Raw genomic sequence first — 213,239 nt, forward strand, 5'->3', positions numbered from 1 at the left:
TCGAAAAATCCCGCCTCGTTGGTAGTCTGCGCTGGCCCTGCTGGGCTGTGAGCGGGGCCGGGCGGCGAGCGGGGCGAGCGCGAGCTGCCGGTGCCCAGGTGTGGCTTTTCCGTGCCCAGAAACGGCCCCCGGGCGCCGCCGAGGGGCCCCGCGGCACCGACGTCCCGCCGTCGGGCTTCCTCGGCCGCCCCGGCTCTCTCCTTTTGTCGCTCGGCGCGAAAAAGGGGTGCCATTTCGCATCATTCCGCGCAAATTGTTGGAATTAATGCAAGTGTGAATTCTTACCGTTTGAAGGAGGGTATTAGCATATCAAAGGTTCTCTTAGCTCCGGCTCAATTGAGAAAACTTCAGCTTGTCTGCCATTTGCTTCCAAGCAGAGGCCCAAAGGGCAGCGGGGAATTGTAAAGGGGCAAAATGGGGAGGTGGATTTGGGTTATGTTTCTGAACTTTTGCTGTTTTGCAATTAGGCGAGTGAAAAACAAGGTCCCTTCGCCGCAGAGCCCTTGCGAGCGCTCGGACAATTACGCTCCATTGATTAATGGCTTGTTCCGAGGGGAGAAAAAGTGACCTTTTATGACAGGCACTGTTGCGTGGTTTGTGATGTCTCCTCTCCGCTAAGGGGATTTAGAAAGAAAGCCCTTTCTGCCGCACTCATGCTCTGGGTATGGCCTACACGTTACTGCGTGCCGGGACTGAATGGGGAAGACCTTCTAATTACTTCAGAAAACAAATGCAATCTTGTGATAAAAGACCTCTCGGTGCCAGACCTTTGAAACAAATACGCTTCCCTCCTTAACGGGTGGGTAGGCTGGAATAATAGATATTTTTATGGGGAGTTTTAAAAGAAGTTTTTGATCACCACCGGCCATATGCTTCCATTTCCTTTTTATTCTCGAAAAAGTGAAAATGAGTAATTCTTGTAATCTCGTTTCATCAGTGATACCGTGTTTACTAAGATAACTTAATTTGTGGTTAGTGTTACCCTATAATACCTAATTTGAAGCCAAGTATGGCAGGAGTGCTGTTTTGGTGGCAGTGTAGAACATTTATCGCACTGTAAGTTGTTTTACATGACTACATGTTTGCAGTTTTTTATTCTTTTGTTACTATTTCCTTGAGTCTGAAAGGGGATGTGTCCCGGCCTACCCTATTATTGTCTTTGCAAATCAATAATCATAATCCAGCAACCCCAAAAGCCAGTTTTCTGTCAATAAGTTGGGACCTTTTCCAGGGACCAGATGTTTCTTGGGGACTGTATTCTGGTTTATATCTCTGGCAAAAAAAAGAACTTCCTTTGCCTTCCTTGCCTATTCCTTCCATCCAAACCCTTGCCTTGGAGGATACTGATATTAAAACATACATTTTGTGTTTTTAAAAAGTTGGTTTAAGTGCTTGATATGTAGCACTTGGTCTGTTTGTTGGTTTGGTTTGGTTTTTTTTCCCTTCTGGTTCTTCATTTGAGGGTTTGGCGGGGGTGGGTGGGGGTGTGTGTGTGTCTGTCTTAAGCCATGAAAGTGATGTGCTTTTGGAGTAGGATGTCTTCACTCATCCTTCAATTTCCTTTCATTTAGTGAAGAAACTGAGCATATATGGTATGTCTTGGCAAAACCCCCTGCAGTTAATTAAATAATTTTATATAGATTTCTGTTATTCTTAAATGGACACGACCATTTGGGCATTTTGTAAATAGATGTGTTTAGTGGTCCTAAAATTGCATGCCATTACTTTCAGGTAATTTTCAGCAGTTTATTTACCTAATGTCTTCAGCTGTCTGGAGTAGTACCTTTTGGTGGTATAAAAGGAACATATTGATGTAATTGCCATTATCACACTTAAGTTGCTGTTAACTAGTCAGCTTTGAATGCAGAGAGCTGTAAAGAAAGCGCATTATCCTTTCAGCTATTAGGGATAATCTAAAAATTGTCTTGAAAATGTTGCACTTCGGTTTATATGATGGCAACCCCAAATTTGACGAATCTCTGAAGGTAAAAAAAAAAATGTAGTGGAAAGATTTTCAACATTCAGATGACAAAATTGGACCACTTAGAGAAAAATTAATGTGCTGCAGCAGCACTTCAGCTGCCATTTTCAATCACCGTGGGTTACTATGTGTTGGCAACAGCAAAAAAGCGTAGACGTTCAGATAGCTGAGGGAGCTGGTAGTTGGGGGAATCAGGATATTGAATCATGTGGGGTAGAACAAACCAATTACTTCAGGTTTTGACTTGAGAATTTCCAGCAAACATTTTTTTTTTTTTTTTTTGGCTTTTGGCACCCTTGCTCATTAATAGACCAACATCAAAGCAGGCAACCAAACTTCCAAATGTTATAAAAACTAATGTAAAGATACAGATCTCACATGTAGTCTTGCAAGTCTTAATTTAAGACAAGCAGTTGGAGTTTTTATTGCTGCAATTTTCACAATCAGCAGAGACATTAACACCAGGCTTCTGGGTGTTTCCCTTCTTAAAATGAGCAAGAGGAGAGCTTTTAAAAAAAACAAAGTTTGCTTAGTTAGTTCTTATTTGAGCACTTCAGAACCTTTCTCAGTGTTTTATTTATCTCTTACTGCTTTTAATGCGTAAAGTCAGGAAAGGGGGTTACTCAGGAATTCTAGTCTCTAGTAAGGAAGCACCTTACTAAAATTTAAGTAAGCAAGGTAGTATAGTCCTAGGAGTTTGTAGTCTTTATGGTTGGTAATACGTAATAATATGATTATTTTTATTTCTGGAAATTGAATATGTAGACGTGACATTTTGATTAATATACGTATATTTAAAATTGAAATAGTTATGATGAAGAAAAAATGCTGCAGTCTTGACTGACAGCTTGTTAGAAACATCCATAATTCTCAATTAAAGCTGTTGGAGAGGGAAGTCTCTAGTTAGGCAAAATAATCAAGGTTATATTTACAATACATTTCTATATCGTGTGTCATAAATTCATGCAAATACTAATATCCATCCAATATAAATAGTTGTTTAATGCTTAGAGAGGGCAGAAACATAATCGTAAGTTTTTACCGAAATTTGGTCTAAAAAGTTTACGTATTTCCAAACCCTTGCTCATCCTGCATCCACCTAAGATGTTGACATACACATAAGAAAATACTGTTAACTTCTGCTACGGCTCTTGCTGAGGGTGGCACCATGCTTAATGATAATAATGAAGAAAAAACTACCAATAACCACTTGGAGATATTTTATATCAAAAAGTGCTCTATGTCTCCTCTGCATTTCCACAGAGGAATATCTGTGGATGACTGATAATACAAGAACTGGAAGTAACAGTTAATGATTTTACGTGGTGAAGTGCAAGAGAAGTTAAACTACGTCTGGTGTATAATTGAAATCGTATTCCTGCATAGGTAGACAAGCAGTCAGTTATAAAGCAATATACACAGACTAGTGAAATTTATAGTCAGACGTTGTTACTTGGAGATGTCATGTTACACAGACTCTTTCGAAGCATTTTTAGGATTGATGTTTGCGATGTACAAAAGCGATTTGAAATTGCAAGAAATTGACCTTTTTAAGTATTTATGTGCAGCTTTTAAACTTAAAAGCTGTCTGTTATTTTTTTAAAACCCTCAGTTTGAAACAAGTAAAAGATTTAAACCATCACGGTTGTAATTGGATGTCAGGAAAACTGGAAAAACAAAAAGCTATTTTAAGGCCATTCTCAATACTCTTAACAATCGTGTTTAATATTTAAATAGTTTTCAAAGATAGCTGCATTTTGTTTCCAACAGTTCTTAAAATAAAAATAGTAGGTGGCTCTGTTGGAATATTGGTAACTTGCGATGTAACATGAATATGTACCTGGTTTAGAAAATACTTCTGGTCTTTATTTAACAAATACAATTCTTTCTAACATTCTTCATTTAAAAGGTGAAAGATGAGAGGCTTAAAGCCCTTTTCAATAGCGAATTTTCTTGGAGTTCATGATTTTTTTGACCTGTAATGTACGAGATGTGTTTCTGCAGTATAGGCTGTGAAGATTTTGTTGCTTACTATAAGTGATTTAGTTACAGAAATATACTCGCTTAATGACTGGTAAGGTCTTACAGCATTCTCTAGATACAAACTGATTGTTAACCAGAAATTGGTTCCTAAGGAAAAAAAAAATAACCAACTTCAAATTCGGAATGGTAGCATTGCCAGGTTATGGGTCTTTACATTAAATGGAGTATTTTATGGGGTTTAGAAGAATGTATAATCTGCATATGTCATGATTTCTTTCTTTTTGATTTTCATTAGGTACCATAATGATTCAACTTACTCTAGCGTGCTGTTTGCCCAAATTCTTTAGAAATAATCAAAAACGTTGCAGCCTGACTGAAGTAAGCACGGTGCTTAACACCTGCAGGTAGAGTGCAGTCTCCAACAAAATGTTATTGATTGTTATCCTGGCACAAAGCAAGCTTAAATACAGTTTGCTTAATTAGAACAAAAATTCGTTTTTATGAGTAAGGTACTTCATGTTGGGGGAATGTTTTGTGTGTTGTCTGCGAAGTAAAATCCCATCACACTTGTATAAATTTGTTCAATTATCAGAGCAGCTAAGATGAGGAAAAAAAAAAATCAATTTGCCCTGAAAAGCACCAGAAATAAGATTACCTTGGCTAGTAGGAACTTGCGAGCACTGTCTAAATTGCTTAATATTGTCAAACGTTGCCATTTTTCATGTTCAGTAAGAAGGATATTGACTATTCTACATGTCCAGGTCTGCTATTTGGCGATTTCTTTATAAGGTATAAGCATGTCATATTTTTGTTCCTACAATAGCAGTTACAGATAAATCGGAGGATCTAACAATAACTTTATAAAATAGATGGAATAATACCATTCACTGGAGAAATAGTATTTACTTGAGATAAGTGATCACAACTAGTTTTTTCTCCTGTCTAGCTTGTTGTTCTCGTAACAGACAAATGTAAATACCTTAGCAGACATTTCAGAGTGAAAGGCAAGAGATAAAATGTAATTACTTTTCAGGGTGGCCCTGACGATGCCCGGGTTCTTGTCTGTAATACAAAAAAAAATATCTTTGCTCATCACCTCAGAATATGAAGGCCATTGTTACTTCTGAATATAAAAATATTTTCTGATTTTTATTGTTGACCTCAGTATTTATCTTTAGCTCTTCTGTGTAAGCTGGAGTCCTTACAGCCATAAATTCTAGTCGCTGTTATCCAACGGAGCATTTAATAGAGCACCTAATGGACTCTGCTCCTGTATTTTTCTTGAATGCATAACATCTTGCTTCATTCAGTCACCAAAACTAACTTTGCTACAAGGACAGGCAACGCGACAAGTTAGAATCAATGGACCATTTGTAGGTCACAAAGTCAGTTTACTGGAATTTCAGAGGAAACTGGTTGAAAAGAGAGGACAAATGTCACTTTGAATAGAGATGTTTAAATCAGACTTCTGCCTTAGGGTAAAATTTAGGTCTGTTGTAGCCTAGATGTAATGTCTCCCTCTACAGAGCACAGCATTAATCATGGCTTGACAAGTGATCATGGGCTGAGAAAAATAGGGCCTGTCTTGGTTGTGTGGTTATTTTTTTTTCTAATCTTAATCTCTTAGGAGTACATTATAAACACTAACATTTAGACAGAAAGATTTAAGTATCAATGTCTGTATTTTGGGTAGTGAAAGTAGCTTGCTTCTGAGAAAACCTGGTTACGGCTAATAAGAAGCTACTTAGGCTTCTTACGTAGATGCAATATTAAGCATATTTTCCTTTTAACGTGATGCAGTTTTTTGTCATAGGAGATTTGTCTTGTGCCATTTCCTCATACAAATATGGTAGAGTCGAGGTCTGCCTGTTCCGTCCCTTGGTGTACTAAATACCTCTGAAATGGCTGTCTTTTTGCTTTAGCAGTGTTTCACAATGTGTTTACCACCCAAGAAAGATACTTCCTTTTGCCCAAGCGGCAATATAGGGAAAAAGTGGAACAGTTTTTAAAATGTAGTGCGGATTGACTTGACACTGATCAATGAATATGAGGGGTTTTTATAGTATGTTTATATTTTAATGATGTGTTACTTGGCCACAATGAGCTACGTAAGCTGGAATGTAATAACAGGAATGAAGAGTGCTATTTAAGATCCTGAATTCTGATACCGTACAAATAAAAGTATGTTTAATATGTTAATTCTTAAATTAGGGGTGTCTTGATGCATAGATTAGGTGTTGGGAGTGTTCATACCTTTTACGGTGAAGACGATTGGTAAAGAAGGGAATTTTCGTATTTCTTGGGCTGCTTTGCTGCTGTCTGTGGTGGGGACAGGGCAGGGAGCAGCTGAGCGCTCAGCCTGCACCGCTGCGAGAGGGCCGGATCTGCTTCCTGTGCTATTAGATTTGTATCTGCAACTGTTGAAAAAATACGTAGTATCAGTAAAGTAGCAGCAAAACAATCTACCCCTGGAGAAATGCGCTTTGAAAATTAGGCTACTTCTGTTTATTTAGTTGCCTCTGGACGTGGTAGAATCCCCGATCTCTCATTTAGGGTAGGCTGCTGCTTTCCTTTGTGCCCTCTGTTGGTATTTTCCTATCAGTCGACACCTCAAACCGATTATTGCTCTGAATATGGATGACAGAATAATCTAACGCCGATTACTGTTAAAAATTGTTTCTGGCAGCCGGGGAGGGGATGACCGACCTTGTTTCTGACTATCATACTTGCTTTGCTGTTGATGGGGTCTGGTGTAAATAGAGAGCCTTACTCTGAAATTAGTGCCGCAGCGATGGAGAGAGATCACATGCCAGAAGGAAACTTCAGATCACCTTTCTATACATTCTCTTAAAGTATCATATTTGTCATTTTTTACGGCATAGCAGTCTACACCAGTGTGAACAGTGTTCAGAAACAATTCCCTCGCAATAGGCAGTGTCACTTCTAAATAAAGTGACATTTTAAGAAAAGATTCCCGAGAACGAGTTCTGCTGTTGACTCTGCATTTCTCTGGCAAATTCCTGATGCCGATGTTGATGGTAGGCAGAATTCTTTTAATCTGATCCAGGCATCATTTTATTCATTCTTCTAAGCTTAATTTAGACTTTTTCTAATCAAAGTGACCGATTCAGGAATCTTTGCTTTCCCAGAATGAATAAGGATTGCATCTTTGGTTTGAATAGAGGGAATGTTCTTCAGAAGACAAATTCATAATTATTTTGTTGGTAAATTTGTCATTTAAATATTGAAGGGCAGCATCTCCTGCAGCTTTGATTTACTTCAGTCTAATAGGTATTTCTTAAATGCAGGCTGTCAATCGGTGAGGCTGATTTCTTGTGTAAATCAGTGCAGAGTGCTTAAAGGAGAGAAGGTGCCTTCCCAGTTGAGGTGTATTCCCAGCTGAGCTGCTGTGCCAGAAAATGGGCTGAGGCTGGGAGTTGCATTAGGAGAGGGAGGGGAGTTGCAGGCTGACATAATTTGAAAGTGAGAAGAAATCCTTTTGCCCTTCAGGCAATAATCCTACCCGGTGCTTGAATAGAGCATCATCTCTCCAAAATGTTAATTTTTTTTTTCCTTTCTTTACTTCCTCATTCTTTCCTTCATTTGAGGAGGTGTATAATAGTATCTGATAATAACTGGTTGTGGATCCAACTGTTAAAGGTATTCCAGCAGCAGAGAGGAGTTCTGTATGCAGCAGTCTCATCATCCTGAAGTGAACACCCCAAATTTGTCCTACATTTGTCCCACGTAATGGCTCTAGCCATACTATAGTATCATGAGTCTATTTCCAGTATTTATTTTTTTAAAGCTGATGTTGAAACTTTGAAAGGTTATATTTTGGAGCTTATTTTTCCAGTGAAAATTAAAGTCACACAGGGCATATGCGACTTTATGCCCTATGCATATGCATTTATTTTATGAGTGTTCTTCGTGAACCTAATGGCACCACTTGCAGAAGTAAAGAAAGTGGGATTTGGCTCTATAAGAGAAACAAAACCACAGGCGTACTTTCATTCTTTCCATGTTAGAAGAGAAATTAATGTTGCATGATGGCTTCCCAGTTTTTTGAGTGTGTGCTAAAGGTTAGATAGGACGAAGGTTTAATTTTGATCTGCTTAATATTTATAGCTTCATTCATTGAAGCTTTTTCCCATTTGCGTTGAAGGGATTTTATCTAGAAAGCCCATGCTATTATGGTGAACAAACTCAAGACACTTTAAGGTAAGGGTAATGTCTTTTGGAAGAAAAGCAGTTTACCTCCAATTGGATGAAAACTACATTGTTACTTCATAATTTGATATAAATTGATAGAGACTTTTTTAATTTTCAAGATAGCTCACCATTCAGTTAATTGCTTTTTAAACTTTGGTGGTGCGCATGTGTAATTGTGTCCAAAAGTGGCATTGGGTTTTATCTCCCAGCAGTAAATAGAATGAGGGATGCTGCTGTTTGTTTGGTTTTAGCTTAGGGAGATGCATCAGATAGGATGAATTTGTTTTCTTCTTTGGGGTGGTCTTTTGTTTCTGTTTGGTTCTGGGGAAGCAGAGCAATTTTCATTTTCTTTTTCTTTTCTTTTCTTTTCTTTTCTTTTCTTTTCTTTTCTTTTCTTTTCTTTTCTTTTCTTTTCTTTTCTTTTCTTTTCTTTTCTTTTCTTTTCTTCTTTTCTTTTCCCTTTTTTCTTTCACTGAAAGCATTTAGGTGACATTGAAAAAGAAATCTGTGTGTTTTGATATAGGAAAGGCTAAAGCTGAACACTTAACTTTACTGAGGGGACGAGAAGAGCCACAGAACTTGGGGAAAAAAAGAATGTTTTCTGTGTCAGGTAACATTGGAGAAGGATTTCTGGGGGAGTTTCTTTAAAACGATGACTGATTATTTGGGTTCCTATGCTGACTGTTACCCACATTTTTCACATACTTTTGCTCATTCTTCTTATTACCTGCAGAGGGAGCTTGTATATGAGATAATCAGAGTAATCAAGGCATTCAGGGCTGAATTGTTTCCAGTAAGTACAATTTCATTTCACAGTGCCTTCTCTGTTATGCAGAGCAGAAAGGCTCGCAAGATAGCTTTTAAAAGGCTGTCTAACAGTAACAGTAGATAACAATGGGCAAAAGTTTTAAAACGTCAGTAAGCAAAACCTGACTTTAGAAATACTTCATATTTCAAAGGAGTGCCTTTTTATTGAAAGTTTAAAAAAGAACGGGGAAAATAATTCTTGAATGTCGAGGTGCAGGAGGACAGTTTTGGTACTCTGTATGACGGGAAGCAGATTTTTGTTGCATAAACTGTCTTCTCCGATTCTAAAAATGTCATGTCAGCATGAGAGAGGCAGCACAGTACTTTCAGGTCTTCGGTGCATCTCGTGCAGTGTAGTGTGCTAGCCAAAAAGCAATGGGTAAGTCTTTTCTATTTACGCAAGCAGTGTTATGAATCATAATCAAGGTGATTGCAGATGCAAGGTTAACTTTTAATTTTGCTTTTTCTCTATTATAAAATATAAAAATGTGAATGAGTTTCATCCAGATATAATTGATGAAGTCATATGGTCGGACTAAAGTAGGCAAACGATGGTAAGGATTGTTGTCTTAAGCTTTAGAAAATATTGACAGTAAAGAGCAAGGAATATCATAACCGAAGTTTATTTGTAAATTGTAATTTAAAAACTAGCTTGAAGAATCAGAAATACTTATTTTAAATAGTGATTTTCCTTTATCTAGCACAATAAAAGAAATGATCTGGTGTAATGCAGGTTTTATAGTTTGTATTATAGTTATCTGGATGGTGAAAGTGTATGACCCTTCAAAAAGTTAAGACTTCAGAGAAGAAAATAATTCATTTATAGTACAGTTTTGCTTGTTGAGCAAGAAGCGTAATAGGTGGTACTTAGATGAATTCTGCACTATTTATCTCTGGAAAAATGGTGGCAATCATTTTACTTGAAAATATTTCAGTAAATTTAAAGATGATTTGCTATGATGCTGTTAGGAAATAAAGCAGTATGCATGCACATTCCATAAAACAGAAACAGCTTTCCATAACATGCTCTCCTGTAATAAATCTGCCACATAAATTGGTTTGAAAGTTGGAGGGTTTTTTTGTTAGTTTAAACTAACGGAACTTTAATCTTAACATATGTTCAGCCTAATGTGGTCTTAGGATTTTAGTTTGGATTCTTTTTTTAAACACCAGGAAAGATTTACCATATCTAAAAGAGCAGCAACTCGGTGTCGATTTATTATTTATACTGGCTAATCCTTGCTAATGTGAAAAGTCAGCTTGTTATTGTAACACCAAATGGCCCTCTAAGTAGGGAAACAGTTAAGTAGATCTCCTGTAATAGGTTGTTGTCTAATAAAGAGATTTATGGTATTGGCAAGGGCTATTGTATAGGTATTACCCTCTCACAGCATGATCATGTATTATCTTAACAACTCAGTGCCACATTTATGTTGAGCATTTTCATAACAGGGTAAGAATATTAGCCACAGCAATTACACTCCAATAGGATTATAATGGTAAGATTTACAGAAAATATATAAATGATGTCTTTCTAGAGATTTTGATAGGTGCTAGGAGTTGAAAAGTTGCATCATCCTTTTTTCATGGGAAAATACTGATGTATTAGTCATGATGAAGAAAGAGATGTTTCTTAATTTAATCTTATTGAGGAATTACGGGCAGGCAATGGACGTAATCTTTCTTTACACAGTGTGTCTTTCTCTCTCCCGGTGAGGTAAGGATGTTTCAGAAATTCCATTCAGTGGAGACTGCCGTACAATGTGAAAATCAAGACGTGCATGTAACTTTAATTCTGTTGTGAGGATAATGCAGCTAGGATTAAGATATATTTTTTTAACACCCTTGTATTTTGAAGGTAGAACAATGGTAATTTACTTGCTACGTTGGAAGAGCCTGCTGGTATAAAATCATGTTACTTTGTTTTAGCCGTAGCGCAACACACGTTTTCTGTTTCATTAGCACCAGGTTTTTATGGTGATAAGTAACTTAGATACTTTTTAAAATCGCTACAAACAACAAAAGTGACAATAATGTCATACTTATACAGTTTTCATGTAAGTGACATTCAAGCTGTTCCTTAATTCTTAAAATTTTCCATCTGTTTTTTAAAAAAACCCAAAAAAGTGAGACATTAATACTCACTTACTTGGCAGAAGCAACGTACCAGTCACATTTAATAAAACTAATTATGTTTTATCAATAAAACAACACTTATGGTGACCGATTGAACAAAATACATTAGGTTATATAGTCATTTATGAATAACTGCATTGAGTAGAACAACAGTCTGAATGGTAAAGTGTGACAAAATAGCCACACGTTTTAAGATGTGACCTTGAGGTATAATTCAATAAATACTGGAATAATGAGCGTTTAAACAAACCAAATACCTTTCTTTCCCCGATTTACTGCAACAAAATGATAATTAGGTCATTCAAAATTAAGAAATTGTATAGAGAGCAGTTCTTACTGTAGAACTTGTTCCATGTTCCATGTATTGTACACGTGCATGGATAGTATTAGTTAAAGTTGTAAGACATGACATTTCCTGGATGTTTTGGATTAATTCTATGTATAAGACTTTATGTAGAAAGATCCTGTACCCATCTGTTTTAAATTGTTATTGATTACCAGAAGCCAGAGGAAAGATGCACCAGTTTCTTCTGACATGAAATATTCCACTTCTGAAAATGTGCTGATAGAAAGGAACGTTGCACACAGGTTTAAATGTTTTGTGGTGCATTACTGGAAAATAACTGGGGCCTCAAAACTGCATTAAACAATGAATATTCAAAACGTCATGATTTTTGTAATCACGATAGCAATGTATGACCTCATCTGCCATCAGTAACTCATACATTTTGTATTTACACAACTAAAGCAAAATTCTGGAGCTTAGTCTTGGGTTCAGAACAAGAATTATGACCCGAAGAATAACACTTTCTATTTTAGAAAAACTCCTGTAGGTTCCTAGACTGGCTTCACATTTCATTCATTTTGAACTGTGGAAAACGATTGTATCTTTTGTCTGTAAGTAAAAAGAAAACACAAAAGGACGAATGTTACCCCCTGATGAATGTGGCACTCCAACCGATTTAAGAGCGTGAACTGTGACTGAATTGTTGAGGGCAGTGCTTGGCTTGTATACCCTAACTAAGAAGGAGCCAGTACTTAGAATAAAAGGGCGAATAAGACACAAAAAATCAGCAAGAGGTAAAGCTTTTTGACCATGCTTTAAATATTATAATTATTCATAATTTATTTTAAAAGTATTACAAATGGGTTATGGTGGATTTGTTTCACACATATTTATCATTAAAAAAGTTTTCTAATATTTTAGAAGACAATTTCTGTGTTTGAATGAGGGAAATACATACAGAAATACTCTCATCAAATTGTTAGCCTTATGTGCTCTCCTGAAACATTTTTGGAATATGTATCTATAACTATGAGATAAAGATTAACCATTTTTCTTTTTGTATAAATCCCGTAATAAATGGCTTCTTAAAATTAGTATTCTTCTCCTTGCAAGACAGTAAATCAAAGCACAAATCCACACTGTAGTCATTTTACTTGTAGCGTGCATTAAAAATGAAGCCACACTGTCATACTTAACTGCCCACAGACAACGAACCCTGAAGAAGGGATAAGTCTGTCTTTTTTCTTCTCTTCTGTCTTTATTATTATTTATATCTCTTTGTTTGAAACAGCAGTGTTGTTATGACTAATAAAGCTTTTGTATTTGGCAAATGGGACGCAAGTAATCAGCAGTTCTTGGCTCATGACTGAAAAATCTGCCGAACAGAGCACGTAAAACCAGTATAATGTTTGAAATATACCTGTGAATGAAATTCTTATACTTCTGTCACCTGTGCAGAATTCATGTATCTTTACTACATCTTCACTTCTAATTGTATTACTTCTGATTATAGTGATATTTACAGCAGTGTGTGGACAGTGGCATGATCAGAAAATAGTGTTTTCAGCCTGCTTCTGAACATACTGTCCCTTAGATTTTTTTTTTTTTTTTAAGATAATAATATAGTGACTTATAGTGAAATCAGCATCTTTCTATTACCTATGTAATTAATGGTCAGTTTAAAAGTTTGGTTTATTTTACTTATATTTAGCTTAATTTTTTGTTCGACTTTGATCTTTGCATGTGATAGATTGCTAAGATTCTGTAAATTTCTTAGTTCTTGTGTGTTTTTCACAGAAGATCACTCAATACATGAAACAATTATTTAAAGCAATCCTTTTTGTTCAATATAGTTTTTTGTATTTTAAAAACAAAGTTACCAAAGTCCTATATGTTAAGTGAAGGAAAGTCAAATAAATGGGAATTTTGTAATAGGTCTGCTGGAAGATAGCCAGCAAATTATTTCTGTTTATATTTTAAATAGATACATAATAACCAATACACCAAATAAAGCTGCAGCGTTATCCGATTATTAAAACTAATCGGTAAGAATTTATGAAAGATACATGGGGCAGTGGGAAAATGTGTTGCTGTTTCAGTGCTGTGTGCACAACTGTGTTCACGACTTCTGCACAGTGGAGGGATACGATTAGTATCTCCTCAATCACTTAATTACAGCCATTATTTAAGTTGCCGAAAAGAACAACTGTTCAGGTCTTTCACATATAGGAAATATTAGCTGCTGCTAAACCAACTGAGCAAATACGCTCAGTGGAATTTTATTATGTCGCACAAATGGTACAAAGACGTAGCTCCCAGTATTGTGCTCTTAAAATTCACTCAAGTCCATCTGACCATTGAACAAGTTGTGTTTTTACTGCATTGTTAGTGAAAAACTGCGAATGCCAATGTGTACAAGATGTTTCCATGCAAAAAAAAAAAAAAATTAAAATTTAAAAAAATAGGGAGCACCTTTTTTGCTGTAGGCTTGTGATTTGGAGGTCCCTGGTGACAGGGTCCGATACGTAACTGTCGTCTTCCTGCAGGCATTGGTGGTCTCCGTCATGGCTGCCACGCAGGTCTGGGAAAGTAGGAGTCCTCCTGTGCTGTTCATCCAAATTCCTGGGTAGATTCTTTTCAGTTGCTTCATAATAAAACAAAGGTGTAATTAGGACTAATTTAGCTAATCATCATGAACTGGAGGTAGTCCCATCCGCCCTTCCTCCTCAAAAATTCCCTGTGATATAAAAGTGCGATCAGTGTGAGATGAGAGAGGGGAGCGTTGTGTGCGCTGTGTGCTGATGAAGATCCGCGGAAACCAGGTTTGTCCTTTTGCTGTTATTCACAGTCAAAAAGTCAAAATCTCCATTTTAATGAAGACATTTCAAAGAACAGGCGGGTTGAGAAAGATACTGTATTTCCTTACCTGCTCCTTCCTTTTAAACATGGAAGAACCCTTAGGCTATAAATTAAAGAGTATTTTACCCTGTGTAGTTGATCTTGGGCTACCCGGTAGCAATGAAGAGTTAAAGTTTTTTAAAAAAGAGTTGTAAATGGCGTGGTGGTTTCATGTTTTTCAGTCTGTGGTCGTATTATGTCCCCCTCATGTCCTGCTTTTGTCAATATTTTCCTTTCACCTAAGAACTATAGAAAGTGGGAAGAAAAGTAACTTGAAAGAATGTAATTATGCCAGAGATGCATTTTCATGTGGGAACCTTTATAATGCCTTCATGTAAATGACATTCGCTATGGAAACCGTAAGAGCACTTATGAGCAGCAAGGTTCATCCTGTGCTCTATGGGAAACACGGCTTTGCGTATCATTCTTCCCGGAAAGGGCACTGGCGTGGGCTGGGGCCGGCCAGGCGGGAGGCTCCCACCGCCCTCCCCAGCCAGGGACCCTGGGCACCTCACGGGAGCGTCACGGCTGATGGCGTGGCTGGAGTCCATGCAGTTTTATGAATGTGTAGGAAATGGAGCCATCTTAGAGGATAATTGTATTTTGCATTTTTAATTTTTGCTTGGTCAGTTGGTTTTTTTTTTGTTTTTTTTTTTTTTAAATAAATCTGTGTGTTCTCAGGTGCGCACACTGACATCCATTTCACTGAATGCTTACTTCTGGAGGGGGAACCTGCAGCAGATTACCTTTAAGATCACAAAACCCTCAGAACTGTGTTGACAAACCTATTAAGCGGCATAGCACAGTATATGGCACAAAGTACTTTAGTGCATACTTGGCACCTGAAGGGCGCCATAGCCTGGGTCACTGGCGATGCTTCTGGCTTTGCTGGCTGTATTCCGGAGTTGTGGTTCCTAGAGCCCAGGTTTTTTAACCTGGAACAAGAAGAGATGTAGCTTTATTTATTTCAAAGGCTTCGTATTTGTTAGCTTTGTTGATGATTCTTGTAGAATTTAAAATTGTTCTGTGATGTTTGTTACTATCACCACCACATTCTTAAAAATTAATCGTCTTGTTGAATAGTGTTTCCCAATCAGCATGAATTATTGATGTTTTGGTCCTTAGTATAAGGGCAGAGGTACTTTTCCTCACATACCACAGCCTGTTCAACCCCAATTTAATGAGTTATATCCCAGTACCTGTAAGAGAATAACAACATGAAAATATTTCGTAGTTATGGTTTATTGAATGGGACTCAAAATGAAAAGTGGGAAATGGACTTTTATGTAAGTCCAGGCTTTAAGAAATTGGTGCTATTTGAATATTGAAGCAATCGGTATCTGCTGCTTGGAAGTTAGAGCTGTTAGTGGTCATTGCAAGATAAATAACTTCCTAGAGAGGAATGCAACATTTGGTAGTATTTTTAAATAGTTGAAAGTATTTAGCTGAATATATTTTTGTTCCACCTGTCTTAGGCTATTCTTAGAGACTGTGTTTTTTATAAATATTTTTGAAAGTGAATGAAATAATGAAAATGTTGAACAATAGTAAATTAATGTCTGCTGATGAATGTGTGCATGCTTGAGTACATGTATATCTGGGTGTTTATTAATATAGTACTTTTTCAGTCAAAAATACAAAGTGTCCAGTTTATCATGTGATAAAACTGAGGCAGATCAGGAGAAGAGATGCTTGTCCAGAGTCACAGATGAAGGTCGCTGCTGGCCAGGAAGAGCCTGGTTTCCTTCACTCTGCTCTCAGCCAGCTGGACTGTACGTGTACATGTTGTAGTTAGTGAATAACAACACTGTGGAGAAGCTAAAAAGTGATATTTGCTTAACTGTCCTAAAATAATACCGTAACAGTGAATTTGGTTTTTATTTTGGTGACCAGAAATCACTGGGGTGAAATGTCTGGCTGTTGAAATCTTATGCTGTGCGTACTGCAAGCTCCTCTTGTAGCGTACACCATATTAATCTTGGGTTAGATATTTTTATTTTTAGAAGATCTATAAAGCTGCTATTTTTAGGTCAAAAACGTCAAATCGCCTTTTGACTGAAGAGATATTAAAATAAATCTGAGTGACTTCCAGAGAGTGTGTTGATAACCAGGCAGTGTCAGGTGAAGTGTTCTGTCATGCCTCCGTCTGTCGCTTCTTAAGTATCTGAGAAGATGGGCCTTCAGGTTGGGTTTGGTTTTTTTTCCTTTCCATTTTTGTCTGTGTTACTCATTCTCCCGTCTTTCTTTTTTCTCTTCTTCCCGAAATAAAATCTTAGTTCAGCCCAATAGTGACCCATAAATAAACTCTGCATTTATTACTGTCACAACCTCTTCTGGACATGATTTTTAAACAAAAAAAATTGCCCAGAATGTGCAATAGATGTGTTGAAATGTGGTCGGCTTTTTTAAATTATTGCTATTATTATTCTGGCACTGTGAAATCATCAGTCATTTATAGAATATGATTACTTGCAGACGGGCAAATGTTTCTAAATAATTGTATGCAGGTACACATGCAGAAGTGCATTTCATTGCACGTGTGTGCTGGCCCCTCTTGTAACATCTAGTGCCAACGTTCTCTTTCTCAGTCTCCACGTTTATTACCGCTTTGACTCATTCTTCAAACAGATTTGTGGCTTCTGCTGTGGATCGATGGGCTTTTCACATGGATTAAAAAGCGAATAGTTGCAGTTGGTGTCACTCATGTTTGTGTCCCGGTAGAAGTCAGTGGTGTACCTTGGGTTACGAGAGTGTGGGAACTGGTCCGAAATACTGGCATCCCGCTTGATGGAAATCAAATTACACTCAGATATTTCATACCGGCAAGTCCTTCTCTTTTTTTGTACCGTTCTGTATGTTTTCTGTTCCCTGTTGCCCTGCATTCCTTCCTTGTCCGTCTTTCTCCGCGCCTTCAAATTCCTCTTTATTTTGCAGTGGCTCCTGCGCACATCCAGCCGTGGTGGGGCAGGGCGAGCCTGCCTGCCCTGCTGCGGCTTTCCTTAGGCCTCCCCTCTTCCATCCGCCTGCTTTCCTTCTGCGCCCTACCCAAGGGCTTTCCCACTTCCACTGCGCTTGGAACTAGCTGGGGGGATGCCATCTTACAGCTCTGCTCGCTCCCTTTGCCTCCCCCCTTCACCCCCTATTTTTTGCCTTTTTTTAATTTTTTTTTTTTCTCTTTTTTTTTTTTCTGGCCCCACGGTGTGACTCTCACTGATTTCTGGTGAGTAACTGTCAGTACGGGGGAGTCTACCTGATGATGATGATTTCATTGTGCATCTGATTTGTAATCTATTGCAGAAGTGCCTGCAATGCAGAGGGCTTGATAGTGTTACTTAGTGTTAGAAATGTAAAATATTAAAGTACGTAGAGCATCAGTTAAATCAAGGTGGCTTATTAAGCATGTGTATCACTTGCATGGTTTTGTGAGTGTGAAGGTTATGCACGATAAGACATCTTTGGGCAAGCTGTGAAATGCGGTGTTCCTAGATTAAATGTGGAGTTTTTCAGATTGCTGAATCAGAAGCTGGTAAAAAGGCAGGCATTTTCTGAACAGGGACAACTTCTCTTAAATTTACCTTCTGTCTATTGAGCTGTCAGGCACTCTGTCACCAAAGGCTTAAAACTATATTCATGAAAACAAAAGTTTGCTGGATTTCAAAGAAAATGGTATTTTTGTTAAAAATAGCAATCAGACCAAAAGGTTAGACTGTCATCAAAGTGTCTGGAAAAATATGCTCAAGACCCTGTTCTGTTCTTCGCTATCAGAAGAGAACATGACTTGTAAATTGCCTTTCATAAAAGTGAGTTTGATTTAAGGTATTAATAAAATCTAAATTTGTGCATTCTTGCTGTGGGGACTGAAGATTTTAATTTAGTGAAATGCCAGAACAATTTTTTTGTGCTCAGTTTGATGAGTGTTATGTGAGAATTCCATCTTACTAAATTAGGGCAGACATATATATTACACTGTTTACAAACTGTTATGATTAAAACCTGTTAAATTTCATATTTAATATTCAGTCATCTTTGAGCAAAAAAGTCACCTCGTTTTCGTCTCAGCGCCGTTGGATTCTTGTGTTAAAATAGATTAAATTGCAAATGTTAATCTGAGTAACTGTGGAAAGTTGTGACCTGGATTTGAAATAGCCATGAGACTACTACAGCAGCAGTAAATCTTCAAGAACATGTAAGGCTGGCACATGGCAGGGGATATGTCTGATGTGAGAATTAGAGTGCGGGTGGAGGAATAGCCTGAAAACAAAGTCGAGTGCCAATATCATGTTTTTCTATTCTAAAAGAAAAGAAGTAAGAATTTGTCACTTCAATGCGAAGCTGTGTTTTTACAGGCAGCGCACAGTAACTTCAAAAAATTTTATTTTAAAATGGTAATCTAAAATTGAAGCTGTATTTAAGAAAGACAGTTTGTGGCACTGAGGCATCTGGGTTCTTAATCCCCATGTGCTTCCTCCGGCGACAGTGATTCCGATCTTTGAAATATGTATGGGAATTGCAGGTGCAGACTTCAGCCTGAAGAAACCATCAGTCTGAGGAAAAAGTAGATACTAAAAGTACTTACCTTTTGTTTTAAGCTTTTTCCTTTCGTCCTTAAATGACTGTTTTCTCTCGGCTAAGCCTGGCTTCAGCCCTGGTTCCGGGTACTTTAAAGCCTGATAGCATCAAAAGGTCCTGAGTGTTAGTTGTCAAGCACTGGCATTGCTGGAATCTTTTATTATCTTATTGCTTTGATTTTCTTCATCTCTCTTATAACATGTCAAATGAGAATGTCGGCGATGTCAGGAGAATATGATAATAGTGATTTTTAAAGCAATGTTTTGACTTTAAAAATAATGTTAAAACAATCATGGTTAAGCAATTCATAATAGAAAATTAATTGCTAATTAAAAAAAAAAAAGTAGATTAAACATCTTCTGCATAGTTATTTGATCCAGTTGGCTGTTCTGCCATCTCTCAGGATATTTTTGATACAAATTTCTTTTTGCATAAAAGAAAGAAATGAGCTTGCAGATACTGGCCCACATAACAGAATTATCTCGGAGTGCTATACAAAGGTATCATAACTGTTATAATATCTGTTATTGCAAAGTTGACTGTTGATTCTTTTCCGTTTTTAAAAGAAATACTAAGATTGGAGGGTTTATGAAGTAAGAACCTGAAATACTTTACCTCTCCATGTTTTTCAAAAATATATTGAAAGCTGCTTTATAATAAAATGGTAACACCGGCTAGAATACGACTTTGTTCATTTTATTCACTGCAGAGGAGGGGTGATTGGCAGGCCCTGGCGTTCGGCTGTCCACGACTGAACTGCAGGGCTTGAGCTGCCTTGGCAGGGCTGCGCGTAGAAGTTTGTGCCGTGTTTGCCAACTGTGTTCTTGGCTCCAGCTGATGGTACACGTCTCTCGACTCCAAAGCACGCGCGTTTGCCAGATTCTACCTAAAAATGTATGCTGGAATTCCTAATTAAATAAAAGCCTTGATATTTATTTTATGCCTTGGAAAGGCACGCATTCTTTCACAGCACATTCTGCTTTGGTAGAAATACAAATAAAAAATAAAAAAGCCCAAGATGGATTAAAAAGCTGTAACTGGTATTAGGAGAGAAATTGTCTCTTGCAAACAGATTGGTGGCTTTGGTTTCTTGTAAGTACTGAAATTGTGGGACTTTACTAGGTTCTTACCTGAAATTCTTTGCGTGCATACTTTTTTTTTGTTTATTTTTCAAGTATTTTGAAAATTGTTCCACTACAAATGATAATTGCAGTCAGTATATAATTTTGTTGCTTTTTGCCGCTATATAGCAATGTAGCTACCTTATTGTTGCCGTAAGCTAAAGTTACCAGTTGAACGATAAAGGTATAATTTATGCCAAACCAGTCTAGAAGCTTTTTCAGAAGACTGATAGCAACTGCTTTTATACATATTGCTATGTAAAATGCTTATTAATGTTAGCAGATGTTGCACTTTAATCCCCCAGAATGATTGTTTGGTAGCAGCAGGAGATTTATTAAGCTTGAGTTGTGTGAAATTGTGTGTGCATAAGCTGCTATTTAGATTGTAAAAATGCCATTGAAAACTGTTAAAAAGTTCTAACTGTAATTGGCAGAGAGGTATTAGCTGTTCTAAAAGAAGTATATGTGTACCGTTGGCCCTTGTGCTGTAACCTCTTTATCATTTATCTTCTTGTATTAATGTCACTGAATTATTAATTCATGAGCAGGGTTGGATAGGGTGAAGGCACTATTTAAATGTGTGGCACATGTATCCTTATCGCTGGAGACATGAAAAGAGTCATTTTGTGTTATCTATAAAATGGAAAGGACATTTAAAATTTCATTTACAGTAATCCACTTCACTTCCCAGTAAAACACCTAGATTATTGCTGCTATAATATAATGTTCTTATTAAAATTTTGTAATCTTTCCACTCTATTCACTTATAAATATTGTTGATGGACAAATGTAGACTTATTTTTTTCTTTTTAGTTGCACATACAGTTCACGAACTGCAGCAGAACATACGAAGAGCAGGTTTTTTATTTAAAAAAAATTCTCTTTAATTTCTAGTAAAAGAATACAAAAAAGGTCATTAAGTACTTGTAATTTGAAAGGATAAATAAATTATCATTTAAAATCATAACATCACCTAGTTAAAGAAAAATACGATATTTTCCAAAGTAGCAGTGTCATTGTCACATTGAGCTACCAAGACCTGTATTATTTAAAAGAAATTGTGAATGCGTGACACAGTTCTTGGTCTGCTTGATGAAACTGCAGAACATTGGAGGTCATGTTCCTGCTAAAAAACGTGTTAAAAATGTATCTTATATTTCATCTGGGCTGTATGGATGGTTTTTAAAAAATGTAAATGTATGGGAAATAGAATGTTTTCAGTCACTTCAGTGAAAAGAGTTCATTCTTTTGAATACTTTAAAAATTATTAATTCTTTTTTAAAATTCTCTGAAAGCGATTTCGGGATACTTTGTCCTCAGGTGCCCGCTGTGGCTGGCGTGACAATGCCAGAGACAACCTGTATTCCATTTTGTTTAATAGAAGGCATCACCTCACACTTCCTTTCTCACAGTGCATTGGGAAGGGGCTTCACTGTTCCCAGAATACATGGGGTTTTTTTGTTTTGTTTTTTTTTTTCCCTCTCTCTTCTCCCCCTGAAGGAAGAGAAAATACTATGTGAGATGCTATGGAGAAGAGTTTTAAACAGTGATACATGCAAGTGGAAGGAGCCTTTCTGTTGAATTATGATTTAGAGCTCTTTCTGCTCATAACTTCTCCAAATGTAATCATTATAGTTTCCCAACTTAGCCTTTTTTACACGAGGAATTAAAAAATGAACTGAAATAGTTTTCTATCTTTCTATTATAGCTTGAGTAAGTAAGAAAGCCCACAGTTCACCCAGAAAGGAGTGGTACAGCTCCAGTGAATGGCTGGTAGTCAGTGTCAACTGCCTGGCAGTTAAGAATACTCACCTGAATTGCTTATTAAATTTTACAATTAACTGTAGTTGCATCATTAGATGCCTAGGCAACTTGAACATCTTTACAGAGCCTATCATCCAGTAGCAGAAGTGAATTCTTTCTTTCGTTGCAGAATCAGGCCCTTTCTGAATAGATACTGAAGATTTATTTGCCATATTTATTGCATATGTTTTGTACATTCTTGACGATGTGTGAGCAATGGTTGCGTAATTTGGTCATTTGGTGTGTAGGTGCAAGGGAGAGTTTGTACTGTCTGTGCAGTACTGTCATACATGGCTTCTCACCCTTGAGTTCTTGTTTTCATCATGAATGTGTGTATGAGAAAAGCCAGTTACGAGGAAGGAAAAACAGAGCTTCTTGACTTTTATTTCATGGTTTTTGAGTTTCCAGCCTTCTACTCCTAAGTGCTACTGGTATGTAAAATTGGTGAACCTGAAAGATGTGTCTTCTGTCAATGTGTGCTGCTTTTTTTTGGTACTTAATATACACGCCAAGGTCCTCCAGAGGATTATGTAAATTCACTAAAGTTTCCACCTGTAAGTCATGCTTGCCTGGAGAATCTCTTGTGTGTTTAGAAAGAAGCTAAAGACCATTCTTAGTTGACGATTCTTTCGAAAGTGACGTATTTGAGGTCTCCATCATTTCTTCCCTTCTTTTGTTGTCAAAATGACAAATGATGTGGCTCATGGCCGAGTATGGGATGGCAGCACACAGCACTTCTCAGGTTTTTCTGCAAGAGATGATCCACCACCTTCTAATAACTACATGGTTTGTGAATGGTTTGGAAAATACAGCTTTATGGAATTACTCTTAGACGTTCGCTCGTTGGTGGTGGTTTTTAGTGGAACTAAAATGTGGTCTTCTGAAGCTCCTGAGTATCAGGCTGCTGGTAAGAAAACACTGCTCTGATCACTGTAATATTAATTGTGCTTCAGAGGAACGAAACAGAACTAGTAATAACTTGAGAAGGGGTCATTTGAAACAAGAAGAAAAATGCTCAAGTACAGCATGTTTTAAAACGTGATTAAAAGCAGGTATTATTGTGATGCTATGGTAAATTTTGATAATGGGGGATATGATGGAAGACGAGGTATTTAAAAATACCTTTCTCTTGCTGTCTCTATATTTAGTCACAGGCTTTTCACATTTCTTTGCACGCTCATCTGATATATTTTATCCTAGATTACCTCATTGCTCCCAAGAAATCCCTTTTGGTAATATTGATAACCTAATATATGACAGATTTTGGTCATTATTATTTCATTTAGTGGTCATATGTATAGACCAAGAGGGAATCTGAATATTGATTCACTGAATGGCTAGTAACAATGATTTATGAGTCAAGGATTCAGTGCAGTGAGCCAAACACAGCAGAGATTACATCTTATGTGCCACCATTGATTTTGTTTCATATTTCATTGCACAGTGATTAGGCCATGGACTCACAGATGTTAACATTAGAACCATATTCCTCTCCTAGCAAATGATATGCCACAAACTACACCCAGTGCATTGTGTGTGCATCTATGTACCTCCTGCTTCTGATTTTTTAAAAATGATAAAAACTTTTCAGTTACTTTTTAAAAAGTTTGTATTTCTCTGGTAACAACAAAGGGTTTTGATAGAATTTTTAAAAATAAGCAAAAGTGACTTTGCTGCCCACACAAGTGTGTTCTCGAAACTTGAATGGTATCGTTTAAATTGAATACAGACCGCATACGCTGATCTTAAATACAACTGATAGAAAACAGGATGCTTTAAAATTGATGCTATCACAGTACCTTCATGAATCTGTTTGCTAAGATTCTTTGGTGCGTACCTAGAAAAGAAGTCTTCAGTCCAGCAGTTTCGGGGGGGATTGGTACTACCAAACTGAGGTTTGTGTGGGAATACCAGATGCCGAGGCTGCATCCCAGCCATCCCCAGCCATGGTTCGGTTGCCGTTCCAGTGTATTGGGGCACTACAGCCCCAATTAACCCAGTTACAGCATGGGTAAAAACGAGATATTGTCTGTAATTTGATTTTTATTTTGGAAGTTAGTAGCTCACGGGTGTTTTGCTGGTGGGTGGCTCTATGCTGGTCTAATGAGGTTGTCTTTCTTCAGCGTGTCAGCTGCGAAGGGCATATCTGAGCTCATTTCCCTGCCGAAGCCGGTGCTGGGCGGTGGTAGAGCAGCTGGGCTCTGGTGAAATCCTTACAGTCAGCTAGAGAAACACCGCGTTGTTGCGCAGGTACGGGCACGTCTGACCGCAGTCCCAGGACTTAGCTCTGTTTGTTTTGTTTTTTTCAGTCTACTTCCACTTCAAACAAGTTCTCGGCTGTGAAAAACACTGGATGGCAGGGAAAAAAAAGAGATCAGCTAAGTGGCGTAACAGCTTTGAGAAATATGGGCCTTTGCAAAGCCTTGTCAAGGCTGTCAACAAACAGTTTACTGTCTTACAAGACTGCAGTGTCTTTGGTTGATGTTAGTCTAGTGATTTTTTTTTTCCATTTGAGGGAAAGGAATATCTTCTAATATAAATAGATTATTTTGAGGATTTCTTTCCTGTGAGAAGTTTGAAAAGCCTTTGAATTTTCTTCAGCTGTTACGATGGCTTCTTTTGGTTTGTCATATGGTTCTTGGTGTTTTTTACCGCTATTCATAATTTTCTTGTTTATTTTTGATGGTCGTAAAATCTGTCCTACGTAGGTTTGAAAATGAGAGCTATTTGTTTTGCAGTTTAATGAAGAGAATGGCAAACAGCCTCAGACTGTGCCTCTGGTGTCCAAAGCGATCAGCATATTTAGCATGCTCAGCATGACACTAAGATATTACAGCTGATAACGGTTGTAATTGACTTCCACCATCCCTTTCCCTCCCCCCTTCTTTGGATGCTGGGGATTTCTCTTTGAGACTCCGGGAAGATGTAGTGTCGCAGAGGGCAGAAGCATGAAGAAGGTTTTACCTGGGCTGGTTGAGTGGAGGTGGTCTGGTGTAGCGGCACGATGTCGATTCAGGTGAAATACATGGAATTTGCAATGAGGATTGAGTGACAGCCCCCCAACCCCCCCTTGATTCTGAGCATTTAGCAAAGGCAAAAAGAGAAATTCAGACTTGGCAAAAGGAGAGTGCCTGGAGCCAAAAAAAGCCATTCTTATTAGCACTAGCAAAGGTTTACTTTGCTGGCTTATTGAATGAAAACTCCCTAGAGTGTCCAGGCTTTATCCTGTGTTAACAAGAAGGGGCAAAGCTGGCTTGTCGGGAATGGAGCGCCGTGTAACGTGTCTGTAAAACACAAGAGTGAGGCCAAGCCGAATTGGAGTGCTGATGAGAAAGGAAAATCTTCGTCTTTTCCTCTCAAATCCTATTTATTTTCTCTGTGAATGATTGCGGTAGACCACTGAGCTGCTGTCGGCTGATGGACTGAATTGTGATGTTGCACTGTTACAATAGTGTCAGTGCACTGTGCAGTGTCATGTCTTGCATAGGTAGATCTAGTATTTTGAATTATCTGCTGCGCTGATGAGCTGGGAACCCAGGTTCCGGGGGGGGGGGGGCGCATTTCTGTGGTCATTCTAGATTTAGGGTGCGCGTTCATGGCACACTATTTCAGGCACTTCTCAGGCATGGCTATGTCACTTCAGAGCACAACGCAGCTGAATGCATTGAAGTAATTTTTTTTTTTTTGTTGCAAGATTGGATGACCTTGGTCAAGTCTTGTTCTTACTGTATTATTCCCTTCCCTGATACTGTATTCCTTCCATGCAACGTGGAAAGAGATGTGTTGGGTTAGAAGTCCAGTGTTCAAGGTGACAATTAATAGGGACTGTTGAATACAGAATTGAAGATAAGACACTGGTACATTTTAAGCATTGAATTGCTTTTATTGGAAAAGAAGTCTTTGTTAACCAATTTTAGAGAGAGCAGAGTTAGCCTTTCCTTTCTTCTTGCAATGTGCAATTAGTTTAATTGGAAAAGATCAGCCATTGATTGTTTACCATAGGTAGTAGAAGGACGCTAACTGAACCAGCACAGGGTCTTGCTTTAGGATCTTTTGTAAGATCTTGTAACTTTGCAGGTTTTCTACGATCTGGTACTGTAGGACTAGTGCGAAGTTATTAATGTAAGTCAATTTTTGAATAACCATATTAAAAACTTAGGAATAACTCATATTGAATGCACCTGAAGATATGTTCAACATTGAAAACTAGAGCTGGGTCCCTGCAGATACATATAAAACTGTAGTTCTTGGATCACAAGCAGTATTAGTCTCATTCTAGTATTTTACTAATGTGGCTTAGACAGTTTTACTAATCACACCGCACTAATTAAATTCTTATGTTAGAGATTATAGGAAGTTTAACTTTTTTTTTTTTTTAAATTGGGAAAGCTTCATGATGGGAAGGCACGTGGACACGTGATTTCTCAGGAGACTAAGTAGTCTATTATATTGTATGAATATATATATATCTACTCACCCTTCCCTCCTCTTCCCCCTCCTTTCCTCTGCAGAGTGTCTCAGATATATTACAGTATTACTTACTTTCATAAACTGGGTTATGAAAGGCGGTGAGGGTGCTGAATGTGTGGCAAGGTAGGTCATACAGGTTTTATAAGAAGGCTTGCCTGGGTTCTGATATAGTTCCTCGGCGTATACAAGTGGTGCAGCTGTGGCTGATGTTCCTTACCTCTCTGTGCCTCATCTCCTGTAAAGCTAGTGTAATGTTTATTTCTGTAATAGAGACATTAAAGCTTGACTGAGGTTGCCAGTGCTTTGTGGTGTGTCTAAGATGATTTGGAAAATTAAGCGCTATATTGTAAAATACGTCAGCGTTAGTCGGAAAGACTTTTAGCTAAAGAAAAACGTCCTTGCTTAGCTGGAAAGATCTCTGCATTCCCCTCTGTCTTAATTGCCTGAAAAGCTGGACGGAACAGGAGGGAGAAAGCAGCTCTTAAGCATGCTGTGTCAGTGGTCTGGAAGCTCTTAAAAGACCCTTTTTTGGCTTTTGAAAATAAAACCTTGGGAAGGTTAAACAGAGTCGAGTCGGGACGCAGCAGTCCTTTAGAGGTCTTTCTCTTCAAAGATGAAAGTATTTCAAGGAGCATGCTTGGAGCAGCTTTCTCTTATCTCTGGGGTGCTCTTGAGCAATGTTGCGGGGAGAGGGACGGCCAACAGTCGCACGTGTTCTGCAGCCGTCGTGTTCCGTCTGTAAGAAGTTTCAGAAGTACAGAAGAACAAGGAAGCAAGGCAGGGGCACTGAGATATTTGGGACTTGGAGCACAGCTCATGAATACGGTATTAAGAGATGGCCAATACCTTTGCAATGTACAGGTTTGAACATTAACATTTCCGTTGCTGATCTAGTCGTCTTTAACAGCACATATGCGAAGAAACTTAACTAGGTGAACCGCTTTGTTTCCCGTGGAGGTTTGGTGGTTTTTTCCTATGAGAGACTGCAGTATGGCCCAGAGGTAGGGGTTTAAGTTACAGCTGAAATTTTCTGGGCGGCTTTTATTGCGCTCTGAAATTCAAGCAACCTTTTGCTCTAGGGAGTTTCCCTTTGCCCCACCCACAAGCCCAAGCAGTCAGTGATCCGGAGAAGAGGTTTATTAACGTCTGAGGGGAAATAAGTTATTTGCACAGGACAGCCGCTTGCCATGGTCTCCTTTTTCGGTTTACAAAGAAGTAACTTAATATGTCTTTTCCCAGTCCTACTTGTTTGGTTTGGGATTTGTTGTTGTTGTTGTGAGATGCCACTGACAGTCACCGTATCGCTGATAGATGGATGGTCAGGAAGACGTGGCTGAGGGCAGTGTCTATAGCCGGAGTGCTCTCTGGCTCCAGCTCATGTCTGGGTACCTTTTTGCAGGATTAGCTTTTGTTATGCTGATGAATAGTTTGTTCAGAATGGCACCATTCTTTTACTTGGGGCCACATAGAGTTTCTTAAATATATAGGTTGCATTAAAAATGGTTCGCTGTGAAGCTGTTAATTTTTATTCGAAAGAAAAGAAAGAAGCAAAACCAAACCCTATTGCATCAGTTTTCAAACACCGCTTAATTTTTTTCTTGCTTTTTTAGAAAAACATGTGTTACTGATAATCTAGTAGGGGCTGGTTAGTTTATTTTGAATTCCTTTTGCAGCAGCACACTGAGTTAAATTCTATGTCTGTAGGCTACAGCAATCCAGAGAGAACAATATATTGCACAAAGCACTTGAATTTGTCCTAAACATATTTTGCATTTATTCTTAGTTGAATAGTTTCTGCTGGCTTTGGTATCACAAAAACATCATTATCCTTTCAGAAAGTGTGGTTTCTTATTAAAATAGTTAAAATAAGTCAGTTTACAAGGTCAGGAACTCTTACTGTATTTAAAAAGAAAAAGTCTCCACCATAAATTTTGTAGCTATTTCTTAGAGAGGCATTGGGTACCACAAGTAGTGCTCTCCTTGGTTTTGTTTTTAACACAACCCTCCTCCCAATTAAACAAAAGCCCACAAGGAACCCATGAGTTTAGGGATGATAAAGTGTAGGTATGTCACTATCCACTTGAAGGTGAAGGAAGATGTCTCAAAATTTGGGTATGCAGTGATATGTTACACAAATAATGATAAAACTTGCATCTCAGGAAGTCAAAATCTTCTGGACAGACTGGGAGCAATCAGAAGGCTGACTTAATTTCACTTTTAGCCATTATTGTTCCTCATCTATTCTCTTGGATTATTCTGATTGCTTACTGAAATTACGCTGATTAGTCTGTAGTGTCTGTGAAATAGTTTTATGATTTTTCCTTTGGGTGCTACAGGTAAAAAATTAATCCAAGCTCTTCCCAAGCTTTTAGCTGAACTATCTCCAGGGGTTTTTTTGGATATATCATGGTGGCAATTTTTTCTTCTTTACTCAGCAGGAGCTCCTTTGCAATTGTAATTTCTGCTGAATGCAGTGCATCCTTTGTGGATTTTTAGATTATTTTTTTTTTTTGTAGTTGCAAAGCCCTCGCAGTCCAGTGTGAAAGATCTAGAGATACAATATGACTGTCTCTTTGTAACTGCTTCTGGGTTGTCCTGTAGCAGCTGGTGTATCACCATCTAAATTGAGGGCACATCTCTTACCTCTAGGCACTGGGGTGTGTGCCAGGGAGAGCCACGCTCTGGCTCTTCTGCGCTGAAGTGCTCCGGTTGCTATTGCATGCTCTTTGTTGAAATATGTGCGGTTAAAAGCGCCTGTGATTGAAGAGCACCTGTCTGTAGTTGGAAATTGGAAAAAGGGTTTGTTTTTATGTATAAATAAACATAAAATCAGTCGGCCTCAGATGTCAGTTCTCTTTCATTTCCCTGTGTGAGAATCACAAGCACGCTGGTGTTGTGTGAGAGGGAAGTCTAAACTGAAGTGGCATCACTCCTCTTAAAGAGGAGCCAAGTAAAGAAGCCTACTTGGCTATTTAATAATCTCCTATTCTGCCACAGCCACGTTGCCTTCACTGCGAGCCAGAGAAATTGTTCCATGTTTTCTGTTAATTCCTGTCTTTCTCTCCTTGGGGAAAAAAGTGAGTGTCAGTCTTGTTGCTGTCTGTGCCCAGGGAACAAACTGATCATTGATTAATATTAACATTGACTAATATAAAAAGAGTTAACACTTTCTACTTCTGAAAATGATGTGCAGTTTATAGAATTTCTTTGTCTGGCATTGAGTGCTCTTCATCCTTTCCAGTTCTCCTTGCCAAAAGGATAAATGTATTTTTAAAGCCTTCAACACGCTCCGGTACTCGTAAGGCTTATAAGTGGCTCTTGGATCCTGCCACTTAAATTTTTACATAGTCATTGTTGTATGTTTGTAAAGTAACGTTAATTTCAGATATCTCAGGAATACATCCATGCAGCCCTGTCCATTGGTCTTGGAGAAACCAAGCCAGTGTGGCACCAGACTCTGCTCTTTGGATCTATAATTGCCAAAATGTTCAGACAGTCATTCTTCTAGAGTTCTTTCACATATCTGTAACATATAGAGCCAGCTTTCTAGTTAAAAATCATTTGGTTTTATATGGATTTTAATTTTTATCTGGCTTCCCAAACTGTAATAGTCGGGGCTGAAGCATGATCTCTCTTTGTACAGTGAGATATGGAAGAGGATGTACGTAGTTACTCAGTTGGCTGGTGAGAGAATGAAGTCATTAGCAAAAGGGAGCACTCTGCTGTCAAATCTTCTATCACAGCAACTGCACTCTATCACCATAATTATATTTTTCAAATGCAAATGATAGCTTTAAGAATTCTTCCTTTGGTACATCGTTTACAGGAGCAGTTCGGTTCATATTTCTCAGTTGGAGACAAATCTCGTCAGAGGCTAAGGACAGGGGAGTCTCATCCATTATGTTTATTCCGTTTTTTCTGAAGGTGTTTATTGGGTAGAAATATGGCAAACTGCAGAGTCATATGAAGCAGCTTCCTCACCAAACAGATTATTTTGTCAGCAAAGTTGCTGTTAGGGCTTCTCATTTGAGGAGAACGACCTATGTGTAGCACGAAGGGAACGCTGGAGCCACGGCAGGGAGGGGACCGGCAGAGCCTTGCTGTCGAGTGGTGTTGCTCCACTGTTCTCAGCCACTCTGTGTTTTGAATCACTAAGAAATATGGCAGTATGCTAGATTTAGTTTTATTGTTGTTCTTTGAGGTAGAGAATTGCAGGTTGTATCAGATTTGGGGAGTGGGAAAAGCTCAGCCTAGTCATCTGCAAATCCAATTTCTTATATTCAGAGAAAACGTTCTCTTTTTTTTTTTTTCCTTGTGTCTTAGTGCAAGTACATCAATAACATTCGTACTTTCAACTTTAACATGTATCATTATTTGGCATTCTGTTTAATGATCACTGACCTTGAGAGATTACATCCCACAAACCTGCCAAATTCCCAGCTACAGTACAGGTGTACTGTCAGGTTTTATTAAAAATTTCTGTCTTCATGTCAAGTAAAATTTGGTATTCCAAATTATTGGTGTTCAGCTATTGATGGGGATTTTTTTTTTCTCCTTTTCTTCCAAATCCTCTGCTTCTCCAGGTATGAAGATGAATAATGCAGACCACTGGTTTCGATGATGCTGGGCTTTTATAACTGGATTCATTAAGGAATACAAAGAAAATTCTTACAGGGATCAATAATGGTGTCTTCTGGCTGCAGAATGCAAAGTTTTTGGTTTCTGCTCATTATCAGCTTCCTGCAGTGTACTGAAGGTAAGCTTTAGTTTATTTTTTACTTGAGTTTGCGGATGAGATGAATGGTCTGTACAATTAATTTCTGTTAGATGACTTGAAGTTTTAGGATGTCAAACTAAAAGTATCTATAGCATGTTTTAGGTTTAATTTATAAGATTCAAATTATTCTCTTTTTTAATGAAAAAAAGAAAAAATATTACTTGGTTTTGATACAGTGTGGTATGTTGAAACTGAAATGCAGTGTTCAGGCAACTGAAGTGACAGTATTAATATCCTTGATTGGTAGATGTCTTATTTTTGGGCTCTTCCTGTTTATTCTACTTTTTTCTGTTCTCATTGCACAGCCATTTAGAAGCAAAGTATAGATGTGTTAAATGTGATATATAATAACTAAAGAGTGCAAATGAAATGTCTGTTTTACTTTTCTAATTTGGCTGGCTGAAAATAAAATGCCAAACACTTCATTAAGATGAGAACTATGCAAGTTAAATTTCAGGAAATAAACCTCAAAGTGCATGCAGGAATAGCATCTACTTAAAAATATTTTTGCTTTTTTAAAAAAAGAGGGAAAAATACTTGACTGCTATCAAATTTGGTGTTTAAAATAGCTCTTAAACTAAAGATATGAGGAAGGAAAAACCCTTTTAAAAAAAGTTGTATCATCTATTCTTTATGTTTTTCTTCATAAATTCTATTTTACCCAGTTAGTCTGTCTCCCCAGCTGTTCTCTTGGCCCTTTTAATTAGAAATAGCGAAACACAAATGAATAATCAGGAAAACATGGTTTATGAGTTTTCTGGGTGTAAGAATTTTGATTGACTAGATTGCTGGTGAAAATACTGGTTTTGTAATAAAGTAGCACCTCCACGGCTTCTTACATTATTCAGCAATGAGTATATAATACGTAAGGTGTCTTTGGTACATCTGTGGCGTGATCTCACCATCTTTTCAAGCAGATACATACCTTACTCTGTCGAAATTCTTTGAATTTTAAGGTTGAATTTTCAGAGATACTTCAGCAAAGCTGCTCTGCTTCCCCCTCTCTTTTTTCCTAAATCTCTACAAACAAAAAGAATTTAATCCCGCAAAATGACAAAACCCAAGATTAAACATTTAAATATTGTATGCAGTCTTCCGCGTTCACTGTGTAATTTCCTCAGCATTTATTCTAGACCAAGAGTCGGATCTTGTGTTGTACTGACAGACAAGCTTTGCTAAAATAGGTTGTTCATATGTATGTGTGAACATACACATATATCAGGGGAGTACGCAGTAGGAGTCTTCATGAAGGTTTCTGAACATGGGGAAGTCTCATTTCACTTAAATAGCTTTCGCAGTCAGTTTCCCCCTCACTCCCCTCTTTCTTAAATATTGCCAGGCTATATTGGAAAACTGGCATTTCCCACGGCACACTGCAGATCTTGGATGGTTTCATCATTGATGGGATTTCTGATTTGGTAGCTGCTGTACTGACTGCTCTCTCGGTGTCTGTTGAGTCTGGACTTGGGTAGAATCTCACTTTATAGGAAGCTAAGTGCCAACAGCTGGAAGGTAAACTACTTTTCAGCCTCTTTCACGGGTAAGGAAGGTAAATGCGTATTAGGAGAATGGAATTATAACTCTTACGACTGGCTGGTTAGGTAATAACTTGTGTTAATTATAAATGCACTTACATTGCAAAAGCGGTTGCACTGCTTGAAATCAAGGGCTTAGGAAGCAGAGGCATCCATTTATGTTTTTTCTGAAGTTTTTAAATACTAAGGATTTTACTTATTGTAATTGTTTTGAATACCTGTATCTAGTACATTTTACAAAGATTCACATACTTGCAGTTTCATGCTGTGCGGTGCTCGAAAACATTTGAAAACAGAAAGGAAAAGCAGACAAACAACTTTCTCTGGTTTGGTTACAGTACTAAACAGCATTCTGCAAAGGGTGTTTTATCTGCTGAGTTTGGAAAGGAAAAAGTCAACAGAGAACTTCTGCAGATTGAATTTTTGCAATTTGCAGAAAGCTAATTTTCATTGTCATCTGTAATATTTCTAAGTTCATTTGGTACTGTCCCTGTTTTTCTTGCTTTTAGTAGCCAGTAGCAATCTTTTGATGCTTCAGTTGTGAATTTACTTTTTTAAAGTCTATACAAGAGCTGCTTTTTCAGCTAAAAGAAACAGGGAAGGAAATTGGGAGCAGATAACAGAATCATACCAAATTAATTGTAAATTCTTAAAATAAATGAAATATTGTGGCTCTGTATACTGGAAATGAATATTAATATAGAGTTGGCTTCCAGCCACAGAAGCAAAATGAATACTGCATTATTACACTTTCTCACAAGATTACATTGCCTTCTGCTTCAGTAATAAGAGATGCCAAGTGTAACGTGCTTTAGTAGCACTTCATGCCTGGAAGTATGAACATGAACAAAGGTTAAAATAAGAGCATCTAACTTTTGCTAGAAATAAGAAAATCTTTAATTCTCTTGCTTGGAACTTAGGGTTTTTTATAGAAATCTTGTGTGTATATGCAGGTTGTTGCGGTTGGTGGGGAGATGAAACCTGGCTGAGTTCCCTGCTGTTATATTTTAATGTTTCTGTACAGTTAAACAGAGAGAGAGAGGAAAAAAAACGATCCTGGGTGTGGACAAGTGACTCATTTGTTCATATAATGAAACATTTTCCAATCAAGATGAAGACTTCATTACTCTCACAGTGCCTTAACTGTAACTCACCAGGGAATTAGCAAGTAGGCACAGTTATACGAAGGCTGCAATTTTATTTTAGTGTCGCCTATCCAAATAGGAATTGCATCTCCAGTTAAGAAGGTCTTGGTTTTGCTTTGTTTTTCCTGCCTAGCGCAGTCCAGGTGCGGGTGCTTTTGAAGCAGCCTCTTCCTTCAGGTGAAATGAACCTGGAACGGAGGAGTGCTGGCAGCTGGAGGGAAAACCGCAGCGAGTTATTATACACTGCTGGTACATTGATCAACAGCAGGTCAATATTGTTGTGTAGAGGCTTGAAAAACATTGTTATTACCATCAACAGCAAGCATTGCTGCCCTAAGTAAGGAAATGATGAGAGGCGGGAGAAGCTGAAGTCATGAGCTTGAATATTAAGGTCATTTCGGAAGGTATTTTTCTGTCCCTTTTTCTAGCATATTCTACTGTAGGTATGTCTTTAAAACTACAATTTTATTACAAAAGGTGGACTGAAAGAGCTACCTGGGAAAGTGGTTTGAATCGAAGTTACGCAGGTAGCTGTGTGAAGCCTGGCCTCTACCGTGGCTGATTGCCTGGGGGAGACGGGAGCTTCCACCGTGGCTGCACCTCGTGGGGTCCGACCCCGTCCCACGCCATCCCACGCCGTCCCACGTCGTCCCACGTCATCCCCGCTCTCTGCTCTCGCAGAAGCTGTGGATTCATGCTCATGTTGGGCCCATGCAGTTGAGTCCCTCTTTTTTACTTACCTGTTTCCTACAAACTGTAAGAAAGGGATTACTTTTGACACCACCTCTATCTTTTTTTCTTTTTTTTCCCCCTTCCTAATTAGGTGAAATCATCCAACAAGTTAAAAATTATCTGAGAAAATACAGAAAGTCAGAGTGAGATCACACATGCCTTGTTTCCATAGCAAAGCAGAGTAAAAAGCTTATTATACATATTATTGGTTTCTCTTCAAGCAAGTTAAGGCAGATACACTAATATGCATATGAAAAAAAGATGTCAGAGCTAAACATTCTGATTAAGATTTTTTTTGGACTGTACAAGGTTTGATATTTTAAGCTTTATCTTGCTTCTGAAGTCCACCTTTCCAACTAGATTTAGATGCCTTTTGTTTTTATTCTCTTCTGCTGCTTGAGAAGCACAAGTGTTTGGGAAGCACTGAAGTAATTTTCTTTGCTTACATTTTATTTTAATCAAGGTTTAATATAATTTTGATTCATTTTATTATGAATTATTATCTATGCTTTGTCCAAAGGAAGAAGCATCATGCTTTCATTATCTATTTAATTCTATTTTCCTAAACGGCATTAATGTTGTTAAAAAAAAGCCAGCCTGTCTTTGCCTCTGAACGTACATTTTAATTAACATTACGCTGAGAAATATAAATTCCTGTGAATTCCTCTTCTGCCAGCCAAGGAGCTGAGTGTTAAATTGGAAGCAGTTTTAAGTCTATATCCAACGTTAGCTCATTTACTAAGGAAAGACATATTAAATACAGATAATGTGCATTGGGCCGCTACAAAGGTATTTGCTATTTTGGTCTATTGCTTCAGATCTTCCGCCGCCTGTGAAGGCACTCAGGGTGCCCGGGGCATATGGCACAGGTACTCAACAAACTGTACAAGCACATTGGTTTTCCTACACATTTGCTAGGAAGTATTAGTAGGATTTTGCCCAGGATATAAATTTAATAAATCTTGTACGCTGGACTTGAGAAGAAATCAACTTCTGTTAATTAGCGGATATAAGTTCTACAAGGGATGAAACCCATTACAGAGTCACGCAAGAGCAAATAGGAGCACTAATTTAATTTCTAGCTGGGGAATTTATCACAGTGAGAGCTCTGTGAGCACACAGTTAGTAGGCAACTACTTGGTTTAACAGAGGTGCCAAAGCATCCATAAGGGCACGGAGCATACTAAGGCCAGCCAGTTATTGCCCGCCCTTTGGATGGTCTCTCAAATAAGCCTTCCAATCTTCATTTTTATCATGTATACCTAATGCGTTTTATGATTCTTTAGCAAATGTTTTTTTCTTAATTGGTTAATGCAGATTGTGCAGAAGAAACTGTCTGAAGGGAGCAGTTGGGTTCCTGCAGAAAGCAACTGCTGCACTGAGTCCTGTTTTCTTTCCTGGAAGAGCACGCCAGTTTTCACTGGGATATTGTGCTGCATTCTCACCCGAGACATCTCTTTTTCCTTTTCTGAGGGAGGTGTAGGCCTAACATATCTTCTAAAAAGGAAATTGATCTAAACAGTGAGACCAAACTTCTTCTTTAAGAAGAATGTCTGGTAAACTTTTCAAGTGCGTTTCCAGATAACAGAGACTGACAGACTGTCTGGAAAAGCCAGCGATTCTTTAACGTGCTGGCAGTGAATATCCTTTCATATATTCCCTGAGCAGTGAGGTCTGCAGGATCCTGTGCTATAACATTACATTTTTGAAACCAAAACAAAACCACCACTATTTTAAAATGTAGAAGAACCATGTAGAAGAATGCATGAAGAACCATTTTAAGTACTGTACTAACAGTATATGAGAATTTGCTAGGAAATGTGAATGTAAGGGTCTTACAATTTAAGCAAAGAAAAAAGTATAAATGCGTAATTAGTATGAGATGAAGAATAGCATTACTATTTTGATATTTTGTCTTCTTCCTCAGTCACTTAAAAACGTTCTCCTTTATGAATTTTGTATGAATGACTGATTTTGCATTTCTTGAGCTCTGTATTCAGAAGAAGAAAAGAACCCCGTAACGTGTAAAACTGTTGAAGTGCAGTGTGTTGTGCTAAGGGCAGATGTTGTATTTTCAGAGCCCTCCAAGCTGTTCCTTCAGTTTGCCATCTTTCCTTGCCATGCCCTCGGTGGGTGAGGCGAGCCGTGCAGCTGGCCACTGCAACGAGAGGGGATTGACTTAACCTTCAGCTAACCTCCACTGACACCATAGCCTAAAGGGCTTTTCTTTTATTAAATATAAATCTGGGTGTATTTCAGATCAGTTTATTATGGTAAGGTACCCTTCCAAGAACACAGTAGCAGAATTTGGATATACGTGTCTATTAAAAAATGAATAGGCTTCATTAGTACTCTCTTACTAAATATGAAAATATATGTAATTTATTTTTATTAACAGTTGCATTTTTTGAAGTATTTAACGATTTTCATTTCTGTTTTATGTCAAATGGTAGAATACCATTTGCCTTAATAAGAAGGTGTTTTATATAGCTTTAACAACATTGTCTTTCTTTATATTGTACTTTTAGGTCATAGTGTAAAACAGAGGTATAAGTGCCTGAAGCATCTGATATCAGTGAATGCCTCAGCACTGGCTTTCTTATTACGTTTAGTGTCCTTATGATCGGATTATAAAAATTATCATAAAGTATAATGATTTTAGATTTAAGATTCTTTGCCAAGTACTACAAACACATAATGGGTTTTATAGTTGCAAGTACATCCATTGATGCTCATGGTCTACTTCCGTGAATAAATATTACAGGAAAGTTATACATATTATGCTCATTGCGTGTTGTATGGATGTCTTAATAGCAGCAAGTGTATGTGGCATGAAAGCACTACAGAAAAAGGAATGAACGCAAAAGCTCTAATATGTGTTTTACGTATGTATCTGCTTCCATGTTTGTGATCGTGTGCCGGGTTGTGTTATGTGAGGAAGAGGAGAGAAAACCATTCACAGGGAGGAGTTCTTGGCTTGTCTGTTCGTATTCTCGTCATAAATACACCTAATAGTATAGGAGCTCCCAACATGTTGTTTTGCAGTTGTATATGTATATCCAGTAACCTTCCTGGAAGAGACAATTAAAAATTGACTGTCCTTTTACAGTGGTTAATTAGTATCATATTTACTCATCAACATTGGTTGGTTAGAAGAACATTTCTAGTTGTTCCCTCTGATTTTTTATTTTTTTTTATTTATTATGTGACTTTGTACTTGGATAATACGGCTCTAAAGCAGCATTTCATTGTATTATCTACTGTCCAAGTATAAAATTAGGAGAAAAAAAGATAAGGAAGTAAAACACACATATATAGTAAAGCTTCATGAATAATTTTGTTGTACTTCCAGTTTTACATGGTACTTATTATGTGCCTGTGCTGGTAGAATCTCTGGGCAGATTTTTTATTTCCAGTCACTTCAAATTTGATAAAATTTCATTCTGTCAAAGCTGGATCGGCTCCAGTTTTACATTTCTATACATAGTACTAGTATATCCATTGATGGTTTGTTTGGATTGACATTTAGAATGAGACGCGTGAATGCTGAATATTTTGCCAATCATCGTTCATTTTTTGCAGGAATACTGATATTTTTACATTTTTAACACAGGATATATTTTGTGTGGGTGATTCTGTAAATAAGCCACACCTCAAATCTGAAGACATCGTGTGATAAATTGAATACACAGTTCTTCCTGATAGACAGGAGCTGAAAAAAATCCTTTTGCTTGAAGGTGTCCCAAATTCCTGCCCTTCCAGAAAGGGTCTTGAACTACTCCACTGGCTTTCAAAACCCAATTGTGCTAAAGCTCTTTGTGTTTCTGTAATCTCTATCTCCTGGCTTTCTTTTGAAGTGTAAAGAAATAGAGTTGTATGAATGTTAGCTCGGTTTGTGGGTCCTTCTTTTGATTAGGGAGATGATTCATCCATGTCCCGGTGACATTAAGACAACTCATGTAAATGTACACGAGCGTGTTGGCGGTGGTAGGGGAGATTCCCTGGTTGTTCCTCCTGAGCTTGGACCAGTCCAGGTGGTTTGGAATATTTCATTCTTTTTGTTTTTGCAATTTGTACTAGTATAATGATCACTGATGTTTTCTCGGTGTATAAAATGTGTGTAGGGGAGACTAGTTGGGAAGCAAAATGAATTTTTTTTCATCCGTTGCCTGAGCAACACATACATGTGAGAAACCCAAGGGGACCACATAACTTTCAGTCGTTGGATACGGCACTCGGCTAGTTTTATGGGGGATCTTGACGATGGAAGGAGAGCTGGCTTTTGTGTTCTCTCCTGTCGGGGATTTTGATGTCTCTCTCAGGAGTTAGGTAGTTTTGTTCTGTTCCAGCAGAAAGTACAATTAATGCAAGGTGCTGTTTGAGCGATTTTCCTGTTAAACTTCAGTTCAGTAATTCATTTAGGAAATCTAAGGAAGTTGATGCTGAAACCAAATTCTCCTATCTGCTGCATTTTTAGTTGGAAAAGCAATGAGAAATGTTTGCTTTTTAAAGACTCCAGCACTATTTTGTGTCATTTCTGTTTTAACCGTCTTCCTAGCGAGCTTCAGTCGGATTTGCCTGTTCACTACTGATCCTGTTTGACTATGCATGGGACTTGATCTGCCTTCCACAGTCTTTCACTTTAATTTCTCCTATTTGTCCCCACTGAGCTGCCCCAGTTCTTGTCTCTAACATAGGCTTGCGGATTGCCTTTAATGCTATGTCATCTTTTTTTTTTTTTTAATTATAGAATGTTACTTTAAGAATAAAGTTCCGATTTATTCTGCACCTCAGTTAACATTTACCATTCAAAGTCTGTTGGAAAAATGTGGGTTTCTGGCATAGAACTGATCGTGCTTTTTCGTGGCTTAAGATAAATATGCCTTTAGTAAACAAAACCGAACAGTTTGCTGCTTACGCTTTTGCATCATTTAATTTGAAACAGATGAAGCTGGCATGCGTGAAGAGTGAAGCATGGAAAGTACTAGAGGGCAAACGGGTGGTTTGTGATGTGGATTATTACCCATAAAGATGGATAGAGTCCACAAAACATCACTTCATGTATTAATGTACCAGCTGGAAAAAAATTAAATATATCAGCATATCATGCATAAACTGTTTGGTTTAGGCCTTCAATTCAAATCCTCCTCAGTACTAAAAAAACCCTAAATTTTCTATATCTTTATACTAGTGTAGATACAGATATATCTATCTCTTCATATATATATATATATATAAAAGTCTGGAAGCCATCCATATGTAAAATATCTTGAAGGATCTTTAATATATAGTTTTTTGTTCTGCATTGAAACTAAGTGCCGACAGAAAAAGTTGAGAAATGAATCTAACCACCAGTGTTTTTCTTTACCAGTTACACTGTAATCTTGTAATACAACAATTATTTTGTTATCTATAATAGCTGTAACAGTATAACAAGTAATTTGCTGCATAAATTATTTTGTATTTCACTCTGTTAAATCAGCAGAGTCCTAACTCAGTCCTTGCAACAATTCCAGTTATAATATGTAACCTCACCTCTTTGATGCATTATTTTCTAGCTCTTGGATTAGTTAGGGATCCATTTGGTTGCCTTCTTTTTACAGAAGGTTTTTTGCAGAATGAAGAAACACTTTCTGAATATTTGCTATTAATAGTTTCTTATGGTAAGAGCAGACTCAATGATTCTTACTTTATTTACCTCAAAGCCTCATCTGTATCCATTCTTTTTAATTCCTTTTTTTTTTTGTTTAGTTGATTTAAGAAAAATACATTAAAAAATCTAGTGACAATAACAGGGAAAAACTTTACTGAAGACAGTCTTTGGTCAAGGTGTGAATGATTGTGACCTGACCAAAATTTATTCTCTTGATCCTATTTCCATTTGGGGTAAGGGATCAGATCGTAACGGTGGGTGGGGCGGGGGAAAAAAAAAAAAAAAGGTGCATTTAAAAGCATTCAAAGATGTTAAGCAACAATAAAACTCTGTAACCATTTAAATGACAGCAGCTGACTGTTTGAATTAACTTTGTGTTTGGCTTAATTTGGGGTCCTAATTATTCCTAACTTACGTGAGTAGATTTCAATTATACAATACTGCAGGGATTTGTAGCTAAGGCAACTAAAGGAATCATTTTACATAAAGTACTTTTGTTCAACTGATTAGGCAGGTTAAAATGGAATGATAGAAAATGGGTACTCTTGTCTGATAAGGCCCAATGAATTGTTTCCAATGACACTATGAAGAAATAACACAGGGAAAGCTCATTGTTGAAGATTTTGAGAATTTTTATGCAACATGTTATATCTTGATAATGTAGTGCTAGTTGACTGCTCACAAGCGAGTGATTCTTGTGAGTTTTAACAATAGATCTATCGATAAAAAGACAGTTCACATTTTTGTGGTACCTTAGTTTGGTCTTCATGAGGTAACTTTTCCTAGAAGCTGTAGTCTAAAAGATTAATTCTTAAAAAAATTGGGTTTTTACATATTTATTTACTAATGCCAGTTAACCATTTAAATAGTCAAAACACATCATGTTTACTGCATTCTGTTTAATGTTGTAGACATGAAAACATTTTTAGACCCACAACTCTCATCTCTCATATCCCATTTATTTAAAATTGCTGTTCCATGAAAACAGTTCTCACAGTTCTCACTTATGCTACACCCTTAGATAACCTGGGGGTATTGGAGGTGAAGGAGGCATTGAAATAAAAGACCCTGGAGTCAATTTCCGTTTGTATTACCCACACAAATGTATACCCTTCATTGGGACTTAATTTTTGCACAAATTACCTGCGTAGTTTGAGCTTTAAACCAGGTATTTAAATACATATAGATATATACATTTAACAGTGTGTGCACATATGCTCAGCTGAAAATTCATTCTTAGTCTTTGAGCGTTTATGAAGACGTGACTCCTAAATTACATCTGCAGCATAGGTAGGTGTCTCCTTTTGATGATGGCAGACTAACATCCCTGGACTTAGAATGCTTATTTTTGTTTTTTCTCTGGGTTTTTCCACACTCACCTTTTTTTGGTTTCCTCAACCAGAGTACTGAAGGTTACAAGAATGCTTATTCTGCTGACTCAGGAGAACAGGCAACACAATAGCATGTCTGCAATTTAAACTGCTAAGTCTGTTTTTAGAGCTGTCAGATTTGCCCGTGTTATTTGAATATACACCTAGACCTTATAGTCAGAGACTTTAAGAGAAGCACTGTAGTTGTTTTCTGTGTATGTTGTGTTTAGGAGATCAGAACTTGAAGTAGCTCTAATGAGGTCAATGTAAGGCTTTGATGCTGTTTAAAGGGGGGAAAAAAACACCTACAAAGCATATGGTTAGGAAGTGTAACAGTAATTTCTAAATTATATCCCAAATAAATACTTTAAACATAATAATAAATTTACACAATAATAGGTCCACATGCTTCTCTTCCCTTCTCCCTGACAAATTCCAGTTTTCTGTGGAAAAGACATTTTTTGATCATATGTCTGCTGTTAACATATTAACACTACACACTTTCAATTAGTACTGCTGACAAGTTATTTAGGAAAGTCTCTGGAGCATGTGGAGATGTGTACAGCTTCTCTGTGTCAGGTGTTTGCTTTCCGAAGTGAAAGTATTAAGATTTAATTATCAGAAGATGTTTGCAGTAGGCAGTGTGCCTTTGGAAGATGGTCAAGGGCAAGGCTGCGGGTGCCCTCCTCGCAGCTGGGCAGGAGAACATCTGCGCCGGCCGCGGGAGCCGACATCACGGAGGTTGGGCACGGCTGCGCTTCTGGGTACCTGCACATCAGCGGGGGGAGCCAGATAACATTGAGCTACGATATTTTCATCTGGTGGTGATGGGGAGTGTTGAGTCCTGCTCTGTCATCCTGTCAGCTCCCTTGTGCTGGCTCTGGCACCCGTGTGGTGGCCCTGTGGTGGACTGATACGGGGAGCAGGACTGGCAGGAGACAGTCGGTCTTTTGGGAAGAAGTTTTCCCCCAGTCACCTCCCTGAACCATGTCACCCGGGCATTGGACAAGTGGGAGAGGTGTAGGTCACGGTAGAGCTGTGTGGGTAGAGGGTAAGGGTAGAGTGCTCCACCCTTAAGTAGATGAAGAAAAAAATAAAAATAGAGTGATCTGTGTGTCCTTTGGGGCTTGAGAAACCACTGTGCCAGATGAATGGGCATTTTATTGTCAGGAGAGAAAACAGGTCTAAAATGTGTCATTCTTTGTTATACTCTAGTACCAGTTTGACTCTTAACACAATTAATGCTACTCTGTGGGACTCTGTCATTTGAAGTCAGAGCATCTAGAGCCAGAACCTCCTTTATTTAGTTATGAAGATGGTGGAGGATATCCCAAATTGTCTGCGAGTGTTTCGAAGTGCAAATGTGAACACGATCTTTGTGGCTTTATAAGGGTGTGGTTAGGTAGTTGTCAGAGTTGCATCTCAGTTTTGCCCTGAAGAGGCAAACAAGATTTTTCCAAAGGACTCATTTCCCAGACGAGCTAGTCCTTTCAAAGGTGCTTTAGGGATTTTAAGATTGCGTACACTTTTACAGGAAATGTAGATTGCCTCATTGTGTCTTGGTCCTCCTAGTTGAGATTTTTTTCTTACTGCTACTCAGTATTTGAAGCTTCAGAGTGCCAAAATGCTAAAATGCACAAAGTAGCCTGCTTACAGTGGACATTCCTTAATTATCCATTGTCATTGAGTCCCTGTAGATTTATCCCAACTCATTCCTTAATTAAATACTTTTTTTTAATATCCTAAGTTATATCTTTACATTTTGGAGTGCATTACTGTGGTCATGAATCTCCTTGTCTTTTGTAGATTTTACTGTTTAAAGACATTATCATGGAGCAGATTTCTTCATCTCTCTCTTCTCGCCCCGTTTCCAGACCATTTAAGGAGTATGCTGAGTAACACCGTGTCCTTGTAAACTTTGTCATCCTGTTTCTCTCCCTCCGTCCTCTCCATCATCCTTTTCTGATAATCTACGCCACCTCGCAAACCTCAGCTGTGCAGAGGAAATCATTCAGCTTCTCTGCATTGTCTTCATTAGCCTTGGTCACCTAATTCAGCAAACTCGTCACTTCTCACACAAAAGTAGGCTTCCTACTTTTGTTGTACTTAAGGAATTTCTGGTTATGAAATCATTGGAAAAACACCTGTGAGTTTAAGATGTGCACAGAATATAGGCCTGGAAAAATATCCCAGAGTCAGGAGACAAAATCAGTCATATTTTGCCGGTTTCATTAAATGAATACAGTGATACAAGTCATAGTGCCAGATACTTTTCTTTAATTTTGCAGGAGTTATAAATTTTGCTATATCTAATTGCAGCAAACTTTTCCTGCTCAGCAGATTTTTCTTCTTGCTGAGCAAGTAGTGTGTTTATATGAATGATACTTGGGTATGTGAACTTGGTTTATGGATGTTTAAGGGCTTCTAATTTTCTCTTTAAAGTCAAACTTAATTTTCTTTCTTTTTTCTTTTTTTTTTTTAATGAAAAGATTTTATGGCCAACACATGCCCCATGAGAAAAGGAAGAAGTTACAGATGGTCCAGAGGAGAGGGTCTGCTTCATACATAAAAACTTCATGTCAGCATTTCAACAGAGCATTTTCTTAGGGTATCTCTGTTATCACTGAGACTTTCACATTGACAAGCATATGGGATGTAGTGCTGAATGTGTAAATTGAAATGATCGCATCTAGCATTTCCCTCTACCAGGTGCCAGCTTGCTGCTGCAGCTCTGCTCTTAATGTTGAAGGAGGAGTGCTAGGAATAGTTCCATTTGCTAATTACCTCTTATCTGCAGTACATAGTCCTTGGGCAAACAGCTTACCCAGGTGTTTTTGAGAACACCTATCTGGACAGCGCAGGATTGCAGGTGGTCCGTGGTGACAGTACAGCGTGCACAACGTGTAAGACATCTCCATCCATCTGTGTATGTGGGTTTTTTTTTTTTTTAAGTCTTCAGTGAAGAACAGAAGACAAATTTGAGAGAATTTTTCTGCCTTTATAAAATTTGTCAGTGTGAAAAGCAGAAGACTGCTGTTTCTCAGCCCAAGAAAAATGTGTGCATGTGTTTGTTATGTTGGAGTTTTTTTGATAACAAACCTGATTGTCCTGTCCTGTGATTTCAGCAGAAAGTATGCACATACCAGTAAGAGTTTTGCAGGGACCTGCAAGTTAAAATAAATAGAATGTGGTGGTTTAAGGAAGTGGTAGAGTCTAAATTGCCTTTCAGTACTCCTTTTCCAGGATCCGGTTTAACAGGATTATATAATTTTACTAATACCGCTTTGATCTGTCATTTATACAAAAAAGGCAGGCTTTCCAAAGCATTTGCCTTACATGTTCTTTTTGGGCTAGACTTAATCACTTGCAGAACTGATAATATTTTCTCATTCTTTAAGAATTCATATTACAGTCTTACGCTTAATATGACTGTGGTTTGAGTACGGAATGGTAAAAGGAGCCTTTTAATTCATAATCCAGTAATTCAGACAGTTAAATTATGCCTTCCTTTACCTGATATTTATTAAAATGAATCCAAAGAAACTTCAGAAGTGTTGATGTCATCCAGTTGCCCTTCTAGGTTTCTTTAATGCTGTTTATAGAATAGATACAGTCCTTACTATGAGTAAGTGCAACATCTGTCTCTTTACGATTTCTCCTTGCATTTTTCCACACTTCTCATAAGACTTACAATTTTCATTCTCAGGCATTCTATACAGTCCAAAATTCATGATGTTCACTTGAGCATCTCAGTTATATATGTATGCCCCAGACAATTTTATTAGTAGTTGCACCTTCACGCTGGTTTTATTTCTTGCCTTTATTCTGCAAGTTAATATTTACTAGCACTCAGGAGTCGTTATATAGTAACTTGTTAATTAAAAAAAAAACAAACAAAGCTAAGAAAAAAAAACCCAAACAAAAAACAACCTAAAGCAAAAAAAAAAAAAACAACCTAAAGCAAAAAAAAAAAAAAAAAAAAAGCAAGCCTGATGGATGACAATACCGTTCTTTAGAATTGTAAAACTCAGACCAGAGTTTGGAATCCCGATGAAGAAAACTTAGTTACTAATGATGCACTCTTTAAAACCAGTTATGAAGAGTTAATAAATATTTTAATACATTGTGATTGATAATTACAGAATCTAACAAATCAACAGGATTTTTTTAACTAGCTTGAAAATGACTCCTACCATCTCTTGATGCTCTCATGTTGAGCTCATGCTGCTGTATGATAATTTGTGTTTAAAAATAATGGGTTTAAGTGTATTCAGAAAACATTAGCATCGACCCCAAAGCCTATTTTAAAGGATCTCAGGTTGTTTCCAAGGTTAATTCTCATACAGTTCTGTGAAAAGAAATCCATGCATATCTCTGTCTTCCTTTCTTTCATTTCCTCTGTAACCTATTTGGTTTGCAATGTTACTGCAAGAAAACAAGGAGGTTGTGTTTCAACAGCTGTGAAAAATTGCCATTTCATTATCACTTTGAGTAGGAGTAAAACTGATCAAGGTAATAACTCTAGTTAATACATGAGGCAAGGCTGACAATTATGGGTGTATGGCTGAATGTGTTAGGTGACTAACTTCTGTTTCACTCAGGGAGATTTAGGTGCCTTAAAAACCTTAAAAAATATAGCGCTTGATAAGAATTCTCACTTAACCAAGAAATGCTTCCTCATAAATGGATGATTTTCTCTCTGCCTTTGTTTAGATTAGGAAGACTAATCAAATTTAGGTCACATTTATGTCATGCACAGATTACGCTGAATTAATCAGTTTCCTTTCACTCTTGCCTTGCCTGTTTTCACCCCCTGCTATACTTGTGCTGGTCCCGGTGCTAACCTTGGAGGGGCGCTGGGGGGCTCAGCAGAGGCAGCTTGCTGCAGGATGGGGTTGGCTGGTACATTCCTCTTCCCTGCTTCTCCATCTTCTGCATAAGTTTCTGGGGAAGAAAACATAATTTTGATAGTAGAAAAGAACAGCTACATGCATCCATTGAGTTTTATGTCCCCCCTGCTAAATCCTGGTCTTGCATTAGCAAACTGGTTCTAAGTAAGTTTCCTAATTAGAAGAAAAAAAAAACCAACCAAACTGAAAATGACAGAAAATTTTAAAAAGACAAAAAAAGTAGCTTGCAAGCTTGGGAAGGTGTGCAGTAGAGAGTGTAGCCCAGCTCTCCACTGCACAGTGTCCTCGGAACATTTTGTGAATAGTTAACTTTAAGTGCTGTTGTGTTAACATTTCTTCATTTTATAAATTAGTAAGTCACGGAACGAAAGGTCAAGTTACTTGCCCTAAAATACGGAGGGAGTAAACACTGGAACCCTGATGAGCATTCAGAGGTCCTTTCCCCTCAAACTAAGCATGCTAAAGGAAACATTATTTTAAAAATAAATTAATTTGCTTACAGTCAAGTCATTTCCTCTGGCATCTGTTGCATAAAATATACATTCATAGATGAACAGTTTTGACTAAAAACTCAGCAGGTACCAAAAGGATATTTATAAATAGACAAATATATCTCTTTTTGCATCTTATGGGTGGGAAATTATTCTGAATCTGTAGTCCTAAAAGGAATGAGCCTGGAATAATACCTAAACGTGCAGTTACTCTATGCAAATCAGACTGCCTTAAAAATCAGTGTGTGGGTTTTGATGTAATGGATTAGATCTTTGTCTTCTCTTTGCATATCTAAACTATTGGCAATGCATGTTTCTGTTAGTGCCAATCTAAAGTAAAATAAATATTCATGATAATTGGATCCAGCTCCCTAAAATTAATTTAAACTTTCTCCATGTGCTTAATCTGTATTGTTTTCTGTCTCTGAGTTTGTAGGCAGCAATTCAGCGAACTCAGAGAACAATTAACTTCTCAAAGAATTTTTTCAATCAATTAACTCTAATTTAAATCTTAATCTGATTCTGGAGGTAGAATTGTCTGGCTAATTTGTTAAGACTGGGGTTTACTTGAAATGCAACAGCAGCACTGGTCAGTTTGCTCCATGGACTTCGGGAGCTTAAAATGGGTGTCCCCGTTTCTATATGAATTCAGTCCCGGCAGTGGTCTGAATGGGGGGTGCTCCTCCTCCGCCCCAGCCCCGACTGCGGGTTCCCCCTCCCCTGGTGGCCCTGTGCTGCCAGGAGCCGGGGCTCGGCCCCATCACGGCGCTGGCCCCCATTGTGTCCCAGCCCTGGGGGTGGCGCGAGGGGCTGGGTGTTGATGGGGACATGGCGGAGAAGACAGGACTACCTCTTTCTGTGGTGGTGCAGGTTTATGATGGATCAAATTAGCTCTGAAACTATTTCCTCAATCTTCTGTTGATGTCCTATTTTCTACAAAACTTCAGTTTTCTGTTCCAAGAGCCTGGTATTTTTAAAAGTGCTGATGTGCTTAGAGATGGAGGCAATGGCTTCATTGTTGGTGCACGCTGTAGGTTCTTAGGTGTTCTGAAAAGTATGTTTATGGATGCTATTAGGCATTGTGTCTGCATTTTAGGTGCCTAAAATCTAGTCATGGGATACTGTGACAGTGGCACTTTCCAGCCCTTGTTTCTGCTGAAGTGCATTAACCAGAGGGAAATAAGTAAATAGCAAAGACCAAATAGCATCTCCCACCTAGGAATTTATTTCAGGCCTCTGAATAACTCACCTTGTTCAAGGGGTCACTTCTTTAGGTGACTCCTAGACCAGGAAAAACAGGATTTTTCAGAGGATACCTCCAGGCCAGGTAAGGCCCCAGACCTTTCAACTCTGATTTTCATTACAATGGCTTCCCCAGCCCAGGCATGAATAGACATCTGGGAAACCGATCTGTTCGCCCTGCGATAGCCTGGGCAGAAAGTCAGATCAGCCGTTTCTTGTCTTCTGATATTTGTTGTAGCTGATTCATAAGTTTTACCGTGAGATTTATGAGCTCAACTGGGATTGATCATGTAGAAACAAACTGGATTCAGGGAAAACTGGACACTAAAACGTGATTTTTTTCTCATTTCCAAAGCTTGTAATGGAAAAACGTGCCTCTCAATGAACCAAATTGGAAATATTCGTAGTGAAATATTTTCTCCTGGAAAAAGTTTGAGTGATTTTAAGAATAACATTTATGACATCATATGTTAAACACTAATTCTTAAACAGATGAAACAGTTGTTCAAATACAACTTCAATGTATCATGTTAAGCAAGCTAAATTTCTATATCCTGTAATTCAGATTTAGTATTGGTCTTTAGTGCTATACTGTGTTACATTGTGTAACTGCAGTATAATGATTATTTGAAGGATAGGTTTTTTTATTTACCAGCTTTTTTGCTAGAATGCTTGTTTTTTTTGGATCAGCTTTAGAACATTAAGATTACATTCACACTCTGTTTTTGTAGAAAATATATATATATATAGGGAGATAGAGGTTGAGCTATAGAAACAAACTCTTCCATTGTTTTCATCATCAACTTATAATCTCCTTTGTTATGTCAATAACCAAAAAGCATTGAAACACATTATTGAGCAGTTCAGTGTCGCTGTTCTCAAGTATCTTCTCATGATTTGATTATTCATATGGCAAGCTCTTGGTGCCAAGGCATGGCGTTTTTTAGATACAGGTTGCCCTGTACCATGCAGAAGAGGCTAGATTCACGCGGAAGGAAATAGATTCCTTTAGGACATGTAGGAAATACTTAACAGCAAGATTTTCTTTTTGAATTGTTTTATTTTAAGACACATGAACTGTATTCTTTCACCTCTTAACACAGCATATTTTCTGTTATCAGAGCTTAATGGATACAGATCCCAACAAAGAAACTGGATGTTACAACAGTACTGGAGTTGTATGCTATAGTAAATTTTGAATCTCATTTGAATGAAACCCGATTCCTTGAGGCAAGGAGAGTGGTGTCCTACTTAATTGCATTTTTTAAAAATAAATTTTTACTCCAGAAAGCAGGAGGGAAAAAATACAAATTTCTACAGCCATATTCGATATGACTGATGCTGGAAATTGTGGAAGGCACTGATGCCTGATAGGAGACTAAGATATTCCACTTTGATCGAAGGGAGAGGAAGGTAGCCCTGAGCAAGTGCTGTGAGCAGCCCTGGGGGGACTCCATCTTTAACAAAGGAACAGAGGAAATGTAGCTTCGAGTAACTCTCTGAAGCAAGTTAGCTATGGGTAGAGGAGGAGCTCGAAAACCTGCCAAGTGAACCAAGACAGTGCAAGAGCTAGGAAGGGTTTCCTTAGGAAGCCAGCTCTAAAATTTTGCTTTTATATTTTACATTTCTTGCTTAACTCCTCCCAATTTTGTAGTCAAGAATGTGGCCCTTTTGCACTTTTCAATGTTTAAAAATGTTTATCTCCCCAACATGTACAGGGAGAGTCCGGGGCATGGGACTGGCAGCGGTGGGATGCATTTCCTGCTAAGCTGCTAGCGTCAGCCTGGTGAGTGGTGGTGTGAGCGGTGGGCAGCAGGATGATGCTCCCCTGGCTGATGCCGTGCAGGCAGCAAGGTGTCCCATTTGGTGAGAGGCAAGGCAAGATGATGCTGCAGGGTGGGAGGAAGAAAATACTTCTGATGCAGGAAAACCTGCAGCCACGCAGTCCAAATAATTGTGCCCCAGAGACATTTGTAACGAGTAATACACAGTTTCTCACATGGAACACTAAAATAATAAAAACCAAATATTGTACAGATTTTCTAGTTAATTTTTGTGAGGTTGAAAATATTTTTAAGGTGTCTGAGAGACTAAAGCCGGTAGCCACCCACTCCAGGTTTCTCCACAGTGATATGCTTGAGAGAGGGATCAATCCAAAAAAACTCCAAAGAAAAACATTTAGCCATGTGAACACAGTGTACTTTTAAAGAAAGAGTAAAAACAACAGAATTAGCACTACAAGTAAAATATTTGCCTGTAATGTTTTTTTTTTTTTTTTATGATGTCAAGACTTGTTGATGCTTTAAGGGGTTAGAAATGTTAACGTGTATCTTGCATCTCTCTGAATTGGGTTGTTAGTGGTAATAATCTCACGAGAGATCTGAACCCTCTCAATTCCTTATCGTCTTCAGGAGTTTCATTTTCTTTCTAATTTCCCCTTCAGCTGTTGTTCTCTATTTCTGGCTTGTCTACAATTAAAAAAAAAAAAAATGTTTTTAGAACTCGCTTCTTGTTAATCCCTTTCTTTTGCAGTGTTTCCCTTTGGGGCAATTCTTAATCTCCCAGAAGCATCAAGGCATTCAAGTTACTGTTGGTTTAGTGGCCAGTCCAGATAAGAGAGCATTCTTTAGCGCATGTTCTTGTGTCTTTTCTCCCCCTTCATCCAGTGGGATTGTGGATTTCTAGAAAGCTTTGGAGTTGAGGCTGCAGATGTGTTCAGCTGGTAGTCTCTGCCACCCACCACCCTTCCTTATTTCCTTGCCAATTCAAACAGTACTTCCCAGATTTTCTTAATGAAATTCATTTCACCTTACTCAGCCTAACATAGTAGAGGGATGTATTAATTTAACCTAGAAACTCGATCTGTGAGTTATCTCAGATCTATCAGCTTAGGTGCTTGTTGGGACTTGGATCTGAGTTGCAGGAATGAAAATTTCTTGCCAGAAATTTTAACTGCAGTCTCTAGGCATAGCTAGCATTGTCGAAATATGAAAGAATTAAGTTGTCTCATTACTCTTCACTTTGCAGGGGTGAGAAGTGTGTCAGCACCTTCCTATAATGAGTAGAAGCATTTAAGATTAGGTATATTTTTTTCTTATTACTTAAACTTAATCTCTTCCCCAGGTGCTTATTATTTTTTGTCGTCTTTGCCTGTTTAAGACTCCCACTGAAATAAATAAGCTGTGCTCTGCATCTGGGGACAGTGCTTGGCCCTTTGGAAGTATTTTGCTGTAGGCTCTCTGCTGCTGTGGTACTAGTCTCATAATTCGAAATTCTGCATTTTAAACCATAAGAAAACTGAAAAAGGAAAAAAAAATAAGACATGACTATGAAGTTTTTTTGTCAGTATGGAAAGTGTGGTTCTCTCGTTAACGTTGTTAATGCAGTTAGTGAGGAAAGAACACGGCTGAAACAAAGATATGTATCAGTAAAATGCAAAATAATGGCATCAAGGTAGTAAAAGAAAATAGTTACTGAGGTATAGTTTATTTTTAAAATTAAGGCATCAAAGTTTTTTAAAAATTGTGATTTTTTACATAATTACATACACGTTGCCAGCATTTCAGTGAAGACAACGTTTCCTGAAACAAAACACACCATTTATACAGGCTGTTGAAAACTCAGCTCTCAAATTATTCTGACTTCAGCGGTATGAATTACGCATATAAGCAGAGCCTTTAACATAAAATGACTGGAGCACCGGCATCATCTTTCATCTCCTTTCCCTTCCCTGTCTCACACTTACTCCTTTGTTTTAAAAAGGTCGTATCTGTTAGTGTAAATGGTCTTGTACACCGGTATGAATAATACTGGAAGGGAAAGGCAAAGGAATTTCTATTATGGAGAATTATCAATACTTGTTGGCTTGTCTGTATTTCAATTATTATTAATTAAATTAAATCCTTCAACTGCTGAGAGTAATAGAAAACTGAGATTATACTCATCTGCGATTAAAATAAGCCATCGTGACCACTTAAAAAAGCATCCTACCCTTCTCCCCCACCCCTGGGACCTGTTTCCAACTTTAGTTTGCCCCTCCCTACAGAAATGTGGTCTGAACCCTGATCAGTTATGCAGCATGGGTGATCCACTCACACTGTAAAAAAAAACACAACCAAAACCCACACCACAAAAAAACAAAATAAGGGAGGAGCAAAGATGAAAGCCAAACTATTTTTCCCCCTGTTTCGTTTGGGTTTTTTTTTGGGGGTGGTTTTTTTTGTTGTTGTTTTGTTGGGGTTTTTTTTGTGTGGTGATGCTCATTTATGCCATTTGAAAAGACCTCCTCGGTCTTTTTAAACTCAGTTTCTAGGAGGACAATCAGATTTTGCCAATGCAATGCGATATGAGAAGACAAATTGAAGGATAGACCCCATGATATTTTTTACTTCCACTTTTGGGAGGAAATGAGAGATTTTTATGGCCCTTTTTATTTAAGGAGAAAAATAGAACCCAGGTTGGATTTGATGTTGTAAGTATTCCCTTGCTTATAGTTTTGAGGTATTATCAGTTTTTATCGGTGGATTTAATTTCCATGGAGTAAAATCGGTGCTAATTTCAACATGTGGCAGGCTACTGTAATGTTATTTCTTTTGCTGTTTTACAGTTTCTTTTTCTGTTCTACTGCTTGATTACTTCTATTGTAAACCCACAAAACAGCTGGCATAATGTGCAGATTAAAATTACACTTTTACAAGAATGACGAAGTGTTAAACTACTTTTACTCTGACATTTTGGGCAGCTAGATTTTAATTATTTGACTAAAGTTGTTAATTCAGCTCAATAAAAGCTATATCCACATGATAGATGTAGATGTCAAAATGCCACAAAGGGTTCCCCGTCTTTGATTAGAGGTGTTACTATGATGTTAAACCCAGATTACAAGAGCATCTTAAATTCTATTGATTCTGTCATCCTTCTTTCTAATGTGCTGTTCAAAATCAATGTTTAAAAAAAAAAAAGAAAAAGGCGAAGAATGACACTATATTCCCCCCCTAGACCTGGTGGTTTCTCTTTAAGTTACCAAGAGACAGTCCCCACGTCTTTCAGTCAAGAAAAGACTCGATGAAACAGGGATTTAGTCTGACTTGGCTGTCTTGCTTTAAGTTTCATTTTGTTATACATGCTTCACCCATCTTGGGACGTTGTATCAGAGCATGTGCTTGGGGGATGCAGCTGTCAAGCATTATTCCAGATAAACAGAGCCCAAGCTACATCCTATCAGAGAAACTGTCCAGAAAATCAGATACTGCTTCTTTCGGGGTTAGCTTGACTTTTGCTTACATGCGGCACAAAAGAGCTTACAGAGAGGAAACACAGTCCTTGGCACGTTTTGACTAGTTGCAAATTCATGAATACTCTGTATTCTGCCTTTGTTTAAGGCTTAGTCCTTATGACCCCAAGCGTTCAGTTATTCCCTTCCCTTTCCATTACCTTGCTCTTCTTTTCTCAGGGAGATAACAATGGTAATTTTCCTATGCAAATGATACAATTCTTAATGGCAATGTTCTTTAAAAAAGAATCGGTAGTATTTTAGGAATAAGAAAAGAGTAAAGAAAGAGGAAAGCTATCAGTGTCTATGGGAGTAATCCTGCAGAGGACAGGTCATACAAAGTGGTCCAATCTTTTCCTTTAAGTGAGTCTTCCAGTGTGTTTTTTTTGAACCTTAAGGGCATAACCTTCTTAGAAGGAATAGTTTAAGTCACAGCTTACAGGATAAATATACGTATCAATTTTTAGCATTTGAAGGTAGAAGTGCAGTTAGGGAATGAGATGTCTACTGTATCAAGCAGAACATTTTGCTTTTAACGTATGGGGTTGTAATCTTAAAATTCTGTCTCCTGTACAGAAGAATAAAAACCAAATCTTATTCAGTTCACACTATCCTGCTTAAAAGTAAAACTTTTGCAATCCAATTTTCTTCCTAACAAACAAATATTAAAATCAGCATCTTTTACTTTTTAAAATTTCTATTACATAGGAATTCTGCAGAAACATAATGTAAATGTTATGTACTGTGACTTGGCATTTATTGCATTTCAAATTTTATGCCTCAGATGGAAGGCTTAAATAGGAATTAAGACAAAATGATTTTTTGTTTTCCATTTAAGTAGTTGCTGGGAAAGAGGGAATAGTCTGAAAAAACCGTCTTGTAATCATGAATTAGAATGAGTTATGCCAAGTAGCTGTGGAGGCCATTTAGTATTTCAGAAACACAGCAGGGGAGCTTTTTTAAACGACATAATTAAAAACAACGGATGATATAGGCTGTTATGGATCTTAGGTCCCAGGCTTCCAGAATAATTTAAGTTCCTCTAAAATACCTCTTGCTGTTGTTGCCTATTAGCATTTGTGCGGTATTTCCCTTTAGTCAATATATTCGAACGCAGAGATTTCTGTGGGTCACTACTGTGTTGGTTGCTTCCATAATATTGTGGTCAAATATTGTTTGTTTGGTTTTAGATAACAGACCTTTTGAGAGAACATTTGAATAATATTAATGAGTTTTGCTGTTTTGAAAGCATTACCTTAACTAGGAGAACAACCACACCGTGTCAGTGTAGGTGAAGTTAATTCTATTGTTATAAATGACAAAGTTGTTCAACTGACTAAAGGTCACTATTTTTCTTCACTGGTTACTAAATTGTATGGGAATTGTTTACAATCAGCTCTCTACTGCTTTAGGCACAGAGCACCATGCTTTAGAACAATTCTGCGTAGCTACACAGGGATGTATCTTAAATTTTGTTTAGTATCAGCAGTTGTTACCAGGCACTGCAGTATTTGGAGGAAAATTTCTTTGCTGCTAACAGTGAAGATTAATGTGCATCTTTGAAAAACAGAGAACATAAAAACATGCATAACATTTTCAATACTACAATGATATTCTTGAAAAAATGTTAAATGGGATTCTGAATTGAAACCTTATTCTTTCCTTATTGCAGTGTTGATCTGTAATCATTATATACTGTCCTCTAAATTCCAATGACATATTCACCGTTGTGGACGTGGGTCAGTAATGCTGTGACACCGACCATTGGCATCTTTAAACAGGATATTGTCTAATACAGTTTATAGCTTCATTCCCTGTACCATTAAATAAATAAAGCATTCAGTGTGTGCATCAGTGCCATCAAGCATGAATACCCTGGTGGACTGGGAATTAAATGCCAAGTGAGGGTCAGAAGCAACAAAGACTGAATAACACTCAGCAAATGTATACATATTAGGTAAGGAACAGTGCCCCTGATGCAGAAGAAATTGAATAAGCACCTTGCAACGTCTAGATGGAGCATAAAGGCTTCTTTTGTTTGCCTGAGCTGCCATCATTGACCCAAGTAGAATATTCCATTATTGAATGAACTGAACAATGGTTTATTACAGGTAAAAGGAAATCTTGGGATCCCAAATTCTTCTGTGCTATTATACAATTAGGCCTGACCATTGTAGAGTCGGTAGCCCCTCAGGCCACATGGACTCGTAAAATACGTTTTGCAATACGTTCTCTTAGCAGGCAAAACATATTATCACAATTTTGCCAGATTTTCCATCTGTCTTAACATACACTTACAACTTTATATTCTTGCAAGTAAGGAGTAACTTTGACTGTGCTACTTGTGCTAGTTTCCCTGTTTCTAGTAGTTCAGTTTTGGTTCTATGAAATACTTTGGTTTTTTCCAAATACGAACTGTATATGTAGGTGACAGTATTGCATTCTGGTTGACCAGCATGAAGTTACTGCTGAAGCAGCTTTTCCTCATCTCATTTAAACAGTTTTTCTGAAAATATCAATTATGTTTTATGATCTAATATAAATGTAAAACAATGCGTCTAGCAAAAGTTCCCAGAGGCTGAATATAGTTGTTTCTTTCTTGGGTTATATTTGAACAGTTCCCATAAAGAGACATATTTTTGTAAATACTTAAATTGGTTATTCTTCATGATTATAGTTTGGCTTCCTTCATATTACCCTGTAGTGTACAAATGTCCTAGAAATATTATTTTTGTTATTAAGATTTAACAGGACCAAATGCTTAAAAGAGTTACCTTCTTTGCTTTGCTTGCCTAAAGTATGAATAATGAGTTTTTTGCCTGATCTAATATAGGTCATTTTATTACAGCATTAAAGTATCCTGTGTAAGCAACTGAAATGAAAAGGCAAAAATTGTATTATGAAACCTTTGCTAAAACAGAAGGGCAAAAATTAAATAGGTGACTTCCTGGTAAGTTGAATCAAGGGATAATTATTGCTCTGGATGAGTAGTAACCCAGAATGCTGGACTACTGATAAGTGTCTGTGTTCCTGTAAAAAATTTTCTTCAGTCTTCGTATGTAAAAATTAAGTTGGTTGTAACCCTGTCAGTGAGTTGGAAGAATAATTGCCAATAGTTAGAAGGAAAAAGTGTGGTTATGACAGAATTTTCCACTCAGTTACTTAAATGTGTTCTGAACAAAGACATTGAACAGCCAGAAAAGTCTGTGAATTGCCTGAAATGATGGGAATTAAGTAATGAAAATGAAATGAAATTTGTTTTGGAAATAAAAATGGGAAAAAAAATCAATAATGCATCAAACTGTCATAAGAGGCTATTCAGTTTCTTGCATAGTTTTAGTAATTTATCTCCTGAACTAAACTGGTGGATGTGCTGATATATGATACTACGCACTTAACCAAATTCTGTAATTTAATCCATACTGTAACTCAAGAGCCCGTTGCCTAAGATGTTGTAATCTCTTTAGGATGTGCTTATCCATGAAAGTAGAGCCTACCAGCCTCGGTGAGACTATATGTGAGTGCAGAATTTATTGCCCATTTAAGTAGTGCAATGCCCTTTTTGTTAGGTAGTTTAACAGATCTGAGTTTGTAAGGTTTTCTTTCCTCAAAAAAACAAAACAAAACAAAACAAACATGAAATGAAATTAAGGTAAAATAATAAAATTAAAACATTGTGGTAGTGTTTTATTCCTGCAGGTGAGAGATTTCTGACCAGATCGTCATGAAATGAGAACACATTCAATTGCAATGATTTCACTAGCCCTGAATTCAGTGCTAGCTTTCTCTTACTAAGATTTGTTTTTATGACTTTGCGCAAATAACTCTTGTTTTTCTGAGAGTCTGAAAATATACATACAAACCCTAGAACTGACAAGCATTTAGTGCCTCCACTAATTCCTACCTCTGTTTATGCGTTCAGAGCGATCAGAAACATAAACAGGTATAATGCTGGGTACTTTAAGGCTTTCCTGTAATCTGTTTTAATGCTCTTTATTTGTGAAGGGGATAACAGCATGGAAAAGGTCAAGCTATTGTCTTTTGATTACTCAGTGGCACAGTGTCTTCGGCCAGAGTTACAGTAGGTTTGCATCCGGTCATACGGAAAAGGTATTTCATGTTCATCAGTCCCATGGCAGTTTTGAGTGTTTGATTCCGGTGTGTAAACCCAGTTATTTGTGTGATAGTAATGAGGGGTGGGTGTTGTTTAAAATTACAATAAAACAAAACTTCTATGTGATTCTTAGGACTGCTCACTGCCTAACAAGTGTTGCAAAGTGAACAGCTGCAGAGCAGGAAAAAAATTCACGTCCTCCATATTCTCCCATTTTAATGATTATATTACCAGTTTCATGGAATAACTGGAATACAGACAATTATAACTACAATAACTGAAGTAAGTGGAATACAGATGCTTTCGTTTTTGAAAGTAAGTTCAGAGAAACTAGATAATGAGGTTTGACTATTTTGAATCCAATGAATAGTTTTAAAAAATAGCTTTTAAAAGCTAACAGTAAGAATAAGCAACAAATTATCACTTGGCTGGATGTAAATGCAGATTGCAAAATCATGTAAGATTATTTTTTAGTCTGTATTTGTGAAGTCCTTCTCTTTATGGGAGAAGTTATGCAGATGTAACATCTTTTGTGGGAGAACAACATCAGGGTGAGCTCGTGGACATGGCCCCTCTCCAACATCACCAGAGTGCAGCGCCTCACATGGCTGGACTCAAATATTCTTTAATGTATAATGAAACTCTGAAGAGAGACTATAGAATGGATTTTTAGGCTCAACAGTTGTAGGTCAATAATATTAAAATGTGTTCTATCTTAAGATAGAAAGATGTTGTCCTCTTCATTTTCAACTTCTTCAGTCCAATCTATGTGTAAAAGAATATGCCACTTTTGGGCATTTTTGTGGAGCTAATAACTATAAATAAAAACCTAATTTGTGTGGATTCTCAACAGCATACAATTTGACCCTATTAGATTCCTCAGACCCCTTCATCTATCCACATCCATTTTTACCTGAACTTATTAATTTGTAAAGTGATAATTAAGATTTTGTCAATTAATTTTTTTTTAAGTTTTAATAAGTGTATTGTACCACTGTAATGAACGTGTTCAATTTGTGCCTGTATGGCACAATTTCTTCTTAGGCATCCTATAATCTCTGCTTCATTATCCAAACAAGATTTCAACATCCTTTTCAAGTACATCCTCATGATTAATTGGGCTCTTAGCTAGAAGGTACCTCATGCAACTGAAAGGGTAATGTAGCACTGATGTTTTGGGATGTGTGTGGTGTCGTCCAGAGACCACAAGAGGCACCCCCAGGATTATGTCTATGACAGACTTGAGATACCCTGTTCGTGCTTTAATAAGCAGTTGGAATGGGTAATCTGGTAACGCGTCATTGTTCGTAGTGAGTAGTAATTGCTAGAAAATAAACTGAGATCTTACAAAACAACTGCATGCACACACTTGTGGATTTTCACTGTAAGTCTGGAGCTAGGAGTTGAGGCAATCCTTTCTAAAAGTAGTGTTCTCTCTTAAGATTGATAACCTTTGTCTAAATTCATGTTTCTTGTGAAAAATAATGTAGAATAACAGTATTTTTCTCATTAATATTTTTCCCTATTTTAGGAATAATTAGAATGCCCATGCATGCAGTTTTTGAAACAAATAACGCTGGAGTGTATGAAAAAGTATTTATGAATGACTGATTGGTACCTCTTAAAATACTATTTGAATTACTTAGCTGTAGCTACAGATTATACCAAAATATTTCTTATGTTGAGTAACTAAGGAGGGATAATTCTGATGCTCTTTGTTATTTTCTTTTGTGTTTTTTTTTTATTTTTTAAACTTTATGACTAGGAATAGTGGGCTCTGCCATTACACTGAAAGATCCTTAATCTGATAATTTAGCAAAAAAGCTCTGAGACTATTTAAAGCTCGCTCCCCAAGAAGTAACCTTCTCAAATCCTGGATAAAGCTGGCTATTTGGATTGTTCGTCCTGTGCAGAAGTTCCGGGATACATGTTACTCGTGCACATGTCACGGCATGTGTCCTGGGTAGACTTGGAGTTTCAGAAGTGGTCAGAAGGAGCTGCTTTTTTGTGTTCAAAGGACAGTGAGTGTTCCTCACTGCTTTAAAGCGTGCCGCTTAAATGTGCACAGCTCTTTGTGGCTTTGTCTTGTGTTCTGCTTGCCTCTGCCTTCCCTTGCTGCATTTGTGAGGGCAGTTACCAGTGAGCTTCTCCCTCCTGTAGGTACTTACACATAAATCACCTCTTCACCCTCTGCTGGATTGAGTTGGTTCCCCATGTAATGGATATTCATAGATTCTGAGCCATTTCTGTGATGTTGTAATAGACATTTTTTCCTCAGAGGAGCTGCAGGCTTCGCGTGCTGAGCCCCTCCGCCTCCAGCCCCTGCGCGGCGACCCGCAGCATCCCGCCAGCTCGCCTGCAAGCCAGGGGGGCCTGGGCACCCCCCCGGTGGCCTGGGCACCCCCCGGCTTTCCAGCAGAGGACAGTTCTGAAACTCTGTTCTTTCTCTTTCAAAGTCCCAACTCCTGGCTTGGTATGTTCAGCCTCCTCTGATCAGAAACTTGCGTGTGGATCCAAAAAACCTTACTGCAAAAAATAATGTAAAAAAAAAAAAAATCAGTAAAATTTACAATAAGTAAATCACCCCAGCACTTGCTGCAGCAGTAATGTGGCATTTCAGCAGGCCTTGCCTGCTTTTGCAAATGCAGAAAAGGTTTACTTTGATGTTGACTGCACAGTTTTATGTGTCTTGGTTTACATAGTAACTTCACAACTGCCGTAGTATCCCACGGCATAAAACTTGAGTGTGCTCAGAGCTGCCCAAGTGTGCAACTACTCAATGTTAACGTTGTGCTTCCTCACCCTCCCTCAACCTTGAAGAAAGGCAGTTTAGTATTTTATAAGCCAACTGTGCTTGATCTTGCCGAACTGTAAAACAATAAAACATAAACACCGATTTTGAAATCTGAGCTGAAGAACAAGCGGTTTAAATACTGACTGATTTTGAAACCGGAGCCGAAGAACAAACAGTTTTGCCCAGGCACGCAACCTGGAGTGCCGCATTAATTCACCCGATCTGTTCCCGACTGTTCCCTCCTGAGGTGTTGGGGGCTCTTGTCTGTGTCATGCCAGCTGGTGAGGTACACTTGTTGGGTTGAAGATGGCTCTCGGCCAACCTGCATCGCTTCCAAACATGTTGAAGTGACTAAAATTTAGATTTGAAGTATTTAGTTACTCCAAGCCAGCTCTTCAAGATTTTCTTTTTCCCATCCCCAGTGACACCCTCTTTGTTTTTTTGCGCTAGAAGATGCAAAAGTTGTGGGCTGCTGCTTTGGGACTTGAGCAGAAGTTTCTGATGAACACCAGATGAAGAAAAAGTCCTCTTTTGTAAATGTTTATGTTACAGTTAAGAAATAATTTCTTCCTAAGCACCTACAGTTTTAGACAGTAGAGTCTACTTACAGTTTGGGGATTTTCGATTTTTTAGTACTTGTGCTTTTGTTTTGACTCTTGGGCTCTCATTAGTTTGGCAGATGCCTTGCTCTGAAAGCATGTGGTGCCTTCCTGGAAGTATAATCGAGTCATATAAATATGACTGTACAGATCATTTGAGGTACTGTATTCAGTGTATTTTTAGTTTTGGCCTCTTTTCTTTGGCATATATATGTATATAGCTGATCTTGCATTTTTTCTTTTCAGTATCATTTTTTATCAGTAAGTAATTGCTAATTCTGGAAGCAGTAGTCTTTGGACATTTGCAATATTGGCATGGGAGCTCTGGAGATGAGACATTCAGTCTTGGCCTTGCTTGATGTTAGGTATGTGCTTGCATACTCTTAAGGTCGCTGTGCTCCTTGTACATTTGGTTGTACCCCCAAGTGGGATCAGAAGTCGCTGGTGGTCTGACCTGGACTTGCTCACTGCTAGCCAGTAGGAAATGTGTTTTCCTGGAACTTTTCTGAGTTAGCACTCAGGACTACTTGCAGACATCTCCTTCCACCTGAGATCTGTAAGTCAACACTTGTTCCTGCATTTAGCATCTTTCAAAGGTGAACCGGCCAGGAGCAGTTCTGTTCTTGCTGCTGGTATGTCTCCTTTTATGTAAAAATAGTCCTGTGCAGGCGCACTTGCACAAGGACCTGGTAACAAGTGTCTTCTGTGCTTGACAGGGGTTGAATGTTTAACTCCTGTGAGGCCACACTGAGCTCCAGGCTGAAGGGGTGTGTTCTGCCCCTCCTGTCAATAATTTGCTTGGGGAAAGTACAAGAAACCCTGCAAGATGCTGTTCTAGAATAGCTTGATGCTGATGTTAGGTATGTGTCCTCCAACCTTGATCGAGTACAAATTGTCTTAAAGCATGACGGCCTGCTGCCAGTGATCTCAAAGGAGAGTAAAAGCTTCTAACTAGGTCACTCTGCTCCTGGTCATGCTCCTGATCCGATGCAGCAGTCTGTCTGTGCTCAGTTCTAGGCCAAGTTGCAGCTGTAGTCATAGCCAGAATTATTTGTTCGGTCCTAAAATGAATGAATCCTCAACTGCCTTTGGGTTACAATTTTATAATAGGTCTCTGGAACAACCTGGTATTGAGAACTCACAATGGTATTAATGTGTTACCTAGGAAATGCTAATTAATCCACACATATCATTTCCACAAAAAGCAAATGCTGAGTGGTTTATTAACCTTTTGTCTGAGGGAGGTGGAGAGAAAATGTAGGCCTCACCATTAATCTACCCTCCCAGAGAGATGGGCAGAGAAGAGGTGGAATTGCAGAGTTTATTATTTCTCCCCAGTCAGAGTGCCAGTGCCATACACAGAGTTTATTATCAACTTCTGCCCACAGGGAAGTAGGAGAAAGGGGGGAAAAAAAAAAGTCATTAGTGTCTGCTTAGCAGTAGTGATGTCAGGAGTCAGAGCTGGGTTTATTAATTCCCCGGTGCCTGGGAAGGGAGGAAAGCAGGCGAAGGGCAGGGGGAGGCCGGGGAGGGGTGGGCAGGCACACCGCTGTGCCGCTTGCAGGTACTGTGGTTCCCTTGAAGGCACTTCTCGGTTTATGTTTAATAAGCCGTATTCAGGCACTACCGGTTTGTTTCTTCCCTCTCTAAGAAAAAGGAATGGTGAAATCATCGATTTGATCTGGAACAAATGCCTGTGAGGTGCTAAACTAGCTTTAGGTATGAATGCTGTCCTCTGCAGGCGTAGAAATATGTGGGGATTTATTTTTAATTTCCATTCATTTTGTTTATTCCACTTCTGTGACAAATTTGTTAAAAGTTAAATAGGAACAGTGAAAGTGGAAGAATATTTCTTTTTCTTTCCCTCTTTTTTCTCCCTTTTTCCCCCCCTTTCCCCTTTTTTCCCCCTTTTCCCCCTTTTTCCCCCCTTTTCCCTCTTTTTTCCGCCTTTTCCCCCCTTTTCCCCCTTTTTTTCCCTTTTCCCTTTCTCCTCTCCTCTCCTCTCCCCATCTCTAATTAAATTTTTCGATGTAAGAGGATGAGATTCAACTGGTTTTAAAATTTTGCATGACCTGGTCACCAAACCCTAACAGTTCAGTTTTTCATTCCAGAAAATGCTGTGCTTTTTTAATATGTCCATTTGTAATGTAGACAAGTTGGATAACTTAATTTAAATGTCAGTAATCCACAAGATTCGAAGAGGTGCATGTTTAGTTAAATTCCAGTCTGTTTTTTTCCCCACAAAAAGGTCCAACATAAGTAAGACTAAGATTTGATACTCATTTAATTAAAAAAAAAAAAGAGACTTATTTACCCTTTCTAATATAACAAAAGAGGAAGAATGTAAAAATCTCAAGTGAAATATCATTGAGGCAGTTATATCTACAAATTGGCAAAGGGAAGTACAAATTCAGTTTAAAATCTATGTTTATCAGTATGTTTGATTATCAATCACTGAGTTACCCTTTCTTTAATAAAAAAAATACACATCTAAGTGAGGATAAATTGATCCTCTAAATATAAGGTTTTTCCGACAATTAAAATCATTGAACTCTGATTTAAAGAGCAATTTAAGTGATTCTAAATAGTTCGATTTACATTCATCCATTCTGTTTCCAGAGGTGTGGGTGGCAGTGGCTCTGCATGCCAGCCATTCTTTGCTCGTGTAGTGATTCCTTGGCTTAGCGTTTAATTGTTATTGCATCAACAGAGTCTTCTCATCTCCTGTATGTAAACAAGCACAAATGATACCGCGTATCTTACGTAGGAGCACTGTGTGGCAATGGAAACCAAAGACCTCTCTGAGCGTTACTCCAGATTTCCACCAACGTGAACCTGTAGAGCAGAAGCGCTTCTGTCCATTCTGGGACTCTGAGGGATCTTTCCGACAATCCTGTCTCACCACTTGCTAAGGAATTTCTGAGTAATGCTTGGCACCAGAAGGGATCTCTTTTATCTCGGTTGCTGCCGGTGGAGCTCGGTGGAGGAGTTCTGTTTTCCTGTCAAGTGCCCTTGGGAATTCGCTAAGCACCGTGGAAGTGACCTAAATCTCTGCTTTTATCGTGCAATTAACATCCCAATTTAGGCGTGGAACATGCTTCATTGTTTGGCAGTTATCTTGAATTCACCTTTTAACACTGAAAGCTAAAAAAGGCCAGAGAATGTATTTACCATCAGACCACAGATTTACAGTATGGAAATAAAATGAAAACACTGCTTGTGTCTATCAGTGATTCAGATGAACTCCAAGGGGTTTCTTCTCTCTGTCTCAAGCTGATACTTTTTTTGTGCAGCCCTGTGACTGGGCATCAACCTTGCACACAGGCGCTCAGTCCTAAGGTTTCCCTTCATGAAGGAAAGACCTGTATTTGAGGACTGGTACTCAGGCTGGAGGGATGCCATTCAAATTTACATTCCCTTCCCCTCTCCAGATTTCTGTGAGTGTAACTTAATTAGTAAGTTGATCTTAACCTTTTCCTGCTGCTGCTTAATTTTTAGAAATGCTAACAACCTTTGGGAATGGTTAGGTGGAGCTATTCCTGTCTAGACAGTAAATACAGCTTAATGACTGTCCTGGTCTTTAAACAATCTTTAACTCGTTGTGAAGTACCTGCTCCCTTCTGCTTAGTAGCACAGGGGGCACCTTCAGCATCCTGACCTCTTTTCACATAGAAAAATCCCATTCGTCTAAACAAATATGTGTATTTATTGGCAACCAGACCTTACTCAAATCTTTAAATGCGAATCATGCATGTCAGTTTTTACTAATGCACAACTTAGGCCAGACTGGGTAGCAAACAAACCCTCTCAGGTTGTAATGGCTTTGCGGGGACTGACCCCAGCTTCATCTTTCAAGGATGCTGGGGTGGTGTAACACACCTTCTGTACCCGGCCTCCAAAATGTGGGAGCTAATTTAGCGTAATCTGCAGAGTCTGGAGAGTTATTACTGACCTCTGTTTGCTTTCAGAAGGCACCGTTCTTTATAGAAGTTTGAAGCCAGACATCAAAGTATTAATTTTGACGGACACTGAATTTCACGGAAATTCTGAGGGAGTTGTCAAAATGTGAAAGCAAACATCACAGAGGAAAAGCAACCAAATGCTGGTTTTAGTTACTTTAATCTATTCTGGTTTTGTATAAACACATTTGTGATGTTGCTTACTGCTGGCTGTGTACTCTTTTGGGCATGAAGATGTCCTTGATTCCTGTCTCAGGCAGTGTTTCTTCTCACTTCGTCAGGAATTGGTCCTGATTGACAACAGAGATGTGTGTTTTTAAACTGGCTGTTAGGAATAGTCACAGTGCCACAAAGAAAAATAGGAGACATATGTCCCTAGAAGTGTGTAGTGAACGTAATCTATTCAGAGTAGTAGCTTCCAGTGGGCTACCAGCAGGGAAACTTAAACACATGCATTGAAGGATTCAAGAGTCAGTCTTCATCTGCTTATTCTAAAAATGTGTGCTTTTAAAAAAAGTCATGTAGAGAAGTCTTTCATAATGTACTGTGGATTTTACTCAAACCTTTGCAAATGAACTTCTGTAACTTGCTTTGCTGAGATGGTTGTGTCTGCGACTGTCTTTGCTAACATTCAAGATTAAGGTGCCTAGGTTTATGTGTAAAACTTACTTTGTTCGTATTTTAATCTACATTAAAAAATAAGTGCCATACTGATTCATGTCCTATTACAGCCCACACAAAGAAAACAAGAAAGTTAAGACTCGAGGTCTATTCTATAATTCAGGGTTTTTACTGAAATTTGAAGGCAATTTAAACCACCTACTTATTTCAAAGGTAGTATCGATAGACCACCTGCTGCTGACATGCACTAAGAAAGATGGAAGGATGTAAATGAGTTTTAGTGATTTGCCTGCCTTTGAATACAAATGAGGCTAACAACCTCTCGTCCTGCAGTCTGGCAGTCAACTACCAGAATGTTTTCAGTGTGCTTTATTGGAAAGTGAGTGTTGTCATAATGAATTATCATTAGACTTTGTTGTTGATGATGACTACTTGTTAGCAGTGGATAATTCAAGTGTAATTCAGTTCGAATATTTCAGGTATGTCACTAACTATGTATTTTGTAATCATCATTTGACAAGGAAGACTACTTCCAGCTGAAACTTGGGAAGGCTTCTCTTACCTGCTCATAGGTGGCTGTTGAAGGATTTGTGGTGGAGAGTGAGATTTAAGCTGAATTAGCTGAAAGAGGGAAGAGCATAGAAGGCTGCCTATCCTGCAGTCGTAAATGTAATCTTCCAAGATCAGTCAGCGTTTTCTCAACCTGTCCAGAGAAGATGAGTAAACTTCTCTCATGGTTGTCTGTGCTTTTCTGTTGAGAACACCAGGAGACTCGGAAATTGAATCAAAGATTACAGAAATGTCTGTAAGTTTTTCTTTTAGTGCAGATGCAGAGGCCTCTGTGATGAAGACATTATTTCTTCCACCGGCGTAACAAAAAACTAGGAAGCAAACGATTAAGAGCAGGAAGAGCTCAGTCACTTTTTGGGCCGAACAGATAAAAATCTGAACAATCAGGACTGCCCCTTAGGAATAGTGCAGTTGGCTGCTGGGGGAGGTTTTTGGACTGATTTCCATTCATTGTTTTCAGGGACCCTCCTTGAAGAGCCTGAAAGACATTTTTAAAGTTAGCACCTCTTCTTTCTTCACTTGTAAATTTTGAAAGCACTCCTCTGTGATTCATCTGTGGTTGCAGACTGCCACTGGCTGTCTCCTCCCATGGTATCAGCCATCCCTTTGAATATTTGCCTATTCCTTGTTTATGTGTGGCTTCAAAAGCAACAGTTGTCATAAAGAAACAGGCTATCCTAAATGACAGCTTTAGCTGTCTGTAAGATCATAGGTCAAAATGGAAAATGAAGGTTCGGGGATGATTTGATAGCACCAGATACTAGCCTAATGTCTTCGTCTACCGATTTTACAGTTTTAATTCAATGGTATAAAACTTCCAAGTCAAAGAACTGTCTGCTTATCCTTAAATGGGCAGCTATCATTGCAGTAATTTGCTTATGAGACGCTTTCTTTCTGGAAGACTAGTCTGTCTCGGTTCCTATCAAAAATAAATCAATTTCCTGTGGAAACTGGCATAAATCTTTCAGATTGTTTCTTTGTGTTTTTGCAGCGTTTGTCAGAGTTGCTGTTAGCTATAGCTGGGTATTGTCTCCTGATGAATTGTAGCAGCGGATGAACAAAACAATATTAATCTGTTTTTGTTAATCCTGTTTTGTAATTAAATACATCTTTCATATAAATTCTGTTAAGATTTGAATGAAAGGGGATTTATAGAAACATGACTTGCTTTTTATAAGATAGTTTTAGGATTATGAAATCAACACTGGGAAAAAGAAAAGTTTGACTTGCTCACAGAGCAAAAGATTTTCTCTTTGTTATTCTTGCTTTGCTGGTGCTATGAAAAAAAAATATAATAAGAGCATTCAAGCTGGGTTGCCTGTGGTTTAACTCTAATTCTATAGACTGCACACTCTTAAAAAAAAACACTCTTTCTCCCCAAAATCCCCACAGCAAGTGACCTTGTCAAACAAAAGTGTGGAATAATGGGAGGCAGCCCAGGGACTGTGGCTCATTTACAAGCAGCTGTTTGCTACTGTCAGAACAAAGGCAAATCAAAGTTGCATTAACGGGGTATGACAGGCACAGTGAGCAACTCCCCAACAATGTTCATCCTCTTGTGTTGTTCTGGTTATAATATTGGTTTGCCTGAAGGAGAAAGTGGTCATAAGGTCAAGTCAGACATGTATGTTTTCAAAAGCCTTTCAAAATTGCACACATTTTTCAGCTGATCAGCTATTGATGTTTTTTAACAAAATTAACATAACGGCAAATAAATACATATTTATGTGCGTGCCTGGCTTTTTGTATGAGAATTAGAGCCTCAGAGAGAATTAACAATTATGTCTTCACAGCAAGAGAAGTTTGTAGTGTCATCTGGCCTTCCCCTCTTGTCTGATTCAGCCAGTCCAAGAACCAAAGCAATTGTAGGTAATGCCGCTTTTGAATTCCTACATGGCACCCAAGCACGTCTGGAGGATCGCTTTGTCTTCTGCATAGCTTTTGTAGTTTACTGCTTGACTAGAACTTTTCTTTACGCCTTGCAAAATAGCACCGAGTTATCTGACACTTTGGTAAAGAAGGTACATAAATGGCATTCAACCTTCCTTGAATTCCTATTAAAAGCGTACTCTGAATGCTGAGTAAAATGGTGAGCGAGGTCTACTCGGCTTAGTTGAAGCCTGGTAATGTGCAGTCATTGGGAAAACTCAACACCAATAAAGAGCACAGGAAATTCCTAGGGAATAGTGGAAGTTTTTAGGCAAAAAGGGCCAGAATTCAGCATACGGGTGAGCAGTACTCCCTGATCGTGACGTAATGGAGTACGCAGTAGGTGAGTTTTGAGCCATGTGAATGAGGCTGTTGCATAACTTGAGCCTGTACTGCTCAACACCAGTCTGTCGTCCAAAATCATCATGAATCAGACTTGCTGAGAACACGTCTGAGAAAGGCTTGGGAGGAAAGGCAATTCAAACAGAAAGGGCAGGAGAATTGCTGGACATGAACTTTATAACAAGACACACCATAGGCAGCACATTTCTCAGTGTTTATTGTACCTCACGTAGGGTGATAAAGGCTGAAGGCAGAGTGACTTTAACAGTCCCTGAAGTGCAGTATTCCCCGAGAAATACACAGTTTAAAGGGCCTTACTGCCATTATGAAATTTATAAATAAAAATAAGGAAAGCGGTAAGACGTACACATTTATTGGGCAAATGGATATGACTAATACATCATTAATAACTGGTCAAAAAGATATATGTATTCCAAAAACCAGCTGAGAAACAGTCTTTTATGTTTAGCAAGTATTTTACTACTGATGTAGATTCCTGAATTGCTTGATTATTTTTTGATAGGGAGAGGGAGACTAGGAAGAGACCGAAGAGAAAAATGCTTTTAAAGTAAAATATACTGCATATTTAAGGCAACCGTGGAATAAATTTTGGTAATGGCATTTGACATCTGCTATATTTCACAATTCAAGATACGATAAACTCCTTTAGAATTTAACAATTTGAATTGCAGTTACTTCATTTTCAGCCTAATTTGCAGTTTAGCTAGGTATGTGGAGAAGGTATAGTTATGAATAATGTGAATAAAGACCAATTTGGTACGGTCAGTGTATCTCCTAACCTTTAGAGACGGCATGCTCGAATTCTAAACCTTTTAGGGTAAAACTTTCAAAAGTGCAGTAGCTTGCATGCATACAAAGTTGTACTGACAACATCTTTTAAAGTGCTAACATGAATGTGAATTTAATTTAATTTATTCTCACAAACTTGCAGTTCTAGCTGTATGTGTTATAGTATCATGTACAGGTGCCAGCCAAGATTACGGCTCCATTGAACTCTACTCATCCAGAAAGTTCTATATTTATCAGCCTGGAGAGCTTGTCGAGTTTCCTCTTTCACTGCCGTTATCAACTGTTTTGAAATATTCAAAACCTTAAGTGATATTGAAAACTTACCCAGTGTCCAAAGCACATTGTGTATTTTGAAGTGAGAAATAGAACTGTACTTGTAAAAGTGTGCTTGCATTTAACTTAACACTCAAAATAGAAGAACACAATTTGCATAGGAGATTTGATAATACTGATTTCTTTCGTTGAAAGGTTCAGATTTCTTGTACTGCTGTAGATGTCACACAATGTGCAGCAGTTCTGTATCATCACCTTATAGTCAGTATATATAACAGTAATTAAAGAAATGGAAATTTTATGTTGTTGTGAATCAATCTATTAAACTCACATGACAATATCCTAAATTCCTGTCAGTTAATGGTCCTACTCTTGCTGGGAAAGGAGGACATTTTGTGCATTACTTTGCTTGAATAGTACTAACAGACTAGCAGATGGTCACTTTCCAACTGGTTTGCCTTGAAAAAAGAAATTAAAATATTATAGTGCCGGGGAGAGATGTTGTAATGTGTCCCTTTCAAATTAACAGGTCGTTTTTTCTACTATTTTATGATTGTAAAATAGCTCAATGTCACATAAAAGGTTAAAAGCTGGAGTAAATGGCATCATGGGAAATTTGAAATAAATAGGGTCTCATATGGTTTATGGCTCTATACTTGAACACACAAGGAATATATTTCTTTCCTTGAAAAGGCGTTCTGTAAGAGCTTGCCATGTTAATATGAATTGTGGTCACAATAGATTCTATTTAAAGTAGTTTTAATTCACAAGGTAACATTTTTTTTTTGTTTACTAAATTACTCCTTGTAAAGGCCACTTGTTCAAACTGCTTGTAGGCCTAAGAGAAAATGTGGTATTTTCAGAAAAAAAGCTGAAGCCAAAGATTCCAGTTCATTGAATTATTCTGCTGGTGTCTTAGTGGTTGCTTTTCATGAGGCACAGACCTTCAGAACTGATTTAAGTTTTAGACTCCAAACTGTCAGGTATTTCATATTAGTGCCAAATTTGTTTTTCTTGGTAAAACTGCCTCCACTATGATGTTCTGCGATGTCCTAGTTCCAGCAACTGTCTACTGAGCAAGACTTGAACAAATTTAGCTCCTGTGTCTGTCCCACTGGCTGCTTTATTGCTATGCAGGTGAAGAAAGGTGATGGGAAAGCCCTCGTAAAGCTTCTCACTAGCTACCTGGGTGAGATAACCCTCATTTCTTCTTCTGATACACCGTCACCTGTGGCTGTTACAGGGTTAGTGTCAAAAGACTAAGAGGAGGTGTTTAAAATTGAACTGTAACAATCGAAGGGTTTCTGATTTATAAGTGTAAAATTGTTATGACAATGGGAAATGTTTTGTCTTTCAAAATCATTAGCAGTGATTAGCAGTGGTAGCCTTATAAAGTTATCAGTCCCAAGGAGCTAGGTTGTTTTTACGTTGAATCTGATACCAAGACAATTTTCATTTTTGTTTTGAATGGGGGATTGTGAACTACGTCTAATTCCATCAGGCACCTGCAGGAGAGCTGGGAAAGAAAAGAGCCATTGGAACATTGTCCTGCACTCAGAGATTGTTCCTCAACATAAAGTTGGTGTAATTTTCACAAAGGGGAATGCTGTGTTTTGCTGTTTTGGAGTTTGTTTTCAGTCTCATCCTACTCTCCCAGAAAGAGCCCTGTTGGATAAATTGCCTATAAATGAGCATCACAGCCAGTTTGTTTCAAATTGCCTTTAATTTTTTTATTTCTGTTTTGCTTCCAGTCATCTTTGCTTAATATAGTTGGTAATCTGTGAGGAAATACAGTACACATTGCCTGTATTTCTTAGTAGATGAATAGCAATGGTAACTGCAAAAAGAGGCTATTCAGATAGGTGATGAAGCCTGAAGATGTAATTTCCCTAAAAGCTGGCTTAGGCCAATTAAAATTAATAACCATTTCTCATAACTACTGCAGGAGAGAGCTGTGGATATTCCTGCATGCTACTGTACAGAGACATATTAAAATTGCGTTTGAGCTCAGAACTGTTCGGAAACTGCTTATCTGCAGTTCAGTGCTACCACGCCCAACCTAATAAACCAAGATCTGGCAAGAGTCGATGTTCAGCTCGGCGCTACCCTGCAGCACAGCTTTTGGCCAGTTTGAAGGACAGACAGTGAGTTGAAGCGTGCAGCAGCAAGGGGGGCAGCATGCCCACTGCTGGGCCATGTGGGCCAGCACAGACAAAAAGAGATGGGATGCCCTTGGCTTCCACCGCTACGGGACAAACTGGCACCGTTTCCATTCATACCATATGAGTAACAAGTTGGTTTCAGATGAAGAACCAGTAATGCCTTGCAAACACCCCCCTCCCCAGTAGCAAAGTTTTTTGAAGTCCGGGGATTAGTGTTGCGGAGAATAAGAAGTTTGAAGGCTTTTGTTCAAAATTGCAGGTGTCTAAGCAAAAAGGTGAAGACAAAAGATGATAGATAGAGAATGCTCAAACAGGGGACATGAAAATTCTAAAGAATTGACAAATCAAATTGACCACCTGGAAAATTGTTCAGAGGAGAAATATCAGGTTGTTATGGCTTCCTACCAACAGAAGAGATGGAGGTATTTTTTTTCACAGTGGATTATGACGGAGCAGGGTCTGGGTAATATTGAAATCCTCCAGCATGTTGTGTCACTGGGAAAGCCAGTGACACCGTTCTTTGAATCTCAAAGAATGGGAAACTTGGATGACAGAAATATATTGTTACAGAGATGTTTAGCCCTAAAGGTTCGAGATCACTGGAATTTAGCAAAAGACATAAAAATAAACTGGTTGCTGTCACTGTGCTCAGGAATCCAGACTAATTTTTCAAATGGGAATAAAATAGTGGTAAGAGTGTGCCATAGTAAATTAGCTGTAAATCAGCTAAAGGCCTTTTTTCTTCTGATGGATGCTACATGTGTATTTTGCAAATGAACATGTTTGTACGCAAATGGCACGTTCATTTGGTTTTGCGTTATCTTTTCTAAAGGAAACCTTTATTTGTCTTTTTCATTTTTTTTCTTAAGGTGATTGAGTTTTAGAGGCATATACAGTGATACAGATATTAATATGCATTATTGTAATTGGCTGTAATTAATCCATAATTGTACCTTTTTAACTGGGATGACAACTACAGGGGCTTCAATTTTTAAATTATGTAGGAGTAATTCTTCCTATATGTGATTTAGGTTTTATATTTGGAAGAGGTATTTGGATTAAAAAATATTTTGAGCAAATAGGAAGAGGCAGGAGTCCATTTCAGCCTGAAGTATCTCAGGATGCTCTGATCCTATAACTGTTTTGGAACAAAGGTTGAAGATGAATTTGCCTGAGCTGTCTTAGCTACCAAACACCTGCATTGTGCTTCCTGGGAAGAGGAATATGGATGGGATTTGGATTGGGTTTGGAGTAGGGTTTATTTTGTTTTGATTGAACCTGCTCTGGAACAAGCATTTATTACTTTTTATGCATTGTGTGTCTACAGATCTGTTGAACAAAGGTTTCTACCAACGTCCTTAGTTTATGTTGGAATAGTTGAATATTACAGCAGAAAAACTGTGTTGCACCATATGTTTTCTTGAGATGCTTGGTTTATCTATCAACCCAAAAAAAAAAAGGCAGTCGTCATAGTCAATAAAACTAAATAAATAGCTTTCTTGAGCAGTAGGTGAACAGACAGAAGAAAGTGCTGTTAACATGTTATACCCCTTTGAGTAATGGATAAAAATAAATTTCTAAATGACATTTGCCCAAATGTGATGTCATGATAAAGTGAGTATGCAGAGTGTCCCATTGAAACTTGGATCCTGAACGGAATCCTTTGTATTCTTGAGGTACTGAAAGAAACAAAGATCATTGGAATGGCATACAGCAAAGGATTAAAATCACTAGGGTTTATCAGTCTTGATAAAAGTATATTAAAGAAATTGGTTTTGGTGGCTGTTGCTTGGAATAGGATTAGGAATTAAAAGAGAATTTATCCATTGGTAAAATAACAAGAAGACAACCAACTAGTTGCAGCATTTCAAACAGAGAACCTGTTACAATTCTTCCTTTGGAAACCTTTCTGGTAGTCTTTCTCTCTATATAGTTCCTAAAGGGAGATTTTAGTTTTTTTTCCTTCCCACAATCGTTCCCTGTCTCTCTGGATTTTCTTTTGCTTAAAGTCAGCTGGGAACATAATGTACTTGCCCGTTGTTCCTCCTATTTCCTTACTTTGAAGATACTTCCGCTAAGGCCTGCTTCAGGATTTCTTGAAGGATGAGATAGAGACACTAATATAGCTTTTTCCCCTTTTTGGCCTTCCTGGTGTTGAAGTACTGGGAGTTGCTTATGCTCAAAGTTTGTTGTGTGTCCAGTGGTGATGTGCGATTACTCCAAAAACAGAAGGAAAAAACAAGTTTGGGTATGTTTATAAAAAGTAATTATCATCGCAGAGGAAAAAGACAATGATGCAGTAAGCTATCTGAATGACTTGGCGCAGAGTCAGTTTTTAATCTACTTTTAATCTGTGCTTTTGAAAGCATTTATTTTGCCTGGTACTTACTTCCTTTTCTCTGTTCACCTCTTTCATAAGTATCTTCCATGTTCCTGCTTCTAGGAGGACATGCTCTGGGGAGCAGGAGCACAGGGTAACCAGGAATTCCTGGGACTTGTGACAGGCCAAGCTAACCAAGCTCAAGATGTTAGCAACGGTAAATGAGGAATGCCTTTCTAGTAAACACAGCTGCTGAGACCTTCCAATGCCACGATCAAGCCGGTCGGTCCCATTTCTAATCTAGGAGTTGATGGCAGCCTACTGGAGCTCAGGAGTTAATTACTGTCTGCAGGGAGGAGGCGGATGGCGCTGAAGGCGGCAGCGGTGCGGCCTGCTCCGGCGAGCGCGCCGCCAGTCGCCCGGCTGCCTGAGAGGAATAGAAAAGCTACTTTCTCAGTCTCTGACCAGAATGCATGATAAGGCTTGATGTCAAAAAGGGCAAGGTTGGGCTCACAGCAATTATGGCAGAGGCATACTGGTTTCCTTGACAACCAGATTGAGGATTCTTTGTGATTTATTATTTACCACTTCAAACTCTCATTCTCTGATTTAATTAGGGAGAGGGATTTCCATAAGTCCGCTCCTTTCCAAATTTGAATACCCCCGCACTATTGTTGTGACCAGCTACACCTTTCCAAAATTGATGTTGCTCTAAACCAGCTACAAATTAGGCTCAGCAATCAGCATTTGGAATTTTAGGCAGGTCTCTCAGGCAGCAGTTAAGTGAAATTTGGTGGATATTATGTTGGGCGATGACTTGTTAATCTGGGTTTATTGCAGGTATAATAGACATCTGCACTCACCACCTCCCCTTCCACCCTCCCCAATCACCCCCGAAGTTTTTCCAAGGGCAAGGGACTGCAACAAGTGATACTTTGCAATTGTCCTTAGAGCTATGGGCATGATAAAGTAGTGTCTGCAAGTGCCAGTTTCCCTTGTTTGGGCAATTCACATTATTTTCTCCTTGAAGGCTTTATTAGCAATACATCAGCCACTGTTGTGTAAACGAAGAGTGTATTTTGGTACTTGAAAGGTTTTTTTACTACTACCAGTTGGATAGCTATTTGAAACAGAAATCCTTCCTAAAATGTGGCTAAAGATGGGAAGTACAGTTAGTCTGCTCTAACTTCACATGTATTTCAAGTATGTACTTCCCACATTTATTGAATCATGATCTACAGGGCCTGTTCTAAATTTAGTAATTCAGAATAGAATTTTGAACACAATAATGTATATAATAGAGATTTTTATTCAAATGTCATTGGCAAATCTGTGTCATTATATATCAAGACTGAAATTGGGTCCTCCAAAGGGCATTTTTTCTTAAAGTACTTTCCTGGGTTGCATATTTTTTATTTCGTATTCAGCATGAGATGTCTGCTGCATTTAATAAAATAAAATGAAGGTCACAGAAGATCACTAGTTTTCCCATAATATGTCCCAGTAGATGACTGGAAAAAAGGTAGTGATTGAAATGGGTTGAGCATCCTCCATGCAGGCTATATCGAAAACTTGTGTCATTTTTTAATTATAGGGAGGAATTTTAGTTTTAATTGTGTTTGTTTTGCTATGTATAGCCTTTCAGCTGTACCACCCCAGTTTTAATTTCAAAAGTTTATACACGTTTTGTCATCTTTACCACAGGGAGTTCCTGAAGTGAGTCAATAGGTGTTGCTCTTCCCTTGGTGGGCTGAACGTGAAGCTCATTGAGGCAATAAAAAGACTTACAGTGACCTAAACACTCTTTTGTCAAGTCCTAGCTCACTAATGTACCAGTGCCCCATTAGGCGGTTGAGGGAAACTGACTGCTGAAGATGCTTCTTTAAAATGGGGTAGAATAATGAAGCTCATTAATGCATTTTTCATTAGAACAAGAATATTGAGTGTCCAGGTTAAATTCTAAGGAATCTATCCGGGACTCATTGAGGTTAATGACAAAGCTCCCAACGACATTAGTGATGCAGGATGAGAACTTAATTGGGGTAATTAAGATTCTGCTTACCTAAAATTCCCTGTTATTTTCAAGTAGATAAAATATTACAAAATTACTACTATGAAGAGTTGTATAATGTTGGTTCTCAACACATCGTTCAGAGATGACAGCATTTCAGTGGGAGATAATACTATTTCTGTATTTTGCATTTGATTTGTAAAGTACCATTGTAATTTTCTAGAGGCTTGTGTGTGTGAAAACTGTCGTGAAAAATAGGGTTCTTTTTTGGTTTTGGAGTTCAAACATTGTCTTTATTGTGTATTTAAAGATAACATGGGCCATACATTGCTGAAACCAGTTAAGGATCTGGACTTCAAATTCATCAGTGGCAGAGATGCAAAAGGCATTGCAGTACCACCGTGGGATTGAATAAATCGCAGAGAACAGTTTCATTAAATACAGCTTGTTTTGTGGTAGCGCAGGCTTAGTAAAATTGTTATTTGTACCAAAAGAAATGCAGCTTCCTTATGAAGCAGAATAGATAGGATACCCAGCTTTAGTGCCTTCCAGGGAGTTTAAAGCCTCTGTTATAAATGATTATGTCAGGATGCCTAATTTAAATAGTTACCCTAACACCTGCTCATTCCTGCCTCCTTTGGACACCCCTAACCTTCTCCTTCCCTCCTTGGCATCCCCGGAAGATTAACAACTCCCTCCTCAATTACGCTGCCATAACGGCTGCTTTGATCATGCCCTGAGCTCGCTCTGGAAATTATCTTGATTAATAAAACTCGCCTCTGTAGAAGGAACAACAATGTAAATGGATTGACGAGCGGAGGGACTTGGTGGGTGTCAGCGGAGGCTGGCAGTCGGCCGGGCAAGGCTGTCAGCAAATGCTCCAGGACAGCAAGGAGGTGGCAGCCCTGCGGGACCCGCAGCTCCTGGGCAGCCCTGGTGCTCCCTCCTGACCCGGCCGTCAGATCAGGAGCCGTCCCCTCTGACTTGCAGAAGCTGTCCGCCTGTTTGTACACCTAAATAATGTATCAGGAGAACACGGCGCTTCGGTAGGAAAGTGTCATTTTAGGTGGTGTGGAAAAAAGTGGAGCAATCAGATCTTTTATACTTCACAGCTGCCTCCTCCTGAAATACTTGCTTTAGGTATAAAACTGTGACCTGGTACGGTGAAGCACTATGTAAAATGCATGAATTAGTGAGGAAATTACCTTCCACATGTGTAGTACCAGTGCAGTACTTCTGCCTTGCTGGATATTGAGCTTATACTTGAGCACTTAATGATGATTTTTTCCCCTGGTCTGGTGCGGAGCTTTCCTAGTCCTTTCCTTTATTGTTGGTTATATTAAGATCAATGAATAACTTTGGAAGCACAACACAGAAAGGAAAACTTTGCATTTGATAATTACTTCTATTTAGAAGCACACATCTAATAGCTGAAATGCGAAGTTTTCCTTTCTGTGTTGTCTTACAGTGTGTATTCATCCCTTTTGTTACTTTCTAATGTAAATAGCATTAATTATGGAACTCTTATCACGTAATTATGGAAAATTGTTTACTTTCTGTTTTCGTACTCAGAGAGATATTTCAGGGATCCCGAGTTTTCATTTATTTCATTTGAGCACTCATTAGCTGGTTCTCTAAAAGCTGAGAGCATTCTTGCATCCACATTGTGACAGTTGGGGGGGCTGAGAGGCACAAATTCCAGGATTAAAAACCAGAATCCAAATTCAGAAGCCCTGAATTTGAGTGTGGGTGGAATTTGGCTATCCTGTCACTTTATCTCCCTTGTCTTTTGTGTTTGCAATAAGGCATATGGTTATGCAGTTCCTTCGTAAGTGATTAACAGCAGTTTGAGAGAGTTGTGTATTTCCTTTACTCACTCTGGAAGTGGTACCTATGTTGCCATTCTTACTCCTTGATGCTCAGGGAACATGGTCGAGCAGCATATATTCCTTAGGACTTTTAAAATTACCTATTTATTTATAAACAATTAAATAGTTTTCCTTTCTTCATGCAATTTATTATCAGAGGATGCTTTCAATTATCAATGTAGGATTATTCCATGATTCCTGGAGTGTCCCAGAACCTTAGGTTTGTCGTAAAAACTATGTGTGGTATATCCCTCTCCTCTCTGTAATAGTCTTTTAGAAATCCACAAATATTTCATAGAAGGTAAGGTCAGAAAGAAAGCCTTTCACTCTGACAGGCATTTTCCAAGATTGCTTGCTACTCTTGTCTGATATCTATTTGTGGGAATATTTGAAGTGACGGCACATTTACCTTAAAGTACATTCATCACATTGCTCTTCTCCTCGTTTTCAAAAGTTATGACTGTGTATTTTGTTTTAGCAGTTTCATCTGTGGGATCTTGAGCCTTTATGTTTCTTCTTTCTACTCTTGAGTCCTCAGAAGTGTTTCGGGAGCTATATTGAACGAGAAGGGGGATTGCTGTGCTATTTGCATACTTATAAGCACTCTTTAAGTGGCTTGCCATCATTAAAATTAACCACATAACTTTTCCACTGTAAATTATACTGTGACAATTGACTCCACCCCATCATTTTATTGGAACAAGTATATGAACTCTTACATTGTTGCTTGATTCCATTTCTACTGTGTATATTTTTCTGTTTGTAAACAAAAAAATGCCCCCTTTGTAATTTTACAACTGTGATCTCAAATATTCCCATGTGGTAGCAATTGTACAATATTTTTAATTAAATCTGTGATAATTTTTTAGCACTAGGCCCATATTTGATATTTTAAACTCTGGCACTTGTAGAATAACATTTTCTTTAAAATGAGCCAGAATTATCAGGCTCCAATTTCTACATTTTCGTGAGATTAAATGTTTTGCTTTCTTAAACAGGTTAGAGTATAAGCCGTTTAAGAAGGCGATGTACACAGCACACCAAGGGTTATTATTGGCAACCAACATTGTCATCTGCTGGAGTGATTTAGCTTTCACCAATGCACATATTCCCAAGGAAATGGTGCATCTCTGCCTGGTTTCTATCAGCCTCTGAGGTGACAAGGCTTTGGGTTTCTTAAAGATGAGAACAAAAGCATATTTCTTTCATCGGCTGTTCACTCTGAATACTGCTGATGGAAATCATACTTCTTTCCTCTTCCCCCTCCCCTCCTCAATGCATGGTTTCCAGTCAAAAATGATTGAGAGAACTGGAAATATGAATTGTTGTCAAAATACATTTTTATAGAAAATAAAAGAATATTTATTTTTAATCTGCTACCAGCATCCTGTGCAGAGGAAATAATTCAACGGGAAATCCTGTTGAAACAACATTTCTGACACATCAGCCTTTGTGCGTCTTACCTCCTTGTTTCGGAGGTTGTTTCTGATTCAGAAGCTTCTCCTTCCTGACAGGTGGCACGCTCAGAGAGTTCACAGTTGGTAAACTGGAGATAACCTCCAGGAGGGGAATTTACAGAGACCATGGGACTTATTTGCCTTGAGAAATTTTGAAGATGCAATGTATTTAACGGCAAGAAAGAAAAGGGTAGAGTGCTTTTCGCAAGCTGGCAGAGGATCAAGTGTGTATGATGTGAAGGAAAAAAGGAAGGAGATTCTTGCAGCCTGAGAACAGACATCTGGCTGGCAAAAGAAAAGAAATATCATCGACAGATGAATACTGTTTCAAACTGGGATAATTTTAGATCAAGAGGGCAAAGTTTTGCTCTCATGCATACAGCTCCCACTGAAAGGGATGGGAAAGGTGCATGCATATGAGAATAAAATTTGGTTCTAAGTGAGAACTGAACAACACGCATATTTTTACACTAGATATTTAGACTTTCATGTTTAGATCACATGGTTTCCATCTGCCATATGTAGACATTGCTAAAACGCTGCCAGGAACCAGGCTCTGGTTTGGTGACTTTCATTAAAGGAATTAGTGGTTTCTATCCAGTTTCAGTGTGGCTGGATTCAAAGTGCAGAAGCCCATTTTCACAGTTTAGCATTAATTAGCACTCTTGTGGCAGCCTCAGCAAGGAGGTGAAGGATTAAATGGGCATGAAGACCAAACTATCTCTTTTCCCATAGTGGTGATTCCTTCAAAATAGGGTTGCGACATGATGGACTAATGTGGGGATGCATGCACGGCTGCTGTCTGGGCTGCTCTTGTTCTGGATGAGTGAAGGACTTTGGTCTGCAGGTCCGTCAATATAGCACTCTCTTCTCTCCTGCTATTTTTTAAAAAAACCAACAAAACACAAATTCCAACAATCAAAAAAAACCCTTAGTTCTGCTACCTTGGAGAGACATATTCTCGCCCTTCTCAATGAGAGGTGAGAGCTGTTTAGGAGAATTTAAATGAGATCCTTGCCAGCCGTACACAGGAAGGATCGACGCTGTTACTTAAAAAGGCTGATATGCTGCTGCTCACTTTAGGTTTTGCTGAATCATTCAACAAGGTGCAGAAAGCAGGTAAGCCCTGACTCTTTTTTTGCTGAAGAGAGCCTCTCAGGGATGTTTTTGAGAATTGCATGGAGACTGGAAAACATAAAAGGAAAATTGTACTAAGTTTCAGTAAACCTGGAAGGCAGGACCCGTCCTGGTGTGAGTCAGAGGGCGTAACTCAGGCTTCTGTCCTGAATTTCATTAATCAGACATACCGTGCTTTATGTTTATGTACACTGAATATTAAGTATATAATTACAAAAAGTTACGTACTGTTGTGATTCTGCTGCTCACACTGAATCTTGAAAAACACTACAATTTGACAGAGTTTTGAAATTCTAAAATTTTTTAAGACTAAATAACGATCTAATAAAATGTAAAAGATAAAACCCCATCATTAGTTAATATTTCTAAAAGCTGCCTTTTTTTTTTTTAAATAGAAATTCATATTTCTATTTCGTAAGAGACAGGCTTCCAGATTTTAGTCTAAGAACCCGAAGTCTAGAAACCAGTGTTAAAAAACACCCCTCACAGCTAATTTATTTAATGAAATATTTGCATTGCCTCAGTGTAATTTACATGCACGTTTAAACGGTAAAGTCTGTTCTTAAGGACTTCGGGCCTCTTTGTTAAAATTCAAATAATGAACATATTTTCACGTACCTTGTTTTGAGTTAATCCCATTGTGTGAATGAGTTAAAAAAAGAGACAGAGATGTCTCTTATTAGAAAGCAGATTTCCTCCACTAAATAATCCTTTTTCTCTGGATGTCTCCTCCTTCCAGCATCTTAAAATGAAAATAATGAGTATATACTTAAAATGGCAGATAATACAGCTGTAGGAGAATATTTTTGAAATGATCACTTCCTGCCTAATTTTACCCCGACTGAACAGTGGGGTTTTGTCTGCCGGGCTGCAGGGCGGGCTGGCTGTGTGCTGGCTGCTGGGTTTCCCTGAAAGAAGAGCTGAGTGCTGTGAACTCCAGACCTCTGCGCAGTATCAGAAGCTCTTACTGTGCCAATGTAATCTTTTAATAGACATGCTTGCCAGAATGACTTTTTTCCTTCAAAGATAGAATTAGAAAGTACAGTTGTCATTTAAATTGCCTCTATCTTCATAGTAGTTGGTAGTGATCTGTTGACCAGGATTGGATAATTTAAAATCTGTTTAACAAAATAACATGCTTGTCTGTGTGAAATATATACGGTTCTGAGAGACGGGGAGAAAAGTCTGCCTTGCAGAGTTTGTGGAATTCTTTAGAAACTGTAGGATGCTGAGGCTTTTATGTGGAATTATAAAAGCTTTGCGGAGCCCATGTTGAGCATTTGCATGATTTTCAGATGGCGAAATATGTTCAGCTGTCTCTGTGCTCCCTCCGTGCGCGCACGTACACACTTCACTGGGAGAGGGAGAGGATTCTCAGCAGTTTTCGTCGGGCTTTGCATTTGTTGAACATATATTATTGAAATGCTGCCCAAGATGCATCACTTCATCTCGTGTAGAATTTGAATCATCATGTTGCATGATTTGGTAAAATAAAAGAGATTGTGAAAGAGACAACTGTAAACATTCTGTTTGAAAAGATGTGCTCTTTTCAAAAGACCTTTCTGTTAGAGCCAAATAACACAAGAAGCAATATTTCCTTGCTCGAAGAGACATATACATTTATTTCTGCAAAGATTTGTTTTGGATTCTTAGTTCTTCCAGTATCTGCATTCTTTGAAATAATTTTATATTTCCATGTTGACTTTCTCTGTGCTTTAAGTTTTAATCAAAGGTTCCTTGCTTCTGATGTCGAGGAGTACTGATGTTAGCCTGTTTACATTCCACTATTTTTCCTCTGTATGGGGTGAACATTCAAATGTGGTGGTGCCTTTTTGCTTTTATCTACCAAACTTAGCACACTCTCTTATTATTGACAGCTCAGAAAGACGGTAAGCTAGTGGGCAGGATGCTGTGAATTATTAACTTTTCTTTGCACTTTGACAAATTTAGGTTATCTTTCTAAAGACAAATAATTTCTTATGAAGGAACCAAGACCGTAAATAAGGCATTGCAAACTTACATAAAACAATTTTTCACTAAATGTGGATTTAACGTATTTCTGACACACGATTTCTTTCATAGGCCTTGTATTTTTTAATTTCACAGACTAAAGTATAAGAGGAAAGATTTTTTGTTCGTGATGTTTTATTTAGATTTTTTTCTCAGTGTGTTTTTCTGTGTGGACTGATCAACAAAGCATTAAAGAATGTATATTACCACTGAAAATCCCCTCCGCCTTTTTTTCTTAGAAATGCGATTTCACAAAAGCAGTTTATTTTGTTCTTTCAGTGAAGAGCCTGCACTCAGTTAATTTGTGAGCAGATAAAACGTGCAGGAAACATATGTTTGCCAGGAAGCTTTTCTGTAATCAAAATGGTCAGCAGGACAGAAACCACGCTCTTTTCCTCATTAGGTATTAATCTTCTTCCATTAAAAAAAAAAAACAACCACACAACAAAAAACACAACACTGATTAATATATACAAACGCGAATGAATCAGAGACAGCATATGCTGCATTTGGTAATAGACGCTTACTTGAATTAATGTTTAGGTTGTGCTGGAAGTCCCAGCCCTGGCACCACCAAGGTCTTAGCAGTCGGGAAGCACTTTGCGTTCTTGGGCGGCAGACAGCAGGAACGGTGTCATCCGTAGCACAGTTTGCCTTGAAGCAATTAGCAGGAAGGCTGAGGCACGTTGATTTCAACTGCAGGAGGACAGCCAAATAAAATAGGTTTATGCAAGGTACAGTAAGGCAAGCAGCAGGTTGAACACAGGTTGGTTAGAAACTACAGCATTGAAAATATTCATGAGGAACTGCACTGGAGATACAAAGTTGCCAGTGACAACAGTAATTATTGACAGGGCCACATACTTACATGTTAAAAGCTCTGGAATGGTGCAGAACCAGGCAGTAGCATTCAGATGCCGGTTGCTCAGACTTCCATCCTGTGGCAGTGCATCTGTTTATCAGGAATTATCTCCTGGATGTAAATGAATTTCAGTCCTAAGTCATCACACCTGTTGCCAAGAGGTATTTATTCCAATCACTTGCCTAAAGCGCAGGGAGTTATTGCTTGACATTTTATAGCTCCAAAAAAAGCTGTCGTTTCAAAATCATTTGTTCAGAGAGGAGAAAATGGAGCAAAACAGTTCATTTTACCCTAAGCACTGCTATTTGGCAGTATTCACATTTGCACGGCACAAAGCTGCAATATTGATTTTTCGCTCACAGGGCCTCCCACTAGTTCTTTCTTCGATTGTCAGGGTTGCAAGATGGATTGAATTACACTTTGCTTGTTGATATGCTTATTTTTTCTTTGTTGATTGGAAAAGATTACAAATAAAGCTTCGGAATAAAGATCACAGCAGCTTTGTTAGTGGACTTTAAATTTATTTATTTTATTTGGTTAAAATTCTTTCTGCGCCATGGAGATTCCTTAGAGCAGCCTCCCCATCTAACGCACGCTGCATTGTTTTGCTTTATTGCTTGCTGCTTTTGCAATGTAACACCTACATTGCAGTCTCAGGTGTGTCCTCTGTTGCCTGTGAAGTGATCTAACGTTGCTCTAGTACTTTTAATGTTTGTCCTAATACAGAACTTCTCACAGATGCCTGCAGGGGGAAAAATTGCAGGATAAAACGCATTCGTAGTACTTATAGCAGTTGCCGTAGATGATGAAATAAGACTTGAAGGCAGCTGATCTCTGTAACAAACTGTGGAGGTCTTGTATTTGGATTCAAGGTATTTCCTAGCAGAAGCGGACGCTGTGCTGCTGGATCTGCAGGAAGGGTTCAGTGCTCGTCACAGGTAGCTCGGTGTGGGTTTCTCAGCCCTGGCCCCATAACGGTCCATACGTCTGACCTGCTGCTGCATGCGTAGCCCCGACACCTCCACGGCTGTACCTGATGCATCCCCAGCCCTCCCCGCTCTGCCCTTTGCACAGCTGGAGCCAATGTTCCCCTCCTTGCTGATCGAAACCTAAAAGTGTGGCTGTGCATCCACATGACAGCATATGTGGGGCTCCTGTGGGAGGCAGGGAAGGAGGAAGGGAGGGGGCAGCCGGACTCCCCCGGCCGGGCCCTGGTGGTGCTGCCTGCCGGGGGAAGCCCGTCCGAGTGCGGGAGATACAGGCACCATTGCCACCAGTCAGAGGGATGAGCTTTATGTGGACGGCATTAAATTTGACAGGAGCGGTAGGATGTAGTCACTAGCAGCATTATATTTGGTCCCACCGCGGCTGTCGTGATGGTAATTAATCAAAGGAGCTGCTGTATGCATGTGTGGCGGGGGCTTTGTGCGTACCCCTCTCTGTGCCCATTTCACGCCCTCACTGAGCCGTGAGCAGCTTCTGTCTTCGTTGTATTAATTTGCTGCATGGGAGGAACATGTAGGGCGTTAATGTGATGGATTCGTGTTTTAGCTCTTTCCAGCTTTCAGCTCACGATACTTCAGCAAGCCGCTAATAATAGTGTTTGCTATTGCGCATGGGGTGTGCAGCCAAACCAACGGCCAGGAGTGCATTTGAGATGGAACTGTGGTGCTTTCCACAGCAATATGGCTTCTTCCCGTATTAACCAATACTGAAACGTATTGGCAGAGTAACGGTGCTGGCCTCATGTAGGATATGGTTCCACAAAATGTAAAGAGTAAAAGCAGAGCCGGTTGCTGCACTCTGGCCTTCCCCTCCCGCTGGGGTGAACTCCCACTCAGCCAAAGAGCTGGTCCTCTGGGACCTCATCGGTTCTTCTGCAGTTGGGGGAGGTTAGAGTCGCACCGGCCCCTTGCATTAGTTTTCTGCAGAGGTTGGACAAAAGCTGGTGCTGGTGCAAAGGGGAAGGCAGGGCCTGCAGGTGGAGCTGGGGCGGCTGGGAAGATGGGCTCCGGCTGCCAGGGACCCACATCCTGATGCTGGCATCATCATTATCAACAGCTCTCTTTTGCAGTCCTAACAGATAATCGTCTTCATACAGTAGGAGTTTTAATCCATGGATCATTAATTCTGTAGAAAAAGTGACAGCCTCTGGTTCGTGTGAAAATTTACTATCAAGGGGTTATCTCAAGTTGTCTTGATCTTTTTAGATCCTTGCTTCCTTGCCTCTTCTAAAGCATCTTCTTTTTCAAGAAAAGTTTATTTTCTTTGCCTTCAAAACACCGTAGAGCTCCAACTTTCCATACTTACTAGCTGTTTCTCTTTGCTGTCACAACTTGTCTCCAGCAGCCTGCACTGAAATATTAATGGCCTTGTGCTACTGTATTAGGATGACTTTTTTTAAAAATAGGAAATATCTGTGATTCTGCTGAAAATTTAGAAAGGATTTACTATTTTAAAGAAATAGGTATTTAACACTGTGATATTACCCAACTTGTCTTCCAAAAGACAGTAATGCACACACTTTGTAAGAAACAGAAATATTCTGTTTAATAATAATACACCAGCAGCTGTGTACAAGAAAGTGTAGTATAAAGCTATAGTTGTTTTTTGATGCAATATGGTTTTTGCATAAAGAAATATCTGTAGAAGACAAAACATCTGGATGAATATCTGGAACATTTTTTTGTTTCTAAAGCATCTGATACTGCTTCCTTACTCTTAGAGAAGTTACCTATTTTTAGGAATTCTCTCAAGCAGAAAAAAATGTTAAAAATTAGAATTGTCTGAAATACATAGATAATTTTTGGAAAGGATGGGGAGATTTTATACAGTACACATCTGCAGTTTTCTGTATTGATCATTTATATATTTGTTCAAAATCTTATCTGTCTGTGGTTTAATTTATGTAAAAGATGTGGTAAGGAGCACTGAAGTTCAACTAGGTAAAGTGTTGGCGTGTATGTTAGATCTGGTGCCACAGACATGTCCATGCTGGGGACATAAAATATCTAAGCAAAAGAAACCAACTCTTCCTGAAGAAAGGAAGATACAAATTAAGAAAGACGAATGAAGTTGGAACTGTGGCTTTGGGGTTTGGGGTTTTTTTGTTTGTTTCTGTTTGTTTGTTTGTTTGGGGTTTTTTTTGTTTTGTTTTTAAATCACTTCTGCATTTGCAAATCCTGCCTGTGCTGCTGGTTACTACTTTCAGACGTGGCCTGTCTGACTGTGCCCAAACAGGGGAGGAAGAAGCAGAGGTGGAAACAGGAACGTGTATTGCTGCCATGTAGACAGGTGTCACTGTTTGCCCTGGCAAGGGGTAGAAGTGAAAAGGAATTTCCTTCTCTCCTGGTTTAAGGGCACAGCAGCAGTGGTGTAGTGATGTGACAGTTTCATGAAAGATGCTTTACTTAACACTGTACCAGGTCAAACTGTTTAAAAGTGCACTTCCTTTAGCGCACTGATGAGAGTTAGTGCCTATGTGACAGAAAAATAATAGTCCAATGCAATATATCCTTTAGGCTCAATCCCTTTTTTTGTCTTCTTTTTAGGTTTCAGCCGAGCAGCATTACCATTTGGTTTGGTTAGGAGGGAGCTCTCCTGCGAAGGCTACTCCATTGACCTCCGGTGTCCAGGAAGCGATGTAATTATGATAGAAAGTGCTAACTATGGACGGACAGATGACAAGATTTGTGATGCTGACCCTTTCCAGATGGAGAACACAGAATGCTTTCTTCCAGACGCCTACAAAATTATGACACAGAGGTAAAAATATGTATATATAATTTTGAGGACTAAGAGGAAAAATGCCTGAATTAATACAATGAGAGATATATACTGTAGGAAGTGCTGAGTTGTAGTTGCCAGTTTGCTATTCAGTTAGTACTATTTCTATCTAGTAATATTGGAAGGAAAAAACCCTACCAGCTGCAACAGAGAGGTTTGTTTTTTATTTTTAAATTCCATGAGCAAGAGTTAAAAAGCAGGAAGATAACTGCAAGGAGAATGGAAAAATTCACTTACTTGGAGATTCCCTGTATCCTTGTCTTTTAGGTGGTCAAACAGCACTCAAAATGTGTCCAAATGGCTGCTGCATTTTTTAGTAACTTCTACGTTCCCTGGCAAAGTTACACATTTCCTGTGAATGCAGTAAATCATTGCTGTAGTTCCCACATGTAAAATGCATCCAATGGAAATGCCATAATGATTAAATGCCAGGATGATTATATTTCATTATACATGTGTGTACAGAAGCATATAGGCATATAAACACCAGCTACATTATGTCTTAGTGACAGTGATTGTCAGAGAAGACAATCAGAAGAGCCAATAAAAGTGTTTTTAGTACAAAAGGTGCATCAGAACTAAAATTCACAGAAATCCCTGTAGTACACGCCACATACGGGCAGCAGGCACCTAGTACTGACAATTGTGGAAATGTCAGCACGAATCAGTCCCTGGCATTGTTACTGCCTTAAACTACAGGCCTGAATAAGTTCAGGATCAGTGAGAAGTTTTCCTGCCAGTGCATTTTTCCTAGGGTGAAAAATCTGAACAAAAAGGGGATGGGAATAACCTGGGAGATTTCTGATGCATGTACACAGATACGTCAAATGAAACATGCGAGTTGTCCTGCACGCTGTGCTCCATTTACTGTGTCCTGTTTGATCATCGTAGCACTCAGTAACATATAGTCATGCCTTAAAAATAATCTTTAATTTTGATTTCCCAATTCCCTCAAGTTTTCATGAGTGTGAGTCTTACAATTTTTTATCATTTCCATGTGAATACATGGATGTTCCCTACTTCCGCAGTGAAATATGCGGGCTACATCTCAGGCTTCAATTTCGAATGCTGGAGGTAAATTAAGGGTATCAGGCCTTTTATTCTTGTTCTGTGTTCAACCTGTGACTTGTTCTATAATCAGTAAGGGAAAGGCTCCATTGCTACGCTAGTAAAAAGATAATATAACTTCTTTAAATCATGTTTGAATTATCTTTTTGTGGTTCTAGTTCGTTGTTGTTAATTAGATCAAGCCAGATTTCCATTGAGACTGCAGCAGCAGTGTCATCATCCTCTAATCTGTCAACTCCCTTTGAAACCACCTTCAATTGCTTTTGTAAATGTAGTGCCTCTCTGTAGACCTCCTTGTTGTGTAAAATGCATGTTGTGTTTTGATCAAAGTCCTCCTTATGTTCACTGCAAATATACAGATTAAGGTAGTCAGAGACAAATATAGAGGCACAATCTTGCTTAAAGTGACATCAAACTATTACTGGAAAGCTGAAATTTCAGTGCTCCCCTTTCAATTAATCAACTGTAAGTTTATGATAGCAGAGACTATTTTTGAACTTCCCCAATCTTCCACTCTCACTCTTTTTTTCAGCAGATTAAAATGAAGTTGTGATCACATGCATGACATTGGTTCAGAATATCTATGCTCAGAGAGAGTTTTCATTTTTGTTCTTTTCTTTTTGTCTGAACAAATGGCAAAGATCATTTGACAATTTGCTTTCTATTTTTGTCTGGCATTTATAGTAATTTGGAAGTTTGCTTTCGTAGTTTTCTTTCTCAGATCCTGTCATGAAGTAGAAAAGCTGTCTCTTTTGCCTTGTTTAATCTTTTCTCAAAATTGCTCAATTTGTGCTATATTGCAAGCATAGAAGAACGTTGCAACTTTCTTACCAAATATTAGCAGTTCTTTTATTTATAATTGCATGGGTGATCATAATTTTTTGTTGTTGTAAGGCAAACTGTTGTTTGGTACTCAGCGCATGTCCTTGATCCGAAATCTCAAAGTATCACATCAGCTGTATTTTGATGCTAGCGATTGCATAGAAAAAATCTCACCTGAAGGACGATCGGCTTCATTGGTTTCATTTTTTTTACAAACTGACTAGAAAAAAACAATCTGTTAGAACATTTGACCACAGGGAAAACTTTTCTTCAATACCTATAGAAATAAGCAGCAATAGTTTCTAGATTGCTACTTAAAATCTTGCAGTGTTTACTTGTAAGGACTAATGACATGTTTTTATCACTTCAGCCAGCAGTGTTTTTACCACTGCGTTTGACCACTCAATTCAGTTTAGACCTGCAGTTAAATGTAGCTCCACGGCAATTATTAAATACTCGTCATTTAGTTGCAACATTACTCCACAGCTTTTGCACAGCAACTACATTTACTGCAGTGACAACATGAAAACACTGGCTTAATGAGATCAGTACTGTGAAATCTGAAGATTGAAAAATAAGATGAGGTTTCCAGTTTAACACAAAGCCGTGTAATCACATGCCCTGCTCCCCTTCCAGATAATTTGAGATACTAGCACACAAACTTTGCCAGTATCCACTGATGCATCAGCTCCTCTTTCTCAGAATAAGCTGCTAGTTAATCTTTTCTCCCTCCCTGTTCTTCCTTTTCTGCAGTTCTCAAAAGATTTTTAACTTAATGCTTTCCTAGGAAGCCTGACTAGAACACTAATGACTTCATTGCTTTGCTTTTACCTTTGTAAAGTAGTTATTAAATTTTTAGTCCCTGATTGAAATTACGTCCCAATTATTCTAGAATAAAGTCTTTCAGATGTATTTAGATTCCATGTAAACTTCAGACTGGCACGATTAAAATTAAAGCTTTGAAGAAAGAGACTAGACCTTTAGAAAATCCCTCTCCCCTTTCGCACTTCTCTGATAATTAACCCCGCCATTTGCATACAGTCAAGTTTGAGAGATCCTACCACGTGCTAAAGTTGAGTATAGAAATAAACTTATTTCTAGAATATCTGGTGAGGGAGTAGTGTGAGTGAGTGGCAGAGGACCCACATTTCAGGCAGCTAGATCTTAAAGTAGTCAAACTCCTTGGTGCTCCGCTGTCCTTTACCAGGCACAAATCTCCTCTGTTTCCTCTTCGTTTAAAAAGAAATTAAATGAACAAGGAAGCCGAAGATGCAAAGCAGCCTGAGGAAATTGCTCTAGTTGCTCGCTCATAAAGCGTGTTTGTGTGGCCGTAGCCAGAAACTGTGACGAGACTTTGAAGTTGATAAGGCTAACTAGTGCTGCTCTTTATAGGCACAGCAGAGACTGGAAAATTAACATGATAAAATTTACTTATGACTTAGTCTTAAGTCCACTTCCATTGTAAGTGGATTGCAGGTGGATTGTGAGTTACATTCAAACCGCCTGTGCATTTATGGGGACTTTGTGCCTCCAGTGTCAACTTCAAAGCCCCGCTCTGCAGGCTGCAACTGCAGGTGGGTGGACCATAGGTTTTTCTTAGGGCAGGCACTAAGGGTTACATAGATACCACATAGTGTTTGGATTTCTGTTGTATTAGCTTAAAATAATAACAGATATTTAAAAGTACTTGTAAGTACATACTTGAAATACATTTCAAAGGCAAAGGCATATTGTGTATGTAATTTTATAGTGGAACAATAAGCTGCTAAGATGCTTTTTTGCCTGCTGGGACCTTTCTCTTCTGAATTAGAAATATGTTTTTTTTTTTTTAGCAGGAATAATTTTTCCTAGTCCTAAACTTTTTCTTAAGGAAAAGTTCCCTATTATTTTAAAGATTAGATACCATAACTATCTTTGTGATTCCAGTACGGTGCAATTAGATGATTTTTTTTGCCTGTGTATTTAAATAACCACTTGGGTAGTGTGGCAGATAACAATTTTGAATAATACAATTTTAAATCTCAAGAAATCCAGTATTTAAAAAATGTCAGGTCCATTCCAATTTGTACACCTTATGTTTTGAGTGATTTATAGTTATATGTCTTGGTGGGGCTTGTAGAAAATTAACATTTTGTATTTAAAGAAAATACAGCCTATTAACTCTGAATCTATGAAATTGTTTATTTAGATGCAAAATTCAAGCATTTAATGTTGACAGACAAATTAATATTAGCTTTAGAAAGAAAATATTGTTTCCCTCTTAAAAAAGGCTAAAACACCTTGAATTTTTAAATAGGCATTTCTAATCTGTGTTCTGATACTGCCAAATTAATATTAGCTTCAGAAAGAAAACATTGTTTCCCTTCTTAAAAAAGGCTAAAACACCTTAAATTTTTAAATGGGCATTTCTAATCTGTGTTCTGATACTGAGAGCATAGTTGCGATCATTAAAAAGAGGAACAATTCAAAACGTTTAGAACTTCAGACTTTACAGACCATGCAAACATCCACATTAAAAACTATAATCTCACAGTTGGTGTATTCAGTTTGGTTTTGATCTGCAACAGAAAGGCGGTTACATCAATCCCACACTGAAATGGCCTTGAAATTCTATTTTCATCTACAATTGATACTATAATTGTAGATTTATGTGATCTTTACGTCTTTACTAAACATATTTAATCGGTATAATTCTGCTTTTTAAATGTGCACAAACAAAGCAAACCTCATTATAATGTGCAAGCATAAATATAAAAATATGTTAGATATAATACATGAACTTAGGGAACTGCAATTTTTTTAAAAACCCTTCCCTTTTAAAACATTGCTGCAGAAAAGTAAAAGGATTAAAAGAGGAATAAATCCTCTACAGCAGCGAGTGGTTTTTCTGTTGCACGTATCCTGTTCTATCTATAGCACATGCAGCACATGTACCTTCAATTACCACGTCCATCATGACACCAGTGAAGAGTTCATGCTTGGGTTTTTGTTACCATGAACTTTTCTCACGTGGTAATACTCTTAACCTGTTACGTCCATCATCTCTCCGCAAGACAGCTGCGCTTAAACGGAGGGTCTTCAAAATGTAAGCAAAGTGCCTCCTGCCCCACAGAGCGATCAAAGGAAAGCTGAAGGAAGCAGCCTTTCCATTTCTTCTCCTGAGACTTTATTTTTTTTTTCCTTAATCCTTCCCAACGGGAGAGTGGGAGAATGGAGATACTCATTCTTTTCCACCTATTCACATGTCCAACAAATATGTCATTTTGAAAAATCCTGTATTTAGATGAGAGTGAGACATTTTTGAAAGAAACAAAATGAGTTCTTCTCTGAAGACGATGCGTCTCTGAAGTCCTCCGTCTTGTTCCTGCTTGTCAGGTCTGTAGAGGAAACTTTGTCACACCATATTAGTGTCCTTCCAAATGAACAGAAATTTGGTCTGATCCATAATGTGAGGCAATAAAGAAAATCTTCCTCTGGACGCCAGGCTTGGATGGATAGTGGGTAAATCTCCTATAACTGATGAATCTCACTCATCAGAGTGAAAAGGTCTAGCCAGAAGCAAACCTCGGACAGGGTGTCTTTGCTGGTAGAGGGCAAAACCTGCTGTGGGGTCACCGCAGAGCTGAATCGCAGCCTTTGCAAGACTTCCGCAAAGAAGCATTTCAGTGCCTCAAAAATAGCTTCCGCAGACAGGGCCCGTGGTTGATTCAGTGTTTAAACTGTAGCACGCTTTAGATTTGCATTTCTTAATGTGACTTAAAACAGTTTCCACGGACAGGATTTTATCCTCTGCCATTCACAAATGACCGTGATTGTGGTAATGGCGCACTTTACTTCGGGGGGTCTGCCAGGCTCAGACAAGGGCTCTGCTGACCCCTGCTGCTATCCTTGCTTTTTCCCTTGCTTTTCCTTCTGCAGCCGAAGATTGCCTCCCTTTGCTAAAGACATTATGGAACGGAAAGTGTCTCAGAATAAGAGATACACCTTACCTTTTTCTATTTTCTGGTCACTAAGAGCTTGCGTATCTGTCCTTTTTGTGTCAGGGAAATACCGGTGTTGATGCTAGGATAGCACAGGCTGATGTGATGTGGATAAGGTACGTCCTCAGAATTTATGCACGCCAGAGTTTCTGTGGTACTGATGCTGATCTCATGTACAGGGTCCTTCTTTTGCTTTAGCTTGCCAGCTGTTTCTGTTTCAGCTTGCTGACAACTGCTTCGCAAAATATTTACCATACAAGATTATCAACATTCGATGTCTTTTTTAAGCATCGTTTAAAAATGAAGGCTTGTACTCATCTGAAACAGACGTAGGTCTTAGTATGGCAGTCACCCCCGTGAGTATTTTGATGTAGCAGAAGCTTAAAATGCTCTTAATTTTTAAACTAAGCTTTTTGCAATACTGGGCCATGGCTGGACTGATTTTTGTTTTGGTTTGGTTTATTTTGTTTTCTGTGTGTTAGTCACAAGACTTAGTTATGACTCAAATGTAAAGAAAAAAGCAGAAATACATGAAGCCTATTTTCGTGAACCAGGCATAATCACATAGCCTAGAATATTCAAGAAGCATGCCGTATTCCTTGGTTTTATTACAGAAAAAAACAGTAATGCCTGTGACTGAGAAGAACCTTATCTGGCATTGTGAATTTTCACTATCATTAATTCTTAATATGAAAAGAGTAGGTCTAGTTTACTCATTAAAAGTAGGAGGTTTTATTAATGGGGTTGTTCCATCATGGCATTACTTAATAAATTAAATACAAATCCTCATATTATGAGGTTCTGAGCAGTCAGGTAAGGTGAAATAGCAGTCAGTGGTACTTGATCATCTTTTTGCAGCGTGTTCTGTTATTATTTCCTGCAGAAGAGATTATATTACACATGTGCAAACACATAACACACACGTGGTGTTGTAGTAACGGAATTGGACAAGCTACAAAGGAAACAACAAAAGGATCCTTGATACCAACCAATGACATGTAAAATTTAGACTCGGTTTACTTCAAAAAAGATTGGATTCATTCTTTTACCAGGGTGTAGGTTGATGTTTTACTTAGTGATTTCATATCTTACATTTAAGTTGTTTTATTTCCTTTATTATTGGCAAAAAACACCATCAAATTCTTGTTGAGCCAGTGTATTTCTTATCTGGCAGGATAGTATATACATATTTACCAGTGTTTCCTTGCTGTTCATAGGTGAAAATAAATATAAATAACTATACATATGTATGCATAATTTTTTAAGTATTATACTCTGTTTCTTGTCTGTTTGAGCATAATATAAAGTACATGCTTCAGCCTGTGGTTTTCTTGGGCTTTTTTTCCTGATTTCTGAAATGGGCTCTACTAGGTGCTCATACTGTTTAGTCTACAGTTAATCATGTAATACATGTTTTGAGTATGTAGTTACCTCTCTTGGTAATTTACTAACATTTTTGACAGCTTGACTGAGACAACATTGCTTAACCTTCAGTTGAATTTTGTGTTCTCTTGGATGAATTTGTATGAATTTTATATAGTTTTTTAATTTCTTGTCTAGCCAAGATAAGTTCCTGGTTCAGTTGCACTCAGAACTTTATTATTAAAAAAATTCTGATTTACTTATATATTACTGTGCCAAATTTAGTTCATATAGAATAATACTGTAATAATTGAAGCCTATTAATTCCTCCCACCCCAATATATCCTCTATAATACTTAGCCAAAACATCTACATTATCTGATAAGTTGATTTAGGACTTTATACATGTGTTCATATAGCCATTTATCTCAACCCTTGCTGAGGAGACCTTTATTAAGCTGTGATGACTGCTGAATATGAAATGTAACCAAGATTATTTTTTTATTCAAATATAATTTAAATATTCATCAAAGAGGAGTTATGCTTGAAACTGACAGAGACTATTAACATCAAAAAATATAATTAACTGCACTGGGTATCATGAAGCAGAGTTAGCCAAATAGCCGAGAGGTCTAATTGCTCTAGAGTCTGAGAAGCAATAGTTTTATTTTATACTGTTGCTGTGGAATTAATAGTGATGTGGTTTCCTATGTGAGGCAATTAAAAGCTGCCTGTTAAGGTTCATTGCACTATAGGAAATCCGTTGAATATCACTTAGTAAACAGAACTGACATGGAAAAGGTACATGAAGATGGGCAGAGCAGGGGTATAGATCGTAAATTAGGACAGATTAATATGAATTAAATATATGTAAGTAAATTATGAGTACTTTTTAGTGTTATAAAATCAGCAGTAGCAATGAAAGTGAAAGGTTTTCATTAGTAACACAAAGGAAATAGAATTTAAAGTTTATTAAGGTGAAGCTGTTTAATTCAGAGGAGAGGAATAGAAGAGTAACATGGGTTTAAAAATTAAGAAGTAGCTACAGAGTAGTATAGAAATGAGCAGATCTCATTCTGGAAATTTCTTTCTGCCACAGAATAATCTCCTACTTATAATAAAATGAACCTTTTGACCTTTGTGGCTCAATTAAGCTTTTTAGTTGAATTCAAGAAGAAAAAACTTCTTATTGAATCCCATAGATTCTGCCTGTGCCCAGGCTATACAGTCTAAAAAGGGGTGGCCATATTCATGGCATTTTGACATTAATGAGGTTGCTGAAATGGAAAAGTTTAAGGATCAAAGATACAAGCAATAACAGTATTTTACAGCATTTCTTTTTTTTCCTCTCTAATAATAAAATTGCAATCTAATTGCTTAATAAATGGGCCATGATTACTGAAAGACATAGATAATTCCCCTCTTTGCATTTTATTTTCTACATATTGCCGAACAATAATTAGCAAAAATGCTGTGGCCCCAAATGAAAGAGGTCTTTGGTTTTTTTCTTTCGTATAATAGCTGTGAATGAAAGGAGTTTGCATGTGGGTACTTTAATTTAGTATGATAGTCAACTTCTATGTTTTTAAGAAGCAATCTCAAAAACTAGTGTTGTACTGGTAAAAGAAAACCAAACAAAGAATTCAACTAGAATTCCTGTTTTATATAAAGATTGTCTGGCTGTTTCATACATTATTTAGCACGCTTACCCTGTTTATATCAGTGACATAAGAGTGCGTGCTACTTTCTCAGAAGAGTACTGTTTTTGCCGCTTCACAGCACAGTGCCTTGTACTCCCAGGCTTGCACATGGTGTTAGCAGATATTTAAAGCACTTCAGCCTAACATTTTATAGGTCATGATGAACTGAGCCTATAAAACAAGCTACTGCAATGAAGTTAATGCAGTCTTAAGAGTGTTACATAGACTGAATACTCAGTATTCAGTATATTTTTAGCCTGCTGGAGACACATCAATGGGGAGGAAAGGTTCTCACCACGTAGAATTTTTCCATGTCAAACCTGCTTTATAACACACTTGCAATGCAGAATCTTTACTATAAATTTACTATTGAAAGCCATTCTTTTTTCAGGTTTTCACTACAATAACGGAGCTGTCGGAACCTTTGAATTGCGATTTCTTCTAACACACACACACACACACACACACGCGCACACACATGCACATGCAAAACAGGTCCTGTAACATTTCGAAAAGAAATTAGGTAGCAGAATCATTTCATTGAGCAAGCTGCCCTGGCCAAAGTCATACAGTTCAGACACCTTAGAGGAAGAAGTCTTACTACTTCTTAATGACACCGAGCTGTATAACGTTTCATCTGGCCAGATATATATTTTGCTGTTGTATGTGCAAAGACATCTATATTCCTTTCCTAGTAGTAATCTGTGATCTTTAACCTTACTGTTCATTGCTTCTCAGATATGTTGCTTCTTGTGATATATGTCTATATGATGAAGAAGCAATTTTGAAATGTATTTAATTTTTCTCCATATTTCTCCAGCACTGTAAAATTTTTGTTTCACCATAACTCAGAATTTGTGCTCCTTTTCCACTATTTAGTACATTAATTTAGGCTGAGTTGTAAGTGTAACAATAACGTGACAGTTCTGAACCCAGAACCTTTCCCTGTTTACTGATTTTCTTAACAGCATTGAACTCAACTGTACTACGACACTCGTGAAGCTGTAGGTGTTTTCTCATCTAGAATGTAGTAGCACTGATACTGCTTTCAGTATATTATTCTAGTGCCAGCATCACTGGTGGGTATGAAAAACACCATTTACTTTGTATATTTAGCTTTCTTAGATAATTTTTCTGCCTTTGTGACAGAGATACAGCAAAAGAACACCTCCTGGAGTCACATTTAAAACAGGAGCACTTTGAGTAATGTGCTGTAGACAGAACACATATGAGTTAGTGCTCAGTTATCATGAATGCCATCAGCAATGCCTTGTTGCTTTCTTATCAGCCACTTCCTGCTGTCAGCCCAGTGCTTATTTCAATAGAAAAGGATTTGCATCAAATGTAATACAGTATTATGTATGGCTAACATGGGGGTTTTAATTGTGCAGGCACATGAGACTCCTTCAGTGGTAGACAGTTTGATAAAAGGATTAGATCATGAATATTTTTGACACAATTAAAGATTATCTGCGCACTGACAGAGTCAAGCCTGTGAGTTTTCTGATGTGTTTTTTACAGAGGTGAATCTGCTTGACTTGTGTAAAAACCAACTGCAGAATATGCAGGAGTTTTGCAGATGTAAAAAGAAGCAAACGAAAGCAGCCCCCTAAACTTTGTTGGGCTTTAAACGGGAAGTTCCAGGAAGCAGAGAGTGCATGGCTCAAATGAGTAACTTAATCCCTTAACTTCAAATCACAACGAAGAAAGTGGGATTGTGCTTTCCAAGTTAGAGCGGAAGGATACTTCTGCAGGAGAAGTCCTATACCTGGAAGCCCTGCAAGCTTTCCAGATGATAATTAAATCCAGACATCACTGTAGGTAATGAATAACGGTTCTTTTGTGGCAGGCAGTCGTCTCAGAAGAAAAGAAAGTACTTGTAGTGAGGACTCTCAGACACGTTTTAATAGGAAATGACACCACTGTTACAGAGTTGATTAAAGACCTACCAAGGGACAGCACTTCTGGAAAAAATCAGCAGATGAAATAAGAAAAGTTGTAATTTTATTATGAGTTGTCGGTTAAATATATATAACTTTAAAGCCATGAAATCCGCATTAAAAATTATGAGAAAAAGGACCGTACCATCTTGCTAGCAGATTGCACTTTTATAAATCTCGTAAAATAACCAAGTTGTCTCTTGGCCTCTTGCTCAGCATTTTGCTTTGAGTTCTGTTGAGCCATAGAAATGAGTCACTCCGTAGCCCCGTGGAATTGGTAGATATGCAGCGGTGGGCTCATGGCCTCTGTTGATGAAAATTATAACCCAAAAAGGGGATATTCCCCAAGGCAAGTTTACAAAAAACAATTTATTCCTTTTCACCCTGTAAAACTCATCTTACATGCAGGATCTCTTGCATTATTACAAACTCTAATCCTCTGAGTGGGTAATTAACGGACCAGAAAAGCCATTTGTGGAAAGAAAGAGCCATAAGGGTGAAAAATATTTCTCTGCTGAATGATCTTTAAGGAGTAAATAATTACAAGAGTGAGAGGTTTGGGATGACCAATCTAAATCTGAACATAATTAGGATGAACACAGTTTGAAAATCGAAGCAGTTGGCATGTGCAACAATTCTCATATCAGAAGACTAATTAAATATTTAAAAGCCCAAAACCCCTCACTATTCACAGAAAAATAACCTGCCACAAAAGGGTCTGTAACTTTGCAGATAATTAGGAAGGGTTACAAGGGGAAAAAATCACAGATTGGCTCCAAGGTTCTGCAAGGTCACGTCTTATTATGGTGTATCTTTTATATGGTCTGATAACAAGTTTCTTGCTAATTTAATCTAAGTAGGGCATCCCATAGTGATTTCCCATTTCCCTTGTTAAAAATCTGATCATTTTTCTATATGCAAACTGCAATAGGTGAACATTTTTATAAATAATTGCTCCTAATTGTTACAGGCTATAATATTTTTTAATTATTCAAGGAGAATGCATGTGTTAAAGTTCAGTTAGGGTTGCCCCCACCATACCCCCCATTTGAAATTGTCCTTGTCCTGTCCATTGTAGAGGGAAACCAAAGGACCCCATGAAATCACGTTGCCTCAGCCGCCAATTCTGTAAATTAGTAAGTCTTACTTTCCTGTTAGAGCTAAGGTGCATTTATGTAGAATATGCATTTCTGCAGACAGAAGAGCTGTGTTAAACTCAGGAGACCCGTAGTGAGTCAAGCTGAATTTGCATTGACCTGGAGGTCCAGTTGAAGCATGGACAGTGGAAGTGTACAAAGGCTTCTGTGTTTCAGAAGCTGCAGTAACAAATCACACCTGTCATTTGAAATACCTTCTTTTAGTAATTAAAGTGGGTAATTTTTAAAATTTGTGCAAATTAATTTCAAGGATAAAGCTACACGGTTTCAATATTGTAATTCTTCGAGTTACTCATTTGATAATGACTCAGAAGCTGTCTTAAGTGACATAACTTTTAACTACATCGTGAATATGCTGAATGCCAAGCCATGGATAAAAAAGATCGACAGTGCTGCAAAAAAAAGAGTTTTAAAGGCTTTTTACTCTTAGCCTGTGCTCTCTACCTGGGAGTCGTCTTCTGCAAGTCTATTGCAGTGTTATGCCTTAGGATCAGGCACTGTGCTTCAGGATTTTCGGCTGGATTTTCTATATGCTCTGCTCTAGCACTGTACTTCAGAAATAAACTCCCTTTCATAAAGCCCTGATATTATTACCCAACCCCGTGTTTCTCCCCTGAAACCTGCTCAACCCACAAGGCATGATGCTGCACTCAAGCTCACTCAGTGTGAATAATCTGTGTAAATTGCTCAGATATTACGATGCTGCACTACTGAAGTTTTCATTAGTAAATAAGCATAGCTGCAGGCTATTTATTTTGTCTAAATGGTGAAACATTTAATTGGATCTTTTGAACTGATTACTTTTCAGCAGTGCAGATCTGCTTGGCTTAGTTGGTGTACTAAGACATACACAGCCTGTAATCCCATGCTGCATTTAGCTTGCAAATATGCATGCACATAAGTGATATGACAAGTTTGTGAGTATGACTTTGTGTCCATTTCTTCTTCCTCAGGTGGGGTTGCATTGGAAACGTTTTCTCTGAAAAGCAGGTCTCTTCTGCTTGATGCTGTTAGGAGGTTTGGGTTTGGTTTTCACCTACGCAAACCTCACTGGGAGATTGTTCCGTTTACTTTGCACGTCTCAGTGCATCTTTTGATGTCTAGTTTTCCTGCTGGTTTCCTGTCGGAGCTTTACAGTCGGTTCCTCACAAGCTCTGGTAGTTCTAGTAGGCCTTTCACATACAAGGTAGAAAGTAGTGGCAATAGAAAGATGGGATTCTAAAAGCACCTAGAATTACCGAGAGGAGGCAGGAGGTATGTATTCCACTGGGATCTACATTTCCTTTTTTTTTTCTTTTCTCTTTACCTCTTCCTGTTTTATCTGATGCTTCAGTTTCAGGTTAATAATAGCCCCATAACAATAGAGTTTACACCAATAAACAAAGGACTGGAACAAGAGTGAATTGTAACAAGAAAAAAACATCTCTGATAGCTTAGATGTGAGTAAGTGAGAAGATCTGTCTTTTTAATAGTGACTGCTTTGAACTTAGAGAACATGAATACTAAAAGGCAAATGGGTCATAACTAAATGTATTAAAATTGTAAGAAGAGCTTGAAAGCGAGAAATACTCTGTTAAATTACTTTGCCATACAAGTCTGATACACATTCATTGATAGTGAATCAAACTTGGTAATCCTAAGAAAGGGCCCGTGGGGGTTGCATATTTTCTGTTGTGTTTTACTCTCTATTTGTAGTTTTCATCCTTAATGCATACCCTTAGACTCCCACAAGATTACACGGCATAAAGAAAACACAGTTAAATATTATTGCGTATTTATTGGGCAAAAGGAAACAATGCTATGGTGCACCTTCTTCTACAATATGAATTATACACTATTTAGCTTCCTTATGTCATGTTTACTCAGTAATTGGGAAGATTCAACAGATCATCAATGTTATATTTAAAAAGAAAGTAGAAACAATTTTCCCAAGTTTTTTCCCCAAAAATATTTTTCATCCAAAGCCACCAGGTTTATTGCCGTAGTGTTCACGGTGCCAAGCGCATAGAAAATCCAAGGCTGGGTTGTGAACATTCAAACCGATTTCTAGCATGCCTTGCTGCTTTAGTGGTCACAGGAAGATCTTCAATATTTAGAGACAATTTTTACGGCCAAATTCTGCTTTCATACGTGCTCATGTATCTCCCATTTTTTTTTCTTAAATTATGAAAACTACTACCACAGCACACTAAATCTGGTTTCCCTTTGAGCTAGGTGAACTTAGTAAAATTAGCAGTGCTTTTGTGTTCCCTCCCCCCCACCGCCTGCTCATTCCCCTATAATAGTTTTAGGGATTCTAACTTGAAAATAATTTTTAGAAAATTTTACACATGAGCAAGCAAAATTGCCAGTGTGGCGTCCTGGTTTTTTTAAAAGCCAGGATTACATGTCTGTCTTCAAGGCAGCGTGGCTCGGTAGGGATGCATGCTGTCACTCTCCCTGCGTGGGTAGGGTTGGGCTACTGCTACTGCGGCTCCTGGAGCGCAGCGGTGGCCAGCCAGTGCTGCTTCAAATCGGGGGTTTATAGCAAGGCTGGGTTTTTTAGCAGTTTTTTTTTTCAGGCTTTGGTTAGGCCCGATTTGCTAACTCATTAGGTTTCGGTATGTAATAATTTATTTCTTGTGAGGTGAATTTGAAACTCAGAATTTAAATACATTCCTTTAAATAATTTTATCTACTGTGATATGTGTGTGTGCATACATATGTGTCTATACACCCCTAAAATAAAGTCTCTGTTCTCTGGCTATTTTATATGTAAGTTTTGTACATACTTTCTAAAACCAAATTAATAAAACATAGCATTTAAGTAATATCTGACATCTTCATACATATGTAACTTTGAGTTTAATAACAGGAGTGGAGGTCTAGTGAATATGCATACAAAAGCAGAAACACATCTCACATGGCAGTTGTAGACCATTAGGAATACATATGTAAAGACAGCCATTTACTCTGGGTAAAGAGGTTCAGGATTTTTTCAATTTAAAATATGCTGTTGTTAAAAGTCAATACATGAAGTGTAGTCATCCCACATTCCCATCTCTTTTTATTCACACTGCAGCTCACCCAGGGTGAATAAGGAACAAGAAGACCATATGGAGTATGTGGTGCTACAACTCCGAGTTTACGTGCTTCAAGTGGTGTTTAAGCAGGTTGCTGCAGGCGATATGTAGGAACATGTCATCATGCTAGCTTTTAAGTATTTAATCAATATGCTGAAAGAGAAATATTGTCAGATCTGACTTAAAAGTTTCAAACATACCAAGACAGTGGTTTTTTAATGTATTGACAATTTTATTAGAATGAATTTTGTTTATTTGACATGGCTTTATACTGTATCTTTTTTTTTCCTTTTAAAGCGAAGTACACTTGACTATTTTCTTTGTTTGCCAGTTTTACCTTACATAATGAAACAATGCATTCACAGTAATGCAGCATTGGGTATACCCAAAATTATTTTGATAGCTCATTGCTGGCTAGACATTAACTCATATCCTTTTCGAAATAACATTGATGTTTCTTTTATGTGACTATCTTTGTCAAAGTTATTTATGCAGAACAAAAGCATTTGAAGGATAAATTGTAACGTGGACATTATTTCCTACATACCTGAACTTTGCAAACCAGTTCAAAAGGAACTGTGTATATCTTTATGTGACTGATGTTACTTACTCATAAAGATGACCTCTTCCCTCAGTCAATCTGTTTGATCCCTATGATGCTAACATATTTCCAGAATCAGTTTCCAGTACTTCACTTTCTGGTCCAGTCACGATACACTGTGTTTTTAATTTTAATGCTGGAGTATTTGTTCAAGTCCATAGATTTTGCATTTTTAATCTTCCTTAGAACAGTGGTGAATAATGGCCCTTGGCAGGAGATAATGAAATTTTCTTAATTTATATTTTCAAGCAGAAGCTTCAATTGAAAATGGCATCCTGTGGCCTGGAGACATAGCTCTAGTGCAAGTTTCAGGGGAGCTGTAATAATAATGCAGTGCCAGCGGTGACGGGGAATGATAGGACAGTGAAGAAGTAATTTAAGAAAGAAAAGAGAATGTACCAAAGCTTTATTGTAGCATATCTAATGATCTGCTGAAGATTCCCAATAGCTTTTGGAGCATGACAGGAGAAACTAATGTTATCTTGCCAAAACAGAAGCCTCTGCTTAATCAGCAGAACAAGATTATTGATTAAAACACCTCACACAATAGATTGCACATGGAATCTCATCTCCATACATTGCATGTGGAAAAGTGCAATAATGAGCATAAGATAATAAAAAAAGAGCAAAAGCAATTTGTAGGGAATTGTACAAGTCAAGATTAGAGTTGAAATGCAAACAAATTATCATGGAAAGTACAGCTGTCCTTAAAGCTGAGCACAGAAGGGATGGATGCAGCAGGGACGTGGCTACATCGTGAGCAGAAGATACTTGCTCACAGCCCTGCTGGAGCTGCTTTACTTTCCTTTTTTTCTATATTCATCTGAAATGTGAAAGGGCCATTCCTCATTTGCACAGTCTTCTTCCTGAGGTGAAAGGAGTTCAGACATTGTACTGTAACTGTTAATTAAACACTCCATTTGATTTTTAGATTACTCTAAGTGATGCATCTGCATTATGAAATGTAACCTTTCTTCATTCATACTAAAATACTGAAGAAATGAGTGTTAGAGTACACAATTGCTCCTTGCATTCATGAGAACAGGGATACTTCCTGCAGTTCCCCTTGCAAAACTCTTGCTGCTGCTAGCAGAGGAACCTTGACTTTTCATTCCTTCAGTGCTACAGTTAGTCTTTTCCTAACTAGGGTTTCAAATTTAATTCCTATATTACCTTTCCTAAATCAACTGTTACTGAGTTTATATAGAGTTTGTTGCAGATCTGCTTTATTTCCTTGTAAATGACAAAGTCATTGTATCATAAATCTTTGTGAATATTGTGAATGTCTTAAGCGTGAAGACATTTCTCGGCGTGAGATCATATGAATTTTAAGATTGTACATAAAAAACTGAGAATTTGCGTATTTTAACATACGCTAGGGAAGTATGCAGTTAACTAGATTACAGAACACTTACACGGTACTTAAAATCTACAGAAAACTTAAACGCTAGATTACAGACACTGAAACACTAAAGTATTTGTGATTTGACTTCTTAAATTTGCAGAAATTACAGCTGGTTTATAACATGCCTTCAGTTGGAACTATTCTAAAGGAGTTTGAATAGATGGACCAATCTAACAGTACATTGTGTAGAAAAAATATCGTTGGTTAAAATGAATGAGGGACTTCAAGTTATTTGCCAGTTAAGGTTTTTGGCATTTTGGATTATTTTTTTTTTCTTGATAGTGTCTAGGCCAATTTTACAAATCACCAGGAACTTTATTTCCACTATAGTCTTGTTCTGGAGAGACCCATGAAGCAGGCTCACTCAGAAGGGGCTTGCCCATTACAAAAAGGAATGAAAATGGGTCACAGGATTGAGTTGAAGGCTGTAACAGTGTAATATCCTCTTCATTGGGCGTAGTGTTTCTAAGTGTAAAGGTTTCTCAAAATGATGAAGCTCTGCTGTGGCAGTGATGCAGTAGCTTTGACAATCTGTAGCCGTGTAGGATAATCTGCTGCTTTTATGGAGAGTGGAGTATCTTTTGTCCAAAATACCAGACAGAATTCAGTGTTTCTTGTCTTAAAGAAGCTCAGCTGAAACCTTTATCAGTTTGTAAAATGGTCGTTGCAGGCAGCAGCAGATCTGTAGGCCAGTAACTAACAGAGAAGTTACTATCCCTGGTTTTACGGGGGAAAAGAACAATGCAGCAGACAGAAGACTTTCATTTATCCAGAGAACAAATCGCAGTAGTGTAAATTCGCTGAATTGCTTGTCTCAGAACTACCTCTACAAAGTCCACTTACTCTTCATCTCTTCTCTGTAACCCATGAATTGGGGTTGACAGCTGCTGTAGTTGGTGTCGGGTTTTTGTGAAGGTTTCACTGGAATTGAAATTTGACCACCAACTATGGAACAAATAGTTACCTGAGATTTCCATTATTTGCATGTGAATATCTTAATCAATGGTCCTTAATTTGAAATCATAGAAGTGCATGAAAATCAGAACCTTATATGAAAATTGCTCATGTTTTATTAAACACAACCAGCAATGCAGCAGAATCAGTGATGTGAATGTAAAAAGCTATGACTTCAAGCACAAATACTTGTATTCATTCAGTTATCCAAGTAATTGTGCTTCTTGGGGAGGTGGTGGTGGTGTGCTTTGTGGCACTGCTGTGTACTGCAGCAGTCGGCATAGCTCATTGGTTTGGAATTGGAGTCTCCTTCGTTTTGGCCAAAGGGGAGCAAAAGGTGACCATGTGCACAGCAGGTGAACCCTTGCATGAAGAAATATCAAAAGTTTTTAGAAGGTCAACAGCTTCCTGTAAATGCCACTCAGAGCCTGAAGTTTGACACTGGCACTTAATGTACAAAGAAAACAATACTGCATTTTCTTCTGAATTATTGTTATACATCTTTTCGATACAAGCTAGCATGAAGTTCTTCTCAGTTTCCTGACTGACGGCAACATTATGAGTCTTTCACTGGGGGAAAATGAAAGGAGAAAACAACTTTTCATGGGGAGACAAGAGTCCATCTTTTTAATAAGATTTACAAATACTGCTAGTAAACATTTTTTTTCCACAGCTAAATATGACCTTCATCAGTTTCATTCTCAAGCAATTTCTCCCAATATGTATCCGTTTTATTTTGTAACAAATCAATATTTCTCTCTTAATTGCTGCTCATTCAAGTGTAAAATGAAATTTTCATACAGCTCAAAGCTGTGGAAGCCATTATACTGAATGATGCATTACGCAAAGTCTTTTTGTAGGAATTATTTTGGCTTCAGCATAAGGTTTTCACTAAAGAAACAGGAAGACATTTGAGGAAATTAATTACAAAATCTTACATCCGAGGTTTTCTCATGCTGGTTAGCCTGACCTGAGGTGTGGGGCATAAAAAAACCCATAAGGGGCTTAGAACAGAGATGCCTTTGATGTTTTGGGCCACATTACCTTCTCCTGCTTCTACAGCCTCCTCCTACACAACACACACGAGAGCAGCACTTTGACCTTCTTGTGAGTACCAAAAAGTGGCTGTATTGTACATTTTCAGTATTATAGCTTCAGTAGAGTGATTTTCTCTGCAAGTTGGGTGCATGTTTCATCGCTGCAGTGTGGGTCTGAAAGCCATTGGATGCGTCGTACTCGTTCCAGACTCCCTAGTATACTGCATGAGCTGTTGGACTGAGTAAGAGTGCTCTTGGGAGTGGTGCGGTGTCACCTGTGTGATAGCTGTACAGGGGACCTGCCTGTGCTCTCTGGAAAGTCACTGCCACAAGCAGCACAGTGGTGACAGGTGAATTCCTCACCATCTGTATCCATGGTTATGCATATATACAGAAATCCCTGGCTATTTCCAATTAGTTCTGCAATTATGAGCCAATTATGAGCTAGAAACAGACTTAAAAAAAAAGAGAAAAAGGAAAAAGAAAAGAAGAATTAACTGATAAAGTCAGAAGAGTTGTTGTTTCTGAGTTTGCTCAGCAAGAAGCAGAGCATGTCCCAACGAGCGCTGTGATAGTTTGATTAGTATATAAAAAGGAAAGTGATGTATATCAGAGTTTTTCAAGTGTGTTTGTTCTACTTTTTATGAGGCAGCGTGAATTATTCTTATACCTGTTGGCAATGTACAGCTGTGGAAAGCCATTGATAGAAAGAAGATAGATTATTTTAGCTTGGGATGTGGTATTCAGGGAGTGTGGGAAGTAGTAGGGCAATAGAGAAGTTGATGTACAGCTGGAGTCAAAGGCTAGACTATTACTTAAGTTCAGACTTCTGTTATTCAGTTTGCTGACAAACAAAACTAACCCCTGAGAAGATCAGCCAAGCTCTTTTTCTTTTAGTCACCAAACTCCCTGACCTTCTCTTTTTTTTCTTCCACTTCCTTCTGACTATTTTTTTTTTTTGTATTACATTTTGACCATCTCTTCAGGGTTAGGTGATTGATTTTTTTATTTTTAACTTCCAGGCTAGCTAGTAATTTTTTTTTCCCTGGAAAAACCAATAGAAAAAAAAATAGTATTTTCTGGAAAAATAGTCTACAATATCTCATAATTATGATTCTTCTTAAATGTCAAAAACTATTACATTCAGTAGACCCTCACGGTTAGAGGCATTGTAATAAAGTTCTTCTTTGTATCAAAATGCATTGGCTTCCATTGTTAAACAAGTCATATATATGTTTCAGTATTTAGTATCCTCTAAAATATATTTTAATTAATTTTCTTGCAGTTCTTATTTTTAACTGTTTTTCTTATTTCCTCAGATAGTCATTCTTTACCTCTTCTGTAACCTAACAGGGGAAGCTTAGAGTCCACCAATTGCTCCTAAAATAATTAAAATCGAAGTGCGAATACTTCTTGTCTGCAATAACTCTTCCAACCAAAATCATAACTTCCTTGAATAACAACAAAAACGTAAAACCATTCAGCAGTATGTATAGCTCTAAAGATGGAAGGAATTTCTCATTTGTATCATTGTACATCATTCAAAATTACACATTTTTTTCATTTTGTATCATCTTTGCACTTTGCTTTGATTTTATTGAACAGTAGTATCAAATCAGTATATATTTGCAACAGCTATATCTACCAGTGGGATCGAATGACATTTAAGATAACATCGATCTCCAAATTTAAAAGTATAAAGCCTGAACTAAAGTACTGTCTTGAAGCCTTATTCATGGACTTTGACTGATCTAGTATTAATTAACTTTGTTGTCTTATGGATCGGACTGCCCAAGTGTGAAGCGAGTTAGCACTGCATATAGTACTTTAGTATGAACTTGCAAATTAAATGTAATTTTAAATTAATTAGCTTGCTTTCTTTTCCCATTACAGGTGTAACAACAGAACACAGTGTATAGTAGTTACTGGGTCAGATGTGTTTCCTGATCCTTGTCCTGGAACATACAAATATCTAGAAGTTCAGTATGAATGTGTTCCTTACAGTAAGTATAATCTTTTTATTCTTGCTCACTTCCTCTGGCCCTCACAATTAAAGCTGGAGTGCTGTCACATGGAAAAGAAGCATATGTTTATGGCCCACAGACCCATTATGCATGCAGAGCACTTGCAGACTAGGGCCTCCAATTAGCTTCACGAAGTGTGGAAGGAAGCCATGGTGTGATGCTGGCCAAGTGTCTGTCTGTGTTCTTAAGTGTTTGGCTTTTAAGGCTACTGTTTTTCCAGAAAACAAACTCAAATTAGCTATTCAATAGGCCAGATAGAAATTTGTACTTTTGCCCGCTACCAGTTGCTGACAAATTGGCTTGGCTCACAGACTTCTAAAGCAGGAATTGACTTCAATTTTGATCATGATCTATTTGAAAAGCTACCTGCTGTTGTGGTGACTTTGGGTGCACAGCGAAACCCAACACTGACACTCAGAGGCAAATGCCCCAGTTGGGGGACATTGTAAGAGGACTTTGTGCTTCAGGGGCACGTTATAAATGAATGCAGATTCAGAGTGAGTAATTCATCAATAAGTTACTCAAACTTGGTTCTTAAAAGTGATGGGGAAAAGAGTGAGAAAAAAAAAGTTCACTTTTAATGTAAAGAGAAAATATGAATTGTGCCTTGAATCGGCTGCCAAAACAGAATTTTTCACTGAAAACAAAGTAAACACTGAAATCATATTGAGACAGAAAAATTTGAGGTTACGGCTACTTCAGCAGTTTTGGACAATATTCTTTCTAATGCCAGAATTCAGTAGCTTTAGACACACTTCTTATTTCCTTGCATTAATTAATGCTTTTTTTCATTGACATGTATGCGTGTTTATAAAAGTTCTGCAGATTCGACACTTTTAACTGGTTTTGCTTTCTTGTAAGGTCGTTCTTTGCAGTGGCTTCTCCCTCGTCCCGTAACTCAACAGAGAAATAGCTGTGTTTGCAATGGAATATGAGCAGTTCGCTGATCATTCCCTTAAGTTACTATTAAGCATGAATTTCTTGATCTGCAGTAATCCTTAACCAAAGTCACATTTTCTGTTGGTACAGGAAACAGGCCAAGTCTGAGATGCAAAAATCACTGTGGTGACAGCATATATCCAAAAAGGAAGGAAATGAGTTCTGGCATAAGCAAAGCTATGTCAAAACTGTCCGTACTATTTCCTGCACAATTTTAAAATTTAGACTTCTTAAACCAAGTACTGCTTCACCACATTGAACCTTCGCTGTTGTTAAAGGCCAAACACAGATCATCTGTTTTTTCTTCATTTCTGCTGTGTCATTGTGAAATGGTTGCTTGCTGATTTTTTTTCTGTACCATTTGTAGGATTGGAAGCCTACTGCATACACTGATCCCTAGTACCATTCCTCCTGTGTGTAGTATCGGTGGCTTGTTGTAACCGTTCTTCTTGTGCCACTTTTGAGGAGTGATGTCTTACCCCAATCTAACCAAAGTTTTGTTCCACAAAGATCACTTTTACTTTAGCACTATTTTCATTCCCAAATTCTCAGAAAGAGGGCAGTGCATCTGATTCCAAACCATGAGGTCAGTCAAATGACAAGAGGTTACGGTTCCAGTTCCAGTAGGCTAGCTCATAGAGAAAAAGTGTAATGCAAATAATGTTCAAACATAATTTTTTATGCTGTTTTAGGAAGAGAAGTGTGGATATGTTCTACCGATTGGGTATTGCTATCTACAGGAATCTTTTCTTTTCCAGTTTTCAGAAGTATAGTGCCACCGCGCGGCCTTCCCTGTACTCTAACGTGTAGTTATTCTATTTCTAAAATGTTTATTTTTGTTTACTGTTAATTGCATTGGCCTACCCTTTGAATTATGTTATTCTGTGTCTATCATAACTCAGGATTCTGGATACTTCTTGTCTTTCAAAGTGCGTAAGTTTTGGAGTTTGTCAACTGCAGCATGTACAGCGATGACACTATGCCCAATTCCAGAACTGTAAGAGGTATCTCCTGTCATTACCAGCAGTCGTCAAAAAGGTTGCCAGCTACTAAAATCAGTTTAGAACCTTGATTTCAAACCACATTGTGCTTCAGTAGCCATTTTGATTGTTGAGCATCTTTCTTCCATGTCCCACAAAGCCTATCCAGCAGCTTTGCCAAGTCTCTTTTTTTTGATGCCTGATAATCTCCAGTTATCAAGTCTAATTTTTTTTCTCCCCTACTTGTTCCAGTGCTCCATATCTAAACGTACAGAATGACTGAAATCATTAGTTTTGCAAATAACGACTGTCCCAGCATAAGAGAGTTGTTAGGAAGGTGGGATAGGCTTCTGTGGGTCTAGGAAGGGAGATTTTTAGTGATCCCAACACTTCTAACCAAAGTTCAGTTATGGCTCTTTTTCTGAACTTCAGTTACTGCAAAACTGCAAAATTTACTATGTTTCACTGTGGCACCTTTCAGTCCAGGTTTTGTGGTAAAAGATGGGAGTTCTTACACACTGGAGTTGGCGTCACCCTTGTACGAAATGCAGTTTATGAGCTCTGTGTCTTGCTGGCCTCCAGAAATACATAGCTGCTTTGCTGATCATACATATTGATTGAGCTATCTCTGGGTTCTGTGTTCATCTCCCTCATAAGAAAGTACTTAATGAAAAGCTTCCTTTTTTGCATCTCAAAGTGTAGACCTGTTGCTGATGTTTTTCTAATCCTCTTTACTAAAAAAGAAAAAAAAATCTATTGAGATACTCAGTTGGATCGCCAACAAACCTAAAATTCTAGACAAATTTGATAGGCATTGCTTTGTCCTAAAATAAAAGTGTTATCGATTAAATTACAAAGAAATTGAGAGTACCATACTTGACATTTCTCTCAATTATGCTGCACAATGTATGTTGACACTTTGACGGAATAACAGAAGTCAGCCCTTTTATAAAGAAGAACATCAAAAGTACCATTTTGTACATCTGTGCATTTTTATTTTAAGCCTTTTTTGGACTCAGGAATTCAATAGAAAACGTTTTAAAGTGTTTTATTCTCTCTCTGTCTGTATTGATTGGACTTTGCAGCATTTGTTTATTTCAATAAGCCCATCTGTCCCTGAAAAATGTACAGCTGTACACCAATGCACGCAGAGCAGACATGCCAGTAATGATTTTAGTTATCCCTATCTTTTCCCCCCTCTCCTATTACTAATTCTAAGCAGGTACAATATCAATATTGCTCTTTGGCGAGGAATAATCTCATGCATAAAAGTTCAGAAACAGAATCATCTGAAAGTCATTAACACTGATGGTGAAACACAGGAATTCACCTCAGAATACATCTTCTGTTTACTCAGATAACTCAAGAATTACAAATTGCAGAAAAACAAGTATTTTACCTAAAGATGTATAAATGCACAAAGGCTAGGAAAACTACTGCTCATTTTGAGAATACTAACCCCCTCCCACTCCCCCATAAAGTTTTGCAATTGTTCCCTGAAGAAACACTAGATCAGCTCAGCCAATACCATTCTCTCAAAATAATCATGTGTAATTTTGTTAAATGAAACTGAAAATCCAAAACTTTATATGAAACATACAAATACATTCTTCAGGATAATACCGTAATACTGAAAATGTAATAGCTGTGCAAATAGTTTTGATACACTTCCTTGGTATCAGCAGCTACTGTTACACAGATTGTTACATCTGTCATTTTCCAGGTCATTTTATGAAACTAAGGGAGCATACTTCAAAGGCTACTGAGTATATGAAATAGATTTTATTGCAAATAATTATCGGAAAGCTATTTACTAGCTGGACTTCAGCTATATGTCTTCCTGTAATATGTTCCTTAAAACTTCCTTGGGGAAAAATTGCTGTAGTAATATAACTTTGTTAATCGGGTTCAGTTTATATTTTCCATGTACGGTGGCGGGATGGATATTTGTTTCAAACGCTTAGTATGACTGTCCTTGCATACTAGCTTGCTGTTTCGGGCTTAATCGATGATGCTGGAGAATATCTGAGTGAGCTAAATGTTAATTTTTTCTTCTCTTTTCCTCTTGCTTACTGTGCTTTTGCTTCTTTTTTCTAGATGTTTTTGCTTACTCCTCGTAGTCTGATTTTGCAGTTATAGACTAAGAAGTGGCAAAAGTTCTCAAGATTAACATTCAGGAAAAGAAATAAAATAAAGCCTAAGGAGAGCTAAAGGATGCAAGCTGCTTTCTTTACAAGAAAAGCAGAGGGATGTCTGGGGCAAAGAGGGGGGAAGGTTTAATAAGCACACATACAAACCTATATAGTTAATATACTGCATTTTGGATTTATAATTATCTAATTAATATAATATGTATATGTGCACTCGCACATATATGATAAATTAATGTGTCACTTAAAATCCAACTTGACAGCATTATACTTTGCGAAGAAGAAGAGTATGTATAGCATGCATTAGCAAAGTCATTCATTATTTACTCAGGTTCACTAAGTGAAACTACATGCCAACATATCTGTATTGCCTCCTTAATCTACTAAAATGATTGATCCATGTTCACTTGTGTAACCGTAGAATCTCTCTCCTGCTAGGTTTTCCTGTTGTCTGTTTCTCTTTATCCAATATAGTGCAGTTCTTATTCTCCCTATATTTAGCGTCTGTTACTAATTTAATCTTTAGATTAATAGTCAATTTATGTTAATCTTCTTTCTTTTTTCCTTGCACTTTTTTATTTTTCTTCCGATGCTTAAAATAGAAGTGGAGCAAAAAGGTAAATAACGTATACAGTCCAAACCCCAGCTCCTTGTTATGTGCCTTATGGATGTTAACCTCTTCCCTTCCCCTCCCCACAACACTCTTATATTATGATAATCAGCAGGATCTCATAAGTACACCTCATAAAGAAGTCGACTGTTTGCAATAAAGTGACTTGGCTGCTTAAAGTAGGTGGCGGGGTATAGTGTCTGAAATACTTGGGCTGGAGGGAAGACTCCCTTGCTTTTTTCTCTCCCTTTCTCTTTGTCTTTCTCTCCCTCTCTTTCTCTCACCCTTGGGTAAATTCTTGTTAATCAAGTGTCATCTTGCCTGGCTTCCAGAACCCTCTCCATAGCATGCCATGGTTACAGGGTTTCCTGGTCTGTTTCATTCATTGCTTTGGTTGTGTTTTGTTTTCTCTGCTCCTAATTGCTTTCTCTATATACCTGATGATTTGTTTTGTTCCTTTATTTTTAATCGAGGCACCTCCTTTTTCAGCCTCACCACTTCTTAAAGTTCTAAACAAGTCGATGTGATTTTTTTTGGACTGAAATGACCTAGCGCACTGCTGCACACCAGTTAAAAGCTCTGGAGCGTTAATGCGTACTCACTAAAGTCTAAGACGAAAATGCAAGAGTAGCTCTACATTTTCAGCTGTCTGTGTATGCCATTGAGCCTTGGTCTGTACTAGTGAAAGCAGTTCCCATCCACTTTCCATACTGGTACAGCAAGAACATGGTAACTTTAAGAAAAGTGGATGATAAAGGGTGATAATTGCATTAATTATAACATAAGGTATAATCTAGTGCCAATTAAATCGATTTTTTTTCTTCCTGACACAGTCATTATGATTTACCTACCTTTTTTTTTACTTTTTTTGTTTCTTTTTATTATGAGACAGTCTTAAGTTGACGTAATTCTTGTCTTACTTCTCTCTGTGACTGTTAGTTTTTGTTTGCCCGGGGACGTTGAAAGCAATTGTGGACTCACCGTATTTATATGAAGCTGAACAAAAAGCAGGTGCTTGGTGCAAAGATCCTCTCCAGGCTGCAGATAAAATATACTTCATGCCATGGACTCCATATCGCACCGATACTTTGATAGAATATGCTTCTTTAGAGGACTTCCAAAACGGACGCCAGCAGACGACATATAAACTCCCAAACCGAGTGGATGGTACTGGATTTGTCGTGTATGATGGCGCTGTCTTTTTTAACAAGGAAAGAACTAGGAACATAGTAAAATTCGACTTGAGGACTAGAATTAAGAGTGGAGAGGCCATAATCAATTATGCTAATTACCATGACACCTCTCCATACCGATGGGGAGGAAAGACTGATATTGACTTGGCAGTTGATGAAAATGGCTTGTGGGTAATTTATGCTACAGAGCAAAACAACGGGATGATAGTAATTAGCCAGCTGAACCCCTACACCCTGCGTTTTGAAGCCACATGGGAAACGACGTACGACAAACGAGCAGCATCCAATGCTTTCATGATATGTGGTGTCCTGTATGTAGTGCGGTCGGTCTATCAGGACAATGAGAGCGAGACCGGCAGGAACGCCATCGATTACATCTACAACACCAGGTTAAGCAGAGGCGAGCATGTGGACGTTCCTTTCCCCAACCAGTACCAGTACATCGCCGCGGTGGATTACAACCCCAGAGACAACCAGCTGTATGTATGGAATAACAACTTCATTCTGCGATACTCTTTGGAGTTTGGCCCACCTGATCCTGCCCAAGGTAAGAATTTGTTTTTTCTCATTTTTAATCTCTTTGTACTTCCATTCAGACACCTATGTTACGTTGTCTTTGCTCTCAGACTTAGCTCTTGGCAGAAAGGCAAGGAGAGGTTGTTTGTCTGCGCTGTGCTGAGCAGTACAGCGTTACACTGGTGCAAGGCAAATTTGCAGCACTGGTGAGGAGAGAGAGAATTACTTTATTTGGTTTACAGGCTTGTACTTTTCTTCTTGTTCTTTTTTTTTTATACAAGTGGTTAGCTTTTCTGTGTTTGAGAACAAGTTGGGGGATTGTTTATTTACTTCATACCATCAGTCAGTTTGACTTTTATAGCGAAAGTAAGTTTGAGTTCATTCATGCTGAGCCAGAACCCGGTTCCCGTCTGTTCGGTGGTACCTGACTTCTGAATTGATTACGACATACGTGCAGACCTTTTAGCTTCTTGGCGCCAGCAGTGGAGAGTGATGTGTGCTGGGGGGTCCCAGAGGAGATGTATGGGGTTAATGTGCAGTACCAAGCATAAATATTTTTTTTCCGCAGCCCTATTTTCACAGTTTCTAATGCCGGGTTAGACAAGATTACCCGACCTCTTTTTAGCAGGTTTCTCGGTAAGTCCATTACAATTGCAGTTCAGCTCACTTGAAGTTAGAACAACTACCTAAAAGGAAAGACACTAACTGCCAAAAGAGGAAAGAAAAATGGAGGTCTTTAGGTCTTAGTAATCCCTAAAAATGACATGAACAGGCACAGCCACATATTAACATCTGCAGGGGAGAGTAAATACCAAGAGAAATGCTCCGTGGTAGAAGATGCATGCTGCAAGGAACAGAATGTTGATAAGCTGCTTTAGCAAAGAAGGTAATACTTCACTTCTCTCATCTAACTGGTACGCATGTTTAGCAGCTGCTTTTTCTACTTCCAAAAAGTAGTAATAATGGCTTCTCCACGTGAAGAGTAGTTACCCTGCTTCAGCGAAGCTGATTCATGCACAGCAGTGCAAACAATGTAGTGTGCACACGATATCAACATACTTAGAGTTTTTCCTAGGTGCGAAAGTACGTAAGATGCAGTAGAATAAAGCAGTTCAGAACCAATACGTTAGTGATCTCCAGATGCAAGGGAAGATCTGTCCAATCTGTCTCCTGCAGACCTCCCTGGCAACACATAGCCAGGCTCAGGCAGGTTCCAGGTGTCTGGGGACTGAGCTCTGGCTGCGACAGCAGTTGTCCTGGGAAGCTTTGCTCTCTGTACGTCAAGCTAGTCTGTTCCTCAGGGGGGCTTTGGGGCTGCTCTTAGCAGAGATATACCCACCTATGTAATTAGAAAAAATTTATAGCTTTCAATTTCGTATATTCTCATGCATGTCACTTTTCATTCGGTTTAACTGAGATGAAGATGCATTTTAAATTCTCCGAAGCTTTAATAGTGAGAGGAGAAAATGGAGGTGCGGGCTCTAAGTGGCTTTTGCAGTTCAGGCAGCTGTCGTGAATGTGGCAAAAGCTAATCTTTAAATCATTGCATTGAGGGAAAAGTGTTAAGGAAGAGCAGCAAGAGAAGAAAGACCTTTGTAGAATCTGTCCTTTGCTTTAGTGAACCACCAAACGTCTCCAGTAAGACATTTCATAATGTTTTTATTAAGAGAGGGATTCCAAGATCCTAAGTTACAGTACATGTACTGGACACATCCCATCCTAATATCAGAAAGACATTTGGGCACCCACCAGCACCCCTTTGTGTTCCCAAGTTCCTTGCTGGCATGCAAGGCATGGGGAGAAACAGTTTATTCCAAACAGACCTAGACAAGAAGGGGTCCAGGGTGCTTGCCTCTCATCTGAGCTCTTTGCACATTGTGAAGACAGAGAAGGAATAATTTTTGAGTGATTTATGAGTTTGGGTTTTAAATGCATTATGACATCAGTAAATATATTTGATTATGTCCTTTTTTGAATATAGAAACCATATAAAGACACCAGATTTATTTGAATTTGTGATGCATATGTTCACAAATGGTATTTTTCCTTATACAAAGCCAGTACCCAATATTTTAGTTTTGTGTGGATCTGTACATCGCATATCTAAGAGTCTGTTTCAGTTCATTTCCTCTTTTGCCTAAGCCAATTGCCTGTAGTTAAAGACTACTAAATTAAAGAAAAAAACATCTAATATGATTGTCCTTGAGATGTACTGCTATAAAACCAAGAAGAGATTCTGTACAGTTTCTAGCTCTATAATTTATTTGTATTATATTCTCAGTTCCTCTTTGTTTCAGCATAAAGTTTGTATAAATTGAAGATCAATCCTTCTATTGTTACACAGTTAAAGGATCTATATGTGTAATACACATTTGAATTTTTTTATTTCATATGAAATTAGACCAGATTTTCAGCGTATTTGATGAAGGGCATCTTTGTGCTTCTTTTTTATTTTGGTTTTTTTTTTTGTGGTTGACTCGTATTTCTTAATCATCTACTCGAAGACATCGGTGTTAAGATAACATTCTTTAAGTCACCTAACACAAGAAACTTCTTTTACTGTCTTTTTTGCAATGGTACTTTAATATCAAGTATTTAATGGTGTCACAAGGTCAGTGCCTCAAAATTGGAAGTCATGGCCTTTTCTGTTCCAACAGTTAACTTGGGGCCATTGTGGGAAACTCAGCAATCTGTGTTCCTTCTGTTGCTGTGGGAGCAGTAATGATATATAGACACACGCTGATTCTTTTTTTTTCCCCCTCATCTATTTGTCTTGGCTATCAGTTCTTGTCTACACCATAACTTCCAACTACCGAGTGCTTCAAAAACAACAGTCTTTCTTCCTACATGAAAGATGAGTTTGTCACATTTGAGTCACGCTTTTGAGGTCGAGAGTTTACATTTGCTCCCAGGGCCAAAATCTTGGACTCATCCATGACCCCAAAGCTGCATTTTTTTTCTCTCAGTTGTTTCATTTTTAAATCTGCCTATTCAAACCTCTGAAATACCGCTATAATTAAACTAGTGTTGACCTTGCCCTTGCTGCAAACCTACGGCAAGTTCTGCTTTTGCAACTGTGTTGTGTGTTGCCTATATCCTTATTTTCTCAATCTTCAGGAGAACACTTCGGGTTTCTAAAATTGCAGATGCTGCAGGCAGGCTACCATTTTACCCTGGCAATTGGGTCTGCTGCCCTTAGAACTCCCCCCTTAACCTCATTCTTCATGTGTTGTTTTTTCTTCTCTCTTCTCGTGGGAATTGTAGTACATAGATGCAGAAATGGCTTTCAGAGCCACAGCTGACAAGTAGTATTCAGATACTGCAGAGTAGCACATTTCCTAAGGATAAATGTAAAAATTACATCTAAAAACCAAAACCTTAATTTAGAAATAAAATAAAATACATCAGGCCCTGCAAAAAGCAGGTACGAAAAATTCGAAACAAACCAGAGTTCTTGTATCCTTGGTAAATTTAGTGGGTATGTCCTGTTACATTCTCTCTGAAGGAGGTATCCAAGGGACCAAACGAATCCTGGCTGAAATAGGAATTTTAAAAGGAATTTTAAGTTAAAAGATCAGGAAGAATGAAGGGAGTATTCCCCCTAAAAAGTGAGTATGAGCATTACATTGTAAGGTTTCCTTGGTAACAAAAAGAAGATAAATCCTTTTGTTCTGTGTTAGTGCGTTAGGGAGAGATTTCATGTACACTCATCCCAATTTGTGCTAACTGCGAACTGTTCAAACTGAAGTTGTCTCCCCTTTTGTACCATGATACCCATCATTAAGTTTTATTGGATCACTGCAGGAAAATATGGATGTTGTGAGTGCGGACAGAACAGAAATTTGGAGAGTACTATCACCAAGGGCTTGAAATAATACGAAACTAGTGCAACTAAATCTTTATAACACCAAGAATCTACAACGAAGTCATGCAGCAAATTGTTAAGTAAATTAGATCTTTACTATAATATTGAATCAGATACACTACAGGTTGATGAAAGAGTGGTTGTACAAGTAAAGACAACATAATGGGGACCAGATAGCATGTTTCTTGATCATAGGTATTTTGCTAATTTTGTGGCGTATTTATTACCATTTTCAGGGTATAAATTTATAAATGGCTGTGTAAACATTTCGCTTTCAACTAAACGTGATTTGGCAGGGTCAATAGAGTACTGGCCAGCGTAATAGCTGGAACCTATAGGTAATTAGGTAAGTCTTAGTGCCTTCCCTGCTATTCACTGAAGCATGAAAACAGACACATAGCGGTAATAAGCAGAAGGCACGGAAATCTGGATTTGCACAGGTTTCTGATCTCTGTTGCTTTACACGGCAGCTCAGTGTATGACACCTTTTGAAAATGAAGGCAGGTACGTAGATTTTCACGTGTCCGAATGCATTGAAATATCTGACCTATAAAAACACATGTTTAACTGAAAAACCCATGCAGCTGATTTGTAAAATTGCCTGGGTGCAGAGATGAAAATAGAACCATTAATATTTTCATCTGGGCATTCCAGCACAATTTTAAATCTAAGGTCGGAGTTGTATTTTGGGTAGGGATTTTTTTGGTTTGGCTTGGTTTTTTTTTATTTTAAAATGTATTTTATGCCTGCTTAGAATAGAAACCTGTTGGCAAAGAATACTAGATAGCTTGTGTGCCTTCTCTAAATCTACTCTTCACTGTCAGTTGCGGAAACAAAGTTACTATTCCCCTGCTGTCCTAGGCAATTGTGTTATGTGTTTTATAGACATCACACTGTTAAACAGGTGTTAAGTTTTACTCCAGTGGTGACTTCATTTTTAGAAACAGATAGTATGCATAACTGTTTAAATCAGCTGTTAGGAACTGCATGAAACAAATGTAAATTAATTGCCCTCAACTAGCGTCTTTGGCTTGATTTCCTATTGCTCTGTTCTTATTTTTTGTTTTAATTTCACAAAGACTGGCTTCAGCTGATAACGAGACACACGTATTCATACAAAAAGGAAGAAGACAGGAGAGGTTTTGGTTTTCTCTTCGGCATGTCAAGCCTAGTCAAAAAGTCCAAAATAGGAATCTCGCACTGTAAAAGCGGCTTTTTTGGCGTTGGACAAAAATTACGTATCTTCAGCCTTGTACAGGCTCACCCCTGCTGCTTGGAACAATAGGTTAATAACCTCGACTTGGAGTTTGTTCTTCTTCTTAGTTGCAGCTTATTAATCATCACTGCCGTTATCTTATATTGGTAAAGCACTCTGCGAGGCAGTGCCTGGCAGCCGGCAGATGCCATCACCCTCAGCTTTCAGAACGAGACACATCAGGTGGTGGCAGCTATCGTGTGTCTTCTTGCAGCTGAGGAGAATGGCCTTGCAGATTAAGTTCCCCAACAGGTCATTAAAAACAAAATGATCTGCCTTCTAAAAGCTAGATGTGTTCTGTAAAGTGATTTGTTCGGTCGTTTCTTATTTTTTCAGCCGCCTTCTCGCCCAGGCTTCCAGCACTGTCTGAAGTTTCCTGGTACCTTTTTAAATATACCAACTTCTCCTTTTTTGAAATTTAATTCAAGAGAAAATCTCTTAGAAATGGTCTGTAATTTTTTTCAGTTTTGTGAGAGAGGTGGTTTGAATTCTTTCTCCTAAAATGTGAGATTATAAATATATTTCTAAAGTATGTGCTACTGGTAAGCTATGCAGGTCATTTTTGAATCATAGGTGATATGCTTTGAAATTGATTTTAATGGCTAACAGGAAAATTGTTCTACCTAAAGTTGCATAACGACAGCAGGATATTTTAGCTCAGGGTGCAGCACAAAATATGTTCTGAAAATTGTTACCTCACTGCTGAACTTCAGAGAGTTGTTATGAATTCTTAGAGTGATATTTTGCTCCCGAGACAAAGCTATCCTAAACATTATAGGTTTGGAGTAGTAATTGCAATAATGCTAATACCCATTTCAGTGATTAAATATGTACTAATTAGCACAACGTGTTAGGGGATGGATAGCAATAATTGGTTGTCCCCCGCATCATTCTCCATCCCCCCCGGTTCCCCGTTCCCCAGGACCTGATTCAGCAGGCGCTGCCTGACACTTCTGTGTGTGATTGCAAATGCTTTTGACAAATGTTAATTGGGAAAGCACTAGAAGGCTGGATGCATTGTAATCAAAAGAAAATTACAGCAGTTTCGCAAGATGTCAGGCAAGCACTTGCAGAACAGATCCGGGGATTTCAATAGGTTTCATAGTAGCTGGCTGCGCCACGAGTTCAGCACAATTACACAGACTGCATTCAAGCAGCCAAGAATGAGACTGAAGAGAAGACAGCCTCTGAAGAAGTTTCTCATTTGTGAGCAAGAGAGGGCTGAAAAGCGCATCTTTGCATTTAGTCTTTAAAAACAGATAGTGATGTTCAAAAACTCCACTCTGAATTCACATGAAAATCAAAAGATAAATTCATATTTGTGACTCCTAATAGATTATGACTGAAATATAATTGAAAAAGGATTTTGAAATAATTGTTATCTGCCAAACTACTGAAAGTTAATCTTACTCAAAACACTGACTTAAAAAACTTCTGCTGAAAGTGAAGCAGCTCTTCTTTTGTTTTTTGCTTATGATTTAATTTAGAGAAGATACATTGTCCAGAAAGTCAGAGTTCAAGGGCCTGGCAGAAGAAAAAAAAGAAAGAAAAAAGCCAAAGTTAATCCTAAAATTAGTTTCATTTATTTCTGTATCAGTTAAGATTTAAAAAATGCTTGCCTATGAACTTACTTTTCTCAGCACAAGGATCTGTGCTTTTCTGTGCCTATAAAGCACTGTGAACGCTAATGAAGATTTGGAAATAATTAATGATAAGTGTTGCAGTTACATTGCTCACGTGCATTGTTTTCAGCCGTTGCTCAGTATACATTTGAAGGCGATGAACAGTTATTCCGGACTGTTCTCTCCGCTAGCGTTACCTGGTGTGATCCCTCCAAAGCCTCCCGGCGCGGCGTGGCTCGGGCCGTACCGCGGCGGCTCCAGCAGTGCCGTCCCGACACGGGTCAGCGGAGTGAGCGGCTGCCACTCCCCGGCAGAAGTGATTTGGCGCCTAACCCCATCCTAGTGTTTCATAAAAGATTACCCTAGGTTCCTGCCACTGGCTTGCACGACTTGGGTCTTCATACCTGCTTCATCAAAAAAGGATGTGAAGGCCCGAAATGTTCAAACATGGGAACACCACGTACAGGCTAGGCGCTGCTTCTGTTTGGAGCTAATCGGGCGTGCGGCAGCGCTCTCAAGCAGAATGACTGCCGGGTAGGAAGATGTTATAGTAATTATTTTCCTGGAAGGTGTGTAGTGGGTGACTTGAAGTTTTGGGGTCTGTTTTTTTTTTAAAATGGTCTCGTTAGTTACGGTCCACTGCCTTTGCTGTTAAAGCTGGACTGCATTGTTTACGGCATGCTAATTCAAATGATTCTGCCTATTGAGTTATTCCTTCTGCAGAAGTCATTAAGTAATCTTTAATTGCTTTGAGCGTGTTTGTTATGTACTGATAACTCACTAGTACTGCCTTTCAGCCTTTAGAAATGTAACTATCAATTTTTATTACGGAAGAGATTATTTGGAGAATGTGCTGAAACATCATGCTTGTATGAACTGGGAGTAAAAAAAGTCAGTCCCAGTTATATCTTAGAGACCCAGAATAGCTATAAGAAAAGACTAATATTAAGATAAAGGAAAGGAGACACCAGAGAAAAACTACATAAATAACATTTAAAGAATTTTTCCTTTTTATAATTCTGAATTCATTTACTTTATTATTACTCTAATTTTCTCTGTGCAGTGCCTACCACAGCAGTGACAATAACTTCTTCAGCAGAGCTGTACAAAACCACAGTGTCAACCACTAGCACTACATCACAGAAAGGTCCCATAAGCACAACATTAGCTGGAGGAACAAAGGAAGGAAGCAGAGGACCCAAGCCGCCGCCACCCGTTTCCACAACCAAAATTCCTCCTGTGACAAGTTTTTTCCCTTTGCCAGAGAGATTCTGTGAACCGACTGAGGCCAGGGGGATTAGCTGGCCTCAGACACAAAGAGGAATGATGGTTGAACGCCCTTGTCCCAAAGGAACACGAGGTATTGCCTTTAAAAATATAACTTGATTTCAAGCAGACATTTCAAAAGCGGTGTGCTGCTCTCTCATGGTGAATTTTTTTTTTAATCTCAAGCTGTCTGTTACACGATTTTTTGTTACTTGGAGAATGCAGTATCTACAGGCAATGGTCAAGTTTTAATCTACAAACGGCATTCGAGCATAGCTGCAGAATTACCTTGTGCATGCGCTTTTGAGAGGTCAAATTTTAGGGCTTTGCTTGAGGACTGTTGTGAAATATGCTTACAGCTGCCTTTCTCATTATGAGGTCCCCTCTGGATGAGCTCCAGGAAAAATCAAGGGCTTTTTGTTTGTTTGCAGAAAGCGTCTGGTACTTTTCACTGACTTTTTTTATTGCTGTTTGTAATCTACATTATTTCCTTAGGTTTTTGTCAATTATTGTCAACTGCTGCCATTAGCAGCATTCAGAATTTAGCATTGCTTAGGAGCACAGTGTAGCCGATTTCCTGAATGCATGCAGAAAAATGGTTTCCATTTCACTGTAGTTTTCTACATCTGTTGTAGGAACTGCCTCATATCTCTGCGTGGTCTTAACGGGAACGTGGAACCCCAGAGGCCCTGATCTTAGCAACTGCACCTCACACTGGGTAAATCAGCTGGCTCAGAAGGTTGGTTGAAACCTTTTAATCTGCTGTACACTAGTGATTAAGGATTTTAACTCTGAGCATTAATAATTCAGTTTATTGAAGCCGTCTTTATTACTCTATGTTCATTTAAAGTAGAAGGAGTTATGTGTACTTTGTGTGCAAAGCATTGGCCAACAGTTAGGTTCATAAGTGTGTTTTGGTACGCTCTCCCTCTAAGTTCTTGTATTGAATCTATGATTATGTGTTTTCATCGCTATTTAAAGCAAAGTAGTTTTGCTGGTGTTCAAAAAACAAAAGCTGTATTTGCTTAATAAATCAAATATTATAAATCACACAGCAAAACCAGTGGTATACAGCAAGGTTTTTTGGTTCAGGAAAAATTATACTGTAATAAATAGATTTTTGTCTGAGTGCATTAGTAACAGTATGATTAGAGCGCAGAGCCACTTTCTGTGTTTTCCCTCCCTACTGAGATTTACTAAGTTTATGAAAACTGGATAATTTGTTGTCAGTACCAGGCTACTTGACTTTCAAATGCCTCAAGCACTAGTATGAACAAATAGATTTCTTACTGTCTGATAATGGCAGTAAAATAAAAGTAAGGATGAATAGAATATCTAGCCCAGAAGTCCCAGTCTGATTTCTGGTTTTGATGGCTGTTAAGAACTGCTTTTGTGTGTCACGGATCTAAGAACCTTTAATCTTCTGAGATAAAGAGAACGTTATTGGTCTCAATTAGTTGCAGATTTCAATGTATGTGCAAATGGTTATTTCACCACAACAAAGGTACACAGGGAATTGGAATTAGGAGCCGCAAGCAGAACAAGGGACCCTGCTGAGATAATATAAATTGTCATTTCAGATCAGAAGTGGAGAAAATGCTGCTAGTCTGGCCAATGAACTGGCTAAACACACCAAAGGACCCGTCTTCGCTGGCGATGTTAGTTCATCAGTGAGGCTGATGGAGCAGCTCGTGGACATTCTGGATGCTCAGCTGCAGGAACTGCGGCCCAGTGAAAAAGACTCTGCTGGAAGGAGTTATAACAAGGTACGCACCTCCTGTCACCTTCTCCTGCTGGGATAACCATTGCCCTTGTGTTGGTTTTTTGTTTTTTTTTTTTTCCTTTCAGAAATATTAATCTATACTTTGTTCCTGCGTGCTTATAGTTCTGGAATAAACATGTAAGAGAAAACAGCAGTAAATACACAGCGGAAAGTTGCAATTACCTTCTTTAGGGAATACGATGTAATTCACAATAGTTGGCTGGTCCTGAAATACATAACTGTGTCCCTTATTAAAATCTGGAATGCTTTGTAGCTAGTGTGAGAGAAATGGGCATTAGCTCTCAGAAATTCTGTAACAAATCAGCATGTTTACCCAGTGATCCTTTTAACCCTGAACATGTAATAAAATCAGTGGGATTCTGCATAGGTGCCGGGTTTTATTTTAATCTGACTTCCTGCAGAATAATAGCACTTTCTTAGCATTTTAAAGCCGCCAACATCACTTATAATTGGTCTTTATGAAAATGCCTTAAAACACATATCTAAAACACGTATAAATGTGTTCTCCGGAATGATGTTCAGAGAAACATTTCAGTGAAAATGTATGTCCTTCTGGTTAAAATACAAATCACAAGCATTATTACCATTCCTCTTTTTCTCAGAGGCAATGCTGTATTTCTCGGCCTCTTCCTTGTGTCAGCTTAGTCAACAAGCTACAAACAAAACAGTTTTTCAGCCTCCTTTAGAGAAAGAGCTCCATGCACTCCTGGTATTTTGGCAATAGTTTTATTTACAATCCCTAGAGCCCTTAAGAGAGTTTTCCCAGAGGCAGATCAAATGCCCACAAAGGGATTTTCTCCTTTAACCTTTTCACACAAATCCCATCGTTTGGGCAAAGATATCTGGGCACCTGTATAAAGGTTGGGGAAAAACATTTCCTGTGTGATTTTTTTTATAGTCATTGCTGGACAGACATTAGATTAACGTCCAGGCTATAGTTCAAATTCGGGATTTGAAACACCAGACTAATTTTTTTGATATTTCTAAAGCTTTCCAGAATGTGTCTAACTTCTGATTTTCTTTTTTCTTACTAAAAAGCTCCAAAAACGAGAGAAGACATGCAGGGCTTACCTTAAGGTATCTCTCCTGTGCTGTCACCCTGCTTTCTCCCTGCTTCAGCAACCTGCCACGCTTTATCATCTTGCTGCATGATCCTATGTATTTCAGTCTTTGATAAATGTGTATTGTGCCCCATATCAACTGTACAAATGTTGGCTTTGCACAGGTATAACACTCAGAAAAAAAAAATTAAAGATCAAAGTTTATACCTCTTTTACCTCAACTTGTTCAAAACTAAAAGAGCAGAAATGGTTCTTACCTGAATTGGAAGTAACATGTCTCTCATAATGCAACTTTGGGTATAGGAAAAAGCTGGCAACTTACAAGAAATTACTTCAGCTTGGTAGTATTTTATATCAAAGACTGCTTGGAGTTAATTTGCTTGCATGAAAAATGTACATTATATAGCCTGCTTTGTTCTTTGTGTATTGTTATACCTAGTAAAATCACTCTTTCTTACAGTTATAAGAGTTGTTACAAAGGCCAGATTCAGTGACTTCAGGATAAAATGTAAAGACAAACATTTCTTGAACTTTACTAGTAAAATGTGTGCCACGTGTCCCATTAACCAGGCTATATGGAAGGCATGTAAGACATTGTTACCCAATTTTCAGTTTCTTTCATCTGCTGTAGAATGGTTGTCCGTAGTGGCCAGCTCCTGCTCTGCAATACAATGCCACTAATGCCACCTCGCGCCTGTGAAGAAGAGAAAAAAGTCCTAGAGCAGATCATGTCTGGCTCTGAAAAATTTTATTGCACACTTTTTCAAAGTTTCTTTTGAAATAGTGATTTTTACTTGTACCCTCTGAGATAAAATGTAAGAATGATTTTTGAAAAGAACTTTGAAATACTTTGCAACATAATAAAGCAATTCAGACTCTTACCGAAGAGACATTTCTCTGTCCAGGGCGCTCCTGTCTTTTATCCTTCAGCCCAGGAAGGGGATGGGAGTTGTCCAGTTATGCAAAAATTCGACAAAAAGAGACAAAGATCTGGAAAGTAATTCACTTCTCAAATAATAGTAATTGTAATAGTTTTTTATTGGAAAATATTTTTTAATAGTAAAGGGAAATCCAGCAGATATGGTTTGAGTAGACTGAGTTTTCATACCTCATTTTCAATAGTAAACATGAACATGACAAGAGCAGTAATGGAGTTGCTCCGACAGCTGCATCATAGGGGCCGCGTGGTCTTCCACTGCCCACTCGCCTCTCTCCGAGAGGAGAGAACGCCTCAGAATTATTACTGGGCAGGTGATAATTTTCCACAGGAAAATGCAGAGTTAGATTATCCCATAATAAATAAAAAGCGTTTTGTATTAACGAAGGCATACTGCCAGCACTATATGGACATACACAAGAAACCGCAGCACAACCTTAATTTCCGACTGGTGTCATTTTCCATAGGTCTCAAATGGGCTTCTCTGCTTAGATAAGACTAATAAACCTCTTGAAATTACAAATCAAAAGCTGACTTACACTATGCAAATGAAGCAAGTTCCCACTTTGTGACAGAGGATTCATTTGTACCTCAGATTAGAGGCTCCGATCTGTATTTCTTGGTGACTAATGAATCTGGCCTCTGCAGACCAATTTCTGTTCCACTCTAGTTAATGGCTGCAGCAATATCAGTGCAAGCATTTTGACTATTCTGTCTCCCATTAGAGAAAGAAAAAAGGCTTTAATACCACTTCGAAGTATCTTCCACCTGCCAGGAAGGTCGTGGTGGCTCACAATGCAGACAGAAAGAGGATATTAAAATGGATTAGGCTAATTAATCTTGCTTTGACAATAGCCTTGACCAACTTTTCGTGTTCGTTTATTTGCACAATATAGTATTCCAGACCGACATCTTTCTGTTTGTACAATACGTTCTGTTTCCATTCCCAGTGCTTTTAAATTGATCAAACAAATTATATATATCCTTAATGACACATTATGACTAGGTAAATGGGACAGAGTAAACAGGGTGTTTCAGCAATGCATGGCGTACTCAATGCACAGCATACTCAATGCACAGCTACATTATGCATTAATGTAAGAGCCTGCCTTCAATTGATTAACTGATTACTGTGATTGATTGGATTATTTTGTAAAAATAATGTAATCATGCCACTGAATTCTTTTTCTTCCTTATTTACTGTTACTTTATATGCAGCTTAATGAACCTTAAAACATGATGATAGAGTTGTTACAAGAAAGACTTTTTAAAATGGCAGCTTTATTCAGTTTTACAGTTTTGCCTTCACTGATAAGAGGGACAGTCAGTGGACATCTTGTTTGTTCTATTGATTTCCTTTTTTAACTGACCTTTGTGCAGGAATGGGAGTTAGTAATCTTTTTAAGTATCTATGAACAGGTACAGGAACAGGAGGGGGAGTGAGAGTGGCTCGGGCTAATTTATATCCACTGAGTCAGCTTCATTTCATGCCTCCTGTAATAAAGAAGGCAGTTTGTCATAGACAAGTAGTTTATAGTGCTATGGCTGTGTGAGTTGGGCTAAGTTTCCAGAAAGGTAGTATTGTCATTTTAGCCTAAACTGCAGAATGCCAGTTTTGGCGTTAGAATTTTTAAATAGAAGTTATACGTTTTGACATTAACTTTAAGACAAAAGCTTCAGGGAAAACTTATGGCATTTATTTTTACATTTTTCAGCACATTAATAAGACTGTCTTTATACGTGACACAAGACGAGTCAAATCTGCATGTTTACCACTTAGAGACCACACAATGCTAGTGGCTAACTGCACTTCTATTAATGCTAATCCAGGGAGAGGATGGAAAATATTTTTATGTTGAAAATAGTTTTCTAGTGCCATTAAATCACAGTAAATCATTCTGACAGTTAAGTATTATAATTGTCACCAGATAACGTTGGAAATTTTCCCCAGCTGCCTAGGGCAATCAGACCTAATGATAGTGTTCTAATGAATGCAGGCAATTGTGGATACAGTGGACAACCTGCTCAGGCCTGAAGCTTTGGAGTCCTGGAAGGACATGAATTCTTCAGAACAAGCCCATGCGGCCACGATGCTACTTGATACGTTAGAAGAAGGGGCTTTTGTATTGGCTGATAATCTCTTAGAACCAACTAGAGTCTCAATGCCCACAGAAAATATTGGTAAGTGAATTTGTTTTCAAGCATAATTTAGTGCTGTGCGTTGCTTTACACAAAATCAGGAAAAAATATTCTATATAACCACAAACTCTTTGAAAGCTGAGCTGCTTAACATTTGGTGGAAAGGTAAATGGTCCTAAGTGGGGGAGACACGCTTTTCTTGTTTAGTTCTTCAAAATTAGCATTCTTCTTTAGTGTCATTAATACAATGTAAAATGGAAGGTAGTTGATGTTGCAAAGTTGATTTACTGCTGAAAAATCATTAGCAGAAAGTATGGGTATGAGGAGTGCTTAAATGGCAGACTATGGATTTTTTGAGGTAACTGCTTTCTGTAGAGCTGCAGAAGTGCTTTCCTGTTATATATAATCTGTTCCTAATGAATGTAGATTACTTTTTTGCAACGTACTCTGCCAGTTAAATATTTTAGGTACTCAGAACGTAGGCCAAATGTTTATATTAAACATGACTGCCTTCAGGTAAAAGTGTGTTTAGTGAACTACATCTCCCATAATGCAGAATAGCTATGCTCCAGAGACTGCAAAATAGCTGAAGATAGTTGGAGCATAATTTGGAATTTAAGCGTTGACAGAGAAGTGAAGGGGTTTGGTATTAGAGATGTGCCAATATTGGTACATGGGATGCGTTAACGCAAAAATCACTGGTATGCATAAAATAATTCCTTCATCTTATTACAGAGATGAATCTAGTCTCAGTAAGGTACAAGGAAGCTGAAAGTCTGCTAATTTGAGGGGTACTGAGATGGAGACTTGGACTAGACTGCAGAAATGAGACTTTTCATCTTTCAGTGTCTGCATGTTTGTAACTGTAGAAGATGGTTCCTTCTAGTTTTTAATTTGAGTAGGAAGATACTGAGAAAGGATGGGGAAAGGTGTTACAGTCCATTATCAACGTAACTGCACCAGTTGTTTCTGAAGGAATGTGGGTAGAATCACAGAAAATCTCTTTTAGGATGTACACGAGCAGTTCCGTGGAGCTCAGTAGACTGTCTGAATATCACTTCTTGTGATAAGCTGTCTTCAAGTCATAGTTAGTAACACATTACTGATGCTATCCTAGCCTGAAGTCCTAGCGCACCTACGTATGTGTGGCTTAGAGAAAGAGAAATCATTGCCTAATTTCGCACCTTTTGTCCATCTGTAGTTTAGATCTATAGTTAAACCAGTTTAATATAATGCAGATATTTGTCAACAAATTGACCGGTCTGACCGGTCTGATTTTACATAACGAAGGGGATCCAGCCTTCGATGGTAGTCCGATGGAGGCTTCCCAATATACAGTGTGTTATAAATTAAAACTTACGTAAGGCTGAGTGGCATCTCAGTTTTCAATGTAAATATTTTTTTAGCAGAACAAATAAAATGGTTTCCTATAAACCTTTATGCAGAATTATATTTAGGAAAATCAGACATTTTCAGACATAGTTATGAATACTAAATTACTAATTAGCTAAATACACGGCATAAGTGTACTTAGGTGTTCATTTGCTGACTGTTTTAAAAACTCTTTCTATCTAAATCAATACTTAAAGTTCTAAATTTGTTAGCAGAGGATACTGCGTAGACATTAGGAGGTCCAAAATTAACATTTCTCTGCAATTTGTGTGGGCTATATTTAAGTGGATGTTTTGGGGGCACAAACTAAAGCAAAGTTTGATGTCGTGTTATCACTATTAAAGTGCTGTCATTTTAGTAGTGTGCACTAGGTTTAGTTAAAGAAACTAACTGTGTGCTTGAAAGGTGCAGTACAGATCTGTCTCACAGTGGCAAATGAGGACAGCAGTGTGAGAAAACTAAATAGAGTGGGGGGAAATAATGTCATCTGGCATATTGCAATCTGACAAAGAGACTTTCTGCATTCTCCTTTCTTACCACTTTTTTTTTTTAAATCTCTGGTCTGCTTAGTTTTGGATGTTGCGGTGCTCATTACTGAGGGCCAGGTGCAGGACTTGAAATTTCCTCAGGGCAGTAAAGGAGGCAACTCGATTCAGCTCTCTGCAAGCACCGTGAAACAGAACAGCAGGAACGGTGAGTCTTGGGCACGGAGCACTGAAACTCCATTAACTTTTATAAAACCTACATTACCTCCCCTAGTTAAAATATCAAAACAAAACACAACAAAACTGCTCTGTGGCTTTTTCTGAAAGACAGTGGGTACCAGGGCATTTTTCTTCAAATCCATCGCCTGAAAATGCCTCTCTGATTACTGATGCTTTATTGTCGGTTCATTAGAGTACAGGTTGCTCTGTCTTTCTGTAGACCTCTATGGCATGATGATGTGGGGTTTTTGTTTTGTTTTTTTTTTTTTTTTTGTAGGATTAGCAAAACTGGTTTTCATAATTTACAAAAGTTTAGGGCGTTTTCTCAGTACTGAAAATGCAACCATAAAGCTGGGCAGCGACTTTGCTGGGCGGAATAGCACGATCGCAGTCAACTCCCACGTCATTGCAGCCTCTATCAACAAGGAGTCTAGCCGGGTGTACCTGACTGATCCTGTGCATTTTACGCTGGAACACATTGATGTGAGTTATGCTAATGAATTAATGGGAAGGTCATAAAATCAGCAAGAGAGAAAAGCAATGCAGAAAAATAACCTTTTTTCCATTTGAATTTTAAATGTTGGACTAGGTCAGAGACACAAGCTTAGTTAAGTCTATGAACATAAAATTAAATGAGCCTGGTTCAGTGATTATTAGAACTTAAGTGTATTCTTAATGAAAGCTAATTCAGTAATCAACATGAAAATGTAAATGACTAATTTGTTTCTAACTGAAAATTAACTCTTACCTTAGTAGCAGAGTAGAAAATAACACTTAAGATTCTTGATGATCGGATGTAGCAAGTTGAAACGACACTAACTTTTTACATTAATTTTGGACCAAGTTCTGGAAGCTTAAATGCATTTATTTAGTTGTTTACATGCATTTATTCAGTGAAGAATAAAGTATTTTATTTTGGCTTGTTATCCTTTAAATTTGTGTATATTTTCTCATGGCAATTTGTTTGATGTGTTTCTTTGTTGGTTAGTTTGGTCCTTTCTGTTTTCATGTCTCATGTGGGGAAAGTAAATAATCACAGCCATGATAGAAAAAATATGGATGTATTTTCCTGTCATTTTGCCTCGTGTTACAAACCTATTTTGATTGTTTTTCATCAAAATAGATAGGAATGAACTTTTTCCTGATGTCTGCTCACGTGACTTTGGTCTGACCAAAGGTGAGAATCAAAGGAAAAAGATCATATTTTCAAATTCTCAATTACAGGAAAAATATCTTCAGAATAAATTTACAGTCCTAATTTTGCAGAAAGCAAAAATGGCTATAATGTACCATCAGTGCATAAAATTGTAAGATGGAAATTGTAATTGTTTAAAATTGGGTCTACAGTAATTGAGACTACACTTTAGAGTGTTTCGGACTATAAAGTCCCTTTTAAACTAGGTGTCTTCCTTGTATTACATAGTCCACAATTTTGCTGATGAAAAACTTTATTGTCCGAAACATGCAAAGTTTAATCTAAATTACCCTTTACACATATTAAACAATTGTTATTGCCATCTTAGTGTGTAAAATCCTCATTTTATGTTATCCTTTTATCTGCCAGCCTGACAATTATTTCAATGCAAATTGTTCCTTCTGGAACTACTCAGAGAGGACTATGATGGGATACTGGTCAACTCAAGGCTGCAAACTGGTTGACACAAATAAAACTCATACAACGTGTGCTTGCAGTCACCTAACCAACTTTGCAATTCTTATGGCTCATCGGGAAATTGTGGTAGGTAATGATGTTTCTAGCCATCGGCAGGGAACAAACTTTTAAAGATTGAGCTTTAAATTTTTAGCAACATCCAAAATTGCTGAAGGTTTGGAGTATTTATAGCTTCTACCCACTCTTTCTAAAGCAATTTGCTTCTGTAGCACTTTTCTTCCTCGCCCATAAAGTTACAAGGAAAGTAACAGGAAAGAAAAACAAGGAAGGACAAGAGGTTTTTTTCAAGTCATATTTTAAAGTTACTGTCCAACCTTAGAACCATTTTGCAGACTTCCCCTGAGTACAGCTGGAGAGTTTTCTGTAGGGGCAGCCGTGCAGACTGTTCCCTGGAAGCACAAGTGCCAGCTCTCCTTAGAGCAGGAAGGTCAAGGAGCTTCAGTACTGGTTGTTTAAATGCCTCTTCATACTTTGAAATTTTGTTGTCTAATTAAAGCACTTACTGGATGTCAGGGGGCCGGGAGCATGCAATATTTGCAAGGATGTGTCACTTTTCATAAACCCATTATATTTGGAAAGGTCGCTGAAAAGATAACCAAGATGACAAAAGTGATTCTGTCGCAAGTGAAGCAAGGAACCTTCTTTAGCTAAACAGGAGCCTTCTTTAGCTAAACATGAGATTAGAGATGGAATTACACACATAATATACTCTGCATTTTGTCCTAATTGGTGTGTAAATTGTTGCTTTCTTCTCCGCTGTGGAGTTGCAGGTCTGTAGGAAGGAACATACAGTCTTATAGGAGGACCCAGAGAAAGCTCCCCTTTTTGTTTGCATCAGAGCCTAGTGGCACTTCCTGAATATTACATTTCTCTACTTCTTGTCTGACAAGTTTACAGCGAGTCATCAGAAAAGTAAAAATGCTACCTGATCTGGCTAAAATAGTCACATTTTTCTCTCAGACCTGTTCATCTTGTCATCTTGTACTTACCCTAATCTTGCTCTTCTTGGAAGCTGACCTGAGACTGAGAAACTACTGAGTACATTTTGCCCATCTCATGTAATGAACAAGTAACTTTTCCGGATGCTAGCTGTGAAAATAGGTTTTTGTTTATACTCATAAAGAGTCATATTAATTTTCTCCATTCTTGGTTATTTCCAGTACAAAGATGGAGTGCACGAATTGCTCCTCACTGTCATCACCTGGGTGGGAATTGTCATCTCTCTTGTTTGCCTGGCCATCTGCATCTTCACATTCTGTTTTTTCCGTGGCCTGCAAAGTGATCGTAACACTATTCACAAGAACCTTTGTATCAACCTATTCATTGCTGAGTTCATTTTCCTAATAGGCATCGATAAGACAGAGTACAAGGTAAGTCTTCTCTGTGTGTACTGAACTTGTTCTCTGAAATGACTGTTTGAAATGGATTTGAATTAAAACATGACAACACTGCCAAGCTTTCAGCATTATGACACAGAAAGGCTGAAATAAAAGCTCAATGTGAAAACAAAATAGACATGTTCATAAATAGTATTTACATCCATCAAAAATATCACTGTGGCCTTAATTTCCCACTTACGGTAATGTTTTTCATTTTCAGTTGAGAAACATCAGCTATTAACGAGGCAGGTGGCTTAAACTTTTGAAAGAGGAGATGAAATTAAATGTTGACATACTAGGAGCATATATGTGTTCTCTCCATATATTCGTATGTCTCAACAGCTATTGATTACTTTTTCGTATATATATATTAGTAGAGAGTCTTATTTATGTATTTACTCATTTTTTACACTGCACATCATGCAAGTTTTTTGACAGTATTTGTGAAATTAATTCTGTCATTCAGATGCGATTCATTGGGTTGAAATCTAATAATTCTGTAGAGTTTCATCCAGAATTCAGCCAAAGGGGAGAGAATTCAGGTTGATTTCTATTACAACAGTGGAAACTTCCAAATTACAGCAGATAAAAATGGCATGATGGCTGCTTCATGATTTTAAATAAGCAATATTACATTATGCATCTAGAACCAACAGTTCATGTCTCAGATTATCTAAACTATAAGCACTAAAACTATATCAGTTTCAAAGTTAAAGAGTTGCTTATAAAATTGAAAAGTCCACTCTATAATTGAAGACTGGGGGTGAGGGCACGATTTCCTTCATTCATACTGCTTAGCTGAATTTACTTTCTTCAGCTACTGACAACACGTTAGTATTTGAAAATGTTCGGTGTATGTTTTCAGGTAGGGAAAATGCTCTTGTATTTGTGAAAGATATCTGATAGTAGTATATGCTGTTCTATTTCACACTATTTAATTAGAGGTGCAATGGTGTGAAGAATTTGTGGTTTATATTTTTCACCTTTCTTTTTCTTTGCAGATTGCATGTCCAATATTTGCAGGTCTCTTACACTTTTTCTTCCTGGCAGCCTTTGCCTGGATGTGTCTAGAAGGAGTGCAGCTTTATCTAATGTTAGTAGAAGTATTTGAAAGTGAATATTCTAGGAAGAAGTACTATTATGTTGCTGGCTACCTCTTCCCTGCTACAGTAGTTGGTGTCTCAGCAGCTATTGACTATAAGAGCTACGGAACAGAGAAAGCGTAAGTAATTGCAAGTGACCCGAGTGTTTTTCAAGTGAATAATTTTTTAAAGCCTATTAGCTGTCAGAGGGTCCCTGACAGACTAAAATACCATCTGAAAGCTTTATTGGTAAGAGAATGGCAATGCTGTGCACAAATTACAATCAAGTCTTTTGTAATTCTCTAGGTTCAGAGGATTTGTACTCTAGAGAGACCGATTCTAAATTACGGTCTTTCTTTTAACACAAAAGATTGACCTGAAACAAATTGAAAAAGTAAATAACTTTTTGGCCTCAAATGTATATTAAGTAAAAATTCTCAACTTAAAGTATGTGACAGGCCTAACCGCCCAGTTTTAAGCTAATGCTTCATTAGATCTCTTTGTTCCAACTGCCCCTCTAGCTAACTCTCGTCCTGAATTATGGCAGTACAATATTCCAACCCATATGTTTCACTTTGATAATATTTTATCAGGCGGGTAGAGCAGGATTAAAATTAGCCACCGCCTTTTATTTACAAAAATACAGATACATATAGAACATGACAGAAGGTAGACAGAAAGCATTTCTGAGGGTTTGAGTTGCCAGAGGCATGAATTTGCCTTCCAATAGTGTTTACTTTGTCCTTTGATGAAATTAGTTACAGAATGGGAAGATACTGTTGACTACAAGGAAGCTGCTTGATTTTGCTACTGATGAAAGACAAATAAGAGCAATTCAGCAGGGAACTGGGCTGTATGAAAAACGAATCACTAAGTGAAGTCGGCCCTAATAGGTTTACACGTCATTTAGTCTGGTATCATATGTATTCTTTCTCTACTGTTCAACTCCCAGTTGGGGCATTTTATTTACACCATGTTGCTTTTCAGCAAAACATGTCATCTGAACATTTTCTGTCTCGTATTCCTCAGGAGTAAGCACTTTGCGTATGATAGAAAGTTAAAAGCAGATTTTGAAGATTACTTGGAAAACCTGTGAAAAATATTTACTGATGGTAGATTCATTAGTCTGTGGTAGCACCTGTGACCAAACCTTTCGACTGGTTTTGTTTCGTCTTATATGTTAGCTATTCCCGATGATGTGTTTTCAAGTTCAATAGAGTTATTAAACAGGACTCATCCGAAGAGTTTCAGGTTAGGAAAAATTGTGCATGGACTAAGTGGTACTGTGCAACGTTTACAATTGTTTACTGACAAAAGTGTTAGCTTAAGAAGTTTTTTTGCACTTTCCATTTATTGGACTTAGGTGCTAATGCAGTTGTTCACTTTTCATTCTCTTTTTCCATGATAGTTGCTGGCTCCATGTAGATAACTATTTTATCTGGAGTTTCATTGGACCTGTTACCTTTATTATTCTGGTAAGAACTTTGTTTTTTCTTTTCCTTTTAGGTTGCCTCGCAGCAAGGTTAGAAAGATTGAATAACATCAGTCAATACCATCCTTATTCACAAGACATTTCATGAAAATGCTTATAAACAATCTGTAATGTGACCAATGGTTATATAAATGTTTAGAAATCTTTAAAGAGTGCTGACCAAATGATTAATTGTCAAAGCTGTGGTGGCATAGCCATTTTTTCCTAATGGCTTGAACTCTGAAGGTCGTATTGACATGTGTAGTCATACGAAAAATCAATGAGGTACTAAACACAGGGTTTTTTTAAAGGAACCAGTATTATTGCTTTCAATTGAGTCACTATTGTACACGTTCCAGAATTTAACTGCTAATTATCCAACATGATTATCTCAAAAGAGTGTTCTAACGCATTGGATAATTAAGTAAATCTTATATTTCATTACACTTACACAGTATTTGTATGTGTATTTGCATATGCATATGCATATTTTTCCATGACTACTTCTGTGTGTATTTATGCTACATGTAATGTATGTCAGACATACAAGTTCATCTGTTTTAGTATAAATAATAGAGTATTATGTAACCAGTAGAAAGCGTTGACACATTTTTGCAGTCCGTTGAGTAAAGTCATTGTGTGCATGCACACCCATCCCTACACCCACAGCTGCGTGCCCCGTTGTCCGTTTCAGATTGAATGTTGTGTTCATACATCAATTATCCATTCTCTGAGCACTTTCAGGTAAAAAGCGCATAGTCATGTCAACCCAGGGCAAAACCATCTCCCTGTTATTTCAGGCCAATAATGCCAACATTGCACAGCATAGGAATTTGGAAGGAAAGTAGATGCAAGATGTGCATTTTGGCTCGCCTTGTTTTTCTCTGCTAGTTCAGTACCTTTAAAGCCCGGCTGTGCTGGGGAAGTATTCTAGAAGGCTGGTGCTGGGGACATAGCCTATGTACATAGACAGCTTTCCTCGTAACTGCTGATAGTTGGGAAAAATGAATTAATTTGTTTTCACGCTTTTGACAGTCTAAATAGTTATCTGTTCTCTATCTGTTCTCCTGCCTTTATACAGTAGTAGAGTAGTGAAATGTTAACAGGATTTCGGTTCCCTTGACTTTCCAAATTCAGGAATTGTATTTTGTCATTATTATTTTTTCAGCCTGCAAATGCTGAAAGTGCATCAGGCATAATTTTGAAATTTCTGACTTTTATAGATCTATATGCTGGATGTACTCTATCAACAATTTTTGTAGCTTATAGTTTACATTAATTCTCCCTGTAAAAATAAACTGATACTTTGATTATGGAACTTTCTATAAAAAATGTACCTGGCCAGTTTTTTGTAGGCACTTTATTCCTTCCTGGATCTTCAATACTGAAATAAGCTTATGTATATTTAGGTTGGGTTTACCCTCTGTTTATATCAAAAACTATTTAAGTCGTTGAGCAGTCACTTAAAAGAAGATAGTTGTGTGGTGTAGAAATTGTTTGAGTTCATTGGCATATTTTCAAAGAAATAGACATAGATGCCAAAACTCATGTGTGTATAGGTTGAATTAGCAAAATTGTAGTGTTTATAAGATTTAAGTATAAACCATAATACTTGTACAGAGCTTATTCTAAATACATTTAAATTAAATCAAGTCTCAGGATGATAGGGATTCTTTTTCAATTAATCCTAAAATTATAGTTGAAAGATATATTTAGTATTTTCAATACGGTAGACAGTATTTTTCAACACAAAGTTGTTTCTTGCAGTTGCTGTAATCATTACTAGAAGATTGTTCTAAGTTCCACACCACAATAGTTCAGTTACCTCAAGTCTGATTGTGTGGTGATAATTTTGCTTTTTGTGTCTAGCTTTTTATCTTATTGTTACTGGGAGTATTTTGCTAAGTCACCTCCATTTCTCTCCCTTGCTTTAAAATAACATTTCACATGGGAAGCTTTGGGCATTGCTGACGGCTTTTTCACTTCCTCATAACCAGGTCAGAGTGAGAATAGAGGTGAAGGACATTTAATCATATTGACCATGTACAGACATAGTTCACTATTATTTACTGGCCATGACATTATTATCCTCCAGCAAATCATTTAGGCTGAGACGCAAAAGGCCTTTGGGAGTAGTACTCCCAACTTCAAAAATATAAAACAGCAGGTAGCAATCACAGCACAGTTCCTGGGAGTAATTCTTCTCTAGCAATTGCTTTGCCCTCTAATCGTCCCAACTGAGAAAGCAAGAGAGACCGGAGGAAGAAGTGTGAGAAGTGTAATGGCTGAAAAATAATATGTCACGTGCAGGGTAACCGAAGAAGAGCCGTATTTGTAGTGTAGCTTACTTAGTATCAGTAGCATGTGAGAATTTCACCTTGGTAGGCTTTTTCACATGTTAATCAAATCACTTGTATGATTCTCAGTTTAATAGTACTGTCAATGCACATAAACTTTTTTGACAATATTGCTTGCTACTTTAATTTACAATTTTTTCTCCACATTTATAAGCATTTGCACTTGCGTCTCCATACAGGTTTGCACAAAATGAGGATAGGAAGTATAGGGGGGGAAGTGTGAACTTCCTCAGTACGTCTTCTGAGGAACTTTCAACTTCACTGTTTCCATAGCCTGTCATGCCTTTGGGCACCAGGGTTATTATATCTATGAGAAAAGAGCATGTAAGTAATGAGCGGTGGGAAACCATTAGTATGCCTGAAATGGTTTAATGAAAGCTTGGATCATGATACGTCAGGAGCTGTTCTTATCATTTGGACAGCTCCATCTGCATCTTTAATAATTAATTCAGTTCAGTAAGAGTTCAGCGTGCACACTCATTTAGAAGCCTTCTTCAGAGAGCACCTCTCTCGCTGCCAGTCCCAGAGAGAAATAGGCTTCTGCATGGCTAAGAGCAAAGATCTGGAGATACAAGAGCAGTTTTAGAGCTGCATTTGCCAGGTAACAAAAGCTCCGGGGAGTTCAAAAAGGGTCAGAACATGTGCAGTTCAGCTAGGTTACTTCAGAGTGGTGTTTCTGTTCTTCTGTCTTATCATATCCATGTCAGCACTGCAGGCTGTGTGGAATGAATTTTAAGCTGCTAAGCTCAGGCAGACGTGATTCAATTGAGCAGGTTGATGGCTATAAAACAAACAGTGCACTCCTGTAATCTGTGGTTAGAAAAGCCTGAGTAGTTTGACTTCTATGTAGATCCATATTCATTCATATCCAAGGAATGGGTGATGTTGGTTTGACTTTAATTCAGCCAAAATCACTGGAGTTTGCTTCTCACAGATGGAGCCAATATGTTAGGCTACCGAGGGTTGCTTAAGCAAAAATTCCTAGGATGTCCTGTTTTGTTAGCACAAGAAAGATAGTTTCTTTTTTCGCTCAGGTAGAGGCATTATTTCACCAAAGTCAGTGGATGTATACATACAGATGCACACATAATCTAGCTCCACATATGAAAATGAACTGTATTTGTAAGCTTATGTATATAAATAATACACATATATCTTTATGTAGTAGACACTTGATAAATGGTATTTATCTATTGCTCACAAGGGAAAATTTATCATAATTATTGCAAAATCTAGCTTTATTTGGCTACTAATTCATTGTACCTGCAACTAATTCCAATCCATTAGTCTTCTGTGAAGGTTATTAAATCCACTTTTTAAAAAAGTTAATTTGACATGAAGACAGTCTGTCTCTCAAAATTACATAGGTTTCAGGTGCCAGAAAGACAAAATTCCTACTTAGACCATTTTTCATGTCCAGTACTTTCTGATTTCCAAACCAGAAATGGCCCTCTGTGTGTTGCCTCTGAAAGAAGCATTATCATCCAGGGTGCTGCACTTATTACCATAAAAATGCTATATTGTCAAGTAGTTAGTTTTTATTTTTAATATATATCTAATTGTTTATCTCCGTTCTATCCAATGACACTTGTCATATTAAGAGAAAAGTAAGAACTGGTATTTTAAAAGTGCTCTAATTTTTTTTTTTCATTTTTACATACATTTCTAAAACCAGAGTATAGATTAATCTAGTTCTTTATGTAATCCAGTATCCTGTCTCTTATAGTGGATAGTATATTTTAGAAATTACAGCAAAACCCTAGTATAAACATTACAGAAATACTATCAATCCATTTTTTTGCTATTCTTATTAGCTAATGTTTTAAGAGATCTCACATTATAGCTCCACCTACTGTAACTGTGTGTTTTGTCACTCTCGGTCTCACAGCAGAAGCTTCAAATCTGCACTTGATGCCTGACCAGACTTTCAAATTCTTATTTTTAGCCTTCGAAAGGGTGTCGGTCTGATTTTCAGAAGTGCAGCATGAAAGAGATTTTACTGACTTTATCAAGGGTGTAATTTCACAACTGAACTGTATACACCGTGGCTGTGTGTGTGTGTTTACGCAATGTATTTATATTTGTTATTATCATTGAAGGAGAGCAGTACTGCACAGGTGCAGGTTTTGGTTCATCTGGGGTGGATGCAGCCCAGTTGTCAGGACGAGGCCCAGCCAGTCACTAGCCCTGTATGTTATATGAAGCGATGAGAAAGTCATCATTGTCAGAGGCCCATTTTTCCCCTTGCAAATTTGCTTTCAGAAGCCCATCTTGCCATTCATGTGGGCCTTCAGGTGTCCCCAGAGTACCGTGTGTTTGTGGTGAACATTCTTCTTAAAGAAAGGTGTCCTGCTCAGGCCATCTGTCAAGTTTGGAAAACACGTACGGATTCATTTGCTTAGATCAGTAACAGTTCAGTCCTCACACAGTCATAAAACAGTTGAGGTTGGAAGGGACTTCAGGAGATCTGTGGTCCAACCTCCTGCTCACAACACGCTCAGCTCTGAGCTCAGACCAGGTTGCTCAGGGCTGAAAAAGCATTTCTTACACAAAGTTGGTACAAATGAATGCAAAAGCGCTAAGTGTGTTTTCTTCTCCCCCCACGTATTTCTCATCAAGAAAAGTAATTCAGACATTCCTTCTAAAAGCAATTATTCTCCAACAAGTTCCCTTCCCTCACTGCTTAGTGTCTTCTGTAATAAAATGGCAGAATGCCCAAAAGTCTTTAACTCATGAGTTCCTCCAAAACAATCCATTTCTAGATGAAGAGCAGTAAGGGAGCCAAAAGCAAATCTATAGAAAGGTTTGGTTACAGTATTTGTAAGCGGGCAAAATAGGCGTTTGATAACGATACAATGTGTAACAGAAATGCCAGCATGTTTGAAGAAGTGGGAAACCATGGTCTTTTGACTGCTGAAACCAAAAACTATGTAATATTTCACAATGATGGAGAAACAAGTATTGTATGCTCCGTTGTCATAGTTACTTTGTCTTCAAAGTACAATATTTTGCTTTTTTTGCCTTTTTTCTTGGAAGGACTTTTCCAGCCACTGTGATACAGTATTATTATTTCTGTGGGCTGCTTTTGGGGTTCTGTACCTAAATTAGAATTAAAGTGTCTATTAAGAAACTGCTATGTGCAGTTATTCCCTAGTCCAGCAAGGACGTATATACAGACAGAGCTGAGTACCTCCATAAAACCTGCTTAATACGCTGGAGCTTGGCTCAGGCTCTGGGGTAGGGCCATGTCTGCTTGCATGTCACCAGAAGAACCTCTGTATGTAAATACAGGCTTTTGTTTTTCATATGTCAAACCAACACTTCAGTCATACAAAGAATCAGAGGATAAACACCTCTCGTTTCATAAGGCAGTCATTTACGGGCTAAAGCATGTCTATGAGTTTTTGATCCAAGAATGATGTTGCTATTACAATACAGGATGCTCCAGGGTAGCTACTTAGGCAAGGATTAGCTTCCAGCTGTGCTGTAAATACTATTCTGAACTGGATTGTGCACTCCCGGTTGCATAGGTTGCAGCCAGAGTTGATTTACATGTTAGGATTGGCATGAGGCATGTCTCTTAGCTCTTAATCTGTTTGTTTTCACAAAAAGTAAATTGAGGTTACATTTTTTTAAGCAGGCTGGAGAAGTTCATGTTATGTCAGCTACCAAAATGTGCAAGAAGCTTTTCCAAGTACAGAAGAAGACAGTCAGCCTGCAAAGGCATGGAACTGAGGGTCAGGTCACACGCAGAGTCCCTGTCTGCTGCAAAGGCCAGGGAGAGAAGCAACTTGTTTTCTCACCCAGGGAACTTACGCAGTACAGTGGAAACCTAGATAAGAGGAACAAAGTGATCACAATGATCTAATGAAGTGTTTCTCAGCTGGTTAGTTATTACCTGTAACAATCATAAAAGGTAATCAGAAGGGTCATGAGATATTGACACTTTTATTACATTTTTCAGCAATGGAAATCATGCTTAACCTACACCATGTACATACCTTCACTTAAAGGTCAAGTATTTTCTGTCAGTTCTTGAAACACAGAAATAAATTATAAAAGCTTATTTTTGTTATTTGTATCATATACACTTTTTGTATTAGTCTCAATATACAACTGTAAAAATGTTTTACTTTGAATCAGGACTGATGAGGTCAAAAGCTGCCAAACAGTTTTAGTGTTGAGAACTGCATTATAGTTCATACTGTCCATCCTGATTTTGAGACAGCAACAGCAGTGATAACTTGATTGCCCTTAGCAGTAGGAATTATAATACATGTCTTTATTAACAGACTCTGATCAGAGCCTTCAAAATACTCCTCTTTTCTAGATTGCTAAGAGCTGGTATGAACTGGTATCCTCAATGTTACAAAAATTGTGAGGATTTTGATGGTGTCTCAAACCAAAGGCTACCTAAAATGAGAGGCTGGGCTTGATTATTCTCCATCAGTAACCATTTGCAGATATATACACAAGATTGTAAGAATGGGGTTATAATCTATCTAATATGTGTGTTACGAGGATGTCCAAGCATATTCTCCCGTCTTCTCTTAGCTATCAGTTCAGCCATTTCTTGTGGACCATTGCACTACTAGATAAGGGTGTATGTCTTCTCCCTGGAAGAACATGTCTTTTACTGTTTTCAAACATACGATTTTATTTGAATTGTCTGCATGATGTAGGACAGCACATAGTAATTACTCAACTTAACTCTATACCACTTTTCAACCCATATTCTAGAGGCATCCTTGTATTTGGCTTACTGATGCTCTTCACATGCTTTGAAATTGATAGGAGACAGGCACCTAGTGTCTTTGATTTCTGTGGTTCTGTTTCACAATAGGAAAACTATAAAAAATTACCTTCAGTATCTTCCTCGGTGTTATCTGTATGAATGACACAACAAGAATGAGACAGAATAGTCCTTTCCTTCAAGGGGCATGCAGTCTCGCTTCAGCAGAATCCAGACTACAAAGGGAGGAGGGCAGTAGGAGGGTGGACCACCAGCACATGTCTATGGCACTGTTAAGTTTGATGAATTTGCTACATCTTTGTGTTTCTTTCTCTTTTTCTCTTCCTTTTTCTTCAGTTACATTTAAGCTGTTTTCAAGACCCCAATGGGATTTGTGAGAACAAAAGGGAATTAAAAAAAAAAAAACAAAACAAAGAAAGGGAGAAACCAGCAAAGGTGAAAAACATTCCAGAAGCAGGACGGGGTGATAAAAGACAGCTAGCGTAGTACAGTGAAGGGGTAACCATAGTCCTCGGAAGAAGTCAGTAAGATGGGGAACGGGGCCAGAGGTGACAGGCAAAGGTGAACAGAGGCTGAGCACAACATGCTGGAAGACAGAGCTAGATTGAACACGAGAGGTGATGGACATGAGCTAAGTATGGTTGTTCACGATGATGAGGTAAATTTGGAAAATTAAGTGAAAGAAGGACTTCCAACATTTTTTTCCCCTTATCCATATTTGCAATCACCTTTTACAGACTGTCTGCTACAGTTACCCAGTTTCACTATATATTTGAAAGTAAACTACGGGGTTTTTGTTTAGTCTCTAACATCATCATTATTCATCCTATTACTTGAAGTAGTTTAATTTCATTCTTATCTGTTTTGACAGCTGAATCTTATCTTCCTGGTGATCACATTGTGCAAAATGGTGAAGCACTCAAACACTTTGAAACCAGACTCTAGCAGGTTGGAAAACATTAAGTAAGTGCTTTGTGTTCAAGTATGAGAACTATGATTATTTTCTGATTGCTGAACTGATTGAAAGCTACTCTCCATTAGGAGCACATGCCATTGTCTCCCAGCAACTGCAGATGTCAATTAGAAGCAAACAGAGCCAATCCTGCTTTCGTCACATTGTTGCTGTAATGTCACAAACGCCGGTCAAAATTAGATAATTTCAGCCTGGAACTAGTGCCAAGAAACTGTTTCACGGAAATGCCACAGCACTGTAGTAATTTCATTTGCATTTAAAATGGAGTTCAAAAATGATGTTCCTGTTTGCATGGCTGATATGATTATATTAAGTTTGTTTTGTTAAATGACTTTTTGATTTAGGGATTCTGAGCAGTTTCTACTCGTAATCCTGTTCTCTCAAGAGAATTCACTCTATTATTATTGTTAACTTGAAGATTATCTGCTGTTTTCATGCTAATTTAACAAATGTTTACTTTATCATGGTGCTGTACCGCAGTATCCCTTTTGCAGAGTAATACAAGTGTTACATAATTGACAAGGCTTTGGCAGCTCTTGATTCTTTAGATAGTCTTTTACTGTATTCTGTATAGCTTTACGTTGTACTGAAGGTTTTTGTTATCAACACTGAAGGGATGGTGCAACTTTCTAACACTGAGGGTTGGATGTGAAAGAGTCTTACAGATTTGCTTTTTGAATGTTGAAAATGGCAAAGGGAGATTTTCAGTAAGGCTAACATTGTGAACTAGATGTTCTAGATAGGTCAGTATCAGCTTCATTGCATGTTGCATGATGAGAGAGAGAGCTAATCTTTAGCATCTCTCTCTTTTCTTCCTTTTCCTCTTTCTGTCTTCTCATCCACACCAGTAATTACCGTGTTTGTGATGGCTACTATAATACGGACTTACCTGGGTAAGATAGAACCCTACATTAACAAATTTCTAGCATGATTTTTAACTTTACAAACTCGGTCAATATTGTGGATTTCCCTTAATTTTAATTAACTAGTTTCGAGATACCTGATTTGCTAAAGAATTTTTAACTATTATATGCCTTTATAATTTTAAATTGCTTGCCTCTGCATTTTGAATTTCCTAATTTTGACTAATTTTTATAGACAATTAAAAATGCTCTTATTAATTTCTGTTTCAATTCTGTCTAATAATTTTGTTTCTCTTTTCTGCTTATAATGCTTTCTAGCTATGAAGATAATAAGCCATTTATCAAGTAAGATCATTAGTTAGATGTGGAATTCACTGACTAAATTCCCTTTCCCTTTCATTCTGTGCCGTTCTCTACAATTCCTTTTCCTTAACCTATTCATGATGGAATTTTTTTTAGACTATTCTGTAGAGCAATATCCATATTTTTGTCACATTTCAGCAGGGTCTCTTCATGCGGAAGTTAGATCATCTAGCTTCAGTTTAGCTGAGTTTATCGGAGCATTAAAGATTTGGGCTCTAGGCTTTTAATCTGCTGTTTAACCTTTGTGCATTTGTGTTACATTATTTGGTGTCATATGGCAGCACCACTGTTTAAAATCTATGGTGTGATTAGTGGCTAAGCCAGATTTATCAATCTCTTTTGTAAAAGCAGATAAAGCAATGGAGTAGCTGGGGCTCGTGCTATACTTCTGTATTTCAAAATAGTTTTGACATCCTATGCAGTTCTTGAGAAAGAAAAAGGTCATATCTACTCTTGCTGTTTTCACTGGAGACTAAGAGTACCAAATGGAATTGTTCTTTCTTTAAGAGATAAAAGGTTAAACCCAAGGAATTTTTACATTTGAATATGAACCTAGTAAAAGTCAACTGCGGGAACTGAAATGTTAATATTGGATTTGGCAACATGCATTCTCGTAAGTGATGTTACTGAAATTAATTTTCTTTTGCAGATCCTGGGTCCTGGGTGCATTTGCTCTCCTGTGTCTCCTTGGCCTAACATGGTCATTTGGCCTGCTGTTTATCAATGAGGGGACTGTTGTGATGACCTATCTCTTCACAGTATTTAATGCTTTCCAAGGAATGTTTATTTTCATCTTTCATTGTGCCCTTCAAAAGAAAGTAAGTTACTGAACACACAGACGCGTGTTCCCTAGCTCCTTAAAAATACCACATATATTTCTTAAAAAGTAGAGAAAAAAATAGCAATGTCAAGAACTGGAGTGTTTTGAAGTGGTTTGAGGAGAGGACTAAGATTCAAAAGCAATTCTTGCTGTGTGTACCTGTGGGAGTCAGGTAACTGCTCTGTGGCCTGGGCAGGTTTAAAATAGATGCAGCATTTCAAACCTGGGCTTGAAAAGTTTTGAGGCCTTGGGAGGAAAATTATGATAGAAAATGTACTGTTTAACATTGGTAATGTGGTACATATTAGTCTGGACTTACCGCCAAAAGTCCTTTATGTGCACATGAAACACATCGTGCCTCCACTGCAGCACTGCAAAGAAAGGATCATTTACAATATCAGCCCAACTCAGCCTGGAAACTCTTTCTGAGATCAAGGCAGAGGACCTCTCCTGAGATCCCATTAAGCTGCCGCATAAAGCTACAGGTGATAGGCAGGGATTGTACTATGAGTGCTCATTCATTACAAAATTAAGCGAGATCTAAAAATTAATTTTGTTATGAACTTCAACACACCTTAGAAAAAAGCAGTCATTAATGCTAGACAACTGCTAATGGGGAGAGGTTTCCAAAGATGCCAGCATGACTAGTTTTTTCAAGTGTTTGGCTCCCTCAGCAATCTGACAGCTTCATACTCTTAACTGGAAAAAGTGGAATTCCCTGGCAAGAGTGGGATGTGCTAAATTAGTTTTGCTCCCCTTCGCCTGATGGGAGCAGAGGGGTCCAGAAGGAGCCGATCTGCTGGGGAGAGGGAAGGCTTGCATGGGGGACAGGAGCGAAGAGGAGAGAAGGAAGTGAAGGGTGCAGCCAGGTGGGATTCTCTTTGGGTTCCCTGTACCTCTTCTCTTCCCCAGACTACGGGTGCACACTGCTTCCAAGGATGCCTTAGAGGTGCTTTAGTGAAGGACAAAAGAAAAAAGCTCATAGCCTGTGTTAGAAGACGTAGCAAATGAAAGTAAACAAGAGTTCAGAAGAAGGGTAAATGTCACAAAATCCCACCCAAAAAAATTTAAAATAAAATGCAGTACATCCTGCATTTGCATATACTCAATTTGCAATATTTAGATTCTAAATATTTTTACCAGTTTTAGGCTTGAGACCTAGCAATTATTAACTCCCCTTATAATTAGCTCACCAGAGACATAATTAACTGATATTTATAAAATGGTTTGAGACCATTGGATAAAGCGTTGCTGTGTAAATACAAAAATCACATTCTTGTGTGTTCTCAACTGTACCAGCACTAACAGTATTAGCGTCTCTAAATTTGGTGTAGACAATGGCACTCAGCCATGTTTTAGAAAAAGATCTGTTAGACAGGAAGAATTTTATCCAGATGAACACGGCACTCCTCTCATTTTCAGAGAACAAAAGCACACTTAGGGAGGAGATTGAGCCTAAGAAGAGAGGGAAGGAAATGCAAACAGTCTCAAAATGCAAATAATTTCTAGATTAGGGTTTCATATAATGTTGCCCTTTCTGCCACTTGTATTGGACTTGAAAATCAAAAACAGATTCCTCTTTTCTTTCTTTTTACAGCTGTGCATTGTTTTTATATTAAGTGGAGTCAGCAAAAAGCAGTATTAAAATACCAGTCAAGTGTGAAGAAGCATAACCTAGAGCAATAAGATTTATACCTGAAAGAATGTTAAAGCTGCCATTTAAGATTTTTAAGTTTTGCTGCCTTTGACTGGATATCATCCTCTGTCTGCATAGCTAATGTAGTCTTTTTATTCTGTTATTACTAGTTGGTCACTAAATTGACCAGAGAAATAGAATTGTGAAAGTGAAAACTATTATGTTTCCAGTTCTGACAGGATGATAGTGCTGTTGCTTCCATCAGTTTCCAACAAGCTATAATTTAGAAATAATGACAGTGGAATGCGCAGTACTGACAGATAATGTACATTCACTGCAATATAGGCATTAGGCAAAACCAGCCCTGGAGGGTGGTATTTGGGTAAAAATACAGTTTTGATTGCTATTGTCTCTACTATGTAGTGGTTTGGAGCATTTAATATCCATTAGTGTTCAGGAATGTATTTTCTTAGGTGTTATACCATCTAGTGATAATGTATATTGACTTATGTTTTTCAGACTACAGAGTTAAAAATTATAATTCTATGTCTGTGCATTTCTGTTTCTGTTTTTTATGTGTCTTTTGTGCTGATATAGATAGGGATTCACTTAAAATACGTACCATATACTTTTATAAAAAGATGAGTTATTGTCCCTAGCTTGAAGTTAAGGCACCAGCTATTCGAATTTTCTTCAACCTTGTGGTTTATGGAAACATCACAGTATGTATTCCATGAGTAAAATCTTTTTAATATTGAAAACAGCACATGGTATATGTAAGTCCACATTATTAACTTTTTGCATTTCCCTCTCCCCCCTTTTTACGTACATAACTTTCTTTCTGTCCTGTATGTTCATAGGTCAAGCAGAATGCCCAGATTAGCTGAAATACCAATTTTCCCAGAAATTTAGGAGCCTCATTGATGTAGAAGTGACACTTAGATTTCCAAATATCTGGTGGAAGAATTACAAATTTAGACTTACGCATCTTTCAAGATTTTATCCACTGTGTCCTTTCACTGACGCTGCCATGGTGCCGAGATGTGTATGCACTCTTCCGTCATCTGAAAGTAGTAGTCAGTGTAGCAGTCACCGAATATGAGAGAATTAACTGCTCTGCACATTCCTGATTAGCTTTATGGCAAACGTTAATACACATAAATTACAAAACTAAAGTTTCCAGTAGGTCACTGGAAAAAGAAGGTGAGCAAATGCAGGCCAGATACTGGAATCATTAATTAGTTTTGTTGCTCTGTCAGACAAAAATCTCATGTTCATAGGCCTATTCAGATGTTTAGGTTCAGCGAAGGCAGTAATGAGGATTTTATTTTTTGGTCCTAGAAGTGAAAAGTGCTTCATTTCCCAGCCTTTATGGTTCAAAATTTAACTCTGAAACACTGACGGTGCCTCCACCAGCATAGCTGGCGCTCTGCTTGGACCGGGGCAGGGGCGTTTGTGAGCTTTGTACGATCCCAAAGCAGGTGTGACTTTATATGAGAATGCCTTTAGAGTCATTGCAGGTTTTGCACACTTTCTCGGAAGGGATAGCTTAGTGGGCGGTACCCAGCCGTGCAAAGGCTAGTTACCTCAGCCCTTCGTGTCTGCTAAGATGGGAGGATAGGCTTTCTGTGGTTTCTGCACCAAAAACTCATATAAAAAGGACTGTTTTCAACCAGCGTTCAATTCAGGTAAACTTAACTATATTAATCTACAATATGAAGATGAAATAAAAATAATCCCATAAATAACTCAGTAATGATTATTCAGTCCCATCTAAATGAAATCATTTCCAAAGTGTATACTTTGGAAATAATTTGTTCAAAAATCCTGGATAGCTGATAATGCTGCCACTAAGTAGGGAAAAATACCTGATATTGCTAATGGCCAGCAATTCAACAGACAAGAATTACCTATTTGCTTGAAAAGTGCGTGAGTAGTTTCAATGCAAAGTTCGTGTCTTTTTGCCAGCAGAGATATTTGACACTATTTTTTGTGCTAAGTAATTTCCCCCCCGCCCCATAGGTACGTAAGGAATATGGCAAATGCTTCCGACATTCCTACTGCTGTGGTGGACTACCAACTGAGAGTCCCCACAGTTCAGTGAAGGCATCGACAACGAGAACTAGTGCTCGCTATTCCTCTGGCACTCAGGTAACAAAGATTTTGACAGCATCTTTTAATTAACCTTATTTATAAAAAGCCTACTGAGATGTGTGACAATCAGAAGGACTAATTGTCTTCTTAGTATTATCATTTAGATGGCAAATACGTACTTCTGCATAGTAGAGTTGATTCTTTTCAAACATTTCTGTTTACTTTGGTCTAATGCAAACACCTTATTTTTCTCGTAATTAGGGGCTGGTTTATAGGAAGGTTTATACCACCATGTTTCATCTAAATGAAATTTAATAAATTAGAGTTTTAATAACAAAAGAAGGAGTTTCACTCCGTAGTAGAAGAATGGCTTACTTTAGGCCAAAATAAACACAAATATTCTACATAATAGCACATAAGTAGGAAAAAATCTTTTTGTAACTTACTTCTGTCTCACTGCTTTATGTTAACAGAGTCGTATAAGGAGGATGTGGAATGACACTGTGAGAAAACAATCTGAATCATCTTTTATCTCAGGTGACATCAACAGCACTTCAACACTTAATCAAGGTCAGTCACTGGGAACATTTCCGTTTTAGAAGCCTTAAATTTTATAGAGATTTTATATCATTTAACACTGAAGAATTGAAAAGAATGTTTTGAAAAAAAATTCTGGAACAAATATTCTCTAAAAGCAGAGTTTTAAAGTCATCCACCAGCACATTTTAAAACCATGTTCCCTCAGCTGGCCCCCCGCTATAGAAGTTGAATTCCTCCATTTGTGGGAATGTATTTAAATAAGTTTCATCAATAATTTAACTTAAAAGCAAGATCATAATTTTAAATCTTTCCTAACCTTTATAGGTTAAATCTGAAACAGAAATATGAGTGCAGTAACATTTTAATGCATATTTGACTATGATTTTTAGGTGCAGAAATTTTCCCAGTGAAATCTAATTGATATCATTTCTATGCAAAAGATGTCTGTAAAGCATTTATCTTTTCTATTTCAAAGAGCATCGTATCTGTCACATGGGATAGAATCCAGATTTTCAGGCACAGAGAAGCCAAAACTCCAGATTTCTCAGTTCAAATAGACTTTGAAATCTGTAACCTCATTCTCATGTCCAGTTAGAAGGCAAGGGTATGAACCAAGACAGAATGTCCCTTCCTTTCTCCTCTTCCCCCTGCGTTTTTTTTAAGGCAGTTTGAGCTAGCAATGGAGGGAAGACTGCTCTGTGCAAGCCAAGTTCAAAGCCTGTTCTTCCACCCGCGTCCCTAGGAGAAGAACACGTAGCCCTGATCTCATTGTGACCAGTTCCTGCTCAACTCCGAAAGTTTCAAACAGAAAATTCACCACTGTCAGGGCTGCTGTAAAGCCCTCATCGACACAACTACCAAATTTTCCTCCCTTGGTTTTTTTTCAAGGTTTGGTGGGCGCATGTACTTCACTCACATTTATTTTGGAAGTGAAAGTATGGTGTTTGGCAAAAGAAAAGATTTCAGAAAGCATGATTCTAGATAAGACCTGTGCATCTCACTGCTCCCACCATCTAAGTCTTGTATGTTCCTATGGCAAAATCAAAATCAAGTAACTTCTCCTAAGTAGAAAATGTATATTTTTCACGCCCGAGAAAGAAGTATATTGCATTCCAGTGTCTTCTTAAAATCCTGTAAATACACTATAGATAAAAGTCTGGGATTTTACCTTAATTTGATGTCTCTGACTCCTGAGGTTTGCTCCAACCATGCTGCAACCCTCAGTTAATTCAGAGTTGAACAGAGGTCTTGGAAGCTTCTCCCTGAGCTCTGGTCTCAAGTCACTGGAGATGTTCTGCCATGATTAGAAAAACTGGTATAATCTTTAGTCTGGTATAATATTGTCACTATCTCAGTGATTCATACATATAGGGATAATTTAATAATTAATGGCAAGTGTCATCTTTCCTTTAAAATAAAAATCAAGCTTTTAAAGGTGGCAAAAATTTTAGATTGAGAAAAAAAAATCTCTTAACTATAGATTACAGGTAATAATTCTAACAAAGATTAAACATAGTACACAAAAAAATACCCAAACAAACCCAAGCAAAATGTATTTCAGTTAGTAATTCTCGTAATAAGTACATTACAACTGAAAAAAGTATGATAAAATCTTTTTAATTGTTAACTGATACAAACTTTGAAATAAGATTAGAATAATCAGGCAATAATTCTCTTAATCTTGGAATTTTCCTCTCATTTCTTCTACCAAGCATCTATTGTAGTACAAAAGCATTAGTATTTGGAATATATACTATCTTTTCCTTACCAAATAAAAATATCTATACTATAAAAATATAGCTGGCACTTTAGTTGTCCTGGGCTCTGTAATACACTGATCCTGATATACTGCTGTGCAATGCAATAGAAAAGAAAGTGGAATTTTACCTTAATGAAATGTTTAAAGTTAGTTTTAAATCACAGCATTTCGTGCGTGGATTTTTTGTCATTATTCCAACCCATTTTTCTTCTAGTAGCTGGAAATCAGAGATTAATTGACTTTTTAACAATATCTCAAGATATGCTGATTTTTTTTCTAATTATTCCGAGAGTTGTTTAAATGGTGTTGCATTAACATGTAAAATGGGTTTTAAAAAAAAAATCTATTCATGTAGTATTTTGCTTCATCGTACATTGTTTGTAAACTGATCATTTAAAGAAAATTTGTCATTCGAGGAATTCTTTTCTAAAACCTGGCAGATAAATTTGCAGCATGAATGTCCCGGGAGAAAATGTGAATGCTCTGATTTCTTAGAGCAAATATTTTGCTTTCCCCTCAGCATGCATACTTTTGCATATACTAAGATATGCTTCTTCCCGTTTGTCACCCACTGTCTGTTTGAAAACAGCAATTCCCTTCCATTATCCATGTGTTTTTAATAAAGTGAATAACAGCTCTGATCCTGTCATAAGAGATTTTTCAATACCTTTCACTTTGAGAAATTCAGTTCTCTCGATTCTGGACAGAAGTGTTCCATACAATCATTTTTAAAGTTATAATCGCTTTATGTAGTACCTTGATCTCTACACATTTAATTGCTATTCTTGTGTAACAGTGATTTTGTATACATTAGTAAATGTCACTCGCACCAGATGTTTACTTTGGGGATTTGGATAGCACCTGTGAATTACTGGAATCTAACTGTATTTTCCTACTCCCATTTCAAATACGTAGCTCAAATACATTCAGAAATTTTCAGCTGAATTACATTTGACAAGTCCTACATGATTCATGATGAATAAAAAATATTCTTTATTGAAACTGTCAGCCTAAAATTAAAGAACTGACATTTTTTTCTGTTTCTTTTGCTTTAGGAATGACTGGCAATTACCTACTAACAAACCCTCTTCTTCGACCACACGGCACTAACAACCCCTATAACACATTGCTCGCTGAAACAGTTGTATGTAATGCCCCTTCAGCTCCTGTGTTTAACTCACCAGGTGTGCTTATACTTCCTGAATAAAACCGCTTTTCTTGGCTCGCTCCAAATGCCTTCTTTCCCCTAGATAGAAACTCAAGTTGCAATACCCTAGCCGTACATTCTGAATTTCTGTCAGTTCGAGAAATACAGTATTGCCGATGTCAGCTTGTAAAACTGCACTATATTATAGTAATGCCTTTGCCATAACAGTATTTACCAATAATTATCCATGTTTTTAACACAGGTGGCATAAATCTTAATATACTATTACAGGACTGACACCACATGGTCCGAGAGCCCATCTTCAAGATATATATCACTTAGAGGTATCATGTCTATGCAATATAAGGTTGACTCTAAAGCTTGCTGAGAAAAACCTGCTGATGGAACGGATTAGATACTAAAGCAGCGCAAGGCATCTTGACACCTTTGGATACCCCAGTGTAGAAAATTGTATCCAGCGTCAAATAGATCTAAACTATAGTATAGTGCAGCTTTATGGTAGATCATTTTCCTGTAGGAAGATCTTGAGATTAACAGTTAGAACAGTTTAGTTCTGCAGGAATAAAGGGTGTCATCACCTACCTAACATTTTGTTGTTACGTTATCTAGTTGCATTTTTTAACTGCAGTGCAATTCATCAGTAAATATCTAGCAGTTACTGTTTGATGGGTCATAGGATCACTGTAGTATAACTGCAATGATAAATCTTTGATAAGGAGCTCATAAAACCTTGTTTCCAGTGTTTATTTCAAGTTTCCTTTTTAACTGAACTGTAGTTTCTATTTTCATTCTCTTGTTTTCTTACTTTCCTTATGCTTTCCTCTAGCAACCTACAGAGAGACAAGTATGGGAGTAAAACTTAACTTTGCCTATCAAATGTAAATTTTTTCAGCATGATTTTTAATGGGCACAATTAAAACATAACTAGCGGTCATGAAGTAGACTCAGCGGGCAAGTGGTTCACAATTTACAAATGAAACGTTTCCACATTCAAAAAGTACTTGCATACTGCTTTTTTGGGAAACGACGTGAGGTCTGTAGCAAACCCTATTGGTAACAGAAGTTATGCAATGCTGAAACAATTTGCTGTTTAAAACCAAAGTAGTGTCAAGCAGAAATGCTCAACAATTTACTTATATTTTTACATTCCCACAGTAATCTTGCTACAGGCTATGGAAAGATTTCAAATGAATTACCTGATCGTGGGCAACAAAATTTGCCTCATCAAACCAATTTGAATATATTCTAGCATTCTTAACTCTGCAGTATATCATAGAAAACTCATTTTGGATCATCAGATATATTTTGGTATCTGTTTAGCAGAAGAAAAGAGAATTAAAATTATAGAATTAAATCACTTTCATGAGGGAAATGAATCCCAGCATGTGGTCCATGTGTTGTCTACGTTTATAAATGCCATATGTTCTATTCAGCTAAATCCATTGCAAGAAAAATCTTGGAACGTATATGAAATTGCAAAACTACAAAGTTGTTTAATCAAAGCTTAAAGAGACCTTTCAAACAACCCTCATCACTGTTTAAATTAGTACACATGGAGAGAAGTTAACAATAATGCAAATACAAAATGATTTGTAAATTACTCAGAATTTATTTGGAAATTATTACTCTATTTTTTAAAGTTGAAGACAAAAATCTTTTCATGAGAAAATGCAATTACTTTTTAATTGAAAACAATATTTTCCAGAGAAGATTGGATTTTCTAGGATAAGCTGCAGCTTTAATTATGAAAAAAAAAACAACCAACAAACAAATGGGAAAATGTATAATCTTTTCCAAAACAATGTTTTTCTTATACTCCTCCAAGCCTTGCATATAATGCAGCAGCCTCACAGTGGTCAGTCTCATTTCAGTAAAGTCACTCCATTCTTTCTTTACTTCCAGACATATCTGTAGATAAAGTGATTTTCTAGGAATGCACTAACCATCTGACTTTCCATGGTTCAGACTGTTTAATTTTTTTCAAAGTTTTTTTTTTTTTTCTTTTTCTTTTTCCTTTGCTTGGGAAGCACTGTGCTGTCATAGTTTACATGTCTTTGTGTCTATAGGAAAACCTTTTCTTTATCGTGTTACCGAAAAAAAAAAAGCCAAACCCAAAAACATAAAGACCTTAATCATCATAAGACTTCATCCCCCCCCCTTTAAACTTCTTTTCATGTTTCCAGCAGACTTACCCAATCTGTCATTCCTCCAGCAGCTATGAGATATCAGCCGTGGCTGATTTCCTCTTCCCATTCCACAACTAATATTTATTCTTTGGTTTAATTTCTGTGACCCATACTTACAGAAATTCCTAACATTTCTGCATTTGACTTCCATGCCCATGGTAACTGTGGGCCTAACTCTTAATTAACTATTCTGGTTCATTCAGCGCTGTCACTGTGACTGATGCAGACTGCAGGCAAACTTTGACCTTTAGAAGCCTGGGGCCGTTGTTGGCAGACAGAATATTAGTGCAAAAAAATTACATTAAGTGGGAAAAGAAAAGCTGTTATTGCTTAGTAATCTAATTTGCTGAACCCTTGCTCTGACTAAGTTGCTGAGAAGCTCAGTAATTCTTCATCATGTTACAATAAATCATTTTACTTTCTTTTATATATCAGCTACTCTTAGGCCAGATAGCCTGAGCAGACAGACATGATGTGAGTTGTCCAAAGTGAGTCATTCCACCTGCTGTCTATCGTGTTGTTGGATGGTGCTTGTGGGCCCTGGTCCCTGTAGTGTGAAAGATGGCTGTCCTTGTTTAACATAAATTCTTTGTATTTATCCATTTTTTTCATTCTTTTCTTTACTTCATCTCAAAAATAAAAAAAAAAGGAAAAATGTTAGAAATGTTGTTAAAATAGTTGCTTGCCAGTTATGTGGGTTTATGTTGTACATTTACCTTCAGTTATGTCTGTGATCTAATTCCTTTTTAATTTAGTGTCGTTTAGGACAAATTCTGTTAATTTTGTTTTTCTAAATCATGGTGGTGTACTTCAAAACATAGATGTTTCCAAATGAATTGCTTTGCATTACATATGCAAGGGCATGGAGTGAACAGTTCCTTGTGGAGAAGTCACAGAATTGACACTAAATTAAGAAATTAAAATGCCACTATTCCCCACAGGAAATAGGCGTTACTATTTTTAAAATGCATCTTTCCTATAAGGTGTGCAACTGTTTACATTTGGGAATGTTCAATAACCTAACTTTTCTCAAGTCTCACTTTCAAGTACAACTTTGTCCTGAACTACATTAAAGAACTTTGTTAAAAAAGAATAATTACGTGATAAAAAGCACATCAGGCAATAACCAGAGCTGTTCTTTTCCCTTTCAGGACATTCACTGAACAATGCCAGGGATACAAGTGCCATGGATACTCTACCGCTAAATGGTAATTTCAACAACAGCTACTCATTGCGCAATGGAGACTATAACGACAGTGTGCAAGTTGTAGACTGTGGACTAAGCCTGAATGATACTGCTTTTGAGAAAATGATCATTTCAGAGTTAGTGCACAACAACCTGCGGGGCAGCAGCAAGAACCACAACCTGGAGCGCACGCTACCAGCCAAAGCTGTGATCGGCGGGAGCAGTAGCGAAGATGACGCCATCGTGGCAGATGCCTCATCTTTGATGCACAGTGACGCCCCCGGGCTGGAGCTCCACCACAAAGAGCTTGAGGCCCCACTCATTCCTCAGCGGACTCACTCCCTTCTGTACCAGCCCCAGAAGAAAGTGAAGACCGAGGGAACCGACAGCTACGTCTCACAGCTGACAGCCGAGGCTGACGACCACCTCCAGTCCCCCAACAGAGACTCTCTTTACACGAGCATGCCCAATCTCAGAGACTCTCCGTATCCAGAGAGCAGCCCCGACGTTGAAGAAGATCTCTCTCCCTCCAGGAGGAGCGAAAATGAGGACATTTACTACAAGAGCATGCCAAACCTAGGAGCTGGCCATCAGCTTCAGATGTACTATCAAATCAGCAGGGGTAATAGCGACGGCTATATAATTCCCATTAACAAGGAAGGATGTATTCCAGAAGGGGATGTTAGAGAAGGACAAATGCAACTAGTGACAAGCCTTTAATAGTGTAGCAAAGAAATATTAAAGGCCACGTACAAGTATTAAAAAGACTTAATTGGCCCCAAGCAGGCTCCCTCGTATCTGCTTGAAGAGACAATTCTGTTGACCCTGTGGTTCTCCAGTAACGGGGATGACTGGACCTCGCAGTTCTGTGAATTTTTATAAAACAAAAACTTTGTATATACACAGAGTATACTAAAATGAATTATTTGTTACAAAGAAAAATACCAACAAGGTATTTTAAGATATCTTCTGCTGCTGAATTTAACAAAATTGTGAAAAAAAAAGAGAAATAAACACTTTCCAGCCATTTTACTGCAGCAGTTTGTGAACTAAATTTGTAAATATGGCTGCACCATTTTTTTTTTCTAGGCCTACATTGTATTATATACAAGGCGTAGGCTCTAAAATCCTGTGGGACAAATTTACTGTACCTTACTATTCCTGACAAGACTTGCAAAAGCAGGAGAGATATTCTGCATCAGTTTGCAGTTCACTGCAAATCTTTTCCATTAGGGCAAAGATTGAATACTTGTCTAACCACTAGCAATCAAGCCACAGGCCTTATTTCATATATTTCCTCAACTGTACAATGAACCGTTCTCATGAAAAAATGGCTAAAGAAATTATATTTTGTTCTATTGCTAGGGTAAAATAAAGACATTTGTGTCCAACTGAAATATAATTGTCATTAAAAAAAAAATTTAAAGAGTTTGAAGAAAATATTGTGAAAAGCTCTTGGTTGCACATATGTTATAAGCTGTTTTTCTTACACTCTGTTCATAGTATGGTAGTATGTTTAAAATGCAAGTTCTACCCGTTTTCACTTATTTTTCACTGTAAACAGTGTTCTGCTTTGACAAGTTAGTTTTTATTCTTACGTTTTGAATTTTTATTGCCAAAAACCATAATTTGGGGAGAAAATTGTTTTAGAAGCCAATTATGCCGAGCCTTGCACAAATTTGGTATAGCTAACGAAGATTGTAACTCAATTCCCTGTTCATTCTTTAATCAGGGTTGGGTGGTAAGGGGTAAAGGGGACACTGGACACTTCTCACAAGCTTTCTCGTGAATAAAAGGTGCCTGTCCTTCAAAAAAAAATAAATAAAACATAACTATTACTCTTCCATATTCCTTCTGCCTATATTTAGTAATTAATTTATTTTATGATAAAAATCTAATGAAATGTAAATTGTTTCAACAAAATTCTGCTTTTTTCATCCCTTTGTGTAAACCTGTTAATAATGAGCCCATCACTAATATCCAGTGTAAAGTTTAACACCTGTTTGACAGTAAATAAATGTGAATTTTTTTCCAAATAGGTAAAATGTGCATTATTATGTACGAAGCATAATTGGCATCAGCAGTCCTTCGACCCAGCTGTATCCTGCTTAGAATGGCTTCTTTACATTTCGTGAATACAATAGAAGCTGTCTATATAGCTCTACAGAAAAAAGGTCGTCTTTACTATTCATTACTCTAGTCACAGTTGAATAGGATCAAACTCAGACATAGCAGGGTCATTAGGAAAATGTACTGTAATTTCATATATTTACATAACTTTTAAGTAGGCATTTCTACTGAAATTAAAAATAAGGTGGTAAACACCGCTATCATATTCTCAGCAACAGTAATTAGCAGTTAATTATTAGTGATGAAGATACATTGTTGCAGTGGGAAAAACATGAATAAGCAGCATTTGGATAGCACTCGGAGTGCTATCCAAATAATTAATCCATCATGGCACTGTTTTGAGTTAGATAAATAAGCATGACTGTCCCCATTTTTATCAGACTAGAGAACTGCACAAGGCAGTTGATGCCCAAGATGTGATCTACAAATCAGTGGCAAAATTAGAAGTCTGAAGTCTCTGTTGTCTTGATTCCCAAGCCTCTTTTGTTCCTCTCAACCAGGGCCTCTCAAAGATAACACCAGGGACTTCAGTTGTCACAGCTTCCAAAACTCTGTTCTTCCAAATAACTCTAAAATTAAGGCCCCGTCATCTCAGAGGCCGCAGTTTCATGCGTGGCCACTGTGACTATATATATGAGAACAGCAAAATTTCATTTGAAAGTTGTATCAATTCTCTTACCTTCTAATGCATTGGAATAGATAAAGGCCATTTGGAAAATAAATTGATGCATTTTGAAAAAGTTTGGATTTCAGAAGAATATTTTGGGCAAGACTTCCTGCTGTTGAGACAATTCAGACTCCGTAAAAAAAAATAAATCCAGGTTGAGATGGAACCGTGGGGTTCAGGTAACCACAATATATCTGTAATCAGACCTGTGACACCGTAGCAATTGTTCTTGAAGAAAAAGGCATCTTCACCATAGACCCTACTGTTAACTCTTGCCAGTACGTTCCTTAACACATAAAAGTTACTATCTTTACAGTAGAGTCACTGGAACATTTAAAATTCGATCAGAAACTGTTTACTTCCATTTAGTAGACACGCTTTAAACGTCAGAAGTCTCTATGAAATAAGAATTTGTTCTGATTCAGGGTATATAGCAGACTCTTTGGAGCAAAAATGATTCCCTTGGTCTGTCTGGCAACTTAAAAGCGTACTTGCTGCCTTCTACCTAGGAAATCATGTCTTAGGGATTTAAAAATTGTGGTGCTCAAGTAATTACAGTACACATGACCTAATAACATCACCGATTCTCAGCAGAATCTTCAACCCTAGTTCGAGCAAGTACTCCTTTGTGTCTAACTAAAGGTGGCAAAACTACATGCTGGAAAAAGGTTTGTAGCGTTGTGATCTTAAATATATATTCAATTGCAAATGTAACAAGTATTCATAAAACAAGAAAATGTAGCTGATGAACCTAAGATGAACCAGCTGAACCTAAGTATCATAAGGGAATTCTTTTGTTAGCTTCTCTGTAACGTAGATGTTGCTTTTTAGTGAGCCTGTTTTTTTTAATGTTATGCTAGTGAGTGTCCTGTGTTTAGCTAGCAGCTAGCAGGCTGTACCTTGCCAAATTTCTGTTGGTGTAACTTCTCAGTGTAGTAGGTTACAATATAATTATATAGCCGACAGATTATTGTAATTTCTTTATGTTCTCTCTCACGTTCCTGCCATCTTGTCTTGGGATCAGAAGGACAGAAGAATTCAGAGGAAGAGTTCGAGAATAGTGAAATAATGACAGCAGAATTAATGGAAACAAGTGTTTCTTCAGGGTCATCAGTTAACCAGTTCCTATGATGGTGCCAAGGATATGCTGCTATTTTAGGCACTGTCTTTCAGAAGAGCTGTAATTTTCTTATGGCTAGTAATCTCCTGTTAGTATCAGTGTTAACCCTACTGGCTCAGTTCAATTCTTCCTTGTAACTTCAGTCCAGTTATATTAATTCCTACAAAAGATTAAATGGGATGTGCATTTAGTGAACTGTTGTATAATGGTGCTATGCATTGTTTAATAGAAAATACATCTCAATTCTACATAAGTGAACCATAACATGAAGAAATGCAACACTGGTAATACCTTTATAGTTAAAATTAAACCTTTATCTGTGAATTCTACAATACACCTTTGCTTCTTTTAAATTGGAAATGAAACTACTAATAAAGTTTACATATATTCACTTATGTAGGCAATAAAAGGTGTTTCAAATTGACATAAGTTATGGATAAAATATGTGTCATATTTTATGTCCTAATTTTTAAGGAATTTTTTTTCTGAACTACTCAGACATCAAGAGAACAACAACAACAACAAAGTAAACAGTTCTGTATACTGTTGATATTCCACTTTGCCTCAAAACTAACAAAACTTGTCTTCTAGACTTGATGTTGTGACAACATATGCTAGTGTAAAGTGTCATCCCCGAATAAAATTATTTTTTAAATCAAGAGAAGCTACAGGTAAACATACATATACAAACATCGTCACTGGGGTTTTAAGTCACTACTTCTAGGGGACGACAGAGAATGAAAAGTGATGGGACACAGCTCTTGCCCTGCAAAGACCCTTACGCCAGGGAGGTCGCAGTAAAGCACACAGATTTTTTTTAAACAGATGGTGACAGTCACCCTCCACGTTTATGAAGAAGAGCATTGCTACCATTTCAGTAAGGAAGGGTCTTGCCCTATGGCTGCTCTATGAGATAAGGACCCCGGATTTATGGCTGCCACTGGCATGCCTGGTCTGTACTCCACAGCTACACCACAGGTTGGAATCCAGCTCTGCGCTGAATTTGGGGGTAAAAATTAGCACTGCCACAGCCCTTGAAGCAAGAGACCTGTGCCTCTCATTTATATAAACACTCGTAAATTACTAGGAATTCAAATTAATGGATCCAGCTCAATCATCCAGCTCCAACAAAAGTCTGGAGTAAAGGTTTATTGGGACCCTGTCTATTTCAACAGAGCGTTTGGTTTTTTTTTCAGTAAAATCCTTCATGTGATTTTTAGAACGACAACTTCCAAATCCTTTTATTCATGCAGGATAAATTCTCAATGGTATTTCATTAATTCATGCCTAAGAGCATTAATATCTCTTCTTACTGTATTATGTCATCATTAATCTCAGCTGCTCCCCATCAAAGTTCCTGGCATGTGAAACGGATCACACCATGGTGCAGCCGAAGTGGTTATAATGCTCCTGAAAATCATACAAGCCTCAACTCGGCAGCAAGGAGATTTTAAAAGACCTTTCCATATAATGCACCAGCTGCTGAAGTCGTCAGTCCAGGATCCCAGACGGGGGAAGTCACAGTCACAGAAATAACATTCAGAGTAGGGACTGTTACCAAGAAAATTCTTCTACAGCAAAGTTTATGTAATTCTTAACCATTTCTTCCTTGGGTGCACACCTCCTTCTGTGTGTTGGAGTAGGAGCCCAATGGAGACGCAATGCAGACTGCGCTGCCAACCACTTTGAAGTTTAGAGGCAGGAAAGCTGAGCACAAAACCATCTCTGCACGTTAAAAGGTCTGATTCACAAATAGGAAGCAGCAGGTTAGTATCTGTACAGGCTTTTCTGACGGAGAAGCAGGATTCTGAAGGAGCAGCATTGAATCGCTATCTGGAATAACCGTTCCAGTCCTCTTGTAGCGTAAGAATTGCTTTCAATAATGCTGCTGATCTTTCAGCCTCCATGATTGCTTAAGAGAATGACTCCCAAAGGTTAACGAGGTTTTCATGAAAATAATTCATTTTCATTCACTTTAAATATACCACTTTGCTTCTCTTTTTTTCGCATTAGCACAATAAATAGAAACTTCTTAGCTTGTATTCTTTATACCACTCATTGTTTTAAATACTTCCCCTCTGTCTCCTATTACTTGACTCCTTTCTAAACAAACCCTTGTTTTCAGCCTCCTCCATTTCTCTAATCATTTAGTTGCCAGTCCACAGAATTACGTTTTGTCAGCATGCTTTCAAATTATGGGTGAATTGTTATTGTTGATTTATGGATGGAATTGTATTTTCTGTTCTGGGCTTTTTTATTTTTCCCCCCACATGGTCTCACATCATCTTTTGTTTTCATAGTATCCCTTCACAACACAATTTTTTTCCACTAAGCTGATCATAGCAAGTAATGACCTAAATAGTTATGGTTAATTTAGAACCCTGCAAAGCCTACAAATACTTGCAATTATTCCCCTGAATACGCGCCCGACCTTGTATTTGTCAGCATTGCATTTCATCTGCATCACACTGCCCATTTATTCACTTTGTTAACCCAGGTCACTCACAATCTTCCCGAGTTCTGATTAACTGAACTAATTCTCTGTTAGCAGCAAACAGTGCCACCTTTCAGATAGCGTTTTCATTCCCTTTTTCAGATAGCACCAGTTTGAATACAGACTGTTGGGGCACTATACCATTAGCCTTTTGCCATGATAAAAAAATTGTCCATTTAATCCTGCTCTCCCTCTTCGTTTCTAAGGCTCAACTACTTTAGCTCTCACTTCCTCAATACTGCTTTGCTTAAACAGCTTCTCGGTAGGGACATTTTTACAAGGATTTTTTTTTTTTTCTTTTTAAAATCCAAATAAATTACATCAACCATTCCCTCTACTCTCAGCAGCTGCACAATTGACTTAATTTTAGTATGTTAGAGAGGCACAATTTTCTTGCCCTAAGCACTTACATCTCTTTCGGCAATGTTTCCTCTGCACTATGTGCTTAAATGCGGAGCTGCTGGATGTCAGACCCAAAAAGCACTTAACTGTTCAAAGGGAAACTTAGGTGGAATTTAGGCACTGAAATCCCAAGGTACATCATCCACAAGTAAAACAGGCCTCACTTCAGGGGCTGAAGTAAATCTAACCTTGTAGACACATACATATTTGTTACTAAAGACATTTTGTCGTCCCAAGTTCCACTACTGCGTGTGTGCAGCCATGTTGTCACATGCCAAGGCAAACCGGGCACCACCAGCAGTGTCACTGCCTCGTCATCTGTGCCACCACAGCCTCCGAATGCCACGATCCAGACATTAGGTTACAAAGGGGCTCCTTCCCTCCCCCTGCTGAAGTCACTGTCCTGACAATAATTACAGTTTGGAGATACGAGCTAAGCCCTGTAAGTCTGTGTAACTTTGAGGTGTGAATGCCACCACCGAAGCTCTGCACCACCCACTGAGCTGCCCATACTTCACCTGGCTCACTGCAGCCAGACCTGCCTTCGCAGATCTTGCCAAATCGCTGCCAGCTCCTGTGTATCTCTGCTACGGAAAACAGGCTGCAAAATGTCTCCCAGCTCTGTGTTTTCACCACATGGCAGCTGAAGGCTCTGGCAACACCAGGTTTACCATTCGTGTTGCAAAAGGGTCACAGATCCAAAAACGCCACAGGTTTTGACATAACGTACATCATGCATGAGGGGCTGTGTGAAGCTCCTGAATGGCCATGTAGCGCCATGTTTGTGGTACTGACCATGCCACGTGGCCTGCAGGGTGGCATGTAGATGCTCTCTGGCCAAAGGTGAGCACCACAACACCAAGGTGCACTAAGGGCCCTCCATTTCACTAAAAGCGTTGTCAAGCATTGCAACAGGCTGCCCAGGGAAGTGGTTGAGTCACCATCCCTGAAGATATTTAAAAGACATGTAGATGTGGTGCTGAGGGATGTGGTTTACTGATGGACTTGACAGTGCTAGGTTGACGGTTGGACTTGATGATCTTAAAGGTCTTTTCCAACCAAAAGAACTCTGAGTCTATTTCCCACACACAGCTTCTGGCTAAGAAACTCAAAGTGTCAAAACTGGTCTGGCCAGAGTAGTTAGCCCCTCAGCGTGCCACTGAAGACCTGCTCACAGTGGCCTACTCCTTTCAATATCTGTGCTGAGTTACCATCATGCTACTGCTGCAAATGTTGACCTGGGCATTCAGCGCTCTGTTTCTCACAGGCAGAAGTAGCTTAATGTGAAGCTACTGCTAAAAACCTTCCTGAGGAGAGCATCAGCTGTAGCTGAAATGGCTGGTGACAGGGTTGTATCCATGACAAAGCACAAACACATGCAAGTTTATATGAAACAGTGAAGGTTTCCAAGCACATTAGAGGCTGCTGGAAGAGCCAGAGCCTGGACTTTTTTTTTTCAAAAGCTGGGGTGGGGAAGGGAATACAGACAGATGGAGAAGAAAATAAAAGGATAATATGAATCAAATGAGGGACAGAATTAATTTTGCCTTTTCTCATTTGTCCCCTTTCCAGCACCACTAGCTGCTGCCTCTTCAAGGCAAGAGAGAAAAATCTTACTAGTGTCCATCCGTCTGGTTAATTTGACAAAATACTTCAGCTTAGTGAAGCATTTCTACTCTTCAAACTTGTTAATTCATGTTTATGGCCTAGCATTGCCAGATCACAATATGCTTAGAGAAAGCAGTCTCGAAATTTATCATTCCAAACATATTTTGAAATTTTCGAAGCACACTTTCAGAACTGAATTTAACCAAAACAACTTATTTCAATGGACAAAACTACCACTCACAAAACCACTGAAAATGAAGAAAACACTCAATGCACCTAGTGAGAGAAAGTTGGTTAGGCATTTGCATTAGCATAGGCTTCCCATAAATTATCTATTGCAGTTTTCTAAAGCTATGAATACAGCCTTCCCTGAGAACAAGACAGATCAGTACCAGCAAGGCAGTGGTGCTGGTAATACACACAGTATTATATTCCTCAGCATCACTTTAAGGAATCTGGTCTATACGTCCACTCTTAAAAGCGATATATGAGCAGAGACAACATTTGTCTCATGTTTAAAGGATTGCTGGCCTGAACGACTACTAAGAGTAGGTAATCAAAAGTGTAAGTAAAAGTGGCACCTATACATAAAGAAGGTTAACCAATATTTATGGACAAAAGTCCCCCTACAAAGTAGTGTGTAATTTGCTGAGGACTTTTCAGGATCCAACTTGTGTGCACACAGAATTTGCTCTTAATGCAGACGCAGAGAGTACAAGAAACTACATTCTGGATAGTCTGACATCTAAAGTAAGCAGGTAGCTGCTGCAGGGCGTTTCTTCTAGGTCTTAGCAAAAGTTTGTTGTAGATTAACTGGCACTTAGGGGACTACTTGGTCTCCCCACGTCAAGATAAGAACATGCTACATGCTGCTTATAGTTATAAGTGTTCTAATTAGGTCGACTTGATTATTGTTCTGTGGTTTGATAGATGCTGTATTTAAAGTAATTCCAGATACTAATTTTTAGACCTTTTTTGTGAACTAGTAAATCAAGTGCAAGTTATTCACGGAATTATTCTTTTCTTTCTTAATGCCTATTCCCTCCGGCTTGTAACTTTAATTAGAACCTGCTATCTGTTCATATTGGTAATGGTAACAGTTGTCACTAGAGTACAGATGCATAGATTCAGCTCGTATTGCCACTTTGACTTTATACTTAAAACCTAACAATCTTCCTGGCTATACATCTGAGAATACCATCCATTAATGCTTTATTCCACTGCCACCCTGAACTCCAGCCTCTAAACACTAACAATCTGATTATTTTTTAACCATCCAATAATGCATTTACTAAAGAATAGGAACTTTACAAAAAATAGCTTCATTTGGAGATAAATATCTGCCTGAAAAGGTTATTCAGCCCATCCAGATTTCTTTTTTATTACTATAGATTTTCCCAAGGCAGTATTGTTTCTTGAATAATTATTGATCTAGGCAATTGTGTGCTAAAGTAGGCTGATTCATTCATTAAACATACACACAAAAAAGCTCTTGGTTGCCCTGGTGAAAACAAACAGTTCCTCTTCCTTCTGTCTGCTCCTCAACCCTTCCCCAGAATCCGATGATTACATTGAAATGTAATCAGTTAATATTTGATTTGCATTTGTCGGGAAAAGGAAACATGAAATATATTTCTTTAGAGGAGCAGAAGAATTAGGATCTGCAAAAATGTTCAAAAACCACTAGCCTTGTTTGGTTTGCTTCTTTACACACTGATCTACAAGTTTCAGTAATTCGAAGGGAGTCTTCCAGCAATGAGTTGCAATTAGTGAGGTTCTAAAAGCTTGCTAACTTACTATTTAGATAAACTTTTCCTTCAAATAAAAACTAAGTCCTTTTTCATTATGTGATATAGAAAATTGTATCTGTTTCACATTTTTCTGATTAAATATATCAGGAATAGAATAGCTTTCAATAGCTTTCAAGGTCTGTTCACAACAAGACGGGCTGCTCTTGGAATGGTCTGCATATTAGCCAGTGTAATTGTGTAGGAATCAGCAGCACCAGCAGGGAACAGGGTTAAGAAGGTATCCATCAGCAAACGCTGAAATGAAAAGTACCTTTTTTTCATTGATTTATGTACTCCGTGGATGGTGCAAGGTTGCATTCAGCCTAGCAAATCTACATATCTTCAAACCTCCAGCACCACTTGCTTACAGAAGAGCTGCAGTTCTCCTGAATGAGTAGTGATGATACTTAAGCAGGTAAGGGGAAGGGTTCCTGCATGTCAAATATTAGTATTTGGTTATCTTCCAAAACCGGATAAAGGAATGATCTAGTGTCCCCATGTGAAATGGTGGCTCAGCATGCTGCTGGCTGCTATGTCCCCGGGAATGAAGCACAATAGGGTATACTCTCAGCAAGAAAAAAGTGCTAGCTCCAAACAAACAATGCTTTAACAACTGTGAAGCTTCTCAGTATACTGAAATTTGTTAGTCCTGGGTGCTAGAGGCAGCAAGACTTACTGAAAGCATCCAGTTGAAAAAAGTCAGTATAAGGAATGAAATGTCATTCTGTAACGCCTCCATTTGAGAGCTCGTGAAGATACCTGGTTCACTTTGGTGAATTATGGAAAAATACCCTGGTCTCCTCATACAGCTTTCTGTGAATATTTTTCCTGAAATAGTGAAAGCTTGTCACAATCATTTCATTGTCATTACAGGCCAGTACACAAACAGGCGTTCTGCTACAACGCAGAGTATGCAGAATCTGCCCAAATAAGTTCTGATTCAATTTATGCCAATACAAAATTAGTGTATTTTGACTGATGTCTGTGAGATTATTCCAGATCTGCACCCATTAATAGGATCAGAGTGAGGTTTGCTATCTGATACCATCTATCTTCTGCCATTTCTCTCTCTTTCTCATCCCCTCTGTTTTATTACCTTATCGCAGAGCCAGTGCTGTTCCACATCCACGCTCTCCTTCTTGTAGCATCACTGGTAAATTTAATGCTTACTACTTAATCACTTTTCTCTCAACATGTAAGGCATAATTGAACAGTTGGGGCTGTGTGGAATGACAAGATTTAGTGCATTATTTCCTCTTAGGAAACAAGACAACTCACCTATTTATATTTATGCATATCCAACTTCTTCCATTAGCCAAACGAAGCCATGAGAAAAAGAATCCAGGTCAACTAGGTCAGTTGGTAGAAAATAACAGGTACCACATACTCCAAGCCCAGCACTGGGCCACAGCAACATTTTCAACAGGAGGAAAAGTGAAGAGAACAGAAGACGGGAACTTTTGCAACGTATTTCTTGTTGCCATGTTTTGTTCTGCCACCAGCCCCAGATTCCTGTTCCTAACAGCAAAGCCTGCAGTGAAACCCTGGTCCCAGTTAAATCAATGGCAGAAGTTTTTGCTGACTTCAGTGAGATTATGATTTCTCTTCTGAAACATTACGAGGATCTTTTTGTATATCATTTTTTTGATTCTTAGACTTGGGTACTGGACATTAAAAATAAAGACAAAAAAGACCTCAATTTTTCAAAATGCTTTCCAACCATGGAAAAATCCTTTGTTTCTCTTCACTACTTGTAACCTTGTACCTGCGTGCATCACCCCCAATAAGTGCTATTTCACAATGGAGAGCGTACACTGTTTTTCTCCCACTAGATCAATATCTGTCTAAAAGTATTTACTCACCAAAAGGGCTGTGATCCTTTTCTTTGTCACCCTTGAACTTCTGTTCTGCTCTTGAATTTTTTTTGCTTTTTGACACAAGTTCTTCTTTTACTTCCTGGCTATTTCTTGCCTCTAATAGGATGGTGTTTTCTTCTTTGGTCTTCTTTGCTCTGAGATTTATTATAGAGTATACATCACAGCTTTTCCACTTGTCTAATCAGAGGGTTGGTCCAGCACTGAAATTGCAGCTGTTTTAAAATGCTACTTGTAAACACACGGTTTATCTTCAGTTCCTATTCACAGTAGCTTAAAGGAGACAAGAAGATGATGTTCAAAATAGGAAATGGGAAAGACTGACTGGGAGACTTGTTTCATAGAAACAGAAGAAGAGTAGGATGGGGAGTAAGACATATAGGTAATCCATTCTGTATTGGAATAGAGCAGAATACTTCATACTTCTGTGAATGTATTCAACTGAACCACTCATATTCTGACTAGAAAAGACTAAAGTCATGGAAGAAGCTGGAATAAAAAGATATTAAATAAGTCCTGGACAGTTGACTGCAATATTCACAGCTTTTGGAATCCTTTATCTTTCCTGCAATTAGCTGTTGACACGCCATTTGTCTTTGGAGGAGCTCGTGCTTTCATCTGGCTGTCTGAAAACCAGATAAACCATGGTCACTGTCAGTAGGGACTTGAAATCTATGTTCTTAAAGCAGTATCCAGAGCAATACTTGTTGCTCACTTCCTTCAGTCCAGCTGAAAGCTTCTTACAAAGATGGAGGTACAACATGAAAATTAAGGCAGTCACCCTTTCGGCAGCTCGGGGTTGAAGTCACTGCTTTGACTCAGCTAGAAAGGATTTAACAATGGATCCCTCAGCTGGAGGAAGAGTAAGTCAATTAGAACAACACTGAGTGCCCCGTACATACACACTGCCAGTTTCCCCCCTCCCGGGCCATGACATGAAAACAAAAATGCCTGGTTTGGGAATGAGTTTCACAACAGAGATGTTTCCTTTAGTTAGTGCCCCAAATTTGACGTTTTATGTAACATACGTCCTACCTAAGAATTTATCTGCTTATTCAAAAAAAGGGTGACAGTGTCTTGTTTCACATTCCAGACAACATAATTATTACCTATACCCTGACCTCACTTCTCCTTGTGCTGATTTGTTTCCAGAGGCTACTAACCTGTGTTGTACTGTGCAGAGGTAGCACCATTTACAGCCCAGATTTCGACATGACACACCTATATGACTTTGGAATAAAATCTGAAGTGAATCTTTGTCAATGTAACCGAAATAATAAGAATACATTTTTTTTTTTTCAAAAAGGGCAGCATTTTAGCTGAACTCAACATAAAGTGGGAACTTTGACAGTGCTCTCTTACATAATGAAATGTATTAATTAATTCACTTTTCCAGATTTCTAGTGGCAGTTAGCTTTTTCAACCTTAGCAACTAGTCAGATTGCCATAATTGCAAAGAGTACACAGTGCACAGTGTATGATCAGAATCATATAATGTGCTTGAAGTGTAAAATGCTCCAACAATAAAGCTAGAATAAACGGATTGTTTAGTTATTGGCACAACTGGTACATTTATAGCTGCCTCCAAATAGCTCTGACCCTGAAATGAATGCCTGTGCATAATTTTTGCAATTTGGTGCATATTATTTTTCATTTATTAAGCCATAGGTTAAAGCTGGAGAGAGGAACATTTCAAACTACAAATATATTGTGGCTTATACTATTCTATTTGTATCAAAGTTTTTTTTACTGGGGGTGTGTGTAGGGGGGGATAACGAAAATCTTTAACCTATGCACGTCAGACACCATGATGAATAACTGCATAGAAATCTAACTAAGCCAAAACAAAAGTCAACTGCCTCCCCAAGTCACTCACTGTATTTTCTGCTCAAAGACTACTGAAAGATTACCTAAGTTGATATATAAAAAATGAAGTGTCATCAGGTTTTTTTCTTGCATCATCTTTCTAGACTCCAAAGACAATTGCAGTTAATGAGCATATTGCTTTTGATTTAAACAGGCTTTAGGTCATCATACTGCTGTTATTCCTTCAACCTCTTTGTGTTCTTACTTGCTGCTCACTCATTATACCTCATCTACAAGTGTTGACAGTAAGCTTTCTGGGAGGTTACTACATCTTTCTCTGTAGGAAAAGAAATTACAATAGACGTTACCAACCTAATTAGCATGCCCAAATTCTAATATAAAAACAAACAATGACATGCTATCATTTGCATTCATTGTCTGACACTCCAGCAACAAAGTATGAACAGTCTCAGTGTCTGTTCCAGTTCTCCTAACAAGAAAAGTTCATCAAGTCAACAACTTTGCCAAAAAGAGCCAACGGTCTGGTGTCTTACAGCACTGCAGGAAGGCTAAATGACATTAGCATAGCGGGGTTCAAGAAGACTTTCAGTAATCAGGACCCTAAGAGGAGAGGGCAGGCATATCAACATATTTTATACAACCTCTAAGCTAGATTGCCATGCTTCTATACCAGAGCTACTTTCTTTCCAAGATTTCTCATTCCTTCCAGAGCCAGGGGCAAACCCAGGTAAGCACTACCAGGCAGAAATGCAACCCTGGTTTGTACTCTTTTCTTTCCAAGCTCCAGCAGAAACAGTGCCTTATGCAACACAAATGACTTGAAGCACATAATACCACTTGCAACCATGCAGCTGCATAGACCCTTTTCTCCCCTAGCAATAAAATGGCTACAGATGACCCTGTATTAGCCTGGTTTTAAAAGAGAATAGCAACGAGGACAGTGTCGTATCAGGGCCTTCATTCTACTGCTGTAGAAATTAGCCACTGAAGTCAATGCAAGTTCTACCAATGTATCTTTGACGTGCCTTACAACATGGTTTTCCACCACCTGTTTGGCGCAAACCTTCCCCTCCCTGCCCTTGCCAAAGAAATATTAAATGTACTTCATGCATGTAAGATCTTGTAAGAGAAATCCCTGATTTTTAGACCTAAAGGTAGCTCAACCAATATGATCACCTAAACTTCAATCAAAAATAAAATTTTGCACAATCTATCCATAGACGACTCAAAGACAAATTTCAGTCCTGCAGTACTTAGGACTACATTATTAATACTATTCTGTAGGTTACAAGCTGATTTGCCCATATTATTTCAAGGTGACTGCATTTTTATGTAGCATATGCCTAACACCATGGGTACGATTACTACTACCATGTAACATCAGTTTTCATGGGTAATTAATTGATAAATGACAGACAACTCCTTCTTAGCTGCTACATAAGTCCTTTATTAACACATTTAATTCAATAAAGAGTGGGATAGTACAAATCATAGTGAAGGACAGAGAATCAGTTTGTTCATTTTCATACGCTGACTTCTGCAGCGCTCAGTAACATGGCTCATTGCTTTCTCTTACAATGGGTCATACGCACTCAGGAGAAAACAAAAAAGTAAAACTAACAGATGCCAGTTTTTTCCCTGAATATCTTAAAATTAAGCTGAGGAAAGGACAGGGCTCTCAGAGACCTGTCCTTTAAAGTTATTTACTGTGGCTGCAACGTTACATGAGGAAAGACAAGTGAACACACTGAACATAACACGAACCCCTGGAAAATAAAAATTGACTAAAAGGAAGCAGGATGAGAACAGAGAAACAAAAACTGCAAATGAAGAAAGAGAAACAAAATTTTGAAAAAAAAAAGCACAAACCAAAAAAACCCAAAAAAGAATTGAAAAGTGTTGGCTAAGTAAAATAAGAATTTTCATGACACACTAAAATAAGCCCAAGTATTTGTCCAGTGAGAGATTTCAGCATGAAGACATAATGGCACTGAAGGAGGGATCCAAAATAGATCCTCCTTCTGTGGTGTGAAGAACAAAGAGATGGTGGAAATCCTTATTGTAGCTAATTTCGTACATTTTAAATTTCTAATAAAAATACATGCCAAATTTCTAATAAAAACAGTCCATTAGTGTCATTATCGCAAAAACTCCTGTCTACTTTTGTGAATCTGAATTCTAGTGCAATTTTGAAAAGAGGCTACCTAGAAACATTTGTTGTATTGATGTTGAGAAGTTTCACAACAGCTGCATGAAACTAGTGTCTATATACCCTTCTGAGGTTAATATTTGTCAAATCAAGTTGCCAAATTAAAATGAGAATTTCTGAAGTATGTTAGAACTACACTCCTGACAATGCTAACTACAAACCATGTCCTTCCCTGGAAAACTTTTAAATAAAGTCTCCCCTAAATTGTCATTCTATACATAAAGAATAACACAAAGCTTGTCCAACTGTTCTTTATTCTAAAATAAACTGAACCTTCTGACAGGCTGCAAAAGGCACCTCTCTGACTGAGTTTTTGGGAGAATGCCAAAGTGAAAGAGGTACATTTTAAAAGGTGCCTTTAGGTAGGTAAATATCTTTAAAATATTTAAAGCAATGAAAAGCTATTGGCCAAATTCCTGCCTGAGTCATTATTACAGTGCTGCTACAATATCATGGCACTATTAATTAGAAATTAGAATAATTTGCCTCAGATTCAGGAAGACAGTTGAGCAACTATCTAACATCAGCCTTGTAGAGCTTTTTAGTGGTTATTTCAATACAAAATAAATAAATGATAATTGAAGCAAGTGATTTAAATGCATTATACTTTTTTTTTTTTTATACCAGTGTTTCTTTGCTGAAAAATTTCTAAGTTCTGGAATACCTGTTCAAAACAGAACGAAGAGAGATGACCTGCAGTTGCATTTTCACTTCTGAACCCCATTTTGAATTCTTCTTTCACCTCTCTTTATTGAGATATAAGCCAGACTTTCTTTTCATATACTTCTTCAGACCTGTGTGGATGTTCATATTCTGCTGTATTAATGCTCAGAATACAGATAAATTTAATGTGCACTTGGTGGTGTAACTCAGAAGTTAAAAGATTTAGGAGAACACAGTGCTCATATACCAGAAAAATCTCCCTCAAGATTTCTGTTTTAAATACTTTTCCAGAATTATGAGACACACTTTTACTAATGCTTATTTTGTTTAACTGTGTGTGTTCTCTTCCCTGGAGCCATTTGTCCGAAGAAAGACTCGGACAAGCAAGTCTCCTGCAACATGTTCTAGATCAAAAGCTGCGGGGCAAAGAAGTCCTTTTGCACACAGAGGATGGACCAGCATAAGCACTGATAGCAAACTGGGAAGAGTTCTCTGGTGCGGGTTCCTTTTAAAACAAGATTTTTAAACAGCTGCTTTCCACCAGGCCCTTTGCAAGCTTCAGCTTTGGGAACAGCTGGGAAAAAGCCCACAACTTAGATCTGCACTCATAGGGCAAATCTCCAGGGCTGCCTAATTACATTTGAGATTTCTCTGCCCCTGTAAGACACAAAGAGCAGCCAAGCAATAAACAATGAGAATAATTCTGTGCTTAAACAACGGTATCTAGTGTCATTTTAGACACTGAGCAAAGACATCTGCCCAGAGAGCATCCCAGATGGGACTTTAGGGGACCATTTAAAAGACAGAGCAATTGCTGTTACATGTCTAATTCCTTTAAACGGAAAACAGAAGTTTACAATGCTTTCATAATTATTAGCTGAGGTCATGATCCTTAAAATATCACACAATACTTCATATTAATCACAGCAAAAATATATGCAAAGATAAGGACTTGCACTTCTGCTCATTTGAAGGCATTAGTAAAATATGAGACAGTGCTTGTGAAGCTCATAGTTTTCAGAAAATCCACAAGACTTTCATTCGTTTAACCTAATCTTAGAACTTCTTGCCTCTCAGACATTTTCCTTTTAGAGATACACAACCTTATCAAGAGGTTTAGCAGAAAAAAGTGAGATATTACAACCTTTGCTATTTTATATTCAAATACATTATCATTCTACCGAGCAAGGAGATAATAATAAAAATCCTTTTATGTTTGTATTTAATTCTGCGGTTTAAATTGGAAATATTGTGAATTACGAGTCTTCATCTTTGTTTCAACCACATATGTATTCTTAAAGGCATAAAATAGTTACCATGCAAATGCCATACAACACCAAACAAATGCTGTGCAATTGTTAAAAACATGTTATAGATCAGTGTCAAAACTAAATACAACACATAAATACACATCTCATGTCTCTTTAAAAGTCCCAGCCTTTATTCTCAAAACATCAGCATCTCTTTTAATGTTCATATCCTTAGCCACCGCCATCTGGAAAAGGTCTGCTACACACAGAAATGGGAACTTAAAGAAGGGTGATGAAGGTGTAAAAAGTGGTAAGAAAGGAGGGATTACTTTCTGAAGTCCTCACAGAAATGGAAAACGAGTGATTTAGAGTGCCTCAAAATTTTATCATTTACCTGCTCAAAACAAAGACCCACATCATTCCAGTCTGTTAATAAACTTTTTCATCTATGCAGTTCGGGCATGAAAAGTAATCCTCCATGAACATGCTTGCCTTCTGGATGTGCTGAATTTGTGGAGTTCAGGAGCACTGGGGAGGAAAAGACATTGTTCCTCTTCTCGCAAGCTGCATCTTCCTAAGTTCACCTGCTTTTCCATACAGACTCAGGTTACTTGTGTCAGCTGAGTCCTCCTCAATCACAAGCAAGCATGTGAGGGTATGGTTTTCTATTCCAACTGCCCACTCCAAAAATAGGGGATTTGAAAGACGATAGCAAGACCTATGCTCCTGCCCTCTAGCACCTGCAAACTATGGCATGGCAACTGCTTCTCCTGCTGCTAAGAGAAAAAGCTGGAAGTATCGGGTTGGTCTCAAACTTGTTCTTCATTATGAAGGGGGGGCGGTGTGTGTAATTTGCTACTTTATGTGCTATTGCCACCTTTCACTATATTTAGGAATGAAATGGACGAGGACAGACTTTAATTCTGCTGATATCTTGAGAGTCTCAGTTTTCATCTCTGTCTCCCTCTTTTATCCTACAATTACATCCATTACAGTGTGGGGGAAAAAAGTTGGGAAAAATGTGACCTGACAAATTTCAAAGCCAATCTTGGGCTGCAAAGTAAATCCTAGGTCAGGACTATTGATTACTTGGCATTCATTGCTGACAGCGTCAAATAGGTGAGGAAGATGAAAACCTGTCTTGAAAGTATTGTTACTGCTTTAAGGTTATTAAAAATAAAATAAAATCCTTCAATGTCAAATACAACTGTAGGAGAATGGGTTGGACTGTATTCGACATTGCATCGCCACTGGACTGCTTGAACCTGTGTCAAATGCTAGAAATAAATCTACTTTCAGCTGTAATTGAAGATTCCTTTTTTCCAGGTAACTGTGCAGCCAGATAAAAGCTGATCCTTCAATTTTACAGGTGGTAGGAACTAAAAAAACATTGCCAATGAGATGACAGGAAGCTGGACTTAAGTCTTCAGGAAGATTTTTCAATAGGGCTACTCCACTTCTGGAGGAATGTGCCCGTTCACGCTACAATCATTCTGTGATAGGAACTGTGTTGTCTGTATTTCACATGGCACTTTAAGAAATACACCAAAACATGTCTGCTTTATCTTTTACTGAGTTCTGCTGAATTATCAGAGGTATCTATGCCACTGTGTATAGATATACATATATATATATTTCACCTTTGGATTTACCATTTTTGCCAGGAAAAAAGTCAATCTACTCCAACAGCAGACAATAACTTTCCAAAGTCCATGAGTTTCCAAATGACCTAGGTGATACCAGTTTGTCAGCAGCTGCCATGGCAGAAAACGCTATGGTCTGAGAATCCATTTCGTACCAGTGGTACACTGTAATTCTTAGCCATAACAGGCCATACAACATTGCCTAAGAGGTGACGTTCATCCCATGCTGATAGCTGATATAAGCATAGGCAGCTTTCAAGTTGCCTTCTGTTCAATACAATTAAGTGAAATTCAGTGGTATATAAACCACATACACAGGACTAACATTTATTCTGCACATAAAATACAAGCTTGCTGCTAAGTAATGAAAGAGGTGAAGGAAGAAAATACAGCAAAGATCAGAAATGAGGACAGTTCTAATTAATATAAGCAAAAGTATAGTATAACATACAAGACAAAATTGCCCTTTTGAGACTGTGGGTGGTAGTTTATTAGCAGTTTCAAAAATATGGGTTTACACTTTAAGATATCAGCTCAATAGTCTCCAGAGTGAAAGCTTCTACTGTCACTACTGAGCTGCTGTTTGGCTGAGCGTTACAGTTTCCAATTTGATCCTGCCTGAAAGAGAAGCTTCCATGGTTGGTAGCACTGAAAACATAAATTAAAACTTTGAAAAATTGTGTTAGTGGAAAATACTCACTCTCATATACCACAGCTTTGTTTTGAGTCAGGCTTCCTTGAACACTCTCAATTTAACCATTGACATCCTAGAAGATTTTCCATTCTCCATACTTATTCTTAAGGGGCACCATCACAGGTTCTCTGCTGTTGCAGACTCTGAAGGAACTAAGATGATTAACATAACTGTACCACATGAGGAGGATGTTCTCAGGATAAGTATATCTTGCACACTACATTTCCATGAATATTTGCTACCTCTGAATTAAATAGCTAATTGCTAGGAGATGTATAGTCATACTGCTGGGCACTTAGATGGGCTTATCAACTCTGATGAGGAACACAACATATTTATTCTGGCAAAGAACCACTCTACAAACACCATACTGTTTCTTATACCAGCACTATCTTGGTTGTCCCTGTACAGCATCGCACTGCAACACAATTATGTTTGTGTGATTATGGAATGGCAAAAGATGATAGAAACTTTCAAAACTTCACAATGCCTATCTGAAATGTATTGCTATCAAGTGTAAATCAATTTTTAAAACTGTTTGCCAGAACTAGAAATTCACCATGAAAATACTTCCAGGAGAAACAAAATATGATTTTATATGAGAATAGTTCTAAGCGTGCTAACATAAAGACATGTGTTATCACAGAGTAGGCAGGGCTAGATCTCACCTGTTAGTTTTTGGGGCTTCTTTGTCCACTCACCACAAGTAATTGACACATATATTAATAAACATCCACTCAAAAAAAAGTATTTTTAGTCTTTCTCATCTTTACTATGCACTTGTTGTTAGAGCAAAGAGAAATTAAATGACTAGCAGAAGTACTCCTTACACTATTGTAACACAGCCTTTCTTCAGATACTCCAAACTTCGTAAGGTTTAGTCTGATGACTGTTACCACAGCCATGCCGAGTTAAAGAATTGTTTTGGTATCCCTAGACATTGCTACACTGCATTCAATTAAAGTCAGTAGGAAGCTATGAGACTCTTGTCTTCTCTTGAACAGAAGAGAGGTAATTTCCTGATTTTACTTTCAAGTAGCTACTGGACATGAGCTGTTCCAAAACTAAATCATCTCTGATAAAATTTAAAGGTCAGCACCAGACCCCACTGCAGTTGACCTCGCATGGTCAGTCTAGGAGGCTGCTTTATCTTCAGCGTGCTTCCCCTCACAGTAGTGGGGGAAAGGGCAATTTTTTAAGGAACAGAGATGCAACCTAGTAAAATAACTGTCACAGAAGAATGCAGTAAAGTGTTGACAGCAGAGTAAGGTGACTACTTAGGTCTGGAAAATCTCTTCATCTTCTCCTAGGTTTCCTAGGCTCAAAGTAAGTTGTGTATAATTTTTGGCACTCTGATGTCAAATGTAAAGACTTTTAATATAGCCTTCATTGTCATTTAAAAAAAAAAAAATCTACACCAAGAGGATCATCAGGAACTCAGCAGGAGCTGCTGCTTTCTTCACATTTCTGCATTTCTAGAACAGGCTACTGGATCCTAGCTCAGGCTCTTTTTAAGTTTACCAGGAGCTGGGAAACCAAGTCTCCCCTGACCTGGGAATCATAACAACCCTCCTACTCTTCAAAGTCAAGATCCTCAGGAAGATAAAGTTGTACCTTTGAGAGTAAAAGGAACTAAGAGCTCCATAGAAGCTGTGAAATCAACAAGACCAGTGAGAGATTGATGCAGGATTTTGCCTTTGTAAAAAGAGCTGCTTCTGGCTTCCAATCCAAACTGAACTCCATGGCAGTCCAGCTGCTAAACCTGATTTCAGGACTAAACTCTCCCTTCAACTGCTGCCTTGTATACAGCAAGCAAAGATCACAGAGCAAATAAAATGTTACACATCTAGCAGCTGTAGTAATATGGTTCCTATTAACTTCTCTCCCCTCTACTCCCCAAAAGCCTTCTAATTCCTGGATTCCTCTCGGCTTGTAGGGAATTGTGCTGACACAGGTAAAGGGGCAAATAGCAGCAATCATTTGCTCGCTTGCATTGATTCTGCCACAGAGAAGGATAAACAAAGCCTTCAAAGGGCCTGATCCAACATCTTGCTGGAAAGCCAACCCCATTCCTCACTAAATACATAAGTAACACATGTCTAAAGGAAAGGTCAAACATCTGTGCACAAGATGTACATAATCCTACACAAAACCACCAATTCATCATCCTCAAGCAGATAATATAGATATTTTACTATTAAGGGTTTAATTTCTTAGTTCAGCTAGGAATTTACATGAGTTACTCCAGGAAACCTAGGGGACAAGGGAATTATAAAGGCAATAGCAGAAATTGTATGTGTTTAAACCACTTCTGTAGATCTCCATACAACGCTATACATACTGAATGCTAGGGGGAGGCAACTATGATAAAGAGCATCTGGACTATGAGTAGCTGTAACACAACGAACCCTTTAAAGTGACAACACAAGTATGGGGAAGAGCATTGGTCAAACCGAGCCCATATCATACTGCTGTTAGTAGATATGCATTATGGAAAACAAAGATTAAACTGAACAGTTTGGCAGGATGAAAATTTCTTACTTTTATGCAATAAGGAAAACTCATTTGAACGTGGTAAGAGAAAGTAACTCAGAAAGTGGGTTAATGGTCCTACAGGATGGGCCAAACCCTCAAGGCCTCCAAGGTGAGCAATATTCCACCACTCCAAATAAACACTTTCTTGGTCTACAGACCCAGCTTCATCTCCTGGGTCAGAAATTTACTGGAAAGTTGCAAGCAAAGGATGGTATTGCAGTGGTCTGGGTCCTGGGAAGAAATTCTTCCTGTCATGTGCAGGCCAAAAGTATCCACATACAAAAAAAGAAAATTATTTTTGGTGAGAGGTAGTATATATACAGGCCTGCAGGATTAATCAAATGCTATCTTTGTCTGTGCTTAGCTAGGAGAGAAGGTCATATTTTTTGTTTCAGCTATCACAAGAGGTGCTGTAGCCAGGCATCACAACGTTGTTTTCTCAGCTTTACTTGTAGTATAAGAACAACAGCAACAATAAAGATAACAACTAGAAAAGACTCAGAAAACACAGCAGTGGGGCAGGAGAACAAGGTGCCATACAAAATAAATAAGGAACAGTGAGTCAGACTATATCAATAATGTAGGTCAGCAAGAACGTCTAGGAGTAAGCCTGTGTAAGGTTTTTGCAATTAAGAAAAGAAAATCCTTTGACCCCGTGGCACGTCTTCTGAGATGAATATCCCATGGCTACAATTAAAAATATTGTTTGGGTTGGTTGACCCCCTCTGCACATATACCCTGAGCTTTTAAAGTATTTGTTCTTTAAGGTGAAAGGAAGAGATCATGATGGTAAAAGAGGTCAGGTCTAGAACTGAACTGAAAGGGAAGTTGCCACTGGCAAATTTCACTCCACTTTTTTTTCTTAATTGCTAACTTAACAATAAAAAAAAAAAAAAATTAAAAAAGATTTACTTTCAAGGGCAGATTCATATTGTCTTTTCCTCTCTGCTTATCAATAGATTTCATGTTGGTAATCTGATTCTATTAAATCAGCCTACATATCTCCTAAGCTTAAACACCTTCAAATGTTCAAAATGCAGATGTACATCCAATGACTACTAGGGCTTTCTTGGTAAAGGCTAAATGCTCTCACAGCTACTTACAGTCATGTCCTGCTTTTTTCCAGGAATATTGACAAACTTTGCAAGACAACCATAAGGAAAGCAGAAGTCACAGACCACTGTTTAGTGAAAAACAGTAATATGCTTTTGGTTTCCTCTCTCTGTTGTCCGGTGACCTACAGCAATGCCAGCAATGCATGGAGGACTACATCTGTATGACATACTGCTATGTGTTTCCTACAGCGTTCCATGTAATTCTACACAAACTACATCAATAGATGAATTAATTGTATCTGCAGTTGGTATAAATCAACATAGCTTCATTACAGTTAATAGAACTATAGTGATTTATGCCAGCATATATTTTAATTAAAAAAAAAGTTTACTGAGCCACAATTTGATGCAGAGACATTGTTTAATTTGTTCCCTTTCTGCAAATTTTCTTTCCTATGAAATGTAACAGCAGAATGTTCACAGTGAAAAATTAAAATTGGTACGGCCACACCAAGAAAACGTATACAATGCTCACAAAAGATGCATAATGGTGCTGATCTTGGTCATTTTATAAATCACATTTCTAATCCCACCTTATTTCTGTATTCCATCAACCAAACTAACATCACTAATATTACTTATGCTTTGAGAGGGGTAGATTTGCAGAGGACGTGGATTTCCTACGATAGTTGCTTTTACCAAAAGTGTCCTTCTCTCTTTTTCATTATTCTGTAAACGGAAAAAAATCAGGGTGATTACTGCATTGCATCATGCAAATATGAACAAAAGAGAAACATCCGTCCATTAGTCTGGAGGTGTCTCGCCTTCCATTGCTCAGCTTCCCGTAGCATTTGACTGTGCTGAAGTAATCACATTTTAGTTTTTAGAAAGTGTACCTTTAATTATACAGTTATCTTCAAGACCAAAAAAAAAAAAAAGATAGTTTTTCTTGGCTCTCAGAAGACAGCATTTCATGCCCCGATGATTTTTTAAAAGGAATTGAAAAAGTAAGTCTGAATAGTTTGAGAATAAATTACTCCAACATAAAGTGAGCTCTCATTCACCAATACTTACAAATAGCTTAAGCAAAGATAAAATAATGTGTATTGTAATTAATATTTTAATTTGCTAAGAAAAGCTAAATAGTGATTAAACCCCTTCCCCTCCTTCTCCCCCCTGATAATAATGAAGCTAGGCAATTTCAAGAGAAGCAGAGCAGCCAGGAGTTTAATGTCGTTGATTAAGAACATGTTTCCATGGTGGCTATTATGTCCCTCTTTAAAAGACGAAAACAAAACCAAGCCTTATTTCCTTTTAGAGCTACAGGGTTTCTTCTGCCTTCATAAGACAGACAACAAGAAAATGTTTAGGGATAATTAAAGGCAATTAGGCTCATCAAGGCTCATTTCTGGTCTAGTTCCACTTCTTCTCCCTACAATGTGTGCTAATTGCTGCTTCAACATACCAAGTAGCATGGGTTATTTTTTTTTTGTACTTCCACAAACAAGACTATTTGGTCATTACCAGCTTTGACAGTGTGAATAAGAGACTCCTGATTAGCTTTTTGTTTGCTTTTTTAAAGATTTATACTACATGTCCCATTGAATCTGATAATAAAGAATAATAAATTAACACTTAGCAATTGTGTAGTGCCTTCTGCTAGAGGATCTCAAAGTTCTTTGCAAACATTAATGAATTAATTCCTTCAACAGTTGTGTATAATAGGTATCATCATAATAATTTTGCGGACTACTGAACACAGACACAAAGAGGTTGGGTAGCACATTTACTGTCACAGTCAACATGTTATGATGTTGGTCCCCTGTTCATACACAATGGAAATATTAGCTTGTTTGCCATAAACATGCCTCCTGTGTAACTTCTCCTGTTTATCTGGTTTTGATTCATTGATAGTCAGGTAATTTAAGGTATTTAAATGTCTAAACTTCAAAGAGAGGTTCCTAGCGGGAAATTAGTAAAAGGCAGATCTCCAGAACTAGATACAAAAATATTCAAGTGCATCTACATTAGGTGTTGCAGTAGATGATATTAGGTAGTTTAGTCATTGGAAGCAGAAAAGGTTCATTAGCACAACCCTGGGATTATCAATTCATGAGAGCACAGTCATGACCGCTCAACTCCCACAGACCCCTTCATGTAAAACTAGAGTCCACCTACACAACTCAACAGCTCTCCAGCCTTGAAAGCAGTTGCAGGCTGCACACATTTAATTTTTCCACCAGCAAATTTATTTCTCTACTGCTTCTAAGCCCAGAACACAGAAACAAGAAACTTCATGCATGACGTTAGATTTTAAACATGCTTTTATGATTTTGAACATTTTTGAACAATAATCAACAGTCCCTCCTCCAACAGTGAAATATTGGTAAGATTGTTTGCATGTACATCATGTAAGAGACTGCAGCTGATCAGGGTCATGTCGCTACTTTTTAATTTCAAATTTACTACCCTCACCAGTTCTGCAGCTTTTATGTGTCCTGATTCATTAATCTGCTCACAAGTAACCACAGAGATTTAGGATTATTACTGACCTTAGTTTAGCTGCACCTACTCATGGTTTCTTTAGGGCCTTGAACAACAACAAAGGAAACAATATGGACACCAGACATTCTGCAAGTCTTTTAGCTAGTATCATAATGCTCATATGGAAATGGATTATATGCAAGTTTAAATAGACACGGCATTACCACTTCCTGTGGTGAATTTTTTCAAGTAAAAGGGTTTATTTGGTGCAGAAAAGTATGCTTTATAACAGATAAAGTGTAGAGAAGCAGTTTGGCTGGAAATTTCAAGCAGTAAGCTGTTCTTTTGTGCAGCCACGAAGTGAGGCTGAGAGCCACAATCTCTGGCTTTTAGCACAGCTGTCTCTGCTGCTCATCAGTCTCTGCTCAAGGCAAGGAAGAAAGACCATGAAAAATGTCTTGGCTGCGATCAGACCATTTCTCTCCTAATAATAAAAACGAATGCTCTGCACAAACTTTACTGGCTCCACCAAAATCAAGTCATAATTAAGTTGCTTGAATCAGAATGAATTTTGTGCCTACTTACATCCTGTACCTTTGTTCTTCCGGACAGTTGTATCTCCCCAGAGACATTAATACAATTGCACATTGCCTTTTACTGAGAAAAGTGGCACAAACCTTGCTTTGCAAGTTTGAATATGAGAGTGTAGTCTACTTACAACTCTAAATAAGGTGTATTTTGGGATGAAAGCAGAATGATTTTTTTTTTTTCTCAAGTGAACTTTAGTGTATTCTACAGGTATTGTGAAAGCAAGAAGCACCCGCTTTTTTATTTTCTTAATAAAAGGAGTATGATTTAATAAAAATGGAACCCATATGGAACAGTCAGTGATGAACAAGATGGCACGCCCCATTTTAAAAGTAGAAATACTTCCCTCACCTCTCAAAAACTGCTCCCATTCCCAACACATGGTCCCCGCCCCGCGATAATATCTTGGTGCAGCTAAAAGATCAGTTACAAGGTGTGCTATTTTTTTTTGGGTCCTTGACATTTATAACCAGGAGACACAGAAGAATTTTTCAGATTCAGAAATCGCATCAACTTTTAAAAAAGCTTTACAAAAAGGCCACTTCAAGTATTTCCACAGTCCTTTTTAGCAGACTTGCTGAGTCCCAGTTATCACATCTGATATACAAACTCCCTGAACAGAGTCTGATTTAAGTCCCTACTCAACCATATGCTGCATAAAACCTTCTGCATCAAGGACAACAAATTATTTACTTGCTTAAAGTTGTCCTTAACGGAATAGGAGTTTAATATCCTCCTTCCTGCCAGTCCTCATACCCATTCAGCAAAGGAAGCCTGGCTAGGCCAGTCTTTCTAGCCTTCCTTTCCTCTACCATGTCTGCAAACATTTGTTATGTAGGGCTAGGGGGCATTTTGGGACCCATAGGTTGCAATATGCTCCCCAGCCACTCTTTTAGATCTCTGTTCCTGAATACAAGTACATACCTCACGGCTTGGCTAGTCTTCCAGATAAGCAGCAGCCGCTCTGGACTCACACACATAATGCTTTGTAGTAGGTGGGAATGAGGCATCTTCAGAAAGAGTTTTAGACGACAGATTATAACAGAGATAAACTTAATGCAAAAGGACAGAGAATTAAACAACTTTTGTTATTTGCTAGTCACAGGGACCAGATCCAGTCTAATAGTCCCTTAAACCAGTTACCATGGTCTTCCTACTGACTTAAAAAGCTAGAAATGACTTTGACATTTAGGAACTGAATCTATGCTGCTTTTTATCCAAGACTCCCTGAACACCAAATGGTGAAAGGCACTGCTGAATTTCCCCCATGCAAAACCCTACATGGTTTTCCCCCACTAGAGTGGTAGGATACAAGCAGTTTACTTGGAGCTTAAAAAAAGTGATCTAACAGCGATATTTACTGGATATACTTCTGAGGTCTGGCTAGTTGACTAATTACTTTCTATTGTTTTTGAAGCAGTTTCTAATAGGTGGTTTATGTTTTATGATGATGACAGCTTGAGAATTGCTTTCACTATTCTAACAGCGGATAATGTGCCATTCTTGTTTTCAGACAAATAATCAAGGGTCCCATGGATTTTCTCCTATCAAGAAACTCATTTAATGGTCAGATATTTGTCTTATCCTGCAAAATCTGCTACTGCACAAGGTAAAGAGAGACAGGCATTGTGCTAGTACATCCATTTTCAGGCTAAGAGCTAGAAAACTATTTCTAGAGAAGAATATTATTTTTTGTCCTTTTTTTTTGAGGTAATGGATATTAAAAGGTTAGGCCTTTACTATCCTCTGTGGCATCTTATTGAGATTTCAGGCATACAGTAGTTGAAACATCACCTCTGAACAGTAGTTTCAACTGGTGAGGTACCGCAAAAGGATTCAGTCATTTCCGGTGATGTTCAAATGTCCTGTTACATTTTTCAGTCCTAACCAAAGAACTATTCATTTTAAGCTACAGTGTCATGGATTATATTACTGAAAACGACTTAGGTAGAAACTTCCTTTAATAATTAAACAGCTGAAAAGGGAGCTCAGTTCTTTGATTACCTGTGACTTTGCATTCTGCTTCAGCTTTGATCTGGACAAGCAGGTAGATAAATGGTTTACATAGAAGGTCACAAAACTTCATTCACTTAACACTGGAAGGCTGTGCTACATATATATATATGTATGTTCATATACATACCAGACATTTATTTACCTGATGTTCACACTCCATGCTTTTAAATTAATCCAGTGCAAGTCTGGAGTGCTCTTTAGCTCATACTAACAACAACCTAGGGTAGAATTTCCAGAGTCTACGTCTAGGAGTCCACCACTTCGAAACTTCCTTTACCTACTATACTTTTGATCGGGGACAATAGATATTTTCAAAGGCCTCAGCTGAGATGATTTCAAGGTTTTTCTTCTCCTGAGAACACGAAGTCCATTAGCAGAATCTCTGTTCTCATGTACTCCCTTGAAACTTATCTTTTCAGCCTTTACCTACAGCAAGTACGAGCCACAACTTATTATGAAATAACATGCTCACATTTTCTAATATTAAACTTGCTGGGTCTTAACTGCTTTCAACTCTATTACATTGAAAAATGCAAAACTATTTCCCTTCTAATCCCCTAAAACTGACTGTCTAGATGCATAGAAGACGGAGATGCCATGTTTCCAGCTGGAACGGTTCACATATTGCAAAAAAAAGAAAAGGAAACAAAAAAAGGTGGGGCAATAGAAATATGTTAAATATTTATAAAATAAATAAACGAAGCACTTCTAAATTACTAATCAGTCTGCCTAGCCTCTGCTCCCCAGTCAAGGGAAAGGTAATTTCAGGATCCCAAACATGCTTTTATATCCCCATCCCTTCAGCCTGTGTAACGCATCTCCAGCTATGCAGTCAGCATTACCCCCATGTTGACTGTAAACACCATGGCATTTTATGGATGGAACATTATGATTTATGTGACTGAAGCTGATCACTTACGGCTAGAAAAAAGAGCATTCTCTCTTTTCTGCTAATAACCATTTCAGAACAAACTTCTATTTTCTATATGAGTTTTCTCAGTCGTACCTGCTGCAAAAGTACTACTTAGGAAACAGGCATCCTTGCTTGCACATTGTGGATTTGCATTTTCCGAACTATTGACTGTTCATACCTGTGACTGGAGTCAGTATGAGCTGCAAAGTTTTTTGCTTGGTCCATGGTGGGCAAGTACCTGGGACCGTAATTTCTCTGCCGAGGTTTCTCAGTAGCATAGAAACTTTAGTCTCACATACAGTCAGACCACTAGGAACTCCATCAAAAATCCTATTACTTCGACATGGGGTCCCTATGGGAGTTTATGATGAGGCATTTTCAAAACTTAACCTGTTGGGAAAGCATCACATAGATCTAGTATTCTAAAAATTCTTCCTTTCCTTGCCTTTCTTAAGAGTCAAAATCAGTTTTGGTTTTCATCATCTGTATATTGGTCTTTCTGCAGGCAGGAGTCTAGAGCTGTCTCGTACACTCAACAACACAGAGAGATCCCGTAAAATTCAGACTAACTTGTATTATTCTTTCAAAAAATAAAAAAAACATTTTACAGCCAGTTTCTCAAAAACGATTATTTACTTAAATATGACCTTAGTACTTTCTATGGCTTATTTAAAAAGAATGGAGATTTTAGAATGAAGGCTACAGAACATCTGGTGCCTATCACACTTACTGGAAAAAAAATCACACACTTATCTATCACTAGATGGCGGCAGTACAAAAAGGGCAAAAAACACAATACCTGTGAAAAAGGAGTAGTCAGTGCTTCAGATTTCCACTTCCAGCTCTCAAGTATAGTACTTCTATTTTTTATAGTATATGTTTTACCACACATTTCTTACATTACAAATGAATCTATTCTAGGGTCACAGAGGCTGGGTACAGTATGACTAGATACATGGCAATACATCAGGAGTGATTTACAGCATGTCATTTGTGTGAAACAAATTGGCACCTAACCTATAGTATCTATGTATGTGGTTGAAGGAGATAATACTGTTTCTGAAGTACATCACATTTGTTATCTTGCTCTAACACAGATTTCCCTTGAAATGACTTGTTCTTGTGTCACTTGTAAATAGATGGAAGAAATGGAAGAAACTTAGCATGGGTGCTTTCATATGAAGAAAGGAAATGGATGCCCTTACACTAAGATCTCCAATCTAATTCCTAACATACATACAATTTCAATCTGACCTAGTGAGAAAATTCTGACTTATCATTTACAAAAAAAAGTTCTTGAAGAGATCCATAGCATTCTATTTTTTAATTTGAAATCCAGATTAAAATCCAGATTATGATCCATGATTGTAATGCCAAGTGCTGAAATCACTCATATGATTTCAATTGCAATTATTCCTCAATTGCATATGAGTAATTACTCACGAGTGGGAGAAATGGCTGCAAGCATTTCCTTTAATCCTGAAACTTTTCTCTTCAGAGACTCTTTCAGCCTTCAGCTTTTAACTTGGTTACACGCTGAACTTCTATTCTCCCTCTCCTGTTCTTCCTTGACATTTTTACTCCTGTTGTTGTTCTTGTTGAGTAAACTCGCTTCAGGATACGTTCAAGAACATTAACATTGCAACCTGGAGAAGGTGATGAAAGTTGTTAAAATGTAAATTCACTTATGTAAATCTTCTTCCCCATTTTAATTTAATGGCAATAAAGGAAAAAAAGGCCCAGAAATGCCAAATTTAATACCAGTAAAATAAAATTAACTGAAACCAGCTGGCAAGACTTATGAATTTAGATTTTTCTCCCTGTTTATTTTGTGTGTTCTTTTTTTTTTAAAGATGGAGTTTATCAGTCAAAATTTTGAGGTCACTATCCTTGGAAAACAGGAATGGAAAAAGAAAAGCGAAAAAAAAAAAAAAGGGAGGGAAGGCTTGAGACTGCACAAAGGCACCTCAGAAGAAAGCAACCCACTGTACTTCACTGTGAGTTGAAAATGGCAGCTGTAGAGGCTAACGATATCCTGCGCTGCATTCGGCAAAGCATTGCCAGCAGGTCAAGGGAGGTGATCCTTCCCTTCTACTCAACGCTGCTGAGGCCACACCTGGAGCACGGTGTCCAGTTCTGGGCATCCCAGTTGTTGTGTTAAAGGGCAAAGTAGTTTTGGCAGAAAATAAACCCTTTTGCGTTCTAACACTCCTCACCGAGGTGGGAGGCTAGGTGCGGCTAGGTTTAAATTCTGAGTGATGCCCAATTCACCACTATCAGTCCAGGCACGTTTAATATATTAAACTGTTAGGGTTCTGGATACGATAATAGCAGACTGCACTTTCAGCCCAGTCGTGCCCATGAACTAACACTGCCTCACTTCAGTCGCGTTCAATGAGAAAACCCAAACGACTCGCTGCCTACAGAGTGCAGCTTATTTAAACAACAGATACACAAGTTCTTGTGGGTTGCCGGTGATAGTCACTGTCTGCAAAGCACGTGTGAATACTAAAGATGCTAGCAATATAGCTCGGTTACAAATGCGCTAAGTTATAAAACCACTCTATACAGAGACTTCTAAGTTTCCCAGGGAAGCACTTGGTATAGCCAAGTGTTCGAATCTTACCCACGAGCGTCCTTATGGGGGGGGAAGAGAGGCTCAGCCCATCGACTGGTCCCAGAAGTCCACGATGGTGTCTTCCCTAACATCCCCCTTTTCTTGGGCTATTTTCAAGTCACAAATACTTTCATTATGATTGGTGTAAAATTTTCTCACCTCAGATTTAAAGGTACAGCTCATGAAAAAATCAGGGCGCAGACTCAAGGAGGAGTGGTCGCCCCTTGGAGGCGGGTAGCTTTTGGGATGGAGGTGTGTTTTGGTATTATAATGACATTACAATAAGCAAAGTTCACCAAAGGACAGCATTTAATCAAAAAAATGATGGATCGTTGGCTCAGGGTAACAAGTAGGCAGTTTATCAGTTCTATAAGACCTTTGAGGGCTCCATTTGGTCCCCAAGTTCCCAGTTTATCACAGAGTTTTAGACATGGTGTCTCCACTCTGCTCCATCCTTCACATTGTTTTTCTTCCATGGTGCCATCTCATTCCCATGTCTGCTGGATTATCACAGGGTTTGGCCTTGGAGTCTCCACCCCACTCCACTCCCCGCGTTGCTTTGCAAGCAATACTGTACAGGGAATCACAGATGTAGCGGATTCTTCACATACCAGTTGCAGCTGTATTTCACACTAGAAGCCTTTTGATTTTATACCTTTCCTTAATGTGTGACCAATGCTGTATTATTGATCATTTCTAGTAATCATTCCATATTAGTATAAGCGACACATGGACATACTGGAGAGAAGGGCCATGAAGATGACTAAGAAACTAGAGCATCTCTCCTATGAGGAAAGGCTGAGAGATCTGGGACTGTTCAGCCTGGAGAAGAGAAGGGGGGGATCTCATTGATATGTATAAATACCTGGAGGGAGGGTGCACAGAAGACAGAGCCAGGTTCTTGTCAGTGGTGTCCAGCGACGGGAGAAGAGACAATGGGCATAAACTGAAACATGGGAGTGTCCATACAAACATCAGGAAACACTTTTTTACTGCGAAGGTGACTTAACACTGGCACAGGTTGTCCAGAGAGACTGTGGGGTCTCCCTCCTTGCAGATACTGAAAAGCTGTCTGGAGACGGTCCTGGGAAGCTGGCACTAGGTACACCTGCTTGAGCACGGGGATTGGACAAGACAACCTCCAGAGGGCCGTTCCAACCTCAACCATTCTGTGATTCTGTGATCTTTCTTATCTGATCTCCCAACCCTTCAAATAGTCTCTGCTGTCTCTTTTCCTGCCTGACCCACTCTGTGGCAATCATAGGCATATGTGGTGCTTAGCATTCCCACCTCTGCTTGTGAAGTATTGCTAGATGTCTTGCCATGTACTGACTTGGTGAACAAAGTGCTATCTCGCTTGTTCCATTTTCATTCTTTTTCTTGGCAGCCTTCTAGACATCTAATATCTCTTGCCTTGGCATATCTCTGACAGCAAGAGTAACTTTTGTTAAAGACAGGTGCTTCTGCATCTTTATAGAAAATTTTACATAAATTAAATGGGAACTATCATTTTATCTAGAAAAGTTAGTTAACAGATCATTATTTTGGATTCCCAGCATGTGTGACTAGGAATGCAATAAATGTGTACAAGCCAGAAACTACAGGTAAAATTCTCAGTCGAGTAATTGGGGGAATACAATTTTAGGGCATGGGTAGAAACACATCAGCTGAGCATTTGCACGTTCATGTGATTATTCAGGCAAATTATTTAAATTTGCTGCTACATACAAAATGTTTGCAACATAAGTAGGTGTACAGAATTCTGGACATATCACGGATAATTAAAAAACACTGGCAAAAGTTTTCTTCCCTAATGAATTTTCCCTAAGAAGCAACAATCTTAGAACGTCTATTAGAAATTCCCGGAAGCATTACCATTAAAAATCAAACCAAAACACAATGGATTTTTCTTCTAACTGCATTTTTTTTTTCTTTCAGTATAGAATAAGCATGGCTAGTATACTTCTTTTCTTGCTGTCTTTACTGCAAAGCTTTCCCAGGATGCTGTATCTGGTCAGACCCCATTAAAATCATCAGCAAATAGAAATGTCTTTAACCTAGATTTAAAACCACAGCCTGATCCAGTATTTAAGATCTTGGCCAGGAATTTGTTCCACAGCCACCATCCATAACGACTGAGAGGTCAGAGGCTACTTTGCTGCTCAGAAGTGCAAAAGGAACAGCAAATGTACTGGAGTTCACTTGCTGCCAATTGTAAAGCCAAGGCTTGTTTTGCAATAGGGCATGGAAGATTAAAACAACACAGGAAACTTGGCGAGAGGACAGGTCCAAGTGGACCTTGAAGGAAGCAATTACTTTGTACTACTGTACTCCTTCTTCCTCCCTCTGCTATTTCAATTCTTTATGTGCTTAATTGTAAATTACCCTCCACTCCTTCTATCACTGTTTTCCTTGTACCAGTGAAGCGGTATGAGAGGAAGTGCTGGTACTAAACTCCTGCTGTAAAATCAGTGCCAATACTCGGTGCCTATGAGCTTCGGAGCACTTTGAGCACTGGAGCTAGCGACATTACGAAGCTTGTTAATGTAAAATCTTCTTTGTGTTACATTTTTTGCAATACATTTTACAAAAATCTACCCCAGGGAGCTAAGGGGCAGTTGCTTCTTTATTACATTTTAGAAGAGCCACATTATTAGCGTTCCAGTCTATATATTATGAAATTAAGTGGATACCCTTGGGGTTAATTCCTTGTTGTAATTGTAATGAAAAGAAACAATTTCTAACCCTCCATTTAAGATCTATAACTATTAAAATCCACTAGTCTTAGTGACTCCTGGGGCCAGTGAAGTACTTCAGTGTATATGAAAAAGGGCACTCCTACAGTGTCCAATATCAGTAATTTATAAAAATAACAGCCTCCAAGTGGGAAAACTAACAAATGAGTTTCCATTGAGCCCCTCCCTGCTGTTTACCATTGCATGCTGGATTCATCAACTACGTAAAATTATATGCATATTGACATTATGGAGTTGGGTTTCAAGATTGTATTTTGCCTAGAGTAGGAAAGGTAGAGCAGGAATCACACAATACAATGATTAAATACAAGGAAAAATCACTCAATACAGGCATAGAGAATCCTCTTAGAAAAAAAAAAAGTTAAAAAGCAACATTTTTTTCCAGAGGCTTCTCCATAGTAAACAATCCCACTTGCTTCAACAAATTTTAACTGATAATAAACCACATTTTTTTAAATAATCAACAATTAACCAACTATTTAAATAAAAACATTTACTTTCCTCTGAAAATGTTTAATTTATTCAGTTTGGGGGGTATACAGTAGTAACTATGCTATTTCTATTTTCAATGTCTTTATTGTGTATGTGGCTGTACTTTTTGTGAGAATTCCTGCTCACTGGTGTTTTCCTACTGATTTTAATATGGCCAGCTTTTATGTCATCATATGAGGCAGGTTTTGCCATCTCTCCTACACGCTTGTACCCCCTTTCACTTTTCGTAATGTTGAAAAGAGAGAGAAACATTTCATAAACGAGATGAGAAAAAATGGATTTTAAAACGGCAGTAGTTAAAGGGAGATGCAGGAACACTGCACTACAGGAACCTGTTATTAAATCATTTTTATGGACTGACTAGGTTTCAATTTGACAGCAAACCTTTAGCATGTAATTCAGTTTGTTAGTAGTGAAATAAAATGTACACCATCAGATAGTGTCTTCCAATTTAATATGCTTATTAAGATCATTGTTTCTATTAAGCAAAAAATTGTATAAGTGCATTATTGTCTAACACAGCATAAATTCCCATTTGGTATGCATGCATGCTGAATGGACATACTAATTTAATACTATGCGAGTTTTCTGGGACTTTGCTAGAATTGCCTTGAAAAAATAATTTCCCTTTAAGATTTCAAGAATGGTCTGTCTTTTTGACAAAGGTACTTGTTTAGCTGTGGTTGACATAGCTTTAATACCATTTATCTCTCTCCCGTTATTCATCACAGTATAAACTCCCTTAGGAGAAAGGAAAAGGTCTTACTAGACATGAAAGAAGGAAATAGTTGTTGTTGTTTTTAAAAATACTATTCTACTGGCTAACAAAATATCATGTAAGTTGCTGTGTACAGAGGAGCTTAGACTCCACTGGTTATTTTTAAGGGAAAGGAGGAATGAGGCATCATTTTATGTTACAGAATAGCGAAAAATGGGGTTATTTTTAGAAGTATTTATTGCAAATTCATGTTAATGTCACCTGTTACTATTGGCAAGCCGTGCTGGAGAATGTCCTTATTTCTCCAGTGTTTGCAAACCATTTATAAATCTGATCACTCACAGCTTGTGCATTCTCTAGTCATCATGCCAACCAGTGAAACTAGCACCGCCATCTCAGGCTGGTATCTTCGTGAGACTTAAATTGCCATCTTGAAAGGACAAAGACCTGTTACTCTTGCCTGCTTCCAAAGGATTATAGAAAGTTGCAATACAATAATTGCAATAAAAGATTAAATTGGATGGCTGATAAGGAACTACAGATACTTTCATTTTTATCATTGGCACTGCTTAATGCGCTGAATATATGGGTCTTTAGCAGTTGATGATGATTAGAACTTACATAAAATGAGCAGGTGGCCTCCATCTCACCGGACAGATGTTAGCATCACATCTAATGAAGCTAAACAGAACCACTGTCAATAGAAGGCTGTAAGTTTAACACTTTTCATGATCATTACATCCCTTTTAATAAATCAAGAGCTGTTCAGAAAATACATGGCTATCCCTAGGAAGTAGAACACTTTCTAACATTGATTGTACAGATGGTAGAAAGGGCTTCACTTCTCAAGGCCAGTTGCTAATTATCCCATATCAAATATGGATAGGATGACTGCTGGGCAAATAACTGAGCAGAATGTTGATACTGGGAACCTCAGCAAGAATTGGAAATCATTAAAAAATTAAACAGAGAGCTCTGACCTTTGAACTTCTGATCGTTTCTTCCTTATGTCTTCATAGAAATGGGTTTATTCAAATCTATCTGCAAGTCCCTGCGATTTCACTGCTGATCATTTACTGAAGGGGGCTTTCCTGAAGTGGACAGAGCAACACACTGATAAGGCTGCGGTACTTGGAAACCATTGTCCTAATTTGCAATAAAAAGCATATACATTTTATTCCAGCATCAGAAATAATATACAGAATTTTTGGCATTAAAATGCTACCAATAAAGGCACATAAGTGCTGAGAATAGGTCCTTATTATAAGTGAGGGAGCATGCACAGGGTGAATGTTAACTCTGTTTAACAGACAAAGATATAATACCCCTGAGATGCTGAGTCTGTGGATTATGCCTATTTACTTTGATAGTTGTAGTAGAGATTTTATTTGTACTCTGTACTGCATTTAGTCAAAGCAAAATTAATGTTAAGAAGTTGAAGACAAACATAAAACACAGCACAGATGCTAACATCAAATTACAGCTTGAATAACTGCAGTATAACTGCCTAAAATTTTCTTGTAATTTCAATTCCATAATGTACCCCTTACTTTTTTTCTTGCTCGTATCCCTTACTTCTGCAAGTATAAACATCACTACATTTGTGAAATAATTTATTCACCATATGTATATTTGCAAGCTCTGAATGGCAAATATGTATATATATAATTATCAATATTGCTTGTCTAATACTGAAGAGTATGCTGGCAAAAGAATTCAAAGTAGAGAGCAATACTGGAACATTCCAAAAAGATAGAGACATGCTTATGTTTAGTTATTATTTATGAACTAATGACTAAAAGTAGGAATTTGCTTGTTACAGAAGAAATGCCCACAGAGGTTGTGGAGTCTCCCACACTGGAGAAATTCAAAACTCACCTGGACGCCGTCCTGTGCAACCTGTTGTAGGTGACCCTGCTCTAGCAGGGGGTTGGACTAGATGATCTCCAGAGATCCCTTCCAACCCTGACCATTCTGTGATTCTGTGAAAAAGAAATACTCACCTAAGTAGTTTTTGTTCAGTTTTAAAACTTGCTATGTTAGCTACTGACGTAATTTCTTTTGAATATATTCCTAACATAAGATAGACGCCTTTTGCAGGCTGCATTTTGTGGAAGAGGAAAAAATCACAAGGTAGAACCCTCCTCTCTTAATGTGCACTGCCAAACCATAATGATGAGAAACACTGCAGTGCTCTTGGCTTGTGATGGAAGTTGGTAACATGTTTGTAGATAGTGAAAAGCCCAATAAAAAACCTAGCATCCATCGATTCAGTGAAAAACAGCACAAAATTTTCCCACCACAGTGAAACTATTTGTTTCCTCAAATAAATGGACAAGTCACATGCGTATAATTTGCTCTTACATCCTAACTATGAAGCCACAGACAAAAGGCAGAAGGTAAGAACAAATAACATTGCAGAACCTTCCTTGATTCAGCATTCACCTGGGAGAAGGGAATTCTGGCTTCCAGTTTCTGTATCCAATTAATATTTGGATTTTCTCCATCCTAAATACCTCTAAGCCACCAGGGGATGTGGATTCAATCATCAAGCACAGACAGGAACTGAAGCCAGGACTCCCTCATTCCCGATGGGCTCTCAGCACCACTGCACAATCAGATAAAATCAGCACTTGCTAGATGGGTGCAACCCAGCCTGAAGGGGAGACTGGGATTGCCTCATGCCTTTGACCCTTCTTGGGAAAACAAGGGGAAAACAACACCTAGCCAATCATACAATAAATATTATTTAAAGTCATATCTGAACTACTGAATCCAGCCACACAGCACAGACAGAGATCTGTCTGTGGGTCCTGCAGATTAGCACCATTGTGACGTGCCAGTGTTGAAGACAAGCTATCAAACACTGCAGCTGAATTTGCTGTAGAAGGACTACTTCCTCTTACTTTCTGATGAGCATTTTTCAAAATGTGATTCACCCAACCATGAGAACGCAGAGCAGGAGGAATCATGCGCCATCCAGGGTCACCCCAGCATACCACACCACTCAAGCACAGCTGGATGAGGGTTTTAAATGGGCAAGAGGGACAAGTATGCACTCCAAGGAGCTTTTGTGTCTCTTCTTTAATCTCACATATTTTCCATTGTGATTAACTTGCTACTTGCTTAATCCATGAAGGAATTTATTTAAAAATAAATAAATAAAGGGAATAACCTGTCATCTCCTCACTGATGATGACATGGTTCTTCAGTGTGGTACATATTTGGAGCCGCTTACAATGCAGGGATTGCAAGTTGAAGAGCTGGTGTACTCGACAATATTGCCTACGAGCACCTTATTCAAGTGCATGAGGAATTGCCTCTCTTCATACTTTCTGTTTAGAAAGTGTAACGGTCTGAACTGCTTTGTTCTCAACGTATACTAAAAGCAGATTCATCACTGAGTAAAAGAAAATAACCAAGTACTGTCTCCACAGACTTTTAAACAACAGTTCCTCCCCTTTTACTCTTGGCATGGCTACAGATGAATAACAGAATATTGGATGTTTGCTACAGATCCTTGGGCTATTCCATTTGCAAAGAAAATTTGAGCTCTTTTAAAGAAGCATGTCAAAGTTTCAGCAGAAAATATACCACTACTGAAGTTTCATTTTAATAGCTCGATAAACCCATGGATCTTGCCATGGTTTTGTTTCCATTTTTACACTGGAACTGTGAGGGTTTCTCATTTAGACTCTGTAAGAAGCAACTAATAACTTGTCTCTGATCAAGTGTGTTAATTTCAAATCTGAAACTTAAAACAGTTAATTATGCTGTGAGGGAAATATTTTGAAAAATAAAAAACAAAATTCAAAAATGTTTAGCTATATGTAAAAGTGCTATTCAATTGTAAATTGTAAGAGGGGTCACACAAGTGTTGCCAGAAGCTTCCTACTCCATGCAGACTTGTCTCAGTGACACTTAAAAGTTAAATGCCGGATATCTATTAGAATTTCTTCCTGGCCAAAGCCTGGTGGCACTCATATCTTAAACAAATGTATTCAATACTCTTCTTTCAGGCCAGTTATGGATTGAATCACTCATTAACTCGAAGCCTTCTTCAGGTTTGCTGAAAAACTTACTCTTTTAGATTTCTAATGATTTCTAATTAGATTACTAATGACTACAATATTGAGTTACTACTACTTTATTTACTGGAGATATTTTTTCCTAGCGTATACAGTATTTTGAGTGCTCTGTCAGAGTTTTCAATAGCAGCAAGTGCCAGGTTCAGATCTCAGAGTTCTTAAACAATGGTTTTAAAAACAGCTCAGTACCCCCCAAAGAAACCCCAGGAGAAACTAAATATTTTCCTGGCATCACTCACTGGGCAATAGTTTCCCACTTGCAACCAAAAGTTTTGGTACAAAACAAACAGTTTCATTACATGGAACTGGAACACAGCATTAGTTTGGGAAAACACAGCAACGGAGTGTGAAACCATTTAAAATGCCAGTAAAATATACACCCAAACAGGGTCTAGAACAACTGATTCTTGATACTGTCTCAAACACGTTTGGACAGGCTCCCCTCCAGGCTGCAGGAGAAAGCACTGCTGCACTTCTTGTCACCTCCACTGCCTGCTCAGGTCTCTCCTGCTGGGTGATGTCTTTAGCTGAAATGTCATGTCTGCATGGGGCCAGCCTGGCCTCAGCACTTCTGTAGGTATTGTGAGGGATTTTTGTGGTGCTGGGTAGGTATCTCCTGGGGCATCCGCAGAGACGCAGTCCCTGCTGCAGCTGCAAAATAAGTCCAGGTGCTCATCTGATCTGTTGGTGCTGGAGAAAGGGAGATCTCAAGACAGCTCATTTAGATCCTGAAGTCTTCTGCAAACATCTCACTACCTCCCACCATGCTGCCACATCTCTGTTTTCATCCCTGTCCTTATACTTTGGAGGAGGCTTAACAGAATAGTAGAGTCTGGTCTACTGAAGGCACATTTCTGTAATTAGGCAAAGGCTCTGAAATCTTGTTTATGTCCTTAGTGCATACTCTGGGCCATGCATGGCCAAGCTGGAGTAGAGCATATGCTCCCATTCATTACTCAGAAAAATAACATAAGAAAAGCCCAATAGACAAAATTCAAGTGGATGTTTGCACTGTCACAGGGCTTGTTATTTGTTTTGTTTGTTCTGTCTATTCTTGCAATTCATCAATATATGAACAGATTTTTAGCTGTCATCTATACTCAGCAAACTACATCAATAACCATTGCAATTAAACTTAGCCACATTTTCCTTTAAAGTTGATTTAGACTGCATTGTGATAATTTTGGATATACTTCTTATTTTACACTCATCTTTCATATATATTTATCACTTCATTTTGTGCACATAGATACTCTTCAAGAGTTCCTCCTTGGTGACTTCTCATCTTGTGGCTATTTTCTCAAGAAAATGTAACTCCAAGCATATTTGTATTAAGAAATATGAGAATAAGGTGATGAGTAAAAAAGTATAATGCAGTTGGAAGAACACAACTTCTAATCATGCATTAGCATATTAGTTTGAGAACACTGAGTTAATAAAACATGAAAAAACCAAAATAGATATTGTTCAGTTCTTGATACGTATTTTAGTTCCAAATTCTTGTATTGGCCATGTGTCTATCCTCCACTAAAGCTGCTTAAAGAAAATACTCATGTTAGGAGTATATATAGGGTTTTGTTACGTATAACAGAGGATGTTAAAAGCCTTCTCTGGCTTCATATTTTATGAATATATGCTTTAAGAGAAGCTTGTAGTTTTCAGGGTAAGATCACTGATATCCATAATAAAATATACTGAAAACATACTCTGATTCCTTAGCTCTGCCTCAGAAACAGACTGAGGGCTAAATATTGCAGGCTATGCAGTATCAATACCAAGATATTTGGAAGAGGTAGCACAGCATTTCTACCACTCTCCCCATGTGGGTAGCAATGAAATACCAGAAAGTTTGGCACAAAGCTGATCTTTTACTATACTAAATAAAGTCAGATCACATTTCCTACAACAAGAGGGTGACAAGGATAAAAGAAGAGCTGAATATTTTTAAAGTTCCAAAGTCTGTGAATCCTTGTTTGTTGGAGGTGGCTTGATTTTTGTTGTCCCATTCCTTTCAATAGATTTTTTGATAGCTTAGAAAAGAATGAAGTCTCCAAATATAGGCCAGCACATCTGTGGCCCAGATAAGGAAAGTGATAAACAGTCGCATGATAAATGATATCTCAGGGAAGGATACCAGATATCTTGATGAGTACTAAAGAATTTCCATGTGGGGAACAAACGCTATCAGAAAAAAGGAAGACAAGATCAAAAAAATCAAAAACATTTCAGGGACATGAGGCAAAAGGGGAAGATGAGGAAATGCAACGGTTGTCTTTGAAACTGCACTGAAAGTGATTTTTTCCATGTTAATCTTTTTCAACCCTGGCATCTGTAGCTTTTATTGAAACCTCCACTATTTGTATTGGACTCTGATAATATTTGAGTTAAGATGGATCATGAGTGTTTTTTTCCATTGGAATTCTCATATTCTGTAGATGAAATTGAATATTATTTTACAAGAACTATTAGAAACGCTTTCCTCTTTTCAAAAAGCCTCTCCCTCTCTTCTTTTTTTTCTTCCTCAACATTGGTAATTTCCAGTGATACCTATTTTTTCCACTTTTTAAATGTAAAGTTAAAAGAAAAATATTTTCATAACAAGAAAATTTCCATCATATGAACATTTAATTCAGAATTTGATGGCAGTCACTTTACTGTCCTCACTAAACATAATTTCCATTTAGAAAAGCCTTAACCCTAGAGTTATAGTAGAAGAAGCAGTGCTTGCTTTAGTATTTTTCTTCCTTAATCCAAGATAAATCTCTATAATTAGAATTGACTGCTTTTTAAAGGAACAGAAATGGCAAGTGACTCCATCTTAAATTAAAAGATCTATTACCTTTGGTCTTCTAATTCTTCTCAGCAATGTGTTTTCTCAGGAGGCACTTTCTCATCCTTATGAAAACTAACTTACTGTAGGTGTAGAGGGAAAAACACATCACTGGAGTTATGTACTAAGTGACTGCATAAGGAAGATATATACAAGTTTAGAGCAATGGAAAATAATTGCCAAGTATGTCACGTATGAACATTTTATTAAAAAAATTCTGCAGCATAAGCTATTAATCAAATAAGACATTTTTATTGAAGACTACATTTTCATTCCCTCATGCAAATAGGACATTGGAAAGTAAAAAGTAGAGACTCACCATTTCTCCTTTCAGGAGTTGAAGGCCTAAAAGCTTAGTGGCACTTCTGGTACACCATAGCTGTATACAGCCATACCCCAGAAACCCTCATGGCCAGCAGTAAAAAGTGGTATGCCTTGCCATGCTATCATGGCATGTACTTTCAGTTAACTGTTCATTCTTCTTGCTCCCAGGATTTTCTTTTTTCTGTGTCTTGTAAGCTTCTCTTTTTAACTTCACCGTGTTGGTGTCCCTTTCTATTTTGTTCTTTACATGGCTGTGGCTTTAGATCTGAACCTTAATGATCTCTGACTTTGTATGCTCATTGGTCTTTCCTTTCCCAGACAGACAAGCAGCAGATGTCCCAAGATCTGCCAGATGATTTGAGATTTTCAAGACCTGATGTACCCTGGAATTAGTGGACACTGGCAGTGTGTACAACCATAGCAATTCTGGAAGCTATCTGTTGGCTGATGCTTTGATTACAAAGTCATTTATGTAACAGTAACCACAACATTCTGTGGATGGTATGTACCTCATACTAAAAAGACCTGGATCCAAACCAGTCCAGCTTTCTTTTACCCAAGAGAAAGAAAAACCCCGTAAGTACCTAACCAAACCAAACACTGCCCAAAAGCAAAAATAATTCCATCATGGGTCCCTCCTCCAAATGCTTAGTTGAAACCCATTCTGACAATTATTTCATCTAGGTAATGTAATACATTCTACATTTCAATGCCTTCTGGTTTTCAGACCTGTATGTATTACCCTTTAAAATTACACTGTATAACCACACACTAACATCCACTGGAGGGATTTCAGAAGTCATCAACAGGTCAGATAGCTTATGGTTGCTGAACACAAGGTATTTTGACTCTCCTTGCTAATTCCACTTACTTCAGCAGAGCTGTGCCAACAGTGGATCTGAGCCCTCTATCTAAATTTAATCTGCTCATTACCTCTAAGGACTATTGCAAATAAATAGGCAATCAAGTAGCTAGAAGGACATAAAAAAGGGATATGGTTATAATAGGTAACCTTACAGAAGACAATCAGAGAGCACCGATTCCTTTCCTTCCAAACAGCAGACAATAACAGTTCAAACTAATCACGATTCAAATTTTCTTTTCTACACTTAATTGATACTCTGGAGACTTTATTCAGCTCACTCTAAATCAGTCCCTTGGTAATTGACTTCACCGATAACTGGATCAACCTGCAGGTAAGAGCTGGATTGGGATCTATAGAACATAAAGCCCTTCTTTATACAGCAGTGAAAGCTGCTCCAATACACACACAGTGTAAGCAATTGTTGAGAAAGGCTTCAGATGCCCTGACAATATATTTTACCTTGAACTGGTAAAACGAGCTCAATGTTTACCCACTTCTTGGCTTCTTCACTTCTGCTACATTGAGAGTGACACTTGTGAAATGGATATCTTTCCCCAGGGAATGAAGTTAAGAACAATTCAGTTTACAAACTCTAAGCTAAAAAGGACCTTTCAGATAATGCTTCCAGTGAGGATTGACTGGGATGACTCTTTACCTGGAGTACACAACTCACCTCTACATGCTTGTGGACTCCTGCCACCTGTCTGATACTTTCTAGTCATTACCAAATAAAATTCTATCTATTTAGAAAATTTCAATAGATATCACTATTTAAAAGACCTTCCAAAGATGTAGCAGAATGTGTCTTTGGGTCAAAGGAGAATCTTATCTCACTACGGTTTCTAAATCTGTAAGCCTTTCTGAGGAATCGAGTGTTGAAATCTGATTGCTGAGGCTGTGCAACAAGAATGAAAGCTAAAGAGAAAGATTAAAGATGTTTAAAGTTCAGATATATCTTTACTATCTGTACTATAGCACATTGACATAAGGATTAAATACAGTTTCTCATAAAAGTGAAAAAAAAATTTTAATAGAGTCTAGTCAGAATTAGGTAATGTAAGGATTGTTATCCTCGCACCTAAAAGAAGAATATTCTATCACGAAACAGAACAGCCCTTGAAGTAGCATATTCAATAATAATGTTCCTAAAAGTGCCTGTTTATTTTTGATCAGACTTCAGGATGCTTTTTTTTTTTTCCCCCACTCTTCAGGGAAACACGTATTAAATGTTGGTGTCCTTGTGCTGCTGTCTCTATCTTCAAACTGTTCTTCAGAAACTGTATTTTTTTTCCTTCTCTCCTCATACTAAATATCTATAGCGACATATGAAGCTTGCCCATCTTACAACAGCAGTGGAGATCAATCATCTAATGTGGGGCGTAAGCTTCCATTTTACCAGATCATCTCGGCCAAACCATTTAGTCTTTGGGACCTCATGTACATGACTCTAACATATGGCTAATGACCAACAAATGATTTAAGTTCACTGGAAGAAAACTGTAAATCTTGTCTGTTGCAGCTACTCTAGAAGCCTGCAGCATAAATTTCATGAGTAACCTGAAGGGGTAGGGGCAGACATAAGAACAAACTCAGAGTGGCCCAGGTCTACACAGCATTTCTCTTAAGCTAACATGATTTTTCTTCATAAGGCTATTAGATACCCTCATATGAGTATTTGATCCTTTGAATAGTTCTATTTTCTGCCCAATCATTCATAATGGAGTTAATTCCCAGCCTTTTCCATGGTTATTTTTAGCAGTTGAATACTCGATAAGAGAAGGTGTGGGGAACAATTGAGGAGGGAAGTGGTGAACTGTAAAAAGGGAAGGGCATTTAGTCTAAAATACATTTGCATTTCAAAAGATTAGAGTAAATCATGTGCACTTAACTGGCACTTGCTTTTTTAATTTAATTAATGCCAGAAAGACACTTTAAGACATAGTGCTCTAAAGGTGCTTGGAAGGAAAAAAATTGTCCCCCAAGTGTCTGATGTGAAGAGCCCCTGGGTGACACTCAGAGTAATGCACTTTTTGAGCACTTCAACTTACTAGTGTCTTTCAGCGCTTAATTAACATAATTTGACACAATTATAGATATAAACACTTTATAAGCACTTGGTACCAGGAGTGTCAAAAAAGTGTTGCTCTCCATCAGTTTATACTGGAAACAAAAAGCTCTAGCATAGCACTCAAACAAGTGCTTAGAAATGTTCCACACTATTAATAACATTCAAAGAAGCACAAAAAAAAAGCGTTTCCAAAGTGTTCCCTGGATTTTATACATCAACACATCGACGTAGCAGGCTACCTAAAATAATTAAAACTGTAAGAAATGTACAATCTGAGTTACTCAATTCTGCTGCTCACTAATCAGTTGCAATGACTAGGTGAGTAAAGTCAGCATTATTTGCAGGAAAAGAGGAAAACCAAAAATGATGCCATTCAGAATAAAAATTATCACCTTATCTATCACATATACATGTTAGGTCTTCTGAAATAGGATCAAGAACATGTAAGCTGATATGTTGTACAGGCCCAAGTCACAGTGTTTAGGGCAAGAATGTGTGCAGGTATGCCACGTGACGCTGTACCTAGATTTTTTTTCTGTTTATGCTCCTAACTTACTTGAAAAAAGGCTCACATGAAGTGCACTGTTTATTTTCTTGATACAGCTAGGGAGTCCTCCACTTGCTTAATGCACATGAGAGTGATTCTTCCCAGAAGATACTGCTGCAGACAGGTTCCAACAGCCAGAGTTTGGCCAGCAGTGAACCCACATCAACTGCCTGCTACACACACTCCATTTCTCATCTGAGCAACAGATCGAGGTTTTGTGCTGAAAGTTCATTCTTTTAGTGGGGAAAAGAGCAACAGCACAAAGCTTAGGTTTGCTCACAGGACACTGCAATATCACCTCTCTCTCTCTTTTGATCCATGGATTTTCTTTTAATGGAAACCATTTTTAACTATTAACTTTTAAATTAATAACTTCTGTGTAGTCCAGAATTTCAAATCAGGGTGAGGACTATGTTTTGTGAAAACATAGAGAAAAACGATCTGTTTCTAAAGATTGATTTGAAATAAAAAGTAAAAAAATCCCAAAAACAAACAGCATGCTTTTTACTCTTTTCCCTTCTCTTCATATTTATAATTTACCATGCATTTACTTAAGTCAGAGGCTATGTTTTCCAAAGTGAATGAAGCACATAAACCCTGATATGTATTATCTCTTTGTATGTGAGGTAGGTCAGCTAAATTTATGAATATTTCACCTGACAGTTACATTAATCATCTTAACACTTTGCAATATTTTTGCCAGTGAAGTAAGTGGAATGATCATATTAAAGATCAGTCATCACATTAAGAAGATACTATCTATGTAAACTAAAACAAACAAAAAGAAAATGGAAAAGGTGACATTTCCAAGTCATAACTTACTTTCACTAGGATTAGAACCTAACTGCTTTTGAAAATAACCCATTAGAAATTGTCTCTATTTACCTTGTTAAGTGTTGGAAGTGTGTTCTTGAAAGATCCATCCATTTTGATTTAGGATATGCCTGAGTTGCCTTGAAATTATCTCTGTCATCTGCAATTGCCGTAACATTGCAAGTCAGACCAGAACATCTCTTCTTTTAGGTTTGGAATGAGGCTGGGAGCGGCATATAACTGAGGATCCTAAAAAAAGAACACCAAAATAGCTCTAAAAAAAGCACCAAAAGAATAAAAGAAAATTTGAGGCAGTAGGAATTACAGGATCATCTGAAAAAATCAAACCAATTTTTTAGGCACCTACCAGCAAAGACTGCAAAAACTGTGGCCTTCCTTTCTCTGTCTGAAATTTGTCATCTACCAATTTAAAGCACTGTTGCAGCAAAGCACTTAAGCACTGCTTAAATCCTCGTGAAGTAGGAGGGATTCGAGTAAGGGAATAAAATTATGTGCATACTGAGGTACTTGGCTGGGCTGGGTTGCATTGTTGAATTTGGCCATGGACAATTTTAAAAGATTACTCCAAGACTGAAACTGTTATCTGTAATTTCCTTTACAAAAGAAGATGTATTCTGCCTTTCTCCCTCTAATACATTTGAGATAAACAGGAGAAGAGAAACAGCTAAAATGGGTTATTTTTCAGGGATGGGGAGGAGGGGGAGACAGTGTTCAAGAGAAAAAATGAAAGCTGGTTTTTATTTCCTTTCTGGATAAATATATGTTTCAGGTTCTTGATCCACCTTTTCTAACACCAATGTCTTCACAGTCAAGAGTTCTGTCTCTCTACCAAGTTGCACGTTATGTCTCAACTTTTCAAGTGTTGCTAACTAATGGTTAGAGATATTTCTTCTTTAAAAGGACACTTCTCCCCTGAATTCAACTGCAGTTGAGGAAAAGTCTAAAACTGTGATTGAAAAAGCTCCAGCCTCACTACTATCTAACCACAGAGGCATTTCTTTGTTTGAATTAGTCTAATTCCTCTAGGATCTAGGAGTCTGCTTCAGAGCATGTTCAAAACTATTCCAGTTTTAGCAGTTCATTTAGCTTGTCTTAAGCCTGACAGGAATAAAAAAATTATGCAAAGGATTCCTTAAATCCTGAAGGGTACAATCTGGGGGGGTGGGGTGGTGGAAAATATACATAATGTATAAACAAAATTTACTCTCAATGAAAATACAGCTAAACATTCTTTCAGAATGAATGCAAAGAAAGGACGGCGTAATACCTTACGAGGGAGAACACTCACTGCAAATAAGAAATGTGTTAAATTCCTTCTTCATCCTGAGAGGGTTTACACATAAATCTCACATCAAAAAAAAAAAAAAAAGCCCCACACTTAACCATGAAGTTTCTTCTTCACAGGCACATTTGAAAAGAAAACTGCTAACATTGTTCTGGTCCTCATAGAACAGTTCTAGGTTTATAACCCAGGGAGATTTGGGACTAGATCCCAGGTAGGCAGAGCTTAACCTTAAAAACCTACACCAAGCATTTTAGGTCTAGATAGAGGAAGATTTTACAGCAGATTTCTCGAAACATCTTACCGCATAGCTTGACATGCCTCTACTTACCACACTGGTGTTCAGATGTTTCTTAGGTCATAATTCCACCATGTTCTAGTCAGGTAATGTAGAAGAGATTAGATGTCCAGAGATTAGACACCTAAAACTTAGTTCTGGAGAAAAAGCACTTTCGGATGGTTATGGTTTATATTTAACTTACCTATTAGAACCTGGATTTAGCCTCATGCAACAAATGGTTTCAGCTTAACAGTTGGTGTGACTGTAATTTTTTTTTCACTAGAAATAAATTTGCACAAAAATAATGTAAAGTATTATTTTTACATTATACTAGTTTATTCACCTAATTCCGCCAGCAAAAAATAACTTTTGCATGTCTGGTTAAATGTAAATAAAACTCTGTGGTGATCTAGATAACAGCTATCTGTCTGTTACTCCTCAGCTGCCACTATTTCATCAAAACACTCTGGCATTGTGGGACTATGCCAGTTATATGACAAATAGGGACCATTTAAATGTGGACCTTATGTATAGCACTATGCCAGATTTCTTAATAAAAGCAGTCCTGGAACAATCAACCTCATCCCTTTGCTCATTTTCAAACCCTGAATTCATTCAGCATATATTATAAATCACTTTCTTCCCCAGACAATAGGCATTTGGGATCCTCTGGCATTCCAAGGCCCTTTACTCACAAAAGGTCTCATTTTGTTCCACTTATAGGTTGTTTTTTTGCGTTCTCACAGCTTTAGTCATAAAATAGCCTTTTACTTAGAAGAAATGTGTTAATTGAACACATAAATACCATTAATGAGTAGGAGGGGATACGTAAATGACAATATACTAAGAAGACAATCATAACAGTTAAGATTGCAAATACATAGAGACACTGATGGAATGATTATGACACTGCTGAACTGTGTACATATACATACCCTTATGATGGAAATGATATAATATCGCTTAGTTGGTTGGACCATGTAACCTATGGCTGTGTTTGTCTTAATCAATGAAAGGGTTATAGTTTGGCATGGATATGACAACAGACCACAGTACTCCAGTGGAAAATGTAAAGCAACCTTAATGGCAACACAATCAGACCCACTTAAAACATCATACAGTCATTACATTTTGGGAGGCAAACACATTTGTTCAGCATCTATCTTAATATTTTGCATATGATTAGCTTAGCTTTGTCACAGTATGTAAGCATGCCAATAACATATTGTTGAAGTGATATCAGCATAAATGAAGCTTTTTTTTTTTTCTGTGTGTGTGTGTGTGCGTGCGTGTGTCAAGGGTAATAAGAAGCAGCCAGTAAATTGTGCTACATCTAGGCCTGTAGCCTAAACTGCAATCCCAGATACTTATGGAAATCAGGCACAGCTGGAGTTGATTCTCATTTACCTTCTCTGTGCAGCTGGATTTAATTCACAATTACCTTCTCTATGTCTTTGTCCAAAAAGAACATATTCAATGTTTGTTGGTTTTTTTCCTAAGACATCACCGTATGCAGCCTTCTCTTGTTATGAAGAAGTTTTGATGATGGTCTTGACAAGTTTCACTTATTTTAATAGGCTGAGTTGCATTCAAATCCTCAGTTAATTCCATGGTCTGCTTCGTTTATTATCTGTCACACATACGTTGTTCTACCTCCAACCCAACCTTTGCTCAGGTACTCACTGGCCAGTATGGACAAATAGCTGCTTACACCTGCTGAGGAGAAGGCAAGAAAATCCTGTCTTCCCTTTCCTTAAGCCTGTTGTGTTGTTATTAAAACTTGACGCTTCCCTCTTGACAAAGAGGGAACACAAATTTGCAATAACACAAGCTTAAAAATGCTCTGCTGTGCAGATTTTTTCTCCCTCCTCGAATCACTCATATCAATCTACTTGTTTCTTCTTTATTCTCTCCCTCCCCACAACCCTACTGTTTATAATGAAAAGAGTCTGCAGGCACGCTGAACAGAGGAGTTAAAGCCAATCTGAGGGAAACGGATTTGTCAGAGGCACTGCAGAGCTCAGCTACAGAAGCATGGCAATGGGTGTCAGATATAGCTGCTGCAGATCTCACAGAAACATGATGGTCGGCTCATACTCTGGAGCAGGCTTCCGATTGAAACGGATGGGCAAAAAAGAGCCATGCAGGCAATCAGAAGCAGGTCAAATGACGTGGGAGAGCGTGCCACAGTCCCTTGTGCTGCTAGGTGAGAGGTGGAGACCTTCTGGAGTCCTTCCAGAAAAACTGTGTCTTTATACAAAATAGGAGGTTATTTTTTGTTGCCGAAAAACGTTATTACAAAATTCATTAAATTATCAAATGTATTCATGTTTAATCTCTAAACTTTGTAATAATTGTCTTCAATTAAAAAATTTTCTCCCATAGCTACTGTATGAAGAGGGGTATGTAGTAAGTAGTATCATTGTGTAGTAAGTATATCACAGTAAGTGGAATTACAGAACTAAAAATTAAGCAGTCTTAGTGCCATTAAAATCCACTGGACTGTGTTAACAAGGACTCTCTAGATAGGCGAGACATGGTTTTAAGGGATGATATCAAGTTCTGAACATTGTCCATTGTGATTTTAAATATTAATGAAGCATCACTGTGTAGCTTTGCATATCCAAAGATGATTTCCAGTTTAGTTTTATGTAGCTGAATGACTAATCTTTATTTCCTTATAATTAAGGTTCTGAGGTTTTTAACATTTACACGATTGATTCATGCACACAGGATCAATTTGCAGGTCATTCCTTTCTTTGTTTTTAACGATTTGTTCCTCCATTATGAAAACCTGCCAATTCAATCATTGCTTATTGTATTGGAATTTAGCTTTTGTGACTTGGATTAGGTCATACTTGAAACCATTTAAAAATTACCTCATGACTATATTTTTGGTGACAAGTCCTTTGCTACTCTTTCACTTCTTTTTTCAGATAAGAATAACAATTATCAGTTGTCTAGATGATTACTTACTTTCTCAATACTCACAGGGTCATAATTATTTGCTGGGCAACTGATACCAAAACTTTTTAATAGAAAAAAACCAAAGGGAAAAGGATATAAAAACAGATTAGAAATACATATCTGTCCTATATTTGAGGCATATATGAAGGTATTAGGAATGGACATCTGCCTGTATAGAACTGTATTCACCATTACTGCTTCCCAGAACAGATTTCCATTGGGCTTTTACAGTGTTTTTGCTGCCTATATACCCACAAAGGAGCAACATATAATAAGACTTCAGAAGAAGTGTGGCCAGCAGGTCGAGAGAGGTGATTCTGTCCCTCCACTCTGCTCTGGTGAGACCCCACCTGGAGTAGTGCGTCCAGGTCTGGAGCCCCCAACCTAGGAAGGACATTAACCTGTTGGGGCGAGTCCAGAGGCGGGCCACAAAGGTGATCAGAGGCCTGGAGCACCTCTCGTATGAGGACAGGCTGAGAGTTGGGGTGGTTCAGCCTGGAGAAGAGAAGGCTCCAGGGGGACCTTAACAGAGCATTCCAGTAACTAGAGGGGGCCTACAGGAAAGCTGGGGAAGGACTTTTTGCAAGGGCATGAAGTGATAGGACGAGGGGGAATGGCTTTAAACTGGAAGAGGGTAGATTTAGACTAGGTATTGGGAAGAAATTTTTCACTCCGAGGGTGGTGAGGCACTGGAACAGGCTGATCTGAGAGGCTATGGAAGCTCCATCCCTGGAAGTGTTTCAGGCCAGGTTGGATGGGACTTTGAGCAACCTGCTCTAGTAAGAGGTGTCCCTGCCTATGGCAGGGGGTTGGAACTAGACGATCTTCAATGTCCCTTCCAACCTACACCATTCTATGATTCGAGGTATAAAGGCACTGGCATGTACAATACCTTCCAGAAGAGTTTTGATTCAAGGCATGCCTGCATAATAATATCAACAAAACAGGGTAAGTCAGGATAGTTAGCAAACTATCATCTATCATTGAAAGCACTAATGAAGTCAGTAAGACAATAATCCTTGTTAGCACTAATTTTAACCGAAATCATGGAAAAATAACCCCTTTCTACCCTATGCTACTTCTCTGAAGCATGAAGGACACCATGCTCATAAGGGAATCGGCAGCACCACTACATATACACAGAACATATTGTGAAAGAACATGGAAATTTCCACTCAGAGAATTCTTATCTCCAAGAATCTTTTGGGATACCTGTGAAGCTCTGGAGATCTTTTGGGTACTGTGAACTCTTCCTTTCTCTTCAAGTAAAACAACTCTAACGGAGTTTATAATTCTTAACACCTTAAAGTATATAAAGACTTCACAAGGGCCACTTTAAAAAGTACTTTCTTGAAAACATATTCCTTCTAAAACTTGGAAGAAGCTTAGGCCATTTTGCCAGAATAACCAGGGCATTTACCAGAATAACCAGGGAATTCTAGCAGTGTAACTGACTGCTTCACTTGGACTGAAAGTTTTTAAACATCAAAGCAAATGAATTGAAGAACCAAAATTTTAACTCATCAAAATAATTCATTCTCTAGATTATGTAAATAAATGCCCTAAACATTTAAGACTCCTACCATCTAAGACCTACTAAATTTTTGAAAAAATTAAAATACATTCTCTTATTCACTTTGAAGTACACCTCACATACATTCAGATCAGGAAGAATTTAACCAGCAATTTTATCTACAATAATAACAGTATCTATTTATATGATGACTTTTATTCTCAGTGCATCACTGAGTAACTCACATAAAGCAAAGGTAAAAGGACATAGTTCCATACTGAGCGACATGAGCAACAAACTGCTATGGTGAATGACGATAAAAACAAATCCTTTGGTTTTACAGGCAAGACATTGTGAAAGAAACAGAACAAACTCCATGAAGGCTAGATAGAACTTCAAACTTTGGACTTGAGGTTTATAGGCATATCAGATCAGTTGTGTACCTTCTTGTGTCCTTCCCCTCAGCTTTGGGAAATAAGGTCAGAACTGTGCACGTACAGATGAGAAAATATATCATACGCATAATTGTGAACCTGCAAGGTATTAAAGAGTTAATATGGATTAAAGTATTAGAAAAATCTAAAGTCATTTACTCAGTTCATATTAATTTATCTCCCACAGAGTGAATGATCACCTGTTGCTGTACTGTCCTAGTTAGTCCATAGTATAGACTGTTAAAGGCCAACAAAGTCAACCAAAAGGAGGTTCCATCTTACAAAGTATTCAGAAAAACAACCATAAGATGGTTTCCTCTTACCAAGTATTCAGAAAAACATCCAATGATTTTGAATAGTGTCTAGTTCAGTGAAGTGTGACTTCATTTTTAAATTCAGTGGAATCACTGCTTAATGCAACAGCATTTTCCTTCCAGCAATTTGGATAAAAATTTCATAAGAGACTTCATTTCTGTAGTCCCTTTCAGAGACATCTGTCAGAATAAGATCTTTATACTGTTTGCTGTCATTCATTCCAAACAGATTCACTAACAGCTGGCAGGGAGGGATCAGGCTTAGTGTAGGTAAGTGGAAAAAAAATATTCAAGACCTACCAGGAGAGTCAAATTACAATCATACTCAGTGTATGAACTTTCTTTGTAGGAAAGAGGTTTCAGATGCAGATTTATTTACAGAAGAATATGGACATTTCTTTCAAATGACCGTACTCATATATGAGCTCCACAGAATCCTGCTGATACGAACTGGGCAAACTCATTGTTAAAAATCATACACAGTACAAAAATAGGGCTCACCCCTTTCTTGCCTTTAAAAGTGTTTCCTTCTCTAAGCTTCGAACTTAGTCCCATTATATCAAATGTAGCCATTAAAAAGAAAATCAATCCACTTATTCAAATTACTGACATTTACTCTACAAGGAAAATAATCAGTATTGTAAACTTGGGTCAAAAGCATATTTTTCTTGTATGTTACAAAGCTCTGGGAATCTTGTGATCACAGTTACACAATAACTCTAGTACACAAGAAACGAAGCCTTGTTATATTATGAAAACATCAACACATATCAAACAATTGGATTAGACTTCATAGGTATAATAATTAATATGTGTAAAAAGGAGAACAAAAGATCAAAACAACTTAATTAAATGTCAGACTTTACAAGTATATCCTCACCTATGATATACGGACTTAAAAGCATGTAGGCAAGACTCACAGTAGGAATCATTCTTTGGTTTTATTAATTACTGCAATAATTAAATAGCATTTACTGAAGAAAATATAGGATCATTTAATGGAAATGCAGAAGTTCATAATAACCTCCAAGGTGCAAAATAAGAAGTGATTTGATCTTGAACCAATTATAGCTGTTGAAAACATTATTGGAAAACTTCCAAGATTAATTCCAAAAGATTAAATTTTTAAAGAAAAAAATTAATATTTTGTGTAATTTAAACAAAAACTACCACATTATAAAATTCGCAAAAAGTACAAAAAGTAATTTCAGCTTAATTTTAAATTAGAAAAACATCTCAGATGTGGGCTGTGCAAACTAGAGCACTGTGGCAAGTTCTAAGTCACACAGTCAGCTCCTTACACAGTAGAAAATGCACGGTTGCTTTGTCTTGGCACATTTCTGGGATAATATTTTCTAAGTGTTTTCATTTGGAACTCTTTAAAAATATCAGGTACGAATACACATTTGTTTAAAACATTAACAGGGTTTTGTAGAGCTGTGAATTAATTGCTTACATGTGTGAAAGACTAATGGAATGATTTTAGGCCAGCCAGGTACAGAAGG

The 213,239-nt window shown here is 38.0% G+C and overlaps 1 protein-coding gene across 3 annotated transcripts; it reads left to right on the top strand.

Annotated features, from left to right (window-relative positions):
- The first annotated feature begins 30,453 nt into the window (after positions 1-30,453).
- LPHN2 (latrophilin 2) lies at positions 30,454-158,879 on the top strand. Of its 3 annotated transcripts, XM_009884701.1 has the most exons (21): positions 30,454-31,022; positions 86,783-86,996; positions 107,999-108,108; positions 113,748-114,548; positions 122,524-122,619; positions 123,161-123,264; positions 124,106-124,291; positions 125,347-125,385; positions 128,304-128,487; positions 130,408-130,530; positions 130,819-131,024; positions 132,106-132,279; positions 133,374-133,583; positions 134,594-134,814; positions 136,083-136,149; positions 144,127-144,218; positions 146,104-146,272; positions 149,933-150,061; positions 150,478-150,574; positions 153,359-153,487; positions 156,809-158,879. In XM_009884701.1, exons 1-21 carry the CDS (start codon positions 30,950-30,952, stop codon positions 157,561-157,563), a joined length of 4,179 nt encoding a protein of 1,392 aa, XP_009883003.1. In that variant the 5' UTR covers positions 30,454-30,949; the 3' UTR covers positions 157,564-158,879. The 3 variants fall into 3 exon arrangements, with proteins under 3 accessions (XP_009883003.1, XP_009883004.1, XP_009883002.1); XM_009884702.1 differs by lacking the exons at positions 125,347-125,385; positions 153,359-153,487; positions 156,809-158,879 and adding exons at positions 153,742-153,794; positions 156,093-156,116 and having other exon boundaries at positions 122,323-122,619; XM_009884700.1 differs by lacking the exons at positions 125,347-125,385; positions 153,359-153,487 and having other exon boundaries at positions 122,323-122,619.
- The last annotated feature ends 54,360 nt before the right edge of the window (positions 158,880-213,239 follow it).

Source organism: Charadrius vociferus, unplaced genomic scaffold (genome assembly GCF_000708025.1).
Source record: "Charadrius vociferus isolate BGI_N301 unplaced genomic scaffold, ASM70802v2 scaffold163, whole genome shotgun sequence".
NCBI classification, from domain to species: Eukaryota; Metazoa; Chordata; class Aves; order Charadriiformes; family Charadriidae; genus Charadrius; species Charadrius vociferus.

Excerpts from the sequence above, each read along its gene's own strand:
- LPHN2 (XM_009884700.1), top strand. The coding sequence starts at position 30,950 with ATGGTGTCTTCTGGCTGCAGAATGCAAAGTTTTTGGTTTCTGCTCATT. Across the intron at positions 122,620-123,160 it reads TTGTCCCAAAGGAACACGAG|GAACTGCCTCATATCTCTGC; the intron begins GTATTGCCTTTA and ends CATCTGTTGTAG. Across the intron at positions 136,150-144,126 it reads CTGTTACCTTTATTATTCTG|CTGAATCTTATCTTCCTGGT; the intron begins GTAAGAACTTTG and ends CTGTTTTGACAG.